Source organism: Camelus dromedarius, chromosome 22 (genome assembly GCF_036321535.1).
Source record: "Camelus dromedarius isolate mCamDro1 chromosome 22, mCamDro1.pat, whole genome shotgun sequence".
Classification (NCBI taxonomy): domain Eukaryota; kingdom Metazoa; phylum Chordata; class Mammalia; order Artiodactyla; family Camelidae; genus Camelus; species Camelus dromedarius.
The window spans coordinates 8,380,637-8,601,792 of record NC_087457.1 but is presented as its reverse complement, the minus strand read 5'-3'; the positions used below and the strand labels follow the sequence as shown (position 1 = coordinate 8,601,792).

Genomic DNA, 221,156 nt, shown 5'->3' with positions numbered 1-221,156 from the left:
TTAGTTTAGAATCTATTCCTTAGAATTCAGTTGCATGCTGTGAGAATTTAACTGTTTTCAGAGCCATATTAAAATACAAGATTACCCCCCCCCAGCATTGGAGTAGATTTTTGGTAAATACAGATCAGGACCCAATTCTGGTTCCTTTCTGAGAGGCTCGGGCGTCTTGGGCGGCTTGAGCGGCTTTGGCGGCTTGGGCGGCTTGAGAAGCTTGGGAGGCCTGAGCGGCTTGCGCGGCTTGGGCGGCTTGAGCGGCTTGGGCGGCGGCGGCTTGGTCGGCTTGGGCGGCTTAAGCGGCTTGGGCAGCTTGAGCGGCTTGAGCGTTGTGGGGCGGCGGCTTGAGCGGCTTGAGCGGCTTTGGCGGCTTGGGCGGCTTGAGCGGCTTGAGAGGCTTGGGAGGCCTGAGCGGCTTGGGCGGCTTGGGCGGCTTGAGCGGCTTGAGAGGCTTGGGAGGCCTGAGCGGCTTGGGCGGCTTGAGGTGCTTGGGCGGCTTGATCGGCTTGAGCGGTGTGTCGGGGGCGGCTTGGGCGGCTTGAGCGGCTTGGGCGGCGGCGGCTTGGTCGGCTTGGGCGGCTTAATCGGCTTGGGCAGCTTGAGCGGCTTGAGCGTTGTGGGGCGGCGGCTTGAGCAGCTTTGGCGGCTTGGGCGGCTTGAGCGGCTTGAGAGGCTTGGGAGGCCTGAGCGGCTTGGGCGGCTTGGGCGGCTTGGGCGGCTTGAGCGGCTTGAGCGGCTTGGGCGTCTTGGGCGGCTTGAGCGGCTTGAGAAGCTTGGGAGGCCTGAGCGGCTTGGGCGGCTTGGGCGGCTTCAGCGGCGCGGCTTCGGCGTCTTGAGAGGTTTGTGCGGCGGCTTGAGCGGATTGGGCGGCCTGAGCGGCTTGAGCGGCTTGCGCGGCTTGGGCGGCTTAAGCGGCTTGGGCAGCTTGAGCGGCTTGAGCGTTGTGGGGCGGCGGCTTGAGCGGCTTGAGCGGCTTTGGCGGCTTGGGCAACTTGACCGGCTTGAGAGGCTTGGGAGGCCTGAGCGGCTTGGGCGGCTTGAGCGGCTTGAGCGTTGTGGAGCAGCGGCTTGGGCGGCTTGAGCGGCTTGAAGGCTTGGGAGGCCTGAGAGGCTTGCGCGGCTTGAGGTGCTTGGGCGGCTTAATCGGCTTGAGCGGTGTGTCGGCGTCGGCTTCTGCGGCTTGAGCGGCTTGGGCGGCGGCGGCTTGGTCGGCTTGGGCGGCTTAAGCGGCTTTGGCAGCTTGAGCGTCTTGAGCGTTGTGGCGGCGGCCGCTTGGGCGGCTTGAGTGGCTTTGGCGGCCTGAGCGGCTTGGGCGGCGGCTTGGGCAGCGGCTTGAGCTTTGTGGGGGCGGCGGCTTGGGCGGCTTGAGCGGCTTGGGCGTCTTGAGCGCCTTGGGCAGCTTGAGCGGCTTGGGCGTCTTGAGCGCCTTGGGCAGCTTGAGCGGCTTGAGCGTTGTGGCGGCGGCGGCTTGGGCGGCTTGAGAGGCTTGGGAGGCCTGAGCGGCTTGGGCGGCTTCAGCGGCGCGGCTTCGGCGTCTTGAGAGGTTTGTGCGGCGGCTTGAGCGGATTGGGCGGCCTGAGCGGCTTGAGCGGCTTGCGCGGCTTGGGCGGCTTAAGCGGCTTGGGCAGCTTGAGCGGCTTGAGCGTTGTGGGGCGGCGGCTTGAGCGGCTTTGGCGGCTTGGGCGGCTTGAGAAGCTTGGGAGGCCTGAGCGGCTTGCGCGGCTTGGGCGGCTTGAGCGGCTTGAGAGGCTTGGGAGGCCTGAGCGGCTTGGGCGGCTTGAGAGGCTTGGGAGGCCTGAGCGGCTTGGGCGGCTTGAGGTGCTTGGGCGGCTTGATCGGCTTGAGCGGTGTGTCGGGGGCGGCTTCTGCGGCTTGAGCGGCTTGGGCGGCGGCGGCTTGGTCGGCTTGGGCGGCTTAATCGGCTTGGGCAGCTTGAGCGGCTTGAGCGTTGTGGGGCGGCGGCTTGAGCGGCTTTGGCGGCTTTGGCGGCTTGAGCGGCTTGAGAGGCTTGGGCAGCTTGAGCGGCTTGAGCGTTGTGGCGGCGGCGGCTTGGGCGGCTTGGGCGGTTTGAGAGGCTTGGGAAGCCTGAGCGGCTTGGGCGGCTTCAGCGGCGCAGCTTCGGCGTCTTGAGAGGTTTGTGCGGCGGCTTGAGCGGATTGGGCGGCCTGAGCGGCTTGAGCGGCTTGGGCGGCGGCTTGGGCGGCTTGAGCGGCTCGTGCGTTGTGGCGGCGGCGGCTTGGTCGTCTTGGGCGACTTGAGCGGCTTGAGCGGCTTAAGCGGCTTTGGCAGCTTGAGCGCCTTGAGCGTTGTGGCGGCGGTGGCTTGAGCGGCTTGGGCGTCGTCTTGTGCAGCTTGAGCGGCTTGGTTGGCATGAGCGGCTTGAGCGGTGTGGCGGCGGCGGCTTGAGCGGCTTGGGCGCTTGAGCGGCTTGAGAGGCTTGGGAGGCCTGAGCGGCTTGAGCGGCTTGGGCGGCGGCTTGGGCAGCTTGAGCGGCTGAGCGGTGTGGCGGCGGCGCCTTGGGCGGCTTGGCTTGAGCGGCTTGGGCGACGGCTTGTGCAGCTTGAGCGGCTTGAGCGTTGTGGCGGCCTGAGCGGCTTGGGCGGCGGCTTGGGCAGCGGCTTGAGCTTTGTGGCGGCGGCGGCTTGTGCGGCTTCTGCGGCTTGAGCGGCTTGAGCGATGTGTCGGCGGCGGCTTGGGCGGCTTGGGCGCTTTAGGATTTTTTTATGAGTGCTCTTAAAAGTTGTTCTTTTTTGACATTTGATAGAGTGGAAGTGTTTTAAATATATAGACTTTTGTTCATGTATAGATAATCTGTGTTGTTTTTAAACATGGATGTGTGTAATATGTGATTTTAGAGTTTTGAAATAAAATTTTTACCAGAGTATATCCAGTAAGCTTTGTCCATCACTGTAAGGATGTTAGCTCTAATTCTTAGGGAAAAAATTTTTAAATCTGTTTTTATATATAGTGACTAACATTTCTAAATCTGAAACTCCAAATTTAACCCTTCCCACCTGTTTCCCACAGTAAGCATAAGATTGTTTTCTATGTCTGTGACTTTCTGTTTTGTAGATGAGTTATAGTGCCTTTTTTCCTTTTTTTTTTTTTTAAAGATTGCACATACGAGTGATATCATATGGTATTTTTTCTTTCTCTTTCTGGCTTATTTCACCTAGAATGATGATCTTTAGGTCCATCATGTTGCTGCAAATGGCATTATTTTGTCTTTTTTATGGCTGAGTGGTATTCCTTTGTATAAATATTGTATTTATAATATATATGCACATATACGTTATGAAAAATAAAAGAACATATTCTGTTTATATTATTAAATTAACAATAATTTAGAATAATGTAAATAGAATATATATAACAATTTAACAATAAGTACAAAAAAGTTAACCAAATGGAAAGATAGGGGAAACTAAGATGAAGTTAACTCCGTGTTTACACTTCCAAAAAAAGGAAATCTCATTGCTTTCAACTTAATCACTTGTAGTTTAAATTAGTATATTTACCCCAAAATACTATTTTGAAATTTGACAACTTGAAAAAAAAATATGATGTGAAGACCTGTAGAATGACTTGGAAAATCAGATTGAGTCTTGTCTGTTGTATTGTTGTAATGTATAATAAAGGAAGAGATTAAAAATTCAGTCCAATATCTCTTTCAGAAGAAAAGAATTTAGTTTACCCAGACTCTTTACTTTGTCCATATCGAAGCGTTTATACATTGTTAAACATAAAGTTTTCCATTATGTTGACTGATTCGGCATCTTAAGAATGTCCCTCTCGGTAGATGTCAGCACAATGGGATTTTAAAAAGCTGTTGTTTTGAGTGATGATCATCGAGGGAAAGAAACATGACGTTTCTCAGAGAAGTATATACCATTTCAGTAAAATGTAAGATTAGCTCCTGGTGGTGGAGAGAAATGCATAGTGACGTCAAACATATGAAATCCTTATAGTGAGGTCTTGAATATTTGCTCATAGGGGAAAGAAAGAGATAAAGAGAGATTATTTCAAGGTATTTTATGTATTTAAGAGAAATAATGTTTCTCAGTGCTGTTGTAGTCCTCAAAACACAGTGAAGGTCACTGCAGTAGGAAATGTCTCTGCTGATTTAGATAAATGTGGCCTCACTCCAATATATTCTGTTTTTCCTTTTATCCGATTGAAAACCTACCACTGGTTTTTACTGTAGGTTGTCAGACAGAGCACAGATATTTTATAAACCATAGTGGGCTTAAGTTGGCACCAACTTTTAGCCTTTAGGGCAGTTTACTTCATGATTTAAAATGCTTCCCCCCTCCCTTCTTTATGACAACGCACAATACAGATGTTCCTGTTTTGAAAAGCTAATGTTAATGATATCTCCCAAACCATGTGCTGGTATTAGTACACAGGTCTGAGGTAATAGGTCATTCATTATTTCATGAATGAAGATGAATATGGAGATGTGCTCTGGGTGAGTAGTTTACATTAAAAAAGGCACTCAATAAAAGTGGCCTTTTAAAAACTCGATGATTCTCATGTTTAATTTATGCCTATGCTGTCTGCTTGCCATAATAAAATAAATAAGGAAAAGTCAGACATAAAAATCTGTAATGTAATGAAAAAAACTTTGAAACTTAAAAATTGTTTTTTTAGGATTACTCTAAACCAGACACTGTGAGATAAGTTTAAAATAAACGCAGTCTTTAATTTGCATGAGAATCCTGTATGTGGGCTTATTGTTGTTACTATTTTTTAGATCAGGAGAATTTTCCCAAAGCCTCGTTATCTAGTGAGTACCAAAGGGCGATTCAGACCTGGATGCAATAATTTCAGTCTATACTTCTAACGACTGTTCCACTGATAATTTGGTTAAAATGTAAATGAAGAGATAAAATTAGTAATAGAAAGTTGTAGGTAGAGGACTAAAGAAAGAAAGGATACAATGATCAATAAAACTAAATTAAAAACACAGGGAACTATATTCAATATCTTGTAGTAACTTGTGAAAAAGAATATGGAAATCAATATATGTATGTTCATGTATGACTGAAGCATTGTGCTGTACACCAGAAATTGACACATTGCAAACTGACTATACTTTAATAAAAATATATATTAAAAATTAAAAATCAAATGTAAAAATTAGAGAAAATGTAAAACCAGTATTTAGTGAAATACTTAATATTTAATAAAATAGTTAATGAGTTAGTAATAATATTTAACTAAATATATTGCAACTCTGACCAAAAGCATTACATTTTATTTGAACCAGGTTACAAGAAAGGAAATAGACTGTTAAGAGAATAAAATTACATTAAAAGAAAAAAAAAAAAACAGCAACATGAAGTGTAAACTTTAACACACCGACCTAATTCAGGAGCAACAAAGATTGCACGGTGGTCAGGATTCCAGTTCTCTGCCTGGGTCCTTCATTCTCTCAGGCACATAGGCACTCCTTAATCTATTTTGGGTGTTTTCCTCGCTGTAGGCACTAACATAGGCGCTGGAATTTCCCAGGTACACAAACCAGACCCAGTCCCCTCCCCTGATGGAGCTTACATTCCATTAGCCTTGTTGATGATGAATACATTCATAAGTAAAGTGTATGCCCTAAGTGCTTGGGGCGGGCAGTGTAGAGGAGGACGGGGGATGCTAGGAGACTGTAGCTTTAAAATAATGTGATCATGATCAGGGAAGACCTTACACAGAAGCTGGTACTTGAGGAAAGAACTGGAGAAAGTTTTTGCGTATCTAGAAGAAAAAACTATTTCAATCAGAAAGGATTGGAGAGGTAAGTTCCCTGAGTTTACAGGGTGTTGAAAATCCTTCAAAGAAAGCAAAGAGGCCTAGTTAGTTTCCTGTAGCTGCTGTAGCAGGTCACCACGAATGTGGTGGCTTAAGACAACAGAAATTCATCTTCTCACAGTTCTGGAGGCCAGAACTTTGAAATAAAGGCGTTGTGCCAAACTTTCCCTGGTGACTGCAGGGGAGATACCATTTCCTGCTCCTCCAGATCCTGGTGGCTGTAACAGGTGTTGCTTGGTTGGTGGCTGTATCACACTCAGTATATATCTGAGTGATACGGATATATACTCTCCGTCTCTGTCTTCATATCATCTTTTCTTCAGCTCTCTCAAAACTGCTTTTGTTTTATAAGGATACATATAATTGCATTTATGGCCACTCAGATAATCAAGGATAAGCAGATCCTCTATTGACCCTTAATTTAATCACCTCTTTTGTCCTCTAAGGTAGAATTCACAAGTTCAGTTGATTTGAGATGAATACCCTTTGGTGGTGGTGAGTGGGGGACATTTCCCGCTGACTTCCCCAAGTCAGGCTCTTTTTCTACTAAAAAGGAGAGGGGGGTGTGGTTGGTTGTTGCAAACTTCTTGGTGTAGGAGTTCTTTGTTCTGGGAACCCTTTGCAGCTGTCCACGTGGGTCAGGTCAGGGTGCCCCTGTAAAACCTCCAACAAAACAAAGGTTGTTTTCTATTCTGCAACTTGTTGCCTTTGTAGGAGTGCAGAAGTGCTGACATCCTTAAAGGTCAGAGCCCCAAGAATAGTCTCTCCTGTCTATTTCAGGCTAAAGGCAACATTGTTTTCTAAAAGGTGCGGAGCTGGCAAGACTAAGCCTAGAGAACAGAGCACAGGGCTAAAGGAAAAGGAACAGATCTAATATGGAGTCTGGTTTGTTCTTTTCTCCTACAGTGCCTTTTGGTGAGAGGTAAGAGGATGTGTCTGGGTGGGTCCTCCTCTGCCCTAGGCTGGGGTTTGGGCAGGAGCCCTGCCAGGTTCACCGTAACTTGGACCTGATCTCCCACAAAGTAGCAATTATAGGTGGTTAAAAGGACCTGTCAAAGTCCCTTCAATTGCTGGTAAACTATATGGGGGGGAGGAGGGCAGGGGAAGTCTCATTGGCCAGTCAGCAGTCTCTCGGGATGCAAGGGACCAGTGTCGTGGCGGTTTCTAAGGTGGCCAGGCCAACACAGGTGCCTCCTTGGCTCTTTAGCTGTGGGCTCCTAATATGGACACTTTTAAATCTCCCGTCCCTCTTCCCTCTGTCCCAGAGCCTCATGCACATGGCCCACCTCCTGTCTATCCCCCTGTGCTCAGCCGCACTCCCCCCCCCCCCCGCAGGTCCGTGTGCCCAGTGCCTCCACCCTACGGGTCCTGATCACTATCTGGGCCATCAACCACCTAAGGCCCACAGGCCAGTGATGGGCAACCAGGGACCACCCTGACCCGCCAGCTCAGACGAGGCACAGGGCGCCAGGGTCAGGGCGCCCGGGAATTGGAACCGCTTCCAGCCAGGCCACTGGAGCCCTGTGGTCTCTGAAAGTAGCTGTACCGGATCGTGACACTGTACTGTACCCGCTGGGGGCCGTCCTATAGTGACCTGAGCCCGGACTTCCCTGCCCCATCTGAGGGTGAGAGGTGAGGAGGCGGTCAGCTCCGGGTTGGGGTGGACTTGGAGAGAGGGGGGATCCCGCGGTGAGGAGTAAGGGGCCAGTCGGGGTGGAATTGACCCAGCTGAGGGGTGACCGATCATTTCGGGATGTTGGGGGTCCTGTGGTGAGGCATGAGGGGTGAGCTTGGGGTGTGGGGGCCATAGCTTAGCTTAGTACCTAGCGGGGTGGAGAGTGGGGATGGGGACTTCGGTGTGGGGAGGAGGAGCCCTGTCTTGGGGGTATGGTGGGAGACTGGGCCTGGCTAGGGGTGGGGGGGACAGTGATGGGGTGGGGAGGGGAGGTGAGCAAGGGTAGTGGAGTTGAATGTGGTCTGACCCGGGGCGGGACCTGGTCGGTGCTGGAGTGGGGGCGTTAAGGATGGAGACCCGCCTCGTCTGGCCCCCCTCGGCCCGACTCGCCAGGTCCTACACAGCAGGAGCCCAGCCGGAGGGTGCGGGCTGCCAGAGGGAGGAGGAGAGGCGCGCCTGCGAGGACGCACAGACCCGCGGACGCGGGAGCCAACCCAGAGGTTGTGGAAGCCGAGTGGGAGCTGGATTCTCCTGGGCCAGCTCCCGAAGAAGAAGGCGGCCTGGGGACTGGGCTGCCGCTTGCCGTCGCCTCTGCTGCCGCCGCCGGGCAGGTAAGGGGGCGCTGGTGGAGGCGTGCAGGTCGCGGAGCCGGCGGGTGAGGCCTGGGCTGCGCAGTTGGGCGTGGGTGAGGCTCAGGCCGCGGCGCCTTTCAGGACCCTGAGGCGGGCGCCCCCCCCCCCCCCGTAGTCCCTGAACCCCGCGTCTGCGCTGCTTTTTGTATTTGGGTTTGGGAAAGCAGGGGCACCCCCGGGAGGGGAAAGCCGCCGGACAGCCCCGGAACACCTCCGACCGGCCCTTAGGTGATGGTCTGTTCCCGGGAGGCGGGTGCGGTGCGGTGCGGTCGCGATGGGACGGGCTGCCCCGTGCGAGTCCCTGAATTTGTTTCCTATTCCCCCAATGCTTGGGGCGGCCTTTGTTTGCCCATGTACGCGGGGTGCACGTTTACCGGTCAGCGGCTTGGGCGGCTTGGGCGGCTTGGGCGGCTTGAGCGGCTTGAGCGGCTTGAGCGGCTTGAGCGGCTTGGGCGGCGGCTTGGGCAGCTTGAGCGGCTCGAGCGTTGTGGCGGCGGCCGCTTGGTCGGCTTGAGCGTCTTGTGTGGCTTGAGCGACTTGAGCGAGGTGGCGGCGGCGGCTTGGGCAGCTTGGGCAGCTTGAGCGGCTTGAGAGGCTTGTGCGGCCTGAGCGGCTTGGGCGGCTTGGGCGGCTTGAGCGGCTTGAGAGGCTTGGGAGGCCTGAGCGGCTTGGGCGGCTTGAGGTGCTTGGGCGGCTTGATCGCCTTGAGCGGTGTGTCGGCGGCGGCTTCTGCGGCTTGAGCGGCTTGGGCGGCGGCGGCTTGGTCGGCTTGGGCGGCTTAAGCGGCTTGGGCAGCTTGAGCGGCTTGAGCGTTGTGGGGCGGCGGCTTGAGCGGCTTGAGCGGCTTTGGCGGCTTGGGCGGCTTGAGCGGCTTGAGAGGCTTGGGAGGCCTGAGCGGCTTGGGCGGCTTGGGCGGCTTGAGCGGCTTGAGAAGCTTTTGAGGCCTGAGCGGCTTGGGCGGCTTGAGCGGCTGAGCTGCTTGGGCGGCGGCGGCTTGGTCGGCTTGGGCGGCTTAAGCGGCTTGGGCGGCTTGAGCGGCTTGAGCGTTGTGGGGCGGCGGCTTGAGCGGCTTGAGCGGCTTTGGCGGCTTGGGCGGCTTGAGCGGCTTGGGCGGCTTGGGCGGCTTGGGCGGCGGCGGCTTGGTCGGCTTGGGCGCTTTAAGCCGCTTTGGCAGCTTGAGCGTCTTGAGCGTTGTGGCGGAGGCCGCTTGTGCGACTTGAGCGGCTTTGGCGGCCTGAGCGGCTTGAGCGGCTTGGGCGGCGGCTTGGGCAGCGGCTTGAGCTTTGTGGCGGCGGCGGCTTGAGCGGTTTGGGCGGCTTGAGCGGCTTGGGCGGCTTGGGCGGCTTGAGCGGCTTGAGCGGCTCGAGCGGCTCGATCGTTGTGGCGTCGACCGCTTCGGCGGCTTGAGCGGCTTGAGAGGCTTGTGAGGCCTGAGCGGCTTGAGCGGCTTGGGCGGCTTGGTCGGCTTGGGCGCCTTGAGAGGCTTGAGAGGCTTGTGAGGCCTGAGCGGGTTGGTCGGCTTGAGCGGGTTGTGCGGCTTGGGCGTCTTGAGCGGCTTGAGCGTCTTGGGCGGCTTGAGCGGCTTGAGAGGCTTGTGAGGCCTGAGCGGCTTTATCGGCTTGAGCGGCTTGGGCGGCTTGGTCGGCTTGAGCGCCTTGAGAAGCTTGGGCGGCTTGGGCGGCTTGAGCGGCTTGAGGGTCTTGGGCGCCTTGAGCGTCTTGAGAGGCTTGGGAGGCCTGAGTGGCTTGGTCGTCTTGAACGGCTTGTGCGGCTTGGGCGGCGGCTTTGGCAGCTTGAGCGGCTTGAGCGGTGTGGCGGCGGCGGCTTGGGCGGCTTGGCTTGTGCGGCGGCTTGGGCACCTTGAGCCTTTCGAGCGTTTTGGCGGCGGCGGCTTGGTCGGCTTGGGCGACTTGAGTGGCTTGAGAGGCTTACGAGGCCTGAGCGGCTTGGGCGTCTTGAGCGGCTTGAGCGTTGTGGCGGCGGTGGGTTGAACGGCTTGGGCGGCTTGAGTGGCTTGGGCGGCCTGAGCGGCTTGATACTCGAGATACTCTTGTGCATCTAAATGTTTTGGCTATTCTCAGGCTTTCACCTTTTCATACATTTTTAGACCTAGTTGGCAAATTGATTTAAATATTACTGTGATTGGCATTAGAATTGTGTTAAATCTACAGATGAATTGAAAATACTTGAAATCTATACAACATTGAGACTTCCTCTTTATGAATATGATCTTTCAATCCATTTTTAAATGTTTAAGTATTTAAATTATTTTTATTGAAGTATAGTCAGTTACAATGTGTCAGTTTCTGGTATACAGCATAATGGTTCAGTCATACTTATACATACATATACTGGTTTTCATATTCATTTTCATTATAGGTTATTACAAGTTATTGAGTATAGTTTCCTGTGCTATACAGTATGAACTTGTTGTTTATCTGTTTTACAAATAGTAAATATTTGCGAATCTCCAACTCCCAATTTATTTCTTCCCATTCCCTCCCTGCCATAACCATGTTTGTTCACTATGTCTGTGAGTCTGTTTCTGTTTTGTAGATAAGTTCATTAGTGTCAATTTATTTATATCCATTTTATGGTTTTATTAGTGTATTTTGTATATTTGTAAAAGTTTTTATCACAGATAATTAAATTTATTCTTAGTAAATTTTTTTCTGGTAAATGGTATCTATTTTTAAGAAAAATCTTTACTAGTTATATGTTGCTGGTATACAAAATACAATTGATTTTTTATGTTGACTTTCTGTAAAACACTTTGCTAAGCTCTTTCACTAATTCTAATTTTTCTGGAATTACTTTAAGCTTTATACATAATTATATAAACTATTAATATTATTCTTACTTTCTGATATTTATAACATTTATCTTCTCTTATTCAGTGGTTTGAGTTTTCAGTGTCAAATAGAACATCAAGAATGTGTGTCTTCACCTTGTTTTTGATATTTATTTTACTATTAAGTACACTGTTCTTACTGGTTTTGAGTCAAAACTTTCTATCCATTTAAGGAAATTTCCTTCATTTTTCAGATTATGTGAGTTTTTACAATGATTGAATTTGAATTGTATCAAATTATATTTTCTGTTCAAACAAACTATTAACCTTTTTTCCTCCGTTGTCAATAGGTGAATTACAGTTAGAGGTTATAAATCTTAAACTACCGAGGTACCTGTGGTAGTTCAATCATCATGCATTTTTTTGTGTATACAGCAGGCCTTGGTTATGCTAGTGTTTTGTGGATTGGGTTTTGTTTCATGGGTGGATTTGGTCTATAAATTTCCTTTTCTGGTTCAGCCTGCTAAGGGAGTAGGGGGTTAGTATTACATTTCTTTCTCTGGAGTAGTTTTCTGTTGATTTGCAATCTTGGGAGTTCCCTGGATGAAATTCAAAACTGCTCCCTGTAAACAGAAGGTGAAGAAGGAGTCAGATCACACCAGATTGATAGGTGGCAGGTTTAATATGTAAAGCACGCTACACACGAGGCTTGTCTTGGCAGTGACAAGGCAAGTAGATCTCCACACATGCCCACCAGAGTCTTAAGAGTTTATAGAGAGGGCTTAACTGGGTTCAGTCATCTACACCATCCAGAGAGTCCCAACAGCACCGTGCTCTCTTCAGGCTGTGTCTTTGAGGTGGCTTCTAGCATGGGAACAGTGGGTAGAACATAAATTCCAAGGACAGGGTAGGGGTGAGGAGTCCCCCATTGCCTGGGCCCAGTTCTTGGGTCAACCAGTAGTCATATCCTCTGGAAGACCCCCCTCCAACCTCTGCATAGACTGAAATGATTTGTTTCTTGGAAGTTTAGTGAGATTCCTTTGCCCAACTGCCTGGGACTAGTACTTATTTGTAGGACATTTCATTGTGATATTATTTTTTAAATATTTGTATAGGTTTTCAACCTTTTAATTTTTCCCCCATTCTTAAAGTACTATTCCCATATAGTAAAATGCACAGGTCTTAATGTGCATCTTGATGAGTTTTGACTAAAACATACCTATCCTTTCAACCAAATGTAGAATAATTCCTTCACCCCACATGTTTCCTTCATGCCACTTTCCAGCCAGTCCAACCCCCCAGCCTTCTATTCTCAACAAGCAACCACTCTTATGAATTCCAACATCATATAGTATCTTTGTCACTAAGATTTTATATTAATGGAAAATCTATTTTGTTTCTGTTTCTTTTGTTCAGTATGTCTATGAGATAACCCATGCTGTTGTGTCAATCATTCTTTTTTTTAATGGAGGTACTGGGGATTGAACCCAGGACCTCATGCATGCTAAGCTAAGCATGTGTTCTATCACTGCGCCATACCCTCCCCCTGTTGTGTCAATCAGTAACTAATCCCTTTCTCTTTTTGTATAAACTTTGTCTTTTTCCTTGGATAGACATTGATTTATTTCCAGTTTACTGGTAATTGTGAATAAAATGTCATGTACTTCTTGTGCAAGGCATTGGGAACATACGCTTTTATTTCTCTTGGTTAACTACTTATGTATAGAATTACTGGGCCATAGTGGGACTCTACATTTAACATCAAAAATAACTGCCAGTCTTCTTCCCAAAGTCACTGTTATCACTGTAAACTGTCAGCAGTCCTTCCTCCAGCAGTTCCACAACCTCATCAACATTGGGGCTTTAGTTTGAGCAGTTCTGGTTGGGGGTGTGTGTAATTATTGATTTGATGGAGTTTTTAATAGATTCTGGATACTAGCCATTTTCCAGATAAGTGCATGTGGAGTATTTTCTCCCAGTCTGTGGCTCATATATTTAATTTCTTTTTTTTTTTTTTAACATTTTTTATTGATTTATAATCATTTTACAATGTTGTGTCAAATTCCAGTGTTCAGCACAATTTTTCAGTTATTCACGGACATATACACACTCATTGTCACATTTTTTCCTCTGTGAGTTATCATAACATTTTGTGTATATTTCCCTGTGCTATACAGTGTAGTCTATTCTACAATTTTGAAATCGCAGTCTATCCCTTCCCACCCTCCACCCCCCTGGTAACCACAAGTCTGTATTCTGTCTGTGAGTCTATTTCTGTCCTTTATTTACGCTTTGTTTTTGTTTGTTTGTTTTTGTTTTTTAGATTCCACATATGAGCGATCTCATATGGTATTTTTCTTTCTCTTTCTGGCTTACTTCACTTAGAATGACATTCTCCAGGAGCATCCATGTTGCTGCAAATGGCATTATGTTGTCGGTTTTTATGGCTGAGTAGTATTCCATTGTATAAATATACCACATCTTCTTTATCCAGTCACCTGTTGATGGACATTTAGGCTGTTTCCATGTTTTGGCTATTGTATATAGTGCTGCTATGAACATTGGGGTGCAGGTGTCATCCTGAAGTAGATTTCCTTCTGGATACAAGCCCAGGAGTGGGATTCCTGGGTCATATGGTAAGTCTATTCCTAGTCTTTTGAGGAATCTCCACACTGTTTTCCATAGTGGCTGCACCAAACTGCATTCCCACCAGCAGTGTAGGAGGGTTCCCCTTTCTCCACAGCCTCTCCAGCATTTGTCATTTGTGGATTTTTGAATGACGGCCATTCTGACTGGTGTGAGGTGATACCTCATTGTAGTTTTGATTTGCATTTCTCTGATAATTAGTGATATTGAGCATTTTTTCATGTGCCTTTTGATCATTTGTATGTCTTCCTTGGAGAATTGCTTGTTTAGGTCTTCTGCCCATTTTTGGATTGGGTTGTTTATTTTTTTCTTATTGAGTCGTATGAGCTGCTTATATATTCTGGAGATCAAGCCTTTGTCGGTTTCACTTGCAAAAATTTTCTCCCATTCTGTAGGTTTTCTTGTTTTATTTCTGGTTTCCTTTGCTGTGCAGAAGCTTGTAAGTTTCATTAGGTCCCATTTGTTTATTCTTGCTTTTATTTCTTCTAGGAGAAAATTTTTGAAATGTATGTCAGATAATGTTTTGCCTATGTTTTCCTCTAGGAGGTTTGTTGTATCTTGTCTTATGTTTAAGTCTTTAATCCATTTTGAGTTGATTTTTGTATATGGTGTAAGGGAGTGTTCTAGCTTCATTGTTTTACATGCTGCTGTCCAGTTTTCCCAGCACCATTTGCTGAAGAGACTGTCTTTATTCCAATGTATATTCTTGCCTCCATAGTACTCAACGGTGAAAAACTCAAAAGCTTCCCACTAAAATCTGGGACAAGACAAGGATGCCCACTATCACCACTCCTATTCAACATAGTCCTGGAAGTCCTAGCCACAGCAGTCAGGCAAGAGAAAGAAATAAAAGGGATCCAAATTGGAAAAGAAGAGGTAAAAGTGTCATTATATGCTGATGACATGCTGCTATATATAGAAAACCCTAAAAGGTCCACACAAAAGCTACTAGAGCTGATTGAAGAATTCAGCAAGGTAGCAGGTTACAAAATTAACGTTCAAAAATCAGTTGCATTTCTTTACACTAACGATAAATCAACAGAAGAAGAAAGTAAAGAAACAACCCCCTTTAAAATAGCACCCAAAGTAATAAAATATCTGGGAATAAATCTAACCAAGGAGGTGAAAGAATTATACACAGAAAACTATAAACCATTGATGAAGGAAATTAAAGAAGACTTTAAAAAATGGAAAGATATTCCACGCTCTTGGATTGGAAGAATCAATATTGTTAAAATGGTCACACTGCCCAAGGCAATCTACAGATTTAATGCAATCCGTATCCAATTACCCAGGACATATTTCACAGAACTATATTTAATTTCTTAATGGATTTTGGAACAGCTCTTTGCTTCCTAGTTAAGTAACCTTTACCATCTCAAATCTGCAAAGGTGTTTGTGTGTGCTTTCCTCCTAGAATCTTCATAATTTTAGCTTTTATGTTTAGGTCTGTGGTAGATCTCAGAATAAAGTTTGCCTAAATGTGAGGAAGGATGCAAAAGTTTTTTGTGTGTTTGTTTTGTTTTTGCATATGAATATCCAGCTGTTCCACTACTATTTGTTAAAAAGATTTGATTTTTCAAATTGGACTGCTCCAGCCTTTTTGTTGAAAATTGCTTGACTGTTTAAATGTGGTCTTTCTGAACTTCATACTATTCCATTTATCCCATTTTCCTATAGATAAGACAGTGCCTACTCCCCTACTGCACTGAATATATGTGATGAGAACAGACATCCTTGACTTCATCCTGGATTTAGAGGAAAAGCATTTAGTCTTTCACCATTAACTGTGGTTTATTTCTTACTGTGGGATCACAGATTTAAAAAAAAAAAAAAAGAGTAACTCTGATTTAGAAGGCAGTTACTTAATTTTATTCATCTTTGTTTCATATGCCCAACATAGTTTTTTGGTGCCTTTTTGTATTTTAAAAATTAATCCGTGAGTGATGACCTGAGTCACTTGGTGTGGTAGTGTTCCTTTTGGTAGCTGGCAACGTACTGTGATAACTGCTCTTAGTTCACCTGTCTGTAACCATCATATTTCAGGATGAATAAACAAACTAAATAACACCCCCGAGAATTTTCCATTTAGGATACTGTTTTGTATATATGTTGTCTCTAGCATTTTAAACTTTTCTGTATGTGTTCATATCTTTTATTTGCTGATCCTTTAAACTCTTTAACACAGACAATGTGAGATTAAAGAAGAGTCAAATCTCTTTATTCCCAATCATGAAATTTGGAAGATACATTGTTAGGGACACAGACAATGCTTATCAAACATGAATAATAAATTTTACTTTAAAAATACATTTAAAATACTCACTTTTGCAATTTCGGAGGTGCATAGGCATGTTAGAGCTGTTTCTAGTTTTCAGTGATCTGGTTGAAGAGAAAAAGCCTTTAGAAACTTTGTGATCTGTAGTGCTTATCCCTGGTTTCTTTCTGAAATAATTAATGTGATGATACAAGTCAGTGATGTGTTTAGCATATTACTTGGGCATTCCTTTAGGAAGAAGCATCTTTTAAAAAGTGGGTTTGAGCTTAGAGGTCTGAGATGGTTCCGTGTGTGTGTCTCTTTGTGTTTGTGTGTCTGGCATGTGAATGGCATCTCTCTCTTCTCCATGGGTAAAGTCTGAAAACCCATAACCCGTTAGTTATGCTTGGTATAAATTACTCCTTTTCTCTACTTTAAAACATTGTATTGATTTTGTTTTCTAGTTCAATTTTGTGGGGAAACTGCTTGGACCAAGAGGAAACTCCTTGAAGAGGCTACAGGAAGAAACAGGTGCTAACATGTCTATCCTGGGCAAAGGATCAATGAGAGATAAAGCAAAGGTATGAACTTTGAATTTGATACTTAACACACACAGGAAGTTACCTGTAACACCCATGGCCACATTTACAAGCACATCTGAACTCTTCCAATAATTTCCTATGATTTTTGCCCTCTGGGACTAATTTATTACACGTTCTGATGTCTCCTCTATAGTTTTTGTTTTTGTTTTTCTTTTTAAAATTTTTTGCCCTTGAACAGCTTTTTAAAAAATTGGAAGTACGGTCATTTACAATGTGTCAATTTCTGGTGTATAGCATAATGTCCCAGTCATGCATGTAGATACAAATACTCTTTTTCATTAAAGATTACTGTAAGGTATTGAATATAATTCCCTGTGTTATACAGAAGAAATTTGTTGTTCATCTATTTTTATCTATAGTAGTTAATATTTGCAAATCTTGAACTCCCACATTTATCCCTTCCCACTCCCTTTCCCACTGTAAAACTGTAAGATTGTTTACAATGTCTGTGAGACTGTTTCTGTTTTGTAGATGAGTTCATTAGTGTCTTCTTTTTCTTTTAGATTCCACATACAAGTGCTATATGATATTTGCCTTTCTCTTTTCTGGCTTACTTCACTTAGAATAACAATCTCCAGATCCATCCATGTTACTGCAAATGGCATTATTTTCTTCTTTTTTATGGCTGAGTAGTACTCCATTGTATAAATATACCACAGCTTCTTTATCCAGTCCTCTGTCAATGGACATTTAGGTTGTTTTCATGTCTTGGCTATCATATATTCTTTAATATTTTTTGTTATATGTTCTTGAGGTATCTCATAGTCTTAGAGTAGAAACTTCACTTTTCATGCTTTTATGCTCTGACTCATTCTCCAAGATTTAAATTAGGCAGGGCTTCCCGAACCCTTGTGATGGGCTAATAAACCTCTTGTCACTTAACCATAAAACAAAACTATTCTATTGAAAAATTCTGTTTCTCTCATTAAACTGTTAGTTCCACAGACCAGAGAAATGTCCTAGTCAGCCTTGCATTCCCAGAGCTTCTGTGTCGGATCTCCATATTTTCTAAAGCAGATAGGTGTATATTTTTTATTCCCATGTAGTTGGACATCTTTTCCTGTTCACAGAGTTTGAAATTGGATTCCATTTTTCCTGTGAGCATGTTAGGTACCAGCATAACTGTTTGAAAATCTAGCAAGAAACAAATTTACTTCTATAAAGTTTCCTTCAGGTTTAATTTATTGACACTACCTATTACTTACAATCGTGTTTCTATATTGATTACTTTTTGGGTGATCCATCCTGTTTGTCTATGCTTAGAGTATGTTCATTGTTTCTTTACAAAGCGAAAGACAGTGAAAACACTGAATAGCAACAACATTAATAAGAATGTATTCCACTATAAAATACACTTTTTAGAATCTAGATAAGACCTTAACTGCCAGGGGTGTTGGACATGCGGCTGAAAGAAAACCACAGATATGGATATGGAAAAAATTCCCTTAGTAAACACTTGATGGCAATAAAAATAAAGCCTTGATAAATTTTGGTTACTTTACTGCTATTTTGCCTCTCTGCCACATGACCTGAGCAGAAAGGAATATTTTATGTGATTTTATTTTTCTAGCAAATAAATAAAACTCATTTGATTCCTCAGTGGACATGTGTATGTGTGCATGTATGTATACAGCCACATAAACGTCTATTCCTGCATTAATTGCAGAAATACTTACTAGACATACTATGTCTCATTTACAATTCTAGTTCACAGTAATGACTATGAGAAAAAAAATGGCCCTGGAGTTTACATTTCAGTGGGAGAGACAGACAATAGCTAAGTGAATGAATAAATGTTGTCCTTTCAGGCATTGATAATTGTCACGGGGGAAATAAAACAGGAAGGGAAAAGAGGTTAATGATGGGAGTAGTTTGGTGTGATGATCACGTGGAGAACTGGGTCATGAGAAGGAGAGTGCAGGCGTGATGGCTCTGAGGGAGAATTCAGCCTGTCTATAGCTGTCTGGGCAACTGGAGGCGGATCTTTCTTTATAACCTTACTTATTCTCATGTGGCTGCCACTCACTTTCCTTGCTCACCTTCATAGCAAAATTCTCTGAGAATTTTATTTGCAGTCAGTTGCCCTCACCCATTCTTTTTCTTATTTTGTTTATTAATAAGGTTGATTCTTGCATACATTTAGTGGCCAATGTATCACTTCTTTTTTAAATTTTTAAAATTTTTATTGATTTGTTTTATTTGGGGGGAGTAATTAGACTTATTTACTTATTTTTAAGTGGAGGTCCTGGAGATTGAACCCAGGACCTTGTGCACTCTGGGCATGCACTCTACCACTGAGCTATACCTCTCCCTATCAGTTCTTTTTAAAATGTCCTATTCTTTCATTTTTTTCCTCTCAATTTTATTGGGATGTAATTGACATACACGCTATAAATTTAAGGTTTACAGCATCCTGATTTGGCTAACATACATCATGAAATGGCTACCATAATAATTTTAGTGAACATCCATCAAATCATACAGACATTAAATAAAAGAAAGAAAAAACACATTCTTTGTGATGAGAATTCTTAGGATCAACACTCTTTACATTCCTCTGTATCACAGAGCAGAGTTACTGCAGTCCTCATGTTGAACATTATGTCCCTAGTACTTATTTATCTTATACCTGGGAGTCTGTACCTTTTGACCACCTTCCTCCAGTATCCCGCCTCCCTCTCCCCACCGCTTGTAACCACAAACCTGATCTCTTTCTAGGTGTTTGTATGTTTTTGGAGTGTAATTGACCTGAAACACTGTGTTAGTTCCTGGTATACAACACAGAGATTCCATGTTTCTGTACACTTCAGAAGGATCACCACAGTAAGTTACCATCTGTCACCATACAGAGTTACTACATAATCACTGATTGTATCTCCCACACTGGGCATCTCATCCCTGTGACTCGTTTATTCTGTACCTGGAAGTTTGACCCTCTTCTTCTCCTGCACCTGTTTCTCTCTTCTTTCCCACCTGCCCTCTGGCAACCACCTGTTTGTTCTCTGCGTCTACGACTCTATTTCTGCTTGTTACGTTTGTTCATTTTTTTTCTTTTTTAGATTCCATATGTAAGTGAAATCATATGGTGTTTGTCTATCTCTATTTCACTTAGCTTAATACCCTTTGTGTCTATCCACGTTGTCACAGATGACAAGATTTCTTTTTTTAATGGTTGAATAATATGACATTATATGTATTTGTATATATACCACATCTTTATCTATCATATATTGATGGACGTTTAGGTTGCTTCCGTATCTTGGTGGTTGTGAATAATGCTGCTGTGAACATTGGGGTACATCTACCTTTTTGAATTAGTGTTTTTGTTTTCTTTATAAGAATACCTAGGAGTGGAATTCCTGGATCATATGGTGGTTCTATTTTTAGTGTTTTGAAGAACCTCCACACTGTTTTCCATAGTGGCTGCACCGATTTCTATTCCCACCAACACTGTTGGAGGGTTCCCTTTCCTCCACATTCTTGTCAGCACCTGTTATGGGTTGTGTGTTTGATGACAACCATTCTGACAGCTGTGAGGTAGTGTCTCATTGTGGTTCTCATTTGCATTATCCCGATGAGTAGTGATGTTGAGCATCTTTTCATGTGCCTCTTTGCTGTCTGTATATCTTCTTTGGAAGAATGTCTCCTTAGGTCCTCTGCCCTTTTTTAAATCACTTTTTAAACACTTACTTGGTTTGTTGTTGTTGTTGTAGAGTTGTATAAGTTCTTTGTACATTTTGGATACTAACCCCTTGTTGGATGTATCGTTTGCATGTATCTTCTCCCATTCACTGGGTGGCCTTTTCATTTTAGTGATCGTATCCTTTCCTGTGCAAAACTTACTAGTTTGATATGGTCCCATTTGTTTATTTCTGGTTTTGTTGCCCTCGCTCAAGGAGACAGATCCAAAAAAACACAGATCCAATAAAAGACCCATGTTAAAGATTGTTCTGCCTGTTTACTTCTATGAGTTTCATGGTTCCAAGTCGTACATTTAAGTCTTTAATGCATTTTGAGTTTATTTTTGCATGTGGTGTGAAAAAGAAGTCCAGCTTGTTTTTTTTGCAGGCAGCCGTCCAGTTTTCCCAACACCATTTATTGAAGAGACTGTCTTTTCTCCATTGTATATACTTTCCTCCTTTTTCATGGATTAATTGACCATGTAAGTTGGGGTTTGTGTTCACTCTCATTCATTCTTTATTGTTATCCTTCTCAGTTCTGGGGACTGGATCCTCCTCCTCTTCCAGACCCCCAAGTCCAGGGCTTAGTCGCCAGACTTGCTTCTTCCCTTTGTGATCTCATACCATCTGTGTGCTCCAGAACCCACAGTGTATATGTCCAGCTCCCCATCTCTCCCTTGGCTTCTAGATTTATGTATTTAACTGCCTGCTCACCATGTCCATGTGGATGTCTAATAGACATTGCAATGCAGTTTGTTCAAACACACGTACAAATACATACATACATATATATATTTATAACACAGGGTCATATATGTATATGAATGATGTACGTATTATTTCTTCAGCTACACGCATGATACTCATACTTGCCTACATGTGAAGTACGTGAACTCATACAGAGAGAGAGAGAGGTTGGAAGAGTGAGAGAGATGCCTTGTTGGCTTTAGGGGCCAGTGGATACACTGTGAGCCGTGTCATCTCAGACTTAAGGGTGCCTTCTCTTTTTGTCTTGTGTTTGTTCAGAGCAAATCTTGTAGAAAGAGGAGATTAAAAACAGCCTGTATTCAATTGAATGCTGCTTGGTAGCTTAAACCATTAGTTATGTTTATTTAAAGTTCTGGAGGTACGTGAGGAGGCCCTTCACAGTGTACGGTACATGGGGCCCTGTTGGTCTTGCCCAGACCTGCACAGTTGGGGGTGCGCCCCTCCTCAGGCAGCCAGCACTCTAGGTCGGGGCCAGCCCTCCCCCAGCACCCAGCCCAGGGCTGCACAAACACAGATGTTTTCTAAGTGAGGGAAGCATTCATTCCTCCATGCATCCTCTGGCTTTGGGATGAGTCGGGGAGAAGGGTTGGGACTTGAGCCTCCATCACCACTTTTTACTGATAGGGTGCTGGCCTTGAAAACCAACCCTGGGTCAGGGTTCATGCCTTGAGGGTGAAGGTCTGCCCTGTATGGTTCTGCAAAGGTGCCCCACAGAGCAAGCCAAGCCTGCTTTCCAGCCCACACTCAGCTGCAAAGCCCTGAGCCTGCTGACGGAAAAGGGCTTTTTTTCTTTACAAGGTTGAATCTGCCTAGAGGAGATCTCTTCTTCTCATTTTCTGCAGGGAAATAAGCTTCTGCTAAGTCAGAAGGGGTGCTTTTTAGGTCTTTCAAACAAAGCTTCCCAAGGTCTTGGGAGGGTAGGAAATGCGGATACCCTGGCTCCAAAATTCTACATTCCTGTTAAGTTCTTGACGTGTTGAAGCTGTAATCCTTTCAAGCATCAGAATATTCTGAGCTAGCGTCTCCATACCTATATTTCCCTTCAACCTCCCCCAAAATCCCAGACAGGAAACTTGACCCAAGTCACTGGTGTGCGTGCCCATTCCCAGTGCTCCCAGGCCTCTCTGTTAGAACCTGCTGCAGCCACACAGGTAGATGGTCCACAGGTATTTTAAGCCCTCACTGTTCCAGGCTCCTGCGTGCCTCCCTGATAAGGTAAATGGAAGTTGCGTGCATAGGGGAGGGGCACTGGCTGCTTTCCTTGAGCCGAGACACAGGTGTCCTGAGTATTTTTTTTTTGATTGAGGTATAGTCATTTTACAGTGTTGTGTCAATTTCCAGTGTAGAGCATAATTTTCAATCATACATGAACATACATATGTTCATTGTCACATACTTTTTCACCATGAGCTACCCCAAGATCTTGTGTATATTTCCTTGTGCTATACAGTATAATCTTGTTTATCTATTCTACATATGCCTGTCAGTATCTACAAATTTCGAACTCCCAGTCTGTCTCTTCCCACCCCTTTCCCCCCGGCAACCACAAGTTTGTATTCTATGTCTATGAGTCAGTTTGTGTTTTGTATTTATGTTCCTTTTTTTTTCTTTTAGATTCCACATATAAGCAATCTCATATGGTATTTTTCTTTCTCTTCCTGGCTTACTTCACTTAGAATGACATTCTCCAGGGACATCCATGTTGCTGCAAATGGCATTATGTTGTCATTTTATGGCTGAGTAGTATTCCATTGTATAAATATACCACTTTTTTATCCAGTCATCGGTCGACGGACATTTAGGCTGTTTCCATGTTTTGGCTATTGTAAATAGTGCTGCTGTGAACACTGGGGAGCAAGTGTCTTTTTGAAGTAGGGGTCCTTCTGGATACAAGCCCAGAAGCAGGTTTCCTGGGTCATATGGTGAGTCTATTCCTAGTCTTTTGAGGAATCTCCATACTGTTTTCCACAGTGGCTGCACCAGACTGCATTCCCACCAGCAGTGTAGGAGGGTTCTTTTTTCTCCACAGCCTCTCCAGCATTTGTCATTCATGGACTTTTGAATGATGGCCATTCTGACTGGTGTGAGGTGATATTTCACTGTAATTTTGATTTGCATTTTTCTGACAATTAGTGATACTGAGCATTTTTTCATGTGCCTATTGATTATTCCTTTGTCTTCAACGGAGAATTGCTTGTTTAGGTCTTCTGCCCGTGTTTGTATTGGGTTGTTTGTTTTATTCTTATTAAGTCATATGAGCTGCTTATATATTCTGGAGCTCAAGCCTTTGTTTCAACTTTGGCAAAAATTTTCTCCCAATCCATACATTGTCGTTTTGTTTTGCTATGGTTTCCTTTGCTGTGCAAAAGCATGTAAGTTCAATTAGGTCCCATTTGTTTATTCTTGCTTTTATTGCTGTTGCTTGGGTAGACTGCCCTAGGTGTCCTGAGTATTCTGATGGAAACTCCCCAGGTAGGGCTATTCAAGGAGGAAGGACAAGCCTGGGCAGCCAAGAACCTGGAATTAGGGGAGGCTGAGCCATGTTAACACTAGGGAAGGGGCGTCTGTTTTTCCTGTGGATTGCCAGTAATCACAAAAATGCTTGATCCACCCTAGATTCAGTAGTGCTGCATTTAAGCATCATAGATTCATCCTTTTCCTTGACGTTCAGAGGGTATGGTTAGTATCATGATACAGCACAGTGATGAGCTTTGAGGCAGCCTGCCAGGTGTGTGGGATTTGAAATAAATCCTAAAGCTGAAGATGTGGGATTTTTTTTTTCCTGCTCTACTTTCAAAGCCATAGGATTTCAAATAGTTTAATAAGATTAAAAGTTACTCCTGTGATGTTAATACACCACTTGACAAGAGGTCTTTGCCAGAGTGGACTGAGTCTCAGCCAACAGATAAGTGAAAATCCAGAATGTTTGCACATAAAGGTAAGGTTCCTTTGCAGCATGGACAGAACCACGAGCAAGGTTTGAAGACGAGGACAGCTTGCTCCAGGGGAAGCCCAGCCTTGGGCCGAAGTGCGCTCCTGAGGGAGGCTGGTGCACGTGCTCTTCTTACTTTGTTCTGGGACTAGTGCCGGGTTGAGTTCTGATGGGGTGCATGCCGTGGGCTTGCTCCAGGGGATCGCAGCCCAGCCCAGCCCCTGTGCCATCCTGGAAACAGTGAGGGGAGGGGGAGCAAAGCAGCATGTGAGCATCACACAGAACAGATTAGGAGAAGAGACTCCAAAGGAGCGAGCAGGGGCGTCTCTGGGCAGTGAGATTGCTGGCCGCTTTTATTTTCTCTGATTTTCTGTGTTTGCCCAGTATTTCTATAATAGACATGACCTGAATTTATAACTATATTGTTTGAATATTCAAAAAGAGATCCATTCAAAGAAAATGAGATGAGGGGAGGGATAAATTAAGAGTCTGAGAGTAATAGATACACACTACTATATATAAAATAGATAAACAATGAGGTCCTGCTGTAGAGCACAGGGAACTATGTTCAGTATTTGCAGTGGCCTATAGTGGAAAAGAATCTGAAAAAGTCTAGACATGTATGTGTGGCTGAATCATCCCGCTGCACACCTGAAACTAACACAGCATTGTAAATCAACTAGGCTTCAATTTAAAAAAAGAAAATGAGGTAAACTTGTGTAAAATGAACCTAAAACAGGGAAGGGAAGGAAGGCAGGAGAAAGAAAAAGAACTCTGGTAGAAGTATTTGGGATGCTGAATCACCGTCCTGGTTTCTCATCTTGTTTTCTCTGAAAACCACACAGTTTATTATCCAATGCTAAAAAGAAGGGAGAAGAAAACATTTATGAGGCATTGACTTAACTGAAAATAAGACTGAAAACAAGACCTCCTTCCTGCGCTCAGGGTGGCTTAGCGAGGAAGTGTGGCACACGTACGCGTGTGTGTGGTCATTAAACTTTGAACTTCTATGTTTGTCCGTGTGCCAGGCACTGTGCTCGGTTCTGTGATTCACAGAGAAGTACATAGAGGTTATTGTCCTGAAAGGGCTGACCATGTAGTAGAAAGAAAAGAAAGTTAAAGTGGTGATGACAGTATAGTCAGCAAGTGTCACAGTAAGGGCAGGACCAGGGTGGCCTGGCAGCACAGAGCGGCACTGAGCTCTGACCTGGGAGGAGTAGGGGTGCTTCATAGGAAGAAGTGATGCCTGAGCTGCATTTTGAAGGATAAGGAACATCTAGCCTGGGCGAGGGGGTGGTGGAGAGCAGTAGCATGTCAGGCTCCAAGGGTGTATAAAGGAAGGAGGCAGGAGAGTGCTGTGGCTTCTGGGAACTGCAAGTCACCCCGTATAGCACAGCCATGTCTGAGATGGGCAGCCCAGAGTGATGAGTTAGAGTGGCCAGGTCGTGAGGGTCATGTGCTGTGCTAAAGCCTTTGAGTTCCACCCCAAGCAATGGGAGGACTTTAAAGAAGGAGAGTGGCATAGACAGATGGGCATTACAGAAAGATTCTTCTAGCAATATTGTGCCCCAGTGAGGCAGACTAATTAAGAGAGGAGACTAAGGCAGTAATCTGTGCAAGAAATGAAGTCTCAAATAAGATAGTAACAGGGGAAATGATGAGAATCAAAGAATACTAAGGATGTTGATTCAAAAGAATTTGATTGATGGGCTGTGGGACGGGGGTTAAGGGAGGAGTCGAGATGGTCCCTCGATTCCTGGCTTGGACAGCTAGGTGGATGATGGTAGTATTCTCTGAGGGGGGAGGAATGTGGAGCTACAGTCGGAGCATGTAGAGTTTATCATGCCCATTGGACACTATATAAAAAACCTGAAAGCAAACTCTAGACTTGGAGCTCAAGAAAGAGATGTAGGCTCAGGAGTTATTGGGGGCCCATCACAAGCAGGTTGCAGCTGAACTTTTTGGTAATGAGATTATGCAGAGGGAGAGAGAAGAAAAGAATGCAGAAGACCATGAGGAACATGAATTTTAAGAGGCAGCCGGAGTAGAGGGAGCCCGCCAAAGAGCGCAAGCTGGGTATGGGGCGCTGGGGCAAAGCCAGGTATGTGTGGGATCTCGGGTCAGGCTCACTGTCTAGTCAGCCGTCCATGGAAGAAAGGGCAAAGAGCGCATGACGAGGGGGAGAAGTGCCCACGCCAGCTGAGTTTGCCTCTAACTAAAATCTCCTTGGGCGTATGTCTGCCAACACTTCATTTCCAGAACATCTGGGAATACAAGTTGCTTTCTGTTTGTTGAACTGGACATACTGCCTCCTCAGACAAAATGACGGTTCTGTTGGTAAAGACCATGAGGAAAGCGATTTGGGGAAGGCAGAGGACAGTGTTGGCCATGTGGGGGGAGCCAAGGGAAGCAGGGCTCCCTGTGGAGGAGGACTGGTCACTCACCGGTTCAACAAAGATTTCAGAGCCCGCTGTGTGTAGGCTACTCCCAGGCTGATGCTTCAAAGAAGTCCAGAAAGGCAGTGAATGAAACTGTGCAGGTAAAGCAACCAGGGTCCACTTGTGAACTTGGGGTGCTTGTAGGAGAGGCTGATTGCTGTGCGTCCAGAAGTGAAGGGGGGAGGATGTGAAGGCAGGGAGTGTACACTAGTCTGGAGGATTTGAATTTGAGTGTAAAGGGAGTGAGACAAGGTTGCAGCCAGAGGAGAGCAGCCACGATGAGGAAGTGGTGTCAGGAGGAAGGGTGTCGGGAAAGAAACGAACATGCTCATGTTCCCAAGGTAGAGTCAGATGAAACAGTTTGACGATCCAGGTCAAACGATAACCAGTGGAGAGAGGACTCCAGGCGGGTGTGTGTTGGAGAAACACAGCATAGCTTAGCTGTGCATCAGAGAGGAGGAGAGAGCCCCAGACCAGAGGGGAGGGTGGGAATCAGTACTCAGTTCACAGTGGGAAAGGCGGCAAATGAAGGGCCTGTCCATCCCTCCGGGAAGCAGGAGGCAAGATGCAGAGATTGTCAGGTAGGAGACTTGAGGAGATAAGTGAAATCTTAAAACAGGCAGTGTCCAGAGAGTAGTCAGGAGCCCTTCTTTGAAAGCGGGCAGCCTTATGCTCACATCCTGGTTCTGCCCCTTAACTGGCCATCTAAATTGGACAAGTTATTTAACCTCTCTGTGCCTGGGTTTTCTCATGTGTGAAATGAGGGTAATAACAGAAGCCTGTTACTTGGGGTTGTTGGGAAAATCAAATGAGTTGGTTAATGTAGTACTTACTACTGTGCCTGGCACAACAAAAGTGCTCCACGTGTATTGACTATAATAATTTTCCTGGCAGGACTAAGAGCAAATGCAGGCTGGGGTCATGTAAACTCCAAGATGTAAGTGGTTGATGGAGCGTCTGAGAGCTCGGCCAAGGAAGCACTGTGTCCTCTAGGACAGAAGGAATCAAGGAAATCCTCAGAGAGGAGAGGCACGTGGTTGATACACAGGGTCATGGAGAGCCCATCTCAGGTAGAACAAACGCTGGGCAGAGGCAAGAGGCTGTGGAAGAGCGCGCTCTCTCTAGACCTGAGAGGGAGCCAGTGAGGCTCTGGGAGCGGTGTGTGTGTGGGAAGGCTCCTCCTGCCTCCAGTGAGGGAGGAATGAGCGGGCGGTGCGGAGCGGTGAGCCCTAGACTTTGCAGGTCCTTGAGTGCTGAGATTCTGCACTGTGGCCACAAGAAGTTTGGAAGCAGAGCCGTGACAGGCTCGGCTCTGCCTTCTGTGCTCCTGCTGGTGAGAGTAGCTGATGAGGATAATGATAGTAATAAGAACAATAGTAATGATGCTACATTTATGGAGTGTGTGCTACATGCCCAGCTCCCTGCAAGGCGCTACGTTTTGGTCACTGCTCACAAGTGCCCTGTGAGAGAGGTCCTGTCACTTTCCCCATTTCTCAGATGAGGAGGCCGAGGCACACAGAGCGAGTCACTGGAGGAGGACACACAGCTGGTGAAGCTGGGCAGTCTGACTCCATCCCCTGCTCCTGTGACCACCACATTGTCACCACCTCTCCCGTGAGGTCGTGGCTCAGAGGAGAGGACGACAGGTGGAGGATGAGGTGATGACCTCAGCTAGAGCCCTGGCAGCTTGTTGACAGTAGCTTTTCTTAGTCAAGGAGAGTGTGGCTCCCCTGCAAGGGGCTCAAGGGGATGGGGGATGTGTTGTGAAGACACCAGGCTCTCCCAGAGCCCAGCTTCTAGTGGGGCCTGTGGCTGGATTCACGGGGCTGGGTGCCGCTGGGCAGTTGTGCTGTTTCTGTCTGGGAACACAGGGCTTTGCCTGTATGTCTGACTAAATTGTCAGGCTCTTGGTTTCACTCTCCTGTGACTTTGGCTGGTCCTGGCTCTACCTGGCTGAGAAATCTGAGGCCCACCCCACTTGACCATTCAGTCCCTGGGTTGTAGGAACGTTCTCAATGTGGATAATCAATGTGGATAATCCAGTGGTTTAGCCCGGGCCAAGTGGGCCCCCTCAGTTCATTCCAAGGCTGGGATGGAGGTGGGGAGGGGTACCACAGGCAGGGAGGCAGCTGCTCTCAGAGCTCCTGTGATCTTCAGTCAGTGAAGCTGGTCACCCTGACTGACCCCACCTTCCTGCAGGCCCTGCCAGCACCTGGGTTCTGACCGTGTTTTCATTGTCAGCATCGCGTGGGCTCCATCCTCTCAGTCTCTAGCTCCACCCTGGCCTTCGAGGTTCCCATCACCATGGCCATTGCAGCAGCTGTTACATTCACTCTCTATATCTGGTCTTCCCTTCTCATTTCATCTTGCTTCTCTTAAGCAATACACTTTTAAAAAAAACTTACTGGCTTCCTACTCCCAAGCCTTCAACAATTAGAGAACAACAATGATGTTCTCTAATTCGTCATACCTGCGGTGAGCTCACAAGGCTATCCAGCCCGGGACTGATCACTGCCTCCAACTCGATGCCCCACCATCAGGCCAGGATAACCCTCCTCTGTTGCTGCCTTCCAGGATGCACGCAGTGCAGGCACTTCCGTCTACGCTCCCGCTCCTCCCCCCACACCTGACGGCTCACCCGGCCCTGAGGACAGCTGACTCCAGACCCTGTCAGCCCCTCTCCTCCAGACAACTCCGTTAGTCTTGGTTCTCCAGTTAGACTGTTGGACTGTTGGAAGCACCCCTCTGTGAGGATGTGTCCAACCTGTATGCAACTGAGCACATACCATTGGGAAACTTAATATTCAGTGATTGGGAAATTAGGAAATTTAATATTCAGTGATTAATGGCTGATTTATGATCCCTTGGTTTTGGATTTTTTTTTCTTTCAAACTTTTAATTGCATTTTTTAAAGAACATTCCATAGAAGCCCTCGGACTGTGATGCTCGAATACGTGTTAGAGGCAAAGCCAAGTGAGAGGTTTCAGTCCTGATCCTGTTAAAGACGTGCCCATTCTCTCTGCTTTTGTTTTGGCCTCTTTTTTAAGCACCATCTCTCTTATTGTTGTTTCCCCCTGAAGTACCTTCCATGGAGAAGTGCTGGAGTCAATGATGGGGTAAATCACCCTTCTGGGTGTGGAGTGTGTCGCAAGCGGTCATCTCACGTTTGCCCTCTAGCTAGATGTTTATATTGGTGCCTATTTTGAAATGGCTTTTATTACTTGCTGACGATTAAAGTTATTAGCCTAGAACCCTAGAAAGTCTTTGGTTGGACACAATTTTTTGCCTGCTCAGTTTCTACTCTTCCAAGTGTTTGCCACCCCCTCCAGCGGTGTGTTTCTTTCCGGGTCCTACCTACCGACCTGTCCTTTCAGACTTCCCTGCAGACACGCAGCCCCCAAACACAGCAAACAGGAAGTGCCTTAGGGTGAACTAGCAGCTGTCCCTTGTTTTGGGGGCATATAGGAGATCTGTGTTGCTTTGGCTTTCTCCAAAGAAGTTGAAATAGACCCAGAAAAGCTTTGCCAACTGCTGTAGGAGCAAAACCAAATCAACTTTAGTTCTTTCCTTCTCAGTACAAATATTTTTCTACCAGTCATGACTGGCTTTCATTCACATGTGGTTTACACAATTATTATTGTAATAATTCAGTAATTCCTCAGACAGGTACTCTTGTGGGAAAAAGAGGAAAACAGCTTAGAAATAAGATGTGGTAGAAGACATAATGTGGTACATAAAAATGAGAAACTTTACCATGCAGTAAGACTGTGATGCTGTGAAGTCTAGCCAGTATCAGAAGTCGAAGTGAAAATTGGGAAGGAGGCAATGCAAGCAGTGTGTAGAGGCCAAAAGCCCAAGGAGGTGAGATTCTTGGTGATCATCCCAGATGCCTCTGCGAAGAGGCAAAACAGGAACAATGTTAAGTCTTTATGCAGGCTCTTCCCACTGGCCACGTGGAAGCCCAGGGGTCATGCCCATGAATCTGCTCTCCTGACTCTCAGCGTTTCCTCCCACCCTCCAACACTACCCCCAGACATGTACAAACACATTGGAGGTTTTTGTGTATTTAAAATGATAATCGAGGCAGGAGAAGATTCTGTGCTAATGCTGTTTTCCTGAAAGGCTGTGAGTTCTACCCTGGTCTGAAAACAACACATCCCTCAGTGTTGTTTCCAATGGCTGCTTGCTTCTGTCTGATGTTTGCAGTGAAGTCTTGGTTTGAAAAGACGTATGAATTCTTTTAGGACAACCTTTGTTGGGAAAATCAATTATGAGTGGTTCGTTTTATGCTGAGCCTTTTGTCAGCGCCATTTATGGCTGTTCTGTTTATTTACTTTGTGAGAGCCTTTCTGAGAGTTGATGAATGTGTTTTGTGAGAGGATACGAGAGCCCCACAATTTGCTTTGATTGGTCTCCATTTGGATTCACAGCGAGCAGGTGCCGTGGTTTGGAATTGGTTTTGGCAGCAGATTGATTGTATAAATATTAGATACATGGGACGAAACCTCATTTAAATTATTTTCATCAGTAGAAATCGGGGAGCCTTAAGACTATAAGAGCACCACGGTTCTATTTTTACTGCTTTGAGCCTGCAAATGTGTAACACACTGTATGTCTGACCATACGTGTGTATAGGTGGCCTCCTTTGTGCAAATACTTAACATGCAGATCTTCTGCATTTCTTTGAGTTTATGATTTCTTAACAGAAATTTTTTTCCAGGCTGAAACATGCAGGCATTTTTATTTTGGAAAATACATCAAGGGATGTTTTCAGTTTGGTGCATTTTTGTTGCTTATATTGAAGCCTTGGGAAGTAACCTGTTACATTTGTAAGCCTTTGACTTTTTTTCCCGTTTTGTTATTGTTGTTGTTTATTGCCAAAACCGCATTAAAAGTGTTTCAAACCTCTTGTTAAGCGCAGGGAAGTAGGACTACAACACTTCCCACCTCCCCAGCAAAGCTGTTTACAAGGCTGACATTGTCCTAAAAATTGACTTTCTAGGTTTTCATGAATCCGTATACATTTTTACTCATGTGTTTTTATTCAGGCAAAGGACTGAACAGGGACTTCTGATCATAGGTGGAATGAGCAATCTGGATGTCTGTTTGTACCTAACCCTTCAAATAACATCCTAAGGCTTGGGCTGCTTCTGGGTAAATTCTTTTTTTTTCTTTCTTTCTTTTTGTTCTAGGAGCTAGAATTCTGGAGGAAATATGTGGGCAGGCTCTGCTAGCTGTACTTTTCTGTATTTCCAAGTTGAATTTTTAAATTTCTATGCTGACCTTTAATTTTTCTGTCTTATTTTTGTTTTCTCCAATAACTTCTGGGTTTTTAAAAAAAAATTCTATTGAAGTACAGCCAGTTACAATGTGTCAGTTTCTGGTGTGCAGCACAGTGTCCCAGTCATGCATGTACATATATATATTCCTTTTCATATTCTTTGTCATTAAAGGTTGTTGCGGGATACGAAGTGTAGTTCCCTGTGCTAATGCAGAAGGGCCTTTGTTTTTTAAAAAATCTATTTATATATATAGTGGCTAGCATTCACAAATCTCAACTCCCAAATTTATCCCTTCCCACCCCCTTTCTCCTGGTAACCATAAGATTATTATGTGTGCAAGTCTGTTTCTGTTTTGTAGATGAGTTCATTAGTGGCCTCATTTTTTTCTGTTTTTTAGACTCCACATATGAGTGATATGTGGCTTGTTTCTTCTCTTTCTGGCTAACTTCACTGAGAATGATGATCTCTAGGTCCACCCATGTTGCTGCACATGGCATTATTTGTTGATGGCTGAGTAGTAGTCCACTGTATAAATACACCACAGCTTCTTTATCCAGTCATCTGTCAGTGGACATTTAGGTTGTTTCCATGTCTTGGCTATTGTAAACAGTGCTGCTGTGAACATTGGGGTGCAGGTGTTTTTTTGAATTAGAGTTCCCTCCAGATATATGCCCAGGAGTGGGATTGCTGGATCATATGGTAAATCTACTTTTAGTTTTGTGAGGAATCTCCATTCTGTCTTCTATAATGACTGCGCCAAACTGCATTCCCACCAGCAGTGTGAGAGGGCTGCCTTTCCTCCACAGCCTCTCCAGCATTTCTCGTTTGTGGGCTTTTGAACAGTCGCCGTTCTGACTGGTGTGAAGTGGCGCCGCGTTGTAGTTGTGATTTGCATTTCTCCCATAATTAGTGATGTTGAGCATTTTTTCATGTGCCTGTTGGCCATTTATATGTTTTCATTGGAGAATTGTTTGTTTAGGTCTTCTGCCCATTTTTGGATTGGCTTGTTTGTTTTTCTGTTACCAAGTTGTATGAGCTATTTATATAATCTGGAAATTAAACCTTTGTCAGTCGCATCATTTGCTAATATTTTCTCCCATTCCATAGGTTGTCATTTTGTTTTGTTTATGGTTTCCTTTGCTGTGCAAAAGCTTGTAAGTTTAATTAGGTCCCATTTGTTTATTTTTACTTTTCTTTCTATTGCTTGGGTAGACTGCTCTAGGAGAAGATTGCTGCGTTTTATGTCAGAGAATGTTTTGCCTGTGTTTTCTTCTAAGAGGTTTATAGTGTCGTCTTATGTTTAAGTCTTTAAGCCATTTTGAGTTTATTTTTCTGTATGGTGTGAGGGAGTGCCCTAACTTCAGTCATTTACATGCTGCTGTCCAGTTTTCCCAACACCACTTGCTGAAGAGACTGTCTTTTCCCCATTATATGTCTTGCCTCCTTTGCCAAAGATTAACTGTAGGTCTGTGTGTTTATTTCTGGGATCTTATTCTGTTCCATTGATCCCTATGTCTGTTTTTATGCCAGTACCACACTGTTTTGATTACTGTAGCTCTGTAATATTGTCTGAAGTTTGAGAGGGTCATTCCTCCAGCTTCATTCTTTTTCTTCAGTAATGTTTTGGTAATTCTGTATCTTTTATGATTCTATATAAATTTTAGGATTATTTGTTCTAGTTCTGTGAAAAATGTCCTGGGTAACTTGATAGGAATTGTATTAACTCTGTAGATTGCCTTGGGCAGTATGGCCATTTTAACAATATTAATTCTTCCAATCCAAGAGTATAGGATATCTTTCCATTTCTTTAAGTCCTCTTTAATTTTTTCAATCAATGTTTTGTAGTTCTCCATGTATAAGTCTTTCACCTGCTTGGCCAGATTTATTCCTAAGTATTTTATTGTTTTGGATGTGATTTTAAAAGGGATTTTTTATTTTTATTTTTTTACTTTCTTTTCCTATCATTTCATTGTTAGTGTAAAGAAGTGCAACTGATTTGTGTATGTTAATGTTGTATCCTTCTACCTTGCCAAATGTTTTTGTAGTTCTTCTCTGTCCTTCCTTCATACTCCTCTCTTATGGGTGGTTGATATTCTTTATTATGTCTGCGTTTCTCTCACTTGCCTTTGCATATCTAATGTAGGGTTTTGACTTATGGTTACCATGAGGTTCATGTATTTCGCTCTGTTACAATATCTGACTTCCTTAAAGTGATTGTTATTTAAGGACATAAAAGTTCTAAGAGATCTACTGTTTTACTCTACCTTTTTTTGTTTTTGATTTTAGTTTTTACATCTTCGTATGCCTAATATAAGTGTTTACTGTAATTATAGTTGTTGTTACAATTTTTGTCTTTTAGTCTTTGTAGTGGCTTATTTAAGTGGTTGATTCACAGCCATTGCCCCATTTTTGCCCTTAAAGTGGGATTTCCCCTTCACACAAGTTCTTATTTTTTGTTCTTTTTCATGTAAAGAAAACCTTTTAATACTCCTATAAGGTCAGTTTAGGATTGATGAACTCAGATTTTGCTTATCTGAGAAACTCTTTAACTGTCTGTCAATTGTGATTAATAACTTAGCTGACTAGGTAGCCTAGGTTCTAGGTTTTTCCCTTTAAGTACTTTAAATATATCATGGCTGTTCCTTCTGGCCTGCAATGACTCTGCTGAAAAACAGCTGATAAGCCTCCATGAGCTCTCCTGTCCTCGCGACTACAGTGAAACCACAGCTGACTGCTAATCAAGCATCAAAAAAAAAAAAAAAAAAAGATGAACCTAGCAGAAAAGATCTTCAACTGGAAACATAAAGAGGGGACCACAGCAGGATGGTAGGAGGGGCGTGCTTATAGTATAATCAAGCCTTATACCCCCCGGGGTGGGCTACCCACAAGCTGAAGAGTAAATCACAAAGACCCTCCCACAGGAGTTCTAAGCCCCATGTCAGGCTCCCCAGCCTGGGATTCCAGCATTGGGAGGAAGAGGAGGCCCCAGGACATCTGGTTTTGAAGGCCAGGGGTGCTTAGCTCTAGGAGCCCCATGTGGCTGGGGGAAACAGGGAAGTGTACACAGAATCTCATGTGTGCCAGGTTCAAGGGCAGAACTAGTGATTTCATAGGAACCTGGGCCAGGCCTGCCTGCTGGTTTTGGAAGGTCTCCTGGGGACATAGGGGAAGGCCGTGGCTCAGAGAATATAAAAGCTGGTGCCTGATATTCCAGGAGTGTTCATCTATGTGAGCTTTCCTGGAGGCTGACATCTTGATTGGACATTAGCACCAAAACCTAGCCCCACCCAACAACCTGTAGGCCTAAGGACCGGGAAGCCTCAGGCCACACAACATACTGGGTGGGAGCACCGCCCCACCTGTCAGTGGACTTCCTGACCTAAAAATACATCTAGACAATGCCCTACCCAGCAGAGGTCCAGGAACAAGCTACACCCAGCAGTGGGCAGGCACTGACTTCTCCTGCCAAGAAGCCTGCATAAGCCTGTAGTCCAGCCTCATCTACCAGGGAGCAGATACCAGAAGGAAGAATACAATCCCAAAGCCTGTGGAAGGAGCCCACAAACAGGCCAGATTCTACACTGGGACTGGCTGGACCCTGGCCCTTGGGTGACAAGAGAGGAGTGCACTGCTGGGATGCATAGGACGTCTCCCACAGAGGGCCACTTCTCCAAGGTTGAGAACATAACTATCCTACCTAAAAATACAAATAGAAAGATTTACAGAATGAGGCGACAGAGGAGTATCTCCTAGACCAAGGTACAAGATAAAGTCCCAGAAGATGAAATAAGTGATGAGATAGGCAATTTATCTGAAAAAGAAGTTAAAGTAATGATGATGAAGATGTTCAGAGAAGTCAAGAGGAGTACAGATGCACAGAGCAAACTTTTAGCAAAAAGTTAGAAAATATAAAGAATACCCAGAGTTGACGAATAAAATCACTGGAATGATTTTAGTGATCTAACACACTAGAAGGAACTAAGAATAGACTAAAGGAAGCAGAACAGGTCAGTGAGCTAGAAGACAGATTAGTGGAAATCATTACTACAGAACAAAAAAAAAAAAAAGAGGAATGAGGATAGTTTAAGAGAACTCTGAGACAACATAAAGTGCATTAATCACATTATAGGGGTCTCAGAAAGAGGAGAGAGAGAGAAAGGATGTGAGAAGATTTTGGGAGAGAATAACCAAAAACTTCCCAACTTGGGAGAGGAAACAGTCACCCAAGTCCAGGAAGCACGGAGAGAACCACATGAGATCAACCAGAAGAGGAACACATGAAGGCACATAGTCATCAGATTGACAGAATTAAGGATGAGGAGAAAATGTTAAAATCAGCAAGGGAAAAGCAACAAAATGACATACAAGGGAGCTCCCATAAGATTATGTCAGCTGATTTCTCAGCAGAAAGTCTACAGGCCAGAGGGGAGTGGCATGACATATTTAAACTGTTGAAAAAGAAAAAATTTACAACCAAGGATATTCTATCCAGCAAGGCTCTTGTTCAGATTTGATGGAGAAATCAAAAGCTTCACAGATAAACAAAAACTAAAAGAATTCAGCACCACCAAGCCAGCTTTACAACAAATGTTAAAGGAACTTCTCTAGTCATCAAACCTTAAGAAAAGAGAACAAAAAGAAGAAAGAGATGGGGGAAAAAAAGACATACACAAGATTGCTGTGTTTGTTCAGGGTCTTTTATGGTTCCATATAAATTTTGGAATTTTGTTCTAGTTCTGTGAAAAATGCCGTGAGTGTTTTGACAGAGGATGCGTTGGATCTGTAGTTTGCTTTGGGTAGATGGCCGTTTTGATAATGTTGATGCTTCCAGTCCAAGAGCACAAGATATCTCTCCATTTCTTTGTGTCATCTTCAGTTTCCTTCATCAGTGATTTACAGTTTCCAGAGTATAGGTAACCTCCTTGGTTATTTATTTCTAAGTTTATATCTAGGTGTTTTGTTGTTTTTGATGCAATGGAAATGTTTATGCCAGTTATAAAATTCTGGTTTTTGAAGTGAAAAAAGGTGAATGAAAAGCCGAAATCGCAAAATATTCTCCTCTCTCATGGGTGAGTTGTGCTCCATTACCTGTGTGTGGGGCATCTTCTTTCTCCAGTCATCTGTTGATGTGCACTTGGGATGCTTTCATGTCTTGGCAATTGTAAATAGTGTTGCTGTTAACAGCGGGGTGTATGTATCTTTTTGAGTTAATTCTTATTTTGTGGTTGGCTTTATTCCTTTAATAACTACGCAAGTTAAAAAAGCTAAGGCTCTAAACCTTCTTAGAGACAATGAACAGTAGATATAAGTAAATTTTAAAAATACATGCAGTAAGAAGAGCTGATAGGCTTATGAAGGATTTCCTTTAATGTGACATTTTCCTCTTTTCTTGCTGCCTTTAGAATTTTGTCATTGTCTTTAAATTTCACTTTTTGAATAATGATGTGTCTTGGTGTGAGTCGGTTTGAGCTGATCCCATTTGGGACTCTCTCTGATTCCTGTGCCTGGATATCCGCTTCCTTCTTCAGATTAGAGGAGTTTTCAGCCATAATTTTATCAAAGATTTTCTCACCGTTTCTCTCTCTTCCTTCAGGGACCCCTATAATGTGAGTGTTACTATGCTTGAGCTGTCTCAGAAGTCCCTTAACCTCGTGTAACGTGCTTTTTCTTCTTGCTTTTCTGACTGGGTGATTTTCATTATTCTATCTTCCGGGTTGCTAATGGGTCGTCTGTGTTGTCTAATCTTCTGTATGACCTGCAGTTCTTCTCTGACTGGTTATTTTTTATATTTTCTTGTTCTTTTTAAAAATTCTCCATGTTCTGTTCTTTTTCCCAGCTCAGCTGTCATTCTTGTTACTATTGCTTTGATCTCTTTGTCAGGTAAGTTATTTATTTATTTTCATTATGGTTATTTTCTTACTTTTTCACATAAAACATGTTCCTGTGTATTCTCACTTTAATTTTCTGTATCTCTGTGAAATTAGGTGAAAGTTACCTGTCAGAGTTAAAGGTGTGTCCTTGTGTGAGCGTGTTCCTGTGCAGTCTTCTGTGCCCAGCAGGTTTGTTGGGAAGAGCTGGACCTGAAGTGATCCTGGGCTGCCCTCTTCCCTCGGGACATGCTGGCAGCCCCTGCAGTGGGGTGGCAGGGCTGGAGTCAGAGGGACTGGAGCCAGTTCCAGGTTCAAGCAGGGGCTTCTCTGCTCAGTGACTGTTCCAGCCCTATCAGGGGTGGCACTGGGTCCCATGGGGCTGGAGCAGGATCTCTGTGGGAGTGGGGTTCGCCTGGGTGTGGTGGCAGTCTTTGCTTTGGTTTGGGATGTGGCTGAGGCCTGAGGGCTTGCAGTGGCCCGTCTGTACTGGTATAACCTTTTCTCTGGCATGCACAGCTTGGCTAGAGGGTGGGCCAGGGCCAGAGAGATTGGGGCCGCAGCCCTGAGCTGGCCCCACCGCCTGTCAGGTGTGCACAGGAAAGTGAGTTCTGGGGATGGCAGGCTCTACCTTGGTGCTAGTACTGTTCCCTGCAGAGGGTGTGCAGGGACAAACTAGCTGGCCGTGACTGCCGGCCGTCTTTTCAGAGGCAGGGCCACACCCAGGCCAGCACCACTTTCTCCCACGGTGTGCACTCTCACTGGCAGTGGAAGCCTCCACCTGAGTGGGGAGCAGCACCGAACAAGGAGGGTGGGGCCAGGAGCCTGGGGGAGTCCAGGGGGCCCGCCTGAGCCACCCCTGCAAGCTGGCTGGAGCCCGAGGCAGTGTTCAGCCTGCTGTGTCCCTGCCGTGATGGGGAGTCAGTGGGTCTCTGCACAGGCTCTTCAAGAGCAGGGGCTCAGCTTCTCACAGTGCTCCAGCAAGCCTGCTGGTTTTCACCCCAGCTGAGAGGGCTCCTCCTCCCAGTGCTGATCCCCTTGCCTGGGTGCCTGACACGTGTTTCAGACCATGATGTAAGGCGCGGGTGGTTGTCAGGGCTGGAGCACTGCTAGGACCTCACGCTGTCTGCGCACGGATGCCCACAGCTCCTAGTGTGTGTGGCTGGTGGAGGGCCTTGCAGGGAGTGGTTGTAAGTCTGTTTGGCACAGATGGGGCTTGTTGTGATTACTCCTCACAAAGATGGTCACAAGGACAGGACATGCCGTCTGATTTTCCAAGGGCTTGAATATTATAATGTGTGATGTTCCCCAGCTGCCTAGTGTGAGCAGCATGACTGCAGGTGCTCTGGGTCCAGGAATGCAAACTCCAGTTATGCTCTTGGGAACCAAAGGAGCAGATCCTAAAGGGGCATATTTACCATAAATTCTCTTACACGTGTCAGTCATGGGGAAACACCAGATTAAGAAATGGATGCTGCCTGAGTTTAGTGTTGAATTATTATAAAATGTAAGGAACCTACAAGATTCTGGGTAAAAATTAGTGCAGTGACAAGTGGAAGTGATCCAAGGAGTACGTACATACAGTAAGAAACAGAGTCCTGAATTTAATCATCTTGTCTGACTTTGACTAATGTTGTTTTGATTAAACTATCGAATGTGGTCAGTTGTGAAGTGTGAAAGTCTAAGGATGTTTGTAGGAAGTTGTTGGTGATGATACAGTTTTGGGGATTAATGATTGCTGGGATGGATGAAATCGGCTGGCTGTGTGTGCTGGTGGGAGAAGAGACATTGATGCAAGTGGAGGCACTAACAGAGAGGAAGGCTAGTGAAAAGTGAAAGCTAGTGTCAGTTGATTCAGGAAGAGTGAGCTGATAAGGCTGGTTAATAGGCCATAAGGTTTAGTGTTAATTCAGAGGATATAATTTTGGTAATCATGTTAATTGTATTACTATAATGTTTGGAATAATGAGTTTTAGCCTTGGAGAAGGTTAAGATTTTGTACATAATCAGTACCACAGGCGCTGGATCCCACAGCTGTTAGTGACCGTCCCGGTGCAGCCACACAGGCGGGGAGCACTGATGGCAGGTGTTATGCCAGCTCACGTAGAATGGGTGCTGAGCGTGGTGACAGCGGCTGTAATGAAAAATGATGATATTGTGCCATCTGAGCATAGTAATTGGGATATTAAGTGTGATTTATATATTAGTATCCATATAGGATACTGTAAATGCAAAGAGGATAGTAATATAGACTAATGCCACTTGATAATTATGAAACTAATTACAGTTTTATGAGTCAAAATGTTTTTGTTTAAAGTAATTATCATACGTTCATTCTAATCCTTTTAAATTCATCCATAGGCTAACCTTATGGCTACTAGTAATGCGATTACAGTTTGTGCCATGAAGAGTTTAGTTTTTAGGTTACTCTTGTGAAATGCTCAGGGTAGGGGTAGGAGGAGGGCAACTTCTAGGTCAAATATAGGAAAGTAGTGACAACTGAGAGTAAGTAAATGGAGAAGGTGGGCGTGCTGGCCCTATAGAGTCACATCCACACGTGTGTGGACTTGATTTTTCTGGACACTGACTAGAGGAGGTCAGAGTGCGGTCAGGACAAGCTGTGAGTCTGGTAGTGTAGTGGTGAGTGACGTCGGTATAAGCTTTATTGTTTCTCCAGTTACAGGAAAAGCTGTAGATTGGAAGTCAGTTCTACTTAATACTAAAAGAATAAAATGCTCATCAATAGATAGCGATCTGTAGGAACAATCAAACTATCTACAAAATGCATTATCAGGCCACTGACTGAAATCCAAAATAACGAGATGTATAGGGAAATTTTAGTTGGGACAGAAAGCACAGAACGAGAAAAGTAGAGCCAATAATTTTGTGTAGTCAGGGGAAGCTTTTAACCATGAAAACTACTGAGCCAAAAACTCCATCTGAAATTGAATTTTATATTCTTCTCACACTTGCAATAATATAAGTTCTTAGAGGAACTGTAATGAATCAAACTTGAAGTATTGTTTATAATTTCTTTCTGTTAGATGGTGAGCGCAAGTGAGGGGAACTTCAGAGGCTCATAGAACTGAAGTATTAAGAAGTTATTATGGGAACTGTGTGTGTGGTCAGTGTGTTAGGTGGTGTGAGCACATATCTATCTTTTTTCTGATCAGAAGGTAGATGGTCATTTTAGGATCTGTGTGCATTTGCCTGTGTGTGTGTGTGTGTGTGTGTGTGTGTGTGTGTGTGTGGTGAGAGTTTGGTCGTGGGGAGAAGCACTGTGAACTTACCCACCCTGTACTGAGAGCTGTGGGACCTCCTTCCCTGTTAAAAATGACCCTGCTCTTGTCACCACATCCCCACCCATGACAGCACTTCTTTGTAATGAATGTACGTAATGTCCTGTTTGTCATGGACCAATGCAATGCATCCATTTATAGTTCATAAAGTTATTTATATTTTAAATTAAAAGTACTTATATGTATGATGGATTTTATGTTGTTACTCTTATTTACCTTGGTGCCCGAATTAATGATAATAGAAGACCCATTTCCTGAGACAAAGTTGACTTGCCGTTAAGAGTCAGGATCCCTCGTGAACACATCCTCACTGTTTGTCCTGACTGATGCATGACTTGATGTCATTGCAAGAGGAATTTCCAAAGGAAAAGCCAACGGTCTTCCTCAGAACCTTAGGGAGCATGTCACAGGATGGGCTCCAGGTGGAATCACTTTCCAAGGTAGATCTTGGTTCAGGGTAAAGTTACAGCACTTGCCGCCCCGAGACCCTTAGGTGATTCACATCCCTTCTGTCTTCTCATCCATAAAATGGGTTATTGAGAATGTTGTGTAATTGAAACACTGCACTTTGAGTTTGGTCAGTTGGCACATTTTATTGCTTAGTGTGAGATCTCAATACCTTTGACCTGATGCTAATTGGTGATTTACAGGGGGTCCCGACTCCTGAGGGTTGGAAGGAATTCTGGTTGACAGTAGGAGGAGACCCAGGATCCCTGAAGCCTGCTCACCCTGGATGGGACTCAGTCCCTCCAGGCCAGGGGATCCTGGAGCCAGCATAGCACCTGAAGCCTGGCTGTGGGACCAGGAAGACCCAGCAGTGCGGTTGGAAACGCAGCCCCACTGGGTCTGTGAGGAGTCGGGGTCAACTCCCCACAGGGCAGGCTCTGGAGTTTCCTCCCCAGGGGCAGCCCATTCTCCTGGACGTCAGCCCCGACAGGGACAGACACAGAGGCTGGTACCAGCAGTCCCAAGAAAAATGGGACGTACCAGTCTTTGCAAGTACAGTGACCCCTGGGGAGCTCAGCTCCAGGGAGGTGAGAGCCTTAGCGTGGGAGAGACTGTGATGCCAGGATTCCTGCCTTTTCTGCCCCTTCCACTCTGGGCCCCTTCCCAGAGTCAGGCCACCCTGGCCCTTCGTCCCCCGCCATGCACTGTGGGCTGGCTCCCTCTTTCCTTCTTGCCTTGTCTTTTATCTGCTCTCCCTACCCTGTTCCCCCTGTCACTGTCTGTCACTCTCTAGGACTTGACTCCCACCTCTCTCTGTCATGCACTGTCTCTCTCCCTGCCTGTCTCGCTCTGTCTCTCCCCCCAGGCCCTCAGGCCCTGGGCTCTGGTCCAGCCCTGTCCAGGGCCATAGGGCCGCAGCCCTCCCACCCTCACTGCCACGTGTTGGCCCCGGCCCTGCTCACAGTGGAGGAGCCCGGTTACAGAGGCTGCTCCTGCTGGTACTGCTTCACTGCTCTCCCCCCTCTTCCTGGGCAGCACAGTCATACCTTGACCTGTTGGTGGCCCTTGACCAGTTGGCCCAGCCTGGGCCCCAGAGCTGCTGCAGGGCTGGCCACCTGCCCCAGCTGGAAGGAGGGAGGGCCCTGTGGGTCTAAGGGGCCCCTGGGGGATTGGATTGGGGGACATGTAAGGAGCCAGGTGTTTTCACCCAACTCCTCTTTGTCAATGGCAGAGAGTCCCAAACCACTGACTGCCCCCTGCCCGTTTCTCACTTAGAGCCCTGGGCAGACTGTGGGAGCTCCTGAGACTTAGGAGCGAGCTGCTGCCCTCGGCCCCCCTCAGAGTTTGCCTGGAATTGGGGCTCCTGGGGGAAGCTGGCAGGGCTGGGGCCCAAAGCCTGGATGAGTGCGGGGCCCTCTCACTGGACTCTGGTGGCCACTCTAGGCACCTCATCCCTTCCTCACTGTCAGCAGTTGGCCACTTCACGGGGACAGATACGAGGGTCTCTGTGACTCTTGAGACTGGCAGGCTCCATGTGCTCGAGACTGGCAGGCCCCATGTGCTCAGTATTTCTTGATTGAGTGAACACAACCACCCCCCATATCTAGACACCAAGTCTTCCGACCGCCCCAAAAGGGTTTCTCAGGCCCCCTCACAGCCAGTACTGCCCTAAAGCACAACTTTGCTTCTGTCCCACATGGGTAGTTTTTGCCTCCTTGAACCTGGGTGTACGTGAATCACCCAAATGCAGTGCAGGGGGTGTGACAATATATAATTATTTTTTATAGTTTTATATATCTTTGGCAAAAATCATAGGGCTTATTTTTATGCATGTAACATATGTACTTAAAATTAATGTGTCACCTACAGGTGTACTACAGATAAGGACGGCCACATGGGTGTGGCGATGTGATTAAGATGGTGTGCTGTTAAGATCTTCTCCATCTTGTGGACATTTTCTGCACTTTGTGTGCAGTGTTGAGCGAAGGGGAGTGAGGACCTCCCACCCTGCCTGAATATTTGACTCCTCTTGGTTTTGTCATTGTCCACCTAATATGTTTTTCAGCCACTGCCCAAGGGAAATCCTGGGAGTTTGGAAAAGGAGGAGGGAGCATCCCAGAAGTAGAGGGCAGGGGACATCGGTTGTACAGGACCAGAAAGCATATGGTCAGAAAAGTTTGCAGAGAGGACCCAGGGTTGGCTGGCAGTTGGTGGTGGGGGATCAGTTAGGCGGGGCACATTGTAAAAGTGAGGTCACCCAAAATGTCCACTGTGAGGTGCCAGGGGCAAAGGCAGGTGATTGGTCAAGAGAGGTCATAAAGCACTGGCATTGCTAAGGCAGCGTTCAGACAGGAAGGCTTGGAGGGAGGCGTCTCGTCCCCTCCAGCTGCTCCTGAGAGTCCGCTTGCCTGCTGTTTGTTTTCCTGACCTGCTGACCTCCTGACCTGACTGAACCCTCCTTCCTCCCCTCAAGAGCTTGATTGGCCCTCATCCTTTCTGTGACCCCCCTTCTTCTCCTCTCAAGTGCTCAACCCCTGTACCTGTCACACTCCCTCCCCACTCCATCCCCACCCCCTCCCCTCCCCTCCCCTTCCCAACCCTCCCCTCCCCTCCCTTCCCCTCCCCCCCTCCTGCCTTGGGGACCTCAGGGCCCTGAGAAGACCAGGACATGGAGGTGATGAGGATGTTCTGGTCCCACGTGCTGGGGTGCACTGGATATGAAAATGCAATTGTGAGTAAACATCGGGCATCAGGTGTCCTCCTTTTTCCTGGGCTCTTTCACACTGTGGTTAACTAGCTGCTTTCTCATGGGGTCCTTGATGGGAACGCATCGTTGGTGAAGCCCCAGGCTCTCAGGACAGGTTTCTTGACCAGTCTAGAGCGGCCCTGGCCACCGGCGTCCTCAAGCTCTGAGTCCTGTCAGGACCTCTTGGACCAAACAGCAGGTTGACAGGATGAAACATGAAATAGTTACTTTATTGCATCAAAGAAGGAAGTGTGAACATCCTAAAAGCCATTGAGTTGTATGCCTAAAATGCGGGAATGGGGGAATTTTATCTCAGTAAAGCAGTTTTTTAAAAAGTGAGAAACTCTTCTTACTTACTAGAAGTCATAGTGAGACTGGCTCCCGGAAAGCTTGTCAGGATCCTGCTTCAAGTTGTGTGTGTTCCGGTCCCGTCCCCGTGCGGTTCGCTGTCCTGTGCGTGCGCCCTTCCTGGTGGTGACGTTTGGCAGTCCTGGGAGCAGTGGGGTCTCAGCACTGGGTTGGTGCTGGTCTGTTAAACAGGGAAATGTCATCTGTGCTCTGTGCTTTCTGGTTTGTTAACTTACAGCAACTTTGTTTTCTTTGAAGTGTATTCTTTTCGGAAATTTTAATGTAACAAAAATACTCAATAGCCCTATAAATTTTAAAATATTTTTATTGAAGTATAGTCAGTTTACCATGTTGTCCATTTATCGTGTACAACAGAATGCTTCAGTCATATGGGAAAATACACATATTCATTTCCATATTTTTTTACCATAAATTACTACAAGATATTAAATAGAGTTCCCTGTGCTGTACAGTGTAAACTAGTTGTTGTCTACTTTATATAGATTAGTATCCATGAATCTCAAACTTCCAATTTTTCTCTTCCCACTCCCTTCTCCTCTGGTAACCATAAGTTTGTCTCCTATGCTGTAAGTCTGTTTCTGTTTTGTAAATAAGTTTGTCTTTTTTGTTTTTTTTTTGATTCCACATATAAGTGATATCATATGGTATTTTTCTTTTGCTTTCTGACTACTTCACTTAGAATGACATTCTCCAGGTCCATCCATTCCCTGTTACTGCAAATGGCATCATTTTACCATTTTTATGGCTGAGTAGTACTCCATTGTATGAAATATACCACAGCTGCTTTTTTTTTTTACATTTTTTATTGAGTTATAGTCATTTTACAATATTGTGTCAAATTCTAGCGTAGAGCACAGTTTTTCAGTTATATATGAACATACATATATTCATTATCACAATTTTGTTTTCTCTGTGAACTACCATAAGATCTTGTATATATTTCCCTGTGCTATACAGTATAATCTTGTTTATTCTGCATATGCCTGTTGGTATCTACAAATTTCAAACTCCCAGTCTGTCCCTTCCCACCCCCCAGCCCCTTGGCAACCACAAGTTTGTATTCTATGTCTGTGAGTCTGTTTCTGTTTTGTATTTATGCTCTTTATTTTATTTTATTTTATTTTTTGGATTCCACATGTGAGCAATCTCATATGGTATTTTTCTTTCTCTTTTTGGCTTACTTCACTTAGAATGACATTCTCTAGGGACATCCATGTTGCTGCAAATGGCATTATATTGTTTTTTTATGGCTGAATAGTATTGCATTGTATAAATATACCACCTCTTCTATGTCCAGTTATCTGTTGATGGACATTTAGGCTGTTACCATGTCTTGGGTATTGTAAATAGTGCTGCTATGAACATTGGGGTGCAGGTGTCTTTTTGAAGTGGGGTTCCTTCTGGACATATGCCCAGGAGTGGGATTATTAGGTCATATGGTAAGTCTATTCCTAGTCTTTTGAGGAATCTCCAAACTGTTTTGCACAGTGGCTGCACCAACCTGCATTCCCACCAGCGGTGTAGGAGAGTTCCCTTTTCTACACAGCCTCTCCAACATTTGTCATTTGTGGACTTTTGAATGGTGGCCATTCTGACTGGTGTGAGGTGATACATCATTGTAGTTTCGATTTGCATTTCTCTGATAATTAGTGATAATGAGCATTTTTTCATGTGCCTGTTAGCCGTTTGTATGTCTTCACTGGACAATTGCTTGTTTAGGTCTTCTGCCCATTTTTGGATTGAGGTTTTTTTTTTTTCTTATTTAGTTGTATGAGCTGTTTATATATTCTGGCAATTAAGCCCTCATCAGTTTCATCTTTTGCAAAGATTTTCTCCCATTCTGTAGGTTGTCTTTTTGCTTTGCTTATGGTTTCCATTGCTATGCAAAAGCTTCTAAGTTTAATTAGGTCCCACTTGTTTATTTTTGCTTTTATTTTTATTGGACTTCTAGCAAATTCTTAGTTATCCCTTTCCTTTTCATCTTGGAGGCTGCCCCCAGGGACTCTGTGTCCAGCTAAGTTGATGGGGGAGCCCTGAGAGCTGAGCTGATGTGAAAATCAGTGGCTGCGACCTGCTGTGATGTTTATAATGAGGAAATGCTCAGGAGGGATGTGACCCAGGAGGTGGACGAGTTGTCTTTTTTTTTTTTTAGTGACGTGTCCTTGTGAAGAATGTTGATTTCCCCAAAGCAGAAAGTGTCCTTCATGTCCTTAGAATTGTCCAAATATAAAGAAAATTCAGATACATGCTGTAAAATTTTTACTGTGTCAGGAAAAATCACCTCCACACCCTAAAAGAGACAGACTGAGAACACCTCATGGATTTAAGTGGGTTTGTTCTGATAGGCTTCCACCAGATTCTTACAGACCTGGAAAAACCGAGTGTCAGGAACAATCTTTGCACTGAAGCAGAATCAACGCCACATGAACACTCCACCCAAAGAAGAGTCTGTTCTGTTTCTTTTGAGCCTACTAAGGAGGGCATTTATAGGTCATCTTTGTTTGGATTTTTTCCCTCAAAGGGAATGAGGCTGAGTTCTCCCAGGTTAGTCAGCCCTCTTTCCCTACCACATCTTTGAGCATTTGGATAAACTAACTTGTCCTTCTCCACCGTTGCTCATGGCCGCTGACAGAACCTGAGTCCATCAGCCCTGATGGATAGACTCTAGGTAGGAGGCAGCTGCTGACGTCAGCGCTCAGACAGTGCCGTGTGTTACAAGCATGCCCACGGTGGAGGGGGTTTTACCAGTTAGTGACTAGATGGTGTTTGTTTTTGTGCCTTTGATCTGCGTGTCTCTCCTTTGTGCTGAGACCCACTGCTCTCTCAGAGGGCAGCTATGCAAAGACGGTGCATGTTTTCCACCAGCACAGATTTTACTGACCCCAACTGTGAGAGCTGACAATGACAGTGTTACTGATTTCAGGGGCTGCTTTCTAGAGAGGTTTTATTTGCACAAGACTGAAACTTGGTGTCTAGATAAAGTACAAGTTACATTGTGTATTTATTCCCTCCTATAATACTTATAAATCTAGTTTTTACAAAACTATGTGTTTGGCTTTTGTTTTGGTGACTGTACATTCCAGAAATACAAATTAATTTTCTTGGTGGCTGTTAATGGACGTAGGTGCAGTACTGTGAAATATGCATGTAAATTATTTGTACTGATTATTTTGAGTTCTCTTTTTATGTAACTTCATTCTTTGAGTAATCTTGTACAATATGATTAAAACTCTTATTATACAAATCCTTATTTATTTCAGAAGCCTGACATTACGTGCTCTGGTTCAGAACCAAAGTGAATATTGAAGAAAACCTCCATGGTTTTTAGATAGTTGGGCTAAAATATATCATTAATTTTTGCTGGAATAGTAATTTTGACATTATTCTAAGAGCTGGTCTGCTTTCTCACTCATGTCCAGTCTATAAATGTAGAAATACATCTCTGTACATCTCTCTATATTTTAACACATATCTTCATTGCTCTTTCCCCATACATGTTGGGTGTATTTTTGGGGACACTTCATAGGGGTTTGTCCAGGTACTTCATGAACATCCAATAGAAGATGGAGGTGTCCCATGCCATGTAGGTTTGTGTTTGCTTATTTTCAATTTCAAGTTGGCTTCTACATTCATAAGTTAAGTTCTGTTAACTATTTTAAAAATATTTGCAATGTGCCTGTCAGCAAAGTCAAATCTCTAACATTTTGTTTATCAGGTATTTGACGTATGTGTGCAGCAGTGAAACTATTACCAAATGAAGGCAGTTAACATGTCCACACTCCCAAGAGCTCCTTTGAACTCAAGTGTCCCTTCTCGCCTCTCTGTGGAGCTATTTGAGGATGTGGTTGAGGGTTTCTAAAGATGATTCTCTGTGACAGATACACTGCTAATGTCTTTGAGGTTCCTCATTATCTCCAATATCTTTTCAGATCCTCCACACTCTGATTCTCCTTACCCATCTTGGGTCTGATGTTTATGAATTTCTGTGGAAGCTGCTTCTTCTTGTTGCCGCCTGGGGAGTTTCCAGTTTTCTGTTGTTTGTCTGGAGGAGCGTCCTTGCTGTGAGTATTACTAAAGTACCTGACAGTGTCCTTTTAATCACACTTAACAGGAATTTTTATAGTCACTGGACATTTTATTTGCCTGCCTGGGCCAGAATCCAGGAGTCTTTTCTTTGTTTCCTTTTAGATTACTAACTTGAACAGAAATTAGTTTTGAAATGGAAATTTGTTGCAAAATCTTTATAGTAAGAACTCATTGAGCAAGACAACAGTATATTCTCAATGAGACAATGGCAATTCATAAACTCTTCTCTTCAATAACAAAACAGGAAGGTTAAGTATTTGGTGAGCCCATCTCTCTCCCCACCTGCATGTTGGGTGACAGGGGACTGGGAAGCTCAGTGTTCCTGAGCAAGTGTGAAGTTAAGGGAACATCTGTGGTTTTCTGTTTGCCCTCCATGGATGCATTCTATTGCCACATTATTGCCACTGGAGCTTCGACACTGTGATGATGCTCCAATATCTTGGCAAGGTTAGGGGCTGGCCTCAGTCTCTGATCATCACTTAAAGTTTTGAATGAAGAAATATGTGTTAAGGGTCAGGGAAATGTGTCTACGTGGTATTACAGTGGAGTCCTGCCTGGGTTTTACTGAGCTATTACTCCGCAGATGATGACTTGTGTCTGAGTCAGGAAGCACGTTCGCTTCTTGAAAATGGTCGCTGTCCATCCTGCTGCTGCGTGTGCTTTTACTACAGCCATTGCTCACTTTCATTCTCGTCTGATGTCTCATCTGATGTCCATTTGTTTTTAGTGGTCTTGACAAATCTTACGACCTCATATGTTACAATTGCTTATCAATTCAACAGTCAACTCTGTAAAAGATTTCAGAAAACCTTTCAGTGAATGAAAGGGGTGCATCTTAACCTTAGTATAAAGATTTTGCCTTTATTTTTCTTTTAGTTTTCTCCTCTCTGTCTCTCTCTCTCTCTTTTGAAGATTATACAACAATCCAGGTTCTGGACTTAAGTGTGGATGTTTGGTTTGACCAAAAAAAGAAATTATATAAATGATGCATTACAACAACATATTATGAAAATAATATAGTTGAGTGTTGTTAAATATGAATATGCATTATGAAAATTGAATAGAGTGGTGTTTATTTAATAGCATGTAAACAGATCTTTTGTTCTAAAATAAATTATTTACCGTTGTGCTGTCAGAAATGGTGAGTGAAAGATCATGCCTTAAGTAGGAAATTCTGATTTTTCCTGATTTTTAATCATATTGTTACGCTGAACCAAAATGATAATTGTGATTTCAATGATTACTGTTTTGATAGTTTATTAGAAATTATAGATTTACTAATTATATGTTTTGACTTCAGATTTATTGTTTCTTTCTCTCCTAGGTAAAGCCTCGTGCATCTCAAGGTAAGATATTAGGGTTTAGTTTCCTTTGTAATATTTTCTCAATACAAGGATTCAATGTGGATTTTAATTCAACTAAGAGTAAACACAGTGACTTCTGATGTCTAACTGATTTCTCAACTCTTGAAAATTTTACTCCTGCGATGGTGTCTAAGTGACATCGTAGAGGAAGTTGGCATCTATTGAGCTAAGAGACCAGGAGGGTCACAGGAGTAGGGAGACTAGGATGAGTTTAATTTTGCATAGCAACTTTTAGGAAGCAGGTGATGAGAAGTCTAATGTTCGGAGTGAGTGCCTAACATGAGCTGGCTCTTGGTGAAAAGTAAAGATGCTGAAACACTACTTGAGCCTGTCAGGACCCTCCAGGCTGAGGGAGGGATGCAAATGTAGCCAGGCAGTGCATGTCACAGCAGAGGGGAAACCATGGGCTGTGACCTAGACGTGAAGGGAGCCATTCATGGCAGTGGGGACTTAATGGAGGTGATTCAGCCTGAGGATGATGCTTTCTGTGCAGGCTTCACAGACTCTGCTGACCGAGTGGGGCTGTGCGTGGTGGGCAGGGTGGCTGCCCGGTGCTCAGTAGGCCCTCAAGGGCTGCTGTTGGTGACAGTTGATGCAGAAGGGCTGGTGCTGAGAAGAGGGATCTCAGCATCAGAGCGTCCCCACTGGGCAGAGATAAGACGCGTATGCGCTGTGTGGTCAGATGAGGGACTTAGATGCCCGAGAGAGGAGTCTGGTTCTGAGGGCTGCTTTCTAGAGCTTCACACGTGGAGTCGCCTGTGACTGGCTGTTTTACATGTGCTGCTTTCCTGAAGCAGTGATGGTAACATTCTCATCCTGGCGATGGAAAAGCTTGTCATTTAGGGCCTGTGTGTTATCCAGGTCCTCCAGTGACTAGGTGGGGAAGCCCACATGGTACCAAAGCGTTTAATTCCAGTGACCTTGTCCTTCAGGGCCCCCAGCATGGTTTTCATGAAAGACGATCTGCCAGGCAGCAAGAAGACACTGGAGGCCTGTGCAGGCCCAGTCAAGGCGACGTTTTGAACTTGCCTTCTGTGGTGCTGCAGATAGGGCCTGGCTGTGGGGTGAACCTGCGTGGGATAAGGGTTCTATTTTTTTTTTTTTTTAAAGCAGGGGCATGTTTACTTACCTTAGTAACTGGAGGAGAGAATGTTAAGGGGACAGGATGCTTGGATTTTCTTTTTCATCTCTGGTGATGTCAGAAGTATTTGAATGAATTTTCTAAGAATAGTGCTTATAGCTGGGAGGGAATTTAGGGGAAGACTTTTTATTGTGTTTCTGCATCTTTGAAAAAAATTAAACTAGGAATCTCAATGATCTCACATTTAGAATGCCACTAAGATTTGCTTCCTTTAGGCACGGTAGTAAAGCTAAAAAGTTAATTATACTCATAGTGCCAGCCAGATATGTCTCTACTGCTAATAAATCATAATTCTATTCTACTGGGTTTTTTTGCCAATATGAGAAATTGCTTTATCTCCTTTTAGTTACTTTAAAGCAGATGACTGAGCAGATGAAGAATTTGGAGAACGAAAAGAGAGAACTTGCAGAAAATATATCTGCTTGGGTGCAGAAGGTATCCTGGTCCTTTTGCTATTTTTTTTTTTTTTTGTGTGTGTGATTTCACCTTCAGTTCCTCCCCCCTCTGGTAGTTCAGTTATTTGGCTCTCTTTTCCTTCATCTTACTGTCCTGTTCCATATGTTCCATAAGAGGTCTAGGTTCAAAGCAAGTGTCCTAGATAAAAAAAAAACACCAAAAAACAAATTTCTTCTGTAGTGCACAGGGAACTCTACTTGATGTCTTGTAATCTATAATGAAAAAGAATGTGAAGACAAACATAGGTGTATATATATGTGTGTGACTGAAACATGCTGTACACCAGAAAATTGACACATTGTAACTGACTGAAATATTTTCAGTAAAAAAAAAAGCAAGTGTCGTAGATGTAAAGCACCACTTTCTGTATTAGTGGAAGGGGTCACACACAAGATAGGTTCAGCTAGCAGTGTAATTAGTATTTGTAATTCTGTTTCCTTCATTACATCTTTGCATAGACCAACAATGCAGTGAAATGCTTAGAGGAGACCATCAGGCAAAAGAAGATGCTCTCTGAGGAAGCACTGAAGTTTAAGGTACGAACCCCTTCTCTCGTTAGGTTACATTCTGAAAACAGAAATGAAAGTAATGAGTAATTGTTACTAATTCAATGTTTCCTTGAAGGAGAACTTGAAAACAATTGAGAGGGTGAATGAACATTTGAATGACGTTCAGATTGCTCGAGCTAAGCTGCAGGCAGTGAGGGACCAGAACACCAAGAGTCCACACTTGGTAAGAGCTGCCACATTGACCATAGCCGAGCTTCTGAGGCTTTTTGTGCCCTGGGCGAGCTGCACGCTCCCGCTTCTCCTGCTTTTGGCCACAGCAGAGTGTGAGAGCCCAGGAGCGGAACCTCTCTGTGAACAATGACCCAGAATTTTATGGACTAAAACCTTCGTGACTTTTCCTATTTCAGAGACTAGGAAATATGTCTTATTTTCACAACCTAGAGAGTTTTCTCACCACTCACACTGCCCTCCAAGATACACAGAAGATGCCAGGAAATACCTGAGAGGTGAAGGAAGTTACTAGAGTAGGTGCACAGCTCCTTGCCCTGTTGATGTTAAACAGAGAACTTTCCATGTGAATTTGGGTAAACTTTGTTTATATTTTACCAGGGACACTCATTTGTGAGCTCTTTGACATGAGCAGTTTCCCACCCTTGCTTCCCCCTGTCGTCCAGTCGTGCCCTCCATTGTCCAGTGAAGAGGAAGCCTATGGAGGCGAGGAAATATCTGCGCCTGGAGGTCTCTTTTTTCCGCATTTCTTTATGGGCTTGACATTTGTCCTGGGCTCAACCTGGATCAGCTGCCATCACAGGAAACTTAGGGGTAGTTGTGGATACTGGCTGAGAAGGGACAGGATTCCAAAAGGGTTGAAGAGAAGCAACTGCCCATCAGAACAATCCAAGACTTTCTGGAAGAGATTGGCAGGCTGGCAGTGGAAGAGGACCAGCTGAAGAAGGAAATGCAAGACGCAGGGGGTCAGAACGAGCTGCTAGGACGCCCAGTGCTAAACTTGAAGGAAGAGGCACTGTCTGCTGTAAACTCTAAAATAGAGCACTGTCTTCAGCCCCAAACCAAAATTCAGGGAAAGTCCCAGATGCTTTCAAGCATGTGTAAGGGAACGTATAACACTTGCTTTCCTTTCTTTATAAAATGTGTATGTTCAGAATCATTTCACTGCCTTAATATCTTCTGGAGAGAATGCTCACCAAAGTTTTTGGACATGCACCAGGGCTAATATATTTATTTTCCATTGTTTGTTTTGCAGTTAACAAAATACTTTGTTTTGGGGGGAAAAAAAGTTACACTTTTTCAGCATATCACCCTGAGTTTTCATTGAAATCTTAGTACATACTTTATTTGTGTCCTGTGTGAAGATACTGGAAAAAGGAACATCTCCAGAGAACTTGAAAGGTGCTGTTTCAATGAACACTTCAGGAATTTGAGGTAAATGCCTCCAGTTGCAGCAGGATTTCCACTGTACACATTAGCTTTCACAAGGAACAACAATCTCATGTTTTAGAAGATTAAATGTTGATATCTACTCAAATTATTTTTCTTGGGAATTTAGTCATCAATGAGAATGTTTTAGGTTGAAATTGCCCTTAATAAATCTCACGTCTGTGAAGCCACAGTGAAATCTGAAGAAATGCATGTGCAGGAGGACGCTCAGCTCAGCAGCAAGAAGAGAGTAAGGAATGTTACTCAGCCCCAGAGATGCTTAGCTCAGAGAACCGAGCATCGGTGTGTCAGAGTTTAATTGTGCTGTAACGCACGGAAAGCAGATGGCCCGTCTTAGCTGATTCCAAGCGTACGATTCCTCTCGTGTTAAGTATGTGCACTTTGCTGTGGATCAGTACTTCTTGAATGTCTTCTCATATCTATCTTACAGCCAGGTGTTTCGAAGACCAGATCTGAGGGTGCGATGCAGCGAGCTGTGACAACTGGAGACTGCAGCCTGGAAGGTATGTTGCTTGTTGGGAAGAAAACCTTACATACAGGCTTCCTGGGAGATGTTGTGGCTTCAGTTCTAGATCCCTAGAATAAAATAAATATAATTAAGAGAGTCAAATAATTTGTTTTTTTTTTTTTTTTTTGGTTTTCCAGTGCAAATAACAGTTAAGTTTACACTATACTATAGTCTATTAAGTGAGCAATACCACTGTGTCTAAAAACCCCAATGTTCATAAGTTAATGAAAATACTCTTTATTACTAAAAACTGCTAGCCATCATTGGAGCCTTTAGTGAGGTGTAATCTTTTTGTTGGTGGATGGTCTTTTTTTTTTTTAACTTTCTTTTTATTGAGTTACAGTCGTTTTGGTGGATGGTTTTGAATTAATGTTGGTGGCTGCTGACTGGTCATTGTGGCAGTTGCTGAAGATCGGTGTGGCTTTTGCAATTTCTTAACATAAGACCACAGTGAAGTTTGTGACAGGATTCTCTCTTCCTTTCAGGAACAAGTCCTCTGTCGCAGGCAGTTTGACACATTTTACACACAGTAGAACTTCTTTCCAAATTGGAGTCAGTCCTCTCAAACCCTGCGGTAATTTATCAGCTAAGTTCATACGCTCTTCTAAGTCCTTTGTTATTTCAACCTACTTCACAGCATCTTCACCAGTAGATTCCATCTCAAGAAACCAATTTCTTTGCTTGTCCATAAGAAGCAGCTCCTCATTCATGCAGATTTTATCATGAGGTTGCAGCCAATCACTCATATCTTCAGGCTCCACTTGTAACTCTAGTTCTGCTATTTTCAGCACATCTGCAGCTCCTTCCTGCACTGAAGTCTTGAGCCCCTCAAAGTCATACATCAGGATTGGAATCAATTCCTTCCAAACCCCAGTTCATGTTGCTATTTTGACTTCTTCCCGTGAATCACGAATGTTCTTAATGGCATGTAAAATGGTGAATCCTTCCCAGAAAGTTTTCCATTCATTTGCCCAGACTCATCAGTGGTGTCACTGTCTATGGCAGCTAAAGCCTTCCAAAATGTATTTCTTAAATAATAAGACTTGAAAGTCATAATTACTCCTGATCGATGGGCTGCAGAATAGATGTCGTGTTAAGCATGGAAACAGCATTCATCTCATGCATCTCCATCAGAGCTCCTGGATGACTTGTGCATTGTCCATGAGCAGTAATATTTTGAAAAATTTTTTTTGTGTTTTGTTTTGTTTTCTGAGCAGTAGGTCTCAACAATGGGCTAAAATATTCATGTTGTAAATAGATGTGCTGTCATTCAGGCTTTGTTCTATTTATAGAGCACAGAGTAGATTTCACTTGATTCTCATGGGACATAGGATTTTCATAATGTTAAATGAATATTGGCTTCGTTAGCCGCTAACGGGAAAGTCAGCCTGTCCATTGAAGCCTTGATGCCAGGCGCTGACTTCTCTCCAGCTGTGATGGTGCTGGGTGGCCTCCCCTTGCAGTTCTCTGCATTGAAAATCTGTTGTTTAGTGCAGCCACCTTCATTAGCTGTCTTAGCTTCATCTCCTGGAGCACTTGCAGCAGCCTCTGGGTCAGCTCTTCCCGCCTTACCTTGCACAGGAATGCAGTGGAGATGGAATCTTGCCTTAAACTTCATGGGCCAACCCCTGCTGGCTTCACACTTTTCTTCTGAAGCCTCTTCACCTCTCTCAGGGTTTATAGAATTGCTGAGAATTAGGGACTTCCGCTGGATTAGGCTTTGCCTTAAAGGAATGTCATGCCTGTTGTAATTAAAATGATAAAAAACGAAATATTTCAGGAACTACCAAAATGTGACACAGAGATAAGAAATGAGCAAATGCTGCCAGAAAAAAATGTCACCAATGGAATTGCTGTACTCAGGGTTGTTACAAATCTTCAATTGTTTAAAAATATGCATTACCAGGGAGGGCAATAAAATGAAACATGCCTGTAATAGCAATGAATTTGCACTGGGAAGGTAAAAAGGGGATTCCTGCCTTCAGAATTCTCTCCTTTCTCCACTCCCCAGCACAGCCAAGCTCTTGAGTGCACATGTGCACACACAAAGCCAGTTGTTTTATGTTTATAGAGGGTAAAAAGAAAATGCAAGACCACCATGCTGCATCGGGATCTCCGAAAGAACGTGAGGAAGACGGTTTCCAAAGGCAGGTGAAGAAAGTACGCGTCCTTGATGAAATCAGTGGACAGAGAACTATGGACACTGAAGGGTAAGACGTTCCCGTGTTAATTATGACAATGTGTGAATGAATGTGTGGAGTTATGTGGATATTGTAATATGTTTCAGAATACTTACCACCATATTTTCGTTACCATATTCAATCAGTACAGATGTGCATTTATTTTTCAACCTTGATTTCTGTAATCTGCTGCTTCTGTTCATTCTAACTGGTTACCAGAGTCTTGTTTGTATTTAGTTTGAGATTTTAGCGGGTTCTTGGACCAGATTTAGTCGCTTCATTATCTGGATCCCCCTAGGTCCATTTTTATTGTCCTTAGGTTTCAACCACATCAAAGTGTCATGACCTACCATGTGTCTATCATTTTTAATAAACTCTAGACATTGGGTAGAAAATAGAGAAAATTTGAGGCCTCGTGTGAGGTTAACTTGCTGCAGAGAAGGTGGGCATTACAGCGCTGGCAGGTGGTCAGGGCGCCAGCAGCGCTACATCCTGTTAACCCGGTTAGCAGCTGAGATCAGTCAGTGCAGCCAGCCCTCGTGAGGCCCGTGTGTCTCCTGTCCACCTTTGTTTCTGGCATGTAGCTCTCACGGATCCCAGCTAAGTCCTGCGGGTCTTTCTAGGGATCACCTTCGCTGACGGACCATGAGCTCCAGCTGCCTGACTGCGGTGCCCGTGCGTAGGGGGCACTGGCTGCCAGGCTGCTCTGCATCTCAGTGGTTTCCTCTGCAGTTACCGGGTGACCCCCGGGGAAGGTGGGCCCAGTCCTGGGCTTTCTTCTTCTCCATCTTGGCCTCATGTCCCTTTCTGGATTGTTAGCAATCTGGTACATTTGATCATGGATTTCATAATTTGTCCAGAGTTTCCTGTCATTCTCAGGGAGAGGTCATGGACATCACACCCATTAACCTGCTTTCAAAAACAAACGTTTCCTTATATTTCCTAAAGGATCAGGTTTTGCTCCAGGTTTTGACTGACATCTGGGCTCTCTGTGGGAGAAATCAAGCAAGTCATGAGCGCTTGCTTTACCCTAATGTGTTTGGTTGTGGTGACTTGGTCAGACCCTGATTCCCACGTTGAAACACAGTGAGCTCGCGCTGTCCCAGGCACAGGAGCCTGAGCCTGGTGGGGGGGGCGCAGAGCACACCTCACGTGGGCTTTTCCTGTGTGTTTACTTTATGCACAAATGAGTAGGGGTGGGGACGCTGAAGGGAAGCCCAGATACCAAACACTTGCCAGAGGCCTGAGTGTACTTTTTTTCATATTTATTAGTGGGGGTACTTTAATTCTTTCCTGTGTGTTTATCAGCCTGAGCATTTATGGGGAAGGGCGAAAGGAACATGGAATTCTTCCCTTCCAGTTTCTGGGAGGGAAACTGGCAGAATTTCAGAGTTTCTTTCCCATCTCAGGAAGGTGGACATGAACGGATGTGGGCTGGTGGGAAAGCAGCAGCTGTTGGCAGCAAAGGAGAAGGCAGAATTGGCTGAAGAGGAGAGAAGATGGTACAAGTGAGTTCAGCTCCTCCGCACATGCGGCTTTGAAAACACCTGTTGGATTTTTTGAAAACTTTTCTAAAATATTTAGACACAGTATCATAAACCGACCCACACAAAAGACATTTGTATACGTGGCTTCACACAGGAGGAAAAGTGTTAAGTTTTACACATGTTAAGTTAAACGTTTAACTTTAAAAAGTATTAAGTTACTAAGAATTTCCTGGTCCCCAGTGCTGGCCAGACTGAGAGGAGAGACGGTTCACAGAGATGTTTCTGAAGGTGCTATAAACCGTTGTCACCCTGAGGATAGCAGTTTAGTGTAGCGTCAGTCGGACCAACACACATTCCCGTGCTGCTGGGGAGACCCAGGGGTAAGAAGTAGGGTCAGGATGTAAGGAAAGGAAGAATCAAGCTCTGTGATGAAAGACGCTCAGCACAGGACACGTGAGGGAAATGCTGAGAACGGGAGGGGGAGTTGTGTCGGTGCAGAACCGGGCAGGCGTTCAGTAACAGTGACGGGAGGAGTGGCTGCAGTGACAGCTTTGCACCTGCCGTGCTTCTGCAGCCGTGTGCAGTGTGTCTTGAGCGGTGAGATGATGTGTGTGAGTGTGCAGTGCAGATAACCTGGACTGGGGCAGCTTATTTAACAGCATACCCAGCATTGTGTCTTCTCTGATGCAACAATTTGTAACTCATAGGATAAGACTTGAAGAATGTCACGGGCAAATGCGGGAAGCAGAGATCACTTGGAGACACCAGGTAACCTGCCTTCCTCCTGACACAGAGTCCTCAGCACCTGATGCAGACAGTTATTGTGGCCCTGAGAACCCCTTACCATGGGGTGTTTCTTGATGTGTTGACTTTTTCAGGTCACTCTTGCCGAGAAGAAGGCCCAAGACAGCTCGGTAAGAATTTGTTTCCTTCCTTACCTTTGTGCACAGTCGGCCACAACTGAACGTGGATGTGTTTTTCTCCCACAGCTCAGGGCTCAGGAGCTGGAGAGGGAAATCTCTGAATTGAGAAGGGAAAACTCTGAGCTGAGAAGGGAAAACTCCTCTGAGCTGAGAAGGGAAGTTGCCCACCTGAAACAGAGGTACAGAATTTTGACACATTTTTACGGGTGTTTTGAGATTTTTAAGGACTGGTTGTTTTGTGCCTAGTAGAGGAATTGGTGGTGTAATTTGTATTGAAGCCATTCTTTATCTTTAAGATTGGATGCAATCTGCGGATGGAGGCAGGCAGAGGAATACATGAGGCAGGAGCCCACCCCAGGAGGACCGTACAGGCTGCACCCTCCCCTGAGAGGTAAGGAGCGCACTGTGAAGTGCGGCAGCTCCATTTCTGCAGCAGGAGCCGCCCAGTGGGCTGCTTGTCCCCATGGGTAGTTGTCGGGTTTCCTGGACACCACACCACACACTCACTGTGGGGAACAGGTTCACAGCTGGGTGACAAGATGCTGTTTTCTTTACATGCCACCAGCCAGCAGGGCTCTGTCCCCTGTGAGCGGTGGAGCTCACGCCCCTCCAGGGACTGCGGGCCACCCCCAAGTCTCTTGGATGCCTGGCGTGGCTGGCATGGCTGGTTTCTGTGCACTAGAAGACATAAGTGTCAGCCCTCTCTTCCCGCCTGGACACGGTTTTGAAGGCTGAATTTTCTTCTCATTTCAGGAAAATAACATGGATGACGTTTTAGAATGAAGGCAGTATGTCATAACGAGAAAAACATTTTTCTTCATTTGCCTTGGTGGATAAATATTCTATTCAAGATCTGCTTTAAGGCAGCAGGCATTTCTTCACTAATTTTGCAGGTCCCTTCGTTCTTATAAAAAAGCTTGCACAGTGACCTAGAGTAGCCAGGTAGTAAGTGACATGACTACGTAGCCTCCCTCTCCCAGAGTTAACGTGTAACTCTAAAGTCTCCCACCAGCTACTCCATGTAACTCACCATTCTTTTGCCGATTATTACAACATGAGTCATTGAGGCCACTTCTTTCATAAATGTTTACGTGACATCTGGTCACTTATACAAGACATGCGCTGTCAGAGAGCAGGCTTTTAACAGTTTACCAACAGGCTGAGGAGGAAGAGGTGGAGCTCACAGTCAGGGGTTGTTGATACTCTTCCTACGAAAGACCCTTCTTACTTTAATGTATAATCTGCATACAGACTGATTTGCCCTGAAGTGTGCTGTGAGTCCCGAGTGTCAGTGTTGGTTGCCAGGGATCTGAGCCTTGAGACCCCATCCAGGGTGATTAGCTATGAAAACACCTGAATCAAGGCCCTGTGGTGTCCTCGTCATGGGACAGGGGTCCAGTCTCCCCTCGTCCTCGTGGTCAACTGAGGTGTGAGGGAGACCTGCGGCCTCTGTGAAGAGCCCGGGGCACGGGCGGGAGTGAGAGCTCCTGGAGGAGGGCACGGAGGGCTCGGCTCGTGCTTCCCCCGCACGGCAACTTCAGATAGAATCCGCCTTCAGCGCTGCTCTCCCTTTACAGCTTCAGGGCCGGGTGGCACCCCTGTTAGGAATGGCACCGCCTTTCCGGCAAAGGAGGCAGAGGAAACCAAAGTAAGTAACTTTACTCAGTTGTATTCCAGTGGTCATTTTGTATTGAATAATCTCTGGAACTAGCATTTTCCTTTTGAACAAACCATTCCTGGCTTTGCCTGTGGATTGGGAATTAGGGGATAAGTATGCCCAGGCATCACAGTGAAGTTTGCTGACACTATTTTATCCCCAAAGCCTCCTGAGCAGCCCAGGCTGCAGGCAGGCCCAGGGCTGAAGGAGTGGATGCAGCGTAGCTGCCAATTGGGCACCCAGTACAGGGGAGGGTGCACGGTGCCGAAGACTGCTGCGTTGGGTTTCGGCTCCTGTCGGTGTTGGCGCTTTTGTCTGTCATCCAACCCAGCCCTCCCTTCTGTCCCGCAGGTCACCCCGTGGGCCGGAGGGCCCCAACCTTTCCTAGAACCAGCCTGCGTGGCCTGTCCCGGGTGCGGCCCGTCGTCGCCCAGCTGGACACCTGCACCTGGTCCCCCTTGGTGCCCTGTGCAACCTCGCCCCCCACCGCCAGCTGCTCCGCTCGGTAAGAGGAAAGCATAGTCCTCTGTTTCTTCCTTGAGTCACTGCAGAAGAAGGGCAGATCGCTCTCCGGGGCTTCCCGGTGCACGGGCGGCCCTGACTGGGCTCACGGCCGTGTCCCTCTGGTCCCTTAGCAGACGCACTTGATGGACCGCGTCTTCCCCGTCCTGCCCTGGGGAGGGAGGTGTCTGTTGTAGAGGGAAAGAGGGTCCTCTGACGGAGGGCAGGCGTGTCGGTTCTGCACACGGGCCTTCAACAGACACCACGTCCCGGGCTCCCTGGAGGACAAGCCCGCCCCTGTCACTGTCTGCAGCGAGGGTAGCCCTGACCTTCCACAGCCGATGATCGGTTATGGAAGAAACACCCGAACCCAGGGCCTGTGGTCTCTTCAGTCAAGGGTCCTGAGACCTGTCTCCTCCCACTCGGTCTGATGTGAGACTTAGTGTGATACGGGGAAGAAGGCCTCAAAGATCTTTTGCGCTTCAGCAAACTAAGATGTTTTGTAAGGCAGTGAACCGTGAAAGACTGTTTTGTATTTAATTTTATCTGTGCCGAGAAGCTAGTTGACTCGGGGAAGGACATAGGTTAGTGGTAAATAGAATGCTTGCTTAGCATGCCGAATTCCGTGTGCTCATTCCCGGTACCTCCATTTAAAAACAGAAGAAAAGAAAAAACCAAAACAAGAGCAAACTTCAAATGTTAGAAATACATAGTGCGCAAACCCAACTTCCACATCCATTCTTTTTATGTGTTTTCCTCTTACTGCTTGGTTTGAAATATATCCCAACCGTGACTTAAGCCTTTTTTTTCAGAAAATGCTCTAACTCTTTGAAAGTCTCTTCTGCCACTTTTGTTTTGACACATGCACGAACGGAGATAGACGCACATGGTGGTTTTAATTTACATTCGTGAATATTCTCATTAATGTACCTGTAACTACATTTTACAGATGGTGTGTCAGTGCAGCACTTTCCAGAAGAGAGAGGAAGAGAATCTTGCTGGGATGAGGTACTGTCTCTTGTTGTTCATGTCCTTGCGTGGCTATATAAGTACCAGGGGATTCTGAGACATAAGCCGGGGGTTGGTGTGAGTGTGCATTTTCACGTTTGCACCTGCTGATGAGAATTTCTGACTTAGGTTTTGAACTTACAATTTAGGATGTGATTCTGTGCTTAATGCCGTAGGACTGGATAATGCACTTGTGTTCATTTTCCAGACTCACCTAGTGAAACCAGTGTCTGTATGGGCATTCTTTTTTTCAGGGTCTTTCCCTTACAGTTCATTAGAGGATATTGAAAAGAAATTCATCCCTGGGAAAGTTAGGTGTATCTTGGAGTTGGTTCTTGTTTTAGCCGTCCTCACTTGAAATTAATTAAGTGACGTTTCATTTTCAAGGCAGCATGTTTTGTCTTCCCATTCCACCGCCAGTAACAGTGGTCTAGTTTCCTTAATGCCTTACGCTGTTTCCCACCTGCTCCTTTTACTCAGGCTGCCCTTCCCCAAAGCCCCTCCACATCCCCTCTCTGCGCTGGCTCTCTCTTTTACGAAACAGTGCGGTCTTCCCAGCGTTCCCTGAGCTGTCCACGTGCAGCGGACTCTCCTGTCCTTTGTGGCGTTACTGTACCCGTTCACCTCAGTTGCAGAGCTGTTGAAACTTTTCTGTGCTGACTTGTTTTCATGGATCCTGTGCCTCTGGCAGAACAGAGAGGAGAATCTGCCTTTTATTTGTACCGCCAGCTTCTCCCAGGATAGGGCTTATGTTCTGATAGCTTCGGTAAATAACTCTTGTCTACCTGACTGACTGACTGACTGACCAAGCGTATGCACATGATGGTTCCTGAAGTTCGGTTCTTGTTTTACCTTGTTTTGTGTTCCTAGGAAGGGGCGGCTGAGCCCGAAATCAGAAAACCGGAATACGCTAGCGGGGCTGTAGGAATGGCTCCGCAGGAGCTGACAGATCGTAACACACTGACCTCAGATGGTGGAGCACACGGAGCTCATTATACACTGGGTAAGTTAGTGAACGTGGATGGCATTTCTTGTCCTCTGTGCCTGGAAACTAGTGTGCTCTGGGGGGAAGGGTGTATGTAGCTCAGCAGTAGAGAGAATACGGGCTTAGCATGCAGGAGTTCCTGGGGTCAGTATCCAGTTCCTCCAAGAAACGAGTGTGATACGGGGAAGGGAGGAAGGAAGGAAGGAAGGAAGGAAGGAAGGAAGGAAGGCGCAAAGGTTTTGTTTCGCTTCAGCAGTGTCTTCGCAGGAAAGCCTAATCCTCCATCCTTTTCTGTGGTTTTTAGCCGACGTGGGACCTGGCCCGGCTCCGGTGTGGCCCGGCAGCGCCCGCCCACCTGCGGCGGCCCCGGAGGCCCAGGTAAGTGGCGTGGTCATGCTCTGTTGGACCTCGTCCTGGGAAAGGTGATCTTCCCGTTCTCCCGGCAGCCGTTCCTGGCCTCGTCTGCAGTTTGTGTGTCCTGTGACGGGTCTGGCGTGGCGTGTCGCTGCCTTTTTCAGACTCAAAACTCTTGCCCAGGAGCCAGTGGGCTGCTTCTCCCGGGAGCCCGTCGCCTTGGCTGGTGCCTGCAGGAGCCATGAGGGAGTGCTTAGGAGCCGGGGCCCGCAGACTTTGACTGTGGGTTTCTCGAAACAGCGTGAGGAGGGTGAGCCCTCGCTCCACACTGACTTCTCCTGGCTCGGCTGACTCCTTCCTGACCTCCTGCACCTGGGGTTGCTCCTGGGTCACTGAGACGGATTTCTGTGTCGTCGTTCTTTTGACTGGTTTCCCGGCTCAGGCCAGGTGATTCTCCTGTTTAGAATGTCCATTCAGATCCTGGTAACTGGAAAAGGGGCAAAGCCCTCCCTCCAGCTTTGTACGGTGTGCTTTGTGCAACTTTGAGTCTTCCTGGGTGTGGTAAACGTCACAGCCCGTCACTGTCTTTTCTCGGGAGGTAAGTGTGTCTTGGCCACTGCCTCCAGTTGTACTCTGGGCAGAGAAGCCTGGCTCTCGGAGATGGTGCGCTTGTAGTAGGGAATAGAGGCTGGAAGGGAAAGAGCCCGCCGTGGAAATGCCTCCTTCCCTGCGGGGGAATTCCGATGCGCACCAGAGTGCGTACGTTGTGTTTGTCCCCCACCCTGCGCCGGGTCGGGCCTGCCCTGGAAGCTGTCAGAGCTGCTCGTCGGTCTCATGGCACACCGTGGGGTCTTGCGCACGAGCTGGTACAGTCCGTTTGGTGTCAGATGTGGGGTTGAGACTCCCCACGTCACTCTCCTCCCGTAGCACGCAGGTAGGGTGCGTTCCGTAGCGAACGTGAAATCCAGACGTCCCTGAGGATAGGGATGATTGTAGCGGAGCCTGACTCCCTTCTGAGGACAGCCTTGTCCCCTCAGGAGCCCTTGGCCAGCTCCGCCGCAGGACTCCGGGATGCCCAGCTCCCCAGGGCTCTTTGCGCCCAGGGGCAGCCCCTGCGGGGCGGAGGAGGGCCCTTTGTGAGGAGGGGGCAGCGAGGGCCCGGTAGGGTCCTGCAGGCGGAGCCCTGCAGGCAGAGCCCTGCAGGCAGAGCGGCGACCCAGGTGCGGCTCTGCTTGCTCGTGTGGAGAATGAGCTCTTCACGTCCGTCCCGTCTCCGTGTTCCTGGTCCGCGCCGGGCAAGCTTGCGTGGAGCTGGGGAAGGTGGCGGGGAGGGCCGTCCCGCCCGCCCAGAGCAGAGCGGCTGGCTGTTGGGAAGGCGCTAGTTTGCCCGTGTGCTGGAAGCTCTGTGTGCAGCCTCTCGGGCAGGAGGACCCTTGGCTTCCTCCACTTGGAGACAGCGGCGGCGACGTGCGGCGTCAGCGTCGTGTCCCTGTGTCCTCGTGTGCGGCCCAGGCTGCAGGCAGGCCCCAGAGGGCTGGGCGGAGCGTGTGGCGCAGTGCTGCTCTCTGGGCACCCGGTGGAGGGGAGGGCGCCCGGTGCCGACCGCTGCTGCGTTGGTTTTCGGCTCTTGCCGGTGTTGGCGCTTTTGTATGTCATCCAACCCAGCCCTCCCTTCTGTCCCGCAGGTCACCCCGTGGGCCGGAGGGCCCCAACCTTTCCAAGGACCAGCCTGCGTGGCCTGTCCCGGGTGCGGCCCGTCGTCGCCCAGCTGGGCACCTGCACCTGGTCCCCCTTGGTGCCCTGTGCAACCTCGCCCCCCACCGCCAGCTGCTCCGCTCGGTAAGAGGAAAGCATAGTCCTCTGTTTCTTCCTTGAGTCACTGCAGAAGAAGGGCAGATCGCTCTCCGGGGCTTCCCGGTGCACGGGCGGCCCTGACTGGGCTCACGGCCGTGTCCCTCTGGTCCCTTAGCAGACGCACTTGATGGACCGCGTCTTCCCCGTCCTGCCCTGGGGAGGGAGGTGTCTGTTGTAGAGGGAAAGAGGGTCCTCTGACGGAGGGCAGGCGTGTCGGTTCTGCACACGGGCCTTCAACAGACACCACGTCCCGGGCTCCCTGGAGGACAAGCCCGCCCCTGTCACTGTCTGCAGCGAGGGTAGCCCTGACCTTCCACAGCTGATGATCGGTTATGGAAGAAACACCCGAACCCAGGGCCTGTGGTCTCTTCAGTCAAGGGTCCTGAGACCTGTCTCCCACTCGGTCTGATGTGAGACTTAGTGTGATACGGGGAAGAAGGCCTCAAAGATCTTTTGCGCTTCAGCAAACTAAGATGTTTTGTAAGGCAGTGAACCGTGAAAGACTGTTTTGTATTTAATTTTATCTGTGCCGAGAAGCTAGTTGACTCGGGGAAGGACATAGGTTAGTGGTAAATAGAATGCTTGCTTAGCATGCCGAATTCCGTGTGCTCATTCCCGGTACCTCCATTTAAAAACAGAAGAAAAGAAAAAACCAAAACAAGAGCAAACTTCAAATGTTAGAAATACATAGTGCGCAAACCCAACTTCCACATCCATTCTTTTTACGTGTTTTCCTCTTACTGCTTGGTTTGAAATATATCCCAACCGTGACTTAAGCCTTTTTTTTTCAGAAAATGCTCTAACTCTTTGAAAGTCTCTTCTGCCACTTTTGTTTTGACACATGCACGAACGGAGATAGACGCACATGGTGGTTTTAATTTACATTCGTGAATATTCTCATTAATGTACCTGTAACTACATTTTACAGATGGTGTGTCAGTGCAGCACTTTCCAGAAGAGAGAGGAAGAGAATCTTGCTGGGATGAGGTACTGTCTCTTGTTGTTCATGTCCTTGCGTGGCTATATAAGTACCAGGGGATTCTGAGACATAAGCCGGGGGTTGGTGTGAGTGTGCATTTTCACGTTTGCACCTGCTGATGAGAATTTCTGACTTAGGTTTTGAACTTACAATTTAGGATGTGATTCTGTGCTTAATGCCGTAGGACTGGATAATGCACTTGTGTTCATTTTCCAGACTCACCTAGTGAAACCAGTGTCTGTATGGGCATTCTTTCTTTCAGGGTCTTTCCCTTACAGTTCATTAGAGGATATTGAAAAGAAATTCATCCCTGGGAAAGTTAGGTGTATCTTGGAGTTGGTTCTTGTTTTAGCCGTCCTCACTTGAAATTAATTAAGTGACGTTTCATTTTCAAGGCAGCATGTTTTGTCTTCCCATTCCACCGCCAGTAACAGTGGTCTAGTTTCCTTAATGCCTTACGCTGTTTCCCACCTGCTCCTTTTACTCAGGCTGCCCTTCCCCAAAGCCCCTCCACATCCCCTCTCTGCGCTGGCTCTCTCTTTTACGAAACAGTGCGGTCTTCCCAGCGTTCCCTGAGCTGTCCACGTGCAGCGGACTCTCCTGTCCTTTGTGGCGTTACTGTACCCGTTCACCTCAGTTGCAGAGCTGTTGAAACTTTTCTGTGCTGACTTGTTTTCATGGATCCTGTGCCTCTGGCAGAACAGAGAGGAGAATCTGCCTTTTATTTGTACCGCCAGCTTCTCCCAGGATAGGGCTTATGTTCTGATAGCTTCGGTAAATAACTCTTGTCTACCTGACTGACTGACTGACTGACCAAGCGTATGCACATGATGGTTCCTGAAGTTCGGTTCTTGTTTTACCTTGTTTTGTGTTCCTAGGAAGGGGCGGCTGAGCCCGAAATCAGAAAACCGGAATACGCTAGCGGGGCTGTAGGAATGGCTCCGCAGGAGCTGACAGATCGTAACACACTGACCTCAGATGGTGGAGCACACGGAGCTCATTATACACTGGGTAAGTTAGTGAACGTGGATGGCATTTCTTGTCCTCTGTGCCTGGAAACTAGTGTGCTCTGGGGGGAAGGGTGTATGTAGCTCAGCAGTAGAGAGAATACGGGCTTAGCATGCAGGAGTTCCTGGGGTCAGTATCCAGTTCCTCCAAGAAACGAGTGTGATACGGGGAAGGAAGGAAGGAAGGAAGGAAGGAAGGAAGGAAGGAAGGAAGGAAGGAAGGAAGGAAGGAAGGAAGGAAGGAAGGAAGGCGCAAAGGTTTTGTTTCGCTTCAGCAGTGTCTTCGCAGGAAAGCCTAATCCTCCATTCTTTTCTGTGGTTTTTAGCCGACGTGGGACCTGGCCCGGCTCCGGTGTGGCCCGGCAGCGCCCGCCCACCTGCGGCGGCCCCGGAGGCCCAGGTAAGTGGCGTGGTCATGCTCTGTTGGACCTCGTCCTGGGAAAGGTGATCTTCCCGTTCTCCCGGCAGCCGTTCCTGGCCTCGTCTGCAGTTTGTGTGTCCTGTGAAGGGTCTGGCGTGGCGTGTCGCTGCCTTTTTCAGACTCAAAACTCTTGCCCAGGAGCCAGTGGGCTGCTTCTCCCGGGAGCCCGTCGCCTTGGCTGGTGCCTGCAGGAGCCATGAGGGAGTGCTTAGGAGCCGGGGCCCGCAGACTTTGACTGTGGGTTTCTCGAAACAGCGTGAGGAGGGTGAGCCCTCGCTCCACACTGACTTCTCCTGGCTCGGCTGACTCCTTCCTGACCTCCTGCACCTGGGGTTGCTCCTGGGTCACTGAGACGGATTTCTGTGTCGTCGTTCTTTTGACTGGTTTCCCGGCTCAGGCCAGGTGATTCTCCTGTTTAGAATGTCCATTCAGATCCTGGTAACTGGAAAAGGGGCAAAGCCCTCCCTCCAGCTTTGTACGGTGTGCTTTGTGCAACTTTGAGTCTTCCTGGGTGTGGTAAACGTCACAGCCCGTCACTGTCTTTTCTCGGGAGGTAAGTGTGTCTTGGCCGCTGCCTCCAGTTGTACTCTGGGCAGAGAAGCCTGGCTCTCGGAGATGGTGCGCTTGTAGTAGGGAATAGAGGCTGGAAGGGAAAGAGCCCGCCGTGGAAATGCCTCCTTCCCTGCGGGGGAATTCCGATGCGCACCAGAGTGCGTACGTTGTGTTTGTCCCCCACCCTGCGCCGGGTCGGGCCTGCCCTGGAAGCTGTCAGAGCTGCTCGTCGGTCTCATGGCACACCGTGGGGTCTTGCGCACGAGCTGGTACAGTCCGTTTGGTGTCAGATGTGGGGTTGAGACTCCCCACGTCACTCTCCTCCCGTAGCACGCAGGTAGGGTGCGTTCCGTAGCGAACGTGAAATCCAGACGTCCCTGAGGATAGGGATGATTGTAGCGGAGCCTGACTCCCTTCTGAGGACAGCCTTGTCCCCTCAGGAGCCCTTGGCCAGCTCCGCCGCAGGACTCCGGGATGCCCAGCTCCCCAGGGCTCTTTGCGCCCAGGGGCAGCCCCTGCGGGGCGGAGGAGGGCCCTTTGTGAGGAGGGGGCAGCGAGGGCCCGGCAGGGTCCTGCAGGCGGAGCCCTGCAGGCAGAGCCCTGCAGGCAGAGCGGCGACCCAGGTGCGGCTCTGCTTGCTCATGTGGAGAATATGCTCTTCACGTCCGTCCCGTCTCCGTGTTCCTGGTCCGCGCCGGGCAAGCTTGCGTGGAGCTGGGGAAGGTGGCGGGGAGGGCCGTCCCGCCCGCCCAGAGCAGAGCGGCTGGCTGTTGGGAAGGCGCTAGTTTGCCCGTGTGCTGGAAGCTCTGTGTGCAGCCTCTCGGGCAGGAGGACCCTTGGCTTCCTCCACTTGGAGACAGCGGCAGCGACGTGCGGCGTCAGCATCGTGTCCCCGTGTCCTCGTGTGCGGCCCAGGCTGCAGGCAGGCCCCAGAGGGCTGGGCGGAGCGTGTGGCGCAGTGCTGCTCTCTGGGCACCCGGTGGAGGGGAGGGCGCCCGGTGCCGACCGCTGCTGCGTTGGTTTTCGGCTCTTGCCGGTGTGGGCCCTTTTTGTCTGTCATCCAACCCAGGTCTCCCTTCTGTCCCGCAGATCACCCCGTGGGCCGGAGGGCCCCAACCTTTCCGAGGACCAGCCCGCGTGGGCTGCCCCGTGATCGGCCCGTCGTCGCCCAGCTGGGCACCTGCACCTGTTCCCCCTTCGTGTCCTGAGCAGCCTGACCAGTCCCCGCTAGCTGTCCCGCCCGGTAAGAGGAAAGCAGAGTCCTATGTTTCTTCCTTGATTCACTGCAGAAGTGGCGCAGGTCGCTCTCCGGGGCTTCCCGGTGCACGGGCGGCCCTGACTGTGCTCACGGCCGTGTCCCTCTGGTCCCTTAGCAGACGCACTTGATGGACCGCGTCTTCCCCGTCCTGCCCTGCGGAGGGAGGTGTCTGTTGTAGAGGGAAAGAGGGTCCTCTGACGGAGGGCAGACGTGTCGGTTCTGCACACGGGCCTTCAACAGACACCACGTCCCAGGCTCCCTGGAGGAGAAGCCCGCCCCTGTCGCTGTCTGCAGCGAGGGTAGCCCTGACCTTCCACAGCCGATGATCGGTTATGGAAGAAACACCCGATCCCGTGGCCTGTGGTCTCTCCAGTCAAGGGTCCTGAGACCTGTCTCCCACTCGGTGTAATGAGAGCAATTGTCATACGTGGAAAGAAGGCTCAAAGTTTTTTTGCTGGAGTATTGTTAACTCTGAAAAGTCTAATCCTCCATATTTTGTGTGATTTTTTTTCCGATGCAGAACCTCGTGCAGCTGCGATGTTCCCTGGTAGCTCCCGCCCGTCTAGGCGACCACACAGGCCCTGATAATTTGGGAGATCGTGCTCGATGGAATTCTTTCTGGTTTATGTATTCTTTTTGTTTTTGCAGCAGCCTCTTCTGGCCTCGTCTGCATACTGTGTTTTCTGTTACGTGTCTGGCATGTCTTTTTGTTTTCAAATTCAATCTCTTGCCCAGGGTCCATTGGCTTTTCCTCTCAGCCAGTCACCTTGAGTGTTGCATGCAAAAGGCATCAGCGAGGGAGTGCATGAGGGCTGAGTACCTCAGGCTTTGACTGTGTGTTTCTTAAAATAGCATAAGAATGGTGAGCCCTTGCTCCATACTGACTTCTCCTGGCTCGGCTAACTCCTTTTTACCTCCTTCTCTTGTGATTGCTCCTGGGTCACTGAGACCGGTTCATGTTGTCATTCTTGAATGGTTTCCTGATTCAGGCTGGGGGATTCTCCTCTGTAGAATGCCCATTGAATTACTTGTAACTGAAAACTGAGTAAAGCCACCCCTCCAGCCTTACACCGTGTGGTTTGTGCAACTTTGAGTCTTCCTGAGTGTGGTAATTATCACAGCCCATCATTGTCTCTTCTGGGGAGGTAAAGGTGCCTTCCCCGCTGCCTCCAGTTGTATTCTTGGGCAGAAAAGCCTGATTCTCTGAGATGGTGCATTTGTAGTAGGGAATAGAGGCTGGAAGGGAAAGAGCCCACAGTGAAAATGCCTACTTCCCCGCAGGACCAATTTGCACCACAGTCCTGGCATCATGTTCTCCATCCCGCGCTGGGTCGGTTCTGCCCTGGAAGCTGTCAGAGCTGCTTCTCTGTCTCATCACACACCGTGGGATTTTCCACATGAGCTAAAATCCCGTTGGTGTTATTTGCAGGATTGAGACTTCCCCCTTCCCTTTCCCATAGGGCAAACGTAGTGTGCTTTTCCTAGCGAACTTAAAATCCAGACATCCCTGAGAATAAGGATGATTGTAGCGGAGACTGACTCCCTTCTGAGGACAGCCTTGTCCCCTCAGAAGCACTTTGCCAGCTCCCCCACAGGACTGCGGGATGCCCAGCTCCTCAGAGCTCATTGTGCCCAGGGGCAGCTCCTGCATGGCAGAGGAGGGCCCTTTGTGAGCAGGGAGTAGAGAGGGTCTGGCAGGGTCCTGCAGACAGAGCAAGTACCCAGGTGCGGCTCTGATTCTATGTGTGGGAAACCAGGCCTTCATTTCCTTTCTTTCTCTGTTTCTGGTTCATGCAGACCATGCTTCTGTGGAGCTGGGGAAGGTGTCAGGGTGGGTTGTCCTGCACAGAGAGGCTTCCTGTTTGGGAGGTCCTACTTTATCAATTTGTTGGAACCTCTGTGCATCATCTCAGGCAGGACTCTCGCCTTCCTCCACTTACAGACACCGGCGGCGTCGTGTGGCAACAGTGTTTTATCCCCAAGGTCGAGTGTGTGGCCCTGTGCTGCTGTCTGGGCACCCGATGGACGGGAGGGTGCCCGGTGCTGACAGCTGCTGCATTGAGTTTCAGGTTCTGTAGGTGTTGTTCCTTTTGTCTATCATCCAACACAGCTCCCTCTCCTGTTCTGCAGGTCACCGTGGAGTCCCGAAGTCCCGGTTCTTGGACAGGATCATTTGGTGTGTCTTGCCCGATGGGACACCCAGCATCATTACTCAGAGGGTACTCGTCACCACCACCCCCACCTCTGTTGTGGCCAATTTGGTCTCAGCCACCACCCCCCCCACCACCACCAGTTACAGCAGTCGGTAAGATGAGAGCATGTGCTTCTGCTCCCTTGTCGAGTCTTTGCAGAAGGGGAGATGGCACTCCAGGGCCTTGCGATGCCTGAGGAAATCTGACTTGGGACATTGTGACATATGTCTAGCTTCCCAGCACACACATCTGATGGACTGTGTCATTTCCCCGTCCTGACCTGGGAAGCAGGTGTCTCTTGTGTAGAACAGAAGAGACTTTTGACAGAATATCAAGTGAATTTGAAGTCCCAGTTTGGCAGATGTGCCTCTTGCATGGACCATGTGATGTGCTCTGTGAGGGGTGAAGCACAGCCCTAACTTCAGGGGCTCACGGGGTTGCCTCGAGGGGTGAGGGAGCGAGTGAGGGAGAGAGACATTCACAACAGACAGCTTGTCACCATAGCAGATGTACCCGTGCAGGGCCTCAGAGTGCAGAAGAGGGACACGTGAGCCACACAGGAGTGAATAGGAGGATGTGGAGGGGAAGAAAGAAATTGAGGGACTGCCCAGTGGGCGTTTGTTGGGTTCACTCAGATGGATCTGGAAGGTCACTCCCGGCAGGGCGGGCAGTGGGCAGTTCAGGCGGGCCGTGTGAATGCAGCGTGAGGTCCACTCAGAGCCACGTGTGTGTGCAGGGGACTCAGTGCAGCCATGCACGTATCCCCTTCAGAACCCAGTCCCTCTAGAAAGCCCTCAGTTCACAACCTCATGTAAAGATGATTGTTCTCTTGAGTTTCTGAAAGTTCTGGGTCTGGATGAAATCTCTGGGTATCAGAGAAACTGAAATTTAGCTTGTTTTTTTCAGGGTATTTTGTGTGGCTGAAGTTTTCTTTTGCCCCAGTGATTTGAAAAGTGCAGGCAGGATTTAGATCAGCTGAGCAGGTGCCTTGCCCTTCAGCATGAGGCAGGTTCTTTGGGGGAAGTCAGGGGTGATCAGGAGACCCCCTGTAGGACCCCTGTCCCCACACCCCTGCTCCCTCCTGTCACCATGCCCACTGTCAGCTTGGCATCTCCACATTTATGTCACAAGATCCAACTTCTGATTCTTTGAGTTCTTGCAGTTCATCCCCTAACACCAAGACTCAGTGGGGCCCCCACAGGGTCTCAGCATTGTTGTCTGTGAGCCGGGGGGTAATGCTGGTCCCTGACATCATTGTGAGGAGGGTTGGGTCAAGCACACACATTGTTTTGCAAAATGACTGGGACATACTTCTCACTCAGCATTCTCATGGTTTAAAAGAAAGTGTCTGCACACAGAATCATCAAAAGAGACCTCAGGAAGTCCATTAAATTAAACTGAAGATATAAGAGCTCAGGCCCAGAGCTTACCATTCTCTGCTTTAAAGATAAGGCGAAAGGCCCCTTTCTTCTATTAAATCTTAGGTCCTACTAGTTAAAGAAGGAAATACAACAATGAGAATGTGCACATTTTGAGATCTGTGTCTGAGATGTGAAAACAATTATTTTCATTCTGTATAGACACAGAGATGCACACACAGATTACAGTGTCCGTCAGAAGCCATACATACATTAGAGAAGACAAAATCAAGAAAAAATAAGATCCTACTAAAATAAATAACTCTTTTTGCCTTACAGCACAGTCAGTTTGGCAACTGAAGGGGCCCCTGAGCTGTGACAATGATGTGCGTAGAGATGTCGGAGGTGCATTACAGCCCGAATGTTTCCCTGCTCCATCCTGCCCCCTCCGCTGTTCTCTCCTATTGTCACCCCTAATGAAATTGTCACAGTTCTCTCTGTGTCAGTGTCTGCTTCCTGGAGGACCAGTGGTCACACTCTCTTGAGGGCACGCAGTGATTCACAGGCACACAACTCACAAACCAGCAGGAACTAAGATGACAGGGCAGACGCAAGGTTACCCCTTCAGGGCAGCAGTGACCGCAGGGGCCCCGGGGCTCCTCCTGGGTGGTGGGTACAGCCTGTGTCTAGATCTAGTGATGGCTGTGCTGCTTCAGTCTGTAAACACTCACTGGGCATGTGGGGCCTGTCAGTCACAGGGGTGTCCGGTCGTGAGCTAGATGACCAGAATGAAGTGGCCGTGTCTCATGGTGAGGAACGGATGAGGTGCAGGAGGGGGCCATGGGCGTCCAGCGAGAGGCCCTGCACTGACCAGGCCCATGCCCCCGCCCCGTGTCAGCTGCCCGGCAGCCCCAGCTCCAGGCAGACCCTGAGGGGGGCTGAGGGCGGCAGTGCTCTCAGTGGGCCCCATGAGCGCCCTTCATCCTCCCACAGCCTCCTGACTCTGAGGTGGGTGGGGCAGGGTCAGTGGGTGGGGCGCCACCACTGCCAGGGAGGTGTTGGGTATAAAAAGAGTCCACTCCACTCTGCGCTAGCTGTCCCTGGAGCCCACGGGGCCCTCCCTCCTTCCAGGTGGTGGAGGCAGCCAGCCCTGCAGCAGCTCTGGGGTCCAGGCTGGGCCACAAACAGGTCAAGGTGAGACTGCTGTGCTGCCCGGGAAGTGGGGGGAACAGCGATGCAGCAGTAAATGCCAGCAGGAGCAGCTCTGTAACCGGGATCCTCCACTGTGAGCAGGGCTGGGGCTGGAACATCACTGTGAGGGTGGGAGGGCTGGGAGAGATGTGGCCCTGTGGCCCTGGACAGGGCTAGACCTGAGCTCAGGGCCTGACGGCCTAGGGGAGAGTCAGAGAAAGACACACGCAGGGAGAGACTGTGTGTGAGTGAGAGAGAGAAAAGTGGGGGTCAAGTCCTAAAGAGGGACAGGAGGTGACAAGAGAGGGACACCAAGTAGGGGGAAGCAGAGAGAAGAGGAGGCAGGAAGGAAAGAGGGAGCCAGCCCAGGGTGCGTGGTGGGGGACGATTGGCCAGGGTGACTGGGAAGGGGAGTTGGCCCATCCTTCACCAAGCCCTGCATCTGCCACTGTTAGGGCCGCAGGGACCAGCAGCTCGCTCAGCTAGACAGGCACCACTGGTTCTCAGGACGGGGCTGAGAGCCACGCCTAGGGCCCTCCGGCCATTTCCCAGGTAAGGAGGACCAGGAGGGCTCTCCCCAGCACCACAGTGGCACCATCTCTAGCTTCACAGAGACCCTGTGAGCAGGCACCTTCCCATTCCCGTTCCACAGAAGGGAAACAGAGGCTCAGCCAGCCAGCCGACTTGGCCCTGTCTGCAGGGTTATTCACTTTCCCGATGCTTCTTTCCCAGGCAGGCAAGTGCCCCTGTCCTAAGAAGGGGGCCTGTGACAAGCCCGAAGGCTTGGGTCCCACCCGAGTGCCCTCTGGGGCTGGGTGACCTGGGCAGGTCTCTTCCCCTCCTTGGGCCTCGACTGTATGACCAGGGGCCCTTCTCCCCATCTTCCTGGGAAGTGGGACCCCAGCAGGGCCATCGCTCCAGGCCTCCCAGGCCCCTGGGTGGTTGTGGGGTGATCTCTGGCTCTCGGGGGAATTCCTTTCTGGGCAGGGCGATGGCTCATGTGCGCTCACCACTTGTTACGGGGTCACATCTTGCTATTTCCGTCTGGAATGGGACTTACCTACCATAGAGCCTAAGACTTGGTTTTCCACGTTTTTCTAAATTGGCCCTTGTGCAGAATAGCAGCTTCCCTGGCCAGGGTGACAGACCCAGTCCTGGTGAGGAGGCCCTTCCTACTCCCCTCACCTCATTGCTGCTGGTCACCCCCAAACTCCAGAGCCATGCTCACCCCCTTGGATTCCCTGCTCCCCCCTCCCCATGCCAAGCCCAGCCTCTCCCCCTGCCCCAGAGATCCCTTCTCCTGAGGGAAGTTGTGGGGCCCTTAGGGTCAGGACTCCAAGTCCTGTGTCACGGCAGGGAACACCCCAGCTGATTGGTGACAGGCCTGGAAGCAAGGGTGGGGCCCTGAGCCCCCACAGGCTGTGTGGCCTTGGTCAGGTCACAGCCTCTCAGCCCAGCATCACAGCCTCGCACACCCCTCCAGGCCCACGTGCCTGAGATGTCACTCAGTCACACACACAGGCTCCAGCCCCACTCCCCACCCCCATGCAGGCACATGGAGGGCACACATGCACACACAGGGACATGTACACACATACAGGAACATACACACATGCACGGGGACACACCCACAGGCTCATCCCCCAGCCACCAGGATGCCACTTCATTATCTTACGTGTCGCTGCTGCAATAAAAAAATTAAAACATGAATATTCAAATGGTAAATGCTGGAGAGGGTGTGGAAAACAGTGAACCCTTGTACACTGTTGGTGGGAATGTAGTTTGGTACAGCAATTATGGAAAATGGTATGGAGATTCCTCAAAAAACTAAAAATATACTTACTATATGATACAATAATCCCACTCCTGGGCATATATCCAAAGGGAACCTTAGTACAGAAAGACACCTGCACCCCAATGTTCATAGCACTATTTACAATAGCCAAGACATGGAAACAGCTTAAATGTCCACCAACAGATGACTGGATACAGAAGCCATGTCATATGTATACAATGGAATACTACTCAGCCATAAAAAATAATATGCCATTTGCAGCAACATGGATGGCCCTGAAAAACGTCATTCTAAGTAAGCCAGAAAGAAAGAAAAACATATGACAACACTCATGTGGAATCTAAAAGAAATTAAAAATAGAAAACAAACTTATGGTTACCAGAGGGGAACGGGGTGGGAAGGGATGCACTGGGAGTTCGAGATTTGCAGATAGTGACTGGTAAATATAGAGCAACAAGTTTATACTACACAGCACAGGGAACCATAGTATCTTGTAGTAGCTCATGGTGAGAAAGGACATGAAAATGAATACACATATGTTCATGTGTGACTGAAGCATTGTGCTGTACACCAGAAATTGACACATTGTAAACTGACTATACTTCAATAAAATAAAAATTTAAAAACCTGAACATTTAAAACGACCCTTGAGAGAAATGGCCCCATCTCACCAAAGGCAGGAAAACGCTGGGACACTACGGGGAGGAGGAGGCGAGATGGCGCTGAGAGGATGGGGGAGCAGGAGGGCAGCTATAGAGGGGCGCCAGGCAGGGGGCAAACGCGGAGAAGAGGGGACAGTTGCTCTGGCTCAAGGAACGCTTGCCAGCCAGATGCGTGACGTGGCCCTGTGGCATTTGGACAGGCCAGGGTGGGGCAGGGCTGAAAATGGTCCATGGGCTGACCTGGGCTTCTTTCTGGCTTCCAGCTGGGCTGGGGATGGGAGGGACACGTGTGTCCCAGCCTCCCCTAGCCAGTGTGAGCTGCGGAGCAACCTGGGCAGAGGCTCAGCCGGGAAGGTCTGAAGATTGGCCCCTGCCTGGGTAAGCTGTGTGCTTTCTGAATGCTGGACCTCTCTTGTCAACGTGCCACCCCACGCTGACACAAGTGCGTACACACACACACACACCCTCCCAGTAGAGTGCCTTGTAGGAGATGCTCCATGTGGGGCCACCAGGTGACACAAGCTGGCAGTTGGGAAGAGGTACACACTGTGTTTGTTCCATTTGTACTTTTTGTTTCTTTGGTCAGGTTGGATATATTATCATTTGTTAATGCTCCTCTTCATTTTTATGTACTGAAATTTATTTATTTTTTGAATAGAAAACATGACGATTAGGCAAGTTAAATGGCTGAGAGGTGACACACACTGGGGTGCATCATGAACCTCCTGGATCTTGGCTAATGATGGAAGTGGACACATGAAGGATTCCTGGTGTGACAAGTGAAGGTAAGCATCTTGAAGCCCAGTCATGTGATGTTTCTACCTTAATGTTCTTTGAAATAAATGATTGCTTCCCCATGTTCCTGCTTTACTGAATTACCCACTGCGTTGGTGAGTCAGCCTCAGATACCAAAACCTGCAAAGTAATATACCACATCATATGCTTTCACTCATGAAAAATAAATGCATTAGCTTCCTTTTTTTGAAGTAAGTCATTTTAAATTTGCATCTTATATTTGGTTATCAAGAGGCACGCAGAACCCTCCTATTTTAATGAGAACAGTGCTTCTGTGTCTTTTTTATCACATACCTGCTTAATGTTAGGTGTGGTATTGCTAAGTCAGATCCACATCTAGTTTTTTTTTTCAGCATAATAGGAAAATCCTGCTTCGCACAGGTGCATGGTAGTAAACGAAGCAGTACACAACCTGCATGCCTTGCAATGCTTGTCTACTCCTGATTCAGGCTGCTCCAAAAATCATTTCATGAAAGTTCAGTGAAATTTTGCTTCACCTGGGAATCAGATGTTAAATCAATCAGGCTCTCATAGTCCCATGACACTAATGAGGTTGGGTTAAGTTACTGTAAATAAATTTCTAACCCAAGCATTATTATCCTTTGTTACAGGAAAATATTAACAGAGTAGAATGCAAACCCCTGCGGTGCTGCACAGTGGCCTTGAAAGTATCTCCATCAACCATAGGATTAATTTCAGTCAAGTCACTGAGTGTAGGAACACAAAGTTTTCTTTTAATGACATTTTATCAAATACTGTAAAAACTATCACATTTTCCCCTTGCATTGACAGATTACACTTGTTTCTAGGGGAAGAGTCGACAGCATCCTCTCCCCAAGTATTCCCAAGGCCAAGGGGTTCTGGTGCCAGAGAAAATGAGTCAAAGCAGTGGAAACCCCTGTAAACTTGGAGCAGGCTGGGCCCACCAGCGCTCGGAGGAGGGGAGAGGAGGGGATGGGAAGGTGGGAGCTTGTCCTCCTGAGAAGGAGAACAGGGTGGGGTGGGCGGGGCACTGAGCATGCGGGATTGAGCAGCCGCAAACCAGCCTTGTGGCTAACTCATGCTCCATGTAGGAGTCTCAGAAATGTCAGGGAGATGATTTGAAGAGGCCTCAATTTGGAGATGTAGCTTTAAGAGAATGGCTCAAGCACAAAACTATCAATTTATAAAAAGATGAAATTATATCCCTACATTATGCCTAATTTAAAAAAATTAACCCCAGATGATTCAAGGATTTAAACATTAAGATAGAAATGCCAGCATTCTTAGTGGAAAGGAGAGTGAACGTCTCTAGCCCTCAGGGCAGGGAAGGATTTCTTAAGCAGGACAAGGAGTGCACTTACCATGAAGGCTGATGAACCTGACTATATTAAGATTAAGAACTTTATTCATCAAAAGACACCTTGGGGGAGGGTGTAGCTCAGTGGCACAGTGCGTGCTCAGCATGCACAAGGTCCTGGCTTCAATCCCCAGTGCCTCCATTAAAAGATAAATACCCCACTTGTTGGCATGTGAAGCTACCGAACCCATAAAAACTGGCAACACCATGCCTCGCTCCCTCCCTCGCTCCCTCGTCTTCCCAGACCACATGCACTCTGCACTCTGTCTATGGAGTGCACATTTACTCTTACCTTAACCTGCGCACCCAACCCCCACATCTCATGGCTTTTCTCTCGCCTTCTGAAACAGCCTGCTTTCTGTGCAGTATGTATCTCTCTAAATCAAAAAAAGATAAATAAATAAATCTATCTCCCTCCCCCAAAACAAACAAGACACCTTAAAGAAGGTGAAAAGCAATTTAAACTAAAAGATATTCACAATACATAACAGTTGAAAAAAAAATTAGTTAAGAGACTGAGACTTACTTTATAACCCCAAGACTTTTTTTTACAACTTGTATGCATTATTATGTTGATTTTTAACATTAAATTGAAGAAATAAAAATCTCCAGTAAAGTTAGTTAAACTATCTCCTCTCAGATAACTGTTGGAGCCTAGATGATGTAATGAGGGAATTCAGCGCATTAATATTATCCCCTTTATGTAAATGACTGACACTCTCCATTTACAGGATCTAAAAAAAAAAAAAAAAGCAAACACATCATAACTAATTATACGAACAAAACTGCAAATCAGATGCCATTTGTTCTAAAACAATTGTCAAAGAATATTTCTGGAAATTCACTGGAGAAAGTAGCAGAACATATATGGGAGACACACACCAACTTCAGGACAATGACTCCCTGTGGGGAGGGAAAGGAAAGATGCTTTAGTGGTATCTATTTTCAAGAAGAGAGAAGTGAGGCAACTATGGAAAATGCTAACATTTTTAAGTGGGAGGGGGTGGTACGTGAGTCTTTGTTATACAACTGTTTTGAATGTGTGAAATTTTTCATAATTTAAATTGGGGGTGGGGGGTCCAGGGGTAGGTAATTAGGTTGGTTATTTATTTATTTAACAGAAGTACTGGGGATCTGATTCCAGGGCCTCGTTTATGCTTAGCATGCGCTCTACCACTAAGCTATAGCCTCCTCCCCCATAATTTAAATTCTTACTTTAAAATTAAGCACACTGGGAAGAAGTGTGCATCAACACTAGTTTTCTCAGGATATTGGAAACAGGATTTGTCTACACTGGCTCGTTTTCTAGAATGACCAACTCTGATGTTTATATTTTAAAACATGTCAGACCTGTTTGAATGATTATGAATTGGTAACAAAGCAGAGAATCAGAAGACAGATCACAGGTTGCAGAAGACACAAGATGTAGACTCCGCAAGCCTGCCCTCCGCCTGCCCCACCTGCTGACTCTGCAGAAACCTTCATGCCGGCACTGATGGTGACTGCCGTCCCCTTTCCCCCCTGGTAACCATAAGTTTGTTCCCTATGTCTGTGAGTCTTTCTGTTTTCTAAATAAGTTCATTTGTGTCTTTTTTTTTTGATTCCACATATAAAGTGATATCATATGGGATTTTTCTTTTTCTTTCTGATTTACTTCACTTAGAATGATGATCTCCAGGTCCACCATGTTGCTGTAAAGGGCATTATTTTATTTACTTTTTTATGGCTGAGTAGTATTCCATTATGTATGTATACCACATCTTTATCCATTCATCTGTCAATAGATATTTAAGTTGTTTGCATGTCTTGGCTGTTGTAAACAGTGCTGCTGCAAACACTGGGGTGCATGTGTCTTTTCAAATTATAGTTGTCTCTGGATATATGCCCAGGAGTGGGATTATTTATTTATTTTTAATGGCAGTGCTGGGGACTGAGCCCAGGACCTCGTGCATGCTAAGCAGGCACTCTACCACTGAACTATACCCTGCCCCTTTATTGACTTGAATTGTCTGAGAGACCATTGTCCAGCCCTGTCTCTTCTTTGTAGCAATAGATTGAGAAGAGAGGCTGGTTGATGGCCAAGCCCACAGACATAGCCTGGTTACAGATCCTGCAGGTCGGGGGTGGGGGGTGGGGTGGTAAGGAAACTGCTTCTCTTTCTCTTTCCTGAGACAGGGGTTACATTTATAAGAAAAGTTTATCTCTACTTCAGGGCATTGATAATGGTGCTTTTTTTTAATGTGTTAATAAAAACATGACAAAGTGGAGCTGGGGAGGGTATAACTCAAGTGGTAAAGCACATGCTTAGCATGCATGAGGTCCTGGCTTCAATCCCCAGTAACGCCATTGAAAAAAATAATAAGTGAATGAATGAATAAATAAACGTAATTATCTCCCCCCACCAAAAAAAAAAAAAAAAAAAAAAAAAAGTAAAAACAAAACAAAACATTACAAAGTGGTCAACAGGACCATGAATAGAGCAAATTAAATCTTTTTAAAAATTCTTTAGGGGAGGTAATTAAGTGTACTTATTTTTTTTTTTTTAATGGAAGTACTGGGGATGGAACCCAGGGCCTCATACATGCTAAGCACGTGCTCTAGGCTGAGCTGTACCCTCCCCACAGAGCAAGTGAAGGACTTTGAAGGACACTTCATTTCCTCATCCCCTCTCCTCTGCCCTGTGGGATGCAAGTTGAGTAAGTCCTGTTTTGGAAGGGAGTGCGTGGCTCCAGACTTGATGTCCTGCTCTTCAGATTGTTATTTATCAAACTCTTTTTCTCACATATGGGAAGGATTGTCACCTGGGGAATGGCCATGGGTCTCAACCCGTGGGCTCCAGCTAGTTCAAGGGCTTCCTGGTACAAAAGCTACTTAAACCCCTGGCTCCACAGAAGGCAGCAGTCACCACGGTATTCTTTTATGATTTGTGACAAAATCAAAGCAAAAAGAATGACATCAATGACCAACAACAAAAAACACCCTGAACTCCCTGGCACGTTCATCATCCTGGGCAGCTTTATTCTCTGTAAATGTCCCTCGTTGTTGGACTTTTTCATTTATTAAAATATCTCCCCAGAGGGGAGAGGGTACAGCTCTGTGGTAGAGCACGTGCTTAGCTTGCATGAGGTTCTGGGTTCAATCTCCAGTACCTGTTTTAAAAAATTTTTTAAATAAAAATAAGTATTTCCCCAGATTTCATTATCACCTTCATGGATCACAGTTTAGGAGACTGGCAGGGAGGAGATTTACTTTCCCATTGCATCTAAAAAGGATGTATTTTATTTAAAACAAAGCTTTTCCTGAAACAATTTTTTTTTTTTAATGCGGTCAATGTGCATTCCACACTGTTCCCCGCACGTACTAGGTAAGCCAACCACACTGCTAAAACAGAAGGCGGGAAACTCACAGGATTTATGGTCTGCCTATTACACAGAAGCCTATTACTCTGTTTAAGGAATTAAAAAAGATATCTTGAGATTGGAGGATTAACTAAAAATGTCATTGTAGTTCGAATAGACTTTCTTCCTTTGTAGGAAGTGTGCCAAGTTATCTAGTTAATGTTGTATTTTAAACACACACATACAAATATAAACAGTATGGAAGGATAAGATGACAAATGATACTCCCTTTTCTAACTAATTTTCATAACATACTCTCAGACTTCTTTTTTTTCCTTTCCCATATCTGGGCATATAGATTTAACTCATTCCTTTCTATTAAACTTTCTGTTACAAAAAAAAAAAAGATCAAAAGGAGGTAGAGAAACAGTGTAAGGAACCCAATCTATTGTTCAGCTTCAAAATAACCAGTAATCTAGTTTGTATTATATTTCCTACATTTAGATTGTTCAGAGGCAAAGTCTAGATGTATCATTTCATTTGTAAATATTTCCTAATCACCGTTGACCCTTGAACACCACCAGGATTAGAACCGACACACCGCACAGTGGAAAATCCACTGGTAACTCACAGCTTCCCCTCCGTATACAGGGTTCCTCCCTGCCTGCCACCAGGCAGGTGGAGTCAGCCAACTCCCAAGTGTACTTACTACTGAAAAAATCCACGCCCAAGGGGGCCTGTGCAGTTCAAACCCGTGTTGTTAAAGGGTCGACTGTATTTAATTTTACTACTAGATCTTAACTTTTTACAGTAGTGTTAGATTAATAGAAAAATTGAGCAGATAGGAGAGTTCCATATTGTATCTTAGCAGTTTCCGCTGTCATTGCGTCCTTTATAGAGTGTATTCCATACACTGTTGATAATCTTTAAAGTCAACAACCAACAGTGACACATTACTATGAAGCAGTCCCTACTTATTCCCATTTCCTTAATTGTCACCATCTATCGCTTTTCTGTTCCAGGACCCTCACATTGCCTGTCATCATTGCCACCTCCTTAGGCTCCTCTTGGTTGTGACATTTTCCCAGGCTTCTATAGGTTTTGATGACCTTAACAGATTTGAGGCGCACAGGATGCCCCTTGTGGAAATCGTGTAAGGTTTTCGCCAAGATTAGAGTGGGATTATAGGTTTTTGGGAGGAATATCAGAGGTCAAGGACAATTTTCATCACATCATGCAAGTTTTCCTCTCTCCAAACAAGTTGTTTCAGGTGTTGGAGCGTGCGTTTTCTGGAAAGAGGTCTTGAATGGTGGGGGCAGGCACTCAGCTGGGGCTGAGGGTCCCACCTCCCGCTCCGTGAGCGGCTGCATGGTCCCCCGAGGTGGGCAGGTGTGGTTCCTACGGCTGGGGGAGACCTCAGCCTGGAGAGAGGGGCCTCCTAGAAGACATGGAGGACGGTGGAGTCTTCCAAGCCGGCGTGGGTTCTGTTCTTCCGCCGCCCCACTTCATCCCCTGCTCCCATTCCCGGATTCCCTCCGCTTAGCACCCAAGGAGCCCCATCTGTGCAGCCGGCCAGAGACCCTGGCAAACTCCAGCCTAGCAGGCCTGGGGGGTGTTCCAGGCCCCTTAGCCCACAGAGTTGGTGACTGACAGCGTTCCTGCTCGGGGATCGCTGGTTCGGAGAGGCGCTGGGACGCGGCGGCCCCGGGGATGCGGGTCTGGGCGTGTGTAAGGGGTGGGGCCAGGCAGTAGGAGGCCGCCTTCCCTAGCTCCATCCCTCCCTCCACCCCGCGACTGGCAGATGCTGCTCCCGGCACTGCTCCGGTGCCTGGGGCTTCCTCGCGCCCTAAGTCTGAGATAGATTCGAGACGACAGGCAAGTAACAACCCAGAGATCCTCTACGTGGAGCTGTGGATGCTGCCCGTGCTGTTCGGTGAGTGAGCCGGGAGCCCGCGCCCTTGGATGCCCGCAGGTCGCATCCGGTCTGGTTCCGCCCACATCACTCCTCACGGGTGGGGCTCTGTCGTGCCCCTGAAGTTTCCCAGAATCCTGGACCCTCCGTGGGCCAGTCTGGGCGGACTCCGGCCCCAAAGGCCCCTTCCCTTCCTGACCCTGGGCCTCGAGGTTCAGCACCCTCCCCTCCCCACCGCAGGCCTGGAAGGTGAACTGATGACGGCGCTCCACCAGTGGTTCAGGGTCTTCCTCGTGGTGAGCGCGGTCCCAGGATGCGGAGTCCTGATCTTCATTATTGGACCGCCCTTCTACCAGTGTTTTACAATGCTCCTCATCGTGGCGATGTCTTTCCAGCTTCGGATCCGCGACAACCGAGGTAGGGGTTTCAGGGGCCCCAGCAGAGAATGATTCCTCCACCCAGGAGCCCGGGAAGGTGAATTTCGTTCCCCGCATCTTTGAGGCTCATTCCAGTTCTTTAGTCTGGGGGCCTGGGACAGTTTCGAAAACAGCCACCAATTTTTAAAAACCCCTGGGTGTGGGTCCAGGCTCCCCAGCAGGGAGACTGATAAGTTTGGGAAGGAGTCTGTGGCTAGACCCAAAGGTGAAAATCTAACACATCTGTGCACTCTGGGGCGAGGGTCCTCGGAGCAGCGTCTTTAGGGGATGTCTTCCGCAGAGTCTCTTGCGGACCTGCCCTACCACTTAGATAACCAGGACAGCGGGTTTCCAAGCTTAGTACCTAGACCAGCGGAATCCGCATCACCCGGGAGCTTGTTAGAACTGCAAACTCTGGCGCACATCCTGACCCATGGAATCGGAAACAAGGGGTGGCACCGAGTAATCTGTTTTAACACGCCCTCCAGGTAATTCTGATACACACCAGAGTTTGAAAGCCATCACTCTAGGGTCATCTCCTCAAGGCCTGCACCCAGCTTGCTGCTTTCTTTTTATTTTAGCCAGAGCCCGGAGCAGACGGGTGCTAAATTCTTTGCGGGCCTCGGGCGTTCGGTTTAAGGCTGGGGCCGGTGCTGAGTCCCTTATCCAGATGTCTGCTGTTGGCGGACCTCACCACAGGGACGGCATTTCTGCTAGATGGAGTCCAGGAAGCTAAGGCGCCATGAAAGACGCGATGACGATGGGTGTGGGGACCACCATCCTTAATTCTGTTACCTTCAATTTATTGCAAGCTTGAGCTTTTAAGGAAAGTTTCAGTGGTTTTATAGTAAATGATCTTTATTGATTTTGTCTTTTTTGTTTTGTTTAAGTGAAAGCAAGCTTACTTAGAGAGACACACACTCCATAGAGAATGCCAGTGGTCTCAAGGCAAGAGAGAGAACAACTCATTGGTTTCATCTTGGTCAGTGTTCTTTCCAGGTTATGATGGAGAAAGAAAAAAAAAAAAACAATTTCAAAAACTGGTTTCATCTCCTCACAGTGTTGGGAGGGGGTGATGGAATCTGAGGAGTCCCCAGTACCCTGGCTCTGGAATCCAGCTGGCCTTTCCTGCCTGGGTCCCCACCAGGAAGAAGGGGGAGCATCAGGGAGGGAGATGCCTGTTTTGGGGAGTGCAGCCCAGCAGTCCAGGCAGGTGAAGGGAAACAACTATTCCTTGGTTGGTGTACCCCCGCTCTCTGCTAGCTTTTCAGGAACAATTCAGCTGCAGCTGTGAGCCCTTCAAAGCCAGTTTGGAGGGAACTGAAGAATTTAAATGGAAACGTGTGTGGAATATGTCTAGTGGTTGTGTTTGGCAAGTGAAGTTGATGCTCCTGGATAGTTACACCTGGGTAATCTTTGTAGAGGTGGAGAACAGAGAAATAGCTGGTGATGGAGAGGGCACTGAGTCAACGACCAGTTTATTTCCCCCTGTAGAATAGGATGGGATGGTGTCTGGGTGTGATGCTGGGGGAGGGAGAGGCTCACAACCTAGAGGCAGATGGGGATGATAGTGGCCCTCAAGCCCTGTGAGAGCAAGAGGGAGGCAAACCCAGGGCCCTGGAGGAGGGGCCAGCTTCTGGAAGGTTGAACATATGTAACAGGAGGCCCACAGGGCGGGGCTCTGGGAGCCTTTTGGAGAGATTCCTTCTGTCTGAAGAGAAAAAATACTCACTCTCTCTTTTTTTTAATTGAAGTATAATCAGTTTACAATGTGTCAATTTCTGATGTACAGCATAATGTTTCAGTCATACATATACATAACATATATTCTTTTTCATACTCTTTTTATTATAGTTTACTACAAGACATTAAATATAGTTCCCTGTGCTATATAGTAGGACCTTTGCTTATGTACTTTATATATAGTAGCAGTATCTGTAAATCTCAAACTCCCAATTTATCCCTTCCTACCCCCTTTCCCCTCAGTAACCATAAGCTTGTTTTCCATGTCTGTGAGTCTGTTTCTGTTTTGTAAATAACTTCATTTGTCTTTTTTTTTTTTTTTAAGACTAAATACATGTGATATCATATGGCATTTTTCTTTCTCTTTCTGACTTCACTTAGAATGATGATCTCCAGGTCCATCCATGTTGCTGCAAATGGCATTTTATTTTTTATGGCTGAGTAGTATTCCATTATATATATACCACAACTTCTTTATCCAGTCATCTGTTGATGGACATTTAGATTGCTTACATTTGGCTATTGTAAATAGTGCTACTATGAACATTGGGGTTCATGTGTCTTTTCAAATTATGGTTCCCTCTGGGTAAAATGCCCAGGAGTGGAATTGCTTTATCATATGGTAAGTATATTTTTAGCTTTTTTAGGTATTGCCATACTGTTTTCCGTAATGGCTGTACCAAACTGCAAAGAATACTCTTATTTACACTTTTCTTGACCTCTGATTGCTTAATCTATGACTATTAATCAACATTTCTCTAAGGAAGAAACATTAAATGCTTGTATACTACTCTCATACCTAATAATCCCAAGCTTAACACTTTTACAAGTGTAATTTGCTCCAATTTTTAAATGAATGTATATATTGAATTAAACTTGTAAAATTTAACTAAATCACAAATCTGATAGATTCTCTTAAATGCTAAAAGTGGCTAGAACATTTAAAAAAATATTTGCTATCATCTGAGAGCTTAAGTACCAGGTCCTGTTCAGCTTTAGATATGTGATATTATCAATATTCAAAACGGCCCCATGAAATAGATCCTCTGATTATGGCCTTGAAATTCAAACATGGAAAAACGAAGCAACTTGCTCACGGTCACACAGGCAGCTGAGATTGGAGTCCAGGGTCCCATGCCATGTGCCCCTTTATCATTGTAGTGAATACCGAATACATTGTAACAGTTTCATTAAAACCAGTTAGAGAAATGCTAATATCTTTTATAGTAATCACTTCCTTGTCTTTGTTTGTAGTTTTATCATCTAAGCATTTGCTCCTGCACGTTATATGTAAGTTTTACTTTATTTCTGAAAAAGTAGAAAAATACATATTGGATGATGTTGTGTCCAGCACTATTTATTCAGCACGGTTTATGAGATTGATCCATTTTGTTGCCTGTAGTTGTGTTTCATTCGTCTCCTTGTTGTGTAGGCGTTTTTCCTTTATTTTTTATTTTTAATTGAAGTATAGTTGGTTTACAGTCTTGTGTTCCTTGTTGTGTAGTCTTTCACTGTATTTATGTTCGTATATATACATTTATATCACAAATCATTTATCCTTCCTGATATTGATGGGCTTTTGGGTTTTCTCCAGGTTTAGGCTAGTGTAATGAATATGACACTGAACAGTCTTGTGTAGGTTTCTGTATTTGTCAGCTCAGGATACAATAACAGAATACCACATTTATTTTCTCAGGATTCTGGAGATTAGAAGTTCAAGTTCCAGGATACCACTGTGGGTGGTTTCTGGAGTGACCTCTGTCCTTGGTCTGCAGATGGCTGCCTTCTCCCTGGGTCCAAATGGCCTTAAATGAGCTGAGGAGGAGGGGTGGAGGGGTTGGGGAGGGAGAGTTTCTGGTGTTTCATCCTAGAAGGACACCAGTCCTATCAGATTAGGGCTCCACCCTGAGGACTTCACTTAACCTTAATTTGGCCCCCTCTCCAGGTACAGCGCCACTGGGGGTGGGGCTTCTACAAAGGAACTTTGGGGAAGGATACAGCTCAGTCTATAACAGTCTCCTGGGGCACACGCATGTAGTTTTGCCCTTTGCATTTAATATATACTTTACAGGCATACGGTGTTTTATTGTGCTTTCCCTTATTGCACTTCAAAGATACTGTGTTAGTTTACAAATTACAGGTTTGTGGTAATCCTGCCTTGTCAGGTGATGGTCAGCATTTTTTAGCAAGAAAATATTTTTATTTATTTATTTTGGCAGTTTTTTGGGGGTGGGAATTAGGTTTGTTTGTTTGTTTGTTTATTTGTGGAGGGACATGGGATGGAACCCAGGATCCGTGCATGCTAAGTACGAGCTCTACCACTGAGCTCTACCCTCCTTCCACCAGAAAATACTGTTAAATTAAGGTGTGAATGTTGTTTTTTTAGACAACTCTCTTGCACATCTATAGACTACAGTGAAGTATAGGGGTCACTTTTACATGCACTGGGAAGCCAAAACTTTGTGTGACTTGCTTTATTGCAATATTTGCTTTATTGCATGGTCTGGAACTGAACTTGCAGTATTTCCAAGGTCTGCCTGTACCTGGAATTTAATAGAAGATTTTATTGAGTTAATTGCAGCTTCCCATGCAGTTTTAAGAAATAGTCCAGAGGGGGAGGGGATAACTCCATGGAAGAATGTGTGCCTAGCAAGCACGAGGTCCTGGGTTCAATCCTCAGTACCACCATTAAAAATCAATAAATAAAAATGTAATTGCCTCCCCCCAAATAAAGTAATAAATAAAAAATATAATAATAAAAATCTAGGATTCTTTGTTCACTTCTCCCAGTTTCACATAACGGTGACATTTTGAGGAACTCTAGTAAACCATCACAACCAGGACATTGCTATGGGCTTTCTTCCCTAGTTTCATTTGCACTCATTTGTGTGTGTGTGTGTGTGTGTGTGTGTGTGTGTGAATTAGGGTCTACACAATTTTCTCACCTACATAGGTCTGTGTGTCCACCGTCACAGTCAGATCCTCGATGTTGTCTTCTTCATAAACACAGCTGCTTCCTTGGCCCCCTCTCAGCAGTTGATTTTTTGTATGAGGTAGCGTCACATTTGTTTCCATTTCTTTTTTAAGTGATCTGTATTCAGTGGTTCTGGCATCCTTTATTCACAGGATCATCCTTTCCCCACTTCTCCGAAGCACCACCCCTGCTGTAAATCGTCTCCACGTATGTATGAGTCCACTTTACAGTTCTTCCATTCGTTGGTCTGTTTCTTTCTTCTTACATCGGAACCGCGCTGCCTTAATTACTACTGCACCTCTAAACAGATGTTGCTATCTAGTAGAAAAAGCTCTGTTTCTTATTTTTCTTCTGCAAACATTGTCTTGGCTTTTCTTGGCCCTTTGTATTTCTGACTAGTTTCCAAGGGGGGGCGGGTATAGCTCAATGGCAGAGCATGTGCTTAGCATGCATGGTGTGCTGGGTTCAATCCCCAGTCCCACCATTAAAAATAAGTGAACAAACCTAATTACCTCCCCCCAACCCAGAAACAAGAAAGCTGACTAGTTTCTGAATGAATTTTCCACAGCAGGACCAGTTTTGACATCTCATTCTCAGAGCTAGAGCGAATTCACACTGTCGTTTCTTCTCTCACAAAAGGGGCTTCAAGGAAGCAGCTGTGTGTTCCCCATCAATGTTGTCACGTTCATCTGACCTCAGGCTCTGGTCTCTAATACACTCTGGAAGGAGCTGGGACACTGGGAGGATGGTTCTTACAAACCTTTGGCTCTATAACCTCCTGCCATGAAATGAGGAGTGAAAAAGCCAAGCTATGTCAAGTTTAGATCCCCCCTCTCCTTTTCTGAATGTAATTAGGTGACAGGGCTGTAGAAACTAGTCATCTCTGGTGGAACTGAGCTGGGAGCGGCTATTGGGAACCTCGGGTCATCTTGCCTCCCGTGTATTGCAGTGGGTCCCAGGATCAACATCTGATCTGCAGCAGTGTGGGAAGGGATGAAGCTCTCAGGCTGGAAGGGCCCTCTGGAATTGTCCTAAGTTGGGGCAGGAAGGCCGAGCCTCAACCCCCTACATCCATCCGTCACTGGGGGTGGGGCTGCTCCAGAAGGGAGCAGGACCCTGGGCGGAGCCGCCATCCTCAGAGGAGGTGATCCTTCTGACTGGCCTCTGAGAGCTGCTGCCTGGTACCTGTGCTGCCTGTAGCTGAGGGATGTGCTCCGGGATCCTGGAGGGTGGTCTGGGAGGCACCGTTCAGATCTGCTTCCCAGGTGTGCACTGGGAGCAACAACTCCAGCGCCCCGGGGGGTCCTCATGTCTTAGGATAAACTTAGAAGGGCTTATCCATATATGGACTCATCGTCCCCTCCTGTTCTGACCTTTGTAGGGTCCCCTAACCCTCATTTGGCACCTCCGCTGGTCTCAGTGTCTTGCCTGGATGTATAACCCTGACCTTCATCCCAGAGAGGTCAGCATCCCCTTCTTGGGTCTTGCCTGCTGTACATTTCCACGCAACCAACACAGGGCCAGAGAGCAGCAAGAGAAGGCCAAGCAGAACCCGAGACCGCACCCTTCCCTGCCCTCCCTGTCGACACCGAGTCTCCCTCCTCGCGGCCCTCGTGGTGAGTCATCCCTGTCCAGGTGCTGACCTGCAGTTCCCAGAGGGCTCAGGCAGCAGCTGGAGCACCATGTGCCCTGGTAAAAGTGTTCTCACCTTTGTGAACCAGGATGGGAAGCCAAGGCTGCAGGGACAGGAAGCACCAGGGCCTCACGTGGGTCGCTTGGTCAGGGTAGGGCCTCCTTTCACCTTTCTGCTCCTCTGCCCTGAGTTCTGTCGGTGATGGAGCGCTACGTACATGTGACTGACGTGAATACACACAGCTTCCTGGGGGAGGGCAGCTTGTCCTGGGCCAACACTGGATCATTCATGGAGGTGTGGGCCTGACAGCTGCTTGGTGCCAGATCATGTGATCAGACCCGGTGGGTCCCCTGGCCATGTTGCCCACTCCTGCTCTTTTTGACATAAAGTGGGTCCCTTGGTCTGAGGTGATACCATGCGTGACCCTGTATTGGTGGTTTCAACATTGTTTAGAGATGCTGGCTGAGGTCCTGTGGGCAAACTTATATCTGTAAAATGTGTCTATTCCCATCAGAATTAACTGCTGCCCCTATCAGGGTAGAAGGGACTCCACTGTCATCAGCTTTGTTGATGCTGCAAACAAACGGGACCGTTACCCAATCGGAACTTGTTCTGCTTGCCACACGACAGCCAAGGTGTTGGGGCAAGGAATAGCAACTTTATTTGCAAAGACCGGCAGACCCAGAGGATGGCAGACTACTGTCTTGGATAGCCATCCTGCTCCAGTCAGAATGCAGGCTCATTTTATACAAAAAACAAAACAGAACAAAACAGGGGAAGGGGTGTGGTTGGTTGTTGCAAACTTCTTGCTGCAGGCATTCTTTGTTCTTTCAGCCATCCATGTGGGTCAGGTCATGCTGTCCTTGTAAACCTCCAACAAAACAAAGGTTATTCTCTGGTTTGCAACTTGCTATCTATGTAAATGCAGAAGAGCTACCATCCTTAAAGGTCAGAGCCCCTAGAATAGGCTCTCCTGTAGATGTCAGGCTAAAGGCAACATTGTTTCACATAAGGTGCAGAGCTGGCAAGACTAAGCCTGGAAAGCAGGGCGGGCACAGTGGTTAAAATTAAAGGAACAGATCCAATATAGAGTCAGATTTGTTCTCTATTACAGCACTAGGAAAGCCTTTGCTAAACATTCACTCTTAAAACACTGGCTGTGACCCAGCATCCAAGTAGCCTGGGAATCAGCAGTTCTAGATGTCTCTTGCACTAGTCACCACTAGCTTCACTCACTGCATGTAACTTTTTTCAAGGAAAGAACAGTGTCTAAACATTCTTTCCTAGTGCTATTCAAAAGTCTCCATATATCTAATGTGGGGACATTCTTTTAAATGAGGACGGATTGGCTTTGTCATTTATTGGGTGTGAAATCACTCGTTATAACAAAACTCCTCATGAGCAAGAGCCCTGCTGCCCCAGGTCTTCCGTTCAGTTAGCCGTGTGCATCACTCACTGGGTACAGCTCTTCCCCTGAAAGACACTGTGTCTAAGATGTCCTGCATCTCAGCTAGTGACAACAGCGCTCTGCCCACCATGAAAGCAAGGCTTCGATGCAGTGCGGAAGTTGGTCTCATCTGTTCCCCGTAAGGGCACTGGGCATGGTGAGCCTTTCAGAATTCTGAGAAAACAGCTTCTTTCCACCTGTTAAATTATTTACTACATGCTTTAAACTCTGGAAATAACAATATTTCTGTGAAAAAAACTGAGCTTAAGATTTCTATTATGTAGCCAGCAAGAACATCGAAATATTGAAAATCTAGAACAGGATTTTACATGCCCTGGAAAAGGCTTTCCCATCCATTCACTGAAAAAACATCAGGTATGGCTAAGCACCCAAGCAGCCAGAGAAAATGAACCGTCCAGGGCTGTTAATCTACGCACTGCTAGCTTCATTCACAGTCTAACTTTTTGTGACTGACAGAATTGTCTAAACTTTCTTCCATAGTGTACTAATAAGTCTATATGTGTGTGATATAGGAACAAATTTTTACATGCAGAAAAAAGGCTTTCTCACCCATGGCCTTTAGAACACAGGCTGTAACTAGGCTTCTGATTAGAGAAAGATTACAGGTCCCGTATTCATTGGACTACATACATCCCTCACTGAGCATGACTTTTTTCATTGTAAGAACATTATGTCTACAATTTCTCTCCTATAGGTAGTGACAACAGCTTCTAACACGGAGGACTTTGCATGCAAAGTGAAAAAATGTCTATGTATTTCCTGTCAGAACACTGGGTATAACAAAGCTTGAAGAAACCTAAGAAAATAGTTAAAGTTTTTACTACATGCATGACTCTGAATCTATCAACTTTTCTGTGAAAGACCTCTGAGCTTCAGATTCCTACCGCGTAGTCAGTAAGAACATCTGTATGTTGGGGACATGGGGAGAGGACTTGGAAAGTCTTTCTCATCCATTCAGTGTTAAACGTCTCGGCGTGACTCAGCATCCAAGTGGCCTGAGGAACAGCACTTTGGCAGGTCTGTTCAACAGTTCACCACGAGCCTCACACCGTACGTGACTTTTTTCTCCTGAAGGAGCACCATGTCTAAAATGTCTTTAGTTTAGTTTTAACCAAGTCCGTATGTACCTAATATGGGAGCAAGAATTTCCACTAGGGGAAGACTTTCTCACCTGTGGGCTCTCAGACATGGGGTACAGGGAAGCTTTTGAGGAGCAGGAGAGGCAATGCTGATCCAGGTCCTTATGCAGTTGGCATCATGCTCCTCTCCTCGGGCATAATGTCAGTTCACTGAAAGAACGCGCGTCTGAAATTCCTTTCATATAGCTAGGAGCAAGAGCTCAGAAACTCTAATGTGGAAGCAAAATTTACACAGAGTGAAAGGGTCTCACATGTTTCCTGGGTATAGTGAAGCTTGAAGAAACTTGAGAAAACAGTTTCTAGAAACCTGTTAAAAGATTCACTATTATGTACGACTCTCTGGGCATAACAACATTTCTGTGAAAGAACCCTGAGTTTAAGATGCCCTCCACGTAGCTAGTAAGAACTTGCATACATAAAGAATGTGGAAACCGTATGACATGCAGTCAGAAAGGCTTCAGCATCCATGCACCATTAGGACTCTCAGTATGACTCAGTGTCTAAATGGAGGCTCTTACCTGCTGGCTTGCAGAAATCTTAGGCACAGTGTCCTTCCAGAGAACTGCTGTTAAATCCAGAGTCATGAGGTAGCAAATCTTTTAACAGATTTAAATTCTGTTTTCTCAGGTTTCTTTACTTCCCTATAGCCAGTGTCCTAAGAGGAAGTAGAGGAGGCAACCTTTCAGCCTGTATGGGAATCTTGCTTCCATAGTACATGTATATAGTTGTTTTTACTAGCTGTGTGAAAGACATTTTAGGAGAGATTTCTTCCAGTGAGCACAAGTTATTCCCAGAGGGTGATGCGCATAGTCAGTTGAATAAAGAACCTCCAAGTAGCGCTTTTCTTGCTACTTAGACGCTTCCCTGCACCCAGTGTTCTAACAGCTCATGGACAAGAAATCCCTTTCACCGGCATGTAACAGCTTGTTGCATTATTAGTTATGTACAGCTCTTGTTACTGCTCTTTGCAAGAGGGTGTTGACTTTGTGAGTTTTCAGGGGCAGGAAGTACCCAAAGTGAGTGAAGCTGGCAGTGAACGCTGCATCAGACCCACAGAACGAGTGTTTCCCGGGCTACCTGAAAGATGACTCACATCTTGGTTTTAAGAGAGAAGGTATGTGAAAGCTTTCCAAGTGCGTAAATGTTTTATCATCGTATTACATATAGAGAGATGCTGTTACTAGGCACAGAATAGAAATCATTGGCCCACTTTTCTTTCTGAGAAACATTTTTATACACGGAGAGTCATTCATGTAGTAAATCATTTAACAGATTCATAGAAGCTTATTGCTGATACTTCTTCCACTGTGGTATAAACCATTTTCTTACAGGCAAGAGATGAATGCTTTTGCTCTGCACGTAAGGTCCTGATTCCGTGTTAGAGACAGACGGCTGTTAGCAGCGCTATGGAGGAAATGGTAGGCTCCGTGCTCTTCCAGTGAATGGAGCTTATACCCAGTGAGTGATGTGCACGCTCAACTGAACAGCGGACCTCGAGCAGCAGAGCTCTTCCTGCTACAGAGAAATGTCTTCACTGTGCTCAGCCAGCCCCCAAGTGAAAAACTTCCTCATGTATGTGTAAAAGCTCGTTCCCATATTAGATATACACAAGCTTGTTAGTTTGCACACATCAGTGTATAAACATGAAAAACTACACGCATCAGCATACAGGCTGAAAGGTTCCCTCCTCTACTTCCTTTTAGGACACTGGCTATGGGGACGCTTAAAGAAACCTGAGAAAACAGCATTTAAATCTGTTAAAAGATTCGCTACCTCATGACTCTGGATTTAACAGTAGTTCTCTGGAAGGACACTGTGCCTAGGACTTCTGCAAGCCAGCAGGTAAGGACCTCTAAGGATAAGGAACATGGGAACGGGAGTTTACACGGACTCAGAACGTCTCTGCCGTCCACCCAGTGGCTGAGTTCTAGGCACGAGCCAGCACCCAGTTAGTGTGGGCATCAGTGATCCCACAGGCCTGTTAAACCACTCGCTGTCAGCCTGCGCATTTTTGTCCTTTTTTTCACCGAAAGAAGACTGTCTAAACCTACTTTCCTGGACTATTAGCAACTCTATACTTATACTGAATATGATAGCAAGGCTTTACATGCAGATGGAAAGGCTTTCTCATGTCAGGGTTGTTAGAGCCCTGGGCAGAGGGAAGCTCATTTGTAGCAAGGAAAGAAATACTGCTACAGGCCCTTTATTCACCTGACTACGTGCCTCACTCACTGGGCAGACTTCCTTCCACTGAAAGAAAACTCTGCCTAAGATCTGTTTCATGTAGACATTAAAGACAGCTATTTATATCTAATACGGGAGTAAGATTTTAGATGCAGGTTGAAAGGTGCTCTCACCTATTTTTTGTTAGAACACAGAATAGCAGTGTGAAGAAACCCAGGAAAACAGCTTCTATAAATCTGTTTAAATACTCACTGCATGCGAGACGCTCTGGATACAACAGCATCTCTCTGAAAGGACACTGTGCCTGTATTTTTACTGCGTAGCTAGTGACAGCATGTGTGTATAAGGTACATTCAAGCAAGACTTTCCTGAGAGGCTCTTACATATCTTCATGGTTAAAACCTGGCTCTGACTCAGCTTCCAAGAAACCCAGGAAGCAGTAGTTTGACAAGTCTGTTAAACACGTCACTACCAGCATCACTCACTGCAACTTGTTCTGCTGAAAGTACACTGTGTCTAAACTTCTTTCATAAAGTCCCACTAAGGCTATGTATCTAATCCAGGTACAATTTTTTACATGCAGATGAGGGGCTTTGTCATCCAAGGCTGCTTAACAACCTGGGTGTAGCAAAGCCTCTTGTAGCAAGAGAAGACCTACGGCCACCGGTCCTTCACTCACTTGACTGTGTGTATCACTCGCTGGTTATTTGATTCATTCACTAAAAGAACACTGCGCCTAAAATTTCTTTCATATAGTTAGTTACAGCAGGTATGCATGTATATGTAGCATGAAAGACAGACTTCACATGCAGAGTGATGGGGCTCACATCTATTGTCTGTAAGAACACTGTATATAGCAAAGCTTGGAGACGTCTGTAAAATCAGATTCTATAAATATGTTAAATGATTCACCATGGGGATGACTCACTGTGTGTAACAGTGTTTCTCCAAAAGAACGTTGTGTCTAAGTTTTCTGTCTATCTTGTTTTACGTTCACACAGGAAGACTTTCCTCTCCAGTCACTGTTAAAACTACATGCATCACTTACTGGGTACAGTTTCTCCCTGAAAGAACCTTGTGCCTAAATGTTCTTTCATATGTTTAGTTACAAAAGCTATATGTCTGTATCTCTCTTAATAATACCTAATGTGGAAACCAGACTTTTCATGCAGAGAGAAGGATGCTCTCATTCTCTGCTTCTTAGAACACTATGTATAGCAAAGCTTACAGAAGCCTTGGAAAGGAGTGTCCAGAGATTTCTTAATTCACAGGTGCATGACTCTTTCTGTACAATATAGCTGTGAAAAAACACTGTCTGACATTTCTATCATGGGGCTCAAGACAACATCTATATATAATCAACATTTCAACAGGAATTTTTATATATACTATGAAAGACCTTTACATCCATTCACTGTTAAAAAGTTTTGATATGACTCAGCTTCCAAGTAGGCTGAGAAAACCTACCTCTACAGGTCTGTTACACTACTTAATCCTAGCCTCACTTACTGTGTGTAACTTTCTGTCACTGAAAAAAAAACACTGTGCCTAAAATTACTTTTATAGTTCTTTTAAGAAGTGTGATTATCTATCTGTCTGTCTGTCTGTCTGTCTGTCTGTCTGTCTGTCTGTCTGTCTATCTATCTATCTATCTATCTATCTATCTATCTATCTATCTATCTATCTACATGGGAACAAGGGTTTACATGCATCTGGGCAGGCTTTCTCATCTACGGACTGTTAGAATACAAGGTGCAGCCAAATGTCTAAGTTCCACAGCAAACACTACTTCTACAGGTCTTTTCATCAGTTGACTGTATGCCTCACTTACTGAGTATAGCTTCCTTTCCAGAGTGCAAGAACACTCTGACTAAAGTTTAAAGTTTCTTTCACATAACAGGTAGCAACAGCCATGTGTATTTATGTATCTCTGACATGGAAGCAAGACTTTACATGCATAGTGAAAGGGATTCTCTATTTTGTCTTAGAACAGTGATTATAGACAAGCTTAAAGAAGCCTAAGAAAACAGCGTTTTACAAGTCTATTCAATATTTACCACATCCACGACCCTCTGAGTATAAGAATATTTGTCTGATAGAACACTGTGCCTAAGATTACTGTCTTGTGTCTAGTAACACCACCTATGTGTAACTGCCAGTTTATCCCTCCCTCCACCTTTCCCCTGATAATCGTGTTTGTTTTCTACATCTGTGAGTCTCTTTCTGTATTGTAAATGAGTTCACTTGTGTTATTCTTTTAGATTCCACATATAAGTGATGTCATATGATATTTTTCTTTGATTTAATTCACTTAGTATGATAATCTCTAGGTCCATCTATGTTGCTATAAATGGCATTATTTCATTCCTTTTCATGCCTGAGTGATATTCCATTGTGTATATATACCACATTTTCTTTACCCATTGATATGTCAATGGCTGGTTGCTTCCATGTCCTGGCTATTGTAAATAGTGCTGCTATGAACATTGGGGTGCATGTATCTCTTTGAATTAGAGTTTCTTCTGGATATATGTCCAAAAGTGGGATTGCTGGATCATAGGGTAAGTCTATTTTCAGTTTTTTCAGGAATTTCCATACTGTTTTCCATAATGGCTACACCAAACTACATTCCCACCAGCGGGGTAAGAGGGTTCCCTTTTCTCCACATCCTCTCCAGGTTTTATCATTCATGAACTTTTGAGTGATGGCCATTCTGACTGGTGTTTTATAGTTTTGATTTCCATTTCTTTTGATAATTAGTGATACTGAGCATTTTTTTCAAGTGCCTATTGGCCATTTGTAGTCTTCATTGGAGAAATTCTTGTTTAGGTCTTCTGACATTTTTGGATTGGGTTGTTTGTTTTTTGTTATTAAATTTTAAGAGCTGTTTATATATTTGGGAAATTAAGCCTTTGTCAGTCAAACATTTACAGATATTTTTTCCCGTTCCGCAGGTTGCGTTTTGTTTTGCTTATGGTTTCCTTTACTGTGCAAAAGCTTGTAAGTTCAGTTAAGTCCCATTTGTTTATTTGTGCTTTTATTTCTATTGCTGGGGTAGACTGCCCTAGGAGAACATTGCTGAGATGTATGTTGGGTAATGTTTTGCCTGTTTTCTTCTAAGCGGTGTATAGTGTCTTGTCTGCATGTTTGTCTTTAAGTCATTTTCAGTTTATTTCTGTGTAGGGTGTGAGGGAGTATTCTAACTTCATTGATTTACAGGCAGCTGTCCAGTTTTCCCAGCACCATTTGCTGAAGAGACTGTCTCTTCTCCATTGTATATTCTTGCCTCCTTCATCATAGGACGCGGGAGCGCGCCCGGAGCCCGCGGACGCTGGGCGGGAGCCGGGTGCTCCTGGACCGGCTCCCGGAGGAGCAACGCGGCCTGGGGCCTCGGCGACCGCTTGCTGTCGCTTCTGCTGCCAACGCCGAGCAGGTAAGGGGGCGCTGGTGGGCGCGCGCGGGTCGAGGAGCCGGCGGGTGAGGCCAGGGCTGTGCAGCTGGGGAGGCGCACAGGGAGGGAGGGGTGCGGAGGTGAGGCCCAGGCCGCGTGGCCCGTCAGGATCCTGAGGCGGGTCCAGGCCCGCTGCCCCGGTTGCGGCGCCCCCTCCCCGCCACTTTAGTAATCACTGAATGCTGCGTCTTTCTGTGCTGCAGCTCATATGCGGGTTTGGGAAAGTCGGAGCAGCTCCGGGAGATGGGAGGGCCCAGGGCTGGCCCTCAGGTCGTGGCCTTCCCGCGCAGGTGGACCTGCCCTGGGAGCGGAGGCCGCCCCGGACCGTCCTGGGCACAGGCGTCCTGGGGCGGAATAATGGGCGAGGCCTGGGCCTTTGGGAGTTTGTTGGCCTGCCCCTGAGATCAAAAGCTTTTGACAAGTGTGTTTTTCATCTTTTGGGGAATCTCCCTCCTGTCCTGTTTTCCACAGTGGCTGCACGAAACTACATTCCCACTAACAGTGCAGGAGGCTTCCCTTTTCTCCACTGCCTATCCAGCATTTCTCCTTTGTGGACTTTTGCATAATGGCCATTCTGACTGGTGTGAGGTGACACCTCATTGTAGTTTTGACTAGTTTCCTTTGATAAAAGAACAGCAGCATTGAGCCTCTTTTCATGTGCCTATTACTGGCCACTTTTATGTGTTCATAGGAGAATTGCTTCTTTAGCTCCTCCTCTGCCCATTTTTGGATTGGGTTGATTTTTGGTTATTCAGTTGTGTGAACTGCTTCTGTATTCTGGAAATTAACCTCTTGTCAGTCTCACCTTTTGCAAATATTTTCTCCCATCTGGTAGGTTGTCGTTTTGTGTTGCTTATGGTTTCCTTTGCTGTGCAAAAGCTGATAAATTCAGTTTGGTCCCATTTGTTTGTTTCTTTGTGCTTTTGTTTCTATTGCTTGTGTGGACTGCCCTAGGAGAACTTGGCTGATGTGTGTGTCAGATAATATTTTGCCTATGTGTTCTTCTAAGAGGTATACAGTGTCTTGTCTTATGTTTAAGTCTTGAAGCCATTTTGCATTTATTTCTGTGTAGGGTGTGAGGGACTATTCTAACTTCCTTGATTTACCTGCAGCTGTCCAGTTTTCCCTACATCATTTGCTGAAGAGACTGTCTTTACTCCACTGTATGTTCTTGCCTCCTTTTTCAAAGCTTAATTGACCAAAAGTTTTGGGGTTTTTTCTGGGCTCTGTATTCTGTTCCATTGACCCATATGTCTGTCTTTTTTCCCCTCCTTTTCCAGTTTTATTAGGTCGAATTACTACAGTCTGACTGCACATACGCATTCTATTGCATGTAGAGACATATACACAGTATACTGCACGTTTTTTGTCTTTTAGTTTACGTATGTGTACCACTTACCGATTCTAAGAAGAGACTACATTTTGAAACTTACATAGTTACCAAAGGAATAAAGCCAACTACGAAATAAGAATCCGATCCTAAAGGACAGTCAGATGTGCTTACACATACTCAAGAAATCAAAATGATTACTAGCCCATTTGCAGCCTTATTATTATTACTTTTTAGATTCCTCATATAAATGATGTCATATGGCATTTTTCTTTCTCTTTCTGGCCCACTTCACTTGGAACGACAATCTTCAGGTCCATCCATATGGCTGCAAATGGCATTATTTTCTTGTTTTTGTGTGGCTGAGTAGTGTTCCACATGTATGTATGTATGTACCACATCTTCTTTCTCCAGTCATCTGTCAATGGACGTTTGGGGTGTTTCCATGTCTTGGCTGTCGTAAAGAGTGCTGCTGTGAGCATTGGGGTGCATGTGTCTTTTTGAAATTTATTTTTCTCTGGATATATACCCAGGAGTGGGATTGTTGGATCACATGGTAGGTCTATTTTCAGTTTTTCAAGGAACCTCCATACTGTCCTCCATAGTGGCTGCACCAGTCTGCACTCCCACCAACAGTGTGGGAGGGTTCCCTTTTCTCCATACCCCCTCCAGCATCTGTCATCTGTACACTTTTCAATGATGGCCATTCTGGCTGGTGTAAGGTGATAACGCATTGCAGTTTTGATCTGCATTTCTCTGATGATTAGTGATGCTAAGCATTTTTTCACGTGTCTGTTGGCCATTTGTATGTCTTTATTGGAGAATTGCTTGTTTAGGTCTTCTGCCTATTTTTGGATTGGGTTGCTTGTTTTTTTTTTGCTATGAAGGTATATGAGCTGTTTGTATATTTTGGAAATTCGTCTCCTGTCAGTCACATCATTTGCAAAGATTTTTCTCCCATTCTGTAGGTTGTTTTTTTGTTTTGTCGATGGCATCCTTAGTTTTGCAAAAGCTTTGAAGTTTAGTTAGATCCCATCTGTTTATTTTTGCTTTTATCTCCAATATTCCAGGTTCAAAAAATGCATTGCTGTAATGGATGTCCGTGAGTGTTGGGCCTGTGTTTTCCACTAGGAGTTGTATAGTATCTGGTCTCACATTGAGGTCTTTAATCCATTTTGAGTTTATTTTTGTACATGATGTTGGAGAATGTTCTCATTTCAGTCTTTTACAGGTAGCTGTCCAGCTTTCCCAGCAGCATTTATTGAAGAGACTGTCTTTTCTCCATTGTATACTCTTGCCTCCTTTGTCATTGATCAATTGACCATATGTGTGTCGGTTTATTCCTGGACTTTCTATCCTGTTCCATTGATCCTGTAGGTCTGTTTTTGTACCAACACCGTGCTGTTTTAATTGTAGCTCTGTAGTATTGTTTGAAGTCTCGGAGGGTTATTCCTCCAGCATTGTTCTTTGTCTTCAGGAATGCTGTGGTAATTCTGGGTCTTTGGTGATTCCATATGAGTTTTAGGATGATTTGATGTATTTTTGTGAAAAATATCCTGGGTAATTAGATAGGGGTTGCATTAAATCTTTAGGCTGCCTTGGGCAGCATGGCCGTTTGAACATGCTTAATTCTTCCAATGCAAGAACATGGGATGTCCTTCCATTTCTCTAAGTCCTCCTTAATTTCCTTAGTCAGGGTTTTGTAGGTCTCCGCATAGAAGTCTTTCACTTCCTGGGTCAGATTTACTCCTGAGTATTTTATTTTGGGGGATGCGGATTTAAAAGCGATTAGTACTTTCATGTAAAGAAATGCCACTGATTTCTGTATGTTGCTGTTGTATCCTGCTACCTTGCCGAATCTTTCGTCAGCTCTAGGTGTTTTTTATGTGGTGCCTTTAGGGTTTTCTGTATGTAGTATCATGTCCTCCAGACATAATGACAGTTTTACCTCTTCTTTCCCAATTTGGATCATTTTTCTTTCTTTTTCTTGTCCAGTTGCTGTACTAGGACTGCCAATACTATATTGAATAGAAGTGTTGAGAGTGGGCATCGTTGTCTTGTTCCAGATTTTAGCAGACAGGCTTTCAGCTTTTCTTGTAGAGTATGATGCTGGTTGTAGGTTTATCATAAATAGCTTTGATTACATTGGGGTGTGTTCCCTCTATGCGCACGTTGGTAAGGCCACAGGCTCAGTGCGGTCAGGGGGCTAGGAGGGTGGCAGCGGCAGTAGCAGCGGTGGGAGGAGGGGGGCTGCCCCTTGGGAGCCAGTCATTTGCTCCCATCTCCCCTGCAGCCTGGCCCTGGGAGTAGTCTCTGTTGCTCCAGGTTGACTGGACCCAGGTCCTTAGGTCAGTCTGCTACCAGGAGGCTGATATGGTGCAGTCAGGGGCGAGGGCGGTGGTGACGGTGGAGGTGAGGCTGCCGCATGCAAACCCTTGCATTTACTCCCATCTTCCTGGCCGCCTGGCCTGGGGACATCCTCTGCTGCCCCAGGTTCACTGGAGGCATGTCTTCAGGTCAGCCTGCTCCTGACAGGCGAGCTTGGTGCCGTCAGTGTGCTGGGGCAGGGACAGCGACAGTGACAGCGACAGTGAAAGTGGGAAATGGGAGCAAATTCCAGCTCTAGCATGGGGCAGCCCCAGTCCTACAGTTGCTGCTGCTGCCATCATCCTCCCCTGTCCACACTCTGCCTGCCTCCCAGGAGCAGGCTGACAAGGAGAAATTCTTTGCAAGAAGCCTGTGCAGCAGAGGCTTCCCCCAGGCCAGGCAGCAGTGGAGATTAGAGCAAGTCCACTGGCTCTCCCAGGGCAGCCCCCCTCCTCTGCCGATGCCACGGGTGCTGCTGCCTGCTGTCCATCCCAGCAGCGCCATCAACCACCCAGAGCCCACTGGTAAGCACTGTGCAACCAAGGACCACCCTGCTCCATAGGCTCAGATGAGGCACTGGGCACTGGGCTGGGGTGGGGAGGGAGTGGTGGTGGTGCAGGGTGGAAGTGTTGGGGGGTGTGGGGCAGGGCACCCAGGCGGGAATTGGAATGGCCTCCAGCCCTGCCCACCCTGGCCCGGGCGGGAGCCTGGGACACAGGGCTTTGCACCTGCACACTGCTTTTGCCATGGTGATCGGAGCCAGGATGGCCCTGCCCCTGCGAAGTGAGGGGTGAGGGGGTCAGCTGGGTTAGGGTTGCAATCTGGGTGTGGGGGGATCCCGCAGTGATGGGAGGACAGACTGAGGGGTGAGGGGGTCACTGGGAGTGGAAGTGACCCAGCTGTGGGGTGAGGGGGGCCGGCCCGGGGTGAGGGCCACTTGGAGTGAGGAGACCCAGCTGAGGAATGGGGGTGCAATTCCGGGGTGAAGGGTGAGGGGACTATCTCTGAATGGTGGGGGGACCTGGGGTGAGGCATGAGGGGTCAGCTTGGTTTGTGGGGGCTATAGCTTAGGACCTAGTGGGGCGCAGTGTTGGGGCGGGGACTTCTGTGTGAGGAGAAAGAGCCATGTCTTTTGGGTGCTATCAATCAGGGGCCAGGCCTGGTCTGGGGTGGAGAGGCAGTGACTGGGTGGGAGGAGGCGAGCAGGGGTAATGGGGCTGGGGGTGTGGCCTGGCCCCGGGGCCTGTGGTGGTTCTAGTTGGGTGCCCGAACCCTGTGGGTGGCAGGGTGGGGGCGTTGGGGCTGGGGACCCGGCTGGCCCGTCCACGAGGTTGGCCAGCCCCGCCGCCCCACCGCTCCACCGCCCCAGCACCCGGCCCCGCTCGCAGCATCCCTAATGCAAGAGTCCCAGTCAGGCGTCCGGGCTGCGGGCGGGAGGGGAGGGGCTCGCACGCGCACGGACGCGGGAGCGCGCACAGAGGCACAGAGCGCGGGGAAGCTGGGTGGGAGCCTGGTGCCCTTGGACCAGCTCCCGGAGGAGGAACGCGGCCTGGGGTCTGGGCCGCTGCGTGCCGTCGCCTCCGCTGCCGCCGCCGAGCAGATAAGGGGCGCTGGTGGGGGCGCGCGGGTCGGGGAGCCGGCGGGTGAGGCCTGGGCTGTGCCGTTGGGGAGGCGCACAGGGAGGGGTGTGTGGGTGAGGTCCGGGCCACACGTCCCGTTCAGACCCTGAGGCGGGTCCCGGGCCGCTGCCCTGGTTGGGGTGCCACCTTCCCCCAGATTGGTAATCACTGAATCCTGCGTCTTTCTCTGCTGCAGCTCATGTGCGGGTTTGGGAAAGTGGCTGAATTATTATAGCTGAATAATATTCCTCTCTCTCTCTGTGTGTATCACATTTGTTCTCCATTCATCCACTGATGGACACTCAGGTTGTTTTTGTATCTTGGCTATTGTCAGTAATGCTGCAATGAACATGGGGTGCAGTTATCTCTTCATAGCGTTTTTATGTCCTTTGGACAAATACTCAGAAGTGGAATTGCTGGATCACATGAATCTATTTTAATTTTTTAAGAACTCTCCATATTTCCATCGTGGCTACACGAATTTACATTCCTATCAATAGTGCACCAGGGTTCCCTTTTCTCCACACCCTTGCCAAGTCTTATTATTTCTTGTCTTTTTGCTCACAGCTGTCCTGACATGTGTCAGGTGATCTCTCGTTGTGGTTCTGATTTGCATTTCTCTGATGATAGTGATGTTTTGTCCCTTTTCTTGTCCCTGTTATCTGTCTGCATGTCTCCTTTGGAAAAATGGGTATTCAGATTTTCCGTCAATTTGTAAATCAGATTGTTTGTTTTCCCTGTGAAGTTGCATGAGTTCTCTATGTATTTTGAATAGTAACTCCTTGTTAGAAGTAGGATTTGCCAATAGTTTCTCCCATTCAGTAGGTTGCTTTTATCTTGTTGATGGTCTCCTTTGCTGTACAGAAGCTTTTTAGTTTGATGTAACCCCAGCTGTTTATTTTGGCTTTTGTTGCCTTTGCTTGCAGTGTCAAACCTTAAATATAATCATCAGGACTGAAGTCAAGTTGTTAATGCTTAAGTTTTCTTCTAGTTTTTATGATTTAGGTCTGATGTTGGATCACTTCATGAATATGTGTGTCTTGCTCAGGGGCCATGCTAATGTATCTTTCCAGTTTTAGTATATGTGCTTTCCCTAAATGTGAATTTCCCACCAAGGGGAAATTTAAATTGACCTTATCCTCTGCTAGTCAAACTTGAAGAACATGGATTTGTAATCTGTCTTAGTGTCCCCTCTTTAAGCACAGGACTGAAGTTTAGAACCATTTTTCTAAAGAGACTGTTTCCCCCAACCGCATTCTGTAGTCTTCTCTTTACAAGGACATGAGGGATGTTGTTCCTGAGAACTCTGAGGACAGGGTGACAGTCAAAGCACTGTTACTGATTAGTTGAATCCTAAGAGAAAAACTCTAGAATGTGCTTAGGGAAAGGTAGTCAGTTTCACTAATTAGCAGAAAAACCTTTGTAGATTCCTTGACGATGACTGATCTGTCGATCACTAAAAGTATCAACATGATAAAACAGGCTATGTGCTTATCGGTCCCTCAGAACGTTCCTAGTAGAAGAGCACCTTTGTTTTTTCTCTTTAGGGTACAGAATTAGCTTTATTCCTCTACTAGTCTTTTCAACAAATTTTCAAGATCCAGTTGCTGGTTCAGTGGAAAAGTTGACCTAGAGCAACTTGGAAGTGTATAATGTGACTCTCACTTTAAAAATATTGCATGTATGTTCATTAATGCGTTTTCATGAGATCTCACATGTTCAAGAACTTCTAGTTCATTTATATAACAATAAATCTTCAAAGTTTGAGCACAGCAAAGCAAATGCATTTTTGCATTGCTCACTCTTTCCAATGTAAAGCTGTGCTGAAAGAAATTTTCTTTAAGTAGCTTTTGGTCTCTGGCTTGTATGGTATTCATCTACAAGCATGTCCAATGTGTTGTTTGAAGATTTTTTTTTCCTTTCTTAGCAATGAAAACTATACCATCAATTATTTTCTTTTCCACATGAAAGTTTATTTATAGTGATTACACAGTAAGAAGAAAAAGGAAATGCGAGATAGACCTCACAGTATTTTGGTTTGAAGCTGATAGACCAAGGCCTGATGTGACAGGTGCACTTCGGAAGACTGAAGCTCTGAGCAAAATGCCCTGGAGGATAATCAAACTCTGGGAGAGAGGATAGTGTGTGTATGAGATGATGGATCTGTGACCTGTAAAGCAGACTATAAATTTCGACCATCAATCCAGCAGTAGGAACGATTCTCCTTCCCTCATGGGCTTGGTGCCCTCTTATGAAATGTCTGGTCCTACAAGCCCATTAAGGAGCATTGAGGCCTCTGAAAATGTAGTTCACCCAAGAGAAGGAACTTACCCACAGGACTAAAGATATGCTGGGAAAGGATAGAAGGACACATCTAGCCTAAATTAAAGCCCAAAGCCCATTAAAGAAATCAGAGCCCATTAAAGAAAGGGAAGAGGTGGCTGTAACCAGGGACTGTGGCAATGGGCACAGAGGAATAACCAGGACTTCTTAAATTACAGAATTGAAGTGGGTCACTTGAAATACATAATGAATTGAGTTGATAATTGCGTTAGATTATTTATGAGTGGAATTTTAACTCTGATTATTATTATATTAGATGTATACTTCCATTTCAATCAGTATATTTCTATTTGTATTTTATTTCACTGTGTATTTCTATTTCAATCTACTTCTATTTGATTTTACCTGGAATGATTTGTAAAAATAGAAACAAATTCAAAAGAACTCTTTAAAAAATAACTTTTAGATTTCCTTTAAAGTTACAAATGAATTAAACATCCTCAATCACTATTTCATATTATTTATATATTTTAAATTATAAGATACAAGTGAAGATTTATGACATATATACACACAAGATACAAATAATTGTATCAATAATAGCAATGGTGATAGGCATGTATACCCCTGATCAATGAAAATAAACATCACCGGCACATCCACCACGTGCCTCTTCCTGATTGTGTTTCAGTTCCCTCTTGGTTTCTGTGTTTCTTACCCCTAGACTAAGAATTGCTCTATGTATTCAGTGTCATATATATATCTTATTATATTTTACTCCCTGTGTAAAAAAATATATGTGAAATATTTCACTTCATATACTCCTAAATGATAGACTCTTTACTTTTCTATGTTTTAACTGTAGCTGGAAATTATGTTGTTTTATCACTTCATTATTCAGCATTATCTTAGTGAGTTATGTCCATGCTGAAATATGTAGAAGTAGTTTTCCATTTTCACTTCCTGAATGAAATGTTTTATGAATCTTCCATAGTATACTTATCCATCCACCTGTTCTTCCATGATGAGCACCTCGTGTGTTCCCAGTGTTTCTGGTTGCTTTGTGTTTGTGTGTGTGTATGATAGAAACACAACTACTGTAACATTTCTTACAGTATATGTTTCCAGGGATATGTGCCAAGACTTTCCAGCTTCTATACCCAGAGGTATAACTGCTGGAATGTAGAGTATGTGCCCGCTCAACTTTAGTAGATAAAGCCAATTTGTTTTCCTAACATTGAGAAACTTTACAAGAATTTCCATTGTTCTTCATCCTTGCCAGCAGTTGGCGTTTAACTTTTCATTTTTTGCTAAATTAATACATGTAAGTTGATACTTTATTTTGATTTTGAATTTCCTCTTTCCTGATGCTAATGGTTTTGAGCAAATTTTCATGTATTTCCTCATCATTTGGTTTGTTAATTTGTAAAATTCCTTTTCTTGTACGTAGCTGACTGATTTTTTCACTCCCCTGTAATATTGTTGCAGATGTCCTTGTTAGATGAGTACAGCATTTTGCTGGAAGGGGTGTGGTTTCCTTCCTCTTGCTGGTGGGTTTGGTCAGCCATTTGTTTTGGCCAATGGTATGTGAATGAAAGTAATGTGAATAACAACTTGAAGTGTGCTTGTGTGTCTGGGCTGGCCCACTTGAGCATTTGGCCAAGCCATGAGATAAAAACTCCAAGTAGCCATTGTTTATACTATTTATCAGCTTGGCCCATAGAATGAAACACATAGTGTTGAGTTGCCCCAGCTGACCCGCAGACATGAGTGAGAAATAAACACTTATTCTTATGTGCCCCTGAGCTCTGACACCTGCTTGTTATGCAGTATTATGAAGACAATGACTGATAGACATCTGCCATTTTCTTCTATTGGACTGGATGTCCTATTCTTATGGATTTATGAGAATTCTTTATTTATTCTGAGTTCAAAATTGTTGTACTCCAAATTTGCTGCTTCTTTTCACTCTTTTTTTGATGTAAATATTTCCCCCAGTTTTACTGACGTACAATTGGGAAACACCACTATATAAATTTAAGGTCTACAACATAATGATTTGACTCACATATATCATGGAATAACACAGCAAATGTAGTTAATGTCCTTCATCTCATATAGATACAAAGAAGAAAAAAAATAATTTTCCTTTTGATGAGAACTCTTAGGATTTATGATCTTATAAACTTTCATACGTACCAAACAAAAGTGTTAACTATATTCATGTTGTAAATTACATTCCTAGTTCTTATTCATCTTATAACTGAAAGTTTTTATTTTTAACCAAGTTCATTCATTTCTTCCTTTCCTTCACCCATGGCCTCTAGTAACCAGTAGTATGCTCTCTCTCTCTTTTTTTTTTAATGAGTTAATTCATTTGTTTTAGATTCCACATGTACATAAATTAATGTGGTATTTGTCAGTTTCTATCTGACCTATTTCACTTAGCACAGTGCTCTCAATGCCCATCTATGTTGTCAGAAATGGCAGGATTTCCTCCTTTTTGATGGTTGATTAATATTCCATTACATAGGTAGATAGATAGATAGATAGATAGATAGATAGGTAGATATCACCACTTCTTCATTCATTCATCTTTTGATGGACACAGGTCATTTCCATGTCTCGGCTATGGTAAGTAATGCTACAATGGGGTGCAGATATCTCTTTGACATAGTGTTTTCATTTCCTTCAGATGTATATTCCAGAAGTGGAATAACTAGATCATATGGTTTTTCTATTTTTAATTTTTTGAGGAACTTTTATACTGTTTTCCATAGTGGTTGTGCTGGTATATGGTCCCACCACTAGTGCACAGCAGTTCCTTTTTCTTCACATTCTTACCAGCATTTGTTATGTCATGTCTTTTTGATACTAGCCATTTCAACAGGCATGAAGTGATATCTTATTGTGGTTTTAATTTGCCTTTCTCTAAGGATTAGTGATGTTTTTCGTGTACCTGTCAGCTATTCATATTACTTTTTTAGAAAAATGTCTTTGTGGGTCCTTTGTCCATTTTTAAATGGGATTATTTGTGAGGTTTTGGTATTGATTTGTATGATGAGTTCTTTATATATTTTAGATATTAACCCCTTATGAGATACATGGTTTGCACATATTTCCCATTCCATATTTTGTCTTTTCATTTCATTGATTTTTTGTTGTTGTTCTGTAGAATTTTTTCAGTTGACACTTGTTTATTTTTAATTTTGTTGCTCATGCTTTAGGTGTCACATCCAAAAAATTATTGCCACAACCCATGTCAAGGAGCTTGTTCTCTTCTGTTTTCCTCTAGGACTTCTGATGTTACATTTACATTTTTAAATCCATTTCAAGTTAAGTTTTGGTCATGGTATAAGATATCAGTCTAGTTTTATTGCTTTGCATGTAAAGATTCAGTTTTCCCAACACCACTTATTGAAGATACTGTCTTTTCTCCATTGAGTATTATTGGCTCCCTTGTCAAATATTAGTTGGCTGTATGCATGGGTTTACTTCTAGGCTCTCAATTTTGTTCCATTGGACTATGTCTGTTTTCATGCAGGTACCATACTCTTTTGATCACTATATTTTTGTAAACTAGCCTGGAATCAGGAAATGTGATGTCTTCTACTTTGTCCTTTCCCAGGGTTGCTTTAACTATTTGAGGTCTTTGTAGTTCCATATACATGCTAGGATGTAAAGATTTCATTAGAACCTCGATAGGGTTTGCACTGACTCTACAGATTACTTTTGGTAGAATAAATATTTGAAAGTGCCTCTAATTCTTCTAATCCATGAACATAGGATACTTTTGCATATATCTGTGTCTTTTCCAATGTATTTCATCAATGTATTATAATTTTCAGTGTAGAGCTATTTCACCTCCTTGATTCAGTTTGTTCTTGAGTCTTTTTGTTTGTTTTGATGCCAATATAAATGAAATTGTTTTATTTGTTTTTGAGATAATTCACTGTTAGTGTATGGGAATGCTACTGATTTTTGAATGTTAATTTTGTATCCTGCAACTTTACTAAATTTGTTGAATAGATTTAAGTTTTTTGGTAGGTCTTTAGGGTTTTCTATATATTAAATTATGCCCTCTGCAAATAGAGGTAATTGACAACTTCTTCCTTTCCAATTCTGGGGCTTATTTCTTCTTTCTTGATTGGTCTAGCTGGAACTTCAAGTACTGTGTTGAATAGGAGTGGTGAGAATGGACATCTTTGTCTTGTTCCTGACTTTAGAAGAAGAGATTTCAACCTTTCACCATTAAGTATGATGTTAGCTGTAGGCTTGTCACTATGGCCTTTATTGTAGTTAGGTGTGCTCCTTCAATACCTAGTTTGTTAAAAGTGCTTATTTAAACAGATTTTGAATTTTGTCAGCTACTTTTTCTGTATCTATTGAGATGATTATATGATTTTTAAATTCATTTTATTAATGTAATTTATCACATAGATTGATTTGCATATGTTGAACCATCCTGGATTTTCTGGGATAAATCCCACGTGATCATGGTAAGTGATCTTTTTAATGTGCTGCTGAATTTGGTTTGAAAGTATTTTATTGATAATTTTGGCATCTACCATCATCAGGAATATTGGCCTGTGTTTGCCTTGCTGGTAAAGTCCTTCTCTGGCATTGCTATCAGGGAGGTGCTGACCTTGTAAAATGAGTTTTGAAGTCTTCTCTCCTCTGGGTTTTTTTGGGAAAAGTTTGACAAAAGTTGACATTAACTTTTTCTTTTAATGTTTTGTAAAATAAAACACGTGAAACCACTTGGTCCTGGGCTTTCCTTCGTTGGGAGATTTCTGATCACTGATTCAGTCTCCTTGCTAGTATTTAGCCTGGATAGATGCTGTATTTCTTCCTGATTCAGCTTTGAAATGTGTATTTCTAAGAATTTTTCCACTTCTTCTAGGTTGTCCGGTTTATTGGAATATCATTGTTCACAGTAGCTTCTTATTATCCTTTTTATGTTTATGATATGGGTTGAAATATCTCCTCCTTCATTTATAATGATTTGGGCCCTCTCTCTTTTTTCCTTGGTTAGTTTAGTCTAGCTAAAGATTTGTCAATTTTGTTTAACTTTTGAAGAATCTATTCTTTGTTTTGTTAATCTTTTAAAATTGTTTTCCTGTTCTCTATTTCACTTATTTGTGCTCTAATTTTTATTATTTCCTTCCTTCCCCTTACTTTGGAATCAGTTTTTTTTTCTTTTTTTAGTTCCTTAAGATATTTATTTCTACTTTCACACCATTGTAGTCAGAGAAGATACTTGGTATGATTTCAACCCTCTTGAATTTGCCAAGAGTTATTTCGTGACCCAGTGTATGGTCTGTCATAGATAATGTTTCATGTTGCTTAAGAAGAATGTATATTCTGCCATTGTCAGAGAGAAAGTTCTTTATATGTCTTTTCGGTTGAAATCTGCTGTTTTCTTACTGATTACCTGTCCAGATGATCTGTCCAATGCTGAGGTGGGGTATTAGAGTTCTTAGCTGGTGTTGTGTTGCTGTTATTTCTCCTTGTAGCTCCGTTAGTTCTGCTGCATATGTTGGGGCACTTCAGCATTAGGTGCATAAATATGTACAAGTGTGATACCTTCTTGACGGATTGACCTCTTTGTTATTATTCAATGGCCTTCTCTCTTCACATGATTTTTGTTTAAAATATATTTTGTATGATGTTAAGTATAGCTACTTCCACTTTTCTTGAGGTGTCATTTGATTAAAATATCTTTTTCCTTCCTCTCACCCTATGCATGTCTTTAAGGCTAAAGCAAGTTCTCGTGGGGAGTGTATCATTAAAACTTGTTTTTTTCTTTAATCCTTTCAGCTATTTTATGACTTTTGATTGAAACAATTAATCTATTTACATTTAAAATAATTGTTGATAGGTAAGGACGTACTACTGTCATTTTATTAAATGATTTCTGGCTGCTTTGCAAATGTTACTTAGTTTGTATTCTATTGTCTTTTTTTGTCTTTTGATGTCTTTAGGTATTAATGTTGTTTGACTGATGTATCATCTTCTTTTGTTTAATTAGTACCGGTTTTCCCCTAGTTATTACATAAAATATCTTAAAATTATAACACTCTATTTTGAATTGATAAAAACCTAACTTTTCAATAGCATTACTAAACTTTATACTTTTATTTCTTCTTGTTCTCACATTTTAGTAATTGATGTTATAATTATTTTATATTTGATAACTAATAACATTGTAGTTATGAATATTTTACTGTTTGGTGTTTAGCTTTTAAACAAGTTGTTAGTGAATTGCACATCACCATTACTATATTACAGATTCTAATTTTGAATATATATTTACTATTGACAGTAAGTTTTATCCTTTCTTACATTTTCACAAATTTTATTACCATATTTTCACCTCCACACAATCTCAGCAATTTTTGTAAGGCAGGTCTGTTGTGATAAACTCCTTCAGTTTTAATGGTTTTAGAACGACAAGGGCCTTGTTACTCTTTCATTTCTGAAGGACAGATTTGCCAGGTGTAATATTCTTGGTTCGCTATTTTTTTCTTTCAATATTTTGAATATATCACCCCTGGGCTAAAATGTTTCCCTTGAGAAATCCACTGATAGTCTTATGGGGTCTCTTCACGTGTTGTTTCTCACGTTTTTCCTTGCTGCTTTCAAATTTCTTTCCTTGTCTTTTACTTTTGACAGTTTCATTGTAAGATGTCTTGATGTAGGCCTATCTGGGTTCAAGCTATTTGGGCCTCATAGGTCTAAATGTCCATTTCTCTCCCCAAGAAGTTTTGAGCCATTGTTGCTTTAAATATACTTTCTATGCTTTACTTTTTCTTGTTTTCTTGAATTCTATAGTTATATACATAACTCTACAAATAGTTCTTTCTAGTTTTTTAAATTACTTTGTTGAATGTCTCATTTTGTTTATGCATTGTTTTCCTGATTTATTTAGCTGTCTGCCTGTGTGTTCTTGTAGTTCACTGAACTTCTTTAAGTGGACACCTATTCTGAATTCTTTGCCTGAAGTTGATAGATCTTCATTTATTAGGTGTCAGTTATTGGAACTTCATTAGCTTCCTGTGGTGGTTCTAGTTGGGTGCCGGAACCCTGTGGGTGGCAGGGTGGGGGCGTTGGAGTTGGGGACCCAGCTGGCCTGGTCCACGAAGTTGGCCAGCCCCACGGCCCCGCCGCCCTGCCGCCCCGCCGCCCCAGTACCCGGCCCCACTCGCAGGGTCCCTACTGCCTGAGCCCCAGCCAGGCATCCGCGCTGAGGGCGGGAGGGGGAGGGTCGTGCACGCGCACGGACGCGGGAGCGCGCCCAGAGCGCAGGGAAGCTGGGCAGGAGCCCGGCGCTCCTGGACCAGCTCCGGAGGAGGAACGCAGCCTGGGTTGTGGGCCGCCGGGAGCCGTCGCGTCTGCTCCTGCCGCCAGGCAGGTAAGCGGGTGCTGGTAGGGGCGCGCAGGTCAGGGAGTCGGCGGGTGAGGTCTGGGCTGTGCAACTGGGGAGGTTCAGAGGGAGGGGTGTGTAGGTGAGGCGGCTCCGGGGCCGCCACGCTGGTTCATGGTGCTCCCCCGCCTCCCCACATTAGTCGTCCCTGAACACCGCATCTTCGCTGCCTCTTACACCCGGGTTTGGGAAAGCAGGTGCAGCTCCGGGAGGTGAGAGGTCTCTGGACGGCCAGGGAGCATCTCCGAGGGGCTCTCAGGACAAGGCCAGCTCCTGAGAGGCGGATGCGTTGCTGTCGCGGGTCCCGGCGGTGGCCTCGTTGGCATGAGGGCTGCCCGATGCAAGCCCCTGGGTTTTCTTTCCTATTCCCCCGCGGCCTGGACTGGGGCGGCCTCTGCTTCCCCATATTCGCAGGGTGCACGTCTGGTGATCAGCCTGCCCCTGGGAGGCAGACACGGCGCTGTCAGGGTGCGGGGGTGACCGCGGCAGCGGCGGCATCATTGGCTACAACGGGGAGAGGGGTCTGTCCCTGGGATCCTGTGGATTTGCTCCCATCTACCCCGCGTCCTGAGGGCGGCCTGTGCTGCCCCAGGTTCACGGGTCGCAGGTGACAGGTCAGTCTGCTCCTGGGAGGCGGGCGATGTGCGGTCAGTGTGAGGGGGCGGCAGCAGTGACAACGGGAAATGGGAGCAAATCCCCATGCTTGCACTGGGCAGCCCCAATCCCGCCATCACTTCAGTAGCCCTCTGACAGCATGGCGCCTGCCTTCCAGGAGCAGGCTGATCTGTAACCTGAGTCCCGTGGACCTGGGGCAATAGAGGCTGAGCCCAGGGCTGGTGGCTGGGGAGTTTGAAGCAAGTCCACAAACTGGCAGGGGCAGACCCCTAACCCTCCGCCACCGCCGCCGCCGCCGCTGCCTCCGACCACACCGCGCCCCCCTCCAGGGAGCAGGCTGACCTGGGGATGTGCCTGGGGCAGCAGAGGCCGCCCCCAGGCCATGCCGCAGGGGAGATGGGGCAAATCACCCAGCTCACCAGGGGTAGCGCCCCTCTCCTCGCCGCTGCCCCAGGTTCGCAGGACACTGGTTTCCAGGACAGTGGGCTCCCAGGAAGCAGGCGCGGTGTGGCTAGGGGGTGGCCGGGAGGGGGCTGCCCCCGGGGGAGGCAGGTGGACTTGCTCCCATCTCCCCTGGGGCCTGTCCTGGGGGCGGCCTGTGCTGCCCCAGGTTGGCAGGATGCATGTCTTCACGTCAGTCTGCTCCTGGGAGGAGGGCGCCGTGTGGTCAGGGGGCAGCGTCAGCAGCAGGCCAGGACTTTAGGAGGACTGGGCTATAGCCCAGGATAGCTCATTCTCCTCTCTTCTCTTGCTTCCTCTGTTAGTGGCTGTAGCGGCTTTTCCATTAGAGGCTATTACCAGATACTGAACGTAGGTTTCTGTGACTAACATTTGTAAATCTCAAACTTCCACATTTATCCTTTCCCAGCCCCTTTCCCTGGTAACCGTAAGAATGTTTACTAAGCCTACAAGTCTGCTCCTATTTTGTAGGTGAGTTCACAGTGTCTTTTTTTTAGATTGCACATACAACTGATATCATATGGTATTTTTCTTTCTGTTTCTAGCTCACTTCACTTAGAATGATGATCTCTAGGTCAAGCCATGTTGCTGCAAATGGCATTATTTTATCCTTTTTAATGGCAGAGTAGTATTCCATTGTATAAATATACCACATCTTTATCCAGTCATCTGTTGCTGAAAATTCAGTAAGGTCGCTTCCATGTCTTGGCTATTGTATATAGTGGTGCAGGTCTCTTTTTGTATTTGAGTTCCCTCCGGATATATAGCAGAAATGGAATTGCTGAATCATAGGGTAAGTCAATTTTTAGTTTTTTGAGGAATTTCCATACTGTTTCCCGTAATGGCTACTCCAAACTACACTCCCATCAGCAGTATAAGAGGGTTCCCTTTTCTCCACACCCTCTCCAGCATTTATCTTCATGAACTTTTGAGTGATGGACATTCTGACTGGTGTGAGGAGATACCTCATTGTAGTTTTGATTTGCATTTCTCTGATAATTAGTGATACTGAGCATTTTTTCATGTGCCTATTGGTCATTTGTATGCCTTCATTGGAGAAATGCTTGTTTAGATCTTCTGCCCGTTTTTGGATTGGGTTCTTTGTTTTTTGTTATTAAGCTTTATGAGTTGATTATATAATCTGGAAATTAAGCCTTTGTCAGTTGAATCATTTACAAATATTTTCTCCCGTTCTGTAGTTTGTCGTTTTATTTTGCTTATGGTTTCCTTTGCTTTTGCAAAAGCTTGTAAATAAGCTCAGTTAGTTCCCATTTGTTTCTTTATTTGTGCTTTTATTTCTATTGCTTGGGTAGACTGCCCTAGGAGAACCTTACTGAGATGTCTGTCTGATAATGTTTTGCCTTTGTTTTCTTCTAAGAGGTTTATAGTATCTTGTCTACATGTTTAAGTCTTTAAGCCATTTTGAATTTATTTTTGTGTATGGTGTGAGGGGGTATTCTAACTTCATTGATTTACATGCTGCTGTCCAGTTTTCCCTACTCCGTTTGCTGAAGAGACTGTCTTTACTTCATTGTATATTCTTGCCTCCTTCATCAAATATTAATTGACCAAAAGCTTGTGGGTTTACTTCTGGGCTCTCTATTCTGTTCCACTGATCCTGTATGTCTGTTTTTGTACCAATACCATGCTGTTTTGATTGTAGCTCTGTAGTGTTATCTGAAGTCTGAGAGGGTTATTCCTCCAGCTTCATTCTTTTTCTTCAGTAATGCTTTGGTAATTCCGGATCTTTTGTGATTCCATATAAATTTTAGGATGATTTGTTCTAATTTTGTGAAAAATGTCCTGGGTAATTTGATAGGGATCGCATTAAATCTGTAGATTGCTTTGGGTAGTATGGCCATTTTAACCGTATTAATTCTTCCAATGCAAGAACATGGGATATCTTTCCATTTCTTTAGTTCTTCTTTAATTTCCTTAGTGTTTTGTAGGTCTCTGCATATGTCTTTCACTTCCTGGGTCAGGTTTATTCCTAAGTATTTTATTTTTTTGGATGCAGTTTTAAAAGGAATTATTCCTTTTGTATAAGGAATGTCACCGGTTTCTGTATGTTGAGGTTGAGTCCTGCTACCTTGCTGAATTGTTTTATTAGCTCTAGTTATTTTTGTTTGGAGCATTTAGGGTTTTCTATAGATAGTATCATGTCATCCACATATATGACAGTTTTACCTCTTCTCTTCCAATTTAGATCCCTTTTATTTCTTTGTGTTGTCTAATTGCTCTGGCTAGGACTTCCAATACTGTATTGAATAGAAGTGGTGAGAGTGGGCATCTTTGTCTTGTTCCAGATTTTAGTAGAAAGGTTTTCAGCTTTTCTTGGTAGAGTAGTATGCTGGCTGTGGGTTTATTATAAATAGCTTTTATTATGTTGAGATATGTTTCCTGTGTACCCACTTTAGTAAGACCATGGCTCAGTGCGTTCAGGGGGCTGGGATAACGGTAGCAGAGGTAATGGCGGCAGAGGGAGGAGAGGGGCTGCCCCTCAGGAGCCATTCATTTGCTCCCATCTCCCCTGTGGCTGGGGCTGGGAGCGGCCTCTGCTGCCCCAGGTTCGCTGGACCCTCGTCTTTAGGTCAGTTGCCTCCTAGGAGGCTGGTATGGTGTGGTCAGGGGACAGGGGCAGCAGGAGGGTGGCTTCCCCCTGCAAGCCCTTGGATTTAGTGCCATCTCCCCTGTGGCCTGGCCTCTGCTGCCCCAGGTTTGCAGGACTAACATGTGTAGGTCAGCCTGCTCTCTGGAGGCCTGTGAAGTTTGGTCAGGGAGCAAGGAAGACTGCAGAGGTGGCAGTTTCAGTGGTGGGAGAAGGGGGCTTCCCTGTGCCTCCCTGTGGGTTTGCTCCCATCTTCCCAGGGGCCTGGCCTGGTGGTGGCCTCTGCTGCCCCAGGTTCCCTGGAGGCTTGTCCTCAGTTCATGCTGCTCCTGAGAGGCGGACACTGTGAATTCAGTGTTTGGGGACTGCAGCAGTGACAGCGAGAAATGGGAGCAGATGCCTGCTCTAGCACGTGGCAGCCCCAGTCCTGCTGTTGCCACTGCCGAGTCCCCTAGATAGCCCCCCGCCTGCCTCCCAGGAGCAGGCTGACAGGGAGAAGTGCTTTGCAAGCTGAGGAACTGCAGCTGCCTCCAGCCCCGCCTGCCCGCGCCCTGAGCCTGGGACAGCTGACTGCATGCCCGCACACGCTCAGGATCCTTGTCTGGTGGCTGTCACCATGGTGATTGGAGCCTGGACTGCCCCGCCCACGAGGGGTGAGGGGTGAGGGGGTCAGCTCGGGTTAGGGGTGCACTCGGGGTGAGGGGGGAAAGGCTGAAGGATGAAGGGCTGCCGGGAGTGGGGGGACCCTGCTGAGGGGTGGGCGGTAATCCCAGGGTGAAGGGTGAGGGGGACCATCTTGAGATGGTGGGGGGGACCCCAAGTGGGGCATGAGGGGTCAGCTTGGTTTGTGGGGAGTGTGAAGGCAGGGACCTCAGTGTAAGGAGAAGGAGCTTTGTCTTAGGGGTCCAGGTCGGGTAGTAGGCCTGGCCGGAGGTGGGGAGGTAGTGACTGGGTGGGGGACGGCACGCAGGGGGTGCAGCTGGGGAATGTGGCCTGGTCCAGGGCCTGTGGTGGTACTAGTTGAGTATCAGGACCAAGTCGGTGGCAGGGTGGGGGCTTTGGGGCTGGGGACATGGAGGGGCGGGCCGCAGGGTAGGCCCTCCCCAACACCCCTCCCCGCCCGGCCCCACCCAGCCCCATTCTCCTTTTCCCACACTGCAGGAACCCCAGCCCGAGCTTCCCCCTGTGGTCCAGCAGAGGCGGGGCAGGTATGCAAGCCTGGACGTCTGAGCCCGCCCAGAGCAGTGGAAGCTGGGCAAGAGCCCGGTGCTCCTGGACCAGCTACCCAAGGAGGAACGCGGCCTGGGGTCTGGGCCGCCACTTTCTGTCACCTCTGCTGCCTTCACTAGTCAGGTAATGGGGCCCTGGTGGGGGTGCACAGGTCAGGGAGCCGGCGGGTAAGGCCTGGGCTGTGCAGCTGGGGAGGCGCACAGGGAGGGGTGTGTGGGTGAGGCCCAGGCCGCACATCCTGTTAGGACCCTGAGGCGGGTCCGATCGCCCACCCTGGTTTGTGGTGCCCCAGCCCCCTCATTAGTAGTCTTTTCTGCCGCTTATTCCCGGGTTTGGGAAAGCGGGTGCAACTACTGGAGGTGGGAGGCAGCTGGACAGCCAGGGAGCACCTCCCACTGGCCCTCAGGTCGTGGCCTTCCTGTGTAGGTGGACCAGCCTGGCCAGTGGAGGCCACCCCGGACCTTCTGCTTCACAGTTGACCTGGGGCACAATAAAGGGTGGGCCTGGGCCTTTGGGAGCTGTTCGCCCTGCCACAGAGATCAAAAGCTTTTGGCAAGTCTATTTTTAGTCTTTTGAGGACTGTCCCTACTGTTTCCCACAATGGCTGCACCAAACTGCATTACTACCAGCAGTGTAGGAGAGTTCCCTTTTCTCCGCAACCTCTCCAGCATTTCTCCTTTGTGGACTTTTCAATGAAGGCCTTTCTGACTGGTGTGAGGTGATATACTTCATTGTAATTTGGATTTGCATTTCTCTGATAATTAGTGATACTGAGGATTTTTTCATATGTCTATTGATCATTTGTATGTCTTCACTGGAGAATGGCGTGTTTAGTTCTGACCATTTTTGGATTGGGTTGATTTTTGGTTATTCAGTTGTATGAGCTGTTTATATATTCAGGAAATTAACCCATTGTCAGTCTCATCTTTTGCGAATATTTTCTCCTATCTTGTAGGTTGTCCTTTTGTGCTGCTTATGGTTTCCTTTGCTGTGCAGAAAGCTGATAAATTCAGTTTGGTCCCATTTGTTTGTGTATTTGCGGCTTCATGTCTGTTTGCTGGGGTACACTGCCCGAGGAGAGCATTACTGACGTGTGTGTCAGATGTTTTGCCTGTGTGTTCTTCTGAGAGGCGTGTAGTGTCTTGTCTTATGTTTAAGTCCTTAAGCGATTTTGAATGTATTTTTGTGCACGGTGTGAGGGAGTATCGTGACTTCATTGATTTCCATGCAGCTGTCCAGTTTCCCCTGCGTCATTTGCTGAAGAGACTGTCTTTCCTCCACTGTATGTTGTTCCTGCCTCCTTTGTCGAAGGTTGACCAGAACTTTGTGGGTTTCTCTCTGGACTCTATTCTGTTCCCTTGATGTGTATATCTGTTCCCTCACCCCCCCCCCAACGTTTCCAGTTTTATTAGGTAGAATTATTACAGTTTGACCGCACATACACGTTATATTGCGTGTAGATACATATATGCAGTATAGTGCACATTTTTTTTAATTTACATAATATGTACTACTTACCATTTCTAAGAAGAGATTAGGTTTTTCAACTTACATAGTTATCAAAGGGCTAAAGCCAACTACAAAAGAAGAATCAACAGAATGCGGTATTAACGATCATAAAGGACAGTCAGATGTGCTTACACATATTGAAGAAGTCAAAATGAAAGTTAGTCCATTTGTGGCCTTATTATTATTGTTGTTATTGTTTTGATTCCTCATATAAATGATATCATATGGCGTTTTTCTTTCTCTTTCCGGCCCACTTCACTTAGAATGTCAATCTTCAGGTCCATCCATATTGCTGCAAGTGGCATGATTTTATTCTTCTTTTATGGCTGAGCACTGTTCCATTGTATAGATGTACCACATCTTCTTTATCTAGGCATCTGTTGATGGACATCTGGGTTGTTTCCATGTCTTGGCTGTCGTAAAGAGTGCTGCTGTGAACACTGGGGTTCATGTGTCTTTGAATTTTATTTTTCTCCGGATACGTTCCCAAGAGTGGGATTTCTGGATCACATGGTAGGTCTAATTTCATTGTTTTAAGGAGCCTCCATACTGTCCTCCATCGTGGCTGCACCAGTCTACGCTCCCACCCACACTGTTGAAGGGTTTCCTTTTCTCCACACCCCCTCCAGCATCTATCATTTGTAGACTTTTCGAAGATGGCCATTCTGGCTGGTGTAAGGTGATACCGCATTGTAGGTTTGATCTGCATTTCTCTGACAATGAGTGATGCTCAGCATTTTTTTCGTGTGCCCTATGGGCCATTTGAATATCTTCTGTGGAGAATGGTTTGTTTAGGTCTTCTGCCCATTTTTGGATTGGGTTGCTTGTGTCTTTGCTATTAAGGTGTATGTGCTGTTTGTGTGTTTTGGAAATTAGTCTCCTGTCAGTCACATCATTTGCAAAGGTTTTCTCCCATTCTGTAGGTTGTCTGTTCATTTCGTGGATGGTATCCTTAGTTGTGCATAATCCTTTGAGTTTAACTCGATCCCACTTGTTTATTTTTGCTTTTATTTCCAATAGTCCAGGAGCTGGTTCAAAAATACATTGCATTAATGTATGTCTGTGAGTGTTGGGCCTGTGTTTTCCCCTAGGAGTTTCACAGTGTCTGGTCTTACATTGAGGACTTTAATCCATTTTGAGTTTATTTTTGTACATGCTATTGGAGAATGTTCTCATTTCAGCCTGTTACAGGTAGCTGTCCAGCTTTCCCAGCAGCACTTATTGAAGAGACTGTCTTTCCTCCACTGTGTGTTCTTGCCTCCTTCATCATGGGTTAATTGACCACACGTGTGTGGGTTTATTGCTGGACTTTCTATCCTGTTCCATTGATCCCGTAGGTCTTTTTTTGTACCAATGCTGTGCTGTTTTGACTGTAACTCTGTAGGATTGTCTGAAGCCTGGGAGGGTTATTCCTCCAGCTTCGTTTTTTTTCTTCCATAATGCTTTGGTAATTTCAGGTCTTCTGTGTTTCCATATAAGTTTTAGGATGGTTTGTTGTAGTTCTGTGAAAAAATGTCCTTGATACTATGATAGGGATCACATTAAATCTGTAGATGGCTTTGGGCAGCATGGCCACTTTGACATTATTAATTTTTCCAGTGCAAGAACATGGGATGTCTTTCCATTTCTTTAAGTCCTATTTCATTTCCTTAGTCAGGGTTTTGTAGGTCTCCACATAGAAGTCTTTCAATTTCTGGGGCATATTTATTCCTAGTCTTTTATTTTTTGGATGTGGTTTTAAAAGGGATTATTACTTTCATGTAAAGAAATGCCACTGATTTCTGTATGTTGATACTGTCTCCTGCTACCTGGCTGAATTGTTTGATTAGCTCTAGTTGTTTTTATGCGGAGGCTTTAGGGTTTTCTATATATGGTTTCATGTCATCTGCATATAATGACAGTTTTACCTCTTCGCTTCCAATTTAGATCCCTTTTCTTTCCTTCTGTTGTCTAATGCTATGGCTAGGACTTCCACTGCTTACTATGTTGAATAGAAGTGGTGAGAGAGGCCATCCTTGTCTTGTTCCAGATTTTAGCAGAAAGGCTTTCAGCTTTTCACTGAAGAGTATCATGCTGGCTGTAGGTTTGTCATAAATAGCTTGTATTATGTTGAGATATGTTCCGTCTCTACCCACTTTGGGAAGACCACGGGCTCAGTGTGGTCAGGGGGCTTGGGAGGAAGGTAGAAGTAGCAGTGGTGGGAGGAGGGGGGCTGCCCCTTGGGAGCCAGTCATTTGCTCCCATCTCCCCTGTGGCCTGACCTGGGGGTGGCCTCTGCCACCCTAGGTTCACCACACCCACGTCTTTAGGTCAGTCTGCTCCCAGGAGGCTGGCGTGGTGTGGTCAGGGGGCAGGGGTAGCAGTGGCGGGAGTGGGGCTGTCCTGTGCAAGCCCTTGTGTGTAGTCCCATCTCCCAGTGGCCTGGCTTGGGGGCAGCCTGTGCTGCCCCAGGTTTGCAGGACTTTCATGTGTAGAAACAGACTCATAGACATAGAATACAAACTTGTGATTGCCACGGGGCAGTGGGGTGGGAAGGGACAGACTGGGAGTTCGATATTTGTAGATACTGGCAGACATATGTAGAATAGATAAACAAGATTATACTGTATAGCACAGGGAAATATATACAAGATTTTGTGGTAGCTCACAGTAAAAAAAATGCAACAATGAACATATGTATGTTCATGTGTAACTGAAAAATTGTGCTCTACACTGGAATGTGACACATTGTAAAATGACTTTAACTCAATTTAAAAAAGTAAAAAAAAAAAGACTAGGCAGACAAAAAAAGAATAAATAAACCTAATTACCTACCCCCACCCTGCAAAAATAATAATTAAATAAAAGATTTTAAGGAGCAACCAAAATGACAAGCAGGAGTGACCTGCAAAGATTACAAAGTCTTACAAAGTTCTTATTTCCAGGTCTCTGTGATTTAATTCGTGATTTTCTTACAAAATAGTAAGTAATTGGAAGCCTCCTTTGATTTCTGTCCTTCTTTTTTATGTCTGAATATGAGACTTAGAAAATCTCAACTTCCTTCCACTAGCTAGACCTGAGGTGGCCCATCTTCCTAGGACACACACAAAAGTTGTGCTATTTTAAAAATGCAATTCAGTAGGTCTTCTGACTAGTAACAGAGTCACAGTTTATCCCCCATTACATGCCCTCTGGGGCATTTAATCTAGACAGAGTTAAGTTCAACACTTGGCACAGAACGTCTATTTGGAGAGAAGCCAAAAACTGAAAAGAATTTTTTTAGAATTAATAAGATACTAAGTTCCTATCTTCTTTCATGATGAGTTATTATAGAAAAATAACTGCATACCTTAAAAAGTAAGAATCTAATTTTCAAATGGGTGAAATTAACCTCCAGCTCTCAGAAAAACATACTTCAAATACAGTTTAGCTGAATGTATTTCCAGTGCCACTGAGCTTAGAATTGACACCTTTGATGAAATTTAAAGTGTGATTGAAAAGTAAAAGGATTGTGGTGCTTGAATGGAAACATTTATAGATTTTACTATAAAAAGGTTTTATTTTCTGTTGTGTAAATAGACCGTAGACATGTGCTGGAGATGCCAGTGTATGTTTTGCATCCACCACTCCCATCCTGGCTCCTGCTCAAAAGGTAGACCTAGGTAACTGTTCTGGGAACTAGTGGCCCCGACTTCCCAGTGTTAAGAATAATGCAAGCCTGTATCTCACTCTAGTTGGGAATGTTCTTCCTAAGTGTATTCTGGGTTATTGATCAAATAAGCTAGTATTAACTCCATTTAATGTTTACGATTATAAAAAGTGTAAATTTGTGTTCAACCAAATTGAATTATTATTCTGAATTCCAAGAGTAGTTGCATTTTATAGTTTGTTAGCTTGAAGACTATATTTAGGTAACTTACAACCTTAGACTTAAATTAATTCTCAGGTATTCATCAGATGCCTAAATCATTTCTAAGATATGACAATGAAACATTGGTTACTAAGCATACTTTTCAGTTTATATGCTTTTGTTTTATATTTTAAATGCTAAAAAGAGGCTATTTCTTTGGTGTGTTAATGAATGTGCTTATTTTTGCAACTTTGAGAAGCCTTATAAAGGATGTGGACAGCTATAGAAAGTTGTGTTACATATATTCATAAGCTTTGTTTATCTGCTAAAATGTCAGTGTATATCATAAAATTCACAATTACCCTCTAGTTTTTTTGTGAAATAAAAGCTATTTTGGTTAAAAGTTGCTATTAATACAAATGATTGCAGCCATATACTTTGGAGCAATAGTTTCAGAGAAATACAACTACTATGCACATGCTTTTGTTTTTCAAGGAAAATAATTCATTCCTAATGCAACCATTCTCAGGGCTTTTGATCTACAAACTCCTCTGTACCACATTTCCACCAGCAATGTATGGGTGATTTGTTTTCTCTGTATCTTCACCAGCATTTGGTGTTGTCATTATTTGTTATTTTAGCCATTCTGCTAGGTATGAAGTGATATCTCATCATAGTTTTGACCTGTATTTCTCTAAGGGCTAATGCTTTTGAACATCTTTTGATGTGCTAATTTGCCTTCTGTATAACTTCTTCAGTGAAATATCTCTTCAATTTTTGTGGATATATATACATTTTTTTTAAACTGAATGATAGTCAGTTTACAATGTTGTGTCAATTTCTGGTGTACAGCACAATGCTTCAGTCATAATGAACATACATATATTTGTTTTCATATTCTTTGTCACCATAAGTGACTGCAAGATAGTGAATATAGTTTCCTGTGCCTATACAGTATAAACTTGTTGTTTATCTAATTTATATATATTAGTATCTGGAAATGCAAATCTCGAACTCCCAATTTATCCCTTCCGAACCCTTTCCCCCATTCAAGGCCCAAATGTTGAGAGAGTCCTGTCTCTTTGGCATCTTTTGTCTTCTGGCAGCATCTCTTTTCTCCACTCTATTCAGCATAGCATGTCCTGTTCTAGCACGCCAAATCCAAGAGAGGGAATTTTAGGTATAAACGGTATGTATTGGCATATTTGAGAGATAACACTAACATGGTTTTACATTGTAGTATTGTGTATCTGGGAACATGGTTAAAGTGGTAATTCCTTCTAGTGTGTTCTTGACACTGCTCCCCTTATCCTCCTCCTTATTAAAAAGCCATTAGATTGCCCTTTCTCCAATGAGGCTCTGACCCTTAGGTTCATGTTCTTCCAGATTAGAATACCTAACACATGAATGCAGAGCTCACTATATGTCAGGCACTGTATTAAACACCCTACATGCACTATCTCATTTAATTCTTATGACATCATTATAAGAACATTACACAAATATAAAATTGAGATTATAACAGAAAGATGAGAAAACCGATTTCAAAGAAGTTAGATAACTTGCCTGCATTCACACGACTAATAAGTTCTTGAGCCTGCACGAGGCTTGCCTGAGTCTCCAACTTACTCCCTTACCAGTACATTAACCCTACATTATGCCGTCAATTGCAGAACTAGCTGCTCATTTTAGCCTGTTAGTATTTGAAGAACAGGCCTTTGTCATTTGGCCATCATTTAAGCACTGCTCCCTGCCTAACCCAGCTAATGTCCCCACAGCTCAGTTTCCAGGCAGCCTGTCTTTTCTGTAGCTTGTCTCTCCTCTAGATCTTGCTCAAAATCTGTTTCTCTGTCCCTGCTGTGGGATTAGTGGATTCAGACATTCTGCTTCCTCTCCCTCCTTTCCTCTAAGTGTCTTTTCTCTATAATTTTCCCTACAAGATTCTCATGCAGCTTTCACACGCTCGTAAGACAGACTCATTCACAGTATTAATACGTATGTTAAAAAAGAGAGTTGCCATTTTGGAGGCAATTTTATTTATTGTTTTTCTTGCTACTTACTGTTTTCCCTAAACTGTTATCAGACTTAAGATTCATCCATTTATATATTCAATATATTTTTAGGGTTTCCAAACCAGAACCCAATTTATTTACCTATCATTACAGAGTGAAGAAATATTCTGAATATTACTTAAGTGTTATATTCTTTCTACTTAACAATGTCAATGCTGAATAAATATTCTTAAGTATTTGCTGAGTGTCTATATGTCAGCAACTACCCTAGATAGTACTGATTACCCTTCCACACAAGTTTTTTTGGTGAAATAACTTTTTTAACATTGTCTTCTCAATATGATAATACCCAAGTTCATTTTAGAAAAATAAAAAATACAAACAGAAAAGAATTAGGAAATACACACCAACAACAATCACTTTCAATACTTTTAGGACTATCTTTCCAAAGTTTTATCTATATTTTTGAACTGTTGAATTTCTTTTCCAGTTAACACTATATCATAAACATTCTTATACATTAATGGTTGTTAAAAGTCGATGAGTTCATTTTTGGGTGTACAATAGTTTTAAAGTCATACTTTCGATGTTGGCCTCTTAATCTGTTGCTAGTTTTCTTGTGATTACGTGTGAGGACCATGATGAACATCATCTAGGTATTTTCCTTTTAATATATCCATAGGCGACTCCTTGTAGCCTCAGAATTTGTATTTCTAGTGGGTTGGGGGACATTTTTCCAGCTCTGAAAGAATTATTACTCAATTGGTTAAAAGTCTGCAAAGGCAATCCCTTCTGTCTGAAATTCAGCAAAATCCAGAATTTGCTCAGACCTTAACTCTTGCAAAGTGTCTCCTTTATTCAGTACATATTGATAGAAAACTGGACATGGGTATACAAATATGAATAAAAGCCTGTGTGAGGCAGATAGCAAAACAGACTAGAACTAATAAACAAGTTTAGGAAGGTAATAAGAAGCAGTATTTCTTAAGAAAATCAATTGCATTTCTATATACTAGGTATAAAAAATGAAAAGGAAATTAACAAAATAATTTCATTCACAATAGCTTAGGAAAGAATAAAATACTTAGAAATAAATTGAATAAAGATGTGCAAGATCTATATACCAAAAACTACAAAATATTGCTAAGAGAAATTAGAGATCTAAATAAATGGAGAAATAGATTTTCATGGATGAGGAGATTTCATATTATCAAGAAGGCAACTTTCCTCAAACTGATCTAAAAGTTCAGTGCAGTCCGTATAAAACTAGCTGACTTCTTTTGGGTAGAAACTGACCACCGATCCTAAAATTCATATGGAAATGCAAAGGATGCATAATAGTCTAAACAGTTTGGCAAAAGAATAAAGCTGGAGAACTTTCACTACCTGATTTCAAATTTTACTGTAACACATATTAACCTAGACATTGGGCTTCTTGGAAAAGGATAGGAACACAGTTCAATGGCAAAGAATTAAAATCCAGAAATAGAACCTTACTTTTTATGATGAATTTGTTTTTCACAACGGTCCCAAGACAGCTCAATGGGAAGAAGACTAACCTTGTTTTTTGGCTTTTTTTTTTTTTTAATCAAGAAAAGGTACTGGAGTAAATGGACACCCACAAGAAAAGCAACAACAACAACACACACACACACACACACCCCCCAAAGAAATAGAAACTTACATCAGAGACAAAAATGAACTAAAACTTGATCATAGATCCAAATGTAAAAAACAACTTTTAACATTTCTCAAAGGAAACATAGGAGAAAATCTTCATAACCTCTTACTATAACATCAAAAGTATGATGTATACAAGAAAAAAATGGCAAATTAGACTAGAGCAAAATTAAAACCTCTTGCTCTTCAAAATCCCCTGTTAAAAGAATGAAGAGACAAGCCACAGACTTGGAGAAAATACTGCAAATCACGTATCTGGTAAAGAATAAAATCTTGTAGTTTGCGACACCATGACTAGACCTAGAGGATATTATGCTAAGTGAAATAAGACAGAAAAGACGTACTGTGTGATTACACATATTTGCGGAATCTAAAAAATAAAACAAATGAACAAACATAACAAAACAGAAACAGAGTTAAAGATACAGAGAACAAACACATGGTTGCGAGAAGTGAGAGTTTTGGGAGGAGGAAAGGAACAGGTGAGGAAGAATTAAGAGGTACAAACTTCCAGTTGCAAAACAAATGAGTATGAAATGTACAGTGTGCAGAGTATAGTCAATCACTATGTGATATATTTGTGTGGTGACACATGATAATTGCAGTTACCATTTTGAAATGTACAGAAATACCAGATCACTCTGCTGTGTAACAGGAACTAACGTAGCATTGTAGGTCAATTATACTTCAAAAACAAATACATAGAAAAAGGGATTAGATTTGTGGTTACCAGAGGCAGGGGCTGGGGGGACAGGGAACTGGATGATGGCAGTCAAAGCTACACACTCCCAGTTATAAGATAAGTAAGTATTAATAGATGTAGCATACAACGTGATAAATATCATTAATACTACTGTATGTTACATATGAAAGTTGTCAGAGTGAATCCTACGAGTTCTCATCACAAGGAAAAAATTCTTCCCTTTCTTTAATTTTGTATCTAATTGATGGATGTTGATGGATGTTCATTAAATTTATCGTGATGATCATTTCATGATGTATGTAAGTCAACCCATTATGCTGTACCCCTTAAGCTTTTTAAAATTTTTATTAATATATTATTTTAGAGCAGTTTTAGGTTCACAGCAGAATTGAGCGGAAAATACAGAGTTCTCACATAGTCCTCCCCTCTCTCTCTCTCTCTCTCTCTCTCTATATATATATATATACTCCCCTACCCTCAGCATCTCTCATCAGTGTGGCATATTTGGTAAAATTGATGAACCAACATAGGCACATTATTATCAACCAAAGTCCATAGTTTACACTAGGGTTCACTCTTGATGTTGTACATTCTATGGGTTTTGACAAATGCATAATGACATTTAGCCACCACTACAATATCATACAGAATAATTTCATTGTCCTAAAAATCCCTTGTGCTCCATCTATTCATTCCTTCCTCCTCCTCCTCCTCCTCAAACCCCTGAAAACCACGATCTTTTTATTGTTTCTGTAGCTGTGGCTTTTCCAGAACATCATTTGGTCAGAATTGTACAGTTTGTAGCCTTTTCAGACTGGCTTCTTTCATTCAGTAATACGTCTTTAAAGTTTCTTCCATGTCTTTCATGACTTGATAGCTCATTTCTTTTTTTTTTTTACTGCACATATATTTTTAAATTTACATATATGTACTGTTCATTGTTTCTAAGAACGTTTAGAGCTTTCACTTTTTAAGCTTACATAGTTATCAAAGGAATAAAGCCAACCACAAAATAAGAATTAATTCAAAAATATACATACACCCTGTTATTAATAGCAACATTATTTATAATTGCCAGGATATGGACACATCCTAAGTGCATATCAATAGTTGAACAGATAATGAAGATGCAGCATACATATATGTAGTGGAATACAACTCACCCATAAGAAAGAAGGATATTTTGCCATTTGCAGCCCTTCTTTCACTTTTTTTTTTCACTTCAAAAACCAGAATTTTAAAACTGGCATAAACATTTCCATTACATCGAAAACAACAAAATACCTAGAAATAAACTTAACCAAGGAGGTTACCTATACTCCAAAAACCAAAATGACACAAAGAAATGGAAAGATTTCTTGTGCTTTTGGATTGGAAGAATCAGCACTATCATAATGGCCACACTACCCAAAGCAACCCACAGATCCAAAGCAACCCGCATCAAAATACTCACGACATTCCTCACAGAACTAGAACAAACAATTCCAAAATACATAAGGAGCCACAAAAGATCCCAAGCAGCCAAAGCTATCTTTTGTAGGTCTTGTTTTTCACTCTTTCTTCTTTTTGTTCCCTTTTTTATGGCTTGATGACTAGAGAAGGTCCTTTAACATTTGTTGTAAAGCTGGTTTGGTGGTGCTGAAATATTTTAGTTTTTGTTTATCTGTGAAGCTGTTGATTGCTCCATCAATGTACACTTCAAACCTTAAAAAATGAAAAAGAAAGAATGGACTTCGGTTAATATTAATGTGTCACCATTGGCTCACCAATGGGCCGTAGTAATATAAGATCTTAGCATTAGGGGAAACTGGGTGAGAGGGATGTGGGAACTCTTTGCAACTTTTTCATGTATCTAAAACTATTCTAAAATAAAAAGTGTATTTAAATAAAAATAAAGAAATAAAAATGTACTGAAAATCAGTGAATTGTCCTTTGTAATAGGTGAACTTCATGGTATATAAATCTTACCTCAGTAGAGCTGTTTAAAGTTAATAAGGGCAGAGTGGGATCGGGGATGGGCCCAGGCAGGGTCAGGGCCAAGGCTCAGGGGCCAGGCTCAAGGCTGGGTCAGGCCAGGGTCAGGCGGGGCCTGCTGGGGGTCAGCAACCTTGACAATGGGCACGGGGGCATGGCTCCCCGAAGGCTGAGGCCGGCCTGTGGCCTTCCTCTGGCTGCTGCTGCTGCCGCCAGCGGCCACCCCGGAGCTGCGGGGGTCCTCCGCCAGTGCCTCGGCGTCACCTGGCCGGGCCCCAGGCGCTGGGGGTCCGGTGGAGGGCGGCCCTCTGACCCCTGACGCACAGCGGCTGGCTCCAGGAGCCACAGGTGCATTGGGGCCTCAGTGTGGGTCTGGGGCTGGTTACACAGGAGGGCCTCAGGGGGGCGCAGCTGTGACCAGGGCCTGGGGGCCTCTTCTTCTCTCGCCCTTCCCTCCAGCCAGGCAGCCCAGAGACCACCTCAACACAGGTGGGTCACAGGCCCCCACTGTGGGGCCTCTGGGTGGGAACCACCCCAGGACCTTTGTGGGGCTGTGGACTGGGCAGGTAGCAGGGTCTGGCCCCGAGGCTGGCAGGCTGGCTGGAGGGAAGCACCGGAACTGCTGAATAAGTGGCCCTTAGTCTGGGGCCCAGGAGTCTCATTTCCCTCCCTGAGGCCCTGGGAGCACAGGCCCTAGGCCGGGAGGCCCACTCTCAGGGGGCCAGGGCACGCCCCTGCCCTCCCAAGTGTGGGTCCTAGAGCCAGGGCTGTCTTCATTAGCCCACTCCCTCTTTAGAAATGGAGGATCCTGAGTCAGAGAGGGGGAGTGACTTTCCTCAGGTCACACAGCACTACAGAGCTCTGACTGTGAACCTATTTCCCTGAGATACTAGGATGACGTGGAGGGGGCACAAGCCCTTAGCAACCATGATCTTGGGCAAGTAATATTGGCAGCTTCTGAGGCCTGCAGTTCTTGGCTCTGCAGAGCAGGCACTGAGGAGTGCTAAGTGAGGGAGGTAATGGCTGTGATGGCCCAGCCCTTGGCAGGCTCACTCAGGGATGTCCATCACCCTGGAGATGCTGCTGTCACGTGCTGTGGGTGCCCTTGGTCCCCCTCCCGCCCACCAGACCACTGAGCTCTCATCCCCACGGGGCTTGCTCAGTTGTGCTCTGCTGTCCAATTCTTGGCACCCTGTCATTTTGGTAGGCCTCTGGACACTTGGCCTTGGTTTTTCCATCTCTGAAGTGGACGGGGCTTCCCTGGTAGTGGCACCTGGGGCACTAGCAGTGTCTCTGTCATAGGAGGCAGGGGCGTCTCCACTGTGTGTGGGAAACCCAAGGTGATAGGGAAGGTCTACGGCAGCCAGAACACGGTGGTGGGCCAGTGGCCATGGCAAGCCAGCCTGCTGTACCAGGGGTCGCATGTCTGTGGAGCCACCCTCATCAACTCCCGCTGGCTGGTTTCTGCTGCCCACTGCTTTCTCAAGTGAGTCCTCCTTCCTTGGGTGCTGGGGAGAGGGGTGCAGGGGAAGGGGAGAAAAGGGGTGATGGGCATCCCAAAACAGTCCTCTGGGCTTTTCTCTGGGGTGGTCTGTGGCCTTCAAACCCACATCATCCTTGCCTTTGACCTGCGTACCCTCCACCTGGACTGTCCTCCTCGCTCACCTGTCTGATCCTCCTCATGCTCTGTCCTCAGCCCTTGTGCCTGTCCCCTAACACAGATGTGCCCCAGGAGAGTGGAAGTGTTGGTCCTGGCTGCCATGTGGTGTAGACCAACCTCAGACCACAGCTTCTTCTCAGTGTCCCCACATTCCTGGGTGTCAGACTGTAGGCAGAAACTGGAACTGTTCTGGGCCATTCTGCTTGCTTGTGCAAAACTGAGTTCCCAGGAGGAGCTGTGGTCACTGGTGTGAGTGGGTGGACCCCTGCTGCCAGGCTGCTTAGGTGGGAGATGGGGCTCCCTAGGAGAATGACATGACTGTGGAGGAGCCTAACTCACTGCCCTTCCTGGGCCTAGCCCAGTGCCTAGCTTCTGAACGCATGAGGAGGGGTCTGCAGGGAGCAGGGGCATCACAGCCCAGGGCCAGGAGCTGGAGCTTTGAGAACCCAGAGTCCTGTCAGCACCTACTCTGTGCCACGCTGTATGCACGCCCCTCTGTGGCATTGGGGTGGTAAGACCCCACCTCACTGTGTCTCCGTCTTGTCAGAAGAGAAAGCCCAACATGGGTGAGAAAAGCAGATCACATGGTGGGGGGGCAGGTCAGGAGAAGCTCTGTGCTCCATTGGGTGTGGAGAGGGAGGGGCTTGCAGGAGAGGGGCAGGGGGAGGGTGTCCGGGTGGATGAGCCATGCATGCAAGGTCAGGGAAGTTTTAACACCCGTACTCAGGGAACAAGGCAAGTTTCCATTCCCTGTGCTCATTTGCTCATTTAACAATCTTTTGTGAGCGCTTATAACTAAGTGGACAAGCAGCCCTTGGGCAGGAAGATGTTTAAAGAAAAGAGGGTTGAGAAAAGTGTGGGGCCAGAAGGTGGGCTGTAGGGAGCCTTGGGAAGGGAGAAGTTAGAGCTGGGACTGAACCAGAACTCCTCCTGTGTACAATCACAAGGCCTTCATTTGATGGCCCCCCACCCCACCATCCAGCACTAGGATTCAATGCTCCTCCAATTCATGGGTGTGATGGAGAAGCCATATGCTGACGTTGTAAGTAGAGTATCAATTAGCCTCAAGAAAGAAGGGCTCCTGACCGTTAGAAATGGGGAGACAAAAGCCACGTGGCATACTGGTGGGTAGAGGGGTGGGCAGTTAGATGAGGATGCAGGGAAAGAGAGCTGGCTCACATTCAGACATGATGGTGACCATGCGCCCTTCCTCCTCCAGAAAATCTCAATTCCTGGAGAACTACCGGGTCTTGTTAGGAAACACCCAGCTGTACCAGCACACCAGGCACACCCAGAAGATACCCGTGAGCCAGATTATCGTGTACCCAGACTTTGATAAGTTTCACCCTTTTGGGAATGACATAGCCATGTTGCAGCTGCTCTTTCCTGTGAACTTCACCTCCTACATCATCCCCGCCTGCCTCCCAGCTCCTTGCATGCAGCTGCCCAGTAACTCGTCCTGCTGGATAACGGGCTGGGGCATGGGAGAGACCAGGGGGCAGATGAGGGCGGGGAGGAGGGGCAGGGAGGGGAGGAGGACAGAGGGGTCCCCAGGCAAAGTGGCCGCTGGACCTTGGCTTGCCGTGCCTCATTTCCAGAGGACCGGACTAGTCTAGTTCTAGTTCTGAAAGTGTGTGATCCTAAAGCTTCAGTGCTCCCTGAGTCCAGATCTCCGCAAGTCTGGGAATCTGACTTTTGGACTCAAGGATTGTGTTCTTGGAGTCTTTCTAAGGCTTGACTCCAAGATTTTAATCAACCATGGATGTCAGATGACTTGATTCAACTCAGAAGTCATGGTTGGGGCCTGGACCATTCCAAGCCACTGACAAACACTCCTATTTCCCATTGCCATAGGAGGCACTTGGGAAAACTGGAGAGGAAACACATTTATGAACTCTGACCTCTGACCTCTGAGCCTGCAGGATAAAGTTAGAATAATTATGACCTGAGAGTGTTTGACCTCTCTGAAGCTCGCTGTGCTGTTCTTCCAACACAGGTCAACTATCTACTTTGTAGGCTTATTCAGTGAACTGAATAATGCAGGAAAAAGGTGTTTTTTTAGGATTGAAAAAGGAGAAGTGTAGGCAAAGACTTATAAGCAAGAGTCTTTATTAAAGAAAGGAATGTTCATGGTTTGGGAAATGCTTACAGTGCAAAATTAAGTGGAAAAAGCACATATATTTGTAATTATTTGGTACGGTGTTTCTCGGCAGAGGTGCTGCAGGCATTTTGGATGGACCCTGTCTTCACTGGGTAGGATGCACCTGCTAGTGTGTCAGTAACTCTCCCTGTCATAGGATAACCAGATCCCCAGTATTCCCACACCATACACACGCGCGCACACACACACAAACAGAAATACACCAACACAACACACCACGCTCACACCCACAAATACACACACAGAGACTGCTTCCCCTTGAGGGCAGGGACCCTGTCTTGCTGGTTTAATGTCCCAACCTGTGCCCAGGGCCTGGCCCTAGCAGGTGCTCTGCTGCTGCCCCCAGGTCCTAGAGACCGTCATTCTTGCCTGCACCTCCAGACCGGTCTCCAGCTCCACCCTGTGCGCTCTGCTTTAGTCCCCACCAGCTGAATGTTTGCTTCAGAGCAGGGGTCGTGTCAGTCCCCTGCTCACTACCCTCAGTGCCTTCTCACTTATGCTTCGAAAAAGGTCCAGACGCCCTACCTCGGCTCTGCATAACGGCCTCCATCCCTCTGTGCTTATCTCCTGCTGCGTCCCGTGCACTCGTGACTGCCCAGCCGCAGGCCTCCTTCCTGCTGTGAATGTGCCGCAGCCACTCCATCGGGGCGTCACCGTGGCTGGGCTCCCGGCCCCGATTGCTCTCCCTGCTCTCCTGGGCACGACTTGCTCATCTTGGCGGGACTCGTTCCTTTACATGAACAACTCGGCTCCTCCTCTGAGGAGTTTTACTGGATCACATGAGCAAAAATAGACAACCCCTACCACCACAGCTCCCTGTTGCCTTTACATCACTTACTAGATCTAAAATCATTCTACTATTCACTTCACTTCCCTGTATCCCCCAACTGAGTATGTTCCCCTGTATCACTAGTGTCTAAAAGACACTAAACACAAGGAGAAATGAATAAGTGAGTGAGTAGATGGGAGGATGGATTGGGGAGGGGGAGGGAGGAGGATGAGTGAGGGGAAGGGAAGATGGGGGGTGCGTAGGTGAGAGGATGGTGGGCAGACGGATGGAGTGAGTGGACACATCAGTAGGTGGAGGGGGGAATGGAGAGATGGGTCAAGAGATGGGTGGATGGGCAAATGGATGGAAGGGTGAGTGGGTGAACGGGACAAAAGGAGAGCTAGGTAGATGGAGGGAGGATTGGTGGGTGGAAGGAAAGGTTAGTGATAGACAAACGGAGAACGGATGGGATGGTTTGTGAAAGGGCAGGCAGGCTGCTGGATGGTTGCTGAACACCCGTGAAGGGTATGTGTTGGTGGGATTTGCGGAATAGAAGAGGTGTGGTCTGTTACCATGAGAGAGGTGGAGGGAATAGGATGAGTTTGGAGGAGTTCAGCAAACAGGAGGGGGCTTCTTAGGCAGAGGTAGGACTGGAACAGTGCTGCAGGCCCAGCTGTGCCGAGACAACCCCGGGCTCGGGGCGCAGCGGCGGGCAGGGCGCAGGAGCGGGGAGCGCGGAGCGGCCCGGAGCTGAGCTGCAGCGCACTTCACTCAACTCCTCCTCGTCCTCGCAGGGCCTCTGCTCGAGCCCTTCCGTCTCCAGGAGGGAAAGGGGGGCCTCGTTGAGAACAAGTTCTGCAATATGTTATATGAACAAAGAGTTGGCCAAGGCAGGAACTACTCTGTGCACGAGGAGATGCTGTGTGCTGGGGACTTCTCGACAGAAAAAGCCATCTGCCGCGTGAGTGAGGCCATTTCTGTTCCTCCCTTGTGTGTTCTCAGGGCCTCAGTTTCCCTGAGGGGGGGAGTGGTGTTGCCTCTGCTCTCCTTGTGGAGACCCCCCGGGACGTCCTGCTTCCTCCCTCTCCGTGTCTTCCCGGGCTCCAGCCCTTGGCAGCGTCCCCCCGGCTGCCCCTTCCTAAGCCCATTGTCCCTGAGAGCGTTACTGGCAGGACCTCAGACAGCGTCTGTTTTTGAGGCATATTTTCCAGTTTTGATGGAGGTGTAACATACTTACAAAAAAGTATATTCATAGTGTTGCCATAGGTGTGTAGTGGATGAATCTTCACAGTGATGCAACATGTGACCAACACCCCGGGGCCCCACTCGTGTCCCTTTCCCACCACCAGCACTCAGGGGAAACTGCCACCTTCACTTGCAACCCCTCAGATTAGATTATGGGTTTTCTGTAAGTAGAATTTATTTCCAGTTGTCAGTCTTTCGTGGCTTCACATTCTGTGTGTGAGCTGCGTCCCTGCTGCTGCTGCCTGTAGTTAGTTTGTTCATTCTTGTCGCCTTCCAGGACTCTGCTGGAGGCACTGAATTCTGTGGTCAGTTCTGCTTCTGATGGGTATTCTAGCAGTTTCCAAGCTGTCCATTTCATTTCGCTTCCAAATGTTTCATATTCCATTTCATACAAGCCCATGAGGAGAACTGTTGGATTGAAAGGTAGTGTGGGTTCAGCTCTGGCAGATGCTACCAGACGCCTCCAAAGTGCGCACCACACCCCCCCGTTCCAGCAGCGGGTCAGGCTCTGTGTCCTCACCGACACTTGGCACTTTCCATCTTTTCTCATTTTGATCTTATCGTGGTTTTAATCTTCATTTTCATTAAATATATTTTCATATGCTTATTGTCATTGGATCTCTTCTTCTGTAAAGCTGCCCTTCCAGTTCTCTCCCCTCTCATCTTCCTCTTGGGTTGTCTGTCTTTTCCTTGAGGGGCTCTTGGTGTATTTTTCTATATTCCAGAGTCCGCTGTTGGAGTGTGAAGATATCTTTCTGCTCTTTATTGTGCCCCGTGTTGTAAGCGGGCAGACAGGCCCGGAGAGGGAAAGTGGTGCCCTAAAATAAGGCAGTACAACCTGACTGCAAGCCCACTGCCTCCCCGCAGGGCCCAGCCTCCCACGCCGACATCACATCTTTCGCACAGATGGCACCGTGGGGTGGAGGGGAGAGTGTTGGGCTCTGGAGTTAGAGACGCTGCCCTGCCACGTGTCCCTGCCCTGTGACCTCCGGCGGTCTTTTCACCCCCGGAGCCTGTGTCCTCATTCGCAGTGTGGGACTCTGAGGCCTCCTTCACGGGGTTGTGGAAAGGCTGGTGCAGTGGCTGGATAGTGTCCCCTAAATTTGCATCCACTCTTAATCTCAGAATATGACCTTAATTGGAAATAGAGGCTTTGCAGATGTGACTAGATAAGAATCTCGAGATGACACCACTCTGAATTTGCAGTGGGCCCTGAACCCAATGACTTGTGTCCTTATAGGAAGAGAGAGAGACACAGAGACGCTCGGTGTCAGACTTCTGGCTTCCAGAACCGTGAGAGGACACATTTCTGTTGTTTGCAGAGTCACTCAGTTTGGGGTGATACGCTGTGGTGCCCCAGGAGACCCGCATGGGAGGGACGAGGTGTGCCTGGCCTGTGGGAGGGCCTCGCTGATGGCAGGTTCCATGATGGCCCAGTGAGCTGCTGAGCCCGAGGGGGGAAGCTTGGCCACCTGCCCCCTTGGTAGGAGGTGGGCCCAGGTTTCCCGAGTCTCAGGCCCTAACCAATGGTGTGGACTTTCTGACTGTCTGGCCTGGCCCGTCCTTCTCACAGAGTCAGCTGCACCCAGAGGTGAAACAAAGGGCTCAGCCCTCATCCTCCCAAGTCCCCATCTGGCTGTCACCCTGGACCCCACTTCCAGCCTTGTCCTCCACCTGCCTTCCCCTGCAGATGTCATGCCCATGGAGTGCAGGGCTGGAGCCCTTTGCTTGCCTCTGGACATACGCAGGGCCCTTGACCTCTAGTCCCCCTGGCCCCTAGCTTGAGGACACCACTGAGCTGGACACCTAGGAGTCCCAGCAGATGACCCCCTCCTGCCTCCCTCAGCCTTTCAATCACCCAAGCCCATCTGAGAGATTCCTTCTAGATTCATCTGCCACGTCGCCTGCTCTGGCCCCCACCCTCCAACCCGGGGCTCTCTTCTTTCCCCCAAAGTGTCCCTCCCCCTGCACAGGGCCCCCAGAAACAGGTCTGAGGAGAGAAGGGCCACAGGGGCACTCAGCACTCAGACTGTGGGGCAGGACAGACCTGGTTCCAGGCATTAATCTGTTGTTTACTGGAATTGTGGCCTCACCTCAGTTTCATCACCCATGAAATGGGGTCGCTAACAGCCTCCACTTAATAAGGTTCCTATAACAATTTGAGTACTGTGCCTGGCACTCAGTAGGTGCTTGACAAGTGCTGGCTTTCATTCTCCTGGCCTGGTCTGCCCCCCTCTATCTTAATTGTACCTTTTCTGGGCCTTTCTTAGACCTTCCTCTCACTCAAGGTGGATTTCACTTCCTGGCCCCACTCAACACACACGTGCAAGTGTGTCCATGCACACACAAACACACACACACAGTTGGCTGTGTCTCTACAGCAGTGCAAACCACAGCTCACTTCGCATGGGAAATATTAGTGTTGGGGTTCCCTCTGCCTTCTGAGAGATCCCCAGGGGCCAGGGGCCAATGGAGCCCTTCTCATCTCCTCTAGATTGGTCCAGAATCCATCATGATATTGGCAACCACATGGCTCATCTGCGTGAATCCCTTGAGGCCTGGAGTGGACAAGGACCAGGCCTTCCCCTGGCCTTGAGGAACTAGGAGTGGGAACACTGTGGGGAGGGCCGAGGGATCTCCAGGCAGGGACCACAGAGGGGAGGAGCTGAGAGGATGATGGCACATTCCCTATGTCCAAGGAGCCCCATGTATGACCCTCTTGGGGCTGCTGAGACAAACCACCTCAAACTGGGTGGCTAAAATTACAGAAATTTATTCTTAGGTTTCTGATGGTCAAAGGTCTAAAACATAGGTGCTGGCCAGGCACGTTCCTTCTGGAGGCTCTAGGGGAGAATGTGCCCTTTCTTCTTCTGGCTTTTTAGGGGCTGCCTGCATTCCTTGGCTCATGGCCCCTTCCTCCATCCTCAAAGCACATCGCTCCAAACTCTACTTCTATCATCGCACCTCCTCATGTGACTCTGGCCTCCCACCTCCCTCCTTACCCATGAGGACCCTTGTGACTACCTTAGGCCCACCCAGGTAATCCAAGATGAGCTTCCTACTTCAAGATCCCCAACTCCACCACATCTGCAGAGTCCCTTTTGCCACATAAGGTGACATAACCACAGGTTCCAGGGATGAGGATGGGCATCTCTGAGGGTTATTTTTGGCTGGCCACACCACGTACCCCTCTCTCTCCTTCAAGCCACCGCTTCCCCCACCCTCCCTCTCAGCTAGAGGTCTTGCTGCTTATTTCACCGAGAACATCGAAGCGAGCAGTCAGACTAGAGCTCATTCGCCCTCCCAGCCCCACAGCCCGCTCCCCGCGCCTTGCATCTGGCCCATCCCTCTTCTCCTCGCCTGCACTTACCGCTCCCTCTGCTCCTGCATCAGAAGGTTAGGTTGTTTCCTGTTTAGAGTCTCAGCTCAGGAAGCCTTTGTGCCTCCACCCTTCCTGTCCTGTTCTTTTCATGGCTTGTTTCCACACATCACATCTGACCACGGCAGGCTAGCTGGCTTATCGACAAAACACCATGGGGGAGGAGCAGTGTCATTTCACCCCTGTGCCCGAGGGCGGAGGCTGCCCTGGATGCTTGACGTGCGTGTGGACAGGTGAGCGGAAGAGCGGCAGGCATGGCTGTGGCCCCGCTCCACTCCCCCCACGCCCAAGGATGAGACCCTCCCTTTGGCTGACGAAGTGAGAGGATTTTCAATCAGATGGTCCTGCCCTGACAGTATTTCAGGACTCCAGTGATTCCCAGCAGCTTTCTGGGGACCCCCTCCCGCTCCCTGAGCAATGCAGGCTTCCCCTGCCAGGCCTGGGTATGAACATTTTCTGAGGATGCTCATCCAAGGGGTTGAGAGAAAACCAAAGGCCTAAATGAATGAAAAAGGGGGAGGACCCAGGTGGGGATGTGCTGCTGCAGCTCAGGGTTTTGCAAGAACTGAGGTCTGAAGCAGCTTGGCCTGACCAGGCTCCACTCACAGACCAGTCCTCCTGGGCCCTGTTGGGGCAGCTGTCCCTTCTTGGCCTGGACAGTGCCTTCTCCTGGACCACCGGGGCCTCCCTGGGCACAAGTGTCCATGTGTTGTAGATTTCAATCCACAGCCATCCTGGGGGTCAGTCAGAGCTTCCTGAAGTGTGATGCCAGCGCCTGCCTGCATGACTGTAGCTGCAGGGGGAAACTGGTGTTTGGACTTTCAAAGAGGTCCACCTGAGTGAGTCTGGATGCTAGACACTCATGAGCCTGGCCTTGCTCCCTGGTCTTCTCAGCGCTGGCCCAGCCGCCCACACTGACTCCCCTCTCTTTCCTAGGGTGATTCTGGGGGACCCCTTGTCTGCAACCTCACCGATGCCTGGGTTCTGGTGGGGCTGGCCAGCTGGGGCTTGGACTGCCGACATCCCATCTACCCCAGCGTCTTCACCAATGTCTCCTACTTCATTGACTGGATGGATGAGATCCAGAGGCTCACACCGCTCCGTGATGCCATGTCTGCGCCTCCTCAGACCCAGTTTCCACACCAGCCTCTGCAAGCTGCTGGCTCGCCGGGGCCTGGCACAGGCTTTGTGCCCCCACAGCCTTGGCCCCTGCTGCTGTTTCTGCTCCAGGCCCCACGGCAGGCCCTGTGGTGACCTGCCAAGCCCCTCTGCTCCTTCCCTGTGTCTCAGACCCCAGTCTCCTTGCTGGAATTTTCCACCCCTCCCCTCCCCCAGCCCCATCAGCTTTCAGAGGTTCCTTCTTGGCTTTCCAGTCCAACAGCTGCCACTCCCCAAACCAAGCCTGAAAAGTCAAATAAAAACAAATGAAAGACTCATCCTGCTCCTGTCTTTGGGCCCTGCTGCCCCTCCTGACCTTCAGCACTCACCCCTTCCCTTGAGGTCTGTTGTCTGGCTCCCTGGACAAAGAAACAGGACCTGGCAGAGAGACTGTCCCAGGAGGAAGACAGGGGTGAGGACACTGAAGGAGTCCAGCTGGGGAGGGAGAAGGATGTGTTCATTTGCAGACTCCACCCCTGCCATGGGAGTGCACAGGTTTTCAGAGGAAGTGTATCAGTCAGCTCCAGCTGCTACAAGAAATACCACAGGCAATGTGGCTTAAACAACAGGAATTTACCATCTCATAGTTCCAGATGGAGCACAGAAGTCTGAGATTAGGGTGCAGGCAGGGATGATTCCCCATGAGGCCTCTCTGCTTGGCTTATAGGTCATCGTCTCCCTGTGTCCTCACGTCATTTTCCCTCTGTGCATTTCTGTGTCCAAATTTCCCCCTTTTATAAGGACACCAGTCATAATGGATTAGGGCCCACCCAAGCGACCTCATTTTAACTCAGTTTACCTACTCCAAATAAAGTCACATTCTGAAGTACTGGGGGTTAGGACTTCAGAATATGAATTTGGGGGGACACAATTCAGCCCATAACAGGAAGTTGGACATTTTGCCAGGTGACTACAGTGCAGAGGAGTGACAGCTTTCTCACAGTAAAGAAACATTACCCCTGGTGTTTAGCAAAGGTAGGAACAACTTGCTGTGGAGGTAGAGGGAGCTTCCCAGGGTGCAGGACCACTGAGCTGGACTGGAGTGCTTGACCCGGCCCGTGAGGAAGAGGGCTCCACCCTGCAGCACAGAGGGCTCTTGAAAGCAAGGGGTCTAGGAGACGGCGTGGGAACAGACAGCGAAGGCCCGAGGCCAGGCTGAGAGCTGGGGTTCAGGCAGGCAGTCCTCAGACCTCTGCTCCTAGAGTTGACTCCTAGCACCTTCCTCACCTGCCCTCATGGCCCTGCTCTCCCCTGTCTGAAGGGGCCCAACTCACTCCCCACCTTCCTAGCTCCCAAACCCCACCTGAAACTGCTCCCTTCTGTCCAAGGACCCAAGCCAGCCTCCCCCAAGTTGTCCACACACCTCCAGGAGTTGGAGCCTCATTTCTCCTCTTCTGCTTAGCTGACTCAGGACTTAGCGGCCTGGCAATAAGCCTTGAAGCAATGTTCTCATCATTCTTCCTGCCCATCTGCCTGACACAGTCCTTGTGTAGCCAGAAGGATCCCAGATGAACACCTGTATGGCAATAAAGAAAAAAAAAACTGGACAACTTAGAAGAAATGGACAAGTTTCTAGAAACAAACAGTCCACCAGAACTGAACCAAGAAGATATAGATCATTTGAACAGACCGATCACTAGAAGTGAAATAGAATCAACAATAAAAAAAAACCTCCCTGCAAATAAAAGTCCAGGACCAGACGGCTTCACTGGGGAATTTTACCAAACATACCAAGAAGAGCTCATTCCAATCCTTCTCAAATGCTTCCAAAAGATTGAAAAGGAGAAAATGCTTCCAAACTCATTCTATGAAGCCAACATCACCCTGATACCAAAGCCAGACCAAGACACCAAGTAGAAAGAAAGCTATAGGGCAATATTGTTGATTTGCATAGATGCAGAAATCCTCAACGAAACATTAGCAAACAGAATCCAACAACACATAAAAAAGGTCATACACCACGATCAAGTTGGGTGCATCCCCGGGACACATGGATATTTCAACATACATGAATCAATCAATGTGATACACCACAGAGAAAGGACAAAAATCACATGGTCATCTCAGTAGGTGCAGAAAAACCATTTGATAAAATTGAACACCCATTTATGATAAAAAATCTAACCAAAGTGTGTACAGAGGGAACATATCTCAACATAATACAAGCTGTTTATGACAAACCTACAGCCAGCATGATACTCTTCAGTGAAAAGCTGAAAGCCTTTCCGCTAAAATCTGGAACAAGACAAGAATGGCCTCTCTCACCACTTCTACTCAACATAGTAAGCAGTGGAAGTCCTAGTCATAGCATTAGATGACAACAACAACAACATCAAGAACAACAACAACAACAAAAAAAAGGAATGAAGGGGATCCAAATTGAAAGAGATGGGTAAAATTGTCATTATATGCAGATGACATGATACTATATAGAGAAAATCCTCAAGGCTCCACACAAAAACTATTAGAGCTGGTAAAAGAATTCAGCAAAGTAGCAGGATACAAGAGTAACATACAGAAATCAGTGACATTTCTTTACACTAACAATGACATATCAGAAAGGGAAAGTAAGGAAACAATCCCTTTTAAAATTGCATCCAAAAAAATAAAATACTTAGCAATAAATCTGACCCAGGAAGTGAAAGCCATATGTGGAGAAGTACAAAACACTGACTAAGGAAATTAAATATGACTTAAAGAAATGGAAAGATATCCCATGTTCTTAGATTGGATGAATTAGTATTGTTAAGATGGCCATACTACACAAAGCAATCTACAGTTTTAATGCCATCCATATTAACCCAATACACTTTTCACAAAACTACAATAAATTATCCTAAAATTTAAATGGAATCACAAAAGACCCAGAATTGCCAAGGCAATACTGAAGAAAAAGAACAAAGCTGTAGGAATAACCCTCCCAGACTTCAGGCAATGTTGTAGAGCTACAGTAATCAAAACAGCATGGCATTGGTACAAAACCAGACATATGGATAAATGGAACAGAAGAGAGAGACCAGAAAAAAATCCACAAACTTTTGACAAATTAATCTTTGACAAATGAGTCAAAAACATACAGTGGAGTAAAGACAGTCTCTTCAGCAAATGGTGTTGGGAAAACTGGACAGCTGTATGAACATCAATGATGTTAGAACACTCTCTCACACCATACACAAAAATAAACTCAATATAGCTTAAAGGGTTAAACGTAAGACAAGACACTATAAACCTCTTAGAAGAAAACATAGGCAAAACATTCTCCAACACAAATCTCAGCAATATTCTCCTTGGGCAGTCTACACAGGCAATAGAAAAACAAAGCAAATATAAACAAATGGGACCTGATTAAACTTACAAGCTTTCATACAGCAAAGGAAACCATAAGCAAAACAAAAAGACAACCTATGGAATGGGAGAAAATATTTGCAAAACATGAGACTGACAAGGGCCTAATCTCCAGAATATATGAACAGCTCATACAACTTAAGAAAAAGAAAACAACCCAATCCAAAAATGGGCAAAAGACCTAAACAAGCAATTCTCCAAGGAAGACATACAAATGATCAATAGGCAGAAGAAAAAATGCTCAATATCACTAATTATCAGATAAATGCAAATCAAAACTACAATGAGGTATCACCTCACACCAGTCAGAATGGCCATCATTCAAAAGTGTACAAACGATAAATGCTGGAGAGGCTGTGGAGAAAAGGGGACCCTACACTGCTGGTGGGAATGCAGTTTCATGCAGCCACTGTGGAAAACAGTATGGAGATTCCTCAAAAGACTAGGAATAGACTTACCATATGACCCAGGGATCCCGCTCCTGGGCATATATCCAGAAGGAGCCCTACTTCAAAATGACACCTGCATCCCAATGTTCATAGCAGCACTATTTACAATAGCCCAGACTTGGAGACAGCCTAAATGTCCATCAGCAGATGACTGGATAAAGAAGATGTGGTATACTTATACAATGGAATACTATTCAGCCATAAAAATGACAACATAACACCATTTGCAGCAACATGGATGTCCGTGGAGAATGTCATTCTAAGTGGAATAAGCCAGAGAGAGAAAGAAAAATACCATACGAGATCACTTGTATGTGAAATCTAAAAAAGAAAAGAAAAGGACAAATGAACATAAGTACAAAACAGAAACAGACTCATAGACATAGAATACAAACTTGTGGTTGCCAAGGGGGGACAGCAGTTGGAAAGGGACAGACCGGGATTTTGAAATTTGTAGATACTGACAGGTATATATAGAATAGATAAATAAGATTATACTGTATAGCACAGGGAAATATATAGAAGATCTTGTGGTAGCTCACGATGGAAAAGTATGTGACAATGAATCTATGTATGTTCATGTATAACTGAAAAATTGTGCTCTACACTGGAAATTGAGACAACATTGTAAATAATCAATTGACTATAACTCAATAAAATTAAAAAAAGAAAGAAAGAAGAATCAGATAACCAAAAGCTTATCTAGCACATTCTGAATTCTGCTTCAGGGAAGATAGTGGTATTCAGCATTTAATTTGAAATTGTCAATACTCCTGAATATAAACAAAAGACATAGGCTCATGGAAACTCATCTTAGAAGAGTAAAGAATCCAGTCCAGCCTCTTCATTTTACAGAAGGGGAGACTGAGACCCAGGATCTGTCCTGGCAATCAGCAGCAAAGCTCTCCTAGTCTGCGTGTCTTGCACTGTATCAAAAACCAACAGATCTGTACTAGGCCTATATTCATAAAGGTCACGTCTGTATTTTTCCAACAGTAGGTAATCTAAGTGTCTTGCAAAATACTCCCCAAAGAGTCAGGAAATCATACCATCTTGTTGAAACACAATAACATTTATTTAAATATTAAAGCAGCATGAGCTTTATTCTCTATATTAAAAAAGTGACATGTCAAATCCATGTTTTGATATTTTAAAACCTATTAAGAGTGCAGAAAAAAAATCAAAATTTTCTTCAATTACAAAAGAGATAAGCTTAGTCCCTGAAAATAATCAATGTTGATTTTTCTAAACTTAATGGTTCTGGTCAGATTCCTATGAATTTCAAGGTTCTAGTGGATGGTTACATGGCAGTATGAATTCTGAGTTGTAAAAATACACATTCTGTATAAATAATCTTCAAGGTCGTCTGCTTAAGGCAATTTAAGTAGTCCCTGTCTTACTAGAATGACACTGATTTCATAAAAACTTCTTTTTGCACTAAAAAAAAAAAACTGAATCCTTATTACTTTAAGTCATATTCATATATACATATTGAATATGCATCAGAAATAAGCCACCCTCTTTAGTATTCAGAATTGATCCTTCTAAACTGTCTGTCACTGTGACAGACAATTTTTCATTGAGCACCTCTTGGGTGCTTTGTATACGAGGCATCTAACTCTCACAGTCAGACGCAGTAAACAGCATCACTCAAATTTCACAAATGAGGAAATGTACTTAAGCCATGAAAACAACTTACATATTCACCATCAGGAAAGAAAAGAGTAAAGATTTTATTTTCAATATTCACTGACAATCTTTTCTTCTATCCTAAGACTACATAAAACAAATTCAGACTTTGTAAATTTTTCTCTCAAGAAGCACCACTAGAGAAAAACAAGCAACATCATTAGCAGTGGTTGGACTTTCAAAGCCCACTCCTCCTTTGCACTATAATCATTTTTAATGTTTTGTTTTTAGTGCTTATAGAACATTAGAATAAAAAATATTAACTTTTTAAGTCATTAACTGAGAGTAAGACTTTTGTGAAAATGTACAATTTTAATTTATGCCACTCTGTCTCACATTCTCACTGGTGTCTCTCCTTTGAAGGCCTCATCAGGCTGAGATCGCTGAAATCGGTCACTTATGGACTCACAGGAGTTCGGGAAACCACTCAACGTGGGGCTGATTAGAGGAGCCATTGAGAATGCATCCTGTGCAGCCAGGGTTCCAGCCCTGAGCCTGCCACTGCCAGCTGTGTGTGATTTGGGACAAGCTGCCCCATCTCTCAATCCCTCAGCTGCAAAAAAAGGAGACACTGATACCTACCCTCAAACACCTGCTATGAAGTAAAACATGAGGAAAGCATTTTAGCCTTAGGTAGGTGTCCACTCAGAGCGAGTTTGGTCATTATGATGATGAGGATGGCTGTTAATAAATTAAGCTAGACCAGAAAATAGAAATCACCATAAAGGAGAAACATTTTAAGTCAATGAGCACTTCCTTTTGGATGGATTGCAGATTGTTCTATTGATTGTTTTAATAAACCAAGTTTTGTCCATTAATTATAGACTTCCAAGTTCATGGACAAGTCTCCAGAAAAAGAATTAGAGGCCTCTAACCTCTGAATACTAAGAAAGTAAAGTTAAAAAAAATTAGGGGGGAGATTATACCTCAGTTGGGAGAGCACAAGTTTAGCATGCATGAGGCCCTCAGTTCAGTCCCCAGTACCTCCATTTAAAAACATTTTTTTGAAGAAATGGAGAATTAAAGCAAAAAGATGGAGAACTACAGAATTCTTTTGGAGACTCAACTCAGATTTAAGGTGGGGAAAAAAACACCCTTTTCTCAGAGGAAATCTTGAGAACTATGTAAACAGGATCTGAGATGTCTAGTCTTTTAACATTATTCATGAATTCATATTACCAAGTCTTAAAACTGCCTGATAACCCACAGTGGTGATACTGATCTTAACAGCTGCCAACATGGATCGAGCTCCGGCTAGGACTGCTCTGTTCTGACATCTCTGCCCCTGAGGCCTCACCAGGCTGAGAGCACTAAATTCGGTGATTCATGAGCATCTCGTGTAAGTCCTCCCTTTGTGCTTCTCACTCCCCCCTCCCCAGCCCCTCTGAGGGAAGCACTGTTATCATCTTCCCCACCTGCAGATAAGGCCACTGAGGCACAGAGACTAAACCCTTTCCAGGTCATATTGGCATTAAAGGACGTCTGTATTTCTGCTGTTTTGCTATTGACAAAGGAATCTGAGATATCAATTCAAGAGAGACTGTTAAATAGTCAAGTCTGTCTGGTCTTCACCTCAAAGAGCAGATACTATAAATTCCTGATGTAGGATGAGGCTGCCACCACAAACTGACTCAGCTTGAAATTAATATCCAAGATGAAGCAGTGAATACACGTAAATATTCACGATTGTCAACTCCGCTCACGGGTCAGGGCCCTTCAATGCCTGAACGGGGGTGAAATCCCCACCCGTGTCAGGGAGGGAAGTGCGGCTCTTCCTGGTCTCACCCAGGCTTCACGGGCTATTTCCCCCCACAGACTGTCTTCAATGATTAAAAAGCTCTCAAGTCTTTTACACCATACAAACTGAAAGACATTTCTGCAGATGGAGCACTTTCTCAGGCTTAAACCTTTTCTGCCTACACTTAGCAAGGGGGAAAAAGAAACATGACTCAGCAAAGTCTCTGACCCTCACCACTCACACGAGTAGAACGGCCTCAGCACAAGATGACTGTTCACATTGCAGGGTGAGAACAAAATAAAGCCGCCCCAACCACAGGCAGTCCCAGAGAGAGCAGAGGACTGCGGGACTTAGAAAGCTGGAACCTCCTCCCAGGGACAGCAGGGATGAAAACAAGGGATAAACATGGGGGGGCACTGACAGGAGGGGCCTCAGGTCAGAATCAAGCCCAGGGAAGGGGTAGTAGAGACATTCTAGACCTGATCTCCTCTATCACTTCTCAGGCTGCCTCTTCCCTCTCCAGTAGCCAAGGCCCCACTGAAACCACTGGAACGGTCTGAGGAAGAATGATGAACTGTCTTTAAGAACCATCAGATTCATCTAAGCAGGTCTACAAAGAGTGCACCCAGGTTCAGACCACGCGGCTGCCCTGATGGTTTATAAAAGTGGTCTCTGCATAACTTATTGATGGTGGGGGATGGTATCAATCAGGGGAAAGGAAATTTAAGGCATTTCCTCATCAAACACACAACTACTATCATAGGCTTTCTCTATGGAGTGAAAAAATCTATTAAAAAAAACCTCATGGATCAAAAAACACCTGGCAGCTCTGTGCCCCACCTGGATGTCTGCACTCTGTTATTACCTTTGCGACCTATGAGATATGACAGCTATGTCCTGAATTATTTAAGGTGAGTTCATTCATTCGGGGCCAAAAGGGTCAAAGTCATTCAGCGATCATTTGTGGGTCAGCTCCTCCAAACAAAGTTCTTTACTCTCTGCAGCTGTTAATAAGCATAACCAAATCCAACTTCACTCAGTAAGACATCATCAACCAGAAAAAACAGAAACAGCCCCCAGGCCCTGAATTAGCTGTTAAAACTGACATCTGGAATTAACTTTGCCAAATACACAGGAATTATGAAAAGGACCCAGAAGGTCAAGGTTGGTCTACCATGAAATGTTATGCACCTGTTCCAGAAATCAACCAATCACTGCAATCCATTAATATCATTCAGTAAGACTCAATAAAATCAATGCATATTCAGAAAAATCAGAAGAAAATGTCTCATGTGTAGGATTCTTCACCCAAAGGATTTTATACTTTTTTTAAACATTAGTCAAGCTTAACTCAAAGGGGATAGTAATAAATTACTCCTGCTTGCTGAAGGACTGCCAACGAGCCCAGGACAGAGGCATGGGCAGAGTTTACCTGGGTGATGTCTGCTGGCTGCCTCGGCAGGAAGTGAGCTGCCCTGGAACCTCCGAGCTCCAGCTTGGCCACTAGTCCCAGCCGGATAGTGACAGATGACAGAGGCTGAACACAAACCCTCAGGGTCAGCTGGGCTTTAAAATGAAAATACAATGAATAAAGTTAGGGGCCATCCTCAGCTCTGACTGCAGTGACTAAGAATGATTTGGACAGCCTGATTACATGGAAATGCCGATTTTCCCCCCAAAGATCAAGCCCACAGATCTCTGGTTTTGTTACAAACAGGAGCATGCCACCTTTTCTGCTCTGCACGCCCGTGTCAAGGCTGGCAACACAGAAGAATCTCACGATGCTCAGGGTTCCACTGAAGGACTGAGCCCACACGTGAAACAGGCCATCCAGCCCTTCATTTAACCAAGAGTCCAGTGCATGCTGTGCGGCAGGCTCTGGGCCAGGTGCTGGCACTGCAGAGGAATGAGGGATGGAGCAGGAAGGGCCCTGGACTGAAAATGTGTTAAAATAATACCATCTGAAGCAAGACCAGAGTACCTTTCCACCTCCTTCACCGTAAATTCATCTGCCCCACCTAGAATAAATACCTAACAGGCCTGCCTCCTTCTCAAAGGTGGCCACAGTTAGTGGCTGCAAACTTTTGCTCTCGCCTCACTGGCAGTTCCACCCTGAGAATCTTACGCAGCCACACACCTGACAAGCTGGGCTACAGTCTTCATCTGTATTCATTAGCTCCGTGCACCTCCAACTTTTTGGTCTTAGAACTCCCTGACACTCTGAAAAATCACTGAGGATCTCAAAGAGTGCTTCTGTGTGTGTGTGCAGGTTACACCTACAGATACTTACCATATTCAAAAATAAAACTAGGGGAGAGGGATATGGCTCAGGGGTAGACACATGCTTAGCATGCAAGAGGTCCTGGGCTCAATCCCCAGTACCTCCATTAAAAAAGAAGAAGAAGAAGAATAGAGAAGGATTTTAAAATGTATGTGTTCATTCCTATTAAAATAATAATAAGCCCATTACATGTTAAATTTTTATGAAGGATAACTATTTTCCAAAACAAAACGCCAAAAAGAATGGCATCGTTTTACAGTTCTACAAATTTCCTTGCCATCTGGCTCAACACAAGTGAGTCAGTTCCCCACGGCCACTTCTGTGCTCTGTCTGCTTTGGTGTCACACGTTGTGAAGCCCCCGGGAAGCTCCACTGTGCGTTTCCGATGGACTGAAGGTGAGAGGCCAAGAGCACAGGGCACCGTCCTCTGCAGGAAGCTGACAGCCCGTCACCACCATGTGGGTCAGGGGCCCAGGTGGGTTCTCATCCTGGAGAAGTGCCCCATCTCACAGCTACCCTCCACCCATCAGTCAAGAGGATTTACAGGCTTCTCTTTCAACACAATGATCTCAAGTTCCCATCATTTCCCTTTCTCATTCAGCTTAATTTTTTTTACCTGTTTTCTCTTTTCTTTTGCATTGATTTCTTCTCTTTCCCACTTTTATTTCTCTCTCCTCTTTGAGAAACCAAATTAGGAAATTTAAGTCCATTCAAGAATCTCTTCTACTTGGTGTGTACTACAGTGCGTTGTTAAAACTTCATTACTTCATTCTGACCCATATTTATTGTTAAGTGGCTGGCAGGCTCTCTGAGCTGTCAGCCTCTTCCAGGAAAGAGCCCCATTTTAGTCCTTACTTACACAGCATTTGTTAACAAGCATTTAGGAAACATCTACAACATGCTAGATTGATGGGGACACACAGAACATGCCTTCCGCTCCCACCTCCAGGAGACAGTCCCTGCAGGAGAAAATCATGCCACAGGCAGCTCCAGCACAGAGGGAGACTCTGACAGACCCCACTGCCGGGCGGGCTCAGGAGAGGCTGTCTTTTGACGGAGGGTTTTTTTGGGGGGTTTTTTGGGTTTTTTTGTTTTTTGTTTTTTTAGTTTTTTTTTTAATTGAGATAATTCACATACCATAAAACTCACCCGCTTAAAGGGGTACGATTCAGTAGCTTTCTGTATACTCACAGTTGTGCAGCCCTCACCACCATCTATTTCCAGAACACTCCAGCACCCCAAAAGAAATTCCTTGCCCATTAGCATTCACTCCCCATTCCCCCTTCACCCAGCCCCCTGCAACCATCATCTGCCCTCTGCTTCTGTGTGTGCCTCTTCTGGGCATTTCAGATCATTGAAATCAACAATATGTGGTCTTCTGTGTCTGGCTCCTTTTATTCAACATGCTGTTAAAAAGGCTTCTCCATGTCAAAGTGGTATTAGCATCTCTCTTTTTTTTTCTTATTAGAAGGTGGTAAGTACTATCAAATAGAGAGGAGTATAAGGGGTGGGGTTTCCTAAGGAAAACGGCAGGCTGAGCAGTCAGGGTGGACTTCCCAGAGCAGGTGGCCTTTCTCATCTTCCCCTTTATTTTATTTTTTTCTTTTTCATTCATTCTTATGTCTGAATAATATTGTACTACATGGAGATACTATATTCTGTCCATCCACTCAGCAGCTACGTATGGATGAGGTCTGGAAGAATGAGTGTAAGAGGTGCCTAACAAGAATGGCATTCAAAGCAAAGGGCAAGATGTACTTTAAAAAAAAGCCAACAAACAGAGGCACAAAGAAATTCAGTGAATTTCTGAGGAAAGTGCATGCTTGCTTTGGCAGGACTGCCGTGCAGGGCTGTGGGGGAGAGTGGCAGGAGTCAGGGTGAGGGAGTCACCTAAGAAGACTCCCCACTGCAAGCAGCTCAGCCAGTTCTCCTCCCTCATCCTGTATTTTAGAGGGAAGAGGGGCCTGGGAGGCAGGAGAGGAGACACAGGCTCCACCCCCAGCTCAACTAGTGCCTCGTTCTGCTCCATCTCAGGATTCAGCACCTCACCTATACATCAAAGGGATGAGACTGTGCCCCAGGGCAGGCTGTCCAACAGGAATGAAATGCGAGCCATGCAAAGAAAGTTTTCCAGTTGCCACATTTAAGAAGGTGAAAAAAAAATTGAAACTGATTTTAAGAACAAATCTTACTTAATTTACTATATGTAAAATACTATCATTTTGACATGTAATCAATATAGAAAGTACCAAGATAGTTTACATTCTTTTTATAGACTAAGTCCCAGCATTCGACGTGCATCTGACCTACAGCACATCTCAGCTCAGACCAGCCTCCTCCCCAGCTCTCCCAGCATCAGTGGCTGTGGCTACTCTATTGGACAGCAGCTCCAGGGGTCCCACCAGGGGTCCTGGCTGAAAAGGGGAGTAAGTGTCCACACTAACCATAAAAAGATCTCTCTGAACCAAAGGTGGCCTCATTTTTTAAAGTCTGAAAACCAGCAGGCTGCACCTCTCTCCCTCCTTGGCCTCAAGCAATCCTGCTCCTTGCTGATCCCTTTCTGGGTGTAGGGAAGCAACCCCGGCACACAGCCAGGGCGGCCGGGCTTCCAGGTAGACTTACCTGCTGTCTGGGTCCAGTCCCACGAAGTCCTCCTTCTCAAACAGGATGCAGAGGAGGGGGATCTTGTCCCCAGACTTGTCGGTGGCCCTGTCCAGGCACTTGGACTTGAGCACAATTAAGAGTGACTCAGTAAAGTCCTCGATCTTCTTCTCCACCATCCCGTGGTCCTCGCAGCTGGGGTAGAAGGCCACGTGGGTGCGCGGCTGCTCAGCCACCTCCCCCTGCAGACCGAAGATGAAAAGCCGGGAGTTGTAGAGTGTGGTGCCACACAGCTCCTCTGCACGTGGAGCTTCTCGAAGGTCTGCAGCCAGTTCTTGGCCAAGAAGCAGTCGTTGGCTCTTGGTCTAGGCTTCCAGCCCCTGCAGAAAAGGGTCATTTCTTGTTTTCTGTTTCCAGTACCTAGCCAGGCCCTGATGCAAAGTCAGTGCTCAAAAATGCTGAATAAAGCAATGAACAAAGGAACTGCTTCCCCACCCCTCAGCAGAATATAATTAAAAGAACCACAGCTGTTCCTCAATTTCTGACCTACAAAAACTCCAATGGAGAATATAGTTAACGTTGTTTGGAGTCACTTCGTATTGGGGTTATTTGTCATGCAGCTGTGGGTACTTGGAACATACACAGAAGAAACATGGACAGAGAACAAGCGGTAGATTTAAATGAGTCCCAGACTGACAGCCACGAGGCAGGGACCCCAAACTGCAGGTGCTGACGTTTCACTGAGGCGTTTCTCACTTGGGCAACACGACAGCACCTGCTCTGCGTAAACAGCAGCATGAATTTATCAACGATGTGCCGAATAACTTGAGAGGCCAGTTAAGACAGAAAAAATTCTAAAGTAAGTTGCCCAACACTAACTTCTCTAAAGATAGAACTCTCAATACATATACTCCTCAAGGTCCCATAAAAATATGAAATCGGTAATGTAGGAAAATGACCCAAAGGTAACCTCTCAAAGGGTTAACTGATCTCACGTTAAAGAACAAGCAAGACTGGCCAAGCTTGCTGGCCACTGGCATCACAGGAAAGGTGACTTTATCTCCAGGTACCCCTTACCATTGTTAGATAATTCTGGTTAGAGTGTTTCATTTCTAACTTGGTCATTCCTCATAAAATCATTAAGATTTTGGTTAATTTATATTGTGCTTTAATAAATTCATAATTCTTTTTTTATAAACAGCATATTATCACTTTTGTAGTCAGAAAAAGTAATTAAGTTATTTCTGTAACAAAACTAAAATACGTGTTTGCAAATACTTTGAATAGTTATAAGTTACAGTTTTTCAAATATACCTAGTCCTATAAAAGACTTAAAATCCTCAAGCTCACTTGGAAATAAAACTATATATTTAATAAGTAAAGGTAGTTCTCTTCCCTGGGGACTCAAATTTTAGGATTTACCAAAGCTATTTTTCTTTTTGGAAAATTATAAAATATGTACAAACTCTCAGAAATATAAATTAGAAATGATTTATTCTTATACCTTCACAGTTAACTAAGAATTCTGGAAGATGGAAAAACTCTGGGATAAGTTCTTTCACATCAGTCATGGACTCAAAAGATGACAGATGCCACGTTGTATTTGTAGAATGAAAAGTTCTGTCTGGAATGTCAAAACTCTGATCTAAAAAGAAACACAAATTACACAATTAAGATACAAAGACGTGATTCCTTTGAAACCTGTTAATTTACTTTGACTGTTTCAAAAAGATTAAAATAATGTTCCTTTTGTTTGTCCATGATTTAAAAGTTTATTCACGTTCTTGAAAATGAATATTTCTATACCTATTCGGGACTGCGTTATATTACTTTTAATCTGTTATTATGCTTTCACAGTGCAAATAACTAGATACATTTACATTGTTTGTCTGTTTATGATCAGTCTGCCCAAGTAGAATGAAAGTTCCACAGAAGCAGAACCCTGGGATAGCAGCCACACCCAGCACATGCTAGGAACTGGATAATGGTTTGTTTACCGAATGAACAAATGAATGAATAGGGAAGGAAAATAATAGTTCAAACAGGTAAAACCGTTTTTCCCCATGAAGAAGTGAAATTATTCCTTTACCTCTGATCAGTAAGACTACTCTTCTTCTTGCTTTTCCTTTCCCTTTTTTTTTTTCCTGTCAGGGTTGAGGGGCACTGCTTTTTAGATGTTCTAACTCTATGCCAAAAAATTAAGTAAAGTTTCATATAAATGAAAATAAAACTAAGAATAGTTACTACTTTGTTAAGTTTATCTGGTGTAGACTACTAATTAATCAAGAACTGAGTTTTGAGCCTGTCTTTTCTGTCAACAGTTACTCAAACTTTCTAGCCTAGAATGCTAAATGATCTCCTCAGGCCCGCCCTTGAAAACACCAGCAGTGTAGACGCTCCTCAGGAACCGTGATGCACCAGCTAAAACTCCTTTGAACTTGCTGGAATTGGAACACATCTTTTCATCAGGAGGCTGTCAAAGACTAATTTCAGCATCAAGCAAGGCTCAGTTTTAAAGGAGGCACTAAATCTCCCCCAGCCTGACCTGCTTTGCGGAACAATATTCTTTATCACTTTTATTACCTTCTCTTCCCTTCTGTTCAGTTCGTTAGCATTGGCTGGCCACTAAATAAAATCTGGGAAGAAATGAGGTTTATAAATATGTCTTTTTTTTCCCCACAGAAAGTAGGGAGGGCCTCTTAAAGAAATATTTACGAACTCATTCAGGAGGAAAAGTTATTGATCTAAATGGAATCAAGAAAAATAAATGCAATTGTGTAAGGCTGCGGTGGAGCCACAAGCCCCAGACCCGAGAGCACAGAACTGTGGAATGAGACAAGCTCACTGAGGGTCCTGTCCAGATTTTAAAATTCCCTGTCATTTCTTAATTTAAAAAAAAAGCAATACTGTAAACTCCTATAATCTAGAACATGTATATATTCAACTAGCAGTTGTCACCCCAGCACTTCTGTCCCCCAGGGGACATCTGGCAATGCCAGGAGACATTCTTGGCTCTCACAGCTGGGCAGGGGGATGCCACTGGCTTCTGGCAGTGAGAGGCCAGGGATGCTGTGAATCATCCTACAAAGCACAGGTCAGTCCCTGTAACAAAGAACTAGGTGGCTCAAAGTGACTACAGTGCCAAGCTGAGAAAACTTAGACTAAACCAGAAGTCTAGAAATAAATTCAAAAGCCAATGCAAATCATTTTAAATGAATCAGAAGAAAGTGAATGGGGACTGAGGTCATTGCTGTTTTGTTTTAAAATCATTCTTCAACACACAATGAAGAAAACCCAGCATAATGGTTGATTGGGAGTTTTATATTAACAGGTTCATGGGCTACATTAAAAGAAATGAGGGCAGTAACGGTTCTGTTATCCACTGCAGTTGCCCCAAACCACATCGGGGATATTCTTTTTTATTCCTATGGCCCCTTTTTAATAAGGGCATTAGCAAATCATGTCCAGAAAGATGAGCACAGCGCCAGGCTTGTGAAGCAGAGTGAGCCCAGCTCAGCTGTGAGTTTCAAAGCTCTTTACCGGGAACAGAACTGTCCTTCTCATTGTGTGCTCCGTGCAGCAGCCAGAGGAGGGCTTGCATATAGGAAGCTCTCAACCCAATGTCCTAAGGGCTGAGGACAAGCAGCCTGGCAGTAAACAGGACAGGGAGGAGGGAGGGGCAGGGCAGTAACCTTCCAGTGTCTGGACAGCTGTCATGTGGAATCTGTGCTCTGTGTACTCAGACAGGGGCAGATCTATGGAAGCCCCTTTTATAGACCAAGTAGTGTACAGATACAAAACTCATTCCTCCAAGGAGTTGCATGTGAGCAGAAATACAGAAGGACATTCAAGAAGGGTCGGAGAAATGAATGGATGACGTCCACAAAGGATTCCGAGCACCTGGAGGAACAGCCACAGGGCTACTGCCACGGCTCTCATTAGACACCACTAAGTAGGTGTGTCCCTATTTGTACAAGGATCCCCCTCTGCCTAAGTCATCTTCAAGCCTGCAGTCTGCTCCCGAACATGCTGAGGTAGAAGATTATCAACCGGGAAGTCCCTGTGGTGCAGGGGGCAGAGTGACTCTCCTGTAACCAGTTACGCACTCTAACTTACAACGACCTACTCCCCGTTAGGCTCCAAAGAGCACTTAGTTGATCTGAAATGACTACTCAGTTGAACATGTTAAAAAAGTGAACTGCAGGCACTTTAAGGGGGTTAAAAAGGGTAAATGTTAAACTATGGGAATTACCTCAATTTTTAAAACGTGAACTGCATTTTTACAAACTCAGACATGTTTAATTTAAAGCTAAATTCTGAGACAGGGCAAGATGGTTTGGCTGCCTGCAGGTTTCCTGAAGAGAGTTCTATGGAAGGAGTAAGTGGAATTCTTTTTGTCATGGTTTGATTAGTCTCAACACGTGCTCAGGCTGCCGGTCAAGTGCTTCCCTGCCTCCCCTCATGACCAAGCTGACTTTGGGGGCTGCTGTAGACCCCGCTTACCTTGGTAGGCCAGGAACATCTTGGTGAAGGGAGGCATCCTGACCAGGAAGTGCAGCACCATTCTGCTGTTGGAGTAGTGGGAGCCGTAGTTTTAGGGCTGTACCAGGGGCATCGGGTCGTCCTCGTGGGCCCCTTTGCAGTACTCCTCCTCCAGGTACTGAAGGGGTCAGAAGTCACGGCGCTGAGCACTGGCGGGGTGTGGAAGCCTGCCAATCCTCTCCGTCCCTCTCTGCGGCCCCTTAGACCTGTTCTCCACGTCTTGCCCCCCTACCCCTGTCTGGACCTCAGCCACCCTGAGGGCCTGGAGGCTCCTCCGCAGTGCCCTGCTGAGGCCTGAGCGCTCGAGAAGCCTCCCCCAGGTCTGCACTTTGACCCTTTCCTTCCCTCTGAGAAAACTCACCTGTTCTGCACCCCACCTCCATCACCCCGGCTCCCAGCTGAAGGTCTATAAAGTCTGAGCGGACTGAGCGCTCAGCACGTGAGGGCTGCCCCCTCACCGGGGCTGCTGCATTTTAAGAAGGTTCAATAGGTAATGCTACATTCTTTACAGAAACGCTTCTCTAGCAGTGGGAATGCCACAGAAATAGGAAAACGGTATTGCACTACTGGAATTCTTTAACAGAACACTTTATGGCTGTTTCTCAGTGGAGTTACACAGACATAACACATACTTCAGGCATTTTCAACTACTCCCATCTCCCATCATAAGGAAGGAAGCGCAACCAAACTTTGAATGTCTGGCACCATCCTCACCTCCCACAGCTTCTGTCTCTAATAACAAAGTCAGGTGACAGTGAATTTTCTGGAGTCACTTCTTGACTCCCATGACACTGTCTCATTCTCAGCTGCAGAAGAATCAAGCAGTGACATAACTGTCACATAAGATGCCTGGAGGGATCTTTCTGGAATTCTGACATAAGAAAATGTACGGAATAGGGGAACACTGCTTCAGTTGCCCCGTCCTGATACTGTTGTGAAGAACACATCCTACAGCTAACGAGTCCTCCTGAATTTCTGACAGGATTCCATTAATACTAATTTCACAGAAATGGACAATTATTTTCTATTTTTAAACTTTAAAATTTGGTATTTTTATTAATAAGCCAAAGCGTAACCTGCTGAATATGAATAAGGGATTATGGTACATTATAAACGTATTGATGCTATTACATATAATAGTAGGGGATACAAAGAGTGAGTCCCTGAAAATCTTTATGGTTTTTATAAGGAATGCAATTATTTATATATTTCAACATAACAATGGACTATTAGCTTCCAACTTATGCAACAATAAGTGTATTTCTTTTTCTGGGCAAAATGTCTTCAGAGAATTAAGACAGATTAATACTTAAAATCGTCTAATGATTTCCAGTCGCCTGTCAACCAAAGCACAAGGAAGTGAGAAACAGAAAAATCAATCTTATAAATTTAAAGTTAGATAAAACACAAGCCTGTGAAACAAAAATTGTTTTCCTTTATTGAAATACATGAGGCAAAACTAAACCTACCCTGTAACTGTCCATGTACCGGTCTTTTCTTTGTACTGCACCATGATGGGCTTGGAGAGGTTTCTACAGAGGAAGAGACGATGGAAAGCACAGGACCCATGTTGCCACTGTCAGGATTAGGTCCCCAGGTGTTTGCAGGTAAGTAAGAGAGCCACTGGCCAACAGCACAGTGCTTACACGTGCTGCTTTGCAACTGACAGTCACCGCTCACAATGATGCTTTCATAACTGTTCGGGCAGACGCAGTCGGGTGTTGGGACTCCAGACTCAGGAGTAACCCAGCCCAGAGCTACTGCTCTCCCTCCCCTCGCTGGCTCCTCCGCTCACTCCAAATCCTAACTGCTGCTGCGCTTGCTTGGCAGCTGATTCCCACCAGGCCCGGGGGTTCCTGTCCGCACCTCCAGACTCCACACCAGTAAGGCAGTGAAAATGAAGGGCAGTCTGGACAGGAAATATGATCATGAGGAAATGTTACATAATTATCAGGTTTTCAGGGAAAACTGAAGAAACAACATAGGCTTCAAATGACCACGCTGAGCTCTGTAGCCCGAGCACTGAACTAATTTGTGGACAGGGAGGGGCAGCGCGGTGCCCGGAAGGGAGGCAGTGAGCATGCGAGCCAGCGCCGGTGCTCGCACTCGGCAGGGAGGCAGGGAGCTCGAGGAGGAGGCCCTGCTTTTACAGGCTACAGATTCAAGCAGCAGGTCCCTTGGGCACGGAAGGAGCGACAGAACAAGATTCAGTGAGGGATGCAGGCTTCCCTGGCCGAGGCGCCATCTGAGCCGCACCAGGATGTGGCCCCTGCAGTGTCAACAGCTGGCACCGTACCCAGATCAACATCGAGATTTGCTCAGACTTCAGCAAGTGAAACCAGGTCTGTTTAGTTGGATGCTGATCTATCTATTTGGGGGAAAATGACTGCCTCGGGATATTAAAATTAGCAATAGCAAACACATTAATTTCATTTTTGAGACTTTTACAATCCTAAACGCTTTGTTAAAAAGTAAAGATAGTTTTACGGAATAGATACAAATTCACATCTCAAAATCGGAGAAATCACGTTGCAGATTCTGGCTCGCAATTTTTTTCTAAAGAGTGTAAATAGTTTCTTCTTTTTTTTTTTAAACATAAGTAATCCTTATTGTTGTGGTTGGAAAATCAGAAATTACTGATGAGCAAAAAACCAAAAGGCAACCACAAAACTGCTTCTAATACTCATAATGTGTCTGGAAGGGCATAAGCCTTTCCTGACGTCTTCCCCGTATCTGTGTGTGCATATTCACTTTTTAAATAAAAAGAACATCTTTTGCCCCCAAATATACATTTCTACAATAACATTTTTAATGGCTGCAACATGGAACAATTTACTCGAACCTAGTTCTGGGCATTTAGGTTGTCTCTAAATTTTGGCTACTTTAAAAAAATGACATGAGGACTGTCCTGCTGGCTAAATCTTCACTTGCAGGGCCAGGCACTGTTATCAGCAATGACAATGGCACTGAGGTTAGGTAAGAAAATGTTCTATTTTTTTCTTAACAGTTGTGTACTAAAGAACACATGAGTGACATAGAAGATATGTGTGATCTGTCTTAAGAAGAAAAAAAAAGATGCAAGTTTGGCAAGGGTCTTCATAATTGAGTTGGGGTGAGGGACATATGGGGGTTTATTATATATTCATTCCATTTTTGTGTATGTTTGAAAATTCTCACAATAAGTACTTTAGTGAAATAAATATGGCATACTGACGCAGCCAAAAGGTGCTGACGTCCTCACTCACCTGAAGACAGCAGGGTCGCTGAGGTCAAGGGTCTCACTGACACAGTCAGCCAGGATGAATGGGAACACTGGGTACTGCATGAGGTCACTGAAGGACCGGTCAACATGCTTGTTCAAGTGAGTCAAGTATTCGAAGTTAGTAATTTGTCCAGCATACCACAAATTTGTCAGAGCAGTGATGTTGCCATATTCCAGAAGGTTAGGGAGGTTGTTTGTTAGAATGCTGTGGTACACATCATCACGGACCTCCAAGAGGAAGAGAGAAAAAAACCAGATTTTACTTTTGGTCTTATTGGCACGTTCCTGCAAAGGACCCAGGATCCTGCAAAGGACCCAGGATGCTGTAGGCATGTCACTAACCCCAAGCCCTCCAAGAAAATACTTTTTCCCCCGACAACATTAATGCACGAAAAACTGAGATTCAAATCCAGGTTTTCCTCCAAAGGTCGGGCTATTTCTCTAGTTATTGCAGTACAGCTGATTTACAGCTTTATATTAGTTTTAGGTGTACAACATAATGATTCAATATAAACATTACATGCCATTTAAAGGTGTTATAAAATATTGGCTGTATTTCCTGTGCTGTCCAGTATACCCTCGTAATGGATATTTATGTCACACACAGTAGTTGGTACTTCTCAGTTCCCTACCCTCCTCTTGCCCTGCCCCCTCCCCTCTCCCCACCAGTACCACTAGTTTGTTCTCTGTATCTGTGAGTCTGCTTCTGTTTTGTTATATTCACTCATTCATTCATGGCTTGTTATTAACCACAGTGTTCTGCTGCTGGAGAAATCAGTTAATAAACTAAGAAGTATATATGGAAAAGTCATGTATATACAGATGCTAAGGGGAAAAAAAACAATAAAGAAACAAGAATCTTCATCTAAATAAATGCAACATGATGTAGTAGAAAGAGCATGGTTTTCTGAATTAGGCAGACCTGGGCTTTCTTCTTGCTTAAATCCTTTATGCTGCAGTTACCATCTCTCTAATACAGGGGCCAACATATTTATTTCATAAGAATGAAATAAAATATCCTATGTAAAACACAATGCTTGATTTTCACTACTGATTGAAAACTAACATATAAACTATTTTTTTAAAGAGCTACACAAACATTCTATCACAAAAAAAGGGCATGGTATTCTAGTTTCTGCTAAAGCAGTTAAATGATAACTGGTAACACATGGAAAAAACAGATGACCCAGACCTTTGCTAAACACAAATCTGAAGCACTCCTCTTAAATTGTGGATGCTCCAGGCACAGGAAGAAGAGCCAGGGAGGTGGGGAGTCAGAGCCAGATGAGAGGAGAATGACAAGAAAAGAGCCACAGGCAAGGTCACAGGGTGCGACGGACCCAACCTGGGGGTCTGCATCTCCACGGCTTGAGTGTGCTCAACACGGCTGACCTGTATGCTTGAACGTAGTTAAGATGGTAACTTCCATGTTATGTATTTTTTTACCACGATTGAAAAAAGAAATCTGTTCAAGACAGAAAAATAAAAACACCCCCCACCCCAATCTGCAGTCTAAATCTGAAGGGTGATGAGTACGGAAGGTAAGGTTGATGAGAATTTATGACAGTCTACATACTACACTCAGCAAGAGACAGGAAACATTTAGTCATTCAACAAGTATTTAGTGAGCACCTATATCCCCGTATGTTCAAGGTGCTAAAGCTGCAGCACTCAACAAAACAAAGCTTACCTTCCACTGGGGAGAAAAGCGCTGTAGAGAAAAACAGAGCAGAGTGAAGGGGACAAGGGATGTTTAGGGGTGGGAGTGAGAGGGGGTTGCTATTTTATTTAGAGTAATCAGGGAAGTCTCTCTGATATGAAGGCATTTGATCAGGAAACCTGAAAAAAGTAAGGCAGTGAGCCATGTAGATTTCTAAGAGGAAAAGCATTCCAGGTAGCATCCAGGGAGCAGTGAGCGCAAAGGATCGGAGGCACTGGCGTGCCGCTACATGTGAGGAAGTCAGTCTCCACGGATGGCGGAGGGGGAGTGAGGGGCAGGATGGGAGTGAGGAGTGGGGCGGGAGAAGGTGAGGTCAGAGGGGCAAGAAAGTGCCAGGGTTCTCAACACTGTAAGAACCAGGCTCCAACGGAGTGACACAGAGAGTGGGCGGAGTGCTCTGGGCAGAGGAACGGCAGGATCTGACCTTTGCTGCTGCATTATAATAGTCTCAAACAGGAGGGCTATGGAAGCAGGCAGAGGCTAGTGTCATGATGTGTGCGCAGGAGGACCATGGCGAGAGCAGGACGGCAGCAGGGAAGCCATCAGATTCTGGATGCACTGTCGGGGGAGAGCCCACAGAACTCACTGATGGAACAGATATAGGGGAGGAAGGAACAAGGGGAGTGGGGATAATCCCAAGGATTTGGGCCGGGACATCAGAGAGACTGGAACTGCTACTTACTGAGATGGGGAAGCTGCAGAGAGCTTTTGGGGGGAAGATTAGGAGTTCAGTTCTGCACATGTTAAACTTGAGTTGCCAGTGATACTTCCAAGTGGAGATGCCAAGGAGTAACTCAAATATCTGAGTGTGACATTCAGGGGAGAGGTTCGGGTAGTGATTCAAATTCATCAGTTATTATAATACAGACAGTATTTAAAGTCACCAGATGGGATGAGAAGAGAAGAGGTGAGGAGGAGGAGCCCTGAGACGCTCAGAGGAGGCATCTGCAAACAAGACGGGGAAGGCACGGCCGGTGAGGCCGAGGGAGAGCTGCGGGGAACCCGGAAGCCCAGGGAGGAGGGGCTCTGGCTTCCTCTTGCCCTCTCTTTGAGGAAAGGAAGAGTAACCAGCTGTGCCAAATGCTGCTGGTGAGTCAAGGAAGATGGAGACTAGGAAAGAGGACCACAGGCGGAGCAACACAGAGGTGACTGGGGGTGCCGGGCAGAGGTCACGGGGGAGGGGTGACGAGCGTCTCACAGGAGGATCGAGGGGAGGACCTGGAGGCAGCGGGCACACAATTTCTTCCAGGAGGTCTTCTGTGAAGGACGGCAGACAAACAGTAGCAGAAGGGACATGGTGGCCAAGGAAGGGTTTGTCAAAAATGGAATCTACAAGTTTAAACCACTTGAAGGTTGGTTATACATTCATTCATTTACTTTTTATAGACGCAGTCACTTTGGGGAATAGAATTTAATACGGTTTTGGAGGACAAAACTAATTTTAATATAACCAAGGATTTATTTTAATCAGGACTAAGAAGGCAATTTTTATTTGATTTCAGAAACAGTGACTTAAAGTTTAAATAAGTTAAAACTTCATTTAATCAGTATGACTATAGTTACACTGATCCTATGATCACTTCAAAAAAGTGTATCTATTAATAAAGGCAGATTTACCTTGGTGTTATCAAATGCTAACAGGAGTGTCCTGCCATTTGTTAAAAATATTTCCACAGCATTATCTCTCAACTGCCACCAATGCTTGTGAACTTCTTTAATTTCTTCATATGTCCAGGAAAATGATGCTGGTTCTAATTCTCCCTGAAGGCTCTAAAGACAAAGGAAATACATGAAAGTATTTGCTTTACATGAAATATAATCATTTTAATTTTAGATTTTTAAAAAGTATCAAAATGCAACAGAAAGTCTTCCTTTTGTGGCAAAATGGCAGATAAGATTCTCTGAAAATCCTCCCACTGTTAAATATTTCAAAATGCTGGATAAAATCTAAGAAAAATATTTTAATTAATAGGTTTCATTTAAACTTTTTTATAGACTATTTTTCAGAGAAGTCTTAGGTGTAAGAAAACTGAGCAGAGAGCCCGGGGTTCCCGTGCAGACCTCTCCATACTCAGTCCCCCTGCTGTGAACGTGGGGACTCGTGTGCTGACTGTGAACATGGCTGAGCCCCCACTGAATACAGTATTCTGAATTTAAGTCACAGCTGAATCTCGGTGTTGTGCCGTGGATTCATGGGTTTTGACAGATGTTTAATGACATGCACCCACCATTTCAGTTCTGTACAGAACGGTTCCACTGCTCCGAACCCCCTTGTGCTCCAGCTGGCAACCACTGCTCTTTTTACTGTCACCAGTTTTTCCCTTTTCCAGAATGTCACAGAGCTGGAACCACACAGTATGTAGATTTGCCAGATGGATTTTGTTTTACTAAGCAAATAGTCTTCTAAATATATAGCTGAGCTTGCAAGAAAGGAAGGGAAATGAATCCTCCAGGAGTCAAAGATAAAGAGAAATTTGAAAAACAGCAGAAAGGAGGGAGCGACACTTAGGCCAGCTCTGCATGTTTTGCTATGGTACTGGGTCCCAACTAATTTTTAGAAGTAGTGGGAGGAAATATGTTACAAAGAAAGCAAAATATTTTAATGAAAATGTAATATTGTCATTCTTAAAACTGAATTCCTTCCTGTTTAGCTTCAACACTCAGCATACGTTCAATGTAACATACAGCTATTAAGCGTCTACAGGCAAGGTGCCCAGCTAACATGCTCTGCATGAAATAAACCTAAGTGTGATAAAGAGGGGGCGTGAGGTACTTGTACACACATTTAAAATGCAAGAGAGCAAATGTCCTACAAGAAGTAAGACTTCATGCTACAAAAGTACAGAGGGAGAAAGGGTCCTTCAGCGCACTAAAAAACAAGGGTATTTTTAGAGTTTTCAAGGTGGAAAATGTCACCTTTGAACCCAGAAAAAAGTTTGTTCATGTATCAACTATTAAATTCCTTTGCTGCTAAAAAGACACATCTTGAAAAATAACATAACTTTACTTTTACTTGCTGGGATAAATACTATAGTAATTGCTATGTAAATCAGGAAAGAGTGCCCACGCAATTTTGGGGGCTGTATTAAACATTTTAATGAATTTTTTTACATCATTTGTTTTACAACAAGATTTTATGTTTTCACTCATTAATTTCTTTGAGTCAAATATGTACTCACCATTAAATCATACATAATCATATTTCAGTTTATGTAGCCTTAGGAAATCCTGGCTTTAGAACTTCTGAAACAAAAAGGCTTATTTCTTCTATTACAGGGATCTCAAAACAATATTTTAGTGGCATACAAACTAATTTAAATGGATAAAAAGCTTTACTGTATAAAAATAGCGAATTAAGAGTCTTTTTTTAGGTTATCTTCTGATTAACATCAGTATCACCAGAAGAATAAAAGCACGGTTACTAAAAGCTATGTGAATATCAGGATGACTGAAGCTATTCAGCGATACACTGTTTTCCTTTCTTTCTGAAGGCAAATGGACCTGACAGGAAGCTGCGGGAGGCGGGGTAGTTATTTGCGGCTCCTGAGGGTGGGAATGAGGACCACGCAGACGGGAGCTGAAGTGAGAGGAGCCCTTACAACTGACCCATGATACTGACATGGGACTCAGACCGCGACCAGAGGGAATGGCATCAACTTCTTTGTAAAATTATTTTTAAAAAATTCAGACCAATTTACACATAGTGTGACAACAGTTGAACTCTAATAGTTCTACCTGCTCTCTCGTCGTGTTAAATGTATACATTTTGGGAATCTGCCTCGATTTATATAAGTGCAAACGTAATCTCTACTCACCGAACTTTCAACTGTATCAGAAGCGTTATCTTCCACAAAATACGTTCCACATTTACCTGCAGAACATAATTGGGTGTGAGTGTAAAAATGTATGTGCACTATTACCTTATATGGTTAAAAGCATGCTGTTGGATTTAGCTGGACTGAATTTGAATCCCACTGCCCAGAAACAGTTCCTAATACTCAGTATATGTTTTTGAAGGGCATCCACAAGACCTTGGGCAAGTTGCTTAACCTCTTTGTGTCTGAGTTTCCTTATAAAAAGAAGGGGGCAGGAAGAGGTAGGGGAGGACTCTATTTCACAGGTTACTGTGGGAATTAAAGTTAATATGCGTAAAGCGGTTATTAACAGTTTCTGGCACTGAGGGGCTATTTATTATTACCAGTATTCTTCTTACATTACTAGCATATTATTTGGCTTTATTTTGTCACACATTAGCTGAAGTCAAGTTGTAAATCAAATTTTCTAGCAAAAGAGGAACCTTAATTATTCTGCTAACTTAAACACTCAATAGGGCAGAACAGGAGCTTAAAAGACAGTCCCCCAACTTTTCCTGCTTCGTAGGCTGCGGTTAGTGCATGTCCCTACTAATGTAACCAAACAGCAGGCCCTCCTCTGGGCTCTGTGCTGTGTGCCGGTCTCCCACCCCCGCCACCTACCCTCCCCCCACCTCGGTCGCCAGGGCGCTGCCTGGCTGCCTCAGAGACGGCCACCGTCTCCATCCTGGGACCGTGGGGCTCGGTCTGGGCAAGCTCGGAACTCTCCATGTTAGGCCTTGGATGCTATGGAGTTACCCTACAGCAGCGACTCCCAAATTTGAAGGTTAGCAGAATCTCTGCAGGGTTCATCAAAATGCAGACTGCTGGGTCCCAGCCACAGGGTTTCAGATTCCAGGGGCCTGGGGAGGGGCTGAGAATGCGTATTTCTCGGAAGCTCCCGTGTGAGGCGGCCCCTCCTGATCTGGCGAGTGCGCTTTGAGAATAACAGGCCTACAGCACACGGATTGGTTCTTTAAGGGAACAGAAGTCAAGTGGTATAACTTTATTTCATCATATCTTGGGGAAAAAGTTTCTCACCAGATGTACTCTCCATGGATCAACAGCCCTGGCCTTTCTCTCAGAAGTATAATAAAGAATATAAATTGTGAACAATCTCAGAGTGGATATATTCCTTTTTTTTTTTTTAGGGTGGATATATTTCTTATGCATAGGTATATCTGTTAAAACAGTGGGCATCTAAGTATGGCAATAATTCTTCACCTTAAAAACAAAAATTGATATATAATAAAAGGGATGATTAAATATGGAAATGTATACTCATGAAGAAAGTCAACTTTATAAAAATTAAAATGCTGTTCATGTGCTTTTCAGGAAATAAGGCTGTCATTTCTTCACATTCCTGAGTCATATGCGATGTATACAATGTTAAGGCAAAACAGTCTATGTAAAGTTAGAGAAAGTTTATCTCATTTAATGGCAGTGTGTCCAAACAATGCTTCAAATTATCTAAGAATAAAATAAGGCAGGGGGAATACGTGTACAAATCTCCCAATCGTGGCTTACCCAATAACAATTCACCAGCTGTCTCTCTAGATGGGGCAACGCTGATATATCTTTGATTCACTCTGTCAAAACATTTAAAACTATGATTAAATGTTTTGACCCATTTCAGAGAGTAAAAGCTTTATTTTCTCTAGCAGAAGATTTCAGCAAAGCGGACTGTAGTTTCAAAAGCATAAAATGTCTTGTTAAAATCCACATGAAAATAATCTCTCAGTTTTTGGCATTATGATAGAGGAGAAAATGACACTTTTAGAAAAGGTGAACAATCTCTAGACCCTTATGCAGAATAAGGGATTCAATTATTTAAAAGCGTCTTCAATATTTCATATTTTCCATTCATTGGTTCATGCCTTGGATACTCCAAACAGAGAAAGGAAGCTGAGCATTCCAGGAAAAAGAGGGGCTTCTGAGTCAGAAAAGTCCCTCTCTTCTTCAGTCAAGTCACTTATCTTCTTTGAGTCTCAGTTTTTTACCTATAAAATGGGCAGGATAACAACCTCCACCACCACAAAGACACTACCACTAGTTACCATATACCGATCCAGGTGACACTCTGCAATACTGGGAGTTACCACCTTCCTCATGCAACGGACAAGGAAACAGCCCGAGAGGCTACGTGACTTGCCTGAGAGCAGACAGCTCTGAAGAGGAGGGACTAGAGTTTGAAACTTTAATCACCAGCTAGGTTGCCTCTTGTGGATGTCACCAGCAGTACTGTGTATTTCACAGAGCGGCTAGAAAAATCAACTAAAAACTGCATGTATACAAACAAGGCCTAGAGAATGAGTACTGAGGTCCGGTGAGTCCTTCCCTTCAAATGTTTGTTCTTTCTGGATTCTGGCCACTCATCCTTGTCCTCTCTTGAGCTGTGTTTAGGATCTTTCCTAAATCCATGGCATGCTCCAAAATCAGCAGCACATAAGCACTACAATAGACTTCTAAAATTTCTGACACTCAGAGAAAGAGATGGCGTCTTCCGGATTCAGATTTACCCGATAGACTCACTTGCAGCTTTGTCTTTTACAGTAGAAGAGAAAGAAGAGTGAGTTTTGTCTTCAAATAGGTAAGAGTGGTGGTTTGACCACATCTGTTGAGGAAAAAAGGACATTCTTATCTTTGTGAAGTGAGCAATGTTATCTGCCATATTTACGTGTGGAGTCAAGAAGCCACAATTACCTTCGGATTTCTGTCTATCCTTGAGGAGGTACTTGTTTGGCATGGTTAAGTAGCATCTCTGTAAATGCCTCATCTCCCGATTTGGCCCTTCTGTTGGATCCAACTGCCATGAATTTGGATAGTAGATGGAAAAGAAAAGAATGCTTTTAGTGGCAATCTGAAGTACTTGTAGCTTTAAAAAATCATTCTAAAAGCTGAATAAATACATCAATGATCTAGTTAATTAACTCCCACCCCAACTATTTAGACAAAGAGACTAGGAGCTGCACACACACAGGACAAAGGGATCGCGTAAAGAATAAGCATCCTTCTGCTCTGGAGTCCCGGGCTCCCTGCCTAGAGGCAGGCTCTGCAACCAGTTTCTGGTGTCTATTAAATTTTAAAAAAGGTATTGCATGACTACCACATGTTTAGCAATTTATCGGATTTAGTATGGTTAACTAAAGGAAAAATGAATTTCCCACTTTGCCTAATATCTGATGTAAAAAATAAAATTAGTTCATTTTTACAGTTAACCACATTTCTTATAATATTTTAAAATAAAGTAATATTTTAAATGAAAGGAAACAGTAGAATTTATTAAATACATATTTAGAAAAAGATAAGAGAAAAAAATTACCCTAAACATATCAAAATACTGGTAGTGATTATTTTCTGTCATTTAAAATTGCAGTTATAATTATTATGCATAGACATTTCTATATTCTGCCTTCCTTCACCAAACACTTTACAGTCTTTATTGTCATCATTTTAAATGGCCAACATTACACTGAGTGGATGCATCATAATGTATTTAACTCAATTACTATTATTATATATTTGAGTGGTTTCTAATCCACTCATTAGCATAAATAATGCAGAGATGAAAACCTTTGTTTACTACCTTTCCATATTTTGAATATTTTCCTTAGGATAGAACCACTAAAATAGGATAACTGGAACTAGAAATAAAATGTTTGTAGGGTTCCTGACATAAAATGTCAAAGTGTACATTGCCACCAAACCTCTGACCAAGGGCTGAGACACCTTTCTTCCCGCTGTGGAGATTAGCACCTAATTCTCTCTTTCTTTCTTTCTTTCTTTCTTTCTTTCTTTCTTTCTTTCTTTCTTTCTTTCTTTCTTTCTTTCTTTCTTTCTTTCTTTCTTTCTTCCTTTCTTCCTTTCTTCCTTTCTTCCTTTCTTTCTTTCTTTCTTTCTTTCTTTCTTTCTTTCTTTCTTTCTTTTTTTTGTAGCACAAAAGGTAAAACATGGTATCTAAAGGTTTTAAAAAACTAAATTAATCTCTAGCAATATTCACTATTTTCCCACCTGTTTATTAATTCTATTTGTCTTATGTAAAGAGTATATTCATGTCTTTTGCTCATTTAAATTTTGGGATCTTAGTATTTTCCTTTCAAATATTTATGAATTTTTAAAACAATAAAAATGCTGACCCTTTGAAATACTTGCTGAAGATAAATTTTCACGTTTTGTTGTTACACTTGTTAAGCACACTGGAAAAAAATCACAGTTCAAATCCATTCATTTCCTCTTCATAGTTTCTTCTATTACGTTTGATCTTAGAAAATTATCTGCCCACCAGAGTTGATAAACATCCTGTTTTCTTCTACTTTGTAAACTTTCTGAGTTTAATTCATTCATCTGGAATTTGCTTTCATGTATAATGTATAGTGCATTTTAGCATCCCAAAGTCACACTAATCGGTTACCTTAATCAAATTAAGGGAATAATACTTTAATTTCCCTCTTTTCATTATTTGTGATGCATCTGTTTAACTACATTATTAAAGTCTTAATTAGAAAAAGGTCTATTTCCCAACTATCCTGTTTCAGTGATTATTCTTTTGCAAAGATCATATTTTACATTTAAAGCCAATATGTAGATTTTACTTCCTGGAAGAGCTAGTGTCTCTCCCTTTCATTACTTTTTCTCCCCCAAGAATTTAAAAAAAATTGCCATAGGATTATTCTTCAAGATAAAAGAAATCACAAATGATCAAACAAGAAATTAAGGAGATAACGTTATGCATCTTTATTCTGGGATGAAAGTAACATTGACAGGTAAAAGGTTCCAGCCCGAGCTGCCCTCCCTTGCTGCCTCCTGGTCATGTGTCAGCTGCTGGACGAGCTCCTGCCAGTGTCGGCTGGCGCTCAGGTCCACTTTGTACATGCCTCTGATGTGCTGGATCACCTTCTTCCTCTCAATTCCTTGTGAGAGAGACACTGCCTGCGTAATATCTGCAGCTATTTTGGATATATCCTTGGATTTTGAATCGAGACGCTGGAAGAGACTAAACAAGATGCCCAAGGGCTGAGCATACATGGAACGTTAAATGTGTATCAAAACATGGCACTTTACAACTAAGGTATATGTGAAATCTAATGAGTTCCTAAAAGACACAGCTTTCAGAACACGTAAAATCCTACCTTTACTGATTATTATTAATTGTCTTCTGCCGGTTGGCTTTATTCGCACCTTCTTCAGTTTCATATTTCTTCTGTTCCTAAAAGATTTAGATAATAATATACTATATAAAACTTATTATTTATCACTTAATGCTGGCACAGAGCCCAACAAGCTAACTTTAAAACCAAGTTAACAAAGGAAAACAGACTGTCCCCAGGAGTCCAGAATATTAAAATACACTAGCCGCTTAAATAATGTTATAATTCCCCTCTGTTTCCACACAGTTTGGGCCACGGAAGTCAGGGTGGAATAGCTAACCAGGGCTGCCAAACCTGATGGGTTTGCACAGTTGTTTGCTTCCTTATTTTGCTTTTTCACTAAAGAACCCATGACTTAAAGTTGATGATTGAATTTGCTTGTCACCATTAAAATTTTCCATTCACTGAAAGCTCCTGATAATGGACAAGGATGACCAGAGAGAATAAAACACGCCTTAAAATGCACCTCTTTGCTCTCTTATAGTAAAAAGGCAACATAAAGGGAAAAAAACCTATCATTTCGAATTGATCATCAATGGTACTCTGTAATAACAAAGATCTTCCAGTCATTCTTTAGTTACGCTCAGTGGGCTCGCCTAGGAAAATCTCTTATGGCTCCACTGACCCACCTCTGATCACTTTAAGAAGGTCTGACGTGGTCGCTGCGCTGGGAGGGGTGCATTTGTGCCCACACGATTTTAACGTGCTCATGAGCAGCTCCGCTGTGTCCTGCTCTTCGTCATTCAGTTCCTCCCGGTGATTATGTATCAACTCTGACAAATACAAAACTAACTTGGCTCCATGCTTTAAAGAAAAGTAACAGTTTTTTTAGTCATAAAGAATTTTTGTTTCTTACATTCAAATCATTTAACCGTAAATAAAATTATACTGCTAGATTTATTTGGTTGGATCTGGTTTAAATAAATCAGATAAAAAAGACATTTTGGGGAAAACTGAAGAAGCTGTCACACGGTTACTCACTGGGTATATGATGACATTAAGGTGCGGGCTACTGTTGTTAGGTACAATAATACTTTTATGGTTATGTAAGAAAACATCTTTTGAAAAAGGCATGATTTCTACATTTACTTTAAAATACTTCAGAAAAAAAGAAGTGATGCCAATGAGATAAAAGTACTAACAACTGAGATCCTGGTGATGGTTATATGGCATTCATATGGTATTCACTATTCTATTCTTTTTAGTATGTTTGAAAACTTTCATTGTAAAAGGTAAAAAAAGGAAAAAAGAGGAAAAGAAAGGAAGGAAGGAAGAAAGGAGAGAGAGAGGGAGGGAGGAAAAGGGGGAAGGAAAGAAGGAAGAAAGCAAGCACACAGCTTTCTGGGGAAGAATTCTGGACAGGATTCACTAAGGGAATACAGAAAATGAGTTCCACGGCTCTTCTCAGGGAAACGCTGACCTGGAAAGGAAACCTTCCTTTAAACCCAAAAGTAAAAGAATAAAAGAATTATGCACATTTATTCTTTCTCTTGGCAGAATAGGTGTTGGGGACAATTCTAGAACAAAAATGTATCTTTGGATTCGTGTGTGGACTTGTTTGTAAGCATTCCCTATTCCCCAGGGAGCACAAACGGTGACAAACTCTAAACCAGTAAGATGTCAGCACTCAATTTTGTGCGTGTCCAGAGATTTGATTTGAGCCAATCTTTCATGAACAGACCCTATAAATGGAATTAGAGTGTTACTTAAGGTAATGACAGTTTTCCTTCACAGTATAAATGTAAACCAAACTTTGATTCATAATTAAAATTTTTTTTATTTTATTAAAAAAATTTAGGGGCAGGTAATTAGGTATATATGTATGTATGTATGTATGTGTTGATATTGGGGATTGCACCCAGGACCTCACGCATGCTAAGCACGTGCTCCACCACTGAGCTCTACCCTCCCCTATTCATGACTTTTAAGTAGCCCTTTCATGCCACAGACATTACATCCGAACGTTACGTGTACACTATATATTATTTAGACATTCATTTTGCCAACAAGTTAAACATGCATAATTTTGCCTTTTAAAAATTTGCATCCATACAAATGTCACTGCACTTGGCTTTAGGATATTTTAAGCTGTGAATAGTCAACAACTGGGTTTGGACACTATTACATTTTGGGTGACATTTAAATTAACATGCTGAATCACATCATGTCTTTCTCCAAGGTATAAGGTGAACACATGCAATGCTGAAAATAGCAAAGATCCTTTTAATGCAGCATTTGAATTAGTCGGGGGACAGCTGCCGCCGAGCAAATGAGAAGAATGAGCAGGTGCTCTGCTGGTCAGAGGCTAGAGGAGTGGCAAGCAAAGAGCAGTGGTGAGTGACCACAGTATTTTCAGTGTGTGTCTCAGAGGTGATGTTCTTGATATAACTCCAAAAATACTTCAGTTCAGTGTTCAGTGACATTTTCAAATCATCTTAAAAAACTATCAGAAACATTTTTATTTATTCTGAATATCCAAAGAAATGCATGATCTTCTTAGACACTGAAGTTGTTTCTAATATCTCATTTTAACATCCTCTGATCAATCATTTATTGACTGTAGTTCCTAGGACTAGAAAAGGTGTTATTAGAGACACACAGTATAGTTTTCAGCTCTCAAAAAACTGAATAGAATCTATTAAACATGTACCCTTAGAAAAGAGTAAAATATTGCAACTTGTAAAAGTAAAATTTTCAGTGAAGTTTCTAAGAAGCAAGCGTTCTGAGTGGACTACAGACAAGGCGCAAGGCTTTGAAGGCGGCCCAGTGTGAGCTGGTGTGTGGCTATGTGGATCGATGGGGGCCCAGACAGACAAAGGGCAGGACAGAAGGCGCTGTGTGCTGGGTGGGCAGTGTGACACAGCAGCCAGTCAGCAGGATGCCATGGGGGGAAGAGGCCACCAGAGACGAGGACAAGACTGTTTTGAGAAGAGGAGGAGTTACAACTGGGGGAGTCCTCAGACTGAACTTATAGAAGAGAAGCTTGGGGCTTTAAAAATCAGGCAGGTTACAAGTGGGATACAGCGTGCAGGCAGCTGTGAAAGGCATGAGAAGACCCCTCTGCACCGCTGCAGAACGATCGCCAGATGTGCTGTTTCCTGAAGAAAGTAAAGTGAGCAAGAGTGGCTGTATTCACTTCATTCGTATGAAGAAGTGAAGGAGATAATACATACATTGTGTGTGTGTGTGTGTGTGTGTGTGTCTGTGTGTACACAGATTTGCTTATATCTCCAAAAGAAATAAAATTCCAGTAAAGATGGTCACCTACAGAGAAAGGGAAAGACTGAGGGGAGAGTACAGAGGTAAAGATAGAACTTCTTTGAACATCTGTGTTTCATTATTTTGATTTTGGAAGCAGGCAGATATTTTACATAATTAAAAACAATGTCAAAAAACCCAAATTAAAAACCCAATGGAATCTCTAAAAACAGAAAGATAACTGAAAAATAAAAAACAAAAAAGAACCTAACTAGTTAGCTGATAGCCAGTTGGTGGACTAACCAAATAGAGAAAGCTATTTTAAGTGTTCTTACAATGGAGTGTTTTCACGGTGCACTCATAATGGCATCCTAAGGGCAAAAGAACCACAGAGAAATCTTAAACTGCATTCAGTATGCTTGTTACAAGTGATAATATTGTCATCTTATTTTGAAAATGTCTTATAGATAGATAAAGCAAGTAATTAATTATGTTAATGTCATCAGGAATTAAGACGAACAACATGAATAAAAAGAAATATAAACATAAAATCCAAGAAAAACTGAAAGTAACAGCATGAACTCATGGTTTGTTTATTTTTCTAAAAAACATATTCCCTAGCTTTGTCCCCTAAAAAGGCCGAGCACAAGCGGCAGCCCCACAGAAACGGACACTCCTAACCCGGGATCTGTGGTCTCTACATGCTATCATCTCCATACAAGGGAACAGGGGCTTCTTGGGGGCAAGATTTGGGGCCCCTCTGGGGAAGGAAATGTCCAAGATGAGCCTGGGACATTCTTCTGCTCCAGAAAAGGAACAAGTTAATCATATCGACTTACTAAAAATTTAAAAGGCCATGTTAAAAGGATATAACAACTTGAATCTACAGAGGCGTTAATCTGAATCCGTCAGAAAAACAACTGCAACAGTTTGAAACTATTCACAACATTTATAAAAAAAATACCTGAGTTCGTGCCCACACCTCAAAAATAAAAACAAATACAAAAATTAGAGGCTGCCAGGGCACTAACTCATTATTCTAAAAATAAACAGAGAAGAAGACACAGCATCAACCTTGCCTTTCCTGTGCAGACCACACTGCAGGGCAGCCAAATAGCCGAGAAGGGAGCGGCTTTCCCTGCGGGAGAATCGGAGCTGACAGACGCTGGTGGAACGAGAAACGTGGAGAAATCACTACTTGGCGTCTCCTAATGAAAACGTGCATCTTGGCTGCTCCAGCTACTAGGTGAGAGACTGAGGGTGAGCTCTATAATGGCTGAATCAGGCTGATGCCACAAAAAGCAAGCAGCCAGACATGCTCTGCCTCCTGCCACGATGTCAGGAAAGGTGCAAAGCACCCCTCAGCTGATCATGAAATCGAGAACTGGGACCTAGTCCAGCCTTTAGAACTAGAGCCACAGGAACGCAATCAGCCAGATCCAGAGTGTGGGAAGTTCTACAGAACAAAGGGCCCAGTTTCACCAACAAATAAAGGACATTAAAAAAAAGTGGTTGGGGAGGATGTCAGGGTTAAGAAGACGTAGCACACACCACACACAGCAGTGCGTGGGCCTTGTCTGGAGCCAGAATCAAGAGAACTATTAAAACAATTATGAGAAAATTGGGAAAATTTAAACAGTGGGGATTAGATGATCACAAGGAATTATATTACCATCACTGACTGTCATAAGTTTAAAAAAAAGTCCTGTCAGTCAGAGGTACAGACTGAAGTATTTACAGGTAGAATGATTTGCTACTTGACATTTGTTTCAAAATGCCACAAAGAAAAATTAAATCTGGGTAGTAGTCATCTGCGGTTCTCTTCTCTGATTTCTCCCAAGGTTTAGGTAAGTTTCAATGCTGCCAGAACACACTTAAGAAAATTGGACACAGTAATCTGGTCTCGAGGCAGAGAGGAGGAGGTGCAGTGATCTGAGCACAAGGGCTGAAATTCTGAATGAGGACAGGTAGGCAGACTGCAGGAGACGACGGGGCCTGACGAATGACTGGCCTTAGGGATGATGTGGACTCCAGAGACAAGAGTCACCCACAGTTCCAATGCTTCCAGCCAAAAGCAGATGGAGATGGACAGGTGGAGAGGGTAGCTGGGAGTGCAAGAGGCTGGAAACATCGGGGTTGGGTTTCGAAGGATGGCAGCTTTGCTGAGTATAAAGCAACAAAAGAACACCTCTTTGAACTGTCCGGAGAAGGAAGCTATGGGGTGAGACATGCTCCTGACCTGGGAAAGGAAAGACAATGCCCTCAGCCCACTGGAGAGAATCTTAATGTTGGAAAGAGCACCTAAAAGTACTAATTTAAAACTATCACCTTGTAGTTCCTAATACGATCTATCTGAGTTTCCCAGGGATATAAAAGGGCTATCTGTCCTTCCTTCTGCATCATTTACTACTTTATTTACAGGGGCATAATTTACATTCAGTACAGCTAAAAGATGTTAAAGTGTTCATTTCTATGACTTTTGACAACTGCATACACCATGTAACCACCACCCATAGTAAAAATATTATGGTGTCCCTCAATGTATAATTCAAAATGAAAATAATCTTCAATCACCAGAAATGTAGTCCCTCCCCAGATTATGACTTTTTTCTCCCATATTGATTATGTCTTCATTTTACTGATGAGGAAACTAGCTTAGAGATGTTAACTGACTCACCCAAGGGCATGGAGCTGGCGAGCCCAGGGCCGGGACGCAGTCCAAGCGGCATGGCTCCAGAGGCCTGGAGCCCTGCTCACGACCGCGTGGGGCCTCTCAGCCAGGGGAACAGATTCTGATGGGCCGGGGCCAGCTTGCAGGCTGCCCAAGCCACGGACTCTGCAAGTCGGGTGGAGAGTACCAGGCAGCAGACGAGGGTAAAGGGCTGCTCAGAAATCAGTTGGGTTCCTAGCTCTTCGGTGAGTCAGGAGGCTCACTGCTCATCCTCGACCCATTTGCTGGTGGCTAAAAGGGACAGAGGCCCTTGAGAGCGCTTCTGGGAGCGGCTTGCCGAAACCTGCAACAGGACTGCTCAGGACTGGCTCTGCAGCAGGAGCAGAGGGAGGCAATGTCGCCACCTGGTGGACGTCCTTGGTAGTGGCAGTAGGAGGCCTAGCAGCCTTGGTATGGAGGTGGCAGGACGAGGTCCTAGTGGATGATCGCTTTCACATGTCTTAAAAATCATTGCTTCATAGATTTTATCCATCTTCGGGTTTATTCTAGGATGGTAAATATGGTCTCCGTTACTCCTTCTTAGCTGGATTGATTGATTTTTTGGAGGTTAATTTTCTCCTCAATGATTTGGAAGCTATATTGCCTTTTAATGAAAATTCTCTCTAAATGTTTATAAATCATCTCTAAGTTCATAAGTTTATATGTAATTGGACCAGTATTGCTAGAACAGTCTCAAAAATGAAATCATCTATTAGATCTTGTTTCTCAGTCATGATACATGTAGCATATTTTACCTCTCTGCTGTTCCCCATTGTGTGTGTGTGTTTGCACGCATGCTACACTTACTGCTTTTTAGACAGTTGCTCTAAGTTTGTTACATTCACAATGAAAATCTAGGTATAAACATCTTGGATTTAATTGCTCACTACCACTGTTCAATCCCATGTTGTTCCCATTTTTGAGTTATTTACTTCTTTCCCAATCAAATGCACACATGATTGGCTAATTTTTTTCAAGCGGTGGACTTGGAACCCTTACCTGTCTATACGCAGCTTTATGTTCTCCTCATCAACAACTCTCAGCCTCAACGCTCAACAACACTCTCCGCATCTAGGGCCCCAAGCCTTCTTTTAATATACAGCATTGTTTTTCATCACCAAAAACCAAAAAACCAAACAAACACACAAACAAGAACTTTCCTTGATTTAAAGCGCTGCCTTTTGATGACTGGCTAGTCTTGTCTGGTGAATGGATATTAAGAGAGATTTCCTTAACCTTCCTCCTGCTTTTTGCCATAACTCGGCTTCATTGAGAAGCATGTTCTTACCGTTTCTCAGACGGGCTTCCGCTTTCAACCACTAAACGATCACCGCACTCTTTCTCTCCATGCTTATTCCTGAAAAAGTGAGCTCTCTACCGGAGTGAAGATGGTTCCCGTCAGAGATGTGTGGCTCCCTGTCCCAACATCCAAAAGAAGATAAAAGGAAAGATTCCCGGTTCCGATGGTTCCATTTCATCAGCTGAGGGGTCTAGTTATCCGTGTGGCTGTGGTGGAATCTGCAATATTTTGCCTCAGAGTTTCCTTTTTCTGGCTGACTAGGGGAGCCGCATTAGCTGAGGTTGTGGCACTCTGGCCCTTGTCAGGATCCTGGGGCTGAGGCAGCCCCTTCTCCCCACCCCCCACTCCTTGTTATTTTGATCGTGCAAACTGTAGTGCAGATGCAGGGTCATGACCCTGCCTGAAGATCATCACAGGAAATACAGGAAGGAAATAAGGGGCCTAGGAGGAAAGGCATTTTCTTCAATGTCAGGCATGTCACAGTGATGGGCTTGTGTCCTGCGGGTCTTGGAAATTTGGTTTCATGGCTCACTTTCTGCAATTCAGCAATACAAAGAGACTACAGACATGTGGCAAGCTTGTTCAGTGGTAAAACCTCATCTGATGTCTCTCAGTTTCTTTAGATTTTTAAATTTATTCCATTTCATATGAATTTTCCTAAGCTTTTCAGTAGAAATATTCATGTGTTTGATTACTAGGTGCTGTACCAGTCCCCAGCTGGGGACATTATTAAAATATACTGAATATGTACCTTATTATATTTCTAAAATATGAAAAAACTTGAGTGTCTAAACACTTCCTAACCCAAAGGGTATCAGATAAGGAATTGTGGACATATGGAAGTTCACAAAGGGACCAAGCATTAATTAGATTTGCAGAGTTGGTTAAAAGACTTGCTCAGGTCAAGCAACTCTTAATTTGTGAATCTGAGGTTTGCATCTAAGTCTTTCTGGCTCCAGCCTTGTGATTCATCCCTCTCTTCAAAGAACTGTGGTAGCCAAAGAGAAAGAAGTCAACACATTTCTGTTTATATGTTTAATATTCTGTAGGCATCACTCATTAAATTTACTCATTTGATCCTTTACATAGTTTTATGATGTAGGTACTACTTTAATCCTAATTTTGAGGATAAGCAAAAATCCAGGGAAAATAAACACAACTAACACAAAGCCACAAAGCTGGTAGTCGGCACAGCTGGACCTATGAATGAACCCAGGCAATGTATCTCCATACCAGTGACCATAACTATCATGGAGTACTCTTAAGACAAAAGTATGTCTAGGGCACTGAGCATAAAACAAGTCAATGTAAATCTCCTTGAAAAAAATACACAAAAAGAAAGAGACAGAGAAGAAAACATGTGAAGACAACAAGGATGGGACATACGCAGAAATTTTTGTTTAAACAAAAGACTGGGGAGACTGCAATCAAATTTCTAAAAACAGAAAGGCTTATGTGGTGAGAACCCAGCGAAAGCTGTATGGATTTGATACATGTAACTGGGAACAGCTTGAATTCATCTGTTTTGCTTAACTGGTTTATACCTGATCAAGGGCATAAATTAGTTATTCTCATTTCCTTTTTTTCCCCCCAAAATCTTTTACTAAATGTTTCAATGAAATACTGTTCTGAAAGTACTTTGGTAAACCATAAAAACACCAAATAGATATAACTGATATTTATTCGGGAAATGTCTATCTTAGTGTAGATTTCCCAGAAAGCAGAGCCTGAGGCAAGTGTTATGTTTTACTGCTTGACTAGGGAGCATATGGAACAGGCATGAGGGACAAAGAAATTGAGGGAAGGGATGAGTAAGGGGCAGCAGATGTGGCTGACTGCTGGATCTGGAGTCACTTCTAAGTTTAGTGGAATTGGTGGGTGAAGAAGTAATCTCCTGCTCTCAGTCTCCAGTGGTTAAACTTTTACCCCACGGGCCATCAAGTCCCTGGCATCTCCAGGTTGAGTTTGTGTAGGTGCCAGTAGGGTCTTGTTTGTTGATGTCCACCCCTTGTCATCAACAGGAGGATGGGGGTTATGCAGCTTGAGCAGGAAGTAAGAGGGGAGTCAACTCTGCCACTGATTGGAGCTCACGTAGAGGAGGACACCCAGCTGCGGTTGGAACTACAAGTGAACAAGAGGGACAGGATCTGAACTGGTTGGTGCATAAGAACCATCTGATTAATGGTTTAATGGTTTATTGTTGCATTTTAAGTGGTGTTTTCCAGACTATGACCTACAGAATTACACAGCGTAAAATGTTAGACCACGTGTCAGTAATGTTGAGTCAGTAGAATCATTACCTGCTCTCTCTCAAAGAAGTAGCTGCTTATTCTTACAACTATTAACTTAAAGAAAATTACCTTCTCTTCTGAACAAGCATGAAATAATAAAACTTTATTTTATAAGCCCTGTAAGTAAAATATTTTCCAAAATGGGTTCTCATTTGACAATCCATAACTTGTATTCTTTTTGGTCTGTGTGTTTTCCCTTACACTTTGTCCATTTCTTTATAATTTATAAAATGACTGTAATAAACAAAAGGAAGAACTATTTTGAAAGTATTAAAAAAACACTAATGGCTACTGATTTGTACCTTTGTGTTTTGGCACTCTGACATACCAGATGACATCTTTTATTTCCCCTGGATGTGTTGACTATGTCCTTTTATTTTTTATCCTGTTATGCTTTCATCTAGGGCCTTGCAGATACTGGAGGGACCACCTCTCCCACGTTTTAGTCAGTTCCTAGAGACAGTAGACAGCTCCTATGAGCATGCCTTTTGTAGGCAAGCCAACTTATCCAGAACTAGCATCTCAGCCACCTCTTCCATCAGGTTCTCCCACTCAGGGCCATTATTCTCCAATCCTTGCCACCCTAGGACCAGGTACCAGAGAGCGAGGATCTGCTCTGTGCTTCAGAGCCCATTGAAATTATTCAAACTAACCAGTCCCAAGCCTACTTACCCTGCCTCATCCTTTCCATTTCATGGAAATGATAAGGCTTTGCCCATGTTTTCCTCCCACTCCCTCTGCCTCCCCACTGGCTCTGATGCTTCCCCATGTGGCCCTGCATGACATGGTGTGCCTCCATCTCCTGGGATTAAGTGAGTATAACAAACTTTCTTTTCAAAGGCAAGTGCCTTCTGACCTGTTGGCCTTGTCATGACTATGTAATAGTAAAACTTATGTATTAAAGCAACAGAGACTGAATCTCTTTTGCTCATGTTAAGTATGCAGCTCCTGTATGGTACATGGAACATAGTAAATGCTGTATATGCACATGAGTGAATGAAAAATGAAAGTTGGCATTGATTTAGCATGATGTTTGTTATTGGAACCTGCTTCCCTCTGCTTTATTTCTATTAGTTATTAAAGAACAGTGTATACAATATCTTGTTTGACATCTAGAATTCAGTTTTTGTACTTTCTTCAAAATGCTGCCATCCAACATTGTATTTTGCTTCTTTATAAAACTTGTTTCCTAGTCAAAACTTATTTTTCTGTTGTTTAGTTTGCTCTTAAGAGTTTCATCCTTTGACAAGACATTTGGTTGTGTATAAAATGTGTTTCCTGCTGAAACATCTTTCTAAATTCTATTCATTACAACTGTACCTAAATAGAATTAAATGTAACTTCAGTTGTCTTGTGATCTGACACAGTTGTGGGTGATGTACATGTAAAAATATGTTAAGAGAGGAGAAGAAGCGGGGATGGTCTATTTCGGACTTTGGGTGTTGGCGACACTCACATCTCTGCTGGTCACACCTTCCATCTGTTGGCTTCGCTTTTCCAGCAACTGTTTTGCTTCTCAAGAGTGACTTCGAGGCAGAAGACATCACTTCCAACTTCTGGATCTGAGGAGTGCTTGTGTTTGCATATCAAGTAGTTTGCTTTTTCCTGAAGCATCTCAATGTCATGTTTTGTCCTCATTGTGTTTTCTTAAGGTAGTTGAAATGTTTGCCCTCCAAGCCACTTCCCCCAGTGTCAAAAAGCAAGTCACTTTGTCCTTAAGAAGTGTTGACATGGGTGAAGAGGTGGATTGGGGTTGCTTTGGAAAGCAAAACGAAACTCTAAAGACCATTGTAAACAAAATACAAACTCTATAGCAAGTACCCAATATAATGACCTTTATTTTTACAGAGCCAGACACAGAATGGAGGCGACTGTTGGACGACGTTAAAAGTAAGAATAAGAGAGTAATATTAGAGCTACTTCTTCTCTGCTCATCTTTTGAGTTCAAACATTGTCAACAACTTAATTTTCCCCAAAGCTAAAGATTAAAGCTTTAGTTACAGGCTAAGATACCATTTTCTTAGTTCTTCAGAACGATTTTCCTTGATCCTTTCCATTTTCAATGTAACTCTCATTTTCCCATTCTTCTGCTTCTCTTTTGCTTCTCTCTGTCTGGTACTTGCCAATAAATACAATGCAATTTCCCTAATGTTTTAGCTACTCTAAGTAAAGATGAAAACATTGGGGACCAGAAGCAATAAGAAAAATGCAAGTCATTATTTTCATGTATAATACTTAAATTCTGAATAAGGCTTATATGAACAAGAGCCATCAAACCAGCTGGAGTGTTTTGAGTGTGACTACCAATGGGTTTGTTAAGGGTATTGTGTATTTAATGTTGCCCCGATTTGGGCCTCAGGACAGTGTCTTTAGATATTATGTGTCCACTGCCCTTGGTAACTATGTAGAATGGGATTAATTAATTTAAAGTTTAACAAAAATGTCTCTGAGAGACAAGGCAGGATCATTATGTCACAGCATCCAACCAGTTTATTATGTGGAAATAAAGCAAGAAAACAAGATGAGAATTTCAAAATAGGAAGAAAAAAAAAAAGTGTTCTGAAGGGACAGAAAGCCCTGAGATATTGAAACCTGGATGAAGAGATTTTTAACAAAGTGAATCTAGCTTCAGTTAAGGGCCAATATCAAGTTTGCCAAGACATCTGTCTATCTCTTACTGAGTTTTTTGTTGCCAGTGGTGGGAAGGAAGGGGGATTAAATCCACAAGATCAACCAGAAGTTTGAAAACAACCACATATAAAAGACAGCTGTTTTAGAATGAGCCCTGCACCCAGGACAAGATTGCTAATCCGGACTGTCCTGCTCCCTCCCACCTCCTTAGACCCCCTTTCTGTGAGACCCACGTTGTCCAGACTTTGCCCTGTTGACCGAAAAGTGCTTTTTCATCCTGGCCTGTGACAGAGATTGCTAAGTGCTAATAGTGTTCATTTTTCTCCTTTTGATATTTTGTCTGCCTTTGTAGTAATCTCAGTTTTCTTTGAGGAAGCTGTGAGCCCAGAGCAAAGAATATATTTCCTAGTCTTTCTTGAAACAGTTTTGGCCTCGTGGCTAAGTCCTGGTCACTGGGATCTAAGCAGAAGCCTCTGGATCATTCTGGGAAGGTCACCAAGCCTGAGAAGGAGATTCCTCTGCACTTCCCACCTTGCCTTCTCCTGCTGCCTGGATGGCAGATGTAATTGCTGGAGTCTTTGCAGCTATTGTGTAGTAAGTGTGCATTGCTCCAGCTGAATGCAATATCTAAGTAATATAAAGCCCAATTTCCAAATTCTTTATAGCCTAATCGTCAAAACTTCAAAAACAGTGTTAAAGGCACAGTTCCCTTTTTCTCACACAATCTAAGCCTCAGTTTCTTTACCTATAAGGTGTAGACAAAAATGGTTACACTTCGAGGGTGGTGACAAATCTCAACTGAGATCACACTTATAAAGCGTTTAGTGTGTGTTTTGCACCTCACACATGCTCAGGGAATCAGGACTATTACTGATATGAGTACCAGAAATAATACCAATGAAGAAATTAATAACACTTTAATAGAGCCCAATAGTTCAGCGATAAAGTTAAGGTCTTCCATGAGATGACTTTTCATTGGTATAAGCTGAGTTAAGGAAAGAAGCAAATGAGAATGTCAGTATTTTCATACAAATGAATGTATTGGAAGGCTAGATAAGAGAAATGGAAATTCAAACTCATGTTAGAACTTAAGAGTCATAAGCATGTCTCCATTTTGTTTTCCCTACATACAACTTTTTTGATTGACTTAATAAGGTTGGAGGAGAAACGGCTTTGAAAAACTTTTTAAGGGCAGTAAATAGAATAGATCAATAGACTTAGAGGATGATTAAAAGGATATAAAAATGTAGCTGAAATGATATGAACCTGAATTATTGATGAGAAAAGAGAACATTATGGTTTTGTCTAACTTATTAAAATGAAACGAGGCTAGGGGAAGGGGCTGTCCGCACTACTGCCACCTCTGGCGGATATAACACAAATCTTCTCTCTCGAAAAGGATGCATAAATCTCATAGACATAGACGGTCTAAAGTGGCTTTAAAGCTGAGTAACCAACGCTCCAAAGGAAAGATGCAAAAAGGACTTTACAAGACCTCTTTTAAATACCTGCTAAAAAGAAATTTAAATAAGAATATCCTAAGTATTGTATCCAAAGAGAAACTTTCAGAAAGGAAGAACTCTACCTGCAAAACTGACAGGGATTTTGGATTCTCACTTGCTCCAACAGTCTGTCAGGACAGCCCCTGAGAACCGGCTGATGTCTGGATGACAGGACCTCAGTTTGAACTGCTGGGATGGTGGGTATCTGCTTGTTGCTAGAGGGGACAATGTGGCCTCTCTTCAAGCCATTCCAGCTCATTCCCACACTGGGAACAGTTGCAGCTAAATATTATTAAACATCTTGGCAGAGTTTGAAGAGCAAATAGATACTGAGTGGCAACTATGACAGAAGGAATTTATACAGGATGGTGGCTCTTCTGGAATCTGCCTATTCCTCCAGAAAACCTGGTTGATCTCCCTTGATCTGCCTAACCAACAATAGTGAACAAAAAACAAGAGAGAAGAGGGTGAAATTGGCATGCAACAGGTTTTTTCCCCCAACCTTTATGATGATATTATTTTAAAATACATATTATGAAAATCTTTATCCACACACAGCAGTAGGGAGTAGAGTGAATCTGAGTACCTGAACCCCAGTATCAAAAGCTATTCACACGTTGCCATTTTTGGTTCATCTATTTCTGTCAACCTTTTGTTTTGTCTGCTAGAGTGTTTTAAAATAAATCCAAGGCACCATGCCAATTTACCCTAAATATGTCATTATGTATACTTTATATCTATATACAGTCATCCCTTGGCTGGGGATTGGCTCCAAGACCTCCAAAGGATACCAACATCCCAGGATGCTCAAGTGCTCTACATAAAATAGTGCAGTATTTGCATATAACCTACAAACATCCTCCTGTGTGCTTAAAATCACCTCTAGATTACTTATAGCACCTAATGCAATGCAAATGCTATGTAAATAGTTGCTGGCATATGGCAAATTCAAGATTTGCTTTTGGAACTTTCTAGAATTTTTTTTTTTGATCCTGCAGTTGGTTGAACCTGTGGATGCAATACTTAGAGATATGGAGAGACAACTGTATAGGTATATGAATGATGGATAATATATAAGGGTGGAATACACACACACACATATGTATATAATCTCAATGATTTTATCATGTCTAATTTTTTAAATAATTTTTGATATTATCTAGCATTTAATTCATTTAAAAATTTTTTCAACAGTCTTAAAGTATCATTTTTATAATTGGTTTCTTTGGATTAGACCCCCAAAATGTCTGCTTACCATATTTAGTCATTACACTTCTTGAATTTCTTTTATGCAATTATTGTTGAAGAAATTGGATCATTGTCCTCTGCTTTGAATTGCTTCCTCATGGTATTGTTTAACTTGTTCCTCCTGGCCGTATTTTTGTAACTCTGAGGTTACATCTAAACTTTGATTTGGGAAAAAAAAAAAAAAAACTTTAAACGTGGTGCTATGACTTTATATTCATATCACATAACCTTCAGAGGCTCATAATGGTTGGCATTTAAATTTCAGTGGGTCCAGGTGAGTAACAGCCTTATCCTTTCATTACAGAGGTCCCCATCAAATTTTACCTAATAGTTTTACCATCTATTTATGACTATTGACTGAACCAGTTATTTCAGTAAGGATGCACGCAAACTGCCTTTTTTTCTAATTCTAAAATTTTGTTGCACTATTAGCTAGAATTCTGTATAGAAGAAGCTTTTGTTGTTGTTTTTGTTTTCTATCCAGTAGACTCTTTGGTTACTTTGAAATACAATTCACCCAAGAAAATAAAAATAAATAAAATATTTAAATTATTTCCCTTTAATTCATCAAATTTCAGGGTAGCATGTAAGTACCTTAGTAATCTCCAGTAACGTCCAAAGAGTTTTGTTTCTTTTTCTTCTTTGTTCTTTAATTTTTGTTTCATTGTGAACTTGTGAGTTTTAATACATTACATGTATTTAGATTGGTTGCAATCATTATTTTTTAATTATGAAAAATTATATCAAACATATAAAATATATAAAGGATACTATAATGGACCCCCACGTGCCCAGAATCCAGCTTCCACAATCGCAGACTCATAGCTGACTTGACATCATCTATATAATCCTCACTGCTTCCCCACTTCTTCATTCGAGCAATTCAAAGCACCACAGTATTTTAATCTAAAGTATTTTAAAAGATGACTTCCCTCAAAAATATAAAATTACATCATTATTCCTCTTAAAATTTAACTATTGCTTTTTGATCACATCAAATATTTAAATTAGTGTCAAATTTCCTAAACTGTTTCAATTTTTTTAAAAAACGATTTGCTGTGAATCATGATCCACTTAAACTCCTATAGGTCACTGATTAACATGTCTCTTAAGTGTCTTTTAATCGACAAATTCACAAGTTTTTTCTTCTTTTATTTTTTACCTTCAAATCTATTTGTTCAAAAAACTGAGTTATTTGTCCTGAAGAATTTTCTAGTATCTGGATTTTGTGGTCTATGCCCTCCTCCTTGAGTCTTTTTTCTTTTTTCAATCACCTGTAAATATTTCAGTATATAACTCTAAAAGAGTGTTTTCATTTAAGGTTAAACTCTAATAACACAATTGCACCTAAGAAAATTTATACTAATTCTGAAATACCAAATATTATACTTTGCTCATATTTTCTTTGTTGTTTTTAATTTTTACATCTTAAAATTAGAATCCAAATAAGTTATATACATTGCAACATGTGGATATGTCTCTTCCTCACTTATTTCCCCCTGATGTTTATTTGTTGGAGATTTGAATTTGCTTTACCTTTTTAAACAACATCTCAAACTTTATTTATTTTAAAAGTCTATGTAATAGCATTTTACAAAGTTTCAGCAATAGTTTAATCGTTACACAAATTGATGAACTGAATCATCCATATGTTTCCTGTATCCTTTTATCCTGATTAAATGGAATATAAATATAAATAAAAGGAAAAATAAACAAATCAATTGATAGAGCCTTATCTTCAGCCTTCAGTTAAACTAGTTTTCTCTAAAAATGTTTAAAAATGTTTCATGCTTGAGAATTTTTGCATATACTCATTTTTATGTCACTTCTGTAATTACTGTCATTTTTTCCCTCACTTTATTTACATGAAGAAGCTGAGTCTTACTGAAACTTGCCCAACGACGCAGTTCTTTAGGGCTGGGGCCCCTTGAGCCTCCACAGGGGCACCTGGGCAGTAGCCGGGACAGCACATGTTTATTTCTCAATTTTGGATCTAATTTCAATAAGAAACGTTGCTCTGGGGATGGTTTTTAGATGCTGTCATCATGTGTAAGAAAATAAAGACGGGATGGAAATAAACCCAGCACCGGACATTTGGAGTCTGGGGGTCTCTGCAACAGCCATGTGAAGAAGGCCCAGCAGAGTTTAATACGAGGCTTGGAACATGCAGTTTCCCTGGCTTGGTCTTCAGAAAGGCCACTGCGCTGCATTTATAGTTTTCAAATTTGTCTTTAGATAGCATTATATGAATAGTGGTGTCTAATTGTATGCAATACACCAAAAAAAAAAAAAAAGGAGTTTTCTGTATTGCCTGTAACCTCCATTTCTAGATTCCCACTAGCTGGCAAGTGTTGCCAATGCCTGCGGAAAGGGAGAGGCAGGGGGATGCTGATGAAACGCAGTGGTGACTTTTCTAGTTTTAATTCCTTTTGCGTTAATAAAATTATTTCATTGAATATGTGGTTGGTTCAAAACCACATTTTCCATTAAGGTTTCTTTAGACTGATATTTGTGGGCAGAGAAGTTTCCATTCCTCATTACAGGGGCAACGGGGAGGAGCCTCCATTTTCTGCACCATCCCTGGGACTTCTGGTCTCTAGTGCCGTGGGGCTGCTCAGGGCCGATGCCGGCTGTTCTGCACTTTGCCCACTCAGGTGCTGTCGGTGAAATAATATCCTTTGTAACATCCCATGGGCCACCGATGAAATCTCTGGTTCCCACCACATTTTCTGCTTTAGTTGGACCCTGGATGTTGTAGCATCTTTACCCTGATTTCACACCTACTCAGTTCCACTTCTCCACCTAAAGAGCATTGTGTGACCTCAAGCACATCATTTTGTTTTCTGAGACCCCCGTGGCCTGCCTCCTTCCCAGGCTGGGGTAATACAGGGAGGAAGACCGTCAAATTTCTTTTGTTGCCCCTCTGATGCTGTTTCCACATCAGCAAAATGAAGCATTCCCCTATTCCCTTTTTAAAAAAATGATCCCTGTGAACACCTGCATGCCGACAAAGTGCTGCAGCGGAGCCATGGCCCTTGGGTGGGCAGGGGTGGGGTTCTGTGGCAGCGGGTGGCATGGGTCTGCCTCTCAGTCTCCTGGCTGGAGAGGGCGCGGATGAGCTGGGGTGCGTCCCAGTTGCCCCAAGCATCCCCACCCGCTGGGGCACGGAGTTAGTGGCGCTGGCCATGCTTCTATGACAGCACTGTACTTGGTCAGCACTGGGTCTGGAAAGGCGGCAAGTCGGAGGAAGGATTTTTTTAAATCAAACACCACAGTTAACTCTATACGATAAATATTAAGAAAAGTATTCTTTTAACAAGGCAGATTGAAAACGTCTGCTGGCTGGATTGTTTATACATAAATATCTATCAGAATGTCTTGCTAAGTGAAGAAGCAGCTTCTGCTGATGGAGCCTCTTATTTACATGCTTTTCTGTGCAGCAGCAGATCTCTAAGAGAAAACACGTTCTGTGGTGGGGTCCAGCCCTGCCCCCACCCCCACCCACCCCAGGGCCAGGCGGTCCCGGCCACCTGCTCTCTGCCCAGCCTGCACGGACGTGACCGTGAGCTTGGTGAGGCCAGGCCGGCCGGGCGGGAGGAGAGGGGCGTTCCCACGCGAGAACTCCCGACTCTGTTCTGCCGATCGCTCTGCCCCATCTGTACAGCGAGTGGGTGGGTGTGTTCTCCAGTGACCTGGAGAAGGGACTTATTTAACAGCCTTAGAAGCTCTGTGGAGTCCTGGGGAATCTGGGCTGCTTTCTCTGAAACACAGGAGAGTGTCCAACACTCCAGCGGGCTTTTCTCTGCGTCACCGTGTGGCCCTCTTTCCCAACCAGTTCAGTCTCCCGCAAAAATGCGGTACAACCCTCCTTGCGATAAATCACCTCTCACCATTTGGATTTTCTCTCAACTTATCTGAGGTTTTTCATCTTCCTGGAAATCACCCCCAACCCCCTTCCAGCCCCACCCCCCACCCCCACCCTGTCCTCCCACTCCCTAAAGAGGTGAGTGAGCAGCGACTTAGGAAAACCTTACTAACCTTCCGGAAGACTCCAGCCTCCGCTCCCACCACAAAGGTTTCTATCCCCTTCCTGAATAGTGGGAACCGCTGCCCAGCAGCTTCCATCTTCGTTAACTCACTGGCTTTGGTGTGGCTTCACAGCTCTCTCCTTCCTTATGTTACTGAGATTATTGCTAAACTCATGGTTTGGTAGTAGTGACGCTAGTGCCTGGAAGGAAACAAAACAAAGGTAAAAGAAAGCAACTAATAAATCAATCACTAAATCACTAATAGAAAAAATAGATCACAAGTATTAAAAAAGAAAAATTCCCATTGCATGCAGAAGTCTTCAGATGCTTACAGTAAGACTAGAAAAATATCCAAAAATAAACCTAAAGGGTGAGAGGAAAACGAAGGAGTAAGAAAGTAGATAAATAATTTATGATCAGACAAGTGGGAGGGAAACGAGAAGACATGGGTGTCCTAGAATATAACAGAGTATATTTGAAGATACTTTTAAATGTTTCAGAAAGATCAGTTCAGTGAGACTTCCTGCTTGCATGGGGAAGATGGCTTAACTGTGGTTTGCTTCCTGGGATACGGGGGTTTAGAAGTCCAAATTGGGTGATTATCTTACTATACCGTACCACTGAATATATTTTAACAAAATCTCAAAATGGACCTCATGTGTCTTGAGTTTTTAGTCCAAACTTTTTAAGAAACTGTGTGACCTTTGGGAAGTTTCTTAGTCTCTCTGTGTTTTTTTATACAAAGAAGGAGTTGGTCGGATTGTCTCTCACCTTTTTGACTCTGAAAGCCTGCAAATCTAAGAAGGTATATTTCTCAAAACAAATGGAAGAAAAATGCCATTGTATCAGTTCCAGATTACTTTATCTTTTTCTTTCCTGTTTCCTAAATGAAGGACACTCCTATGGCAGTGAAAGTGAACTGACAAAAATATCGATAGAATGCCAACTATGTGCTTGGAAGCATTCTGCTTGTTTTGTAGAGTGAAATCCATTTTTCAGGCCTGTGAGTCCTTATATTTTAAATATGGATTTAAGAACAAGATATTTAATTATGAAACTCATTGCAACAAAGTTATTCTAGTATATTCAGGTGGGTATCAGGTCCAGTCATGCCACATGTCACTTCCTAACCATTTACCATTTGTATTCTTGCTTTTGGACTTTTTCCTTATCTGTATATCACCGTCAATATGGTTCCATTGTATTGGCTAGTACACCATTTTTTTTTCATATAACGTCTTTTTATACTTACATTTATTTTGAAAGGAAATCTTTTTTCACTACAATAAATAGACACCACTGCTACTTTCCATAAATGCATCAGAGCTGTAATATGTGAAATATGTATATTAATGTACAAAATATACTGGAAATATTATGAAAATAAAGCAATGTAATTAAATTCTAGCTAGACTCAATTTACCTACCACCTGTTTGTTTACAAAAGGAGATGAGTGTTGAGCCCACTTTTAGCAAGAATCCCGCTAAGCCAGTTTGGATAGAATCCCTCTACCCTTGATAGCCAACCAAGTTTCTCTTCCCTCACTCTTGATATCTAACTAAGTTTCTCTTTATAATTTTCTATCCACTCCCTCATTCTGCCATTGCCTATAAATCCCCACCTGTCTCTGCCGTACTTAAATGTGTTCAATCTCTCTCCCTTATTGCAGTAGTCTTGAATTAAATCTTCCTTGCCTGTTTAAAAAAGAAAATGAAAAAGTGTTGGAGAAGTGGTTTTTCTAAAAATAGTGGTGCTATTTTAAGAATAGCACCAGCTGAGACGTTCTTTCCAATGTAGTGAGAAAGATCATGAAGGGAAAAGGTACTCAGGCATGTTCAGTGTTAGCTAATATCTCATCCGTGTGCTACAGGGTTACCACCTTTTCTGAGTAGTATATATCCCACATGTGTCAGACCCAGTTTATGCACCACCTCAGGTCCACCCAACACCTGTCTTCCTGTGGCAGTAAATCCCCAGCCCCATCTGCCTTATCTTTACACACCAGCAATGGCAGGAACTTTGTCTGAGGCTAAAGTCTGGGCTAACTCAACCTACAGTCCCTCCACTTCCCCAGTGTCTGCCACAGGGCATTGGTCCTCTTTATCCCTGTGTTCCTATTTGTCTTTAGGCACATGTCCCTATACCGCGAGGCTGACTTATCTGTATCTCCTTTTTTTGAAACTGAAGTATAGTCAGTTACAATGTATCAATTTCTAGTGTGCAGCATAATGTCCCAGTCATGCATATATATACACATTTATTTGTTTTCATATTATTTTTCATTAAAGGTTATTACACAATATTGAATATAGCTCCTTGTGTTATACAGAAGAAATTTGTGTGTATATACGTAAATGTTTTCATTTGCAAATCTCAAACTCCCAGATTTATCCCTTCCCACTCCCTTTCCTCAGTTACCATAAGATTGTTTACTGTGTCTGTGAGTCTGTTTTTGTTTTGTAGTTGAGTTCATTAGTGTCCTCCTTTTTCTTTTCTTTTTTTTTAGATTCCACATATGAGTGATACCTAATGGTATTTTTCTTTCTTTTTCTTGCTTACTTAACTTAGAATGACAATTTCCAGGTCCATCCGTGCTGCTGTAAATGGCATCATTTTATTCCATTGTATGAATATACCACCACTTTATTCAGTCATCTGTCGATGGACATTTAGGTTGTTTCCATGTCTTGGCTATTGTAAACAGTGCTGCTATGATATTGAGGTGCATGTATCTTTTTGAATTAGAGTTCCCTCTGGGTATATGCCCAGGAGTGGGATTGCTGGATCATATGGTAAGTCTATTTTTAGTTTTTTCAAGAATCTCCATATTGTTTTCCACAATGGCTGCCCCAAACTACATTCCTACCAGCAGTGTAGGAGCGTTCCCTTTTCTCCACACCCTCTCCAGCATTTATTGTTTGTGGACTTTTTAACGATGGCCATTCTGACTGGTGTGAGGTGATACCTCATTTAGAATGGCCATGATTAAAAAGCCCACCAATGATAAATGCCGGAGAGGGTGTGGAGAAAAGGGAACCCTCCTGTATCTCCTTTTATAGTAGGTTCTGCCCTGATTTCCTTTGATTTTTGTTTTAACTGAGTTGTTCTTGGGGCTGGTGGGTAAAGTCATAGAGATCTATTCATCTGTGCTTCTCCCTAAAAGACATTGGTCTTATCCCTTAATCCTGATACAGGTCAACTACCTCCTTTAAAACTCAGTGAGCAGATTTGTTCAAGCATCAAGTTTCCCTTCCCTACACCTCTAACATCTGTGTTGAGCCTGTTGTAGGACACTAGGCTTTTATGACATTTTCACAGTATTTCAAATGCAAACCCAAGTTTTCACATGATTTATAATGCTATTTGTCTGACAATATAATAGACCCTCAAATACTTATATAATTTTAACATTTTAGCAATTTGCAGAACTCTGTTGCTGGGAAGTATGCCTTTGTATAGAAATAAAAATTGGAAGCATCATAAAGTATTACAATGCTCTGCTAGATTATCTTTTTCTGAAAATATTTTCTGTCCAGTGCATGGTCCCGAGTGATTTGCCTCCTTGTAAAGAAAACATGCATTTCAAAAATACATTACAGAGAACTTATAATATGCCAGGCCTATTATATTGGAAAATTTTGACAGAAGCCAGGAATATAAAGATAGATGAGTCAGTCCCTGCCCTCACATGGCTTTTATTCTAATAAGGGAAATAGACTTGAAAGCGTGATTTTGATATAGTGACACAAGCTTTGAGGATCACTCTTCTGGACTAGGTGTTATAGGAATGAAGGAAGGGAAAAGTAAATCAAACTAGCAGAAGAAGATGTGAGAAACTTCCTGGAGGACAATCATTATAAGTTAGCTAGGTGAAAAAATGGGGAGGACTGGAAATTCAGGCAGAGAGAATACATGAACAGAGGCCCAGAGGGATGAATCAGCACGGTGAGAGGGGAAACAGCAGGTGTTTGTCATGGCTGGAGGGCAAAGACCAAAGAATGGAGGGTATGAGAAAGGGATTAAGGGAAATGCAATGCCCGAGTCAGTTCCTCCTGGAAGACCTTGCATTTGAGGGTCAGCGATGTAGACATTATTCTGAAAGATATGGCTGAACTTGCGTAAGTGTAGGGAGCTATAGAAGATAAAATTAGAAAAGGAGGCAAAGATCATATGATGAGACTGATCTTTATGCTGAAAATTCAGAACTTCATCCAGCTGGAAACAGCCAGACCCTGAAGGTCTTGAAATGAACAAACATGATAAGTTGTTTTTAGACAGATGACTCTGGTTACATTTTAAATGAGAGATTTCAGAAAAGAAGAGCAGAAACAGGAAGTCTAGTTAGAAGACTATTTTTAAAATGCATATGGATTACAGATTGGTTGGGTCTAAACAATTAACATGTATAGAAATTTTAAAAAGATAACACTATTGTATTAAAAGGTGTCTCCTCTTTATTCTTTACTAGGAAGTTATAAATATGTATTAATTTTCAATTATTCACATTATTTTGTTCTGTCTGTAAAATAGATCACTATTCCCCATACCTCTGTTCCAATGTGTCTCATCCCTGGATACTTCCAAAAAATTCTGCAATAAAATATTTATTTTCCACTAAATAAAATTTAAGATTATGATTCCTTTTCACCAGATTAAATTCACAGGTATTGGGGGCATGTTTTTGGACAGAGTATTATTCATGGTGGCATAGTTTATATTGACTGTTTTAAACCGCACCTTCAATCTATGATTCTTCATAGCACATTTTGGAATTCAGTTTCCTGGTGTTATAAAGTTTGTGATGTAATCTATTATTCAATTTTAAAAATTCTTCCCTCTCTTTTTTTTTAAAAGTAAGAATATTTCTGATAGTGTCAAAAAGGAACCATCTCTTTTGATATAAATCAACCAAAACTTATTTCAAATTTTAAATTATTAAAATTGGTTTCTCTTTCTACAGATTCTGACATACAGGAACGGATAGATACAGAGAAAAGGAAAAAGGTTCATAATTTGAGTTTCATCACTCAGATAATTATTTCAATCTGTCATAGTGCTTGCTGAACAAAATCTAACTGTCCTGACATAGCATTGTTTTCAAGTATTACTTGCCTTCCTGTGTAGTTTATGACCTCAGCATTTGGGGATTTTGTGACCTCATTCCAGAGACTAACTTACTAACCAGATCAAAACTCTGTATAGCAACATAGTACCATGCTTGTCAATCATCAATACTTAAGCATCAGCATCATTTGTTAAGAAAAAAAAAAAACATCCAGTGTGTCTGTCATTGCATTTTCTGAGAAGATCTCTTGTAATTTACATTCAACCAGCAAGCAAGGGATCTGAAAAAGCCTATTGACCTACTTCAATAAAGGTATCTAAAAATATGACAAATCTTTGTCAGCCAGATGTATGTTTACAGGTGAAACCGTGGAGCTCTTATAAACAGTCTCTATACATTTAGAATAGACTTTCTCAAGTATTTCCAAGGCCAAATCATTGCAATTATAACTAGAAAAAAAATTGTCATACTCTTGTATATAAAAGTTAGCCTTTATTTTTAACTCTGTTGTAAAAGAGAAAATTTGTATTAAGATGAAGGGCAGAAGTTAAAGTGTATTTCTTATAGGAATGCCTCAACTTTCCCAAAAGATGGCACACATTTTTTATCATGGTGTAGAAACTAACAGCCAATTATGGAAAAGGACAGGAGATATACCATTCTATAGGAACAGCTCCAAAAGTATGTACTTTAAGAGAAGAGAATTCTGTTGTTTAAAGTTTTCTTGCTTGTGATGAGAATTCCTCATGTCAAAAGAAGTTGCTAAGGCAAAAAAAAAAAAAAAAAAATCCCAAAGGAAACTTGCATTAAGTCACAAGTCAATTTCTGTAATATTTAATTTGGAACGTCTGCTTTGTTTCACTGGAGGGGCTGACAAATGAAGCATTAGCAGGAGATTGACATCTCATTTGACTTGAGACTCATTCCATACTAAGAGATACGGGTTATGCCATTCTACTTCTGATGGGAGAAAAATTCATGGAATAGACACCATATTGTGGGTACTTTTACAGATCCCCACGGCTCCGTTGTAAATTTGGGGAAGGCCATTCCAAGTCACAGATCACAAATACTATTATTTGAATACATAAATGAACAAAAGGGTATTTGTTATGTTTACAAGTCCAAAAACCATTGTCTCAACAATTTTTCTCAATCATGGTATATATTAAAATGAAAAGTCCTTGATGTGACCTATTCCTAAATTTTCATAATTATGGATATAATTCATGAGCTATGGGATTTCTGAAACATTTCTGACAGTTACCATTGTTCCTTCCCACCATTGCCACCCCACAGTAGCATTTGCTGACTCATCCCAATGCGATGTTTATGCATAAAGCACAGAAAAAGCAGAATGCCAGAACAGACACTGAGTCCCTGCTGAGATTCTCCAGGGTCGGGTGGTAAGCAAGAAAAATCTGAGGCTTATTGTTAGTAACTTGTTACTGATCGTAGTTATAACACCAAATTAGTGAATGATATGCCTCTAATTTAACTATCTTGCTTTGCAAAAATGAAAAGAATGGAGATTGCATACTGTCGGGGACAGAGGGGTGGGGCGGTTGGGGAATGATTACGAAACAGAAGTCATGTATCTATATTGATTTAGAGACACCAGAGCTCACACATTTTTTTAAAGAGAGGAAATCATACCCTACTGTTGCCACGTGCAAGCGATCGAGGTGTCATTTCTACCCACAACCATATGGACATAATTTGAATATTTGATTACATTTGTCTTTTCAACCCACCCATAATTTGAATACCCTGTAAGTGACTAGGCACTGGATGAGGTGAATATGCGCCTTGAAAAGGCACCGGTACAGTCTTTAAGAAGACAAGACTGATACACACAGTAAAATGAAGAGAAAATACCTTATGCTTAAACTACGAAGCCTACGGCACTGACAAGTATGTGCCAAAGGCTATCGGAAGCGTGAAAAGATGATTTTAGGTCTAAGGGAACTGGAAGAACAGGGATGATAGATTTAGAAGGATGAGTAGGATTTGGTGGGTAGAGAGGCTGTGATGGAGAACATCCTAGGAAAAGCTGTAAATAGCTCTCACAGAAGCAGAGAGGACGGAATGACACTGAGAATTTGGGGCAACTGATTCCTTGAAGCAGTGACTTTGTGTGGAAAATGGGCCCCCAAACCGGTGAAGCAGATTTCCTAAAATACACCTATTTAAGAGAAATTATTTTAGGAATGTTCTTTCTCTCTCTCTCTCTTTATCTATCTATCTAAGTTTACTAGTATTCCAAGTCTGATGACAGAAAGAAAAGAGTTCAAGAAGGAAGTAAAGTATGGAAGGCAAGAGCCTTTGAAGTGTCCTTCAGGGCAAATATTTGTAATTTTTTCCCTTACAGGGGCGGAGTCACTCACCCCTAGGATTCTGTCCCCAGGGTTCATTCCTAGTCACAGATGCAAAAGCCCAAGAGGAAGGGAGGTGGCTGTCAAAGACTCCATTAGGTCCATGAGTTCTGGTGAGAGCCACACAGTAAAGCCAAGAGAAAAGAAGCCAAGAGTCTAATCCTATGAGGTTGAAAGCCCTGTGCACTTAGGCTCTGTTCTACAAAGCATCCCATGAGAACACGTGGGTGAAATTGTATCGCATGGAATAACCTCCAGACACAGAAAGTCCTGCATGTTAGTTTAGCAAAGTCATCACGGTAGATGAAGTCATTGTCTGCGCCAAATTAGAGGAAAATTATTGATGAGGAATTCCATATATATACGCCTTAGAATTTCCCATTTACCATTAAGAAGTAAAGGAAAAGCAGTTTGAGGACTTTGAACTGAACGTCCATGATCTGTTATAGGAAGTAGAATCTTAAAGCCTATGAATTTATTCCACCAAATCAATGCCAGAGTAAAAAGTTCCAGAGGAATTTGGATTGGGTAGCCCTCAGGAGCAAAAGCAGTCATTTCAGGGAGGTTGGGTTTGAAATGTACTCTCCTGCAGCCCTGCTGGTGCATCATGATGGAAACTGGAGGGCCCATGAGAGTGGTGGCCAAGTCCTTCCTTCAGTGAGTCAGAGAAATATGCTCTCTGGCTCAAACATTAGGAGTGAAACGCGTACCTGGAATATTTTTCCTTCTCGTGGAATTCCAACTTGTCAGCAACATGACAGAATCAGGACTAGGAGGGGGAAAAAACTCACTCTGTGGTCAAATGAGCCAGGGAATAATTTCAGCTCCTCTGGAGTTTGACATTGACCAGAGGGACAGGTTACCCCTCACCGCTGCCTCTGTTTCTTTTCTTCCCATCCATTTTTGGTAAAAGATAAAAAGATTCAAGACCTTGAATGTGAAGACTTGGCATATGAAATAACCAAATCTCTTTGTGTGTGTGTGTGTGTGTGTGTGTGTGTGTGTGCACGTGTGTGTGCATGTGCGCACATGTATATGATGAATAGTATTAAAAATCACCATAAAAATCACTTTATTGAATTTTTCTCTTTGGATTCATCTGGTTATTTTTCAATGAAGATAAATGGAGCTACATACATTCAATCTCTGGCCTTACTCTGAACTTAAAGTGTCACTATGACACTGTGAGTCTGTGAGCTCTCTGTCCAGAATCATTTACTCTCTGTGGGCTCCAGTGATGAATCCAACCCTGTAAGCATTCTCATATGCTATTGCTGAGTATGATGGTTAATTTTATGTGTCAGCTTGGCTAGGCCATGATACCTAGATATTTGGTCACAGTCTATGTCACCAGGAAAATATTTTTTTGGATGAGCTTAATGTTTGCATCAGTAGACTTTGAGTAAAGCAGAGTAATCTCCCTAGTGGGATGAGCCTCATCCAATCAGTTGAAGGCTTTAAGAAAAAGCCTGACTTGCCCTGAGGAAGAAGGAATTACGTCTACAGATTGAGTTGGGGCTTAAGCTGCAATGTCAGTTCTTCCCTGGGTCTCCAGTCTGTTGGCCTGCCCTGCAGATTTTAGACTTGCCAGCCTCCACAATTGCATAGCCAATTTGTTAAAGTAAATCTCTGTTTCTCTCTTCCTTTTTCTCTCTATACACATATCCTATTGGTTCTGTTTCTCTGGAGAACCCTGATTAATATATTGAGGGAGACAGACATTACCGTATGTTTGTGTGTACCCATGTGGTGGAGGGGTGCATAATAGGAAATGAGGTTTTATTCTTGTCTCTACATAGTCTGGGTAGAACATCTTTCAGACTATAGTGATCATCTGCTTTAATAAGTCAGAAGTAGGGCCTCAAGAAATCTGCCTTTTCTACCAAATACCATGAGATTGTTCTAAAACATTCTTTCATGTAATCGAATTAGAAACATCAGCCATGGAGGTGTCACTTTTTAAGACAGCTGCTATGGTCTAAGTGTTTGTGTTCCCTCAAAATTCTTATGTTGAAATCCTAATCTCCAGTGTGATGCATTAGGAGCTGGGGCTTTGGGGAGGTGATTAGGTCATGAGCGTGGACCCTCATGAATGGAATTAGTATCGTATAAAAAAGGCCTCACCGAGCTCCAGCCCTTTCCACCATGAGAGGGCACAATGAGAAATCAGCGACCTGTAACCCAGAAGAGAGCCTTCACCAGAACCTGACCATTCTGGCGCCCTGATCTTGGACTTCTGTTGTTTTCATTAGCCACCAAGTTTGTGGTATTTTGTTACAGCAGCCCAAACAAACTAAGAAAAAATGGTAAGAGATGATAACATTATTGGAGTAAGGCTTTTGGAACAATAAAGGATTCTCTGAGGTTTGAGGGTAGTGTTGAGGGGATAGCCCACTTTTTTTCTTTCTTAGATTCAGATTCATACTTTTTAGGGCAAGAAAAAGTTAATTGAAGATAACATAAATACGATTCTAAACTTCTTGGCACTTGTAGAACAAGTTGAAAATCATTTCGTTTGCACAAATCGCTTACAGCATCATCCAGGACCATTTCCTCCATGATTCAGTAATTCTTCCTAAATCGTCCATGACAGATGACCACACAGCTTCAGCCCCGAGCAGTTCTAATGGAGAGAGACAGAGCACACACCAGCAGTGTGTTCATGGTACGTACTTCTTCTGGAATCATCCACTCCCTAACTCTCCAGATATCTGTCAAACACAGACTCTGTCTCAGACATTGGGGAAGACAAGAGGACGCAAGAATGAAACAGCGCTCATTCTTGCGGAGCTCAGCGCCAGCTAAGAGCACAAAGCGCTTCACTCCAACACGTATGAATCAGAATAATCAGGGCTTTAAATGTACCGACTCTTTTTAAGCTGTGAACATAATTAAATAGTAAGACACCTGCTAGCATGGATTTTGAGATAAGAAAGACTTGGATCACCACTTGTGACCTTGGATGAGTGACTTCCTTCTCTTAATTAGAAAATGGACATAATCATAATTTCGACGTCACATGGAGGGGATGAGCATTAACCCAAATAATGCCTGCAAAGCCTTCATCTGATGTCGAAAACAGAGTGCTTTGTAAAAAGCTATTAAAAATTTGTAAGCAAATTGTAATTCTCAAATGTTATGGGGAGGAAGGAAGGAAGCTGACATTTCCTGAGAGTTTACTGCATTTCAAGCATCATACACAAGGTAAATTACATGCATAGCACAATCAAAATAGAGGTCCAGTAAGACTTTAGAAATAATCAGACTTTTTTTTCTCGATTAAAAATGGAGTAACATGCATAAGGTTCCCTAACAGATTTTTATGAACATACTGACAAATACTGAAAGTTTTTTTTAACTTACCACACTTACTTTATTATACAAAATAAAATAGTGATGCCCTTAAATCCATTTTTACAGCATTGATTTCCTACCCGTCAGTGTAGCAGTGAACAAAGAACTGTCCCCAGGCTGTGAGGAAGCATCGCAAGTCGTCTTTCCAGAAACAGAATAAAATTTTGCCCTAAACTGTCTGCCCCTCCAGGTGCTACTTGTAGCCAAAATATCACAATTTTGCATGCACAGTGCACAGAGTAGAATATGGAGCTATGGAACTGACTGATGTTGACAGGGCTGAAAAATTCCAACCTACACTTTCAACATTAGAGAAACCATCTGCTTTTTAATTTAAATTCCCAGCCTGAGACTCTCCTCCCTACCTAATAAATATTAATTAGAGCCTGTCAGATTCGAAGCAAGAGTCATCTTCATGTTTGCATTTTGGGTTTTTGATTCATAGCCCAAAGAAAATCCCTTGATTCTGTGCATTATTATATCACTCTTATTTCCACATTCATTCATGTAATCATCTAATCATTCAAATATCTATGCAACAAATACCACTGATCTTTCAATATATCTAAAGCAATGTACTGTGTGATGCTGAAAAAAATGGAGACCCTCCTTGGAAAGCAACACTCACTATGTTACGTAAACAGCGAAAAACTTCTGATACTCATTTTCATGTGTAATGAGATTCTATTTCCTCGAAAAGCAAAAGAAAGCCAGATTAAGTAGCTCAGAGTCAGATCTCTAAGGTCCCTTTGGATCTACCTTTCCTTTGTGCATGAGATCTGTTAACATCTGCTTGATGGCTAGAGAGTGACTCAGAAGGAACCTTCAGGAAATGTTTCAAATCCTCATTCATTTCTTCATTCAACAAATAATTATTGAGTGTTTTCTATGGGCTGGGGACTCTGCCTAGCACAGAAATATTCAGTGAGAAGTGAAGGAAATCTGATCACCTGACCTTTGAAGTCAACAGCCTGGGCAGACAGGTAGACAATAAACAAGGAGATAAGGAAATAAACGTAAGTATTTGATAAGGATTCTGCAGGAGTAAGACCACGATAGAGAAGAGCTAACCCACATTAGCTGGATAGGTCAGGAAAGAGCCTTCTCTCGGAAGGTCCCATTCAAACTAAGACTTTAAAAATAAAATGAAGCTGGCATTGTGAGGGGGTGCTGCTGTATACAGGGAGGGATAAAAAGTGTGTGCATATGGCGGGGTGGTGGGCGGGGGCAGGTAGCGGATGCAAGATACGACAAGAGTGAAGCGCATGCGTTAAGATGGAATGGAAAATTAATGATCCCTGAAACGCGTTGCTATTCATCCTTCTTCAGCATGCTCACATTGGTGTGAGATTGTGCCACTCACCAACAGACTTCCGACAAGTGAGAATATTTATATTCATCCCAAAGGAATAGAGGCTTTCTGCATGGAAGACATTGGGGCTCCAATTCTTACGCCAGTGTCATTGGTCCGACCAGACTTCCCCTTTGCCAGGTGACCATCTGGCATGAGCAGGACTGAATGGCACGCCTCTAGGATCAGCCTTGGTTTAGTGTGTGCTTTCCGGTTCTTGATGGGAGCATTATTCTTGGCTTCACTTCACAAAGGAGCATTACTCTATGCTCCAAGGCCACTCACAATGTTCTCATAAGGTCAAAGCCAGTGTAAAAGGAACTCTATCCTGAAGCAACAGAACAGAGGGTTTGAATGTGTTTGTATTTCAGACCTGTCACAACTGACCTTCTCCTAAAGCTGCCGTGCTCTTTATCAGCCAGCAGCCTGCTCTCTGGGTCGATTACCTCCCTGAAAGCACCTCTTGGCTAGAGGTACGGTGCTTCCTTCCCATTTTTTCCATGTCTGTTTGCTGATCAGTGTGGACTTGTATCCTGTCCTTGCTCTTGTCTCCAGAAAATGGATTCCTTCAAACTGAAAAACACTTGGCAGTTACTTCCCGACCCCCCACGATCTTGTCTATTATTTTGATGACCAGATTTTGGTTCATAGTTAAAATCCAGTGGCTACAGTAATTTTGTTTCCTGAATGACATCATGAACTTAATCCAGAAAGTTCTGCATTACAGTCTGATGGATTTGTTTCTACACATACAGTTGCATAAGCAAATCCTCCCTTGCCTGAAGTACCATCCCCTGCCTGCATATCTGAATCCCAGCCATCCTCCTGTGGTTTTCTGGAACATCCCAGCTCACAGTGTTATCTCCCAACCATGAATGCCCAGAGTCCTCTCAGTACTGACACTTACTTGGTAGCGAGTAAACTTTTTTAAAAACATGATCTCTAACCAGACTATAAACTCTAAGAATATAAGACTTATAACCCTCCACTCTGTCTTGCTTAGCGTCTTCTTATACAGGGCAGGTGCTCAATGGAAGACCCACTCTCACTATATTGATGTAAAATACACCCTTTCTATAACAAAAAATTCTGTGGAATTTATTGTCACTGAGTCAGTTCCACATAGAGTAAAAATCATGGGTTTTTGATTGAGACAGACCTGAGCCTGAAAATCAACATCTCTGTCCATTAGCTTGGTCATCTTGACAATGGCATCATTTCCATGCTCATGAGCATCTGAAATCTTTTATAACTTGGGGAGGATATCCAGTTTGGAGAGTCCATGTAGGAGGCATGAAACTTCTTCCCATTGGAGAGCTAAAGAAGAATGAATAATAATACTGTCCTCCCTTTTACTCCTGCCCAGCAGCCAGGGCATCAATTTTCAAACAATGTCATCTACAACTCTGGATCTTCAATGGGTGCCAACAAGATGAAGGAACAGTTCATGATTGAGTCATTGCATACTGTTCAGAGGAAGCAGGGTGATCGTCCAGAGCTTAGGGGCATGAGTGTTGAGCAGTGCTGAGCAAAGTGGTACCCCCTACCCTGTGGGGTAAACTTCGTGATGGATCCTGCATCTATACTTTCTTGATTTATGTCTACTTTTTAGTGTAACTTCTCTAGCTTTCTTGCCAATTGCTTTTTGCTGGTTGGGTTAACCAGAATTGGCTTCCTGGGCTGGCACTTACAAACATGCCTGATATATCCATTTAGAAAAATGATATAATAATAGCTACCTCCTTTCTATCTAAATAAAATGTTATTTATAAAGTATCTAGCAGGCAACTGTAACATAGCAACAAATCAGTTTTGTTACTATCTGCCAGTTTCTACTCTCTTACTCAAAATAACTACTTTCCAAGCATCAAACTACTATTTCAGGAGTTGGCAGAATTTTTTTTCTTTTAACTATTTAATCATTTCCTTAAAATGCTTCAACCAGCCCTGCTCACATTTGGCTTGAGCCAGCTTGTTTTATGGGAGCTACTTGGCCCCACTTGCTGCTGGCCTATCTCCATGCATTTCCTTAGCCCAGAGGGGCCAGGGAGCCTCACTTCCATTACATTGTTGCCACTGCCCTAGGCGTGAATATTCATCATAGCTTGGAAGCGATGTTCGACCTGGACTGTGTGTGACTACTGTAGGAAATCCAGATCAGATAATTCCCAAAGCCCTCTCTGACAGCTACGCATATGTCCTCCAAATGCTGACACTACTTTCTCCTGCTTTAAATTTTAATTATTTTAGGTTCACTTCTTATCTTTTTATTTTGACTGAACTGTAATCTCCTTAAGGTTGAATCTTTGGCTGTATCATATTATAAAAGATATAATGAATGACTAACATATGTGGTTGGCTGATATATTAATGATTACTTATTAATTGGTAGAATTAGAAATTACAGAGGATTATGTTGAAATGTTGCTGAAATGCTTGGCATAGTTTCCAGTTTTTTGCTTTTAATATTACATTGTCTGGAAATCTGAATATATTTTTCTGTGAAACAATAAATTAGAAAATTTAAATGAAATTTTCCAATTTCTAGAAAAACACAGCATATGGAAATTGAATTAAGGAAAAAGAATGTTTGAATATTTCTATCAAAATATTTGATCAACAATCAACTGTCAAAAATATTGATCAATCATCAAAAACCTATCCATGATGAAATGACAATATCCCGATGAGCTTTACTAATGAATTCTGATGTTATTATTTATAGATAATAACATTGTCTACATAGAAGAATACACTATAAAGGTGATAAATAAAAACTGGTATAGAGTAGCCACAAATATGTAGAAAATACAATCCACAAAGAACAGGCTAGACAATAATAAAAACATCTAAAGTGCCTAAGAAAACTAAAAAGATGTTTATTTGCAGCAAATTAACTGAAAAAGCTAAAGATGATCTAGACATATGAGAGGTATTCCAAGATCATGTATAAACATGGATTGATAAATATAATTGCTAATTCTCCTCCAATTACTTCATAAATACCATGCAATTCCAGTGTCAGTCTAATTATGGTTTCTGAGGACAAGCTGATGGTAAAAGTTCCATAGAAGAACAAACCCCAAGAATACTCAGAAGACCCTACAGAAGACTAACATTACCCATCGCTCAACCTGAGTTTCCTAAATAAGCTAATACGCTAATGCTTAACAGTGGATATAATCCCAGAGAAACTAGTATGCGGGAATAATGGAAGCATGGCAGGGAAGAAGTGAAGACATACAAGAAAAATTAATAATGATTAATAATAATAATAATAACACAACTAATATTTGGTAAAGGGAGTAAATCCACAGAGGTTAAATAAATGCAGTGAGTTGACTAAAAACACTGTATTCTAGAACAATCCTTGGGGTTAGGAAGAAAAAAAAACCTTTTTCTGCAAGCTTAGCTCATCTCCTATCTCTCAGTGGTCAAAGATTGTTCCATGCAGCCAGCATTGACTCTCTGCACATTATGGTTGAGTTACCTGGCTCCTCTGGGCAGCTCCCAGGGACTCCATATCCCACGATAATGGTGGCAGGGACCACAGCATGAGCCACAGTTTGGGGTGAAACAGCGAATGAGTGTAAACCAGCAACTGCCTCAGCCTGCCTGTTGTGGATGCGTTTGCACATGGAAGCAAAGAAATCTCAAATTACCAAGAACTGGCAAGGATGGGAACTCCTACACAATGCCAGAAGGATTAACATTTGGTATAACTGTTTTGGAAAATAACTATTTACTATCTTGCAAAGTTGAATATTTGTATATCCCTCAACCCCATGGTAGTTGTAGACACATTTGTTCTTGAGCATCTAGAACTATGTCAAAAATTGCTCATATGAGGATTTTTCATAAAAGCAAAATAATGGATACAACTCCTGGGGAATGGATGAACAAAGCTCAGTAGATGGACACAACAGAATGATACACAGCAGAGAAAGTGAATGAAGTATAGGTTTATACAACTTCGTAGGTAACAATTAGAACTATAATTGAAGGAAATAAGCAGTTTTTAGTAGGTTGTATGTGGTATGGTACCAGTTTCCTAATTCTCAAAACAAGCCTGTCATGGGATGTATATGGAAACACTATGAATGTAGAACAAGTGAATGACATATTCTGGATAAGTCTTCACCTCTCAGGAAAATGAAAAGAGATGGGATATGGAAGTAGCACTCAGGTAGGTAGATACACATGAAGGTAACTGGTAACACTCTAGTATTCTAGTTCTACAGAAAAGTGTTGCTTGTATATTAATTTGATCACCATAACTTTATACACACACACACACACACACACACACACACACACACACACACGTAATGTATGGATAACAAATTATTTAATAAAAAACTAAAAGTAAGCATTGCTTTCCTGAAAGACACTGAAGAGGACATTTTGTGAAGCATGCAGTGGCCTCCTGGCTGTGTCTCTCTGTTCCTTCCTGGCCCCTCCCAGTGTAGACTGCTAAGGCAGTTCTATGAATCTGGACAACACACTTTGAAAAGCACTGGTGTGATGATGGCTCTCACATGATTTGAATCAGTAACTTGGAAAGTCTATATAATAATACAATTTTATGCCTCCCATTTACTCTATCCCAGCAGATCAAGCAAACACTTTCTAAGTTGTGTGCGTGAGAAACATGGATATTATATGTGACTCCTGCCCCACCCTCCCGATATCAGCCTTACTAAATTACCATAACTAAGTATCCATTGAATCTGTCCAATTTTCTCCATTCTCAATGTTACTACCCTTGACAAGGTAACCATCATATTCAGTCTCCCGGCATATTGCAACATAACTGTTTCCCATTATGTTCTGGCCCCAAAATACTTTCTTCAAACAGTGTATCAGGTGTCATTTTCCAAAAACACAAATCTAATCTTGTTGCTATCTTAGTGTAAACATTCCCCATTGGTTTCAGGATAAAACACAACTTCCTCAAAGCATAGCACACATCCTTGTTCATTTATCTGGCCCTTCTGCACCGCCAGGTCTCAGTTGTCAATATTACAGTTTTATTTCTGCCCAGATGTTATAAGCCTCCTACTATCCCCATTTTCCTTTGGCTTGCCAGTGTCGCCCTTCCTAGAACGCACTTTTACAAATTCTTGCCTGGCTGCTCTTGACTCTCTCTTACACCAGCGTAACTTCTGTTCTCCTCCTAACAGTGGTCTGTTTACAGTGATCACACATCTTTCCTACACGCTCCTGCGCAGCTTGTATTTATTCTTATCACCTATTTATTGCTGGATTTGGATCTTAGAAGCCCCACCCACTAAAAAGTATACAGTCCCATCCTAACCCATCGTGTGTAATTTAAAGAAATGAATATGATGCTGAATCGTAAAGTAACTGTATGGAAATCTAACAGAGTGTTGATTTTTCCCACTGTGACTATGTGTTACTTATGCTGAAATATCAAACACACAATTAAAAAAAATTCACGTCCCTATATTGCTGTGATTCTAATGAAAACCAGTCTTTTTATTGTAATTCACTGCTGCATGTATTTACTGTGACATTTCAAAATTGCCTGTCTTCCTGCAGCCTCCACCTTGAGGGTATGGATTATGCTTTGTTAACTACTAGACCCTCAGTGTCTGCTCCAGAATAGCTGTGCCACACACATCTCTTAATAGAAAAAAGGAATAAATGAGTAAATGAACGGCCACAGAATGTCATTTTTCTTGCTTTGCTGCTAATTACAAAGAGTAGCCTCTCATACTTCTCAATTCAGCCTTACCTTTCTTTACTATTGATTTCATTTATCAGACTAAGCCTCCAAAGACAGCAAGTCAACAATTATTCCATGATGGCTTTTTAAAATAGTCTTGAGCTAGAAATCTCCTAAATGGTGTTTATTTCAGCCATGAATTCAAAAGTGAGTTTGAGTTCTCCAAAATTAACAAAAAGCCATCAGAGATGGGAAAAAACAGATGACAAATACATTTCACCCTTTCATTTTATTTTCCAAATAGGTAATCTAAAGCCATTATTTTTCCATTTACTACAGAAATTAGTTATTTGCTGATGCATAATAAATTATTCCGAATGTAGCAGCTTAAAAGAGATTGACAACATTGTAACAGACAACAACAAGATGTGTTTTTTTTAAATCTCACAGTTGAGTCAGGAATCAGGGCACTTAGGTGGTTTTGGCTCAGGGTCTCTCATGTGACAGCAATCAAGATTCCAGCCAAGGTTGCAGTCACCTGAGACTTAACTGTGTCTGGAGGACTAGTTCCTGAGCTCACATGGCTGTTAACAGAAAGCTTTGTTTCCTTGATATGTGGGCTTCTCTGTAGGACTTCTGTCTATGACATGGCTTCCCCCAGATAGGTGATGTGAGAGAGGAGAAGGGAAGGTGGGGTTGAGTGGTGGGAGAAATACCCAGAGAGAGAGAGAGAGACTTGAGACAGAGGCCATAGTCTTCTATGGTCTTATTTTGGAAGTGACATACCATCAGTCACATTCCACTGTTTGCATGGACCAGACACTGATGCAACGTGGGAGGAAATCATACAAAGACGTGAAGACCAGGACGCGATGTTGTTGGGGACCATTGTCGGGGCTGCACAGGAAGAATTTTGAGCAATTATATAGCATAGCTTGACTTATGTATAAAAGGATCATTCTGGTTGCTTTGTGAAAAATAAAATGGAAAAGATCAAGAGTGGAAACAAGTAGACCAGGGACAAGGCTGTTGAAATTGAGGAAATAGATAGTAAATTGTTACTTGAACAAGGGTTGTAGTGATGAGAACTGACCACTGGATTTGGCAAATGTACTGATAAGTGATCAAGCTATATGCGCATTTTGGAGGTACAACCCGGAGGATTTGATGATGGGTTGACGTGAAGTGTGAGAATTAGGGGAGCCAAAGACAACACCAGAATTTGGCCTAAGAAACTGAATAGATAGGGGTAGCATTAAGCAGGGGAATATTGGTGGGGCCAATTTGGAGCAGGAGGCATCTAGGATTCTGGCTGAAATACATAGAGTTTGAGATGTCCATTTGATATCCAAGTAGAGTAGTCAGATAGGCTGTTGAATTTACAACTTTGGCTTTCAGGGGAGAGGCTGAAGCTGCAGATATAAAAATGAGAGTCATAAGATTATAAACGCAGCTATTATAGTAAAAATGGTATTTAGAAACACGAGGTGGATGAGAAACCTAGAAAGTGAGTGTAGGAGGGAAACAAGACAAAGGTCAAAGAATTGAAATACATATATTTGGAGATAAGGAAGAAGTGAAGGATACAGTGATATAGAAGACCTGCCAGGGACAATGTTGTCACGGAAGCCAGGGGAAGACGTGTTCCCTGAAGGCAGGATGATCAGGTAAGTCAATTGTGGCTGGTGGGTCATGTCAGATGAGAATGAGAATTGGCCACTGGATTTGGTTACAGTGGAGTGGTGAGAGCAAAATCCAAATGGTATGAATTTCAGAGATATTGGTAAGAAAGGAAGAGAAAAAGTGGGTGTAGAAACTCTGTTGAAAGGCTTGTGAAAATGATATAGAAACAAAACATTTGGGCAGTAGCTGAAGGAGGTTGTGTAGGCGAGGAAGAGTATTTAAAGGTTGGGGAATATTGTAGCATATTTGGATCCCAATCAAACCAGTTAAGATGGAAACAGATGATGATAAAGCAGAGCAAAGTATGCCTGCAGGGGGAAAAAAAAGCTATAAATGCAAAGTGAGAGCAATTAGCAATGTTATCTGCTTTTCCATAACAGAATCCAAATGTTGTTGTGTGATTCCACAGACGGTACTCAGGTTGCTTTCCCTGTTTCTTTCCTGAAAAGATGCTACCTACTTGGAACGAACTTGCTCAGTTTTTCTACCTGAAAAGCATTCATCCTTCCAGATCCAACTCAAAATTTCTGTCTTTTGAAAAAATGGGCCTTATGTTGTGCCAAATAATGGATTCTCAAATATGTTTACATCATCATCTCCAGAACCTGGAAATGTTACCCTATGTGGGCAAAAGGGACTTGGCAGAAGTGAGTAAGTTAGGATCTTGAAATGAGGAGATTATCCAGGTAGGTCTCATGTGGTTGAAACTGTCCTGATTAGAATGAGGCAGGAGGAATCATAGAGAAGGGGATGGGATGAAGGAAGCAGATATTGGAGCAATGCAAATTAAGGAAGGATTTAGGGGCCACCTGCTCAAGACTATAATTAGTCACTAGAAGCTGAGGAAGGAAAGGAAGGGGATCCTCCCCTCGGAGGCTCCAGAAGGAAGCAGCCATGCCAATATCTTGACTTTAGGCCAGCGAAACTGACTTCAGATTCTGAGCACCAGAAACTGGATGAGAATAAATCTATGTTGTTTCAAGAAACCAAATTTGTGGTAATCTGTTACCGTAGCACTAGCAATATAATGAAGGCCATCCACTCAAAGCTCTTCCTTCATCTGTCTTCCTCATCTTCCCCCTGCCTCATGGAAATTTCTTTTACAATACCTTTACTGATCCACAATTTATACAGTATAACATTGTGCATTTAAGTGTGCAATTCAATGACTCTTAGATTTACCAAGCTGTGCAGTGATCACCATAAACTAGTTTTAGACCATCTCCATCACCCCAACATGGTCCTTCCTGTATGTTTACAGATAATCCTAGTCTCCGACCTCAACCCAGATAGCTAGTAATCTAATTTCTGTTCCATGGGCTTGCCTTTTCTGGACATTTCATGTACATAAAATCATACAATACATGGTCTTGTCTGGCTTCTTTCCTTTACCACAATGTTTTTGAGGTTCATCCAAACTGAGGCACATGTCAGACCTTTGTTCCTTTTCATCACTGAATGTTACCCCATCAGGTGGATATTTCACATTTCATTTGTCTAATTAAAGGCTGATGGACATTGGAGTTGGCTCACATAACACCTCAATATCCATTTTTTCCTGTGGTCTTTTATACCCAGTTCTTTATAGCATGTGACATATAGTTGTGAACAGGGAAAGACATGTATCTGTTTCACTTTCTATGCCCACAGCCTATACCTGTAACTGGCAAACTGTAGGTATTCAACGAGCATGAGTTGCAGTGGAGTATTATTTACCTGACCCAGCCTGCTGGTTCTGCTAGGGTGACGGTAATTATGGTCCACTCAACCTCTATACAGGCAGCATTTCCATTTCCGATCACTGCCTCTTTCTAGCCTTTTATTATTATTATTATTTTTTTTAATTTTTATTCTGAACTTACGGTGGGCAGGTCGTGGAAGTCACAGTCTGCTCAAAACTACCTTTTACATTTCCAAAGGGCGATGTGCTTGTAGAGGTGAAGTCTAGATATGGGTCTTGGAGAAAAAGCAGTCATTTGAGGAAAAAGTTCCCTATGTTTGTCATGCCCTTTTGCCAGACCATATTGTAGATCGAAGTAAAGGCTAACAACCGTGAGAACATAAAACTAAATGGAAACTGCTCAGTCTCAAGAATTCTAAGCATTTAAGAAAAGAAAAAGAAAAACCTTCATGGGGTAAAATTAAATTTCTTTGTATGTTTCCAACGTTTAGCTTTGAATCCCAATAATCAGCAGAGAATATTGCGTATGATTCCTAGGAGCCTTCGATGAATGCCTCTTTTTAAGGATTTAGTTTCTCTTTCATAGCATTTTAGTAATCACTCATGCTGCTATGAAAATCAGATAATGGCCCACAATACATCCCGAAGTGAAAAAGAATGCAAGGGGAAATAAAGCGAGAAAACCCACAACACGCGGGCATTACCAATTCAGGCTCAATCAGGCTTCGCAGGTGGAATCAGTCTTAATTCAAAGGGCCCTCTCCTCAGAGATCGAGGCAAGTGATACTTCTCTTTGTGGTCTTTCAGAGCTTTTCATTCCACGCAATCACAGCATACACCAAGTTTGAAAGGCGAGCTTTCAGAAATATGTAACAGGACATTGAAATGAGAAAAGGGAAAGAGGCAGAAGGACGTTTTACTGAAAAGCATATTTTAGAGCTTAGCTTGACATTGGACACTTGCCTTGGATGGGTCTGCTTTTAAAACAGGAAACCGATTTTCAGTTAACCAACTGAAAAGCAAAATGCACAGCTACACTCTGGCTCTTAAATCTGCAGGCAGCCCTTCCTTCCTCCCTGACTTTCCTTGTAAAGGCATTTGAATACTTTGCAAACAGAAAGTGCATACGGTTTAGGCATGCTGCGTCCTGAGCGACTCTGTCTAAATTTATGTCGTTGTGCCTTCTGTTTTCCCCAGAACTGGAAGAAAGAACTCTTCCACGGAGGCGGGATGCGGTTCCATGGGGTCTGCGTGTGCAGGCAGCTCTCCGGAATGTGACAACGTGTTATAAGTGACTTACACTCTAGTATATAAAATGTGACACGTGTGAATTAATTATGGATACTAACTTGATTTACATTAAATTGCCAGCGATTTGTCATTTTAAATTATCTATGGAAAAAATTATTTTGGTTTATGGTCCATTTCAAACGAGGCACTTTAAGCAGGCAAGATAAGATAGCACTGTGGAGTGGAAACACCCAAGGGACGTTCGCCTGTGTCCTCATTCTGCCACTATCAGCTCTATGATCACAGGGACAGTGTCTTTCTTCTCAATGTGCTCAGCGCCTAGCACAGTGCTGAACACATGTTAAGCCCTCAAAAATTATTTGTTGAGTGAGTGATTGAATGAAGAGTACATATTAACCGATATTGGATTTCACGAGACTTTTATTTCCAAATCTGCAAAAATAAAAACAAAATAAAACAATCTTAGTTCTATGTATTTGAAAATGCCATCTAACCCCAATACTCTTAAGATATAGGAACAGGAGGTGAGCTCATTCAATTAAGCACCTAATGACATTCTAATAAGTGGTCTTCTTGTCTCTGCTTAAACATTACAAGTTACAAGAGACTCATTGTCTCGTGAGGAAGCCCACACCAAATTTGTTTAGCTTTCATTGTTAAGAAATGTCTCACCTTATATTGAGCTCAAATATACCTGCCTAACACCCACCACCATCCTTCCTTTCTGGGTAATGCATGTAACAAGATGTTAGATACAACTCTCCCTGTTGTATTGGAATTTTAACAAACACTCCATCAGCCAAGAACAAAATAGTTGGTGCAAGGTGCACTGTAATCCTCACATAGTATTACCTTGATCATCTGTTCAGGATTTGCAAAGCAGTCGGCCCCGAACTAGCTCCTTCTTCCTTGGTCCCTCATTCACAACCTGGCAATATAAGCAAATATTGGGAGTGCATTGGCAGAGGTTAAGGGGACTGTAGAGGGAGGATCCTTTCCTGCAGATTTTCAGAAACTATAGTTTCTGTTTTCTTTCGGCCACTTCAAGTCAAGTAAGAGGAGGCTTCTGAAGAATTAAATGCTTGGCATGCTTTCCCTGGAGTTTGAGAGACAGAGAATCTGGTATCTGATTTTTGTCTCTGAAAAGTTTAACAATAGGAAGGTGTGGTTAAAGCACCCTGTTTGGAAACAAAGCAGAGAGGAGGGCTTGCGTTGTGAAGGGTACTGACATTCTGAGTATTGCATTGGTTTCCTGCAAGGCAGCTGTGGCCATCACGGAAAAGAGTTCCGTTGTCTCATAAGAGGGGCTCTTCCCTAGAATAACAGCTAGGAATTAGGAGGACTCAGAAAGAAAGGTAAACTTCTGGAAACCAAGAACTAGAGAAATCAAAGGAGGTCAGGTGCAATAAAAAATGCTAAACTGCAAGACACCATGCCCACAAGACTCCAATGTCTGATTCCAGTTCTCATTAGTCAGGTACATCTCTCCCTCCCTTTATCTTCCTTGCCTTCATCACGGGGGACCCAAAGCATCATCCACTGAATACAATAGAAGGAGGAGCCAGGAATAGAGGTAAAACTGACCACATCCTCTTCCCCTTCTGCTGATCTCCAAGCCCAAATCAGGCCTGATAGGAGGAAGGGAAGACATTTTAATTTTGATGACATTTAGAGGATTCATGATGCCCAATACTGATTTTATTATCAGGGGAAAAGAGAGTCTTCATGAATTACCTGACAGTCACTGGGAAAGCTTGCATCCATAGTTAGGAAGAACAAATTGAAGGTATGATTAAAAGAACTAGTAGTGGAAAATAATAAAGTTGTTTTCTGCTAACATACGAGTAAATCCAATTCACTCAAAAATATGATTACAGGTGGAATATAAAATTCCTCTCCTAAGTAGCCGCTGTTCAAATACGTATTTGTATGTAAAACTCTTTCACTATATCTGAACTTCTATTTCCTTTTGTGCAGGAGGTGACTTGTTGAGACATGAGTTTAATTAATCGTGCATCAGGACAAAAGGTGGAGACTTTGAAATGGGCAAAGGAGGTTACTGGATCTCCCTGCAGTCGAGTGCTGGGCATCGTCTAGGAGACAATGCAGAATTATCTGATTCTACAGCTGTCTTGGCCTTTGATCGTGTGACCAGGTTATTTTTCCATTCTGTAGCGATAGAAGTTAACTAGTAGCAAACTAAGAGTAATGCAAATATTTGCTCTTCATAGCTCTGCAAATAATTCCTGCTCACAGAAATGCAAAAGGACCTTTTCTGGTGGACAGTATGAAACTCTGCAAGTCCAGTCCTCATTTGGCTGAGTTGTAACATCTTACCAGTGCCCTCATTAGTTAGGGAGTTATATAAAATCTTTGCCACACACACTCATTTTGTATTTGTGTGAGACACATGACCATATTCTCTTTTTAAGAACTCCCTCTAACAGAAGGCTGAGGGAGTTGGCAGAGGGTATATTACTCAGAGGTCTGGAGTCTCTGGAAGTTGCCCAAAGTAATGAAGCCTACCTAGCTGGGAGCTGGGTAGGGAAACAAGGATGCTGATTCAGAGAGTCCAATGATCTACCCAAATGGGGTACCCAAAGGCAGATACACTGAGCAGAAGGGTGGTATATCCAGGGCATGGGCAACATTGGTGTTGCAAAATTAGGCAACACAGAGCAAACTTTTATGAAATTCTGATAAAATTTATGAGGGAGAACTCATCTCTCTATGGCTTGTACTCATTATGTTCCTACCGCGGTATGAAGCTCAGGAAAGCTGACTGCATTAAAGGCAAGGTGTTGACTGGACAGATAGATCCAACTGAAAGCTTGTGGGTGGCAAAGGTTATAACTCATTCATCCTTGTAACTTCAGTTGTCTCTCAGACATTTACATATGATAAATACTTGAGAAATATATTTATTGATATATATTTCTCATTTGATGCGATAAACCACCATAGCAAATAACACACATGGGTAAAGTTCTATTTCCTAATCTTTTTCCCTAGAGCTGCAAGTTCCTCAAACATTTGCTTCTCAGGTTGTTGCTGGCAACACTTTTATGTTATGAGGTTTTGCCGTTGCTTTACGTGGAATGCCATTTTTCAGCCTGAGTTCCTTCTTCCTTTCATCTCTTTGGCCATTGTGCTGATGCTGCATAGGTTAGTATTTGTCATGGTAGCAAGTATTTCTCTCAATGCTGGTTTCTGTATTCATCAGGCAAGACTAAGTCATGTGGTAGTGACAAACAACTTCAAAATTTCAGTGGCTTTACATAAAAAACGTTTATATCTCATTCACACCAATTTCACCATAAGCCCAGGTGACCCTAGAGCAACTGACCTCTAGGAAGGGATGGAACAATCTATGCTTCTTCAGTCTTTAGCTCTGCTGTTGCAACACGAAGCTTTCTCAATGTCACTGAAGTGAGGAATGAGAAGACTGGAAAATTCTGTACGTCTCAAGAGTGATTTAATTTAGGTAACTTCCTCTATGAGTCCATTGCCTCAATTAAGCGTATGCTCCACCCAACTGGGAGTTACCAGGGCCTATGTGTTTAAACTCGAATTTCTTGGAATAGTGCTCAGACCTCTGGGCAGGGAGGCTACTTATCTCTAAATGGTATTTCAGAAGCTGAGGAGAGGGTTCTACAAAGCATGTGATCAGGTTTTGAGGAGGAATCTCTATCTGGCTTTCTCTGGTATGACTTGGAGGCATGGCGAGACTGGTGACAGTGGCACCAGAAGAGGCTGGTGATGGGAACCGACTGCCACTAACAGAGCATCACTGACAGAAATGGTAAACGCAAAATACATACATATGTACATATGTATGGACAAGGGAGTCCCTTCCCCTCTTCTTCTGTCTTCCATTTCCCCTCAAGTGATTTCTGCTCACAGAACCTAAAAGCCAGCCAGTTGCAAGCATGTCTAGCTTACATCGTTTACAGAATTCCAGTCTTGGTTTTACAAAGGAGAGTCAAGAAAGGTGAATCTGGACACCAAAGAAGGTAATAGGTAATTGAACCAGTACATTTTATCCTGTCACCTGCTCTGCTGACTCACATGTCCCACTATACATATTTGACTCTTTATACACCAAAATAAAAATTTTCTTCCTCTGCCTAATAAGATGAAACTTTCTTTGAAAAGAAAAGAAAAATTTTCAAGGGGATGATTGTTGATATGTGTTTTTTCCACACTACTAAGCAATTCTCTAATTCCCAGTGGACACTGACTGGGTATCCTATAATTTTACTTGATTCTAATACTATCTCTGAGATAGTATCAGATCCCACAGGTTAAGGGCTCAGTCTTGTTTTGTTTTGTTTTTTCTCAGGGGGGGTAATTAGGTTTGTTGGTTTGTTTGTTTTTAATGGAGGTACTAGAGGTTGACCCCAAGACCTTATTCATGCCAGGCATGCACTCTACCACTGAGCTATACCTGCCCCTCTTAAAGGCTCAGTCTTACAAGAATGTCCAAACCCCCAACTTTGGGCACCAATTGCAAGCCCAGATTGTCACCTATGCTTCTGATTGACTGGCTATAGGTGGGAGGTTTCCACGACCCCCTTCATAGGCTTGATTAATCTAATAGAATGTCTCACAGAACTCAGAGAAATATTTTATGTTCTAGGTTATCATCTTATTCTAAAAGGATATTGTTCAGGAACAGCAATATGGAAGAGATGTATAGAGCAAGATATATGGGAAGGGGTGTGGAGCTTCCATGTCTCTCTAAGTAAACCTTGCTCGGCACATCTTCATGGATTCATCAACACAGAAGTTTGCCACACCCCATCCTTTGGGTTTTTATGGAGGCTTCATTACTTGGACATTATTGATTAAATCACTGGCCATTGTCAAGTAATTCAACTCCAGCCCCTCTCCCATCCCTGGAGGTCAAGGGGATGGGACTGAGTATTCTGAATCTTTAATCACATGATTATTTCTCCTAGAAAGCAGCCCCCATCCTTAAAATATCATCAAAAGTCACCTCATTTACATAAACTCAGATGTGGTTGAAAGAAGTTTATAATGAATATCAAGACATCTTTATCCCTGTTCCCACTTGGGAATTCCAAGGATTTTAGGAGCTCTGTGCACCATTGTATTGATAGCTTATTCAGACATGTAACCCATTCTTTGAAATATTAAGCTAACATTTCAAGGTCTTTTATTCCCTACTAGCCTTGTATCTGAGTCTTCGCTAGGCCATTGCATCATTTTGCTGGTCCAGCTGCTTCTGTGTGATGAGACACATACATGGTGATACCAGGAAATTCTCTGGGCCTGAGCCTAATTTCAAGCTTCTTTGTTGATCTAAGTTCTGTCAGAAGCAATGTTACTGGGGGTACCATGATGGTACTTATAAAATACTGTATAAGTCTATAGGCCAGCAGAAGGATTGTGAGCAAGGAAGGCAGATGCATATCCAGAATATATGTCTATTCTAGTTAAAAAAGAGAAGTTGTCACCACCCCTACAATGAGAGAATATAGCAATCAATCTGCCATCAGGGGGCTGGCTTGTTGCACAAGGAAATGGTCCCATTTGGGGAGGTTTCAGTGTTAGTCTCTGCTATGGTCAGGATAGGCATTCATGGAGCCAGTGGCCAAATTAGCCTTGGGGAGGCTGTGTCAATGCTTCTGACCCTGTTCCATCCTTATGATTTACTTACTGACCAATTGTGGGCATTTTGTTTTTCCTAAGTGTTAATTCTATGAAAATAAATCTGTTGAAAATTTTATTTTTTTAATGGCCATTAATTCATTTTCTATGATATGTTTTCTTTGTGAGCACAGAGTGAAATCAGTTTGAGTAAGCTGAGTCCCAATCCAATGAGTTTTATTTTTGAATTAACTATAAAATAATGAATCTCTTTTACAGTCTTGGCTTCTAGAGAAACAATAGTCCTTCATTACTGGCTGCTGCGTGCCTTTTACCTCTTACAATTTTATTCACTTATGTTGAATTGGGTTTGCAATTTTCATTCTATTTTGCCCCTTCCATTAGAAACACCATGACTGAGGGTTAACTAAAGTAGCTTCAGGCCGTACCAGGCAAAGTCGAATTGACTTTGCACAGCTTGGCGTCCTCAAGTCTTTGGATAATTAGCTATGAACAGCTAGTTCCTGGGGCTTGTGGTCCATCAGGCTATTTTTAAAGGTACTCGTGTGTCAAAGGAAAACTCCATGGGGCATTGCCTTCCACCATTTTGTGTTTCCCCGGGCTTTTAAAATAAACTCCAAATCCATCTTCTATGAAAATACTTCCTAAAGAAACTTCTACTAGGAATGGCATTTTGTCTTCTTTCATATTACTAGTTTAGGTCTTTGCGTACATCTACTGGGCATGCTTGTTCTGTTTTGGTTTTCATTGCTGTTGTTATGTTTATTTGCCTCTTCTGCCATGTCTCCTAACTCTGGATTCTTTATTTATTCATTTGGCTCTTTACTATTATTATTTGAGTTCGTATGCATAGAGTTTTTGCTCAATAAAAGTGGTATTGGAGCAAAGATCATCAGCTTCAAAAACAGGCACATTTACAATGTAGATCCTCATTTACATTATATCACGTGACTAAATATTTGTCAGAAGAAATATATGTTAAAGATAAATATATGTTTAAATTAGTATAATTTTTGAAGAGGGGACCTCCAGGAGTTTATCACAGCAGATTGGTAGCTATTTATTTATATAATTAATAGGCTTTTGTGCTGCAACTCATATTTGCCTTTAACATTTCTCCTCTCATTCATTGTCCTCCTCAGTGCCTTGCATAGACCTTTTTTTCATAGTAGGCACTCATCCAAAATTTGTGAAGTACATAGTAACATACAATTTTCTAAAGTTCTTTCTCATTAAAAAATTACATTAATAGGCTTCACATTCTTCTTAATGGATTTCACAGCCTCTCCAAGCAAACATGCAAAAAAACAAATAAACACAGTCTCCTTTGAGTGAATTCTTCTTACATAAGCATCGTGGGCAGGAACCAGACATTACCGGGATGATTCCAAGACAAAATTGTGTCTGGAAATGAAGCATGTGTGCTGTGTGATGCTGATTTAACAACACCAAAGAAAATTCAAGTGGGAGAGAAGTGTCTGCCCAGATTTCAAGCTCGTATCTTTGAGGTATTTGCCAACAAAATGTTGAAATGCTTTTGGTGGGATGATCTCACCTAGGCAGACTCCCAGGAGCCTTGCCGGCCTAATGTAACATGGAATACAAATGCCTGGCTAAAGCAGTCCAGTAAAAATCTCAAGGAGAAGGCTTAGAAGACCAGCTGCCACAGGTTTCCATCTTAAGGCTAAGACTGCCATCCCAGCTACCCCTGAAATCTCATTACTTCCCCCCTGCCAACAGTTATTTCAGGTGGACCCAGAAACTAGATAAAAGGTTTTCTGACAGCAGAGAATATAAATCTATACCATGCATTTTCATATTGATTTTATTTAATTGAGCATTTTATCATACACTGCTGTATTTCTTTTGCTGTCTTATTTCATCAATAAAACTACAAGTTGATTGAATACCCCAAGCTTGGTTTTTATATCTTTTGATTTTTTTTCTTCTCTCTCCACTTCCAATATCTTAGTAATTATGAACTGGTTTGAATTTTTAATGTGAAAAAAAGGCATTTCAGTTTATTTTCTCCATTCTAAGTGCTCTTTAAGGGGACATGTTATGTTTATTCATCTTTCTATTTCTAGGACCTATCCTGGCCCTAGTGCATATTAAGTGCCCAACACATACTCTTTGAATGAATTAGAAAGTAAACAAGTAGATGGATGGATATACCCATGGATGAACAAATATGTCTAAGATTGGCACTGTTTTGGGTTATCAAAGACAGTGATGAAAATAAGTGTATGCCAGTGACATTGCAGAGGGTCTAGCCTCCCAGGATCCTACAATGACAAACTTGAATCTTGGTCCTTTCTGCTATCTGCCTGGGATACAGGCAATTGATGATGGGCTGTGTTTCTGTAAATACGGGTTTATAATCTCGGCCTTGGTCTATTGGGATTAGAGAAGTGGAGAAAGGATTTAGACCATTGTCTTAAACAAAGGACAGACTGGGTATAAGATAAATAGAGAAAGACATGTCCATGCATAAATTGAAATTGTGAGACAGGCAAAGTCTATGCATAGTTGTGGACTTGGGAGGCACAGAGTGAATTATAGGAAGCAGTGAGTAGGCTTTGTAATCAGAGTTGGCTGCCATAGCATTGAGCTAGTGGTTTGGCTGCTACCATTTGGAATTTTTTGCCCTAAAACACTAGAGATTCTTTCAGCACGTTGTGCCTGTGTTACAGGGGAATGGCTACCAATGCATGTCTTGGTCACACTGAGGACAGTGACAGGGTTCACTGATTTTTTTTATGCCATATTTTTTTTAACATTTTTTATTGATTTATAATCATTTTACAATGTTGTATCAAATTCCAGTGTTCAGCACAATTTTTCAGTTATTCATGGACATATACACACTCATTGTCACATTTTTTTCTCTGTGAGTTATAACATTTTGTGTATATTTCCCTGTGCTATACAGTGTAGTCTATTCTACAATTTTGAAATCCCAGTCTATCCCTTCCCACCCTCCACCCCCCTGGTAACCACAAGTCTGTATTCTCTGTC

General features: G+C 44.0%; 2 protein-coding genes and 1 long non-coding RNA gene across 3 annotated transcripts; all 3 read left to right on the top strand.

The window, feature by feature from the left end:
* Positions 1-13,474: 13,474 nt before the first annotated feature.
* On the top strand, positions 13,475-72,965 carry LOC135318457 (tropomyosin-1, isoforms 33/34-like). Its single transcript, XM_064477379.1, has 27 exons — positions 13,475-13,530; positions 16,262-16,378; positions 19,118-19,222; positions 48,157-48,288; positions 49,638-49,659; positions 51,165-51,253; positions 51,733-51,810; positions 51,899-52,006; positions 53,672-53,744; positions 55,821-55,959; positions 57,339-57,437; positions 58,124-58,184; positions 58,295-58,330; positions 58,406-58,518; positions 58,636-58,730; positions 59,917-59,987; positions 60,348-60,501; positions 61,447-61,505; positions 62,376-62,508; positions 62,795-62,868; positions 64,530-64,683; positions 65,627-65,685; positions 66,556-66,688; positions 67,011-67,084; positions 68,747-68,900; positions 71,046-71,220; positions 72,805-72,965. Exons 1-27 carry the CDS (start codon positions 13,528-13,530, stop codon positions 72,842-72,844), a joined length of 2,550 nt encoding a protein of 849 aa, XP_064333449.1. The 5' UTR covers positions 13,475-13,527; the 3' UTR covers positions 72,845-72,965.
* Positions 72,966-74,186: 1,221 nt separating this feature from the next.
* Positions 74,187-88,743, top strand: LOC135318895 (uncharacterized). Its single transcript, XR_010377297.1, has 3 exons — positions 74,187-74,208; positions 86,911-86,946; positions 87,353-88,743. It is a non-coding gene; the product is annotated as an uncharacterized LOC135318895 (long non-coding RNA).
* A 9,394-nt stretch (positions 88,744-98,137) lies between these two features.
* Positions 98,138-140,799, top strand: LOC116147090 (putative serine protease 47). The gene is made up of 9 exons (XM_064477355.1): positions 98,138-98,148; positions 98,355-98,487; positions 102,161-102,247; positions 102,537-102,726; positions 130,366-130,497; positions 131,452-131,635; positions 133,029-133,258; positions 135,534-135,700; positions 140,300-140,799. Exons 1-9 carry the CDS (start codon positions 98,138-98,140, stop codon positions 140,615-140,617), a joined length of 1,452 nt encoding a protein of 483 aa, XP_064333425.1. The 3' UTR covers positions 140,618-140,799.
* Positions 140,800-221,156: the final 80,357 nt, after the last annotated feature.

Bases quoted from the DNA above. Each gene is read 5' to 3' on its own strand.
- LOC135318457 (XM_064477379.1), top strand. The intron at 66,689-67,010 runs GTAAGTTAGTGA...TGTGGTTTTTAG, and splicing joins CGGAGCTCATTATACACTGG to CCGACGTGGGACCTGGCCCG. The intron at 67,085-68,746 runs GTAAGTGGCGTG...TCTGTCCCGCAG, and splicing joins CGGCGGCCCCGGAGGCCCAG to ATCACCCCGTGGGCCGGAGG.
- LOC116147090 (XM_064477355.1), top strand. The intron at 98,488-102,160 runs GTAAGGGGGCGC...CTGTTGCTCCAG, and splicing joins CTGCTGCCAACGCCGAGCAG to GTTGACTGGACCCAGGTCCT. The intron at 130,498-131,451 runs GTGCATTGGGGC...TCTCTGTCATAG, and splicing joins GCTGGCTCCAGGAGCCACAG to GAGGCAGGGGCGTCTCCACT.